Source organism: Coregonus clupeaformis, chromosome 5 (genome assembly GCF_020615455.1).
Source record: "Coregonus clupeaformis isolate EN_2021a chromosome 5, ASM2061545v1, whole genome shotgun sequence".
Lineage (NCBI taxonomy): Eukaryota > Metazoa > Chordata > Actinopteri > Salmoniformes > Salmonidae > Coregonus > Coregonus clupeaformis.
This window is the reverse complement of record NC_059196.1, coordinates 22,761,088-23,005,308: the sequence shown is the minus strand read 5'-3', so window position 1 is coordinate 23,005,308 and position 244,221 is coordinate 22,761,088. Positions and strand designations below refer to the sequence as shown.

General features: G+C 43.5%; 4 protein-coding genes, 1 long non-coding RNA gene and 1 pseudogene across 6 annotated transcripts; 2 read left to right on the top strand and 4 right to left on the bottom strand.

The window, feature by feature from the left end:
• Positions 1-16,006: 16,006 nt before the first annotated feature.
• LOC121565204 (pleckstrin homology-like domain family B member 1) lies at positions 16,007-142,948 on the top strand. Its single transcript, XM_045213544.1, has 26 exons — positions 16,007-16,398; positions 33,001-33,102; positions 41,824-41,947; positions 65,185-65,355; positions 88,343-88,468; positions 99,997-101,549; positions 114,349-114,645; positions 115,753-115,899; positions 116,269-116,406; positions 116,967-117,026; positions 119,564-119,692; positions 123,831-123,986; positions 124,878-124,988; positions 125,506-125,595; positions 126,613-126,738; positions 127,735-127,854; positions 129,914-130,072; positions 130,496-130,636; positions 131,714-131,830; positions 132,584-132,686; positions 133,916-134,210; positions 135,966-136,056; positions 136,342-136,488; positions 136,622-136,841; positions 137,785-137,870; positions 141,024-142,948. The coding sequence occupies exons 1-26, from the start codon at positions 16,312-16,314 to the stop codon at positions 141,162-141,164; spliced, it is 5,037 nt and encodes a 1,678-aa protein (XP_045069479.1). The 5' UTR covers positions 16,007-16,311; the 3' UTR covers positions 141,165-142,948.
• Positions 142,949-143,624: 676 nt separating this feature from the next.
• On the bottom strand, positions 143,625-162,606 carry LOC121565216 (alpha-2-macroglobulin-like). 2 transcript variants are annotated; one of them, XM_041876028.2, is made up of 29 exons: positions 162,498-162,606; positions 162,249-162,357; positions 162,057-162,166; positions 161,686-161,853; positions 161,299-161,535; positions 160,891-160,954; positions 160,575-160,720; positions 156,187-156,336; positions 155,383-155,613; positions 154,965-155,073; positions 154,368-154,497; positions 153,892-154,117; positions 151,596-151,722; positions 150,594-150,715; positions 150,165-150,216; positions 149,918-150,001; positions 149,425-149,601; positions 148,886-148,967; positions 148,396-148,552; positions 147,641-147,715; positions 147,193-147,358; positions 146,924-147,120; positions 146,398-146,613; positions 146,071-146,189; positions 145,827-145,917; positions 145,517-145,585; positions 145,194-145,299; positions 144,229-144,270; positions 143,625-144,043 (listed from the first exon to the last, which is right to left on the bottom strand). In XM_041876028.2, the coding sequence occupies exons 1-29, from the start codon at positions 162,588-162,590 to the stop codon at positions 144,030-144,032; spliced, it is 3,669 nt and encodes a 1,222-aa protein (XP_041731962.2). In that variant the 5' UTR covers positions 162,591-162,606; the 3' UTR covers positions 143,625-144,029. The 2 variants fall into 2 exon arrangements, with proteins under 2 accessions (XP_041731962.2, XP_041731964.2); XM_041876030.2 differs by having other exon boundaries at positions 154,992-155,073.
• LOC123483463 (alpha-2-macroglobulin-like) lies at positions 162,521-166,044 on the bottom strand. The gene is made up of 8 exons (XM_045213537.1): positions 165,938-166,044; positions 164,882-165,065; positions 164,177-164,333; positions 163,910-163,962; positions 163,379-163,399; positions 163,026-163,196; positions 162,837-162,921; positions 162,521-162,612 (listed from the first exon to the last, which is right to left on the bottom strand). Exons 1-7 carry the CDS (start codon positions 166,021-166,023, stop codon positions 162,901-162,903), a joined length of 693 nt encoding a protein of 230 aa, XP_045069472.1. The 5' UTR covers positions 166,024-166,044; the 3' UTR covers positions 162,521-162,612; positions 162,837-162,900.
• A 31,342-nt stretch (positions 166,045-197,386) lies between these two features.
• Positions 197,387-202,050, top strand: LOC123485031. Its single transcript, XR_006658825.1, has 3 exons — positions 197,387-197,418; positions 201,075-201,113; positions 201,687-202,050. It is a non-coding gene; the product is annotated as an uncharacterized LOC123485031 (long non-coding RNA).
• Positions 202,051-204,289: 2,239 nt separating this feature from the next.
• On the bottom strand, positions 204,290-229,631 carry LOC121565252 (annotated as a pseudogene).
• A 103-nt stretch (positions 229,632-229,734) lies between these two features.
• LOC123481139 (alpha-2-macroglobulin-like) lies at positions 229,735-231,888 on the bottom strand. Its single transcript, XM_045211456.1, has 4 exons — positions 231,620-231,888; positions 230,564-230,747; positions 229,859-230,015; positions 229,735-229,769 (listed from the first exon to the last, which is right to left on the bottom strand). The coding sequence occupies exons 1-4, from the start codon at positions 231,703-231,705 to the stop codon at positions 229,735-229,737; spliced, it is 462 nt and encodes a 153-aa protein (XP_045067391.1). The 5' UTR covers positions 231,706-231,888.
• Positions 231,889-244,221: the final 12,333 nt, after the last annotated feature.

Here is a 244,221-nt window from a genome sequence, read left to right as displayed (position 1 = left end):
GTCCCTGTTGGCAAATAATTAAATCTGAGATGTCATTAGGAATCTGAGCATGGTACTTTCAAAAGTTAGGCCCACCTTTCCACCCCATTCAGAGTAGGCCTACCGACGCAGAAAAATGTAAGCTTTAATTGCTGACTACTCTTCTTCCATGGATTAACCAAAAGCGAGGTCACAAGTGTTTCCCTAAAAGCAGGCCAGGGCTCAGGGTTGGAATATCCATTGCAGTGTGTAATGCAGCCTAGTTTTATTTACACCATCCCAGCAGCTATCTTAGAAATATAACTTTGTTCTGTGCTTCTCCGAGCATGCACTTCGTAGCCTATAGCTTACAGTGGATTGCGAAAGTATTCACCCCCCTTGGCATTTTTCCTATTTTGTTGCCTTACAACCTGGAATTAAAATTAATTTTTGGGGTGTTTGTATAATTTGATTTACACAACATGCCTACCACTTTGAAGATGCAAAATATTTTTGGGGGTGAAACAAACAAGAAATAAGACAAAAAAACTGAAAACTTGAATGTGCATTCACCGTCCCAAAGTCAATACTTTGTAGAGACACCTTTTGCAGCAATTACAGCTGCACGTATCTTGGGGTATGTCTCTATAATCTTGGCACATCTAGCCACTGGGATTTTTGCCCATTCTTCAAGGCAAAACTGCTCCAGCTCCTTCAAGTTGGATGGGTTGCGCTGGTGTACAGCAATCTTTAAGTCATACCACAGATTCTCAATTGGATTGAGGTCTGGGCTTTGACTAGGCCATTCCAAGACATTTAAATGTTTCCCCTTAAACTGCTTGAGTGTTGCTTTAGCAGTATGCATAGGGTCATTGTCCTGCTGGAAGGTGAACCTCCATCCCAGTCTCAAATCTCTGGAAGACTGAAACAGGTTTCCCTTAAGAATTTCCCTGTATTTAGCGCCATCCATCATTCCTTCAATTCTGACCAGTTTCCCAGTCCCTGCCGATGAAAAGCATCCCCACAGCATGATGCTGCCACCACCATGCTTCACTGTGGGGATGGTGTTCTTGGGGTGATGAGAACTATAGAAAATGTTCAGCTCTGCTCTACTTTATGAAAATTGCATGCGGCCACTGCTGTCGTTAACCAATCAGGTGAGGAGCAGATGTTTGCTTGAAAATCTTCGCTTCATGAAACATAGTTCTGCCTGTCATTAATTGTTGGTGTTGATGGTAGATGAAGAGAGATTTGCACAACAATGTTTGTTTGTGCTGCCTGCTAGCTATGAACATCAAACAACCTAAACCTCCAAACTGTGATCAAAGCCACCATTTGTGAATGTGTTGAGTAAATTCAATTGTGAAATTTGCCCACCAAATGATAGAAATCACCAGTAACACGCATTATAACATTGTAAATGGTACACTAAGCATGAATTTCCCATGTAATATGTTACCAATTGGATTATGATATCTTAACATTATGATTCTCATATAGTATAGCTTATGGCTCTTTCATTATACTGGTGTCATGGCATTGATGAATATAGCTCCCTTCCTGTAAAATACATAGGCCTGCATGGACATGAACGGAGTGGCTGCGGAACCGACTTTGGTGGATCCCTCTTCCCGACAGCTAAATGTCGGAAGCTTCTGCGCATGTGCGGGATTTTACTTTATGAAGTGTCTGCTCTACTAGTTCAACTGCTCAGAGAACAGAATACTCTGGCGAATGGTGCTCGTCTAATAAAGTTAGATCAAACTTGAATCGATGTCTGCAAGATCACATAATGATAGTATTCTACATTAAATAACTAAATATTATATTATAATGTTACTGTAAGACAAAAAACACCACATTTCTTATGAGATTTTAGGTTGATTGTGCGAATGGTCGCATTTTTCTCTCGTGGCCAAAACTCAACAGCCACGACACTAGGCAAAATATGTGCTTTGATTGAAACTAAACACAGGTATGCTATAAAGTTTGTTAACACCGTCTGCTGTAAAATTTGCTCACTGTACATAATTCAAAACATCACTATAGGCTACTTCGAAACAATACTTTATAACTCAAGAAGATCTAAATGCATATCACCATGAAACTGATTGAGATCAAATGGTTGGCATGCAGATGCTGCATGGAAGTTTAACCGGTAAAATAATTATCATTCACCATTGACAGTGAGAAATGTGATGGGAGGGTGAGCACATACATGTGTGCATAAATGATAATAATCCCCAGCTAAAGCTATAGCCCCCTGACTACTGTAAAGGGGCAATGTAGGATTCAAACAACAACAAAACGGTCACCACAACACTTTTTTGCAGAGGGATGGGGCTGGAGAATTGTAACCACTCTCAAATTCATAGACAGGGCTTTGAATGTATTGCAAGGACTGACCATCCATGAGATGAAAATTATAGTTTAACCATGTTTTTAAAGTCTAAAGTGTTTGTCAATATTTACATACAATGGCATAAACCGAGCTTACATTTTGGGTTCTGATCAGGTAACACAGTTGAACTAAGCTCATGAGACATTTACAAGTTATATTCTTCAAAAGACGTGTATGTTTATATTGTATATATATATATATATATATATATATATATATATATATATATATATAAACTAACACCTTGTACTTATCTTTTGCACTAACACTCGGTTGTGGCAGGGCTTGCAAACTATTACGGACTACAAAGGGAAACCCAGCCGCGAGCTTCCCAGTGACACAAGCCTACCAGACGGGGCTGTAGTGGAGCGGGTCGAGCGTTTCAAGTTCGTTGGTGTCCACATCACCAACAAACTATCATGGTCCAAACACACCAAGACAGTCGTGAAGAGGGCACGACAACACCTCTTCCCCCTCAGGAGACTAAAAAGATTTGGCATGGGTCCCCAGATCCTCAAAAAGTTCTACAGCTACACCATCGAGAGCATCCTGACCGGTTGCATCCCCGCCTGGTATGGCAACTGCTCGGCGATACAGAGGGTAGTGTGTACGGCCCAGTACATCACTGGGGCCAAGCTTCCGCCAGATCAGAGGCAGTAGGGATGACCAGGGATGTTCTCTTGATAAGTGTGTGAATTGGACCATTTTCATATCAAAATGTAACGAGTACTTTTGAGTGTCAGGGAAAATGTATGGAGTAAAAAGTACATTATTTTCTTTAGGAATGTAGTGAAGTAAAAGTTGGCAAAAATATAAATACTACTTAATACTACTTAAGTAGTACTTTAAAGTATTTTTACTTAAGTACTTTACACCACTGCATTTAGTAAATATTTTCTTAACTCTATTTCTTGAACTGCATTGTTGGTTAAGCGCTCGTAAGTAAGCATTTAACGGTAAGGTCTACACCTGTTGTATTCGACGCGTGTGACAAATACAATTTGATTTGATTTGTCTTTTCTTACTAGCACTGATTTTGCTGGTAGCTGCTTTATTTTTATATGTTTTTACTTGCAATGACTCTAATATGTGGTTGTTGTATTTACTTTCGTTGAATGTGCTGACTGTAAGTCGCTCTGGATAAGAGAGTCTGCTAAATTACCTAAATGTAAATGTAAGAATCAATGGCTATATATAATTAATTGAAAAGTAATAAAAGGATGTCCCAATCCCAGAATGCCCCTTTAAACACCATACTATAATTTGTCCTCTGAAACGCACTCCTCCCCAACTATGAATACAATGAAATTCAGATTATAAGTTACGACCAAACGATGAGGATTCAGACATACAATGTATGCCTGATAAACCACACTCTTTAAAAAAATGTTGCTTCTGCATTCACTGGACCATGCAACTGTAATGAAGGTGTGAACCACACTCAAGTGCTGAGTAACCTTACCTGAGACCTGAGCGCAACGGGCTAACACAGTCTTGTTGGGTGACAGAGATTTGAACCCAGTGAGTCACACAACCATCTCCAGGGGCCATCAGGGATGAGCTGTTGTGGGATTGTCTCTGGTCAAATCTGAATAACATTAATCTATTTATTTTCATAAAGCGATTTTTCAAGATCGGGAGGGGGACAGTAAAACATATTTAACCATTGATTTAGGGAGCAGGATAGTCTCATAAATAAGCAGGCATGAAGGAATAAGCATGCATTGGATTAGTTCAGTGCTGACCTGATTTGTGCATTGATTGCTAGGAGTGAGGTGCAGCTGAAAGGATGAGAGTCGACTGGGGAAGTGTGTAGGGGATTGGGACATGGAAAACATAGATGGAAACAGACTGGGGGATGACATTAGAAATCACAAAGAGGGAGATATTAAATAAAACAAATCTAGATGGAAATTGTTGGCACGAGTACAGTCAAATCCTTTATGGTCATTAAAACAGATGGGCAACTGTGGAAAAATTAAGGGGAAGGGGGGTGAGGTCAAATGGGCCAGGGGGGTTAACAACATCCTTATTTGGTGTTTTGGGGGAGGGTGGTGAGGAGGGGGTGCTAATAGCAGCTCTTCCAGTCATAAAAGGGGGTGTGTCTTATTATTATTTGTATTATATATTTTTTTACGAATGAATGAACAGGCAGATAAGCACTGAGCCGGGCTTTGTAAAGGGTCTCAAAGGAGAGAGAGGCACAGGGGAGAGCAGTCCACAGACAATAGACTCAACAGAACACCATTATCATTGGTATGTTGTTAGAGAGTCTGATTTCAGGATTCAGTCTGTCAGAAAACTAACATCAGGGTCAGAAAACCTGTGAACTACATAGGATTTTAGTTTTGTCTGTTTTGGATACTGGTGTTTGAGGTGTGATTACTGCATGGTTTGGTGAGCACAGTGCAAACTGAGCACAGTGGAAGTAGAACTGGAAGTGCTTCTGGACCTGCTGGGAATCTGTTGCATGTAAGAAGCAGCCTCTTCACTTGGACTGAAGGATGATGCTCAAGAAGGTCCGCTTCAAGGTAAGCTACTATTCTCTGATGTAGTTATTTTAGTCAGTGCATGTGTAGGGCCCTGTGTTTTGGTTAATCATGTCACATGACCTGGATTTGATCATTTCTTTAAAGCGTTTTTATTCAACTGTCCCCTTTTATTTTAATGTCAGATGGTCCAGCACCATCCTCAAACAATTGCTTTCATTTTTGGTCTAATTCTCATTTCTGGAAAAGTGTTAAAATAAAGGTTAAAATCCAGGTCATGTGACATAATTAACCAAAATACATGGCCCTAGTATGATGCATGGTTCTAGCTATGGTATTGCTTTATTACACATTTGCTAAATCTGTATTTTCTTTTTACATCAAGCTTAGGAACTTAAAACCAATGACCTGAATATTATTATTATTTTTATTGTTTGTATTTTGTTTAATAACCTCTTTATAAGCACTGTAAAAACTTCAAAAAATATTTGTAAAGTGTTAAATATCACACAGATTCAACCAGGGCTAGAAAGCGTTAATCTTATTTCTAAATACTGTATTTGAAAGTCAACATTCAACAGCTGTGTACTGTCCAGGTCACCCCTGTGTCACATGTTTGGCCAGCTTACACTGTGATTGCCCATGGTCTGACAGACCATTATATGGTTATCCACCCTCTTGATGATTCCTATCTAATATGATGGTATTCATCCCTTTCACATTCCACAGAGGGGAGTCACAGAGGAGATGGAATGTTGTATTTACTCAGTAGATTAGAGATGGTTATGGCCACTTATTCACAGGCGGTGGACATTGACCTTAGCGCTGCAGTTCAAAGGAGGCCTGTTGTTGTGGCCCATGTGGTGACACCCAGGTGATAATTATGACACCGGGCTTCTCTTCCTGGGAAAGATAACACAACCACTTGGTTGGAGGATGCCTGGGTTAGGCCTTGGGGTTGAGTGTCAACAACGGATGATCTAGTTAACTTTGAGTAGGGTTTTAATGGTGTAGTAGAATATCATTATAAGACTGTCAGTATCCTCTCTACTCTGAACAGGTGGACTTTTTTGACACCATGATATATCTAATCTGATACAAGACATAAAATATCTGGCATTTCATGGATGCCCAGAGAAGCACTACACTACAATGTGTCAATTAGGCCTACTAAAATAAATGTGCCACTCTGTCAGCACTTCTGTTCTGGAGTCTGTAGTGTCAGATTGGCAAACCACTCACTCTTCAGTGTTGTCCTCTTGATTTAGACAAATCAGGATAATGTGAACAATTACAAATGGTTTTGAGCTCTTCTTCCCTGAGAAGGAACTTCCTATTTTTGGTCATTCTCACCTGTCATCCAGGATGCCAGTTGCCCTTATCCGTCCCTTCAAGACTGACACTTTTCCCGCGCATGGGCCATGAGAGAGAGTGTGTGTGTGAGAGAGACAAAAAGAGAGTGAGTGTGTGTGTGTCTGTCTGTGTGTCTGTGTGTCTGTGTGTGTGTGTGTGTGTGTGTGTGTGTGTGTGTGTGTGTGTGTGTGTGTGTGTGTGTGTGTGTGTGTGTGTGTGTGTGTATGAGAGAGAGAGAAAGAAAGAGAGAGAGAGAGAGAGACAGAGACAGAGATAGAGAGAGACAGAGACAGAGAGAAAGAGAGACAGAAGGAAAAGGAAATTGGATGCATTCTGTGAGAGTATGTGGAATTTCCTTCTCAATACGCTACAAACAGTAGTGGTGCTGTTATGCGTGAGAGACCCACTCCCTCCCAAACAGACCATCAGCATGCTTTTGTTAGGGTCTGTCCTAATCCTAACACTCACATGTTATTTTACGGAGGCCTAGCAATCCTATTTGTTTCCATTTCCTAAAGCAACTCATGGTACACAAAGGCATATAGTGAGACTGCTGTTTGAATCTTAAAACAAAACCACTGTTTTCTTTAAAGTATTTGTTAATCATCTGTCAAAAACATGTTTCAAGATTCAATAATTTCCCAAAGACAAGTGGAATGAATTATGTATTGTACCACCATTAGCAGAACGTATTTAGGTTTCTTAACCTAGTTAATCATATTATAGCCCATGTTTTATACCTGTTTGCGGTTTCCACCTCTAATTTTAAACTATCACTGTTTTAAACTAACTCCCACTGGGTGGCACTCTTGTTACATCATGTTCAGAGCCCTGCTGTATATCTCTATTTGGCTCTGGGGCCATATGCATCAAGAATCTCAGAGTAGGAGTGCTGATTTAGTTTAGCTTTTTAGATCATAATGAATAAGATTACATGGACAGGGGGAACCTGATCCTAGATCAGTACTCCTACTCTAAGACGCTTCATACATACAGCCCTCAAGTTGAAAGGATAGAATATCCAACTGATACTTGGTCATTTCTAGCTGTTGAGCAGTCTGTTGTCTGAAAATACATGAAGGAATAGTGAGTTTTGCTAGTTGTTTTAATTCCTCTTGGCAATACTACTCAAAGTGGTCTGATGCCGTATTGCCAGCATAACACTATTAGAATGGAGAGTAATCTCCTACTCACAGTGATTTACCTATTTACCAGAGAGCAGCTATGATCATTCATATTGTCATCTTGAGTTCTTACTTTATGCTGATGTTAATGTAGAAAATACTAAGCAACAAACATAAAAGTATATGTAGCTACAGAATAGTAACATTTTACACATTTAGCCTGCAGCTAGTAGAAATATTAAATAATCCACTTGTGCTTCTGGAGAAACGGTGACCCATTTCCTTGGAATCTCTGAATTCCCACTCTATTGTAGTCTGAAATCACTCCATGAATTTCCAGCCCAGACTGCAGTACTGTTCCAGACCTGGAATAGGTTGTTTTGTTCACCGATTGAGATGCTGAAATCAGCTCAAAGGATCAAGTCAGTGCCTATCAATCCCTTTGATGTCTGTAATTAACGTTTCCTTCAAATTAGGCCCTGGGCCCTTCATACATGTTCCCACAAAGCCAATAGGAATTGAGTGGGAGAGGGGTAAGCGAAATATGCTATTCATTAAAGATGAAAGGAAAGCAAAGGCAAGCTTTTTACAGCCTGTCGTGTGTTCATTTAGTTTAACAGTGTACTGTATGCTGCATCCCAAATGGCACTGTATTCACTACATAGTGCACTTGAATAGGGTGCAATTTATCATGCAGCCTATGCATTTACAGTATGCAGATCAGTAGTGGGCTGTAGAAAAAGGGCATATTTAATAGTGGCTCCTGAGAACATTGTGTGTATTTATAGGGTATTTATAGTCCACTGGACATGGTCTGGAGTGAGTGAAGCTCTGAAGAACCTTGATGAAATCAATATAATAGTCATGGATGTGGATGTAGAGAGGCACTATGTTGCAACCACCTGGATGAGTAGAGAAACAGACAGTAATGGTCAATACAACAACCATTAATTGGGGTTAAAGAGATAATGAGGTACACCTTATTTTCTCATCTCAAGTCTAATATCTGTGTAATGTACATGGGCAGAGTAGCATTTATTATGAATATTTTTGATACAGGTAATGTATGCCATACCTACACTAACGGTCAAAAGTTTTAGAACACCTACTCATTCAAGGGTTTTTCTTTATTTTTTACTATTTTCTACATTGTAGAATAATAGTGAAGACATCAAAACTATGAAATAACACATATGGAATAATGTAGTAACAAAAAAAGTGTTAAACAAATCAAAATATATTTGAGATTCTTCAAATAGCCACCCTTTGCCTTGATGACAGCTTTGCACACTCATGGCAGTCTCATTTTTTAAAACCTTTATTTAACTAGGCAAGTCAGTTAAGAACAAATTCTTATTTACAATGACGGCCCACCCCGGCCAATTGTACACCGCCCTATGGGACTCCCAATCACAGCCAGTTGTGATACAGCCTGGAATCGAACCAGGGTCTGTAGTGACGCCTCTAGCACTGAGATGCAGTGCCTTAGACCGCTGCGCCACTTGGGAGCCCTCAATCAGCTTCATGAGGTAGTCACCTGGAATTCATTTCAATTAACAGGTGTGCCTTGTTAAAAGTTCATTTGTGGAATTTCTTTCCTTCTTAATGTGTTTGAGCCAATCAGTTATATTGTGACAAGGTAGGGGGGGTATACAGAAGATAGCCCTATTTGGTAAAAGACCAAGTCCATATTATGGCAAGAACAGCTCAAATAAGCAAAGAGAAACGATAGTCCATCATTACTTTAAGACATGAAGGTCAGTCAAGACGGAAAATGTCAAGAACTGTGAAAGTTTCTTCAAGTGCAGTCGCAAAAACCATCAAGCGCTATGATGAAACTGGCTCTCATGAGGACCGCCACAGGAAAGGAAGACCCAGAGTTACCTCTGCTTCAGAGGACACTGTGTGAATCAGGCCTTCATGGTCGAATTGCTGCAAAGAAACCAATACTAAAGGACACCAACAATAAGAAGAGACTTGCTTGGGCCAAGAAACACGAGCAATAGACATTAGACTGAGGAAATGTATCCTTTGGTCTGGAGTCCAAATTTGAGATTTTTGGTTTCAACTGCTGTGTCTTTGTGAGACGCGGTGTGGTTGAACGGATGATCTCCGCATGTGTATTTCCCACTGTAAAGCATGGAGGAGGAGGTGTTATGGTGTGGGGGTGCTTTGCTGGTGACACTGTCTGTGATTTATTTATAATTCAATGCACACTTAACCAGCATGGCTACCACAGCATTCTGCAGCGATACACCATCCCATCTGGTTTGGGCTTAGTGGGACTATCATTTGTTTTTCAACAGAACAATGACCCAACACACCTCCAGGCTGTGTAAGGGCTATTAGAACAAGAAGGAGAGTGATATAATAATATAATATATAATATGCCATTTAGCAGACGCTTTTATCCAAAGCGACTTACAGTCGTGCGTGCATCATTTTTTTTTTTTGTGTATGGGTGGTCCCGGGGATCGAACCCACTACCTTGGCGTTACAAGCGCCGTGCTCTACCAGCTGAGCTACAGAGGACCACAAATGTGGGAACTCCTTCAAGACTGTTGGAAAAGCATTCCAGGTGAATCTGGTTGAGAGAATGCCAAGAGTGTGCAAAGCTTTCATCAAGGCAAAGGGTGGCTATTTGAAGAATCTCAAGTCTCAAATATATTTTGACACTTTTTTGGTTACTACATGATTCCATATGTGTTATTTCATAGTTTTGATGTCTTCACTATTATTCTACAATGTAGAAAATTACAAAAAATTAAGATAAACCCTTGAATGAGTAGGTGTTCTAAAACCTTTGACCGGTAGTGTACAATACATTCGTATATGTTCATTCTCCCTGGTTCAAGCTTAAAATAATTCCTCATCATTTGCATACACACACATGCACACACGCTTGTGTTCGCGCACGCACACAAACACACACACACACGCACACAGACACACATTTTTTAAAATCAGCAATCTACACACAATACCCCATAATGACAAAGCGAAAACAGGTTTTAGAAATGTTTGCACATTTATTAAAAATTTAAAACAGAAATACCTTATTTACATAAGTATTCAGACCCTTTGCTATGAGACTCGAAATTGAGCTCAGGTGCATCCTGTTTCCATTGATCATCCTTGAGATGTTTCTACAACTTGATTGATTGTGGTAAATTCAATTGATTGGACATGATTTGGAAAGGCACACACCTGTTTATATAAGGTCCCACAGTTGACAATGCATGTAAGAGCAAAAACCAAGCCATGACGTCTAAGGAATTGTCCATAGAGCTCCGAGACAGGATTGTGTCGAGACACAGATCTGGGGAAGGGTACCATTGAAGGTCCCCACGAACATAGTGGCCTCAATCATTCTTAAATGGAAGAAGTTTGGAACCACCAAGTCTCTTCCTAGAGATGGCCGCCCGGCCAAACTTAGCAATCAGTGGAGAAGGGTGAGGGAGGTGACCAAGAACCCGATGGTCACTCTGACAGAGCTCCAGAGTTCCTCTGTGGAGATGGGATAACCTTCCAGAAGGACAACCATCTCTGCAGCACTCCACCAATCAGGCCTTTATGGTAGAGTGGCCAGACGGAAGCCACTCCTCAGTAAAAGGCACATGACAGCCCGCTTGGAGTTTGCCAAAAGGCACCTAAAGACTATCAGACCATGAGAAACAAGATTCTCTGGTCTGATGAAACCAAAATTACACTCTTTGGCCTGAATGCCAAGCGTCACATCTGGAAGAAACCTGGCACCATCCCTACAGTGAAGCATGGTGGTGGCAGCATCATGCTGTGGGATGTTTTTCAGCGGCAGGGACTAGGAGACTAGTCAGGATCTAGGGGAAGAGGAATGGAGCAAAGTACAGAGAGATCCTTGATGAAAACCTGCTCCAGAGTGCTCAGGACTTGAACCCGATCGAGAGACCTGAAAATAGCTGTGCAGCGACGCTCCCTATCCAACCTGACAGAGCTTGAGAGGATCTGCAGAGAAGAATGGGAGAAACTCCCCAAATACAGGTGTGCCAAGCTTGTAGCGTCATACCCAAGAACACTCGAATGTAATCACTGTCAAAGGTGCTTCAACAAAGTACTGAGTAAAGGGTCTGAATACTTTTATAAATGTAATACTTATGTACATTTCTAAAAACCTGTTTTTGCTTTGTCATTATGGGGTATAGTGTGTAGATTGATGAGGGTAAAAAACTATTTAATCCATTTTAGAATAAGGCTGTAATGTAACAAAATGTGGAAAAAGTCAAGTAGTCTGAATACTTTCCGAATGCACGGTATATACAGTATTTTTAAATCAGGAGAATAATGTGCTTTTTCAGAGGCTATAGGAGCTATATTTGTGGCAATGTTTTTGGGGTGTTTGTATTATGTCTGTGTTAGAGCCATGACAGCTTGAACTAATTATGACAGCTGAGTCTGAGGCTCTGAGCATCTACAAATAGCAGACGTCTGCAGTTTACTTTAATTTTGAAAATAATAGACATTGCCATTATGTGATTAATTACTGCCCCAGCTAGTTGTTGTATTATATGCTGTTTTCACCACTTACTCTATTTCAGTGACACCTGGTCGCTTGTTCATGTTTGACTCAGTCAATCAAAATGAGCTGCAGAAAATATAGAGTTTGCAATATAAGAGTTTAAGGAAGAAATAGACTACTTTATTTTATGTTGAAGAAGTGAAGTATCTGGTATTAAAATGCAGGAACGCAGTAGGTCAAAATAACTCATTGGATGCATCTTTGGGGCTGTTTCAGTGAAGAGACCATGCATCTATCTGATGGTTGTCATTTTCTTGGAAGACTATCGAGACAGAGAGAGTCTGAGCCATTCAGGACATATCTAAGAACACAAAGGATACAATTATATCTAGCTTTCATGTTATGCATGACTCTTTGGGAAAAGGTGGAAGTCCACTCCACGCTATGCTGGAGTTATATGTTATATGAGCTGCTGCCCCTCTACACTCTTAGAAAAAAAGGTGCTATCTAGAACCTAAAATGGTTCTTAGGCTGTCCCCGTACGAGAACCCTTTGAATAACCCTTTTTGGTTCCAGGTAGAACCCTTTTGGTTCCAGGTTCTATCTGGAACCAAAAAGGGTTATCCTATGTGGACAGCCGAAGAACCCTTTTGAAATCATTTCTAAGAGTATAGGGAGTGCATTTCTCTCGTCCAGTGAAAAGTCCCAGCTCCCAGCACCTTACAGTCATTTTTATCTCCTCCAAAATATGCTAGTGACTCACGGTGAAGTTGTTTCTGTAGGCTTTGTGAGAACAAGTCAGGATTTCTTTAGCCAGAAGAATGACTGCCTTGTGTCCTGCTAGGAGAAGTTGACAGCACAGGAAAACTGAGGGAGAGAGAAAGAGAGAGAGAGAGAGGGGGGGGGCATACTGTGTCAGCAGAGCAGAGTACAGGACACATTGCTATGTCCCTCTTTTTCTCATGACAGTGTGATGTGAGAGAGCATGTTCAGGACCGGGGAGAGCCTATCAAACATCAAAGTGACTGACCGCAAAAAAAAACTCCTGCTGCACCTCTCCCCCTTTTGGATTCCATCCAGGCTTTTTTGTTTGGGTTTTGCTGTACATGAAGAAGACTGACAGTGGTGCCCTCTATGTGACAAGCTGTGTGTTTGCTCAGTCCTGACACTTTTCTCTTGTTGTTACTGGAAACTTGACCTGAGGTAAAGTAAACTTCCATCATGCTTTGTTAGAAGGATTTACCTTTTCAGACTGCCAATCAGCTGAGAGAGTAGTGGTGTATGAAAGACTCCAGGTGACACACAATACTCTCTTTGTGTTGGCTGCGTGTGTAGATTTGGCACTGGTCTAAAGGTTCATTGATGAGAATTGGTCTATTGGCATGTTATTCAATATAGTTTATTTCTGTATTTTCGGTTGCTGGTTTAAAGGAGGGAGAATCATGAATGAATGAACGAATGAGTGGATCATATGCTTGTTTATCTTGTGATACTTTATTATTGAATATAAGGGATTTAAACAAACTTAACGAAATATATAACAAAATGTTATAATTGGTTGAGATTGTGGGGGAATTGAATAGTCACTCTTGGTTTGATATCATTGTTTGGATACCATCTGGTTGTTTGTGTCAATGCCAACCTCCAGGAGTGGGTCCTGTGACTGGCCTTGGCTTATCAGATCCCCAGACAGACACAATACAGGCCTAGGTTGTCCTCCCCTGAGTCTGCATACTGGAAGCTGAGATCTAAAGGGCAGATTCACTTGGTAATGCTTGGCTAGTTGGCTACGATGGAGAACAACAGACAATGATCATGTCTGTGCACCTCTGTTTCTTCTAACTCTCCTCTCCTATTCTCTTTGCAGCTTCTCTTTTCAGAGTGGGGAGAGGGACAGAAGGATAGAGGGAGAGGGAGAGGGAGAGGGAGAGAGAAAGACAGAGAGAGGAAGACAGGGGGGAGAGAGCGGAAGAGAGAGAGAGTGAGAGGGCAGGCACAGACCCGTTACAGAGGCAACAGTCATTGCCACGTTTAGTCCCTTCTTCTTCCCACCCCTAAAACAGTGGATGCTATTGAGAGAAATAGATGGAGTGAGAGAGTGGTTTTGCAGTGTGTCAGACACGTTTTGGGGGCCTTGCAGACAGAGAAATGCTCCCTAGACACTGACTTAAACTGCAATAATAACTCCTTTGTTATGGAAGCTTGTTTTGTTATGTTCTCACAGCAATCAGGGCCATGTTGTCAAATGTTACTGTGTTGTTCCACCAGTCCCACTTCTACTGTGTGTACTGTGCACTGGCCTGTTCCTTATTGCTGCTGGCTACCCTGAATGGGATCAAACACTCACAGTTTCCTGGAAAGAGCCTTTTTGATACATAATAATGGTCTTAAAAAGATGCATGATCCCTTTACCCCATTAGAGAAATGTACAGTAGTGACAGAACAGAAATAAGTGGTCTACTCTGGTGTCCTCAAGCGGTTACTGATGCTTCCTTCAGGGCACATGTACGCTGGTGTTGGTCTGAGGTCAAATCTGGCTCATGACCTTCTAACACTGTAACACACTTTCTCCTTACTTCCCTGTCTTTCTTCACTGTCAGATCAAATAGGTTATTTTTTAGGGATATATTTTATATATTGTATAGAATAGAGATTACATGTCATATAGTATATTTGCCTTTCTTTTATCTAATGAGTAGTTTCCCAAGCTATGAGGATGCCTGTCTGTGAGAGAGTGTTATTGTTATAAACAGATGTGTGATTCTGGGACTTCAGGCCTTTCCAACAGCTGCAACATCTGGGCTGCACACACTACCAGGCGGTGTATGTCTTTGTAGATACTGCAGACTGGATGACCTCTCCTAAAGGTCTTTCCTCATGTGATTTCCTTTCTTCAGTCTTCGTCTTTTATGTCTCGCCTCGAGGCAAGCGCTTCATCCAAAACAAAGAGATAATCAATTTCAGACTGAATCATATTTACATTTCATAGACGGTTATTGCCTGTTTGCAAGGACTTGAGTGAGCTCACCATTGGTGGTTCCAATGGCTCAGTGGGGTAGAGCATGGTGCTAGCAACACCAGGGTTGTGGGTTCCATTACTGCTTGGTCCTGATATACACACACTGTCAAAATTGACAGTTATGTAAGTTGCTTTAGATAAAAGCGTCTGCTAACTGACCATATTAGCATTCACAGATTTGTTTGGCGGTAGTTAGTTTACAATGAATGAAACCCAACATAAACTGATCATCATCATTACTGGTGCCATGTCTGAGAACACGATAGTTGGGGTGTTTTCCAGATGTGTTGTCACAGTAACACATGGTTGGCAGTCCAAACGAGATGATGTCATCATGTGAGGCACTGGTAACATTTACAGCAGTTGAATAGTGCACCTGTTGTCACTTTGTCCAAGGAAACCGCTCTCTCTTTCTGGCTACTTGTCTGGAAAATGTCTCATTATAGGCCACATCATTTGAATACACATGAACACAGGATGCTTGTCTAAAACAACAGATACAGTACTATGATATATAGCAGGCTTTCTATTCATATTCACCAGGTTGGAATCTGAGATTCCACTCTGAATGTTTTCTGAACATAAACAATTAGAAATAGAGTTGTTTTGGGAAGGAGATTCCTGAATGTAGTGGAGGGGGAGAAGAGGATGGCTGTCCGTCCTTCCAGAGGATCAGTTTCCATTACTCAAAGGGATATATCCCAAGCTGTTGTTTCCTCTCCCCAACCCTGCTTCCACCTCTTCCTTGTTACTCCGTCTTCCCATAGTGCTGTCCTTAGCAACAACAGCAAACAACACTTTTTCCTTTTTCCTTTATACACCAGACCGGGTTTGAGTTGGACTTTCAATACATTTCTGAACTAATTTGTGAAGAACTCTCTCTTGTAACTGACTGACATTTGCCACTTGAGGAAGAGGAGGACAAAGCTAGAGTCAAAAGGAGAAAAGGGAGGGTGAGTCTGTGACACTCTTGACAAGTAGCATACTGTGTGAAAGGGTTGCCTTTTAACTCCTAAAAGGAGGGAGGGTGGCTGCTGTTTTGTAGCATTGACACACAGGGCCTTGTGTACTTGTTACTCAGCTTATTCTGGCAACACCACATTCAAATTCCTGGCTCGCCGCTCCTCTTTGTCTGTTTTTTTCTTTCTAAAAAGGGGGACTGCAAGATTAATGAATAGACCAAGGAGTCAATCAAAGGACTGTTGGAGAGGCACATCCTGGCACCAAAGAGTGTGGCACCAGTTGGCACTCCAGACAAACGTCACCTGGCTGGTATAGAGTTACTGACTTTTTGAGTCACTTGGAGAGAGAGAAGTGTTGCATTTGCCTGCTATTTGGAGAATTTTCAGTTGGAGAAGAAGGAACTCTGTGTACACCATAGGAGCAAGTCCTGGGATAGTCTCTTTTGAGGATCCAGTAAGCCATGGCACCAGTCTTTCTGCCCACCAACCAGCTGAGGACTGATCTGAGCGATGGAGCATTATCTCTGTCCAGCTAACATTGGGGTCAGAATACTTCTGGCGTCAAATCCCCGAACTAAAATCCAGGTTGTACCGAAGGTAAGAGGGAGTATATAGCTGTAATTGTGGCAATGTGCAGGTGGATAAATAAATAAGGAAAGAATTTGATACTTTAGTGAGATTCATAGTTGGCATGTTGTGAAACATGTTTAAAAGGGCATGTATTGGCTGAGCTTAGATTAACGTAGTGTGACTGATTGTCATTTAATTTCTCATTTTATAACAAAAACAGTTGGACTGTGGAAATAGAAAGTAGAAATGTTGCATTTGGAGACCAGATGTGTATACTAATCAACGTGGTTTCCCCTCACTGTTTCTCTCTCGCTCATTCTGTCTTTACATCATGTGGCTACGATATCAGTTGTTACTTCCCAAAGGCTATCAGTCAGCTCAGTTCTCACACACATTGTCCAATAATCCCCTGGGGGTTTCCCTGGCCATGTGCTGTCTGTATCAGCATGTGTGGTGGGTCAACAGTATGGGGCGGCTGGGCCCTGTAACCTAGTGGAGTGGAAGAGGGTCCAGTCACCTAGTACATTCCCTCTCTCCTCTGGGGGATTATGGACATTGAAAAGAGCTCTTTGTGCCGACCAGCACTGGAATTTCTGGAGAGTTCTGTGTCTTTGGGAAACAAAAAGCCAAAGTCAATGGAACTTTTGAGTAATGACCCGCTTTTGGAATTCCATTGAATACCACTCTAACTCTCAAACTCCCACTGCCCTATCCCCTAATGGTAGTAGAGAAATATCGGATCATGAGAAAGAATGACTCACTCCCTAACGGTTGCACTTGCATCTAAGCCAGGGGTTTAGTTTGAGTCAAGCTTGCCATTTGCTGGTCATGCATTTATTAGATAGCGGTGGTTTGCGGACAAGAAGTGTTTTGCATGTGAAGGACATATTTTTGTATGGAAACGTTAATCCGATAATTATATCTACTGCGCAGCATCACTGTTGTTTCAGTTTTTGCTGGTATGAGTTGTTCATTGATGTCAGTGCTTGGGTGAGAAATCTGTTACAGAGAATAACATACAGTCACTCATATTGGCATTGTAATATGTATTATGAAGAGGCTATAATGCATTGTAAGACTTGTAATTATAGAGTATTATCATCTCATAATGATCAAAATTTACTGAATAACGGCCATAAATAAGTTATAAAGCATTATGACACATGTATGCTTTAATTAATTAAAGTGTCATACCTTCAACGGCTTTCACAAAGGGTATGATGATCTGTGAGTCTGTGTTCTGTAGCTCTGCTGTTCCCCACAGTGGAGCAGGTGGTGTGTTTAGCCTGCAGCAGAGAGTGGCTGTGGTCCAAAACGAATAGCTCTGGGCCAGGGCATTGAGCCTGTGTGTTTAGAGCACCATCAGCTGAGGAAGGAATGCCAAAAACTCTTCCAGGCAATGCAGAGTATATCAATATTGATATAATTGCTTTATTTTCATTTTGACTTTTTTTTTTTTTGCTGCTTATGGAACATGTAGTCGATTGGTTTGACACCTATTATTCCTACAGAATGATTCATTGTAAATCAGATATGGCTGCACTGTAATACATAACTTGGCATCAGAAGCGTAAGTGATCATTTAGCTGAGAGATCATTGTGCATATCAAATCTCCAATTTAATGTTTAAAACATCTGCATCTGTTGTTAGTAAATGTTAAAGGTCCCATTTTTGTCTGTTGCTTCCTGATCTCTTGGACGGGTTTCCTGAACTGCACACAGAGATCATTGTAGTGTCCCTTATATCCTCTGACAGAGGCCACTATCCGACCCTGGCCTTGGCCTCAGCCCTAAAGGAAATGCTGGCTCTATCGGCCACACAGGATGTCCACATATAGTGACACTCAGAACCGTTGTGGTCAACATCTTCTGGCTGTCCTTCTTTGTTTGTCATATTTTTCCTCTTGCTGTCACTCTGTCTTTCTGGGATCCTTCCGTGAAGCGATGCAATCTCTTATATGGTTCACAGTTCACACAACACGTCCATCTATTGACTTTCTCAAGCCCTATTTTCTTAAACCTTATTTTAAAATCAGGCAATAACTTTTCATAGGTGCTTTTGCATATGTTATATGGAGAATGTTATGAGAAAGTACCATCATACTGGCCAGTTTTAGCTATACATGGCGACCATAAATTGAGTTTAATACTGTGCATTGGCTCACATAAAATATGACCATAAACAACACTTTTAGCCATGTGCAAAAGCGGAAACCTTTTATTCTGTCTGGGAGGCCATATCCATTGAATGCATGCCATTTACCAATGCTATTCATTAATCAATTCTTAGATTTCTGTTATATATTGAAAGGTTTGGATGGTTTTACAATTAATCGTAAAAACACGCAATAAATCCAAACTTGTGCGGCCAGTTATCGACTTAAGAAGATAATCTGAGTTTAGACAAATACATGTTTACATTTACATTACATTTGAGACATTTAGCAGACGCTCTTATCCAGAACGACTTACAGTTAGTGAGTGCATACATTTTTCATACTGGCCCCCCGTGGGAAACAAACCCACAACCCTGGCGTTGCAAGCGCCATGCTCTACCAACTGAGCTAAAGGGGACTGTTTCTCATTCTCTTTGTTACTAGGTTAGATTGACCATCCCCAACCACTGACCCTGACTGTCATTTTACGCTGCCTATTCCAGATTCCCTTTGTTCTCTGTGGCCTATAATAAACAGTCATATATCTCACTGGTGCTAAAGAGAAGGAGAGTGGGGAGGGAAGCCTTTGATGCTGTTCACTGTTTAGCCCCCTGTACTGTGTACATATTAGGACATACATTCTGCCTGTCCCAGGTGACCACTGGGTAGGTGAGTCATCTCCAGCCTCTGTCCTAATGATCTTAATGATGGGATCAGCCCATGTTACACAGCATGCGCTACAGTGCATTAGGAACGTATTCAGACTCCTTGACTTTTTCCACATTTTGTTACATTACAGCCTTATTCTAAAATTGATTAAAAACAAAAAATGTATCATCAATCTACAGCCAATAGCCCATAATTCCCAACAGCTGCACCATCGAGAGCATCCTGACTGGTTGCATCACTGCCTGGTATGGCAACTGCTCGGCCTCCGACCGCAAGGCACTACAGAGGGCCAAGCTCCTGCCATCCAGGACCTCTAAACCAGGCGGTGTCAGAGGAAAGCCCTAAAAATGGTCAAAGACTCCAGCCACCCTAGTCATAGACTGTTCTCTCTGCTACCGCACGGCAAGCGGTACCGGAGCGCCAAGTCTAGGTCCAAAAGGCTTCTTAACAGCTTGTACCCCCAAGCCATAAGACTCCTGAACAGATAATCATGGCTACCCGGACTATCTGCATTGTCCCCCCACCCCACCCCCTCTTTTACACTGCTGCTACTCCGGTACCCCCTGTATATAGCCTCCCTACTGTTATTTTACTGCTGCTCTTTAATTATTATTTTTTACTTAACTCTTATTTTTCTTAAAACTGCATTTCTGGTTAAGGGCTTGTAAGTAAGCATTTCACTGTAAGGTCTATACCTGATGTATTCGGCGCATGTGGCAAATAACATTTGATTTGATTTGATTTGAATACATTTTTACACATATATAAAAAGTAAAAAACGGAAATATCACATTTACATAAGTATTCACTCCCTTTACTCAGTACTTTGTTGAAGCACCTTTGGTAGCGATTACAGCCTCGAGTCTTCTTGGGTATGACGCTACAAGCTTGGCACACCTGTATTTGGGGAGTTTCTCCCATTATTTTCTGCAGATCCTCTCAAGCTCTGTCAGGTTGGATGGGGAGCGTCGCTGCACAGCTATTTTCATGTCTCTCCAGAGATGTTCGATCGGGTTCAAGTACGGGCTCTGGCTCGGCCACTCAAGGACATTCAGAGACTTGTCCCAAAGCCACTCCTGCATTGTCTTGGCTATGTGCTTAGGGTCATGGTCCTGTTGGAAGGTGAACCTTCACCCCAGTCTGAGGTCCTGAGCGCTCTGGAGCAGGTTTTCATCAAGGATCTCTCTGTACTTTGCTCCGTTCATCTTTCCCTCAATCCTGACTAGTCTCCCAGTCCCTGCCACTGAAAAACATCCCCACAGCATGATGCTGCCACCACCATGCTTCACCGTAAGGATGGTGCCAGCTTTCCTCTAGACGTGACGCTTGGCATTCAGGCCAAAGAGTTCATTCTTGGTTTCATCAGAGCAGAGAATTTTGTTTCTCTTGGTCTGAGAGTCTTTAGGTGCCTTTTGGCAAACTCCAAGCAGACTTTCATGTGCCTTTTACTGAGGATTGGCTTCCGTCTGGCCACTCTACCATAAAGGCCTGATTGATGGAGTGCTGCAGAGATGGTTGTCCTTCTGGAAGGTTCTCCCATCTCCACAAAGGAACTCTGGAGCTCTGTCAGAGTGACCATCGGGTTCTTGGTCACCTCCCTAACCAAGGCCCTTCTCCCCCGATTGTTCAGTTTGGCCAGGCGGCCATCTCTAGGAAGAGTCTTGGTGGTTCCAAACTTCTTCCATGCAAGAATGATGGAAGCCACTGTGTTCTTGGGGACCTTCAATGCTGCAGACTTTTTTTGGTATCCTTCCCCAGATCTGTGCCTCGATACAATCCTGTCTCGGAGCTCTACGGACAATTCCTTCGAACTCATGGCTTGGTTTTTGCTCTGACATGCATTGTCAACCACAGGAGGTTGGTGGCACTTTAATTGGGGAGGACTGCTCGTGGTAATGGCTGGAGCGGAATCAGTGGAATGTTATCAAATACACCAAACACATTGTTTCCATGTGTTTGATGCCATTCCATTTACTCCATTCCAGCCATTATTATGAGCCGTCCTCCCCTCAGCAGCCTCCACTGCTGTCAACTGTGGACCTTATATAGACAGGTGTGTGCCTTTCTAAATCATGTCCAATCAATTTAATTTACCACAGATGGACTCCAATCAAGTTGTAGAAACTCTCAAGAATGATCAATGGAAACAGGATGCACCTGAGCTCAATTTCGAGTATCATAGCAAAGGGTCTGAATACTTATGTAAATATGATATTTATGTTTTTTATTTGTAATACACTTGCAAAAATGTCTAAAAACCTTTTTTCGCTTTGTCATTATTGAGTATTGTATGTAGGTTGATGAGGAAATGCTTTTATGTAATCAATTTTAGAATTAGTGTCACGTTCGTTCATGAACGGGTCAGACCAAGGCGCAGCGTGATATGCATAGATGTTTATTTGACTTATAAACACAACGACAAAACAAGAAACGAAACGTGAAGTCCAAGGTACACAAACAACATACCTAACACGGAACAAGATCCCACAACCCACTAGTGCCAATAGGCTGCCTAAGTATGGTCCCCAATCAGAGACAACGAGCGACAGCTGCTTCTGATTGGGAACCACACCGGCCAACATAGATCTAGACGTACTAGATCTAAACCTAGAAAATACAACATAGAACATCACAACATAGAAAGTCACACCCTGACTCAACAAATAAGAGTCCCCAGAGTCAGGGCGTGACAATTAGTCAATGGGTCTGAATACTTTCCGAATGCACTGTAAGCCAGAGGAGTGGTTAGGTAGAGGAGTGGTTTGGGGTCAGGCCCTTTTAACAGCTACTAAGGTCAGATGTCACTGGAGGTGAGAGGAAGGGAGGGATGAGGGAATCACTCCCATCAACACTTCCCTCGTCACAATGCCACTCCCTCACATCCTCATCAGGGCTGTGTTCAGTAGGGACAAATTTTTTGACATTTTGAAATGGGGAGGTACTTACATGAGCTTGTCCAATGAAAAACCCTTTTCCGATACCCTTTTCCGTTGCAGAACATTTTAAAATGGGTCGTACTACGGAACACGACCCAGATGGAAACAATGACAATCAGAGTTTGTGATTATCAATGGAAATATTTGCATTACAGTTTTTTTCGATTGCTAACAAGCATTGTTCAATATTGCGTATACATGTGCAAAACTCTAAATACAGTTATCAAAACAACATGCAACTTGGCAATGCACATCCTACATGTCTCAAAGCAAATCTTTCTACCAAATGAAAGCTAACAGTCTCTCATGACATGCACACTTTGTCATTCATAGTATCATGACCTACAAAACTCTAAAAACAGCTACCACAATGTGTCAATTTGTCTTTAATATAATGGTTTTTTAGATGAACCAACAGTCATTTTTACAAAAGAAGAGTGGCAAAACTGTACTGTATAGAATGTCCTGCAAGATATGTAAAGAAATGAAGCAGAAAGGCTGCAATATGCTTCAATACAATTTACTGTATTTTTGCAAACAAAAAGTGTATACACACTATGAATATGCATAGCATATTGTCCAAATGAAACAGATATATAACAATGCTAGTCAACCCTGTCTGCTGCATTGGGCCACAAGTTCTCATCCACATCACACCGTTTGGCCTCTCGCGCAATACACCTGGGAAAGAATCTCTTTGCATGCCTGATCCATCCCTGGCAATCTTCTGTAGAGATATCCAGGCATCCTGCATTCATTGCATCCAAGAGTGACATTTGATCATGTGGATGGTGATCATAAACTTTCCACCTCCAAGGGAGAGTAAGGGGGAAGGAAAAGTGACACCATCCCGGGATGGGCTGCAAACCACTCTGTGACTGCATGGGAGTGGTGAATTTCCACATTGTCCCATACAATCACCCAGGTTTCCATATTTCTTCTGACTTGCCCTCTTTCTTCACTTGGCAAAAGCCTTCCCTAGAGGTCATCCATGAATGAAATGAGGCGCTCTGTGTTGTATGGCCCAATTAGTGGTTTATGTAACAACAATCCTTCAGAGGATATTGCGGCACACATTGTGATGTTGGCACCCCTCTGGCCCGGGACATTCACTGTTGCTCTTTTCCCAATCACATTCCTTCCACGTCGGCGTGTTTTTAAAACCAACCTCATCCACAAAGACGAACATGTGGGGTGTTGGCCTGGCTTCAAGCTCCATGACACTCTAAAATATTGTAAATCCACAGGGCAACATAACAGTTATCCTATAACAGTAGTTTACATTACAGTATACTGTAACTGAAATCACTGCTGAGTGTGCAGTGCTCTGGTGGGTTTTGTTTAGAGTAAAAACAGTACTGTATTACAGGATATAGACATCTTACCTGGACATATTGTTACCGGAGTTCCTTGACACGATCAGAGTTCCTCTCAAAGGGAACCTGCTTCATGCTGATATGATGCTTTGTCAAGACTCTAGCAATGGTTGTCGTGCTTACACTTTCAACATTTTGAAATGTATTATTGTCTGCCAACACTCTCTTGAATTTCTCTGAGTTTTATGGCATTGTTGCTAATGACCATGTCAACAATTACAGCTTCCTGCTGAGCAGAGAAAATCCTACCTCCCCCCTCCATTTGGTAGCCGTTGGGTCCTAAAACAGAAATAAAATTACACACAAGTGGTTCGGAGAGCTTTTGCTCGATTTACTACTCTACAGTAATATTCAATGCAGTTAGATGCCCATGCAGTATGCATATCTTACCTGTTAGTTTGCTGGAAGGTTCTTATAATAGATGACACAGTTGAGCGTTGCAAATATGGCTGCTCTCTGAGACCAGCATATCTCATTGATAGACCATGATTGACAACATGATCAATGATTGTAGCCTTAATCTCATCTTCCCCTCAGTCATCTTCCACCACGGATACGCAATCCTCTGCCTCTCCCGGCAACTCTTCCACCTCTGTAAGCCACTACACGATCTCTGGCTGGGTCCATGTTTATGTAAAATACAGTTGAAGTCAGAAGTTTACATATACTTAGGTTGGAGTCATTAAAACTAGTTTTCAACCACTTCACACATTTCTTGTTAACAAACTATAGTTTTGGCAAGTCGGTTAGGACATCTACTTTGTGCATGACACAAGTAATTTTTCCAACAATTTGTTTACAGACAGATTATTTCACTTATAATTCACTGTATCACAATTCCAGTGGGTCAGAAGTTTACAAACACTAAGTTGACTGTGCCTTTAAACAGCTTGGAAAATTCCAGAAAATGATGTCATGGCTTTAGAAGCTTCTGATACGATAATTGACATAATTTGAGTCAATTGGGGGTGTATCTGTGGATGTATTTCAAGGCCTACCTTCAAACTCAATGCCTCTTTGCTTGACATCATGCGAAAATCAAAATAAATCAGCCAAGACCTCAGAAAAAAATTTGTAGACCTCCACAAGTCTGGTTCATCCTTGGGAGCAATTTACAAACGCCTGAAGGTAACATGTTCATCTGTACAAACAATAGTACGCAAGTATAAACACCATGGGACCACGCAGCCGTCATACCGCTCAGGAAGGAGATGCGTTCTGTCTCCTAGAGATGAACGTACTTTGGTGCGAAAAGTGCAAATCAATCCCAGATCAACAGCAAAGGACCTTGTGAAGATGCTGGAGGAAACAGGTACAAAATTATTTATATCCACAGTAAAACAAGTCCTATATCGACATAACCTGAAAGGCCGCTCAGCAAGGAAGAAGCCACTGCTCCAAAACCGCCATAAAAAAGGAGGAATAGGCAAAATTCACCCAACTTATTGTGGGACGCATGTGGAAGGCTACCTGATACATTTGACCCAAGTTAAACAATTTAAAGACAATGCTACCACTGGGAACGTGATGAAAGAAATAAAAGCTAAAATAAATAATTCTCTCTACTATTATTCTGACATTTCACATTCTTAAAATGAAGTGGTGATCCTAACTGACCTAAGACAGGGATTTTTCACTAGGATGAAATGTCAGGAATTGTCAAAAGCTGAGTTTAAATGTATTTGGCTAAGGTGTATGTAAACCTCCGACTTCAACTGTATATTCCAAAGATGTCCCCTTTTGTAGAGATGGTAATGACATAAAAATGGAAAACACCTGGGTAGGTCTTCAGTTACGTAATGTAGAATGAAAATCAGCCGTAAATAGTTAAGAGTTATTATTTTATTCTATTTTGCTTTTACTGTAGCAACGAACTTGAGTTTAACAGTTTTGATAACGGTATCTTAACATTTGCAAAATGGTCTGTAGATACATAGAGTTTTGTTGGAAAATGTGTTTTTGTGAGACAAGTATTTATGTAATTTGAAAGATGTTGTCATTGAATGCATTTTGTGTCAAAGCAATGACAAATGATCCACAGGTTGCCACATAGAGTGTTGTTGTGATAACTGTATTTAGAGTTTTGCACATGTATCCGCAGTATTGAACAATGCTTGTTAGCAATCGAAAAAAACTGTAAAAGAAAACAGCCGGTATGATGCATTTCACATTGTATGCATCAAAATGCATCAAAATACATCATACCTGCTGTATTTCTGTATTTCGAAAGTTATATATATATATATATTGAAAACTTCATTGCTGACATGCAAAACATTTTGGGACTATATCAACAATGGACTAATGAAACAAATACCAAAAGATAGTTTTTGGGTGTAATTTTCCTTTAAGAACATTGAGATGCATATGGTCCTTTTAATATAAGTAATTTACACACCTCAACACACCTCAGAAATAATTGATATATAAACTTTGGAATGATAGTTTGTCTGGTTTTGAGCTTAATTACAGTTCTAGTTCTCCTCTAGTTTTGTGAGTTGTAGAGCTATACTCATGGCACTCAATGTACAGGTAACTGCCAAAATAAAGGAAACACGTGAGTAAATGAAATACAGTTTCCCATTAATTTGGATTAACAAGAGATCTCAGTGACTTTGAAAGAGGTGTCTCAAAGGAGCATAGGGGTTTAAAGTGTGTGTGTGTGTGTTTGTGTGTGTGTGTGTGTTTTTGTGTGTGTGTGTGTGTGTGTGTGTGTGTGTGTGTGTGTGTGTGTGTGTGTGTGTGTGTGTGTGTGTGTGTGTGTGTGTGTGTGTGTGTGTGTGTGTGTGTGTGTGCATCAGTCACTAGATCTCAACTCAATTGAACACAGATGGGAGATTATTGCGGTGCTTGAGACAGCGTTTTCCACCACCATCAACAAAACACCAAATTATGGAATTTTTCATGGAAGAATGGTGTCGCATCCCTCCAATAGAGTTCCAGACACTTTTAGAATCTATGCCAAGGCGCATTGAAGCTGTTCTGGTGGCTCGTGATGGCCCAACGCCCTATTAAGACACTTTATATTGATGTTTCCTTTATTTTGTCAGTTACCTGTATAGCGATCTGTGTATGATGTATTCTCAGCCGGAGAAAATATCAACTTTGTTTGGGTGTTTGGGGCATAGACCATGGAAGGGTGTTGCCACAGAAGGGTACTTTCGAAATATCACATTTTAAATTGTATCTCCTTCCATCTCACAAATTAATTTCTTGTTTTGAGCTAAAACTACTTTTTGTACTGTTTTGCATTCCATGCAACAAAGGGTGACATTTTGCTCAAGCAAATGGCAGTACGCAAAATTTAACCATAAACTCTTTTAATTTATTGCTTTCTCTTCAGATAATGTTTTTAATTAAACCCCTCAATGTTGTTTCAATATGCTTTACAGTATGTTGTGTGTTATTAGGAGTTTACCAGTAGTTTACTAGTCCACCGTGTGTAAACCATACCAAGTTAAACAGCAACGTGCAGCAGGAGTTTTCATCACATTTATGTTGTAACCATGGAAATTATTTGTGTTGTATTCCTTTTCATTGGCGACAGGTTGGGTCCCATCTCCTAGACCTGTAGTACCACTTTGTTTCAGTAGGTTGTGTGCTTTCTTGTGATGCAATTGCTGTAGTAACCCTCAATATATCACTTGGTTCTATCACATAAAGAAGTATGTAACTTCTTGATTGTCCCCCACGATGAAATCGGGGATGGGCCTGTGGCTCTGTCTCCGTTCATTAGCACGTACATACGTTCATCACACAAGATATCTCAGACAGCACTGGCCTGATTTTGACTAAACTTGGGTGAATGATGCGTCTTTACATAGAGATCTGTAATTTACAAAATTATACTGATTGGCCAGATGGTGGCGGTATAACAAGTGATTGAAAATGCAAACTTTGAAAGGTCATGACCCCAACCCCGTTTGACCTAAAGTCATGAAATTTGGCACATAGATTTCTCTCCTCACAAGGAAATAAATGTCCTCAGGGACTCATAAGGTCCGCCATGATGGATTTTCTGCAATTTTGAATTTTGTGAAAACATTTAAAACGCTACTCCTCTGGCACCGAATGACCAATCTGCTCAAAACTTGATATGTGGCATCTATGGACAAAGGTCTCTCAACGCAATACTTTCCAGACTAGTACCTAAAACAACATGGCAGCTATTGACCAATAAACATTCACATGTGCGTGGGGTGGTACATAAATGCATAAAAATCAGTCAAGGATATTTGTATTGTAACAAAATTTGGTACACATGTTGCAAACATTGTCAAGGCTCAACATATGCAAGAACATATTGACCACACAGTGGAGCTATAACGGGCACATGTTTATATCGCTTGATCTGTTTGACTCGGAGTGATGAAATTTGGCACACATGCTCAGGGATTTGAGTCTAGCTAACACACACGATATCTCAGACGAAACTTGGGTGAATGATGCGTCTTGCCATAGAGATCCGTAATTTACAAAATTACACTGATTGGCCCAAGGGGGGCACTGCATCATTCGTGTAGGACGACATGTTTACTGTTACTTTGTTGAATTGTATTGTTGTAGGCATATCCCTGTATTGTGCATATTGCGCAAGTAGCATGAATCTTCTTTATATCATCTGATTTACGGTATCTGGTAAAGGCTGCCTAAAAGATACATGCTGGACCTCTTCCCACGGTAGTTTGCTACATTTCTGTGGCCTCGCTCTAAAAACAGAAGGTACTATTTGGCTCCAGCCACATCCAGTTGTGAATAGCTAAGGAACATTGCAGAGTAAAATTGTTGCCATAATCATATGTTCTTTGAAATACCAAGTATTTATGTGCAGCCACTTGGCTTCCTATAGTAGGCTGTACATGGTGCCTACTACTAGAACTACTGTCCTCCCCTCTCTAACCTGTTCCCTGACATGTTGGCATTCCAATGTCCATACTAACATACCACTTAGCTAGAATATCTGATCAATACATTGCTTCATTATAGGTGGTAAACTAGTTATGATATTGTAACAGAGCCATTTCGTTTCAATGTCCATACCAGCAAGCCCAAGAATTGATTGCTTCATTCTAGGTAGTGTGAATATTGGAACAGCGATGATTTCAGATATGTTTTCTCAGAGTGAAACATTTCCGGGTGAGAAACAAATCAGGCCTCAGGGAGAGAGTGCTTACATTTTATGGAGACAGTGAATATTTTATCACAAGAACAAAAACTAGAAGGAGTAGGATGCAATAGTAAATCATTCATGTGAGCAGATATGGCATTTGTAAGATAAATTATGGATTGTTCAGCTTTATGTTTATTCACCAGTAAATGTAACATTACCTCATGAGTAACAGTCAAATGACCTCATTGGCTTATTTAATGTTGTTAGAGCAACACCAGTGTGTGTGTGTGTGTGTGTGTGTGTGTGTGTGTGTGTGTGTGTGTGTGTGTGTGTGTGTGAAAAAGAAAGGGAGTGAGGGAGTTTATTTGGTGTCTCCAGAGAGACGATTAGGTTCATCACCAGGAGGAGGAGGCAGGGCTCAGAACTGGCAGAGAAAGATAACCAACCAATGAAAATACCATCCCCTCTCTCTCTCTCTCTCTCTCTCTCTCTCTCTCTCTCTCTCTCTCTCCCTCTCCCTCTCCCTCTCCCTCTCCCTCTCCCTCTCTCCCTCTCCCTCTCCCTCTCCCTCTCCCTCTCCCTCTCCCTCTCCCTCTCCCTCTCCCTCTCCCTCTCCCTCTCCCTCTCCCTCTCCCTCTCCCTCTCCCTCTCCCTCTCTCTCTCTCTCTCTCTCTCTCTCTCTCTCTCTCTCTCTCTCTCTCTCTCTCTCTCTCTCTCTCTCTCTCTCTCTCTCTCTCTCTATCTCTCTTTCTATCTCTCTCTCCCACCTCAGTTCTAATGCCAGTGTTGAGTAATCCTCTGGGTAGGAAGGAACAAGCAGCCAATCATTACCCTGGAACTACAGGACTCCATACGAGACTATTCATTTCTATTCTAATTGCTATTTATTTCCGACGCATCAGCATTTCGGAAGTGCACAAAGCGTTTCTTCATTGGAAATTCATGCCCATGGGTAGAGAATCTGTGGAGAATGTTGTCCCACGTGTATTCATATGCATGATAAAACCTGCAAATGCCATGTTTGGATAGTAGGGAAATGATATTCCAGAGCGTAGCTTGAGGGGATGCATTACTAGATATCCAACTGTTACACTTTCAACCCTGTGGTTAAAGGAAGGAATTATTTTATCTTTGCTCTTTCTGACATCCACCCCTGATCTCCCTGTAGACCACACCAGTAGCCTGCTGTCATGACCTGACCCAGGAATCTCCTCCTCCATGCAGTATAAAGGCCTAAAAGGGATTTTTGACATGAGCTACCGTAGGATGTCTACACAGGTCACATCTTGTTGTTATGTCGAGGAAGTTCAGTACTACACTACAGCTGTTGTTTAGGAGTTTCCGTGTCTTGAATAGGGGAAGATAATAGGGAAGAAATTCCCAAATTCCCCAATTTGCCACACTTCTCCCAGATTGTCATCAACGTGTTTGAGTGACTGATTTGTTTGTCTCCTGGGACCATCGTGGGACTTCGGGTTTGGACACGATATGCCCTGCTATTGCCCATTCTCGCATACCTTCAGCAAGCCACAAGCTCCCTCCCTCCCTCCAACATACCTGCTCTCCAACTCGATGGCTCCCCTCTCATATCCCCATCAATAAATATTCCTTCATGTGTGAGGGAAAGACCCATGCATTCTCAATGGAAAACAATGCCTGCCTTTATAGCAGTGACTCCAGGCTGACATTCTTTGCATTGTTGCTCCTTTAATCTGTGTGTAGTTAGCAGTGGGCTGGTTCTTTAGAGCACATCTAAAGAGAAAAGGCTGTCAACAGTATTTGGACAGAGAGAGAGAGAGTGAGAGAACGATGAGGCTTTGATGAATGTGATGGCATGTGGTGGGAACTGGCTTGGAATAGGGTCTGGAATCAGATCAAACCAGACTAGATCACAGAGATATATTGGATTAGACAGCGTTCGATGGTGGCCTATTGTATGTTCTATATCCAGCTCTCCAGCTGACCTACATTGCCTACATGGAGTTACTCTCTCTGAGTTGTTGCATGTTTGTATTTCTCTAATAGTGTTAATAATACTGTTTCTGCTTCAACTTGGTCAACTCACTCTAAAGGCTATTTCTACCCCTCAACTCTCTTCATCTCTCACATTTCTCTTCATTTTTTCTCTCTGTCCTTCTCTCCATCCCTCTCTCCTTCTGTTATCAGGGCTTGTGGCTACCAGGCAGGAATGTGGGCTTAGTTCAGTGTAGCAAGCACAGACAGGTTCGTGTTGTAAATGGGAGCAGGTAGCGAATCAGGGGTGATTGTTGAGGTAGACGATGCACCAGTAGGTAGAGCTGCTGGCAGGAAGCAGGTACTGTGGCAGCTTTGAAGGAAGCTCTAATTTGCTCACTCTGTAGTTGAGAGCTAGAATCATTTCGCAATGGAGGATGTATATTTGCTGGACAACTGGCGAAAGGTAATTATCGGATAAACCTACAACTGCACTATGAGATATGACAAGGGACGTGATGGCTATATCATGAGGTTACTGGGTCTCTCACATATAGTAGTTTCTTGGTATAAATAGTCATATGAAATATAACTTAGATTTAAGTGTTTTGTTCTGATCATAGTGTTTTTTTAAACTGTTTGTGGACTTATATGAATTGTTGTAATTTCTATAGGTAATATCAGACATTTTAGCTAATTTCTTGGCTTAGTTCTATCATGACAACAGGATACACTTAATGATAAGGAACATTTTAATCTATGTTGTGAATTGGGATACATCAGAAACATATTTTCCAACCCTGCACAACATTTTAGGGATGCTAATTACTCTGAGAAGACTTCCATCCAAGGCACTTAAATGTACAACGATGACTATAAATATGGGTTGGGTAACCTTGCTTGTGGTTTTCTCGTCTTAATTTGCCCACAAGCCTCTCATATCACAGATAATGGATGCATAAGTGTTTTCTTAGTCTCACATATGCTCACTCTCAAATCTGGTCATTTATTACACGTACAAATATAGACACGGAAAAGTATGTATAGCAATCTGTTCTGGGCCGACTCCATGGAAAACCCCAAAAGCATTGAATAAGAAAGAAGGAATTTGTGGGATAAGGGGACTGGGGGAGAGGGGTGGGTGCAGTAGAGACTTAGGGGAGGGGAGGGGAGACAGACAGACAGACGCAAGGCGGCTGCTATGCATTCCCGTGGATATGTCAGGTCTCAGAGGAGATCACCCTGTGTGTGTGTGTGTGTGTGTGTGTGTGTGTGTGTGTGTGTGTGTGTGTGTGTGTGTGTGTGCGAACGTGTGCATACGTGTGTGTTTGTGTGTTCGAATGTGTGTGTGTGTGTTGGCTCAGTGCTGTTATAGGGGACATCAGCATAATATGTACGTAAACGCTGCCTGACTCCCTGTGTGTGGGGTGTTCTCATCTAATGAATCACATTACTGACTCATCCTGGCTGAGAGGGGCTGAAGGGGGAATCACAATCAGCAGTGTCTGCCTTTCTCTGAGAGTACTCATTGATCACCTGTAAGGTCTGACTTTTCACAGTCCCATTGGCCATGCCTAGTTAAACATTCTGGACCATTGTCTTTCACTTGTAATGTAAAGACCCATGTGAATGACCGTGCACGTACAGTATAAACGCCACATAAGACGAGACTTGACTAAGGACAGAGACACAAAGAGTAGATTAAAAAGTATGATTCATGTTGCCTTTTGTAAACAGCAGCAGTCAGTAATGGCAGAAGGCCTTTGAATCCATCAGAATCCATTAATCTTTGTTAGTCTCCTTTGAATCCATCAGAATCCTTCATCTCTGTTAGGCTCCTTTGAATCCATGAGAATCCTTCATCTCTGTTAGGCTCCTTTGAATCCATCAGAATCTTTCATCTCTGTTAGGCTCCTTTGAGTCCTTCAGAATCCTTTAATCTCTGTTATTCTCCTTTGAATCCTTCAGAATCCTTTCATCTCTGTTAGTCTCCTTTGAGTCCTTCAGAATCCTTTAATCTCTGTTATTCTCCTTTGAATCCTTCAGAATCCTTTCATCTCTGTTAGTCTCCTTTGAATCCTTCAGAATCCTTTCATCTCTGTTAGTCTCCTTTGAATCCTTCAGAATCCTTTCATCTCTGTTAGTCTCATTTAAATCCTTCAGAATCCTTTAATCTCTGTTAGTCTCATTTAAATCCTTCAGAATCCTTTAATCTCTGTTAGTCTCCTTTGAATCCTTCAGAATCCTTTCATCTCTGTTAGTCTCCTTTGAATCCTTCAGAATCCTTTCATCTCTGTTAGTCTCATTTAAATCCTTCAGAATCCTTTCATCTCTGTTAGTCTCCTTTGAATCCTTCAGAATCATTTCATCTCTGTTGGTCTCCTTTGTTAGATGATCCTCTCACAGGTGTGTCATGTTTTGTTCCATAGGACCTTCATGTGTCAGAGGGCGTGATTGACAACGCAGTGGATATGGACAGTCTGAACAGGAACCTGCCTGATTGCGGACGGCAGACCCATCAGGTGTTACAGGTGAGGTGCGTGTGTGTGTTTTGTTTTGGTGTGTGTGTGTGTGTGTGTGTGTGTGTGTGCCAGTGGTGTGTGTATGTGTGTGTGTGTATATATACACTGAGTATACAAAACATTAAGAACACCTGCCCTTTCCATGACATAGACTGACCAGGTGAAAGCTATGATACCTTATTGATGTCACTTGTTAAATACACTTCAATCAGGGGAGGGGAGGAGACAGGTTAAAGAAGGATTAAGCGTTGAGACAATTAAGAAATGGATTGTGTATGTGTGCCATTCAGAGGGTGAATGGGCAAGACAAAAGGTTTAAGTGCCTTGTAACGGGGTATGGTAGTAGGTGCCAGGCAGACCGGTTTGTGTCAAGAACTGCAACGCTGCTGTTTTTCATGCTCAACAGTTTCTCATGTGTATCAAGAATGGTCCACCACCCAAAGGACATCCAGCCAACTTGACACAACTGTGGGAGGCATTGCAGTCAACATGGGCCAGCATCCCTGTGGAACGCTTTTGACACCTTGTAGAGTCCATGCCCCGACTAATTGAGGCTGTTCTGAGGGCAAAAAGGGGGGGGGGGTGCAACTCAATATTAGGAAGGTGCTCCTAATGTTTTGTATACTCAGTGTATGTGTGTGTGCGCGCTTGTGTGTGTATGCTGCAGTCTCATCTCTCTAACCACAACCTGCCCTTCACCACCACTCTGTGATGAGTGTTTTCTTAATGGGGAAGGGCACTTCGGACTGTGAGGCCATTGTGTGAGCGATGCTAAAAACTTGGCAAGCAACGTTGGAAACAAAACAAAATCCTGGCTCTTATTGTACTATGTAATTTTGTTTTATTTTTCCAATGTCAAACCATACCCACCGCATTTTCTCCTCTCCTCTTGATAACTGTGTCCACTGATGTGACATGTCAAGGCTCCCTGAAGACTAACTAGATAAGAGAACAATGGGTCTGTAACAACAAGCTGCTTCTGTAGCCACCTGCGGTTAGTATGGCTCTGTGTTACTGAGACCTGGGTTCAAATACTATTTAAGATATCCATCTGGCACTCCAGGCAGGCTAAAGAAAATGCTCAAGGTATTTGAAAGATGTCAGATAGTCAGTGCTTGACTATTGAAATAGGTGCCAGTACTCATTTTGGGTGCCGGTACCATGTATATTTAAATGCAGGAACTCAAGCAAAAGGACATTTGAGGTGCCAGTACTTAGTTCTGGTGAGCGCCTGCCCAAGATAAATACTGCAAATAGTATTTGAACCCAAGTCTGGTATGATGCTGTGTTGCTACAGATCACTGCTTTTTTAAACGTAGACATCAAAGTCTGAGTCACAGTCCACCTAATGTTTCATATAATTATACAGCAGAATGGGATGCTCCTGAAAACCCCATATAGATTGAAACAACCTACAAATCAAGGTAAAGGTTCAGGAACAGCTATAATGGGTATTGACAGCGAATGTCAGTGCATGCCAAACCGCCAGGCATCTGGGTTTGTAATTAAAGGAAGACTGAGATTGAATGTCTTGTTCCTGTATGTAGTGGGAGTCCTGCACCAGCTGTACATCAGGTCAAGTGGTCCGCAATGCACTTGTAGTTTGAGAGTGGGGAGGAAGGGAAGGAGAGAGGGAGGGAGGGGGGAGAAGAGGGGAGGGAGGGAGAGTGGTTGGGAGGGATGGTTAGAGAGAGAGAGAGAGAGAGAGAGAGAGAGAGAGAGAGAGAGAGAGAGAGAGAGAGAGAGAGAGAGAGAGAGAGAGAGAGAGAGAGAGAGAGAGAGAGAGAGAGAGAGAGAGAGAGAGAGAGAGAGAGAGAGAGAGAGAGAGAGAGAGAGAGAGAGAGAGAGAGAGAGAGAGAGAGAGAGAGAGAGAGAGAGAGAGAGAGAGAGAGAGAGAGAGAGAGAGAGAGAGAGAGAGAGAGAGAGAGAGAGAGAGAGAGAGAGAGAGAGAGAGACAGAGAGAGAGAGAGAGAGAGAGAGAGAGAGAGAGAGAGAGAGAGAGAGAGAGAGAGAGAGAGAGAGAGAGAGAGAGAGAGAGAGAGAGAGAGAGAGAGAGAGAGAGAGAGAGAGAGAGGAATATAGAAATGGAGCAGAAGGACAGGAGGATAGGTTCAGGGCTAAGAGCAGTAGACAGAGGTTCAGAACTCTGGAGTGCCACAGGGGAGCAGTAGCACACAGGAAACTGCAGCTGGGTGCCACTAACACATTAGCCTATACTGACAAGCAGGAGAGAGACAATGACTAAACCAGCATAAGAGATCAAAGTGAACAATATCAAAGAAAGGCTGACAGAAGAGATTGAACTTGTTACCATAGGCCTTCATCCTATCAAGCAGGAAACACTTGGATGCTCTTCAGAGAGGTCTTAGTAAGGTTTAATGAGGATATATTGGGGTTGTGTTCAGTAGGGCACACTGTAGCAAAAATTATTGGCAACGGAAAATTAAATTATTTATTTCTATTGGACAGGTTTAGGTAGCATCTCTGTTTCACGCCGTTTAAAACTTTTGTCCCTAGTGAACACCACCCTGATGACAGCCAGCAGACAGAGACAAAGAGACCCTGTGGGATTTCAACATTTCATCACCACCACCTGCTACAAAATGGTGGCATGGTGATTAGGCCTATTACTAGTCCAAAATGTAATTGTGTTATCCCTCAAAGCACTCATGGGCCCTCATCTACTATATCTAGTCATTACTGCGAGCTAGCCTATGGCTTAAAGCTATTATCATCTATCTCCCCAATCCTCTTCGCCCTGGCCCAGCTTTAACTGATCGACCTAATTGAAAGTAGATCATCCTATTTGGACAGCCATGGGTGGCCACCGAAAGGAGACGCTGACTTCATGATCGGTCGTGCAGATGGGTTGATTGTAAAGCGGGTTAACGAGAAAGATTATCAGCAAGGATTTACAACAGACTCAAAGTAGCACGCCATGGCCTCCCGAGTGGCGCAGCGGTCTAAGGCACTGCATCGCGCTCTAGTGACTCCTTGTGGCGGGCCGGGTGCCAGCAGGCATGACTTCGGTCGTCATTTGAACTGGTTTTTCTCCGACACATTGGTGTGGCTGGTTTCCGGGTTAAGCGTGCGGGTGTTAAGGAGCGCGGTTTGGCGGGTCATATTTTGGAGGATGCATGATTCGACCGTCGCCTCTCCCGAGCATGTTGGGGAGTTGCAGCGATGAGACAAGATCGTAAATGGATATGACAAATTGGGGGGTTAAATAAAAATAAATAAATAAAATATATATATATACAGTACCAGCCAAAAGTTTGTACATACCTACTCATTCCAGGGTTTTTCTTTATTTTTACTATTTTCTACATTGTAGAATAATAGTGAAGACATCAAAACTATGAAATAACACATATGGAATCATGTATTAACCAACAAAGTGTTAAACAAATCAACATTTATTTTATATTTGAGATTCTTCAAAGTAGCCACCCTTTGCCTTGATGACAGCTTTGCACACTCTTGACATTCTCTCAACCAGCTTCACCTGGAATGCTTTTCCAACAGTCTTGAAGGAGTTCCTACATATGCTGAGCACTTGTTGGCTGCTTTTTCTTCACTCAGCCGTCCGACTCATCCTAAACCTTCTCTATTGGGTTGAGGTCGGGTGATTGTGGAGGCCAGGTCATCTGATGCAGCACTCCATCACTCTCCTTCTTAGTCAAATAGCCCTTACACAGCGTGGAGGTGTGTTTTGGGTCATTGTCATGTTGAAAAACAAATGATAGTCCCACTAAGCGCAAACCAGATGGGATGGCATATTGCTGCAGAATGCTGTGGTAGCCATGCTGGTTAAGTGTGCCTTGAATTCTAAATAAATCACTGACAGTCTCACCAGCAAAGCACCCCCACACCATCACACCTCCTCCTCCATGCTTCATGGTGGGAACCACACATGCAGAGATCATCCATTCACCTACTCTGTGTCTCACGAAGACACGGCAGTTGGAACCAAAAGTCTCAAATTTGGCCCAAGCAAGTCTCTTCTTCTTATTGGTGTCCTTTAGTAGTGGTTTCTTTGCAGCAATTCGACCATGAAAGCCTGATTCACGCAGTCTCCTCTGAACAGTTGATGTTGAGATGTGTCTGTTACTTTAACTCTGTGAAGCATTTATTTGGGCTGCAATCTGAGGTGCAGTTAATTGCCGATTTCTGAGAATGGTAATTCTAACGAACTTATCCTCTTCAGCAGAGGTAACTCTGTGTCTTCCTTTACTGTGGCGGTCCTCATGAGACCAGTTTCATCATAGCGCTTGATGGTTTTTGAGACTGCACTTGAAGAAACTTTCAAAGTTCTTGACATTTTCCGGATTGACTGACATTCATGTGTTAAAGTAATGATGGACTGTTGTTTCTCTTTGCTTATTTGAGCTGTTCTTGCCATAATATGGACTTGGTCTTTTACCAAATAGGGCTATCTTCTGTATACCACCCCTACCTTGTCACAACACAACTGATTGGCTGAAACGCATTAAGAAGGAAATAAATTCCACAAATGAACTTTTAACAAGGCACACCTGTTAATTGAAATGTATTCCAGGTGACTACCTCATGAAGCTGGTTGAGAGAATGCCAAGAGTGTGCAAAGCTGTCATCAAGGCAAAGGGTGGCTATTTCAAGAATCTCAAATATAAAATATTTTTTGATTTATTTAACACTTTTTTGGTTACTACATGATTCCATGTGTGTTATTTCATAGTTTTGATGTCTTCACTATTATTCTACAATGTAGAAAATAATAAAAATAAAGAAAAACCCTGGAATGAGTAGGTGTGTCCAAACTTTTGACTGGTACGGTATATACCAGGGTTCTTCAATTCCGGTCCTGGAGGGCCGAAACACCTCTGTTTTTTATCCTCTCCTTCAAATCAGGGGCTAATTCAGACCTGGGACACTAGGTGAGTGCAATTAACGACCAGGTAGAAATAAAAAACAGAAGTGTTTCGGCCCTCCAGGACCGGAATTGAAGAACCCTGGTATATACAGTTGAAGTCGGAAGTTTACATACACTAAGGTCGGAGTCATTAAAACTTGTTTTCTAACCACTCCACAAATGTCTTGTTAACAAAGGACATCTACTTTGTGCATGACACAAGTCATTTTTCCAACAATTGTTTACAGACAGATTATTTCACTTATAATTCACTGTATCACAATTCCAGTGGGTCAGAAGTTTACATACACTAAGTTGACTGTGCCTTTCAACAGCTTGGAAAATTCCAGAAAATGATGTCATGGCTTTAGAAGCTTCTGATAGGCTAATTGACATCATTTGAGTCAATTGGAGGTGTACCTGTGGATGTATTTCAAGGCCTACCTTCAAACTCAGTACCTCTTTGCTTGACATCATGGGAAAATCTAAAGAAATCAGCCAAGACCTCAGAAAAACAATTGTAGACCTCCACAAGTCTGGTTCATCATTGGGAGCAATTTCCAAACGCCTGAAGGTACCACGTTCATCTGTGCAAACAATAATACGCAAGTATAAACACCATGGGAGCCACGCAAACGTCATACCGCTCAGGGAGGAGATGCGTTTTGTCTCCTAGAGATGAACGCACTTTGGTTGCGAAAAGTGCAAATCAATCCCAGAACAACAGGCAAAGGACCTTGTGAAGATGCTGCAGGAAACAGGTACAAAATTATCTATATCCACAGTAAAACGAGTCCTATATCGACATAATCTGAAAGGCCTCTCAGCAAGGAAGAAGCCACTGCTCCAAAGCCGCAATAAAAAAGCGAGACTACGGTTTGCAACTGCACATGGGGACAAAGATCGTACTTTTTGGAGAAATGTCCTCTGGTCGGATGAAACAAAAATAGAACTGTTTGGCCATAATGACCATCGTTATGTTTGGAGGAATAAGGGGGTGGCTTGCAAGCCGAAGAACACCATCCCAACCATGAAGGACGGGGGTGGCAGCATCATGCTGTAGGGGTGCTTTGCTGCAGGAGGGACATGGTGCACTTCACAAAATAGATGGCATCATGAGGAAGGAAAATGATGTGGATATATTGAAGCAACATCTCAAGACATCAGTCAGGAAGTTAAAGCTTGGTTGCAAATAGGTCTTCCAAATGGACAATGACCCCAAGCATACTTCCAAAGTTGTGGCAAAATGGCTTAAGGACAGCAAAGTCAAGGTATTGGAGTGGCCATCACAAAGCCCTGACCTCAATCCTATAGAAAATATGTGGGCAGAACAGAAAAAGCTCTGTCAGGAGGAATGGGCCAAAATTCACCCAACTTATTGTGGAAAGCTTGTGGAAGGCTACCCGAAACGTTTGACCCAAGTTAAGCAATTTAAAGGCAATGCTACCAAATACTAATTGAGTGTATGTAAACTTCTGACCCACTGGGAATGTGATGAAAGAAATAAAAGCTGAAATAAATCATTCTCTACTATTATTCTGACAATTCACATTCTTAAAATAAAGTGGTGATCCTAACTGACCTAAGACAGGGAATTCTTACTAGGATTGAATGTCAGGAATTGTGAAAACCTGAGTTTAAATGTATTTGGCTAAGGTGTATGTAAACTTCCGACTTCTCAGAATTCTCTGTGTATATCAATGATGTCGCTCTTGCTGCTGGTGACTCTCAGATCCACCTCTACGCAGACGACACCATTTTGTATACATCTGGCCCTTCATTGGACACTGTGTTAACAAACCTCCAAACGAGCTTCAATGCCATACAACACTCCTTCTGTTGCCTCCAACTGCTCTTAAACACTAGTAAAACTAAATGCATGCTCTTCAATCGATCGCTGCTTGCACCCGCCTGCCCGACTAGAATCACTACTCTCGCCGGCTCTGACTTAGAATATATGGACAACTACAAATACCTAGGTGTCTGGTTAGACTGTAAACTCTCCTTCCAGACTCACATTAAGCATCTCCAATCCAAAGTTAAATCTAGAATCGGCTTCCTATTTCGCAACAAAGCCTCCTTCACTCATGCTGCTAAACATGCCCTTGTAAAACTGACTATCCTACCGATCCTTGACTTCGGCGATGTCATTTACAAAATAGCTTCCAACACTCTACTCAGCAAATTGGATGTAGTCTATCACAGTGCCATCCGTTTTGTCACCAATACTACATTGTGACCTGTACTCTCTCGTTGGCTGGCCCTCACTACATATTCGTCGCCAAACCCACTGGCTCCAGGTCATCTATAAATCCCTTCTAGGCAAATCCCCACCTTATCTTAGCTCATTGGTCACCATAGCAACACCCACCTGTAGTATGCGTTCCAGCAGGTATATCTCACTGGTCATCCCCAAAGCCAACACCTCCTTTGGTCGCCATTCCTTCCAGTTCTCTGCTGCAAATGACTTGAACGAACTGCAAAAATCTCTGAAGCTGGAGACACTTATCTCCCTCACTATCTTTAAGCATCAGTTGTCAGAGCAGCTTACCGATCACTGCACCTGTACACAGCCCATCTCAAATTAGCCCACCCAACTACCTCATCCCCATATTGTTATTTATATTGTTATTTATTTTGCTCATTTGCACCCCAGTATCTCTATTTGCACATCATCTTCTGCACATCTATCACTCCAGTGTTAATACTAAATTATAATTGTAATTATTTTGCACTATGGCCTATTTATTGCCTTACCTCCATAACTTACTACATTTTCACACACTGTATATAGATTTTCTATTGTGTTATTGACTGGACGTTTTGTTTATTCCATATGTAACTCTGTGTTGTTGTTTTTTTTTCCGTACTGCTTTGCTTTATCTTGGCAAGGTCGCAGTTGTAAATGAGAACTTGTTCTCAACTGACTTACCTGGTTAAATAAAGCTGAAAAATAAAAATAAAAATATAAATAAATAGCACGCCATACATTGGGCTAATGATAACTGGGTTCAACCATTTTACTCCCTCTAGTCTTCTGCAGTACAATGTTAGAGAAGCCTAGTCATCAAATTAATTAATTTTGACTAAAATTAAATCCAAACCCTAGTTGTGCAATACATTCAATACAGCTATGATGATGCTGACAAAGAGGTTCTGCAGAGCTTAGCTCATATTAAATGTCTTCCAGGAGGTAATGTCCCTTAATTGCAGCTCTCAGTGCTTCAGCGGTTTCCAGTGAGTGCTGTTACCATGACAACTTCTCCTTCTCCCAAAGCCCCATGCTGGTGTTTTTGCTCTGCAGGCATAACTAGGCTCATTCACAGCTCACACTCTCTCTGTATAAAGCAATATGTAAACAGCACCAGCAGTCAGCTAGAGCAATGCCACCACACAGAGAACACATTCATACAAGCTAGGCTGGATGTCCCTGGGCTATGAAATCAACCGTAATGTAGGCCTATGATCCAGTGTAGCTGCTAAAATAATGCTAAAACATATTGCATTAATGGATAGAGAAAGAATGGAAGGGATCATTCTGAATAGCCAACATGGTCATATAATATCATGTTATGTCTTGTTTCGATAGTGAACATGTATTGTGTGACTGTCTTTTGCAGTGAAAGGGAGCATCCATCCATTGGGGGTGCGTTAATGGTTAGTCAAAAGGCCAACTGTAGCTTGAGGGTAGTTGTCTAAAGGTCTATTCTCTATCCCATTTAGCCTTTCCAAATATTTGATGATATTAAGTCTGCTTCCAGTCATTAACTTATATTGCCATATGAGGCCAAATGGAGTTAATACACTGATAATTGAGTCTGTGACCTTTCTGTTCATAGAGCACTCCACTGGATCTGTTTGAGAGCGGCAAGGCGCTGAAGGTCCAGGCAGAGCGCCCCCATCTGGTCAGTCTGGGCAGTGGCCGTCTCAGTACGGCCATCACACTGCTGCCCCTTTCCGAAGGTGAGCTAATATTTATTCTATCCAAATGTCAACAGTGAAATGTAAAGAAATGTAGATAGGTGAGGTGTAAGAATTTGGTTGGTTCTTATACTGCTTTTGATCTTTCATAAGTGTGCTTTTTAATAGTGAGGATTTGCATGCACACACACTCAATGGAGCACAGAATACAGGAACATGCATATGCTCACACATCAGCCCCAGGAGCATAAAACTGACAGTGGCATGTCCTTCACGCTGCAGTGTTCACTTCAGTATCACTATAACCTCTATTGGCTATACCCCAGCCAGCCAGAAACACACACACACACACACACACACACACACACACACACACACTCAGTCCCAGCAGGATTGAATAGGCTGTGCTCTGACCCGGCTGTGCTCTGACGTGTTCAGCTCTATTTCTGACGTGTTCAGCTCTATTTCGGACCATGTGACAGCAGGAGGGAGGGGGCGGCACTCTGAAAGCCCCCACGATAATCCCTCAACCCATAGGTGAAATTACCATGGGGTAGAACAGGTCGATTCGTCCCCCCCAATAATTTATTTCCAAAATAAATAAAATAAACACTTTTTATGGGGGGGTTGTGGGCCCCCTATAGATCGAGGGGGCCCCCAGATATCATATGAACACGTCATAGGCAATGGCAAAACGTGTAGAATTGCAGGAAATTTGCTTTAATGGTCGACTTTGGGCACGAAAAACCGGTCAAATTCCTCCTCTTTCTCAATTTTCAAACAGAAATGGGGTGTGCCTTTGGTGGTTCTTCGATGTGTCATTCTGTTCATGCATGCCGCTACCGACATAGCTAGGTCGTTAGCTAAGCTAGCCACTTGTAGCTAGCCAGTAACTCCTCCAGTATGTGTTGATGTGACATAGCTAGGTTGTTAGCTAAGCTAGCCACTTGTAGCTAGCCAGTAACTCCTCCAGTATGTGTTGACGTCATTTCACAGGATTTGTTTTTGGACGGAAGAAGTAGAGATCGGTAAGAAATGGCACTTATTTTTTGGTCACAGGTCCAGGAATGGCTGAAGGATTGCAATATTTTCCTGGAGCTAACCCTGCAGATAGCACTACTGGGTGATCTGAAAAGTCATAGATCAATAATATAATAAGACTTTTAGCAAAAAAAATTATTTTCAATTTACTATCTGTAGAAACAATGAGAATAGAAGGGTTCAGAACTTTTGTGAAACATCACAGTACAGTTGAAAAATATATGGCAAATAGAAATCCAATATGGATGGTGTGAAGAGATAGACGGGAGGGGTTGAATGGAGCTGAAGGTTAGGACTAATAACAACTAATAACAAGATAACTAATGTAAAACATACTGTGTCCATAATAAGTATATAGGTTATAGGTTGAGAACTTTTGTGAAAGAGCACAGTTTGAAAGATATGGCATATAGAAGCAAACTGGATGGACATCATGAAAATGATCGGAGAGGTTGAGGGTAGATGAAGTTCAGGAGTAAAAACAAACAAAATAGAACTATTGTAAAATTGACTGTGTCCATAAAATGTACAGTAGCAGTCAAAAGTTTGGACACACCTACTCATTCAAGGGTTTTTCTTTATTTTTACTATTTCCTACATTGTAGAATAATAGTGAAGACATCAAAACTATGAAATAACATGTATGGAATCATGTAGTAACCAAAAAAGTGTCAAAAACCGGCTCAAGTTCGTAACAAAAAGGGAGACACCGTGGAGACAAGGAATACCAAAATATATATTTATTAACTAAAGTAAACTAAATATACTTAACAATGGTGTGCGTAATCAGTAGTGTAAGTGAGTGTTATGCATGCATAAATGTAATAATGCAAGGTGTTGAAAGGTGCCAAAGCAAACAACCAAAAACCACAAAACTACCACAACAAAAATCAATCAAGGTGTCTGCATGCAGAGTCTCCCCAATGAATGTAGAAGAGGTCCATTTATCCTGGGACACACCTGGGCCCAGGTGTTTCCCATGTAGCTGACGACCCTCCCAACTCCGCCCACCGGCATGCTAATAAGGAAACAAGAGCAAAGAGAGAGAATACGGCAGACAGAGTGGGAGGGTCGTCACCCCCCCATAAAACCGGGGACCAACAAGGACCCCAGAACAACGTACCAGCCTCTGCGTCCCAAACTGACAAATTGTAACATGTTCACACCTCCACTTGCCCCAGCCATCATCCTCCTCCCCAGACCTCAGCAACCTTTACACACAGGAAGCAATGTTTAAGAGGAAAGAAGAACACAAAACTAGGAGGGAACAGACAGGAAAGATAGAACATGACAAAACCAAACAATGGTCAGTCACAAACATTCAGGAACAGGGCGCACGAGAGAGCGCATCAGCAATCACGTTATCAGTCCCCCGGATGTGCCGCACATCTAGATGGAAGGATTGTAAAAATAAACACCATCTCATTATCCTCGGATTAGGACACATCATGGACCTCAAAAAGGTGAGAGGGTTATGGTCGATGTAGACCACAATAGGTACTACTCCCGACCCGACATACACTACAAAGTGTTGCATCGCCCATATGAGTGCTAACGCTTCTTTTTCAATGACTGAATAGTTCAACTGATAATGGTTAAACTTTTTGGAAATGAAACTAACAGGCCTCTCAACCCCAGCCACATCTGCTTGCAGCAAAACTGCACCTGCCCCCACATGACTAGCATCCACCTGCAAGGTAAATGACAAATCCACACGAGGAGCAGCCAGTACCGGAGTTGAGGTAAGCAACCTCTTTGCATCTTCAAAAGCCTGTTGACAACGAGAAGACCATACGTACACAGCCTTAGCTTTCAGCAAATCAGTCAAGGGAGCGACCACAGTAGAGAAGTTCCTACAAAAACCACGATAATACCCAATCATTCCCAAGAAACGCATCAGTTCCTTTTTAGTAGTTGGTAGTGCAAAAGCATCAATAGCTACCACTTTAGCCCGAACAGGACACACTTCACCCTGCCCAACCACCTTTCCAAGGTATGTAACAGTCGCCTGAGCAAACTCACATTTAGTCAAATTTATTGTGAGGCGACCCGCAGCCAGACGTTCGAACAAAGCTTGAATACAGGACAGATGTTCCTCCCAAGTATCTGCATATATCACTACATCGTCCAGATAAACAGCGCACCCGGCCAGACCAGAGACAACCCTGTTCATAAGTCGCTGAAATGTGGCAGGTGCATTACGCAGGCCGAAACTCATAACCGAATACAAGTACAGACCAAAAGGTGTAATAAAGGCAGAGATTTCACGTGTCCTACTCGTCAGTGGCACCTGCCAATAGCTCTTTAAAAGGTCAAATTTGCACAAACTTAGCTGCGCCGAATTGATCAATGCAGTCCTCCATCCGAGGAAGAGGAAACGAAGCCGGCTTAGTGACATCGTTTACCGTACGGTAGTCCGTACAAAATCTGTTTGTTCCATCCGATTTACTGACCAAGATACAGGGAGAAACCCAACTGGAGAAAGAAGGCTCTGCTATTTTACTCTCCAGCATGTACCTGACCTCAGCATCCAGACAACGCAGTTTCTCTGAAGAAACTCTATATAGAACCATTGACGAATGGGGTCAGCATCTCCAATGTCAATATCATGTTCTTTTAAGTTTGTACATGTAGGTGTATCAGAAAACAAACCTGGAAATCTCAGAATCAAACCAACCATCTCTTTCCGCCCATCAACAGGTAGATGAGTAAGAAGGCTATCTAAAATCTCCAGTGTCTCTGAATTTTTCAATCTACCCTGCAGTATGCAATCGTCGGGACCAGAAACATCTTCCTCCTCCTGCACAGACCTAGCATGACCAGAACCCAGTATCAGCCAAAAGAACAGCCTTACCGTTCTCTGTAGACTCCCCCTGTTCAGTCTCAGAGGAACGTGCATAATAGGGTTTTAACAAATTTACATGGCACAGTTGGTGTGCTTTCCTCCATTCTGGAGTGGCAACTAGATAATTTTGCTCAGTGTACTGGCGCACCACTGTATATGGACCTTGAAACTTGGCTTGAAAAGGAGAACCAACAATTGGCAGCAGAGCCAGAACCTGATCAACTGGACTAAAGTGACGAGGCTCAGCTCGGCCATCATATATGCTCTTCATCCTGTCCTGTGAAGATGATAGCTTCTCTTTAGCCATTTCACCAGCGGCATACAAGCGTCGCCGAAAATCACACACATATGATAACAGGGACTTAGGAGGCTCGGGAGACTTCCAGTCATCCTGGAGAACAGATAAAAGCCCACGCACCCTATGTCCAAACACAAGGTCATTTGGGCTAAAACCTGTGCTCTCCTGTGAAACCTCCCAAGCGGCTAACAGTAACCAAGGCAACCCCTCCTCCCAATCCTTATCCATCTCAGTACAATAAGCTCTCAACAAAGACTTAAGTGTTTGATGGAAACGTTCCAGTGCTCCTTGACTTTCCGCATGATAGGCGCTAGACAAGTGATGTTTAATATGGAGATGTTGGAGAACCTGACCAAAGAGATTAGAGGTGAAATTAGATCCTTGATCACTTTGAATGACCTTAGGGATTCCAAACAGTGAGAGACCGGAGAGGATAGGCAGCAGGAAACCTAGTGGTCTGACACATCACAGTCAACAAATAATTACTACCCTTTTTAGAACGAGGCAGAGGCCCAACACAGTCAATAATCAGATACTCAAAAGGTTTACTGAGTACAGGAATAGGAAACAGTGGTACCGGCTTAATAGCTTGATTAGGTTTACCAGGTAATTGACAGGTGTGACAAGTTTTGATGAAATCAGAAACATCCCTCTTTAATCTTGGCCAAAAGAAATGTCTTAATATGCGATTGTAGGTTTTCCTCACACCCATATGTCCAGCAACGTCGTTGTGAGAAGTTGTCAACACCAACTCACAAAGCTTAACTGGTACCACAACCTGACTAATCGCCTCCCCCAGAAAACAACTACCATGAGACATCCACTTTCTCATCAGGACCTCCTCTTGGAGAAAATAACCCTGTGCGACATCTCCCAACTGTTCCACAGGCACAATTTGGTCCCGCAACTCTTCTAATGTAGGGTCAGTCCGTTGTGCCTCGATTAAATCGGAGCGGGATACAGATAACGGGATAACAGGGAAAACAGTAACAGACTTCTTTGTGGTATTCTCGTTAGCCAGTTCCGTTCCAGGTCATCATGGATCATAGAACGCGTCACTGCACACGCAGAGAACACCTCTGGGAAATTCTGCGCACTCTCATCAGGAATCCCTACAATTGACGGCTTAGTGGAAACCACTAAAGATGGAAACAGGATAGGCCACACACGCTCCCCAGCCAAGTTATTCCCAAGGATCATGTCAATACCCTCAATAGGCAATGAAGGACGCACCCTCACAACAACCTCACCTTTCCCCAGTCCACAATCCAACATCAGTTAATGCAATGGAACTGAGTGTTCAAACATATTCCCCTAATTAGAACACTATTCCCCAAATCAGTCTCCACAGAGAAGGGTAACACAGATTCCAACACAAATGATTCAGAGGCACCTGTGTCTCTTAGGATCTTTACTGGCACTAGGTTCTTACTTCCTAACATAGACACAAAACCCTCCGTAATGAAAGGTAAATAGTCTGGATCAATATGGCCTTTCACATGGCCCTTGGCATGACCAAGATGGCGTAGCAGTGCGGTCGCTTTTATTTCATCGTCCTTGTGTAAATATCCCGTTTCTTGTTTTTTTTGTCTATTTTGTATATATCGCTCAATTTTTACTTTTCATTCTTTAACTAAATATACTTTCCTGCAACCCGCCTCACCCAATGTGGAAAGGATTCTATTATTTCTTTATAACTTTCATCAAGAACCGTAAGCTGATACTAGTGTAGCCGCAACTGAATGGCTACCTGCTATTAGTCACCGTTAGCGTCTTCACCACTGTCCGTGGCCTACACTATCCACCAGCCAGCTCTAGCTCTAGCCTGGACAATTCGTCGGCCAGTCTGCACAGCGTGCTATCGACCCAGCGTGCTATCGACCCAGAGCTTATTGGACTTTCTGCCGGAATCACTGGACCCTAGTGCCGGATCATCACAACCAGCTAGCTAGCTGCAACCTGTTGTTGGCTGATTACCATTGCCCTATAGCAAGCACCAGTTAGCCTTGAGCTAGCCTCAGGCCCATCTCCCGGCTATCTACCTCTCTGTCAACCGGACGGGACCTCCTAGTGTTGACACTGAGCCCCGCCGATCCAACACGACTGGTTTGCCGACGAAATAGTCTGATGTGGTTTCATCAGGCTTCCAGTTGCGACGACCACGAAGATCCATCTGCCAGCCCCGGCCCGCTAGCACACGCAAACTACAACTGTGCTCCTGCTAGCTGTGCTGAAGCACCAATTTGAACTGCTCTCGGACTCACATATTGCTGTTCACTGGACCTTATGATCACTCAGCTGCACAGCTGATGCCTGCTGGACTGTTCCTTTACACGGTACCCTGTCCTGTTTATTCTGTTTAGTCTTAGCCCAAACGTTATCGCTATTTCCAGTTGTTGTCTTAGCTCTCTCTAATAACACCTGTGACTGCTTTATGCCTCTCTCCCATGTCAATTATGCCTTGCCTATTGCTGTTTGGGTTAGTTCTTATTATACAATTTCACTGTAGAACCCCTAGTCCCTCTCAAACTGCCTCATATAGTTCCTTTGATCCACCCCCATACACGCCGAGACCGGCTCAATCGGTGCCTCCAATGACGCTATCTCTTTCATTGTTACCCAACGCTTAGGGTTACCTGAACTGTACTCATATCCTTCCATATCCTTTTCTGTACATAATGCCCTGAATCTTTTCTACAACGCCCGGAGAACTGCCCCCTTTATTCTATGTACCCAACGCACTAGAAGACCAGTTCTTAAAGCCTTTAGTCGTATCCTTATTCTAGTCCTCCTCTGTTCCTCTGGTGATGTAGAGGCTAACCCAGGCCCTGCAGCCCCCAGTATCACTCCTACTCCCCAGGAGCTATCATTTGTTGACTTCTGTAACCGTAAAAGTCTTGGTTTTCTGCACATAAATATCAGAAGCCTCCTTCCTAAATTTGAGTTATTCACTGCGTTAGCACACTCCGCCAACCCTGATGTTCTAGCAGTGTCTGAATCCTGGCTTAGGAAGACCACCAAAAATTCAGAAATGTCCATCCCCAACTATAACATTTTCCGTCTAGATAGAACTGCCAAAGGGGGTGGAGTTGCAATCTACTGTAGAGATAGCCTGCAGAGCTCTATCATACTATCCAGGTCTGTGCCCAAACAGTTTGAGCTTCTACTTCTAAAAATCCACCTTTCCAGAAATAAATCTCTCACTGTTGCCACTTGCTACAGACCCCCCTCAGCCCCCAGCTGTGCCCTGGACACCATATGTGAATTGATTGCCCCCCATCTATCCTCAGAGTTCGTACTGCTTGGTGACCTAAATTGGGATATGCTTAACACCCCGGCCATCCTACAATCTAAACTAGATGCCCTCAATCTCACACAAATTATCAACGAACCTACCAGGTACAACCCTAAATCCGTAACAATGGGTACCCTCATAGATATCATCCTGACTAACTTACCCTCTAAATACACCTCCGCTGTCTTCAACCAGGATGTCATGAGCCCTCTCACTCCACCGGGTTACCACCTTAATTGGTTTCCACTATCTTCCACTCTGCTCACCTCCCTCTCTCTACTCAGCCTAACTAGCTCCACCTGTCCCTGCTCTGCTCGGCTCTAATTACTCTGCCAGCTGCGCTGCATTACCCACTAACCTCTCCCAGTATTTAAGGCCCTGTCTTTCAGCTCTCCGGTGTCAGATCGTCTGCAAAGCTCACACCCGGAACCTGTTTGCTCGCGCTTCTGGCTCACCCTGGTTTTGTGACCCCGGACCTGCCTGGTTTTTGGATACTCTTCTGCCTCAGGAGATCCAGACCTGCTTCTGCCATTACGACTCCTGACTACTCTTCAATCCCGGTAACTCTGACCAGCCTTCTGCCTTGCTACTACGTGTTTTGGATTTCCCTTGAACTGTACTGCTGCCTGGTTTCATTCCGCCCCCGTTGTGTCTGTGTTTCCTCCCCCCAGGACTTCTGGACCACCAACCACCGGCGTCATCGGACGCATCGCTGCCACTGGGGGAGGCACAGACCCAGCACATCGGATGGGATAACCCCTGGAGCCTTCACTCACTCCCTACATCCCTTTCCCCTTAAGTTTAAATAAACTTTCTGGTGTGACGCAATTGTGGTCCTCTTGTCGTCTGTCTGAACCGTGACAGTACGATCTGACCATCATGGACTCAGCGCACACTTCCCCCGACATGGAAACCGAAGAGCCTGAGCAACCCACCGCCATGCTACGCCTGGAACACACTGAGAGAGAGCTAGGCCGCATGAGCGGCGTCATCTCCTCTCTGCTTCAGGTCGGCCACCAACAGCATCAGCAGTTCCAGCAGCACCAGCAGCAGTCCCAGCAGCAGCAACAACAACTCGCCATGATCATTCAACTCCTCACCAACCTGACCCCAGCCAGTCTGCCCACCAGCCCTGCCCCCGAGTTACCTGCCCCGGTCATTGCAGCCGCTGCTCCGGAACCCAAGATTGGAAACCCCGAGCGGTTCAACGGCGATTCAACCCAGGTCCGGCCATTCCTGACTAGCTGCCGACTTCAGTTCTCCTTGCAGCCAAGGACCTTCGCCACGGAGGGGGCTAGAGTTGGGTATGCCATCACTCACCTGACGGGCCGAGCTCGACGCTGGGGAACAGCAGAGTTCGAACGTCAAACCCCCGCATGTGCAACCTTCGACCTGTTTGCTGAGGAGATGCTGAGGGTGTTTGACCTGGATTCACCAACCGCAGAGGCGTCTCGTGAACTGTTCAGTATTCGACAAGGCAGACGTACAGTCGCAGACCATTCCATCGACTTCCGAACCCTGGCTAGACGAAGTTCTTGGAACACACCATCGTTGGTGGACGCGTTCTTCCATAGTTTGGCTGACTATATCAAGGACGAGTTGGTCTCCCATGAACTGCCTTCCACTCTTGATGAAGCCATCGCACTGACTGTCAGGATCGACAGAGGGATACAGACCCGTCGTCGTGAGAGGGGGCGCCAAGGTCCACCTACTACCGGCATTCGGAGAGATCCGACTGGGCTCCTGTCATCTACTGCCACTCACCCAGGTCAGCTTGATCAGTCTGAGCCTATGGAGATTGGGCGAGCCTCTCTCACTCCTGCAGAGCGCCAGCGACGCTCACCTCAAACCTCTGCCTCTATTGTGGAGGTGATGGACATCGTGTGGTAACCTGCCCTTTAAAGGGCCGAAGCTCACCGGGCATAGGGGGAGTCCGGTTGAGTTCAATGACCATCCAGTCCTCCGACCGCAAACCCCTGCTGCAAGTTCACCTCCGCCTCCCTGACTCAACTCACACCCTGGCTGCTCTGGTGGATTCTGGCGCCGAAGCCAACATAATGGACATCAAGCTGGCACGCCAACTGGGACTGGAGAACCTCCGTTTGACACCTCCTATTCCTGCCCGGGCACTGGACGGACACTTACTCGGATCGGTCACTCATGTCACGGCCCCGGTCTCGATGGGTCTGTCCGGAAACCATCAAGAAACTATCCAGTTTCACCTGCTCCCCTCTCCAGGCCAACCCCTCATCCTGGGTTACCCATGGCTCCGCCCGGCACAACCCTCAGCTCGACTGGGTGACCGGGGTGATCAGGGAGTGGGGAGAGGACTGCCACCGAACCTGCCTGCTTGCCGCCGCACTACCCCTCGGCCAGTACCTACTAACTCCGCTCCTGACCCCTCCAAGGACCCTGTGTCGATTCTGCCAAGTCCCTGCATCGTTGCAGCTCTGACCTGGGCTGTTGAGGAACAGGTGCTGGAGGCTCTCCGTAACCAGCCAGGTCCCAGCACTTGCCCAGCTGACCGCCTTTTTGTCCCCGAAGACCTGAGGTCCCAGGTCGTTCAGTGGGGACATGACTCCCGCCTAGCTTGTCACCCTGGCTCCACCCGCACTTACAACCTGCTCGCCCAGAGGTTCTGGTGGCCCTCTCTGAGGAAGGATGTACGGGGAATTCGTCCAAGCCTGCCCCATCTGCAACCAACACAAGTCGTCCTGCCAGCCCCCAGCCGGATTGCTGCAGCCCCTGCCTGTGCCCAGGAGTCCGCTGGTCCCTGCTGCGCCTTGTCCTCCTCCTCCACGGCTCGTCGATGGTGGTCTGGTTTACACCGTCCGCCGCCTGCTTCGGTCCAGACGGAGGGGTAGGGGTCTCCAGTACCTCATTGACTGGGAGGGCTATGGACCTGAGGAAAGGACCTGGGTGCCAGCTAGTCGGATTGTGGATAGGACTCTCATCACCGCTTTCCACCAACGGCATCCTGATCAACCTGCAATCCGTAGGGGGCCGCCCCAGAGGGGTCCCTAACCGTCCGGCCCGCTCGGCTTCCTGTCCTGTGCCTGATCCTGTCACAGGGACCTGTCCCATCTCCCCGACCACGGCCCTCCGGCTTCCTCCGAGGATGAGGACGTTCACTCGGGACCGTTCGGAGGAGTTCTAGCCCTCCTCCGGCTCCCCTCCTCCCGCCCGGCGTGGTGTTGCTCTTGGGACTTCTGGGGCCGTCCCTTGGGGGGTTCTGTCATGAGCCCTCTCACTCCACCGGGTTACCACCTTAATTGGTTTCCACTATCTTCCACTCTGCTCACCTCCCTCTCTCTACTCAGCCTAACTAGCTCCACCTGTCCCTGCTCTGCTCGGCTCTAATTACTCTGCCAGCTGCGCTGCATTACCCACTAACCTCTCCCAGTATTTAAGGCCCTGTCTTTCAGCTCTCCGGTGTCAGATCGTCTGCAAAGCTCACACCCGGAACCTGTTTGCTCGCGCTTCTGGCTCACCCTGGTTTTGTGACCCCGGACCTGCCTGGTTTTTGGATACTCTTCTGCCTCAGGAGATCCAGACCTGCTTCTGCCATTACGACTCCTGACTACTCTTCAATCCCGGTAACTCTGACCAGCCTTCTGCCTTGCTACTACGTGTTTTGGATTTCCCTTGAACTGTACTGCTGCCTGGTTTCATTCCGCCCCGTTGTGTCTGTGTTTCCTCCCCCCCCCCAGGACTTCTGGACCACCAACCACCGGCGTCATCGGACGCATCGCTGCCACTGGGGGGAGGCACAGACCCAGCACATCGGATGGGATAACCCCTGGAGCCTTCACTCACTCCCTACATCCCTTTCCCCTTAAGTTTAAATAAACTTTCTGGTGTGACGCAATTGTGGTCCTCTTGTCGTCTGTCTGAACCGTGACACAGGATCTCAGCGATCACTGCCTTATTGCCTGCGTCCGTAACGGGTCCGCGGTCAAACGACCACCCCTCATCACTGTCAAACGCTCCCAAAAACACTTCAGCGAGCAGGCCTTCCTAATTGACCTGGCCCAGGTATCCTGAATGGATATAGATCTCATTCCGTCAGTAGAGGATGCCTGGTTGTTCTTTAAAAGTATTTTCCTCTCAATCTTAAATAGACATGCCCCATTCAAAAAATACAGAACTAAGAACAGATATAGCCCCTGGTTCTCCTCAGACTTGACTGCCTTTGACCAGCACAAAAACATCCTGTGGCGTACTGCATTAGCATCAAATAGCCCCCACGATATGCAACTTTTCAGGGAAGTTAGGAACCAATATACACAAGCAGTTAGGAAAGCAAAGGCTAACTTTTTCAAACAGAAATTTGCATCCTGTAGCACTAACTCCAAAAAGTTTTGGGACACTGTAAAGTCCATGGAAAATAAGAGCACTTCCTCCCAGCTGCCCACTGCACTGAGGCTAGGAAACACTATCACCACCGATAAATCTACAATAATCGAGAATTTCAACAAGCATTTTGCTACGGCTGGCCATGCTTTCCACCTGGCTACCACTACCCCGGCCACCAGCTCTGCACCCTCCGCTGCAACTTGCCCATGCCCCCCGCTTCTCCTTCACACAAATCCAGACAGCTGATGTTCTAAAAGAGCTGCAAAATCTGGACCCCTACAAATCATCTGGGCTAGACAATCTGGACCCTTTCTTTCTAAAACTAGCCAAAAATTGTCGCAACCCCTATTAATAGCCTGTTCAACCTCTCTTTCGTAACGTCTGAGATCCCCAGAGATTGGAAAGCTGCCGCGGTCATCCCCCCTCTTCAAAGGGGGTGACACTCTAGATCCAAACTGTTACAGACCCATATCCATCCTGCCCTGCCTTTCAAAAGTTTTTGAAAGCCAAGTCAACAAACAGATCACCGACCATTTCGAATCCCACCGTACCTTCTCCGCTATGCAATCCGGTTTCCGAGCTTGTCATGGGTGCACTTCAGCCACACTCAAGGTCCTAAACGATATTATAACCGCGATCGATAATAGACAGTACTGTGCAGCCGTTTTCATTGACCTGGCCAAGGCTTTCGACTCTGTCAACCACCGCATTCTTATTGGCAGACTAAATAGCCTTGGTTTCTCAAATGACTGCCTCGCCTGGTTCACCAACTACTTCTCAGATAGAGTTCAATGTGTCAAATCGGAGGGCCTGTTGTCTGGACCTATGGCAGTCTCTATGGGGGTGCCACAGGGTTCAATTCTTGGGCCGACTCTTTTCTCTGTGTATATCAATGACGTCGCTCTTGCTGCTGGTGACTCTCAGATCCACCTCTACGCAGATGACACCATTTTGTATACATCTGGCCCTTCATTGGACACTGTGTTAACAAACCTCCAAACGAGCTTCAATTCCATACAACACTCCTTCAGTAGCCTCCAACTGCTCTTAAACACTAGTAAAACTAAATGCATGCTCTTCAACCGAACGCTGCTTGCACCCGCCCACCCGACTAGAATCACTACTCTCGACGGGTCTGACCTAGAGTATGCGGACAACTACAAATATCTAGGTGTCTGGTTAGACTGTAAACTCTCCTTCCAGACTCACATTAAGAATCTCCAATCCAAAGTTAAATCTAGAATCGGCTTCCTATTTCGCAACAAAGCCTCCTTCACTCATGCTGCCAAACATGCCCTCGTAAAACTGACTATCCTACCGATCCTTGACTTCGGCGATGTCATTTACAAAATAGCCTCCAACACTCTACTCAGCAAATTGGATGTAGTCTATCACAGTGCCATCCGTTTTGTCTCCAAAGCCCCATATAATACCCACCACTGTGACCTGTACGCTCTTGTTGGCTGGTCCTCACTACATATTCGTCGCCAAACCCACTGGCTCCAGGCCATCTATAAATCACTGCTAGGTTAATCCCCGCCTTATCTTAGCTCATTGATCACCATAGCAACACCCACCCGTAGTCTGCGCTCCAGCAGGTATATCTCACTGGTCATCCCCAAAGCCAACACCTCCTTTGGCCGCAATTCCTTCCAGTTCTCTGCTGCCAATGACTGGAACAAATTGCAAAAATCTCTGAAGCTGGAGACACTTATCTCCCTCACTAACTTTAAGCATCAGTTGTCAGATCACCTTACCGATCACTGCACCTGTACACAGCCCATCTGAAATTAGCCCGCCCAACTACCTCATCCCTATATTGTTATTTATTTTGCTCATTTGTACCCCAGTATCTCTATTTGCACATCATCTCTTGCACATCTATCATTCCAGTGTTAATACTAATTGTAATTATTTTGCACCATAGCCTATTTTATTGCCTTACCTCCATAACTTGCTACATTTGCACACACTGTATATATATGTATTTCTGTTGTATTTTTGACTTTGTTTTGTTTTACCCCATATGTAACTCTGTGTTGTTGTTTTTAATCGCACTGCTTTGCTTTATCTTGGCCAGGTCGCAGTTGTAAATGAGAACTTGTTCTCAACTGGTTTACCTGGTTAAATAAAGGTGAAATATATATATTTTTTAAATGACACAATGTGTCAGGAGTGAACTGATGTGGAACAGGCGCAGCTAACGCCGTAGGCTTAGATTTAACATAAGCACCTGTACTGAATTTACCCCTAGACCTAAGAACCGGACATAAATTTTTCCAATGACCTAATTCTTGACAGTAGTGACACTCTTGACCAAAGTCAGTTTTACCACGGGAATCGGGCTCAACCCTAGTTGAATGAAACTCTGCCCGGGAACCGAAGTATCTCGGCGAGCGAGGCCCAAATCTCTGCAAACGCCCCCACTCACTCCGAATACGGGGTTCTGCAAAAACGTTTTTGTGAGTCAACACATATTCATCTGCCAAAACCGCAGCTTCAGCAACAGTCTTTATTTTTCATTAGTTAATGTACGTCGCTATACGATCAGGGATTGTGTCCTTAAATTACTCTAACATAATCAGATCACACAGCCCTTGGAAAGTCATAACTGCAGAGGCGGAACACCAGCGATTAAACTGTGAAGATAATATTCGCGCAAACTCAACATGAGTCTGCTGATCATCCCTTTTTAAAGTTCTAAATCATTGGCGGTAAGCCTCAGGGACCAATTCGTAACTCTGTAACACAGCCGTTTTAACCTTATCATAACTAACACTGTCGGCTACACTAAGAGCTGAATATGCTTATTGCGCTTTACCAGTCAGCAAACACTGCAACATCAAAGTGCGATCAGAATCAGGCCAACTCCTAGCATCAGCAACTCGCTCAAACAACGAAAATAATGTCTCAGGGTCCTTTTCATTAAACTGAGGCAACAACCGTAAGTTCCCAACAATATCAAATGTGTCTGGGTTACGACCAAAAGAGCAACGACCCCTAGGTAACTCTGGATCACCTTCCCAGAGCAATCTCTCCCCTGAGAGCTTTCCTTCCCTAACCAACTCTAGTCGCTCTTGTTGCAGCTTGATTTTAGCATGCTCCATATCCTGTTTAAATTCCAATTCCTTTTCATATTTTACACGATCATGCTCCATTTTAGCTTCTTCATGCTCCATTTTAGCTTGTTCATGCTCCATTTTAGCTTGTTCATGCTCCATTTTAGCTTGTTCATGCTCCATTTTAGCTTTTTGTCCATTTTGTTCATGCTCTAGCTGTAACAGAAGCAGTTCTTTCTGCTGTTCAAAAAGAAGATTACTATGACTAACCGATGGAGCGGCCACTGTAACATATCGGGGAGACGACGAGTCCTCAGCAGAGGCTGCTCCAGTGGTAACTTCAAGAATACCACTCTCCATCAAATTGGCCTTCAATATTAACCTAATATAATTTTTTTGACGTTTCTCACTAATTTCAACCTTGTAGTGTTCAGCAACCTTCAACAGCTGTTCTTTACTACATAATTCTAACAGTTCCACTGATGGAAAGCGAATAAAGTCGTCTACATTAGACGCCATAATCAGAATAAAAAAAAAATAATATACAGTGAGGAGAACAAGTATTTGATACACTGGCGATTTTGCAGGTTTTCCTACTTACAAAGCATGTAGAGGTCTGTAATTTTTATCATAGGTACACTTCAACTATGAGAGACGGAATCCAAAAATCCAGAAAATCACATTGTATGATTTTTAAGTAATTAATTTGCATTTTATTGCATGACATAAGTATTTGATACATCAGAAAAACAGAACTTAATATTTGGTACAGAAACCTTTGTTTGCAATTACAGAGATCATACGTTTCCTGTAGGTCTTGACCAGGTTTGCACACACTGCAGCAGGGATTTGGGCCCACTCCTCCATACAGACCTTCTCCAGATCCTTCAGGTTTCGGGGCTGTCGCTGGGCAATACGGACTTTCAGCTCCCTCCAAAGATTTTCTATTGGGTTCAGGTCTGGAGACTGGCTACGCCACTACAGGACCTTGAGATGCTTCTTACGGAGCCACTCCTTAGTTGCCCTGGCTGTGTGTTTCGGGTCGTTGTCATGCTGGAAGACCCAGCCACGACCCATCTTCAATGCTCTTACTGAGGGAAGGAGGTTGTTGGCCAAGATCTCGCAATACATGGCCCCATCCATCCTCCCCTCAATACGGTGCAGTCGTCCTGTCCCCTTTGCAGAAAAGCATCCCCAAAGAATTATGTTTTCACCTCCATGCTTCACGGTTGGGATGGTGTTCTTGGGGTTGTACTCATCCTTCTTCTTCCTCCAAACACGCCGAGTGGAGTTTAGACCAAAAAGCTCTATTTTTGTCTCATCAGACCACATGACCTTCTCCCATTCCTCCTCTGGATCATCCAGATGGTCATTGGCAAACTTCAGACTGGCCTGGACATGCGCTGGCTTGAGCAGGGGGACCTTGCGTGCGCTGCAGGATTTTAATCCATGATGGCGTAGTGTGTTACTAATGGTTTTCTTTGAGACTGTGGTCCCAGCTCTCTTCAGGTCATTGACCAGGTCCTGCCGTGTAGTTCTGGGCTGATCCCTCACCTTCCTCATGATCATTGATGCCCCACGAGGTGAGATCTTGCATGGAGCCCCAGACCGAGGGTGATTGACCGTCATCTTGAACTTCTTCCATTTTCTAATAATTGCGCCAACAGTTGTTGCCTTCTCACCAAGCTGCTTGCCTATTGTCCTGTAGCCCATCCCAGCCTTGTGCAGGTCTACAATTTTATCCCTGATGTCCTTACACAGCTCTCTGGTCTTGGCCATTGTGGAGAGGTTGGAGTCTGTTTGATTGAGTGTGTGGACAGGTGTCTTTTATACAGGTAACAAGTTCAAACAGGTGCAGTTAATACAGGTAATGAGTGGAGAACAGGAGGGCTTCTTAAAGAAAAACTAACAGGTCTGTGAGAGCCGGAATTCTTACTGGTTGGTAGGTGATCAAATACTTATGTCATGCAATAAAATGCAAATTAATTACTTAAAAATCATACAATGTAATTTTCTGGATTTTTGTTTTAGATTCCGTCTCTCACAGTTGAAGTGTATCTATGATAAAAATTACAGACCTCTACATGCTTTGTAAGTAGGAAAACCTGCAAAATCGGCAGTGTATCAAATACTTGTTCTCCCCACTGTATATATATATATATATATATAATAATCTTGCTCAACCCCTCTGCTGAGCACACCAGACACAACAAGAGAAATGACAATCACACCGAGCACCACAGAAGAGAGATGGGATATGGAGTTCCCCATAACCTACAATAACTCAACCCTAGTCTTCGTGCGGATTCGCGGTGGGTAATTACGCACTGTAGCCCGCTGGCAAGGAATTAAACCCCCCAGCACGCTGGTAGATTCCACTAAGCCACGGATGTGCCCCCGAGACAACTGCTCAGTCCACAGACACCACACAAAAATAACAAACATTTAACCATGCCCAACGTATTCCAAAACAAAACACGTCACTAAGCCTATCAGGGGAAAAGGCTATAGCTCCGGGTAGCAAATGTCACTACCCTATCCAAATCTCCCACTGAGGTACATAGCCGATTGTACTCACCTCCTCAGACCGATGTCCCAACAACGAGTAGAGCAAGAGTTTCCAGGCTGGGCAGGGCCTGGGAACTAACCAATGTCTCTCTCCAACACAGTACACAACCCAAAAAACCAAAGGCAACCAATACTGGGCCTATCAAACTCAAACAAACTAACAAAATTTACAAACAAAGCCCCTACAGAATTTGACATTAACTCCACGTTTTCTTCCTAATACAACACGTTCAAGATCCCGGACGAGCCCCCACTTGTCACGAATCGGCTCAAGTTCGTAACAAAAAGGGAGACACCGTGGAGACAAGGAATACCAAAATATATATTTATTAACTAAAGTAAACTAAATATACTTAACAATGGTGTGTGTAATCAGTAGTGTAAGTGAGTGTTATGCATGCATAAATGTAATAATGCAAGGTGTTGAAAGGTGCCAACGCAAACAACCAAAAACCACAAAACTACCACAACAAAAATCTATCAAGGAGTCTGCATAGAGAAAGTCTCCCCAATGAATGTAGAAGAGGTCCATTTATCCTGGGACACACCCGGGCCCAGGTGTTTCCCATGTAGCTGACGACCCTCCCAACTCCGCCCACCGGCATCCTAATAAGGAAACAAGAGCAAAGAGAGAGAATACGGCAGACAGTCGTCACAAAAGAGATTCTTCAAAGTAGCCACCCTTTGCTTTGATGACAGCTTTGCACACTCTTGGCATTCTCTCAACCAGCTTCATGAGGTAGTCACCTGGAATGCATTTCAATTAACAGGTGTGCCTTGTTAAAAGTGAATTTGTGGAATTTATTTCCTTCTTAATGCGTTTGAGCCAATCAGTTGTGTTGTGACAAGGTAGGGGTGGTATACAGAAGATAGCCCTATTTGGTAAAAGAACAAGTCCATATTATGGCAAGAACAGCTCAAATAAGCAAAGCGAAATGACAGTCCATCATTACTTTAAGACATGAAGGGCAGTCAGTCTGGAAAAAGTCAAGAACTTTGAAAGTTTTTTCAAGTGCAGTCTCAAAAACCATCAAGCGCTATGATGAAACTGGCTCTAATGACCCAGAGTTACCACTGCTGCAGAGGATAAGTTCATTAGAGTTACCAGCCTCAGAAATTGCAGCCCAAATAAATGCTTCACAGAGATCAAGTAACAGACACATCTCAACATCAACTGTTCAGAGGAGACTGTGTGAATCAGGCCTTCATGGTCTAATTGCTGCAAAGAAACCACTACTAAAGGACACCAATAATAAGAAGAGACTTGCTTGGGCCAAGAAACACGAGCAATGGAGTGGCGCAGTGGTCTAAGGCACTGCATCGCAGTGCTAACTGTGCCACTAGAGATCCTGGTTCGAATCCAGGCTCTGTCGCAGCCGGCCGCGACCGGGAGACTCATGGGCGGCGCACAATTGGCCCAGCGTTGTCCAGGGTAGGGGAGGGAATGGCAGGCAGGGATGTAGCTCAGTTGATAGAGCATGGCGTTTGCAACGCCAGGGTTGTGGGTTCGATTCCCACGGGGGGCCAGTATATATAAAAAAAAAAATGTATTCACTAACTGTAAGTCGCTCTGGATAAGAGCGTCTGCTAAATGACTAAAATGTAAATGTAAAAAAATTAGACCGGTGGAAATCTGTCCTACTTATTTTCCACCATAATTTGCAAATAACTTCATTAAAAATCTGTCTGTCATAGTTGACGTGTACTTATGATGAAAATTACAGGCCTCTCTCATCTTTTTAAGTGGGAGAACTTGCACAATTGGTGGCTGACTAAATAAAAAAATGTCCCACTGTATATATATATATACAGTGGGGAAAAAAAGTATTTAGTCAGCCACCAATTGTACAAGTTCTCCCACTTAAAAAGATGACAGAGGCCTGTAATTTTCATCATAGGTACACGTCAACTATGACAGACAAATTTAGAAAAAAAAATCCAGAAAATCACATTGTAGGATTTTTAATGAATTTATTTGCAAATTATGGTGGAAAATAAGTATTTGGTCACCTACAAACAAGCAAGATTTCTGGCTCTCACAGACCTGTAACTTCTTCTTTAAGAGGCTCTTCTGTCCTCCACTCATTACCTGTATTAATGGCACCTGTTTGAACTTGTTATCAGTATAAAAGACACCTGTCCACAACCTCAAACAGTCACACTCCAAACTCCACTATGGCCAAGACCAAAGAGCTGTCAAAGGACACCAGAAACAAAATTGTAGACCTGCACCAGGCTGGGAAGACTGAATCTGCAATAGGTAAGCAGCTTGGTTTGAAGAAATCAACTGTGGGAGCAATTATTAGGAAATGGAAGACATACAAGACCACTGATAATCTCCCCTCGATCTGGGGCTCCACGCAAGATCTCACCCCGTGGGGTCAAAATGATCACAAGAACGGTGAGCAAAAATCCCAGAACCACACGGGGGGACCTAGTGAATGACCTGCAGAGAGCTGGGACCAAAGTAACAAAGCCTACCATCAGTAACACACTACGCCGCCAGGGACTCAAATCCTGCAGTGCCAGACGTGTCCCCCTGCTTAAGCCAGTACATGTCCAGGCCCGTCTGAAGTTTGCTAGAGTGCATTTGGATGATCCAGAAGAGGATTGGGAGAATGTCATATGGTCAGATGAAACCAAAATATAACTTTTTGGTAAAAACTCAACTCGTCGTGTTTGGAGGACAAAGAATGCTGAGTTGCATCCAAAGAACACCATACCTACTGTGAAGCATGGGGGTGTAAACATCATGCTTTGGGGCTGTTTTTCTGCAAAGGGACCAGGACGACTGATCCGTGTAAAGGAAAGAATGAATGGGGCCATGTATCGTGAAATTTTGAGTGAAAACCTCCTTCCATCAGCAAGGGCATTGAAGATGAAACGGGGCTGGGTCTTTCAGCATGACAATGATCCCAAACACACCGCCCGGGCAACGAAGGAGTGGCTTCGTAAGAATCATTTCAAGGTCCTGGAGTGACCTAGCCAGTCTCCAGATCTCAACCCCATAGAAAATCTTTGGAGGGAGTTGAAAGTCCGTGTTGCCCAGCGACAGCCCCAAAACATCACTGCTATAGAGGAGATCTGCATGGAGGAATGGGCCAAAATACCATCAACAGTGTGTTGAAAACCTTGTAAAGACTTACAGAAAACGTTTGACCTGTGTCATTGCCAACAAAGGGTATATAACAAAGTATTGAGAAACTTTTGTTATTGACCAAATACTTTTTTTCCACCATAATTTGCAAATTAATTCATAAAAAATCCTACAATGTGATTTTCTGGATTTTTTTTTTTCTCATTTTGTCTGTCATAGTTGACGTGTACCTATGATGAAAATTACAGGCCTCTCTCATCTTTTTAAGTGGGAGAACTTGCACAATTGGTGGCTGACTAAATACTTTTTTTCCCCACTGTATATTCGAAAAAATATATATTGGGGATTGAAAGTGATGCAGACAATTACATTGATGGAAGTTACAATCTATCTGCAATATTAAAGCTGATCTACCCCCTAAAAAAACAAACAAACAAAAATAAAAAATAAAAAAATAAAACAACTAAATGGCACTTTTGTTGCCAAATATCTTATTCATCCATTATTTAAAAAAAAATAGCATTAAATTACCTGGTATGATGGTGCATTTATCATTTGTTCAGTTTAAAGCTGTTATTTTTGCGTTTTTGCCCAAAGTCGAACTTTAAAGTAACTGTCCAGTGTTTCCAGATTTCTATGAAATATGACCTCTAATTAAGTGAAATAGTTTTACTTCCGAAAAATTGTAATTAATTATGTTAAAAAGCAGCTTTTCTGTGTTGGAATGGTGTGGGCGTTCCCCAATAACAGAAAAAAAATGACAGCTGATTGGCCAGTTCATCCTCCTCTGGAGGATGGCATCTTCTATGATGAAATAGCAAGCATTTTTAAATGGTCTGTTTGAGATAAAAGTTTGAGGTGGGGTTTTTTAAGTGTTTTTTCTCCAATATATGCTTTGGCCACAAATACGAGTATAGGACGAGTCAACAACATTATTTGGATATGAGTTAACAGAATATTAACTTTTAAAAGTGAGATTTTCACTGGCCAGTTGTGGCTACCCAATGAGCAGGGGCTAACCAATATGCACGGGGTCCATTGTTGCAAGGTTCCGTCGGCCCCATAGTGACGAGTACGTGGCTACGTTTGCATCTTCTATGGGTAGCTACCGCAAGAGTTTGGACTTCTGTTAACGTTACGACGAGGGAAATAGCTAGCTAGCTAGCTAGGACACCGGTACACAGTTGTCCTTCGCCCCCATCCCGGAAGTAGCTAGTTATTTCCTGATTGTTGACAAACAGTTTTCAATAACAACTAGCGTAGCTACCCATCGTTGACACTAACATAGCCACCTAGAGATCGTTTCTATCAAAACAATGTCATTCGTCACTATGGGGCCGACGGAACCTTGCTAACAATGGACCCGGTGCATAATAAGTCGCCCGTGCTCATTCGGTAGTCACACAGTTACTTTAAAACTGCAAAATGTTCTCTCAGCCTCATGGAAAAATGTGTAGAATAGCATTATAAAACTTCACATTTTCCTCTCTGACCCGTCGCAAAATTGGTTGAAATGCAGGTTAGCTGTTTTCCTCAAACAAATCTGTTTCACCCAAAAAAAATTGGGGGGAGGCCTTTCAATTATCTTTCCACTTATACTGTGTATTCAAAATACCCATCCATATACCCCTCAAAATACCCCTCCATATACCTCTCAAAATACCCAAGAGAGGCATAACAAGTCATGTCAAACTGTGTAGAATTGCAGGAAATGTTTTAAAAATATATATATCTGTCTACTATTCGTCCCCCCCAATATCTACACCACAATTTGGCCCTGGCCTCAACCCCCACCACCACCCCTCCTAACACCCCTTTACTACACTCTCCCCACCTCCTGCACTGTCCACCACTGCTAACCATTCATCTGGGGAATTCCTTTCTCCAAGCCCCTCTCTGTCTGTCTGGAGTTCTGCGGGGAGTTGGGTATGGAATGCACTGAGAAGGCCGCATCCCAAATGATACCCTATGCGCTGTATAATGGCAGCTTATCCCCTATGGGCCTTGGTCAAAAGTAGTGCACTTTATAGGGAATAAGGTGCTATTTGGGAGGCAGCCTTGGTCCAGGGGGGAGAGAGGATGAGAATGTGTGTTGCACTGTGATGTGACATTCCAAGGGGTTTTCTCCTTTTATCTGGAGCCCCAGTAGAGATGAGGCTGGACAGGGCCAGTGTTGGGTGGAGGGAGGGGGTTGTGAAGGGTGGAATGTGATTTAGTAACAAAGCATTTCTGTTGTTTAGCGTGTCTGCCTAATTTAATGCATTACTGCTGGATATGACATTGACTCCCTCCATGAGTTACAAAGACTTGTCCAACGGATTATATCAGAATGAAACAACATTACGTTATCATTCACTTATTTTGAGGGTTTCACTTCTCTTCTAAGTTATTCTGTCACTTAATAAATAGGTAACTTTGTCATTATACAGTAACAACATGGACGTTGTACACAGTAAGTAAAACACTGTAGTCGAAAGTAAATTTATCACCACTAACAGCCACAGTCAACATACAGCCACATTCTTCTATTGGCAACATAGTTTGATAAGAGACTGCTTCTATGAACATTGAGGGATCATTCTAGCCTGGTAGTCAAATATTTTATTGCTTCTTTAGCCGTCTCTTTTATTGTACGGACAGATCAGGCTACCACCAGGCTAGAATCCCTCAGTTACAGTGTCCATCTTTTGCTCATACTCTTCTGGGTATTGCTCCTACAGGCAGGACCACGTTGGGCCATGGGGCGATGGACATCAGCATCCAGGGCCCAGGAGTTGCCGCCCAGCACTGCTACATAGAGAACAGGGCAGGGATCATCACTCTCCACCCCTGTGGGAACCAGTGTGCCATAGACGGGCTTCCTGTCACCAAACCGGTCCGCCTGTCACAAGGTATGGCTCCTTACAAACAAACTGACTTATGGAAATGAACCTCAATGGCAAGGAGTCTGTCTCTGCATACCTATAACTCTTATTGTGGTCTATTATAGTATCACATTCAACATAGAATAATGACGTACAGCAACAGATGCATATACTGTATAAAGCTGATTTGATTTTTTTTTAAACATGCAATTGAACAGTTTTTGTGTTATTGCTTTGGTCATTGAGAGGAACTCAACTACAATCCTGGACTAACCTATGCACATGTATACATTTAAAGCCAAAGATCGATGCCTATTTGCTAACTGTGTAACCAGCACTTACAAACCCCAAATCGATTAAGATGGGAGTATTAGTGTCAAGAAATCCATTCAGTAAATGCCAATGTGTGCTTTTTCTAAACACATCGATCGAGGAATAACCATGCGTTCCTGTGGGACTGTAGTAAATTATTTGTTACCACAGTAAACTTGACTGTGATCTCAGGCACACTGCAATATTACAACATGGCTGGATGGAAACCTATTGATTTTCAATACATCACATTCTTTCACCAGGATGTCTGCATTTATGCTACAAGACAAACAGAAAATAAAGCAACAGGCCCCTCTCCCTGGAAGAGTATCTGAGACATTAGTCATAGTACTTACAGTATCTCAACGGCTTCTTGGCTCCATAGAATCACAGAAATTTGCCAGTCATAAACTAACTCACAATTTTTTTTTATATATAATTATTTAATAAAATTAATATAATAATTTTTAATATAATAATTTTTGACAGTAACCAGAGAGCTAACAGTTGGAGACTAATGATGACACTGTCTGTCTCCTGGCATGCCCCAACCTGGATTTTCTTGTAAATCCGAGCAGGGACATTACCATTTTTATTCCACCCCTCTTACCCCAACAGATCCCCTTTTACCCCTGGGGGTGAAAGGTCAAATATTTTTTGGGGAGGGAATCATGGATATATATATATATATATGTATATATTTTTTTACAAATAAATCAAGACCAAGGTGGTGTCATTTATTGTGCTGACTCAAGATCTGTGTAATAATATGTAGAGATGAGTTAGTTGATAGTCAATACCTTTGACACTGTGGCGGTCATATTATGTAACAAGCATCAGTGAAAAGTCGGCATTGCTACTGTCATTCAAGATGCAGAAATTCCTTGGTTTTTCTGGGTGAGTGGTAAGCTATTGAAAAGAATAGACTGAATCCAGACTTGAAAATTGTGTTGATATTTAATTTTCATCTCAGAAGGTACAGTATACATTTTTCTCTGAGCAGTGGTCCTGTGAAGAGAGTAAGAGATATATCGAGGGCTTTGTTTAAAGCTGAGTGTATGATATTAAAATGTGAACTACAAATCAATTGAACCCTTCCCCAGAATTAAATATCATAAACAGAAAGCAGTGGCGGCTGGTGAAAAATATTCTCGGTGGGGCTGTGCCATACTTTTTTTTTCCTGTAACCATCGCGATATATTTTAACACAAACTGCAGGACAGCAGTGCTCAGTGAAACATTCAGTAATTATTTAATGCCAATATTAAAAAGTTGAGGCATTCTTACACAAAAACATATTACACAAACCCAAGCCTTTCATTTGCATTTAAAGTGAACTTTTCACCATTGGTAGTAAACAGGCAACGCAACAGGCATGCTGTCAGAACAGAGTGGAAAGTGGACAATAACATGAAATTATTATAAAGTTTATAGGAAATCTTACACTGTATAAAAGGATGTATAATATAGAAATGGATATCAAGTGGATGAACTCAAACCTTTGACTGGAAGAATAGCATACAGTATTTTATGATCATACTAAATGTGACTAATTGTTAATGTGCTCCAGAACTGCAACAATTAATTGATACAAAACAACATATATACAGTAATATTAGCAAAGACACTATTAAGACTTTCTAGAGTACCATATATAACTGGATTTTTTATGCTAAGGTCAACTATATACAAAGAAACATGCGGCCAGAGCTGCTCTGTGTGTGTGTGTCTGTCATCTTATTTGTACAGGAATTTTGCCCGTCTGTCCTTCTGAGTGGCAAACCTCTCAATGACCCTTTGATTAAAGTCAGGAATGTCCCTGACAAGTTTCTTCTCCATGGAGAGCATGGCCAGAGCGTTCAGGCGATCCTGTGTCATGCTGTTTCTCAGGAAGGTCTTGATCCTTTTCAGTGTAGAGAAGCACCTTTCTGACTCAGCAGTTGTCATGGGTGTGGTGATGAGGATCTTGAGGAGGCTGGCAGTCTCTGTGAAAGTGCTCTGAAGGTTGTTCTCCATGAAGAACTGGTACAGGGGCACTGCACCACTACAAGCCTTGAACTCACTGTTCTCATAGATGAGGGACAGTTCGGTTTTGAGCTTGGCCTTGTTCAACATGGGGTACGCCTCCACGGTTGTTTCAAGCGCTGTATCGGGGAACTTCACACTGTGTTGTGGGAACAACTCTCCGTGCAATAGTGTTGCGCTGATGAGGTGCTGGGTGAAGGAGAACCTCTCTTTGGCATGACTCAGGATGGTATCACATACCTGTAAAAGATACATCATCAGCTTTAATTTGCAATTAAGCTATTTTGATGCAAGTGATCCTGACTGACACATGCCTATGTCCAACTCAAGTATATGATTACCAAGGTGCTGATTGTTCAGGGTTTTGGCTACATACTACCAGGCCTGAAAAAAGTTCTAGGGGGAAACACTGACAATTACATCACAACTTACCTCTATAGCCAACCTCTGTTGTTCTCCTGGTCCCAGCATCCTCCGTCGCTTGATGGGCTGTTGCTGCTTCGTCAGATGCGCTTTCCCCACACAAAGAGGGAATTGAGGCCCTGGGTCCAAAAAATAAAGTTTAATTTGATAACTTGCAATCAGACTTCTTAACTCACTGTAATTCCCCCTCAACACACAACCAGTGACTTTTATATATATATATATATATATATATATATATATATATATATATATATATATATATATATATATATAGACAGACAGACAGACAGACAGATAGTGTGTATATACACACAAACTATGTCTAGTAACTGCTTTTAACCTGTGATGTACATAATTAACTGATGTTATTACGTTTTAAAGCCTTTTTCTATTACATTTGTGAGAGGGATGCAACATCATTTTGTTCTGCTGTGCACTTAGCAATAAAGTTAATCTTCAATAACAACTAGGCCTCTTCTAGAAATTGACCTGGTGGACACCTGAATAATTATTACAAACTGTGTAGTACTTTCCTGCATTATTATCAACGTCTGATTGTGTCTTCTCTTTCCTTTAAAAATACTAAAACAAATATAATTGTGACGGCTCTATGATAATCACTCACTTTGATGACCAGACACATTTAGGCTTTTAAACTGTTGTAAGTGAACTATTCATCTTTCTAACAACATCTTTATCAGCCAATAGTAAATATAGTTATTTACCTGATTGTTAGCATGCTGTCTGTGAACCTCTGGACAAGTGCTTTAATGAAGACAGGGTCGATGTTCCTCTTCTGCAGCTGGCTGAAAAGCATGTCCACATTTGGCATGATCTTGTGGAACAGTGCCAGGAAAAAACAGAAAGCCTCGTCTTCGAGCATCCTCACAAAGCCCCCCGCCTCTCTGACAGTCGGGGCATCAAAGTTCCCAGAGTCTCTGATGGTCTGGAAACACGTTAGGAGGTCATCCCTGTACTCGTACACAGTGTTTACAGCGCGACTGTGGAAGTTCCACCGTGTTGTAGAGGCTCTGGGAGTCTATGCGCAACCACTTCGTCAAGCACGGTGGTTCGCTTGGGAGACCTGGAGAAGAAAGCAGAAAATCCTGCAAGGTCGGAAAAGAAAGTGCCGATCCTGGGGATGCGTGAAGTAGCCTGCTGCATGATGAGGTTCAGCTGATGTGCATAGCAGTGGACGTAGTGCGCATTTTCGTACACATCCACTATTTTACGCTGCACTCCGCCGGTGGCTCCCCTCATCACACTTGCTCCGTCGTAAGCCTGGGCAATAAGTTTGGCCCTTTGTCCATGTGAGAGTATGGTGCTGAGCCTCTCCAGCAGCGCTGTAGCGATGGTGTCGGCGGTTGCGTTCTCGATCAAAATGAACTCGAAAAAACGCTCTTTGGACGTTACTTTTAGCATCGATGTAGCGTATCACAAGCACCAACTGGCAGTGGGTGGAAACGTCAGTCGTCTCGTCAGCTTGAATGGCGATAAAATCAGCACTCTTTACTTCCTCCAGGATGTAATCCTTAAGCACTGACAGCATACAGTCCAACAGCTCGTTCTGTATCGTCTTTGACGTGCCCTTAAAAACGGTAGCTGTCTTCAGGTGCTCCTCCAGCACACTGTCGAGGGAGGCAACAAAATCCACTAAGCCCCGGAAAATGCCGGGGTTGTCCGAGAGTCAGTCTCCTCGTGCCCACGCAAGGCCAACTCAAAAGCCCCACAGAACTTCACACAATCGATAATTTTGGATAGAATGTGCCTGTTTTTATCCACCTCCTCATTGTGTTTCCTCACCGCAATCCTGTGGCCGTCATCCAGCTGCGTAGCAATGTTCACCCTTCCTAATACAGCTAGCTTTACAGAGTTGTCCATGTGTGCCCTGGTGTTCTCATGTTTCTTTACCTTCTCTGACAGGTGCTTCATATCCCTCACTCCGGTACCTGTCCATGCTGAATCTGACCCCGTCGTTTTAAAAAGCAAGCACGGAAAGCAAAATAAAGCATTAGCATCAGTGCACCCAGCTAGCCAAGCCTTCCTGGTGTACCAGCTACGGGAGAAGCCGCGCATATACTGCTTCCCTTTCTCGCTAGCCTGCTGTCTGATTGAGAGGTCAGGTTGATCTGGGCCCAGCTCTTTCACCCGAACTTTCTCTGACAAAGTTCTCCTCTCAAACGGATCTTGGAGGAGAGATTTCACCGAGTTAGGGTTGGGTCTTGGAGGAGTAACGTTTGCGCTCGCCATTGTCGTCTAGTAAAAATGGCGCCACTGGAGCCCGGTCCTTATTTTATCAGGGGCGAGCTTGGGGCGATAAAATAATCGCCCTCCTTGGATTCGATTTAAGATCGCTGATTGGCTACATTTTATGTCATACATTCATATCTTAAATTAGCAATTGGCTTAACTGCTACGTAGACCCGCCTCCTCGGGGCACTTTCTGTATCGCCCAGAGCTGACGAGGGCGTTTGACAGGCAGAGGAAAGGTTGCGAATATGATTTTCTATCATATCTTACACATATTACTGTGTGCATTCCATATTTCAAACACACAAATATTGACATACTGATGTTTTTATTATTATTATTATTATTATTATTATTTTTATTTTTTTAAATAATTTTATTTAAGGGGGCGGCGCCCTAGCGCCCTCTATCGGCCAGCCGCCACTGGTTGATTCAGATAACACAGATTTGGGAATGCTCATAGAAGCTCTGACTCAGGGTTACTGCTCCTCTCACCCCACCCCACTGAGCCCACCCCCACACCACACCACACCAACCCTTTTTCTCTTTCTCTCTGGGGTGGATATTAGTTTGAGCCTGTGTCGGAGCCAGCTGTTCAACTTCGACCAAAACAATCATGCGCGTGTAGCCCACTGCGATACTGACTGACTGATAAATAGAACATTGCGCGAGGCTGCGTTGGAAGCCGCAATAGACAACAAGGAATTGTAACGCAAAATATTTCACTGAAATGGATTGTATGCCTACACGTTGGATGAACGAACTTTTCTACTGGCTGCACTAGAAGGCAGGTGGACGGCGCTTTTTGTGAAAACATAACGTAGCCTATGTGAGTAGCCTGTGGAATAATACTGACAAATATTACCATAACAAAGGAGTAGTCAGGACAAGCCCGCATTGCCGCTCTCTTGTGCTTCAACAATAATTTGCCATTCAGGAAAAACACGTGGCTCTTTTTAAAGGAGCAGCTGCGAGGTTAACAGCAGAGGGCAAGAGGACTTAGATTTGGATTTAAAGTAAGTGTTTTTTTCAAAATTAAAGGTAATGTCTATGCTATAGAGTATTTCAGCTGTGTGAATTTATTGTATCTGCCAACTTTTAGCAATTGCTTAATCACCAGTTGTGGCCCCAAACCGAAAGCGAGTCGCTAGATTCGCTACAGTAGATGGGTGACGTTATACAGTAAGTATAACATTGTAACATTCAAATTATACATTGTACCCTAATCTCGAACCATGCATGTATGAAACAAAGTATTGTCTATAAAGTAGACATTATCTCCTTTATTGATATTGTAAAAAAGATAACATACCTGCACCATTGCACCAGTAAAATAACATTGACCTATTATATTAATATTGAATAATGGCAATATGTGACGCTGGTCCCCCACAAAATATGTGATTGTTTTGTTTGTACAAATATATATGTTTTTATCATTTATCAACTTTTAAGATGACTTTTACCTCAACATCATATTTTTGCAATATAATTGTTTATCCCACTGAACTTCCTCATCCATGTGAGTTCAATTTACAGACAGCAAAACATATACAAGGATAAAATCTCTAGCCAAATCCTCCACTATGACAGGGCAGTGGTCCCTTTTCATTTTGGCATGGTCACCAGGTGCCTGTATACTGTTACATTTCTATTCCTGGTCGATGTGACCTAAGCATGCTGTTAACCCAGTGTAGAATCTAGATGCAATCTATTCTTATATTACCAAGCTCTCACAAAACTCCCCCGTCCAAAATTCTGTCATTTCTGACACATTGCATTGACCCCCATTGTATGCATAGGAAGTAGCGAGACACGAGGTGCACCCCCTCTGCAAACAAGCTTCAGGCTGCCCTAAAATTCCCTAATTTTTTACAGCTTGGTGAGCCTCCTGCTCATGCTTGGTTGTACCTGGACTCCTCTGTTTGTGAGGCCACATCCGTAGAGCATGGATAGAGAAATAGCCCATAGCCATCTGTTTCACTGACTTGACCAGCAGGAGTATTTATTGTCTTATGTTGTTCTGGCAAAAGGAGGTGAGGGAGAGAGTGCGGACAGTGCACATCTGTTACTAGACCCCCTGACACCTCATTATGCCGCTCATAGGAGATGGCAGATAGTTTCAGGATATTGTATCTGGGATACATATTATGGAATAGATTTCTCAATTATGAAAGTATATGAAGAGGGAACCGGAAATCAGTATCGATGGTGTCAAATGCCACATGATATAAAGAATGGCGGCGGAGGAGATGGCTGCTGTTTTACGGGCTCCTAACCAATTGTGCTATTGTGTGTGTTTTTTCGCGTTATTTGTAACTTATTTTGTACATAATGTTTCTGCCACCGTCTCTTATGACCGAAAAGAGCTTCTGGATATCAGGACAGTGATTACTGACCTCGTACTGTACGGAAATATTTTCTTTAATGAGTCGGACGTGAAGGATTTTCTTGAGACACCCGACAAGGCCCAAATCCCCGTCATTCGCATGAGAAAGAGATGGAGATATCGGGGACGTAGGTCGGGGTGCCTTGTAAGGATCCGACGGCAAGTGGGTAATCTGCCTCTACCATCAGTCTTATTAGCCAACGTACAATCATTGGATAACAAAATAGACGAACTACGATCACGGATATCCTACCAACGGGATATTAAAAACGGTAATATCTTATGTTTCACTGAGTTGTGGCTGAACCACGACATGGATAACATACAGCTGGCAGGATATACACTGCATATGCAAGATAGAACAGCTGCCTCCGGTAAGACAACGGGTGGCGGTCTGTATATATTTGTAAACAACAGTTGGTGCACGAAATCTAATATTAACGAAGTCTCTAGGTTTTGCTCACCTGCATTAGAGTATCTCATGAGAAGCTGTAGACCACACTATTTACCAAGAGAGTTTTCATCTATATTTTTCGTAGCTGTTTATTTACCACCACAAACCGATGCTGGCACTAAGACCACACTCAATGAGCTGTGTAAGGCCATAAGCAAACAGGAAAACGCTCATCCAGAGGTGGCACTCCTAGTGGCCGGGGACTTTAATGGAGGGAAACTTAAGTCTGTTTTACCTCATATCTACCACAGTGACCGTACATACATACCCCAACCAGAAGCCATGGATTACAGGCAACATCCGCACTGAGCTAAAGGGTAAAGCTGCCGCTTTCAATGAGCGGGACTCTAACCCGGACGCTTATAGGAAATCCCGCTATGCCCTCCGACGAACCATCAAACAGGCAAAGCGTCAATACAGGACTAAGATTAAATCATACTACACCGGCTCTGACGCTCGTCGGATGTGGCAGGGCTTTCAAACTATTACAGACTACAAAGGGAAGCACAGCCGCGAGCTGCCCAGTGACACGAGCCTACCAGACGAGCTAAATTACTTCTATGCTCGCTTTGAGGCAAGCAACACTGAACCATTAATGAGAGCATCAGCTATTTAGGACGACTGTGTGATCACGCTATCCGTAGCCGATGTGAGTAAGACCTTTAAACAGGTTAACATTCACAAGGCCGCAGGGCCAGATGGATTACCAGGACGTGTACTCTGAGCATGCGCTTACCAACTGGCAAGTGTCTTCACTGACATTTTCAACCTGTCCCTGACTGAGTCTGTAATACCAACATGTTTCAAGCAGACCACCATAGTCCCTGTGCCCAACAACACTAAGGTAACCTGCCTAAATGACTACCAACTACCGTAGCACTCAAGTCTGTAGCCATGAAGTGCTTTGAAAGGCTGGTCATAGCTCACATCAACACCATTATCCCAGAAACCCTAGACCCACTCCAATTTGCATACTGCCCCAACAGATCCACAGATGATGCAATCTCTATTGCACTCCACACTGCCCTTTCCCACCTGAACAATAGGAAGACCTACGTGAGAATGCTATTCATTGACTACAGCGCAGCGTTCAACACAATAGTGCCCTCAAAGCACATCACCAAGCTAAGGACCCTGGGACTAAACACCTCCCTCTGCAACTAGATCCTGGACTTCCTGACGGGCCGCCCCCAGATGTTAAAGGTAGGTAACAACACATCTGCCACGCTGATCCTCAACACTGGGGCCCCTCAGGGGTGCGTGCTCTGTACTCTCTGTTCACCCATGACTGCATGGCCAGGCACGACTCCAACACCATCATTAAGTTTGCCGACGACACAACAGTGGTAGGCCTGATCACTGACAACGATGAGACAGCCTATAGGGAGGAGGTCAGAGACCTGGCCGTGTGGTGCCAGGATAACAACCTCTTCCTCAACGTGATCAAGACAAAGGAGATCATTGTGGACTACAGGAAAAAGAGGACCGAGCACTCCCCCATTCTCATCGACGGGGCTGTAATGGAGCAGGATGAGAGCTTCAAGTTCCTTGGTGTCCACATCACCAACAAACGATCATGGTCCAAACACATCAAGACAGTCATGAAGAGGGCACGACAACACCTATTCCCCCTCGGGAGACTGAAAAGATTTGGCATGGGTCCTGTTATTTTACTGCTGCTCTTTAATGATTTTTATTTTTTAGTTATCTATTTTTTACTTAACACTTATTTTTCTTAAAACTGCATTGTTGGTTAAGGGCTTGTAAGTAAGCATTTCACTGTTGTATTCGGCGCATGTGACACATTTGATTTGATTTGATTTGTAGGTGGTTGACTGTGTCATACTTATTTTAGCACCAAATTAAGTGGATTGACAGCAGTGTATCTTACCAAAATACTAACTGTCACCATCATTGATTTTATTCGTCACATGCTTAAAATGTACTTTCTCATCGGGTATCGCTGTATAGGATACCTATACCCTCTTTAGAAAGTAGGCTGACATCATACTTATGACATGTATTGATATACCAACTCAGTTATGTTGGATATGCCAACTCAGTTAGAATGGTCATATGAGAACTTGGTCTTCTCAGATGGACTTCCACTGCTTTCTTCTGAATCTCCTCTCTATCTCTTGGTATGTGTGACTGCACTTTATGGCCTCTGCATTGGCTAAAGCTTTGAGTGATTAACTGGTGAGCTTGAAAGTGTCTGGCCTTTCCTTAAGCAGTAAAACACAACAATGCCATGGCAACTGTCTTGCTTACTTTTTGGCATCCCTTTGTCCAGTGTGTCCTCTGCTTTAGAGATGTCTGACACTCTAGGTTTAGTGTCTGGTCTTCTGTGATTTATGATGAAACAGTAAAACGTGAAATTGTCAAACCCTGTGAGCTTAAATGATAGTTAGCTAATAGTAAAGGAATGGGAAATACATTTGGTCTCACTTATAGAAGTTGATTTATTGTTTAATTTTAAAGTAATGAAAAGTTTCTCTGAACTGGAATTTTCCCTGAGATAATAGTTCAGGTTACTCACAGATGGAGGGTCAGAGGGACTCTTTCTTTGTTGAAGCCAACTGAAACTTTTCAGCTGATCGTTATTTTTCATACATGCCCTCACGTTATCAGAATTCCAAGTATTTGCTCTCAGCCCAGTTTCATAGATCTTATTTCAGTGGTCCCAATGGCTCACTTTCAGTGGTCCCAATGGCTTAATAATGAAGATCTTTTTGGCTAGCTATACAACATTTAAATTATGATATGAAAATGCTTTCATATTGTTGCTTGACAAGGTTTGAGCAAGGGTTTAACTCCAGGGAATATGGTCTCAATTTTACACTACTGTGATATAAACCAATGTAGTACCCCTCAGGTATGCCAACCCAACCTACTCCTATGGTTTCTTTTGTCTACCATTTTTTTAAATGAAAGAATATTTCTTGAGGTGATGCTGTTGTCCTTGCAGAACAGGGTCTATAATTTCCTGGAGATTTGAATCCCTGCCAATGCCAAAGTGTTTTCAGGGAATAATGGTCTGTGCTCTTTGGTGCCACTTCTAGTAGTGTCAAAGTGCACTTGAAATAGAGACATATCCACTCTCATCTCAGACAACCCTATCTGTGATTTTCTGTTTAGAATATTGAAAATATAGTAATGTCAATTCACCCGTTGACTTCTCTCAATCAAGTCTTCTACTTGAGTAGGCTACATGGTTCACTCTTTTGTTGTAATTTAATAACATGAATATGGTTACTTGCAGAGACAGCCCAATATGAGATATGAAAGATGCACGTTGGAGCCATTCCCAAAGTGCACTCACTGTGATGAGAACCCATGAGTTCTGCCATTATTGGAGTGTTAAAGGAGAACTCTGCCTCGCGACGTTGAGAGAATCAATCTCGCTGATTAACTGTGAGGATCTTGGCTGCACAGCCGCCACCCCCGTTCTCTTCCAACAGCCCCAATTAATTATATTCTGTGAAGGTTTTTTTCATTTACCATTGAAGCATGTCCTCTCCCAAATGACGTCATTCATTTATATTACAAAAATGGCGACGTGTCATATTTTACTGGCAGGTTGTTTTAGCAAAGAACTCGATTAAACGTTGCGCTCTCTCTCGTGGTGCTGTACGGATATCAGAGGTTTTTTAAGCTCAGCCTTCTACTGAACAGAGTTATGAAATATTGCTCTTAATCCCAGCTCTTACTGGAATCCCTGAGATGCTTGTCTCTGGTGAAAGGGTTCTTCACTTCAAATCTGGGGAGAGCTGAGAGCATATGGAGCGATGAGTGGAGCAGTGGCGGACTGGGACCAAAAATTGTCCCTGGCATTTCTAACACACCGGCCCATTATTTTCCTTGAGGCCTCCACACTGGCCCATTTTTTTCCTGGAAGCCCTAACACCGGCCCATTCTTAGCCAGATAATGATAATTTTGCACAAAAAAACTATGTTAGACAAGCCGACTGTGTAAGGGATCGGGGGTTGGCTGGGTCTAGACAGAGTCTGACACTTCCCCGATCTACAGAGAGGGGGAGTCATCAGACTCGATCTGGTTCACCTGAGTTCTGAGCACACCTGTCCGTAATTAGGGCAGGATATAAGGTGTGCTCAGAAGTTCAATCGGTGCGAGGTATTGTTCCTTTGTGACTTGCTAAGTGTTTTGTTCCGAGAGAGAGAGAGAGAGAGTTTGTTGTTTTTGATTACCCGTGTATCCGACCTGTGCCTTGTTGTTTGACTCCCCGTATTGCTTAATCCTCTGCTTGTCTACCCCAGTGATTACCGTCCTCTGATCCTGTGCCTGTGCCCTCGACTACGACTAAGCCCGCTCCATTGGTACCTCTGCCTGTCTATGCCTGGCCCGGTTTTGACCACAGCCCGCCCGACCACGATTAAGCTATTCCCTTGTCTGTACTCTAATAAAGCATTGCTATTCTGCGATTGGATCTTACCACTCTGTCCGAGTATTCATTACAGAATACCTCGCCAATACCATGGATCCAGCGGAATTACAGAGGCGATGGGAGATACAGGAGAAACGGATGGATGAACTCCTGCAACTACTCAACGCTGGTGCGGCTGAAGGCACCACCCCAAGCACGGTCAGTCCTCGTCATGCACCTCCGATTTCTCTACCGACAAGGTACGACGGGGAACCTGGCAAATGTCAGGGGTTTCTACTCCAGACGTCCCTGTATATGTCGTATAATCGTACTATGTTTCCCGATGACCGTAGCAGGGTGGATTTCATGATTTCTCTGCTAACGGGAGGAGCACTGGATTGGGCTACTGCGCTTTGGGCAGCTGAGGTCCCCGAGTTGAATGCGGAAGTTCAGTTCAAAAGACTGTTCTAAGAGGTGTTCGACCACCCAGTATCTGGGCGTAGTGTGGGAGACCAACTATGCGAACTTCAGCAGGGCCGTCGCACAGTAGCAGCAAAGACGTACAGACTGAGTTGGCTTGTCGAGGAGATATCACTGTGCTACATGAGTTTATCAAAATAGCCATCTCTATTGATAATCTGATAGTGCAACATAAGGTATCCACAGTCCGGGAGCCCTCGGGCACTGGTCCTACGCAATCGACAGAGCGGAGGAGAGAATCTGAGGAGGAACCTATGCAACTGGGACGGTCACCCCTACAAGATTCGGTGAGACAACAACGTCGGCAAGACGGACTATGCCTGTATTGTGGTCAGTCGGGTCATTTCGTTCGTCAATGTCCGGTACGCCCAAACCGTAACCCAGGATATCGCCTCGGAACTGCCAAACCGGTGAGTGAGACTCAAGTGTTCAACATTACCTCTAAACAAATGTATGTGCCAGTTACCTTATCGGTCGGAGAGAAAGTGCGCAGGTTGGAGGGTCTTATTGATTCCGGAGCGGCTGCCAGTTTTCTGGATATGGGTCTCGCTGAGGAATTGGGAGTTCAACTTATCCCAATTCAACCTCCCCTGCGAGTCAACGCGCTAGACGGTGAGCCCATGGGCACGGGGTTCATTACGCACCGTACTGAGGTAATCAAGTTACAAGTGGGCTCCATACACCATGAGGACATCATTTTGTTCGTCATCTCCGCTCCACGGGAGCCGCTAGTTCTCGGCCACCCCTGGCTCGTCACCCATGATCCGGTCATCTCCTGGAAATCTGGCGATATCACAGCTTGGAGTGAGGTATGTAGGGCCGAGTGCCTCAAGTTACCTTGCAAAACGTCTACTGTGGAGGATGCGCAGGGTGCGGTGTCTACTGTTGTGCCAACAGAATACCAGGATTACGCGCAGGTGTTCTCCAAGGAGAGGGCTACCGTATTACCACCTCATCGGGCCTGGGACTGTGCGATTGATCTGCTATCCGGGGCTACACCTCCTCGTGGAAGAATCTACCCGTTGTCACAGCCGGAACGAGAATCGATGAGCAAGTATGTTGATGAGGCGCTACAGCAAGGGGCCATTCGTCCATCTACGTCTCCCGCCGCATCCAGTTTTTTCTTCGTGAAGAAAAAGGATGGCGGACTGCGTCCTTGTATAGACTATCGAGGTTTGAACGATATTACCATAAAAAATCGTTACCCTCTTCCTTTGATCCCAGCAGCCCTTGAGCAGGTGGGGCAGGCCTCTATCTACAGTAAACTGGACCTCAGGAGTGCGTACAATCTGGTACGCATTAGAGAAGGGGATGAATGGAAGACCGCCTTCATCACACATCGAGGACACTATGAATATTGTGTCATGCCCTATGGACTTACCAACGCGCCCTCAGTATTCCAGGCGTTCATGAATGACATTTTCAGGGACATGATTGATCGCTTTGTGATAGTGTACATTGATGACATCCTAATCTATTCTAACTCTCTGAGTGAACATGTGTCCCATGTACGACAGGTTCTAGATCGGCTCCTACACCACTCTCTGTTCGTTAAGGCAGAAAAGAGTGAATTCCATGTCACCACGATGTCCTTCCTTGGGGCCATACTCACTCCCGACGGGGTTAAACTGGATGCATCCAAGGTACAAGCGGTACAAGATTGGCCTCAACCCCAGACGGTGAAAGAGCTCCAGAGATTCATGGGGTTTGCCAATTACTATAGACGGTTCGTGCGTAATTTCAGCACCACCGCAGCTCCCCTGTCGGCGATGACCAGCTACAAGGGTCGCGGTCTGAACTGGACGGAGGGGGCAGTGCGTGCGTTTGAAACGTTGAAGCAACGCTTTACCACCGCTCCCATTCTATGTCAGCCGGACCCTACCTTGCCGTTTATCGTGGAAGTGGACGCCTTGGAGGTTGGAGTGGGAGCCGTGTTATCCCAACGCCAAGGTGAGCCACCTAAATCACGACCCTGTGCTTTCTTTTCAAAGAAACTAAATTCGGCCGAGCAGAACTACGACGTGGGTAATCGTGAACTACTGGTGGTGAAGTTAGCACTGGAGGAGTGGAGACATTGGTTGGAGGGAGCAGAGCATCCGTTCCAAGTGCTCACGGACCACCGCAACCTGGAGTATCTTCACAGTGCTAAACGACTGAACTCCCGACAGGCAAGGTGGTCTTTATTCTTCAACCGTTTCCGATTCACTGTCTCTTATATCCCCGGGTCCAAGAATGGTAAGGCGGACGCGCTTTCCCGACAGTTCGAGCGCGCGGAAAGACCCGTGGAACCAGAACCTATCCTCCCCAGGAGTTGCCGTGCTGGTCCTGTGAGGTGGGCTATCGATGACACTATTCAGGAGAGCCTACAATCGGAACCAGCCCCTCCCGAAACCCCGGAGTCAAAGGTGTTTGTACCAGCTCCGCTTCGACCTCAACTGATGGAATGGTGCCACACGTCGCTGGGATCTGGTCATCCCGGAATCACTCGAACTGCACGACTCATCAGCCGAAAATACTGGTGGGATTCCCTCACAGATGACGTCAGAGACTATGTCTTATCCTGTCCAGTGTGTGCTCAGTCCAAGGTACCTCGTGCACTACCGGAGGGTAAGCTGATGCCATTGCCAACTCCTCAACGACCCTGGTCGCACATTGCCATGGACTTTGTTACCGACCTACCAGAATCAGAGGGCCATACTGTAATTCTCGTGGTCATCGATCGTTTCTCCAAGATGTGCCGGTTAGTACCCATGACCCGTTTGCCTAACGCCACTCAGATGGCTGAGACTATGTTTACCCAGGTGTTCCGGCAGTTTGGTGTCCCGGAGGATATTGTTTCCGACCGGGGACCCCAGTTTTATATCCTGGGTATGGAAGGCCTTCTGCGAACGCTTGGGCATCTCGGTTAGCCTAACCTCCGGATATCATCCCCAGGCCAATGGGCAGACAGAACGGCTCAACCAGGAAATTGGGAAATATCTACGGCAACAATGTTCGCGGCAGCCGCAAGAGTGGAGCCGATTCCTTCCTTGGGTAGAGTATGCTCAGAACTCACTCATTCACACCTCCCTACGCCTAACGCCCTTCCAGTGTGTTCTAGGGTATCAACCACCCCTGTTCCCGTGGGATACCGCATCAGGGATGGTACCGGCGGTGGACGAGTGGTTCCGTCGGAGTGCGCAGGTCTGGGAGACGGCCCATCAACATCTCAGTCAAGCCTCACAACAGCAAAAGACCTACGCCGACCGACGCCGGAGACCTACTCCCACTTATCAACCCGGGCAACGAGTGTGGCTGTCTACCCGAGACCTGCGGTTCCGACGGAGCTGCAAGAAGCTCCAACCCAGGTACATTGGTCCTTTCAAGGTACAGAGACGTATTAACCCTGTCACCTACTGTCTGTTACTCCCTCGACACTACGGGATAAATCCTATGTTCCACGTCTCCCTGTTGAAACCTGTCCATTATAGCCCGATGTACCCACCAATCGCTCAACAACCTACTACACCACCTTTGGAAGATGAACAGGACACCACCTATACAGTCCACGAGATACTGGAGTCAAGACGGAGACGAGGGGGCATCGAATATCTCGTGGACTGGGAGGGATATGGACCTGAGGAACGGTCCTGGGTCCCTGCTAAGGACATACTAGACCCCGCTCTCAAGGCCACTTTCCACGCTGAACACCCAGATCATCCCGGACCCCGACCCAGAGGAAGACCACCCGGTAGAGGTAGAAGGCCGTCAGGAGCCGGCCCTGGGGAGGGGGATACTGTAAGGGATCGGGGGTTGGCTGGGTCTAGACAGAGTCTGACACTTCCCCGATCTACAGAGAGGGGGAGTCATCAGACTCGATCTGGTTCACCTGAGTTCTGAGCACACCTGTCCGTAATTAGGGCAGGATATAAGGTGTGCTCAGAAGTTCAGTCGGTGCGAGGTATTGTTCCTTTGTGACTTGCTAAGCGTTTTGTTCCGAGAGAGAGAGAGAGTTTGTTGTTTTTGATTACCCGTGTATCCGACCTGTGCCTTGTTGTTTGACTCCCCGTATTGCTTAATCCTCTGCTTGTCTACCCCAGTGATTACCGTCCTCTGATCCTGTGCCTGTGCCCTCGACTACGACTAAGCCCGCTCCATTGGTACCTCTGCCTGTCTATACCTGGCCCGGTTTTGACCACAGCCCGCCCGACCACGATTAAGCTATTCCCTTGTCTGTACTCTAATAAAGCATTGCTATTCTGCGATTGGATCTTACCACTCTGTCCGAGTATTCATTACAGACTGGTCTAAAAATGGACCAGCCCATCTGGCATTTGCCAGAAATACCAGATGGCCTGTCCACCCTGGAGTGGAGAACCCTATAGGGGAACATGATCACCCAAGGATCTATTCTACAACCCTGTCATGGGTTTAGTGCCCTCGCTACCTATACTCTGTCCTCTCCTATGATTAACCAAAGGTGATTGACTAGGGAATGTCCAATGAGAATGTGACCCCTACAAGGTTAAGGAAGTGCCCTAGTGGAGGTCTCCACGGACCACCTAGTGAGTTGGGTTAGGTATCTCTGTAGTCTGATTTGGTATAATTGTGGTCTGGTTAAAAGACAGCGGACTATCATTTGCCCAACAGTTCTGTCTCAGTAGAGATAAGCTGAGGAGGAACCCCTAGACCAAGGCATTGTGGGACAGCATGAAGAGGGCATAGAGGTGAAGGAAGGTGCTGCAGTGAGGAGCTCACACCATGAGGGTTTTTTACAAAGGGGAGAATTATTAGTTCACCAAAGAATTTGAGGCCTCTCACACTTCAATGTTGTGATGCCAAAATATTAGCAACATCCACACAGTTGCTTATCAAATCAACAATTTATACTCCGGTCTTAGTAGGCTGCTCATAACTTAGTGCCCTGAGTTTTCCCTGGTCAGGTCACATGGTCTGGAAATACTCTGGGCCCTACTCTTAATACAGACAAATTGTGAATGAAGAGAGTAAGTCAAGTATGGAAGCCTCCAGTCTCCAGACAAATGTTCACATCCAGGTAAGTCTGATGACAAGATGCAAACTGCAAATGTGGACGCTTCTTAGTATGTTGGTCTGTTGTACTACCAAACCAACAACAAATTATTCATGCTATTCATTCTCAATGTGTTACCACCATCAATCCATTTCTATTTCTGTAAGCAAATTCTCCATTTATCTATTCCTCTGTACAGTAGCTATAGCTGCAACAAATGACTGCTATATTTATTAAATTCCAGCACAGTGATTGCCCGGGGACCTTGCTAATGGTATTGAATCACTCAATTACTATTTGTTATTGTGAAAGATAGTTCATTATGAAAACAAGGCACTAGAATCACAGCGTGCTATTCTACGTGTCCCGTATTCTGATTAGACCTGCATGCTGGATCTAATTTACGATTCCAGTCAGGGAATTTCCCTGGGCAAAGGCACGGGTGGGCCTAAATGGGCCCAGGCCCACCCAATCAGATTGAGCAAAAAGTCAACACACCTATATTTTTGCTTTAATAAGCTTTAAAAATGCTAAATCTTCTCTCAGCCTCATGGCAAAATGTGTAGAATAGTAGGAAATTAGCATTAAAACAGCAACATTTTCTTTCAGCCTCTTGGCCAAATGTGTAGAATAGCATGAGATTAGCTATAACGCTGCACATTTGTATCTTTGCCCCATGTGTAAAATTGCAGGAAGTTAGCTGTTTCCCCAAAATTAATTTATGGCCACTGTCACCAGGTACAGTTTACATGATGCATGGCCGAGCTATACTATCATTTCAGGACCTAAATAAACGCCTCACATCTCAGCACTCTGTAAACCTATAGTCACATACTGTTGTTTAGTGTTTCCCTATGCCAAGGGATCCATCAATATAAGTACGTCTCTAATGGCTGAATTGATGAGTCTTAATTGGCATTGATGTGGTTCACTTATGTGGTTCACAGAGAATGACCCTGTCTTGTCACTATGGGTGGCTACTGACTAGACATGTATGCAGCTGTTGTATCGAAGGAATTATTTTGTCATCAATTTTATATTGTCTGTACTGTATTGTCTCACACAACAAGTCATATGGTTATTTCACTATATTTTCCTTGCATTGATATTGATCAACCACCAGTCCATGGCTGGATGTTTGGTTTTGCTCTCCTGCCTCTGCCCCTGAGGAAAGAAAAACTATAAAAAATGCATTAATCTTATGAGCCATACTTCAAGGTTCGCACTAGGTAGCTATTCAAAAGTTAGTTGAGAGAGATTGGAAATTCTTAAACTTGTCGTGTCGTTGACTCAGACCCAGTTTGATGCCTGTGCTTGTCTAGTGTGTTGTCTCACTCTGTTGTCCACTCCTGGTTATGGGCTTATGAGCACACACACACACACACACACAAACACACACACACACACACAGAGTGCTATAGTTTGGAAATGGTGTGAGCGAGCAGCTCTTTGTGTGGTTTGCTGACTCATCCTGCCTGTCTGATCCCTGATGGTCTGTCATGTCACTGCTCAGCTGTGGAGGCAGCAGGATGAGGCTCCGCTGCCCCTCTGCCCTGGACCTGTGTGTGTGTGCACTTTCTGGTGCAGCAGGCACTTTTAGTTAACCCTCACCCGGAAGCCCCAGACAGAGAGAGAGAGGCACACGGGGTCCTACGGATCAGGAAACGATAAAGAGCAGAGCAGAGACATACAGTCAGTGAACGGCAAGGGCAGCTTGTGATGAAAACAACAGGAGAACCAGTCTTCTTCTGCTAACATCAGAAATCATGCATAATGCTTATTCGTCCACTGCCTGTATATGTTGTACAGCTGTAGTGGGTACAGTAAACAAGGCCATGTTAGCCTGACAGTATTATACTGCTGTGGGTGACCCATACAGTTCTGCATTCACAGTTCGTATCTGCATTCTGCTCAGACTACATGCTTTTAAATACTTTATTTTTTCCTAGGGAACTTCATTTGTGGTGTCAGATACAACCACATACAAGTAGTAATTACAATCACACATAATAGTGCATGTTTTACTGCTATTATATGACCATGATGGCATGGTGTGCAACATAGTTTTATGCAAGCTATTACTACTTTGGATCAAGCCTGTACAGTGCGTGTGTGCTCTCTGAATAGCCAGTGAGTTGTAAGGTTGAGTTGGCTTACGGTGTGTGATGGCTGTAGCCCCGAGGCTATGTCATTTGAAGGGTGGGTCTGACACTGGGCGTGATTGAGTTTTGTCACAAATGTGTTAATGCATGTCAAAGCCATGCCTCTGTTCTCCTTGGCTGTGACTCAGGCCTGCCAAACGCACAATCTCTATCTGCTGAAGAAGAACAGAGAGCGTGTACAGACAGATATTCTGCTGATGTGGCGCTCTCCACTAAAATCGTAAATAAAATTGTTATAAAATGTAGTACGTCTCAGTACTACCCATCACATCACCTTGTGTTATGACACTTGTTTTTATGTTAGCTTCCCCTCTTGACTCCCCAGAGATGTTCGTTTCATACAGTGGGGAAAAAAAGTATTTAGTCAGCCACCAATTGTGCAAGTTCTCCCACTTAAAAAGATGAGAGAGGCCTGTAATTTTCATCATAGGTACACGTCAACTATGACAGACAAAATGAGAGAAAAGAAATCCAGAAATCACATTGTAGGATTTTTAATGAATTTATTTGCAAATTATGGTGGGAAATAAGTATTTGGTCAATAACAAAAGTTTCTCAATACTTTGTTATATACCCTTTGTTGGCAATGACACAGGTCAAACGTTTTCTGTAAGTCTTCACAAGGTTTTCACACACTATTGCTGGTATTTTGGCCCATTCCTCCATGCAGATCTCCTCTAGAGCAGTGATGTTTTGGGGCTGTCGCTGGACAACACGGACTTTCAACTCACTCCAAAGATTTTCTATGGGGTTGAGATCTGGAGACTGGCTAGGCCACTCCAGGACCTTGAAATGCTTCTTACGAAGCCACTCCTTCGTTGCCCGGGCGGTGTGTTTGGGATCATTGTCATGCTGAAAGACCCAGCCACGTTTCATCTTCAATGCCCTTGCTGATGGAAGGAGGTTTTCACTAAAAATCTCACGATACATGGCCCCATTCATTCTTTCCTTTACACGGATCAGTCGTCCTGGTCCCTTTGCAGAAAAACAGCCCCAAAGGATGATGTTTCCACCCCCATGCTTCACAGTAGGTATGGTGTTCTTTGGATGCAACTCAGCATTCTTTGTCCTCCAAACACGACGAGTTGAGTTTTTACCAAAAAGTTATATTTTGGTTTCATCTGACCATATGACATTCTCCCAATCCTCTTCTGGATCATCCAAATGCACTCTAGCAAACTTCAGACGGGCCTGGACATGTACTGGCTTAAGCAGGGGGACATGTCTGGCACTGCAGGATTTGAGTCCCTGGCGGCGTAGTGTGTTACTGATGGTAGGCTTTGTTACTTTGGTACCAGCTCTCTGCAGGTCATTCACTAGGTCCCCCCGTGTGGTTCTGGGATTTTTGCTCACCGTTCTTGTGATAATTTTGACCCCACGGGGTGAGATCTTGCGTGGAGCCCCAGATCGAGGGAGATTATCAGTGGTCTTGTATGTCTTCCATTTCCTAATAATTGCTCCCACAGTTGATTTCTTCAAACCAAGCTGCTTACCTATTGCAGATTCAGTCTTCCCAGCCTGGTGCAGGTCTACAATTTTGTTTCTGGTGTCCTTTGACAGCTCTTTGGTCTTGGCCATAGTGGAGTTTGGAGTGTGACTGTTTGAGGTTGTGGACAGGTGTCTTTTATACTGATATCAAGTTCAAACAGGTGCCATTAATACAGGTAACGAGTGGAGGACAGAGGAGCCTCTTAAAGAAGAAGTTACAGGTCTGTGAGAGCCAGAAATCTTGCTTGTTTGTAGGTGACCAAATACTTATTTTCCACCATAATTTGCAAATAAAATTCATAAAAAATCCTACAATGTGATTTTCTGGATATTTTCTTCTCAATTTGTCTGTCATAGTTGACGTGTACCTATGATGAAAATTACAGGCCTCTCTCATCTTTTTAAGTGGCAGAACTTGCACAATTGGTGGCTGACTAAATACTTTTTTTCCCCACTGTATACTTTATTATCAAATGTGGAAATAAACATCATATAAAATAGAAATGGGTATGTAACTTTTCGTCGAATTTTCACTTTATGTCGAAAGATTAAAGCTAATGTTTACCAGGTTTTCACTGTCGACTCAGAAAAAAAACACGTTCTCTGCTGCCCCGCTGCATTGACGTCATCTCATCTCCCTACACTGATGTGATAGTTACCACGGTAATTCAGCTGTGCCTGTGTTTGTGTCCTAATCACTGGCTGTCCTGTCAGAACCTGTGAAGTAATCAACTGTTCTTCCCCACTTCCATGGAATAAAAAGGCATCTGCATTGTACACACTGCATGCGTCCCAAATGAAATCCTATTCCCTATATACTGCACTACTACCCTATGGGCCCTGGTCAAAAGTAGTGCGCTGTAAAGGGAATAGGGTGCATCTGGATCGCACCCACAGTGATGGTGCTCTGATTGAAATTTTTCCATGAAAGCCTTTTTACCCACAGGTTCTCTGGTTGCTGATGACAGATATCAGTTAACAGACCACCCCCTATTTACCTAAATCTAAAATATATTTTCAGCTATTCACTGTATAATGGGACTATATTTGGACAGTACAGTAGCAATCATCGCTTTCTCCTGATTGCTTTTATTTAGTAGCATACAGGACTGAATTAGATTGTTTTAGATTTTTCAAACAAGGCTGTAAGTCGATCAGAATAGGCACTACCAGCATAGGGAGTCTTTTCCATAGAGATAAAACTAAATCTATGGTCTGTTCACTCACAAGGCAATGTTCTCTGCTTACATAGAAGTGAGTTACAGGCTATGCCTGCCTTTTCATATCCTGTTGTTACTCAATGTCTATCAAACCCCTCACCACCTTATCAAGCTGCCAAACCCCAGTGACTTGTAATAACTGTTGATGAAAAGATATCAAGTATATTTCCAGTAACACTGTCCAGACTTATATTGGATGTGTTTCACTCATTTTACAGAGGCAACATCAGTTGAAGCTAAAGCTGATGAACTGCAGATACAGATGACAGATATCAATGTGACAAGCCTGGCCTTGGGGAGTTAATGCAAGTCTTTAGGTCTTAGGCAAGGTTACTCATCACACAAGCATGGTTCAATAAACCACCTCCCTTACAAATGCTGCTTTCTCAACCTCCCATGTTTTCTTTTACAGGCTGTATGCTGTGTTTTGGCCAGTCTGCCTTTTTCCGCTTCAACCACCCAGAGGAGGCGTACAGGATGAAGAGCATGATGCCAGAGGGACGCAAGGGCTCCGGTGGGAACTACAGAATCCACTCAGGTAATACAGCACTGTCATGACACACTCAAGGTATAGGCCCTACCGTTGTATGAAGTAATCATGCCAAAAAAATTGCTAAACAAATAAGCAGAAAATCAAATGTAGACGTCTGTCTGGATGTTACAAGACACATTTTGTGAGCACTTCACTTGAACCCTCTCAAATACAAAGCTTGCATAATACTCAGAATACATGGCTGATGTCAGCTAATGGCAACCAACGTTGGAGTACAATGAACACACTGAATATAAACTACTGGGGTAAATCTAAAGGTATGCAAAGGGTTAAAAGCAAGGTATTTGAAAGACATTTTGAATATCCGGTCAATTGAAAAGACACTGAATAAACAGGGCTACACTTCCTCCACCAAGGTCCTTGTTTCTGTGTCGCCACACAGATGAATGGTTCAGATGTCTACAGTGGAGTGGTTACTAAGGAGGCAGCTCCCTTATAGGTGCTGAGTTCCACACGCCACAGAAGGCCCCCTATTGCCTTTCCATTTCCGGCCTGGGTGGAGACAGGGTGCAACAGAACCCTGGCTGCCTAGGCCTGCTGGCCCTGGTTTCACACCATGCATGTTTTATGAGCATCTCATTCCTCTCTGGGTCTCTAGGCAGAAGTGTTCAGCTGCCTAGCTCTGCCCTGTCCTATCGCAGACATAGTGGAGTGTGTTTCCCCTTCTTGGCCGCCTTTGGGGGATCTGTCCCAGCATCTTGTTATTTCCTTATTTTTTTGCGCGTTGACGACGTGCCACTGGTGATAAGTATAGCGCATATACATAAAGTGAGGGAAAAAAGTATTTGATCCCCTGCTGATTTTGTACGTTTGCCCACTGACAAATAAATTATCAGTCTATAATTTTAATGGTAGGTTTATTTGAACAGTGAGAGACAGAATAACAACAAAAAAATCCAGAAAAACACGTCAAAAATGTTATAAATTGATTTGCATTTTAATGAGGGAAATAAGTATTTGACCCCCTCTCAATCAGAAAGATTTCTGGCACCCAGGTGTCTTTTATACAGGTAATGAGCTGAGATTAGGAGCACACTCTTAAAGGGAGTGCTCCTAATCTCAGCTTGTTACCTGTATAAAAGACACCTGTCCACAGAAGCAATCAATCAATCAGATTCCAAACTCTCCACCATGGCCAAGACCAAAGACCTCTCCAAGGATGTCAGGGACAAGATTGTAAATCTACACAAGGCTGGAATGGGCTACAAGACCATCGCCAAGCAGCTTGGTGAGAAGGTGACAACAGTTGGTGCGATTATTCGCAAATGGAAGAAACACAAAATACCTGTCAATCTCCCTCGGCCTGGGGCGCCATGCAAGATCTCACCTCGTGGAGTTGCAATGATCATGAGAACGGTGAGGAATCAGCCCAGAACTACACGGGAGGATCTTGTCAATGATCTCAAGGCAGCTGGGACCATAGTCACCAAGAAAACAATTGGTAACACACTACGCCGTGAAAGACTGAAATCCTGCAGCGACGCAAGGTACCCCTGCTCAAGAAAGCACATATACAGGCCCGTCTGAAGTTTGCCAATGAACATCTGAATGATTCAGAGGAGAACTGGGTGAAAGTGTTGTGGTCAGATGAGACTAAAATTGAGCTCTTTGGCATCAACTCAACTCGCCGTGTTTGGAGGAGGAGGAATGCTGCCTATGACCCCAAGAACACCATCCCCACCGTCAAACATGGAGGTGGAAACATTATGCTTTGGGGGTGTTTTTCTGCTAAGGGGACTGGACAACTTCACCGCATCAAAGGGACGATGGACGGGGCCATGTACCGTCTGTCACGATCGTCGTAGGAAGTAGACCAAGGCGCAGCGTGATGAACGAACATGTTTATTTATCATTAGCGATAAACACGGACAGTAAACAAAAACAACAAACGACTCGTAACGTCCTAGGTAACTTAGACCAACACGGAACAAGAACTCACAAACACAAAGGGAAAAACAGACTCCCAATCAGAGACAACCAGCCACAGCTGACACTCGTTGCCTCTGATTGGGAGTCACTCAGGCCAACCTAGAAATAAACAAACTAGAACTCCCAACATAGAATTACACCACATAGAACGAACACACCCTGGCTCAACATATAGAGTCCCAGCGCCAGTGTGTGACAGTACCCCCCCCTAAAGACGCGGACTGCGACCGCGCCTCAACCAGAGCAAAACAGGGGAGGGCTGGGTGGGCATTCCTCCTCGGCGGCGGTTCTGGCTCCGGGCTTGCCCACCACCCTCCAATAATCCCCCCATAACGCCCCTGGTCCGGTCTGGCCCCGCTGGCTGGAGCTGAACTGGACGTAGTATGAGCGGATAGCTTCAGCTCCGTTGTGGAGCAGTTGACCGGTACCTGATTAGGCACCGGTGACCCAGGCACGGGTTGTGCCGGACTGACGACGCGCACCACTGGCTTGGTGCGTGAGGCAGGAACGGACCGGACCGGGCTGACGATGCACACCCCTGGCTTGGTGTGTGGAGCAGCAACGGGCCGGACCGGGCTGACGATACGCACCCCTGGCTTGGTGCGTGGAGCAGGAACGGACCGGACAGGGCTGACGACTCGCACCCCTGGCTTGGTGCGAGTGGCAGGAACGGGCTGGACCAGGCTGACGACTCGCACCCCTGGCTTGGTGCGAGTGGCAGGAACGGGCTGGACCAGGCTGACGACTCGCACCCCTGGCTTGGTGCGAGTGGCAGGAACAGGCCGGGCCGGGCTGGCGACGCGCACCGTAGACTTGGTGCGAGTGGCAGGAACAGGCCGGGCCGGGCTGGCGACGCGCACCGTAGACTTGGTGCGAGTGGCAGGAACAGGCCGGGCCGGGCTGGCGACGCGCACCGTAGGCTTGGTGCGAGGGGCAGGAACAGGCTGGGCCGGGCTGGCGCCGCGCACCGTAGGCTTGGTGCGAGGGGCAGGAACAGGCCGGACCGGGCTGGCGACGCACACCGTAGGCTTGGTGCGAGGGGCAGGAACAGGCCGGACCGGGCTGGCGACGCACACCGTAGGCTTGGTGCGAGGGGCCGGAACAGGCCGGGCCGGGCTGTGGAGACGGATAGGAGACCTGGAGTGAAGTGCGGCCACAACCCGTCCTGGCTGAATGCCTATCTTCACACACTCTGTGTGAGGCATCCGCACAGGACGCACAGGGCTGTGTACCCGTACTGGCATAACAGCACGTGACACTGGCGCAGGATATCCGGGACCGAGGAGAGGCATTGGAGACCACGAGTGCTGAGCCGGCACACTCCGTCCTGGCTGCATACCCACCTTCGCACGACACGTGCGGGGTGCTCGCACAGGACGTACAGGACTATGCCGAACCACTCGTGGCACAGAACGCCGCTCCGCATACCGCGGAACCTGCCCAGTCCCATGCTGCCATGCCTGAGTACGGGAAGTTGGTTCCGCTCTCCATCCAGGCTCCGCCAACCTGCCTTCTGGCCCCCCAAACCCGGTGGCCTCCTCTCCAAATCGCCCTGTGGCAGCCTCCTGCTGCCCAGCCGACACTGCTGACGCCGCTGCTCCTCTCTCGCCAGGGCCTTAATCCTAGCCCATGGCCCTTTGCCCCCGAGCATGTCCTCCCAGGACCACGATTTGCCCACCTGGGCCATCGCCAACCTCTCCATCTCCTTTCCCGGCGCTTCCTCCCATGTCCAGTCTGCCTGCTCCTGGACACGCTGCTTGGTCCTTGTATGGTGGGTTCTTCTGTCACGTTCGTCGTAGGAAGTAGACCAAGGCGCAGCGTGATGAACGAACATGTTTATTTATCATTAGCGATAAACACGGACAGTAAACAAAAACAACAAACGACTCGTAACGTCCTAGGTAACTTAGACCAACACGGAACAGAGACAACCAGCCACAGCTGACACTCGTTGCCTCTGATTGGGAGTCACTCAGGCCAACCTAGAAATAAACAAACTAGAACTCCCAACATAGAATTACACCACATAGAACGAACACACCCTGGCTCAACATATAGAGTCCCAGCGCCAGGGTGTGACACCGTCAAATCTTGGGTGAGAACCTCCTTCCCTCAGCCAGGGCATTGAAAATGGGTTGTGGATGGGTATTCCAGCATGACAATGACCCAAAACACACGGCCAAGGCAACAAAGGAGTGGCTCAAGAAGAAGCACATTAAGGCCCTGGAGTGGCCTAGCCAGTCTCCAGACCTTAATCCCATAGAAAATCTGTGGAGGGAGCTGAAGGTTTGAGTTGCCAAACGTCAGCCTCGAAACCTTAATGACTTGGAGAAGATCTGCAAAGAGGAGTGGGACAAAATCCCTCCTGAGATGTGTGCAAACCTGGTGGCCAACTACAAGAAACGTCTGGGTTTTGCCACCAAGTACTAAGTCATGTTTTGCAGAGGGGTCAAATACTTATTTCCCTCATTAAAATGCAAATCAATTCATAAAATTTTGTTGTTGTTATTCTGTCTCTCACTGTTCAAATAAACCTACCATTAAAATGATAGACTGATCATGTCTTTGTCAGTGGGCAAACGTACAAAATCAGCAGGGGATCAAATACTTTTTTCCCTCACTGTATTGGGTGTTGGGAACTTCCTGGTTTGGTAATGAATGCTTTCCACTGTTGTTTAAAAGGCTTGATTTCTCCTTAGATGTGCATTCCTTGGTGTGGTCGCTAGAGAGGGTCTGTTCTTACCCTTGACGTACGTAAACTGTGTATTATTGTGTGTCACATTAAGGTTGATAGATTTGATTTATGAGTATGATTTCTAAGACATTTCTAGCGTTTGCTTGGTAACCCCCACTCTCATACAGTACATTGCAGTAAGCCTATACAGTAGTTCAGCCACCCTCAGTGAGCAGCTCTGACACATTTCCTACCAGGCTCATTCGTATGCCAGCCAGGCAAGCTTTGTTGGCTATTCACTGCTTATTTTAAGTTGAGGGGTATCTTTTACTGTTTCTATTTTTAAACCTCCACCATATTCTACTATCTTCCATCTTCCACTTCCTGTGTATTTCCTCTCACTTTCCTGCACCGCACCCTTTCCTTGTGTATTTTAGGTTAACAGAGGGGATTTAAATGCCCTCTCTATCTTAATGATCTCCTGGCTTCAATCTTAATATCCCATCATTTTAAATGGTTGGGCTCTGCCTAAAATGTCTGATATAGCTTACACAACTGTTATTTGATGTAGTCAAAATCCATTGGTTCATTGTCTATGCAGTACAAATTACAATAGGCAAGGAAATATATCACACTGTAGATAACCTAAAAGACTCAATACTATAAAGCCTAGGCATATTTTTTAATTAAGTATGAATGACAGTATGATTTCACAATAGTTTCAATTGTAATGTCACATGCACAAGTACAGTGAAATGCCTTTCTTGCTAGCTCTAACGCCAACAATGCAGTAATCAATAACAATGTAAAAAAATAAATAAAAATAATAATAATAATGTACGTAATACTAAAAATAACAAGGAAGAACAAAAACATAAAAGTTATAAAAAGAAAAAGAACAGAATAAAGTAAGTAAGCATACTATCTATATACAGGGTCAGTTCCAGTACCATATTTACAATGTGCAGGGATACTGGATCGATAGAGGTAGATATGTATAGGGGTAAGGTGACTAGGCATCAGGATATATGATAAACAGAGTAGCAGCAGCGTATATGATGATTTTATGTGTGTATATGTGTGTGTATGTGTGTGTGTGTGTGTGTGTGTGTGTGTGTGTGTGTGTGTGTGTGTGTGTGTGTGTGAGAGCAAATTATGGAGTGAGTGTTTGTATGTGTGTCGGAGTATCAGTGAATGGGCTGTCCGCACCACCCCCTGTAGCGCCATGTGATCAAGGGCGGTGCTATTGCCATACCAAGCGGTGATTTTAGTTTTTTTATTTGTTTTTTTAAACCTTTTTTTTGTCCTTTTATTTTTATTTGTTTTCACCAAGCGTTGATGCAGCCAGTCAAGATGCTCTCAATGTAGAACTTTGTAGAACTTTTTGAGGGCCCATGCCAACCTTTTTCGACCTCCTGAGGGGGAAGAGACGCTGTCGCGCATTCGTCACGATTGTGCGCGTGTGATTTGGACACCGAGGAACCTGAAGCTCTCGGGCCTGCTCCAGTGCAGCCCCGTCGATGGGGATGGGGACATACTCGCCCCTCCGTTTCCTGTCGTCCACGATCAGCTCCTTGGTCTTACTGCCGTTGAGGGAGAGGTTGTTGTTGGGGCCCCACACTGCCAGGTCTCTGATCTCCTACCTGTAGGCTGTCTCATCGTCGCCGGTGATCAGGCCTACCACCGTCATGTTGTCAGCAAACTTGATGATGGTGTTGGAGTCGTGCGATGATATGGTGTGTGGGCCTCCCACTACGACTCGGGAAACCATGCAGTTTATTAGGCTACAGATTAAATAAATTATGATGAACTTCACAGGGTTTTGTGAAAGTGCACGGTGATGAGCTTGATGCTGCTTTCCAATAAATATTGAGGTTCTTATTCTGGTGAAATGATCAATGCTTGACTGCCATTTGACAAATACAAATATTCTCGCTCTTATCCATAATAATCTCATCATGTAGACTAGCCTACCCGCACAGCCTACCCGCAATGTATCTGCGAGCTGTTGGCTAGAGCGCAGGTGCCCAGACCCGAGTAGGCACATTTGCTATTTAACGTAACAGTTTTTGTGACAAAATTATAGGTAGAGTTGAAATACGATCGAAACACATGATTTTTGTTCGGTACATGAAAATGTAAGCGAAAAAATACATTTTGTGTGCACTACCTCATCACGCACTGATTTTTATCCGCAACAAGTCAGTTTGGTGGAAACAGCACTGGTGGGAAAATGTGCATATTTTCTTTATGCAGATTCTAGAATATTTGCATGAAAATCTGGCCAATTGGATGGAAACCTAGCTACTGTGATTGTCTTTAATTAAAATAGCAAAAAGCAATTTCTCAAGCACGAATTTAGCTAGGACTGTCTGGGAGTGTATATATATATAAAGCTCAGGAAAATCACGTTTTTGATTGCACTGCCCCTTTAAGAACAAAAACCGATGACATAGTTCCCACCCCCTTAAATCTAGCAGGCCGTCACATCAGCACCGTGGACAGGGAAGGGAGGGGGAGCGAGCAAGCAGGGTAGCGGCGCCTGGCACACGAAACCCGGCTGGAATATCACGTCGGCAGAGGCTCTCTCAACCTTCCCGGGTGCCGAGACCCGGGTAGGCTACGACAGGCTTCGGTAAAGGCAGCTTTATTGAGGTAGGAATGCCGGGCTCCAGCTTTTGGGTTTTAGCTGGGTTATAAGTCATTATAAACAACTTAGTCGCAAGATTACCCATTTATGTAAGTACTGATAATTATTATTATTGACGCTTTGGTGTTGGACATTATAGGGTCCGTCCAGGGACAGACACGAATGTATTTTCACGGTCATTCTCTACGTTTTTGACATTGTGGGTCTATTCATATTCTGAGACGTTTGACAATCGAAATGCTGGCGACATCCTACGACCATGTGGCCTGCTCTGTGCTGAGAAAATAACGGCGAAAATGAATAAACAAATAACCGAAATTATCCATATAATTGAAATTTACACCAAAATGGATTGGGGTCATATGGTAGTCGTGCTGTCACTCAAAACGACACGATGCTTAGATCGTTTTCTGCTTAGCAGAAGAAGAGCTCTGGTTGAGTCATTGTAGAAAGACCAGGCAGATAGGCTACTCCCAGCTCTTTACTGAACAAATAGTGGTTATGCATTATTTGTAAAGCCTCTTCATCATCCAGGGCTATGAGATCATCTTTATGAATAGAAAGCAACATCACATGGGATATTTAATTAAGATGGTTATTTAGTGCAGTGATACACAGTACCTTGTTTATCCTGGACTGAAAGTAGCCAATTTGAAGGCAATTGAAGCAGAGCTGTATTTAGAATGGCTTTCACGTTTGGCATGTGCATGATATATAGACATGTCACAGAAATGTGTTCACCTACATATTCACATGCATACAGCACATATTTCCACATACAAGAGTAGCCAAAGATGCATGATCTCACTAATTTGTAATGTACAGTGACATTGTATCATTATGACATCTTACGGCAAGGTGTTTTTGATTTTGATTTTTAGACAATAGAAAATAGCCATAGACAAAAGTCAATAGACAACTGAACAGTCCACAGACATGGATCCACTAAACTAAACATGACATTGGTTGGGACTTAATGCTCAACCTTCAACATAAAGACAAAACACAAACTCGGTCCTACATAAATTTCAACAAACATTCACGACATCATACTTGCTCACACCTACATGTTCCCACCGTATCCATGTCATGCCTAAATGTAACCCCAACTGGATGATTTGATAAAAAAATATATATACAGTACCAGTCAAAAGTTTGGACACACCTATTCATTCATGGGTTTTTCTTTATTTTTACTATTTTTTACATTGTAGAATAATAGTGAAGATATCAAAACTATGAAATAACACATGGAATCATGTAGTAACCAAAAAAGTGTTAAACAAATCAAATTATATTTTATATTTGAGATTCTTCAAAGTAGCACCCTTTGCCTTGATGACAGCTTTGCACACTCTTGGCATTCTCTCAACCAGCTTCACCTGGAATGCTTTCCCAATGGTATTGAAGGAGTTTCCACATATGCTGAGCACTTGTTGGCTGCTTTTTCTTCACTCTGCCGTCTGACTCATCCCAAACCATCTCAATTGGGTTGAGGTCGGGGGATTGTGGAGGCCAGGTCATCTGATGCAGCACTCCATCCCTCTCCTTCTTGGTAAAATAGCCCTTACACAGCCTGGAGGTGTGTTGGGTCATTGTCCTGTTGAAAAACAAATGATAATCCCACTAAGACCAAACCCGATGGGATGGCGTATCGCTGCAGAATGCTGTGGTAGCCATGCTGGTTAAGTGTGCCTTGAATTCTAAATAAATCACAGACAGTGTCACCAGCAAAGCACTCCCACACCATAAAACCTCCTCCTCCATGCTTTACGGTGGTAACTACACATGCGGAGATCATCCATTCACCCACACCGTGTCTCACAAAGACACAGCAGGGCGGCAGGTAGCTTAGTGGTTAAGAGCGTTGTGCCAGTAACCGAAAGGTCACTGGTTCTATTCCCCGAGCTGACTAGGTGACAAATCTGTCGATGTGCCCTTGAGCAAGGCACTTAATCCTGATTGCTCCTGTAAGTCGCTCTGGATAAGAGTGTCTGCTAAATGACTAAAATGTAAATGGAACCAAAAATCTCAAATTTGGACTCATCAGACCAAAGGACAGATTTCCACCTGTCTAATGTCCATTGCTCGTGTTTCTTGGCCCAATCAGGTCTCTTCTTCTTATTGGTGTCCTTCAGTAGTGGTTTCTTTGCAGCAAAATCGACCATGAAGGCTTGATTCACACAGTCCCCTCTGAACAGTTGATGTTGAGATGTGTCTGTGACTTGAAGTCTGTGAAGAATTTATTTGGGAGGCAATTTCTGAGGCTGGTAACTCTAATGAACTTATTCTCTGCAGCAGAGGTAACTCTGGGTCTTCCATTCCTGTGGCGGTCCTCATGAGAGCCAGTTTCATCATAGCACTTGATGGTTCTTGCGACTGCACTTGAAGAAACGTTAAAAGTTCTTGAACATTTCCGTATTGACTGACTTTCATGTCTTAATGTAATGATGGACTGTCGTTTCTCTTTGCTTATTTGAGCTGTTCTTGCCATAATATGGACTTGACCTTTTACCAAATAGGGCTATCTTCTGTATACCCCCCCTACCTTGTCACAACACAACTGATTGGCTCAAACGCATTAAGAAGGAAATAAATTCCACAAATTAACTTTTAAGAAGGCACACCTGTTAATTGAAATGCATTCCAGGTGACTACCTCATGAAGCTGGTTGAGAGAATGCCAAGCGTGTGCAAAGCTGTCATCAAGGCAAAGGGTGGCTATTTGAAGAATCTTAAATATAAAATATATTTTGATTTGTTTAACACTTTTTTTTGGTTACTACATGATTCCATATGTGTTATTTCATAGTTTTGATGTCTTCACTATTATTCTACAGTGTAAAAAAAAATTTTTATAAAGAAAAAACCGTTGAATGAGTAGATGTGTCCAAACTTTTGACTTGTAGTGTATATACTGAGTATACCAAACATTAAGAACACCTTCTTAATATTGAGTTGCACCCTCCCACCCTTTTGCCCTCAGAACAGCCTCAATTTGTCAGGGCATGGACTCGACAAGGTGTCGAAAGCGTTCCACAGGGATGCTGGCCCATTTGACTCCAATGCTTCCCACAGTTGTGTCAAGTTGGCTGGTGGACCATTCTTGATACACACAGGAAACTGTTGAACATGAAAAACCCAGCAGCGTTATTTTCACATACATCGGATAGGTTCAGTGAAATGTGTTGTTTTACAGGGTTAGCCATAGTAGTACGGCGTCCCTGGAGCAAATTAGGGGTAAGTTCCTTTCGGCTCGGGTATTCGAACCAGCGACCTTTCTGTGACTGGCCAAATGCTCTAACCGCTAGGCTACCTGCCATCATACCAATGATGACATTGCTTATTCCTGCTTGGAGCCTATTAGCATATCCTATTAATGCCATAATTTACACATGGCTGTCCCCATGTACTCTCTAATCTACCACGTTGACATTATGGGGAGGCAGCGAGTTGCCTGAGATTTCGATTGAATTACCACTGTGCCCTGGCCTGCGCTGCTCTCCAGCCACACACTAATTGGGTTATACTGGCATATTTTCCCCTCAATCTTTCCAAAGCCTGTCTTTTGCTCTCTCTCTCTCTCTCTCTCTCTCTCTCTCTCTCTCTCTCTCTCTCTCTCTCTCTCTCTCTCTCTCTCTCTCTGTGTCTCTCTCTGTTTCCCTCTGTCTCTCTCTTTTTGTTTCTCTCACTCTTTCTCTGCCTCTTTTCGCCCTCCTTTTTCTCAGTAGCATTTCTTTAATGCAAATTGTGATTTGGGTAAATGAAGTTGGGCAGCAGGCGGGTTTAAATTTAGAATCACTCTAAGATAATTGATGGATTGAAGTGTAGCCAACCTATAAAACATAAGAGCCAATTGTAGGTACTTGTGCTAAGGGCTCAGGTTAAATCATAAAAGTAACAAGGCACGTTATATTAATGAGAGGTGGTGCAACCGTAAGATACAGGCCATTTATGAACTTTAAGGTCCATTCATAACATCATCTCATTATCTATTCACCTCTTAGAGCCTATGTCTGTTTCTATTTGTCATGTTTTCAGTTTTCAGGGATATACCATACTGTAAATATTGCACATTTTGGTATCTATACTGTATAATATATATACCGTATATATTGCAGTGATCATAGTCTTCACCCATAGTATAGCCTAGTGAGTGATCATAATATTTACTCAGACCACCCTTTACATGTGTGTATACTGTATAGTAGGCCTATGTACTGTATTCCTGAGACTGATATTAGTTTTATTTTCCCTACAGACTCAGAGAGCCTTGTCAATGGGAACCATCAGTCCCAGTCGCGCCATCCAGCCCCCGGTGAGAGAGACCCCCGCTCCGAGCATAGTGCCATCGTCAGCTCCATCGAAAAGGACCTCCAGGACATCATGGACTCCCTAGTCATGGATGATCCCCAGCCTTCCTCTTCAGACTCAAAAAAGCCAGACCACCCCATCCCCCACTCCCCGCTGTCCCCCATGGTCAACGGAGGAGGCCGATACCTCCTCTCCCCTCCCACCAGCCCGGGAGCCATGTCGGTGGGCTCCAGCTATGAGAACACATCCCCACCCTTCTCCCCCCTGTCCTCTCCCTCGGCAGCCAGCAGCGCAGGCAGCTACACCAGCCCCTCTCCCAGCGGCTGCCTGGACCCCCAGGACCCATCTCTGCCCCCCGTGCCGGTCCGCTCATCCAGCTACAACTACACAACTACACCACCCATCCCCCAGCCAAGGACCATACTGACCAACTACAGCCCGGCCGGCGTGGTGCAGAGGGTTCCTGAGAGCCCCAGGCTCCAGAGGAAAGGTCTCCTCGAGGCCCCCCAGAGCCCCAAGCCGGCCCGCAGAGGCCAGAGCCTGGATAGCCCAGGGGGGATGGGTTCAGAGAGCCCCAGACTGACCCACCTATCTGTTGCCTCAGCCGATGCCGGGTACATGGGCATGGGCAGGAGCGCAGTGCCAAGTAGCCCCAGACTCACTGCCAAGTTCCCCTACGCCTCCACGTCCTCCTCCCCATCCAGCCCCAGGACGAAAGCGGGCACCATCCTCCAGGAGCGCCCGGCCAGCCTCTTCAGAGAGCAGGTGGACCACTCCCTCACCTCCAGCCCTTCCAGACAGCTGCTATCCCACACCAGCAGGGCCTTCCAGCCTCCCCTGGACCCCATCGTCCACATCATCCATGGGGGCTCTCCACTCCAGCAGCACCACCCCTTCCCCCACCCCCGCACGCTGCAGCCCCCAGAGAGCCCTCGACTGACCCGCAGGAACCTCGAGCTCAGCAGCGGTGTTGGGGGCAGCAGCATGAAGGAGCTCCCCCCTCTCAGCCCCTCCATGGCTCGCAGAGGGGTGCCTGTTCACCCGGGGGCTCTCCCTGGAAGTATCCCCACGTTGAGAACGCCCGAGAGCCCATCATCATCATTGGGGAAGCTGGGAGTCCCGGAGAGCCCCAGGCTCCTACGCAAGGCTTGCTCCCCCCCAGAGGACCAGTTTGGCGGCAGTGTGGTCCGAGCCCGCAGCCCCTCCCCCACCTCAGGGCTGATGATGATGGAGAGCGGGGGAGGGGGGAGGAAGGCCAGCTTTGGGAACGCCCTCTCCCCTGCTTACAGCCTGGGCTCCCTACCTGGCTCCTCGCCTCTCGCCAGCCCCAGGGGCCATAGGAAGATGTCCGGGGGCCCCCGGGAACAGAGGGGCCCCCACCCAGGCATGCGGGAGCGCAAAAACAGCATCTCTGAGATCAGCGACAACGAGGACGAGCTGTTGGAGTACCACCGGCGCCAGAGAGAGGAGAGGCTCAGGGAGCAGGAGATGGAGAGACTGGTAAGTAGAGCGGCCTGCTCTTAGCTGGATCAACTGTTAGCTGTGAGCTAGGCTAGCTGTTCATACCAATCATCATTGACCACGTGATACAGAGATGCAGGGTAATAGTAACGTAGAAGTTATTAGATTGGTTGAACAATATTTATCCAAGTAATACTATCAATTAAATTACCATTAATTTTTATACTGGTCATCAAGATGGTCTAGGCCTAGGGCAGTGGTCACCAATCGCGATCGACTGGCCGCATTCCTAGTCCATCGCCAAACATTTCTGTCAAAAACCCAACGTTACTTTTTTTTTGTATTCCTCTTTTTAGCTGCCCTGCGTGCTGGGTAAGCGAAGTGTTCCTATTTTGAACCATTTCACCTGTCTGAAGGTAAAAACTGCCTTCCCTGCGTGCCTGGAGAGCAAATCAAGTGCACCATAGGCCTACCGCTGGCCAATCGGATGGCTCAGATTACCATGCCTGCAGTAACGGAGCACGCGTAAAAGAAAGCTACAGCAAAGTTGATACTGTGAGATTTGAAAACTTTTAAAACCATGACTAGAGCGAGAATGTCAACAAATACAGCAATGAGTGAGTTCATGTTTAAGTTCTTACCCAGCTCTGTCAACACTTTTTATTCAAAACTTTTATAAGCCATAAAATGCACGTTCTTCCTACTTCCACTCGTGCTACAACCAGCACTGCAGCAGTAATGAATGAGTAGGAAAATGTATCTATAGGCTTGCGTTGTTATTATTAGCGGCTTGGGTCTTTTTTAATATTGAGGAATATTTCACTTTCTCTGTTCATAAGAGTAACAACATGAATTTGTGCATGAAATAATGCGGTGCGACTCGAGTTTCGCCATCAGCTGGAAGACAGTGTCTCTTTTTGGTCAGTGTCAGCGGAGGAAAGGGAGAGCAGAGGTACGTTGAGGCGAGCCCTCAGTCTGCTGCTCTCTCCCTCCGCTGACACTGACCATCAGATGCAGGCACCATCAGCCGTGTAAAATTATTTAAATGTATGCTCACTCAGCTGTGCCTCACAAGTAATACAACAACTGATCTATTACCGGTGTGATCATATAGCCTACCTACATTTTTTAAATATAAATATTTTTAAATGGTCCGAAAAACAATGCATTGGCAGGGCAATTCAAGCAAAGCCAATATGCGGCAATAATGTATTGGGCCTATAACTTACTGCACAAACTTAATTGCTACAGTAATGTTTTTAATAGGTTAATGTTGCATAGGCTTATGTTTTTTAAGCAATGTTTAAAAAAATCTGAGCGGTAGATCTCTCTCCCTGCCTGTCTCTCTCTCTCTCTCTCTCTCTCTCTCCGCTATCTATCCAATAAAAACAACAACGAAACCTGAACCTTCTTAGATGGGCCTCCTCATGGTTTTCACATAAGAATTAAATCGTAATTATACCGTCATACACAACATGTTTATGATGAAGCTACTGGATTTGCTGAGCTGTAGTTTGACTTGTAGCCTTTTTTAACCACCATGTTTAGTCTTTCTCCAATCAAGTGTTCCGCCACATGACCAGATAACCGTTTGTTTAACCTAAGAGGATGGGAGTGGAGAGAACAGTGAAGTCCATATTTGTGAGGAAAAGGGAGGAGTAGGGATTGTAAAAAACTCTGAATCCCAACTGAAACCATCTAAACTGCCGGCGGGCGGTGACTAAACATCCAGGTTTTTCCATGGCAACCCCATTGTTTGTTGTCCCTTTTTGCACTAAAGAGGGGGAGGGAGCGGTCCCCAATGAAGCGCCTGAGACAATGTCCTTTAAAATACTTTTATATGCGTGTGCCTCTGTGTGATAACTCTTGTCTTCCTCCTTGTAGGTACACCATAGCAATATAATGACTAGAATGGGGAAACCCCCTCAGACCATGGCAATATGAAGTTACAGTAATGGGTACATTCTATTTCTATTAGTAGGGTGCCGCTGCCAAAATGAGGGCAGTTCTTTTGGGCAGAGGAGGAATGACTTGCCCTAGCTGCTCTGTGTACACTGGGTTACGCTCTGGTTCCCAACAGGAGCATTACTTCCATTACACAGCAGTAAAACCATGTCTGGCAATCCCAGAATGGACACAATCTGTCTTTGTCTACTCCATCACCTCCATGTGTTGGAATAGGCTGCTGCCCTAAATGAAAGAGAAATGTCTCTGTTCCAATTCAATGAGAAAAGCAATTGCCAGGATTGTTAAGGACAACAAGGTCCTCCAACCCTTAGGCCTATCAGTTAAATTGTATTTGTGATTCTGTCTGTATGGATGGGGTTTAAATTGAAAGGATGGTTATTACAGGGAACGTAATGACCTTTGGTCTTAACCTTGTGCCATTAGACTGGGAAATATTGACATAGGACAGAATGTAAATAGCAGAAGGAATCTCGAGGAATGTACATAAGCCATGCGGATAAGGCATGTAGCTTATAAAGAGAGGTACTAAGAAGGTGGACAGATTGTAGAGATTTAAGTTTTCTTTGTCACCTGCCGTTCTGACTTTCAAAATGTAAGATGGGTGGTTTGGTGAATTACGTAATGCCTGCGTGATTAGTAACCTTGTCTGAAGCCAGAAGGCTTGCATTAGCTACCTGAGCAAATGCATAGGCTTTAGCTTAGTGAGCTATCTATCACAATTATAACAAGATTAAGCCCCTGGCATATGAGCTTTGCCACTGGTATGATAGTATTTTCCTTGTAAGGCGGGATCGAGAGGGGAGTACAAGTATTATATGTGTTCATTGTGAACCCAGGTGTGCTCAGCTCATGCAGCACTAAATGAAGGCTTTGGATCCCGTAACCATTATTACCATGAGGTATTTCTGCATCCGTTTTAATCCACCCAAAGATTCTGTTCTGTCCGGGTCTTTAAGATCCAGCTAGACGCAGACTGAACTGTGCAGAGCTAAGCATGACATAATGTCCTTGTAAGTGGAAGGCTTTAGACTCTTGCCGTGGTGCGAGACGGCAAAAGGCAGCACAGCGAGCCAAGCGTGACACAGGTCTTCAGTGTCTCTCACTGGAGCTGCCAGGGGGAGTGGGAGGGGTATGGGGGAAGGGGAGGTGGAGGGCAGTGTACAGTCCAATCATCGAGGCTATATTTACCCCAAAAGAGCCACACTTTCTGTACCCAAGGACCGCCTGTCTGTCTGTCTGCTCACCGTCTGTCTATCTGTCCATCTGACTGTCAGAAGTCAGTCTGTCAGTCTCCCAGCAACATGTTGCAGGCCAGGCCAAGCCAGGCCAGGGGTAACTAACTGCACTTTGTCGCCAAGTTATTTCCGGATGCAGTCAGTCAGACCCTGGGGATCAGTGTCATGCCTGAAGCAAAGAGGTATGCTGGGTACAGCTATCTATCCCTACAGAGGGAGGCAACACAAGCTTTCTCTGGCATCCTAATAAACTAACAGCACTGTTTATACGTAGGGCTTGTTAACTGTACCAAGGATACTCAATTATTTGTGTGTTCTGGAAAGACATTTGTGTGTTCTGTGGACCGAGAAAACATAAGTGTTCACCAGGGACGACCTCATTCATACCGTCTGTTTACAATGTTTATACAGCACCTTTATTATCTTTCATCCAAGTATCACGTGCCACATAAACCTGTGAAATGCTATCTTAAGATTTTATTTTTGCCAGCCAATCAGAAGTGAGCTCTATATCATATAGGAGTCCAGGCAGTTAAGGATATTATTTCTAAGCTGCCTTTGAGTTGTAGTGCTACACATGGTTGCTTAGTGAAACACTGCCTTGGCAAACACACTTGGCATATGGCGTTAGTCACTGGCTGGCTGATCTGACTGTCAGACAGATAGTGTTATGAAAACGCCAGTCTACTGATGATTACCTCATTGTTGTAATAGGAAGTCCAAGGATGATGACATCACATATTCCATTACCTTATAATGCTGACACGTTTCGTCAGGCTCACAGCGAAATTTCTAAACTTAGCTAAACAAAAATGCCCACATTCTTCTCAGAATTAGAATGGATACAATTTAGGTTATTATAGTTAGTTCTCTCTAGCTCGAGGGACATATTTGTTGTCCAGAAGAATTTAAGACCTTCATTGAAGTTTCTATACTGCTTTACCTTGAGAGCATTATTTTCTCTCTCCCTCTGTCTCTTTCGCCCCCTCTCTTTCTCTTTCCCTTTCTCTTTGTGCATGCAATTCTGTCTATGAAGAATTTCTAGCAAAGCGAGAATTACTTTTCAATGTCAGAGAGAAAGGTTTGATCTTCACGGGAGAGAGAACGGTATTCTCTGCATGACTTGCATCTTTGTCAGTGTTCACATGGATTAGCACACCAAATATACCCAGGACACCAAATATATTCTCGCCTGTACCGTCCTGTCATCGAACAGCATGGCCTAAGTTTAGAATTACAACAATGCCCGGTCAGTCAGTGGTCAAGCTCTGTGGTCAAGCAGCTTTGGTTGATTTAATGACTTTTATAATTTGTAGTTCTTCTAGCAGTATACGACTTTATTATTATAACCACATTTCATCATTAGGCCTAGGATATGAACATCCATGAAGGCTTATATACGCGTTTGTTTGTTTGTCCGTTTATGTGTGTTTGTGCGTACCTGTGTTTGCGTGGGTGCATCCTTTTGTGTGTGTGTGTTTGTGTGTGTGTGGTTTAAAACACGGTGGGTGTCATGTTTACTAGCGGATTATAGTGATCCCCACAGCTTGATTGAGAAAAGAGAAAAGAGAGTGAATGAGAGAAAGGGTGGGGGAGATACTGTCAACTCACAGTTTCACATCAAATCTCTCATTCAGACTCCATTTGAAGGGAAGCTATTTTAATCTAGTCTGTGTGAATAACAATCAATATGCTCTGTGTCTATTTTAAGTTCTCTGTGTCAGTCCTCTGTAGCTCAATTGATAGAGCATGGCGCTTGTAACGCCAGGGTAGTGGGTTCGATCCCTGGGACCACCCATACGTAAAAATGTATGCACACATGACTGTAATTCGCTTTGGATAAAAGCGTCTGCTAAATGGCATATTATTATATTATTATTATTAGTTCTACCGCCCCATTGTCACGATTTGCCAAGTACGACACGCTACCATGCTGTTTCAAAGCAATCATTGGTTGGGTGCTTACGACGGCATGTGCGGTGAACAAAGATATGTTAGGCTATCTGCATTCAGAGAACATTCAGTGAGGGAGAGGTCATAGGGCTGTCACAATTATCGTATAATCGTGTAATCGACAATTATGGACAATAACCGTGAACTGAAATGTGTTTTCGTCATAACCGTCTTAATACATTCATTTTAGATGAAGGCGGCATAACCGTCTTAATACAGTCATTTTAGATGAAGGGGGATTCAACTTTATATTCAAGTTTACCCAATAGCAGTTTTTCATTTTTACATGAATTGGGTAAATCATTTTAGCAGATCGACAGGGTCAGGAGGAGAAGCTTCATTTCCAAAACTTGCAAGCGGTCAAAAACATTAGTTTTTAAGACAGGGGTGTCACCAAAGCTGTGTTGTATTCATTAGGTACTCGTAGCAAATTTTCAAAGATGCTCTATGATCCATTACAAGCTCAAAACATTTATTTGTAATAAAAATTACAATTATGACAATCACTGTAGCCATTTTCATGACAATTAATCGTTACCCCAAAGTCCATAATTGTCACAGCCCTAGGAGAGGACACCTCTGTATGAAAAGACGAAAAGGGATAGTTCAGAAAAGTTTTTTGGACAAAAATGTTTGTTCTAAAAAGTATTGTCTTTCCACAAGAGGGGGTATCCTCACCTTACTGTATTTGAGTAGAGCTCCTACTCTACGGTCTCCCAAGGGACTGCAGAAACAAGTCTCAAGACTAGAGCATTGTAAACAAATAGGCCCCCAATAGCCTACTTCATTAAAAACCACAACTTGTTTTTCTGATCTGTTGATTTGGCTGTAGGATTCTTTATATTTTATAAATTCTATTAGGATATAAATATTAATCAGTAACATAGGCGTGGTTATGTAAGCCACATCTCATTTGAGGAAGTCAGCCCCATGTAGTGAGCTCTGACCCCTCCCCCTAATGTCTAAGCCCCTCCCCCTGGGCCAGAGGAATGATCTTCATCCGAGCTCTTTTGAAACGTGAGGAGGTGAATCACAGCTGAACAAGCCAGCACTGGGAACAGAACCTAGAAAGAGAATCACAGTGCAGCCACAGCTTACTGTACATACTACACTGATCTATGACCAGTAATGGAGCGACGTAAAGTCCTCAGTGGAAGCGGATGGGAAGCTCATAGAGTGGGACAGAGCAGGGACCAAGCCATGCTGTACTTACTCTCTCTGGCTCAGGAGGACCCATCTTTCCTCACCAATGTGGCTGCACTCATGAAGGTAACAGGGGACAACTCTAATGTTAACACATGTGGAACAGTTGCTGATGTCTCTATATTTAAATGTGATTTGGTATGTGTCTGTGTGTTTGGATGGTGTTATTGAGGCTTGTGTAGGGCGGCAGGTAGCTTAGTGGTTAAGAGCGTTGTGCCAGTAACAGAAAGGTCACTGGTTCTAATCCCCGAGCCGACTAGGTGAGAAATCTGTCGATGTGCCCTTGAGCAAGGCACTTAACCCTAATTGCTCCTGTAAGTATTATTATTATTATTATTATTATTATTATTATTATTATTATTATTATTATTAAGTTGCTCTGGATAAGAGCGTCTGCTAAATGACTAAAATGTAAATGTAAATATATTCATTGTTTCGTTGGTTATAACTGCATTACCAAGAGAGAGCTAGACAGACAAGTTTAAACTGTTAATGCAATTATTGTTTCTTGTTCCAGAATGGATGTGGAATTGGGAGGAAACTATGGGGTGTGTGTTTACGTGTGTGTCTGCCTGTGTCTGCTTGAGTTGGTGTCTGTGTTTGTGTGCGTGGGTGTGTGTGTTTTGTTGAGGTCATAGGCTGTGCATTTGATGAGCCATTCACAATGGTGGCTTTCAGATTAACAGTGGCTTTTTACGGTTTAAAACTGTTTTTAGACTTTGGAGATTTGGCTGGTTAGAGCCAAATGAATCATTCAGATGTTCATTGGCAAACTTCAGACGGGCATGTATACGTGCTTTCTTGAGCAGAGGGACCTTGCGGGCGCTGCAGGATTTCAGTCCTTCACGGTGTAGTGTGTAAACCAATTGTTTTCTTGGTGACTATGGTCCCAGCTGCCTTGAGATCATTGACAAGATCCTCCCGTGTAGTTCTGGGCTGATTCCTCACCGTTCTCATGATCATTGCAACTCCACGTGGTGAGATCTTGCATGGAGCCACTCAGAGAAACATCCGGGGGGGGGGTCTCATTAATAGAGGCATCATTGGTTTTGAATGCAAGCCAGTTCGACCAGGGAAAACAAGTTTCCTCTCGAACATAGTCAGTGATACAGGCTGCATCCCAAATGGCACCCTATTCTACCGCATCCCAAATGGCACCCTATTCTACCCTATGGGACCTGGTCAAAAGTAGTGTACTATATAGGGAATAGGGTATCATTTGGGACAGAGACACCAGCATAGGATGCTGCTGGAGGGCTAGTCTTCCATGTGGCTGTTTGAAGCTTCCGTTCCAATTAGCGCGAGCTAGTGACTAGTGTCACAGAAACTGCCGTGTTTTTCATCTGCCTCCCTGGAACTGTGCATGATAAAAAAGCAAGAGGAAGAAACAAAAGAAGAAAGAGGTCAATCATCAATGTGGTTGTTTTCCAAGTGTTCACTGCACTAAGGAGAGTGTGAGGTTCTTTTATCCCTTGGGTTATGAGTTGTGAAGAATGCCATTGTATCAGTGAGACTCTCTGAATTTGTTCTTGGTAACTCGGCGGGTGTCCTTGTTGCATGTCTACAGTGCAACATTTAAGCAATACCAAAACATGTTCCAATCCAACGCCTGACGAGATGCCTACGATATGGGCATTCCCCACAGGGGTGTTTGGTATTTTCCGGACGTCTTCTAGTTGTTGAGCAGACGTTAGAAAAATACAGATTTAGGTTGTTTTCTGGTCAGTATATACACTGAGTGTACAAAACATTGACATAGACTGACCAGGTGAAAGCTATGATCCCTTATTGAGTCACTTGTTAAATCCACTTCAGGAGGCAGGTTAAATAATGTTTTTTAAGCCTTGAGACATGGATTGTGTAAGTGTGCCATTCAGAGGGTGAATGGGCAAGACAAAATATTTAAGTGCCTTTGAATGGGGTATGGTAGTAGGTGCCAGGCACACCTGACGTTATTGTAACCAGTTTTGCTCACTGGGAAAAGGATGCAGAAGTGCATAACAAGGAGGACAAGAGACTGAGAGAGAGGAACAGAAAAAAGGAAGAAGAGAGAGACTGGTACAATTACTGATTCACATTGGAAAGAAGGCTAGAATGAGGAAGAAATGCTTGGATACAAAGAATAGGCCTAGTCGTTAAATGTTAAGGAGAGTGGCATGTGGGAAAGATACTGACTTACTCAAAGAAAGAGGATGTTGGGAGAGTGAGGGATAGATAGTCAGAGTCCCGGTGCTCAAGGAATGCCTGGAAATAGATGGCTAGAAATGAATGTGCCGGAATGTCCCAACGAGGAGCATCAATCACTTTCTGTAAGACGCCATTAATCCTCACTCGACTCTTTATCAAATCTCTCACGTCAAGCAATTACCCTAACATTTTACTGGAATGTTATCTCCTTTGACTTTCTTAACTGTACACTTCATTTACTCATTTAATCACTGACACTCGGTTAGCTTAACAGGCTAAGTACATTCTGCTAATATGATAAGGAAAGCTAATGATGCTTAGAGAGCTCGCTATGAGTGTGTTGTGCTGTCAGATTTTGTCTGTTGATGAATTATTAATGGCGGTGGGAGGAAGAATGACTCAGTAAACAGTGCAGAACAACATTAAATAACAAGGAATGAGTCATGGCTAATTGGAACGTGGGTGGGTTAGTTGGTGGAAAGAACTGCCATCTCTGAATTGCAACCAGTTTGACTATAGAGAAGTACTGTCAACCCGGACCTTGGCTTTTCTGGGTCTGTTGGTTCAAATCCCAGGTTGGCCATAGCAGGGATGGACCTTGTTGTACAGTATTTTACTTCTCATTAAGTATTTTCCTGTGGAGCAGACAGACTGCAGTGTAGTTGTAAGGCTGGTTGTGGTTTAGACTTGTGACTGAGCTTATCCCTTGAGTCACGCTTTAGCAGATAAGGAAAGAGGCCCATTTGGAATAAGTCTCTAGCTTGGCTGGGAAATCCAGCCAAGCTAGAGAGCAACATCAAATTCAACTCTTCCATCTGAATAGGTCAGACATGAGAACATGCAGTATGTACACTAGGTAGGAATGTGAGTCAGAGGCTTGTTTATTGATGGCACTAAATATATTTAATTGTCAGCCCTACACCTCCCTGTTTACACAGGTCTGGAGACAGTGGAGGGGTTTGGGGGTGGGACTCTGTAGAAGGGCTGTGTTTGTTCATCTGTCTCAGGCAGGGAGACTTGGATTTGTTTGAGTGGGACTCCAACGAGCCACACTGTCCTCCTAGAGCTGTTCCTTTTCACACGTCCACTATGAGAGTAAGTAGCCCATTCTGATTTGCTGACTTTGATTTGCTGTACTGTAGATGATCAAATAGAATTTTCATTGGTTGATTGATTTAATAATTGATAGTTGTTTTTTGACTCTTGAACATGGTGAACTTTAAACAACAAAATAAACAACTTAGTTATGAGGGCGTCTAATTGAATAATCAAAAGCTATATCACAATCTTTGAAATCGGTTGACCAGTTGTCTCTATTCAGATTTCTGTAGCAGGTAACCAGTTTCTGATTATTCTCACTGCTTATACTATATAAAACTTTGCAGACGTTGTTTAGTATTAGGTATGTGGCCTACATATACTGAACAAAAATATAAACGCAACATGCAACAATTTCAAAGATTTTGCTGAGTTACAGTTCATATAAGGAAATCTGTCAAATGAATTAAATTCATTAGGCCCTAATCTATGGATTTCACATGACTGTTCAGGGGCGCAGCCAGGGGTGGGCCTGGGAGGGCATAGGCCACCCACTTGGGAGCCAGTTCCAGCCAATCAGAATGAGTTTTTTCCCACAAAAGGGCTTTATTACAGACCTAAATACTCCTCCGCACCCCCCCGAAAGTACAAAACCGAAAGTAAAAGAAGCATAAACAAAATGTAAGAACGGGAAGCATAGAAATAGCGCACATGGAACAGATCTACCGCTTCTTAGACTTGCTTTCAAGTAGAATAATAGATCTGTAACTTTTCTATGTGAATTTGGTCGGGTCGTCCAAAAAGTTACATATTGACACTTTGTCTGTGGTGGCCTGGGATCTGAACATAAAAACACCTTAGGCGCTGGGAGCTCTGCTTGCAAAACAAAAGAGTGTAGTTCGTGCTCAAACAAGAGGAGTAGAGGTGCTCCACTCTTGAAGGTCTTTTTAGACACTAGCTCTGCTTGCAAAAAGCGAAGGAAAAAAATGTACTAGCAATTTGCTGGAGTTAGCAAAGTCCTGGATACCAGTCACTGAACATAGGATCAGAAAATCACATAATGTGAAGGTTGCTTCTACACTAATTTGACACTGTGATGCTGATTTATGTACAGAGAAACACATGGGTATTACAGCAACATAAATCAGTCTAGGCTCTTTGAACCTAGCCACTATATTCAGACAGTCTGTTCGAATGACACAGAGATTATGTTGACTGTCGGACTGTTGGACTGTCGGTTAACTTTCTAACAGCATCAAAGTCTGCAAAAAGTAAACATGCCCACATAGAGGTGGTGTGAATAGAGAGAACATACAGTATGTTATCCAGACATTCTTTGCAGACCTGGGTTCAAATAGTATTTTCTTCCAAATATTTACGCAGCACTGTCTGGCACAATGGAACCAATGGTATAGTCCCAAAAGTGCAAACCTGCCCGTATGGCACTCCAGGCCGGGTCGATCAAATGCTCAAAGTACTTGAAAACAAAAACAAATACTTTTTGAACCCAGGTCTGATTCTCTATAGTCCAGGGCCATGCACTGCCAGCCAGGTCCTGTTACATGGTATAAGAGAAAAGCTGATGGATTTGTTGTGCCATTCAAACTTTAAAGGCCCAAGAACGCCTGCTGTCGGTATGCTCTGTTTCTTAATAGGCTACATTCTTAGCAAACAAAAATGCAGGGAACAAGAGACACCACATTTCCTATGTTTTCCTCAGATGTTGGTGTTGTCAGGCCTGCATTTTCTAGACCTAATTCACTAATCAGTGAATCCAGAGAGGAAAGGCATGGTGCCATTTTCAGATGAAAGCCAGTAAGATGTGGGTGTTGTGCATTACAAATGGAGGCTCCACTGTTGATGTGCTTCCTCCTCATATCTCTAGTGAACATATTGTAGCCCAGGGCTTGTTCTTCTAACCCTCTGTTAAGTGAAGCTGGCTAGCTCAGTTTACAGGTTAAGGTAATGTAGGGTTTGGTGTGTAGAACCCCCATCAGAGGACCCCTCTTACCTAAATCACAGGAAATCACTGTCTGAGTGCGCATCAAACAGGTCTAGAGCCTACCTCCCTCCTACCTCCTGACAACATTAGTCACGTGCTACATGTATCCCTAGTTAGTTAGGTGTTACCTAGTTTGTTTTAGACCTTGCTATCAAATCTTACTGAGTAATGTGGTGGTGGTGCTATTTCTATTTCCATGAGATCAACAAAGTTGATCAAAACGTCTCCTTCGTCTGAAAATACAAAACATACTTCATCCGAAAAAAGTGAAATGGATTTATTATTACGTTTTATAATATTCTTTGTCTGTGTTTATCTGTCTGACCACTGTATTCTACTGACTGCCTAATAACCTTTTCACACTACTTAGTCGAGCTGAGCTGTACTGCGCTGGCCCGGTTACCGGAACCGTGCTGGAAAGATCAATGTGAAAAGAAAATCCAAGTCAGCACAATACAGTTGGTTCGACACATTAGAGGGAAAAGGGTACTAGTATCTCTGTAAGACCAGAGTCACTGCGTCTGCAGCACGGGGTTTACAGCAGGGGCCAGTTGACCTTTAGGGGTTAGAGGTCACCTTAGAGGTCACCTGGTGATGCAGCAGTCCATTGCTGCTCAGAGGTGGGCCAGCACACATCTTAGAATGACACCTGTTTCTACAATCACTGTGTTTGTGAGACCCCCGAGTAGGAGCTCTAGACACTGGCAATGCACTGCAAGCTGTGCTACGTCTTGTTGTTTCAGGTGTGCACAGGCAGCCTATATGTCTGCTCATTGGGATCAAGACACGGTTGTCAGTATAGTACCTACTGTCAACCTACTAACTTCGAATAGGTTTTTTCCCTGACCACGTGACCTGGCTCTTGGCCCCAGTTATAGGCAATGACACAATAACTATGAACACACCAACATCCACAAACATGTCAGTTAAGGGAGTTTTATTTTGTTTGGTAGGAGTGTGATCTGTACTGCGTATTAGGCAGGCTTGGTCTGGCCTAGCCATGGCTGGAGCTAGATCTGTCCCTGATAAGACCTGGTTCCTCCACACAGGAAAGACGCCATCACTGGGGGGAAGATGGGTTCTGGGGAAGGGTCCTGTTTATCTCCACCCACCTCTGAATTGCTCATTTCCAGATTGGCATCAGTGGCAGCCACACACAGGAAATGAGATTTGGGGTGAGGGCGAGGAGGAGGACATATTTGCAGCTGAGGCTGGATGTAATCAGTTCTTCTATGTTTCTGTCTGTCCACAGGAGAGGCAGAGGTTGGAGACCATCCTGAACCTGTGCGCCGAATACAACAAGGGCGACGGGCCCTTGGGGGGCGAGGCGGAGGGGAGGATGGGCTTCCCTGGGGGCCTGGGACCGGTGGAGGGGGCAGCCAGTAGACCCTGTATGGACAGCTCGGTGCATCGTAGCATGGCCCAGAGACAACAGAGGGAGAGCGACGAGGAGAACCTCAAGGAGGAGTGCAGCAGTACGGAGAGCACCCATCAGGAGGTGAGGACGCCACTTCCTCCACAGGCCCTCCACAATGGAGACAGATACCAGGTCAGACGCAGGGCCGTCTATTTTCACTTTCATCATTTGTAGTACTTACTATGAGAACTACAGGCATGACATACTAGTACTTACTATGAGAACTACAGGCATGACATGCAAGTACTTACTATGAGAACTACAGGCATGACATACTAGTACTTACTATGAGAACTACAGGCATGACATACTAGTACTTATTATGAGAACTACAGGCATGACATACTAGTACTTACTATGAGAACTACAGGCATGACATGCAAGTACTTACTATGAGAACTACAGGCATGACATACTAGTACTTACTATGAGAACTACAGGCATGACATACTAGTACTTATTATGAGAACTACAGGCATGACATGCAAGTACTTACTATGAGAACTACAGGCATGACATACTAGTACTTACTATGAGAACTACAGGCATGACATACTAGTACTTACTATGAGAACTACAGGCATGACATACTAGTACTTACTATGAGAACTACAGGCATGACATGCAAGTACTTACTATGAGAACTACAGGCATGACATACTAGTACTTACTATGAGAACTACAGGCATGACATACTAGTACTTATTATGAGAACTACAGGCATGACATACTAGTACTTACTATGATAACTACAGGCATGACATGCTAGTACTTACTATGAGAACTACAGGCATGCCGTTGATATGAGAACAGCATGCAAGTGCTTACTACATGCATTTAAAGTGGAAAATTGCTAGACATAGCCTGACCTAGACATAGCCTGACCTAGACATAGCCTGACCTAGACATAGCCTGACCTAGACATAGCCCGATTTTGACATAGCCTGACCTAGATGTAGGCTGACCTAGACATAGCCTGACCTAGACATAGCCCGATCTTGAATTCTGAAATGATTGATGGTCAAAAGGACACAGCATGAAGTTCACAACATTTGTTTGCCAAGCAACAGTGTTTAACATGGAGGCATGTGATGTGAATAGTCCCTCCCTAATGTGTGTGTCTGTGTGTGTGTGTGCGTGCAACATGGTCAGAAACAGTTAACTACTGCACATGGGGCCATGCTCTTCGCACTTATATGTAACAATGTGCCTGCCTCTTCTGTCTCTCTCCCCCTTCAGCATGAAGAGCAGTCTGTTTCGTGCGGTGTGGGGCGGGCAGAGCTGGGTTACCTGGAGGACGAGAGGGTCAGAGTGCTGTCCCGAGTCGACGAGCTCAAATCACGAATCACAGAGCTGGAGCAACAGCTACAGGAGTCCAAGCAGGAGGTAGGAAAGTCCATCAGTTCAATTTCCAGATGGTAGGCTACTTCTAATACTAGAAAGATATGTGGGGAAGCTCAATGAAACTATACTGTGTGTGTGTGTGTGTGTGTGTGTGTGTGTGTGTGTGTGTGTGTGTGTGTGTGTGTGTGTGTGTGTGTGTGTGTGTGTGTGTGTGCATATGTGTGTGTGGTTCATTCACAGACATTTAGTCACACAAACAAGCAGAAAGTGATAGAATGAGCACTGGGTGGTGTCACGTCACACGCACCGCTAGGCTGTGATTGGTCTGCTGTCTGTCAGAGAGCTCTGTGATTGGAGCAGGGGGCTCAGGGGGGCTCATGTATGACGTGTGTGTGTGTGTCCCGTTCCCAGGCGGAGATGGAAAGGGCGCTGCTGCAGGGGGAGAGGCAGGCGGAACTGGACCAGATAGAGGCGGAGACGGAGATCATTGGACAGCTGCAACACAAGCTGAACGAGCTGGAGAACGCCATCCAGAGGGATAAAGACAAGGTAGGGCCTTGGGGGAAAAGACACACACACACACACACACACACACACACACACAGAGCATAATCTCCTGTACACAGTAAGCAGTCTTACCACCTGCGGATTAGTTCTAGCTTCATTTATAAACTTCTCATTACAACGTTACTGTGTTGTATTTTAATGGAGAAAGTAATTTTGTTAGTGAACTGTTTGTGTTGTCCTAGCACTCTGAGAGAATCCTTATTGGAAAGATGGTGGGTATGCAGACAGGGAGGTGAGATTTGTGAGATTTCAACATTGTGTTGTTTAAACACCACAGACACAACCCAATCCTCCTTTCCCTCCACTGGACTGTCTGTTATAGGGCCTGTTCAGGAGGATGTAACATTACAGAACGTTCACATAGAAATGTATCCTGTAGAACAGGAATACCATTTTCTGACGGATAGAAAAGGGATTCATGGCAGCTTTATTCGTGATATTTCTATCTGCAACGTTCCGAACGTTTCACATCACTGAATATACAACTTGTAAGCCTCAAAGGGACTGAACAGCCTTTTCTGGTCTCTTGACATTCCTTAAAGGCATTGCCAAATCCTGGATGGCTTCCCAAGACCGTATCTAGTTGGTTTTGCCATCCCAAGGTAAATTCACCCAGCCATAGCAGTCGCTCTTCAACCCCCCCCAGCGAGGAATGCGCCATCCTTCCATCTGTTATATGTATTGATTTTTTACCTTCGAAGAGCTTTGGACGATGGCACTTAGACTTAATATGTGTTTTTTCTTTATTTTTGTTATTTTATTTTCCTTGGTGGTTTCTCTCTCTCTCTCCTCAGGGCTTTTTCTTCTTCTTCTGCAGCTCGGCTCCACTAACCAGCCTCCATTAACCTCTAATCCTCTCACTGCTTCACTCAGCAACTTCCTCTCCTCCTTTCCCTCTCCTCCTTTCCTCCACTGTCCACTGTCCTGAAATCCATCTAGGTTATTAGCACTTGTCTTAAATGTGTCCCAAATGGCACCCTATTCCCTATATAGTGCACTACTTTTGACCAGGGCTCATAGGGCTATGAAGGGAATAGGGTGCCATTTGGGATGTAGGTGTGAATCGATCCTTTGGGTTTCTACTTCGCTGAAGCTTTCAGGACTGGATGCTAGTGGGTATGAGTGGCTGGTTACTAAAAGTATATCTGTGGGAGTCCTTTTAGGACAATTGTGTAGGCTACACCGCAGACCGCATTCATACTTCACAACATTACAGAGGGTCTCTATCTGAAGGCTTTACACAACTGTATGTTGTTTTCACCTAGTCATGTCACTCCACTGTTGTAGGCTTTATGTAGACACACTTAAACTGAGAACCTGAAAGGCGTAATTTTCTTGTCTTTCCTTCTTAAGGCTTTTTAAAAATCTTGTTATTTGTATATTACTGACAATTTTGGAGAGTCTCTCGCTTCCTGTGTTCAAGGTAGAACCTTCAGACCCTGTCGGTCTGGCTCAGCTAAAACTACAAATCAAAAAACAAAAGCTTAAACTTGAAAAATGACCTGTATTGTATTGTCCCCTTCTCTACTTTTATTGCCATTGGTCACAGACAGGGGTGTAGCCAGAGCAGGGTGACAGTTAGGCAGATTGGAGAAAAGGAGTGAAACTCAAACCCCAAAGCACCGCCCACAACCCTCTCCCACCCAGTGACTTTAGAGAATGCACTAATGCTAAAAAGGTTATTGGTCTGCAGAACATGTCCCTCTCTTTCGTGCATGGTCTACTCTACTGGTTATACAGTGGTGGCCCTCTAGAGGTAGTTTATCAGGGACTTTCACTACAATCAGACCGATGCTATAACTCCGTCTCTCCTTAATTCCATACATCCTCTCCTCTTCTTCTCAAAACATATTGGAGGAAAAGATCCAAGGTTCTTCCATTTTGACCTTCCATTGCATTTCGAAGGAGACGAGGAGAGCCCACGCGGGGAATCGAGGAGAGACTATTGCGAAAGAGCTCCATACTGTACCAGAGAGAGCTTCTATTTCCTCCAGGGGTTTTGATATCATATCACAGCCTGGGTGTCAGAGCACTAGAGTTACCCATGCTTACACTGCCTGCACTCACATGCTGCAATAACAACAAAGATCTGTTGTTATTGATCGTTCCGTAAGCTTTTAACCAGACGCCCAGAGGGGACCCAACCCTGCTACCCTTCAGTTAACAGCCGTTAACCTTTTGTAATTCATGCTTTAGCAGTGGACCTTACTATTATCAAGTGTTTTGTTTAATTTGGTATGAGTGAACCCACGAAGTGCCTGGAAAATAACGGATAGGTATTTTCTGCCGATGTATAATACAGCAGTTGACATTTTTTTTCAAGCACAATAGCAACCAACCATGATAACTAAAGCAACAAACTAATTAGTAACGATATGCTGCTCATGGTTCATTTTGGGAAGCCCGAAGAAGCATGAATGTGACTTCTGATCATTCAGGCATGCCTACACATCCAGTTATAAACCTATTCAAAACTAACTGGACTGACCTAAAGTATTAATACCAAAGCCACATGAAAATCTAGATAGGCCAATAATATATATATGTTTTTGTAAGCCACATGAAAATCTCTCTATCTTCAGAAACAACAAAAAGAGTAGAAGTACTCTGATGTGAAAAAACAACAACAGCTGAGCCAAAACAAATAAACTATTCCCATTTCATGTTTGATGAAATAGCAACATCTCCTGTTCTGTCGCAGACCAGTGTTACCATGAGCATCGAACCCTGCTGCTTGGAAATGTCTGGGAACAAGAAGTCTGTTTGGACCTGTTTGAGGCCTGGGTCGTGTTCATTAGGCACCGAAAGGGGGAAAAAACTGATTTAAACAAGGCGGAACTACCTAATTTTTGCTTTCAATTGCAGTTTTTAAAAAACATTTTCAGTGTTGTGCCCTAATGAACACAACCCTGCAGTCCAGCACTTTTAAAGTTAGTCACTGGGGATTGATTTCACAGTACTATAAACTCCACAGATGCCCCATGTCCCTCCTCTGGCTTATCCACTGTTGTGACCTCTAACATCGGAAGCATTTTGCATGGCGTGGATTTGAGCAAGTGTGTTTTTTTTGCTTTCTCTCTCTGTTGTCCCCCCCCTTCCTCTCCTCCCTCCCACCCCGGACGGTGTGTTCTCTTTCTAGGAGAGGGCAAATGTTGACGCAGAGCGCCGAGCCCTGGAGAGCCTCCAGGAGGGCTACAGTGAGCTGAAGAACCAGCTTCATAACTGCCCAGAGTCACTGAGGGAGCATTTACACGAACAGCTCAAAAGGGTCAGTCGTCAACCACCACCAAGACCACCACCCCCAACCACCCCTGAGACCCACCTCCAGAGACAGCCAGCATCCTCCCAGCCCTAGTACCCCTCCACACACCCACCCACTCCCTCCACCCTCGTCTCTGAGCTACGCTAATCCACCATTTTGAAGGGAAATTCCAGCAGCGCCACATCGCAATTAGCGTATACTTACCTCCAGATTATTGAAGTACCCAGTAAGACAATGACATGTTCAGGAAAAGCTGAAGTGGTGTCCTTACGGATTTACAAGTATAATGTCTACTGATCTCCTGGATAAAGTGCATAGAAGGCTGCACTTGACGGCCAAAGAAACTGAATTGGAATTCAAATTCTATGATGATAACTGATGTAAAACGTTCGTAATATCCAAGAAGATGGCATACAGATTTTATGGTAGGTTTCCTGGACACAGATTAATCCTAGATCTGGACTAAAAAGCGTGCTCAATGGAGATTCCACATTGAAAACGCTTTATAGCTCTGGACTAGGCTTAATCTGTGTACAGGAAACCTGCCTTTAATGTGTATGCCAGATGCCAGTCTGTGATTGCTGCACAGTAGGCTACACCATCTTGGTATCATAAGACCTGGTGCATACCTCTTCAGATACTGTTACTGGGACCTTTACCCCTTTAGCCGGGACCTGTTGCACTCTGCACGTATGAAAATCCTGTCTTGTGCCCCTCGCCTACGTGCTAATGCCACAAGCTGCTGGAATTTCTCCTCTCCTCTTTCCACCTCAACGATGTGCCTCTGAGCAAACAGAAGGAGTGTCAAAATGGCGTCTGGTGACTTCGGTGGCGAGGTGCTGCATTGTGGTGATTTCTGGGTCATATGTGTGTTGCATGCGTTTCACACAGGAGTGTGTGTTGTCTGTCTGGTTGGTACAGTCTCTGAGTCTGGAAGCATCCCTCTCTTCTTATAACCCCTTAATAACTGCTTACTAATTTATTAATGTAGACACTTACCACCACTCCCTGTCCTACTCTCTTTTCATATCTTTCCTCTGAATGGAAATGTGTTTGTTTTTTGTCTGAATAATGTTTTATATCGTCAGCTCTCTGAAAAGTCAGTCCATAAAAAATGAATCTTGCATTTTGTCAGGCAGTGCAACTATTTATCAGCCAATTACATTTTGCATGTTAGCTCTATTCACTTAGAGTAGCATGACATATTGGCTGACTGACTTGACATGAGAACAAATGCTATACAATTTCCCTTCGTTACAGTACAGAAAGCGGATATAATACATGTTGTATACTTCTACATTTGCAAATGCCGCCTTGTACATCTCATTGGGTCATGTTCATTAGGCACCGAATGGAGGAAAATGGACTGAAGTGGGGGGGTGTTTTCCGTTGCGTACACTGATGAACACGACCCTGATTTGCTGTGGACGTTCTTCAGAAGTGCGACACAGGCCCTTGAGGCCCTTGTCTTTCCCTCTCTAAAGCATAAGTGGCCCTCACTCACAAATCTGTGGGGGTTTCTTGGGTTTATGGTAAAGGATCAAGACATTCAGTTGGGTTCTCACATGGAAATCAGCTATAAAATCCAGTATATAAGATAGTACTGTATAAGTATTTACAGTTGAAGTCGGAAGTTTACATACACCTTAGCCAAATACATTTAAACTCAGGTTTTCACAATTCCTGACATTCAATCCTAGTAAGAATTCCCTGTCTTAGGTCAGTTAGGATCACCATTTTATTTTAAGAATGTGAAATGTCAGAATAATAGTAGAGAGAATTATTTATTTCAGCTTTTATTTCTTTCATCACATTCCCAGTGGGTCAGAAGTTTACATACACTCAATTAGTATTTGGTAGTATTGCCTTTAAATTGTTTAACTTGGGTCAAATGTTTCGGGTAGCCTTCCACAAGCTTCCCACAATAAGTTGGGTGAATTTTGGCCCATTCCTCCTGACAGAGCTGGTGTAACTGAGTCAGGTTTGTAGGCCTCCTTGCTCGCACACGCCTTTTCAGTTCTGCCCACACATTTTCTATAGGATTGAGGTCAGGGCTTTGTGATGGCCACTCCAATACCTTGACTTTGTTGTCCTTAAGCCATTTTGCCACAACTTTGGAAGTATGCTTGGGGTCATTGTCCATTTGGAAGACCCATTTGCGACCAAGCTTTAACTTCCTAACTGATGTCTTGAGATGTTGCTTCAATATATCCACATAATTTTCCTTCCTCATGATGCCATCTATTTTGTGAAGTGCACCATGTCCCTCCTGCAGCAAAGCACCCCCACAGCATGATGCTGCCACCCCCATGCTTCACGGTTGTGATGGTGTTCTTCGGCTTGCAAGTGACCCCCTTTTTCCTCCAAACATAACGATGGTCATTATGGCCAAACAGTTCTATTTTTGTAATCATCAGACCAGAGGACATTTCTCCAAAAAGTACGATCTTTGTCCCCATGTGCAGTTGCAAACTGTAGTCTGGCTTTTTTATGGCGGTTTTGGAGCAGTGGCTTCTTCCTTGCTGAGCGGTCTTTTAGGTTATGTCGATATAGGACTCGTTTTACTGTGGATATAGATACTTTTGTACCTGTTTCCTCTAGCATCTTCACAAGGTCCTTTGCTGTTGTTCTGGGATTGATTTGCACTCTTCGCTCCAAAGTACGTTAATCTCTAAGAGACAGAACGCGTCTCCTTCCTGAGCGGTATGACGGCTGCGTGGTCCCATGGTGTTTATACTTGCGTACTATTGTTTGTACAGATGAACGTGGTACCTTCAGGCATTTGGAAATTGCTCCCAAGGATGAACCAGACTTGTGGAGGTCTACAATTTTTTTTTGGAGGTCTTGGCATGTTGTCAAGCAAAGAGGCACTGAGTTTGAATGTAGGCCTTGAAATACATCCACAGGTACACCTCCAATTGACTCAAATGATGTCAATTAGCCTATCAAAAGCTTCTAAAGCCATGAAATCATTTTTTGGAATTTTCCAAGCTGTTTAAAGGCAAAGTCAACTTAGTGTATGTAAACTTCTGACCCACTAGAATTGTGATACAGTGAATTATAAGTGAAATGATCTGTCTGTAAACAATTGTTGGAAAAATTACTTGTGTCATGCACAAAGTTGATGTCCTAACCGACTTGCCAAAACGATAGTTTGTTAAGAAATTTGTGGAGTGGTTGAAAAACGAGTTTAATGACTCCAACCTAAGTGTATGTAAACTTCCGACTTCAACTGTAGGTATTACTACAGTAAAAGCACAGTATTACCTTTTGTAACATATAGATAGATAGCGGCCCTTTTGGTTTCTCATTTTTGGGATTATTATTGGTGCAGCAGAGAAGACTGCTTGTCACCAGTCAATCAAACTACTGGGCTATAAAATCTTCCAACAACTTAGATTTGCATGAGGGAGTTTCCTCCAGATATGCATGTAATATTGATAGCTGTGTTGCTGCTGCTTTATACCACAACATTTTCCCAATGTTATGGTGCTTCTCCATTGGTGGCATAGTTAAGAACCTAGGATACAATGAAGAGAGAGTCTAATGTCAAAGTTAACCCAAATAGCAATAATATTCAAGTCTATCAAAGAATGATCAAAGTAGTCATAGTGCTAAACAGAACTCCTCCAATCCTTAGATAGAACCTCCATCTGCAGCTTACTCTGTGTCTCTGTCTAAAATGACAACGCAGCACTCTTCTGAAGCACGTTCTTTCCATGGCTTACCGCCCTGGGTTGAGCTGGCTTGGCCTGGGCCTTGACTGCCACGGCTGAGGAGCATGGTCATTGGAGAGAGCCAAGGGGGTGGAGGGGGCTGGCCTGACCCTGTGTTGACCTTGTGGGGTGTGGTGGGGCTGTCTGGCTGTCTGTCTCTTGGGGTTAGTAGTTGTTGGTACTTTAGAACCCTTTTCACACTATCATGCCAACCCACAACAGACTGTGCTGGCTCAACTATTTTCTTCACACATTGTGCTTTCTAGCACGGTTCCAGCAACTATGCTGAATGGATGAATGCGTTACCAAGCAAGCCAAATACAGCTCGGCTTGGCTTGGCTCAGCAGTGTGAAAACGGTATATTATAGAAGGCTGAGGCCTGGTGTGGTTGTGACACATTGTAATGGGCTCTGTGTGGGGTTCGACAGGAGGGCGAGACCCTGGAGTCAGAGACAAAGCAGTTTGAGGACCTGGAGTTCCAGCAGCTGGAGAGGGAGAGCAGCCTGGAGGAGGAGAGGGAGACCATCAGCCAGCAGCTGCTGCAGGAGAGGGCCGAGTACCACACCAGCGTGGCCAAGAGGAAGGTAATGGACTGAACTGGAACACAGTGGCTGCTCCTATTTATTCTGGCAACCCTCCATCATATCTGGAGCTGTGAATATGAATGTCTGTCAGAGAAACTAGCTCATTTCTGATGATGGCCAAATGCCTTTACAGGTTGAGTGTAAATAATATGTTCATTCATGTCAAGAATGGTGTTGTGATACGTGATTACTGCTTTGTTATGGGTGTATATTTTCTCAATTTAAAGTAATCTTGTTTAGTACTGTGATGTCACGAGAGGCTGTGTCCTGGAGGGACGTTACATCCCCCTGAGATGGCTGCAAACCCAGACAGCTATGGCTCCATCTGCTGGTATGGTCGGGAACTCCAACCCTCTATGGCCAATCTTCCCACGCAGCTGAAACCAATCAGGAGCTGATGAGCTGAAGGTTTGTTGAAGTGAAGAGACACGGTCTCCAACCTGGGCTCTCTGGAGGACAAGAGTGCTGCACGTCCACTTCCATGAGGAATATAAGGATTTGGAGATACTTACCTTTGGGAAATACTCACCTTTGGATATATGCACCTGTGGAAATACGTGAGAGACATTTGGAAGGACTTTTTGCTGGGTTGGCCACTAGCTGCAACGTGGACTACAGTAAGGCTGGGGAAAAGTTATCTGAGCGAGTGAGAATTATGATTTTGGATGTGGAAGAGACATCCCTGAACTGTTAACCCTTAAAGAGCCACAAGAGAACAGAATTTTGTTATATTTTCGTTAATTTCCCAAGACCTATAATAAAATCCTTGTTTTGTTTGAACCTTGTCTCCTTGCACTACGTGAGCAATCCCGCTGAAAGCTGTGTAGCCTCTCGTGACGTCACAGTACCCCTTTAATTCAGCAATAACTCTCTAAACATGTTGTCTTCCAGGACAAGGTGGCAGCTCTAGAAGGCCAGGCCAGTCAGCTGGGACAGCAGGTGTCTCAGGAGTGTGACAGGCTGGCTAAGGACATGAACCTTACCCTGCAGATGCTCCATAAGGTAACATTATAATACAGTCCATATCTGGCCCAGCAACCACTCTACAATCTACACATTATTACTCTGTTTTTGGTAATTGGACTGGTGATTCCCATGAAACCCCTTTGAAAATGACTATAATTTGAATCTAATCATTATCACTCTCTGGTCTTGCTTGACAATGTGAGAATCACACACAAAGTCATTACCACATGAAGGGCAATGTGCCATGCCAGCTGCCTTAGATTAAGTCAATTAATTAAGAGTTTGTTGGCATTTCTTCCCATTTGTCGACATTTCACTTTCGATCTCGGCATATGTGCTGCCTTGTCCCCGGCTTTTCTGCAAGTGGCACATTTTCTAATTTGGTAAAGAAACTATAGAAATCCATAAGCAGGACAGAGTCAGATACTTAGATAGTTTCAGTAATGTAACATGCATGTCTTAATACAACCATACTGTAACCAGGGGATAGTGATGGGTGAGGTAAGCTGTCATCTGGTCTTGTCTCATGTGTTCTGGTGTCTCTGTGTTCTAGGAGAAAGAGAGACTATCGGCCTTAGAGAAGAGGTACCTCAGCCTTACTGGAGGAAGACGTTTCCCTAAGAGTTCCAGCACCATGAAAGAGGTGAGGGGGGTTTATCTTACTGTCTTTCAGGGGTCACACCTACAAGGACAGTTATCTACCATGATGCAGATATATGAATGGACCTCTGCTCTGATCACTTGTCTAAAGCCACACTCCTTCATTTGTGTATACCCTCAAAGACCAACAAAGACCACCAACAAAAATGTTAACAATGGAGAAAATGCACTCCATTACATTTTCATATGCAAATAGTAGGCTTAGGCTACTAGATTTCTATGATACATCTATTGTTCTCAATGAATTATGCAACTTTACTTCAAGTTACAAAATCACAGACTGTGGCTTTAAGGGGAATTTGATGGTTTTCATAGTTGAGATGGTAGAATGTTTAACTGGTGAATAGGACTTCATATATGACTTCAGGTTGATATCTCTCTCTCTGTTTTACCTCCGGTGTAGGTCTGGTGTGTGCTTGTTCTACCACTGGTGTGCCAGAGTAACCATTTATTTACTGTGTTTAACACGATGTGGTGCCGGCTTGTGAAGTATGGCCTTATTTACACTGCGTTCGGATGGTTGGATACAGCTGATCACATCAGTCAGACTGGTTTGATCTGATAATTCAGATCCGACTTGACATATTTTTTTGATTGGAAACATCTGCAATTTGATGATGGATTGCACATAATACCTCAACTCAGGTCAGCGTGATACTGAATCCGTGGGCTGTGTTTATTCTGAAAACATGAACCGATTAGTCTCGTACTAAACTCTCGTCCAATTCTGACATATCCTATCAACCTGCATTCCTATGCATTTAGACCAAGTTCATTACATGAGATGCCAATCAGTTTTGTTGTTGAATTGGATATAATGGACTTTTTTAGACCAATGTAAACTAGGCCTATTAAACTGAATTGTTTGACCCTTTTGTGATTGACAGTTATTATCCCAATACTGTATTGACACCTAGTGTAGGATAGAGGGACATAAACCATAACTGTACACTACAGCAACAGGAGCTGAAACCAGTGTCCTGACTTCCTGTTGAAATAGGAAGTGCTCCATATCAGCGAGATTGACCTGTTAGAGGACTCCCACTCCCAGCATCCTCTCTGCCGACCCGCTGCTTCCTATTTAAGCCCCTCCTCTCAGTTATTCCCAGGGGGCATCCCGACAGAGGTAACCAGACTAGACTGTCAGTGTAACTGTCACTGCATGACACCTGAGCTCACTCACTGTAACCCCGCTATGCACAGTCTGTGTTTGTCCAAAACTTAAAGTGTGATATTTATTATGTGATATTTACAGCATTATAGGAAACCAAGTTGCAAGGTTGCCATTTTATTGTTGTTTTTTAATTAAGGAGTGGGCCTTTAAGAGGTCTGCGTGAGTTATGGCTTGTTACCCCCAATGACTCCCAGCAAATTGCAACCCGCCCCCCATATGTAGCTTAAAAACACATTAGGCCCATAAAGTACAGTTCTGATTTGAATGTTGTCATTGTTTGTCTTTATGAAATACTTGGTCTGTTGGATGAACTGTGGCCATTTTAATTGTTGTTGTGTCTCTTCAACTTTTAGAATGGTCAAAAGCATAAACAACTCATGCTACAACTGGGGTGTGAGGATGCTATGTTTGTGTGAAGGTTTACCCAGAGGCTCACATGCACAGTGCTTTGTCTCTCATTGAAGTGTACTATTCTGTTTGGTTTGTGTAGTACACTTCTCTCTATTAGCGTTTTACTATCCTTTGAAGATGGCGAGAGCTTGTTGACATCACTGTTATAGTATTCTTTTGCCGCGTGTTTTCAGTTCTCCAGCTCGATGTGAGCCTTGGGTAATTGTGGGAAATTACAGGGTAGAGAAATGCTGTGCTCTATTTATTCCGTTCATATAGTTGTTCATGTTTTTCACACAAGCTTATGTGTTTATGTTTTAAAAACACAAGATAAAGCAGCAGCTTGTCTTGGGAGGTTGTAAAGTGCACGTGTATTATATGCCTACGTGTGTGTATGTGTGTGTGTGTGTGTGTGTGTGTGTGTGTGTGTGTGCGTACACCTTTTTGAGATGGGTGCATATCCGTGTGTGTATGAGTATGCATATTATGAAAAGGACGTGTCATGGAGTGAGCTCATGGCCTCTTGTCCTGTTTGATGTGCGTTGCGTTGGCTCTCAGGAGTACATGAAGCTCTCGGATGTCTATAAGATGTATGGGAGTGATTGCCATGACACCCAACTCACCACCTCTGCTCAGCACAGCCTCTCGCTCACCCTAGACACAGCTGTCCCCTGCGAGGTACCATTGCCCTCTCTTTCTCTCTATCACTCTCTCATCACGTTCTCTCTCTCTCCCTCTCTCTCTCTCTCTCTCTCTCTCTCTCTCTCTCTCTCTCTCTCTCTCTCTCTCTCTCTCTCTCTCTCTCTCTCTCTCTCTCTCTCTCTCTCTCTCTCTCACTATGTCTCAGTCACACTCTCTCTCTCTCTCCTTATCACTCACCCTTGGTCTCTTTCTCTCTCACTCCATCTTTTCATTCTTTCACCTGTTGCTCCTCTCTCTAGCTGTCTACTTCTAGATAGCTTACTGTACTTACAGTGGGGGAAAAAAGTATTTAGTCAGCCACCAATTGTGCAAGTTCTCCCACTTAAAAAGATGAGAGAGGCCTGTAATTTTCATCATAGGTACACGTCAACTATGACAGACAAAATGAGAAAAAGAAATCCAGAAAATCACATTGTAGGATTTTTAATGACTTTATTTGCAAATTATGGTGGAAAATAAGAATTTGGTCAATGACAAAAGTTTCTCAATACTTTGTTATATACCCTTTGTTGGCAATGACACAGGTCAAACGTTTTCTGTAAGTCTTCACAAGGTTTTCACACACTGTTGCTGGTATTTTGGCCCATTCCTCCATGCAGATCTCCTCTAGAGCAGTGATGTTTTGGGGCTGTCGCTGGGCAACACAGACTTTCAACTCCCTCCAAAGATTTTCTATGGGGTTGAGATCTGGAGACTGGCTAGGCCACTCCAGGACCTTGAAATGCTTCTTACGAAGCCACTCCTTCGTTGCCCGGGCGGTGTATTTGGGATCATTGTCATGCTGAAGGACCCAGCCACGTTTCATCTTCAATGCCCTTGCTGATGGAAGGAAGTTTTCACTCAAAATCTCACGATACATGGCCCCATTCATTCTTTCCTTTACACGGATCAGTCGTCCTGGTCCCTTTGCAGAAAAACAGCCCCAAAGCATGATGTTTCCACCCCCATGCTTCACAGTAGGTATGGTGTTCTTTGGATGCAACTCAGCATTCTTTGTCCTCCAAACATGACGAGTTGAGTTTTTACCAAAAAGTTATATTTTGGTTTCATCTGACCATATGACATTCTCCCAATCCTCTTCTGGATCATCCAAATGCACTCTAGCAAACTTCAGATGGGCCTGGACATGTACTGGCTTAAGCAGGGGGACACGTCTGGCATTGCAGGATTTGAGTCCCTGGCGGCGTAGTGTGTTACTGATGGAAGGCTTTGTTACTTTGGTCCCAGCTCTCTGCAGGTCATTCACTAGGTCCCCCCGTGTGGACAGGTGTCTTTTATACTGATAACAAGTTCAAACAGGTGCCATTAATACAGGTAACGAGTGGAGGACAGGGGAGCCTCTTAAAGAAGAAGTTACAGGTCTGTGAGAGCCAGAAATCTTGCTTGTTTGTAGGTGACCAAATACTTATTTTCCACCATAATTTGCAAATAAATTCATTAAAAATCCTACAATGTTGACGTGTACCTATGATGAAAATTACAGGCCTCTCTCATCTTTTTAAGTGGGAGAACTTGCACAATTGGTGGCTGACTAAATACTTTTCTCCCCCACTGTACATACTGCTGTATTGGCTTTCTGCTACATGGCCCTCCTTGATATAATCAGCTCAACTAACCTCTGCATTACTGATTGAAAATGAGAATTTGGAGGATAATGGTACCAGACCTGGATCAAATACATATGTCATATACATTAAAATACTTGCCAGTATTTTAGGTGAGCTTGATTTAGCTTGGAGCTTGCACTTTTGGAACTATTTAATTGTTTCCATTGTACCAGGCAAACTGAATCAAGCACAGCTCAAGTATTTTACATATGTATTTCACCAAGGTCTGGATGGTACGATGGGTTGATATTATTGAAAGACTATCCGTATGTGAGTCAGGTTTGCTGCCATGTATTTCACATGCTGTCCTTGTAGCTGCTGTTTTCCTCCCTGTTGACGTGTGTCCTTCTCTGCCTATGTTTCTCGCTTTCCCTCTTTGCCCTTTGACCTCCTGTCTGCCTGTTTGTGTGTGGATCCCTGAATGAAAGGAGTACGTGACAGTGGGCCAGTTAACTCAGATCTTTGGAATGCCGAAGGTCGAGTCCTCCCCTACCTCTCCTCTCCGGCCCCTCCAATCAGGAGCGGGAGATCCCGCCTTCTCCTGCCTCTCCGCTCCTCACAGCTCCTCCCTCTCTCTCTCTGTTGAGGTGTGTCTCTGGTCTCTCTCTCTATTTCTTGTCACCCACCTCTCGTTTCTGTGAAGATGCCCGAATGACCCCTCTACCCCAGTGGCCAAAGCTAGTTGAAATGACGTCAAACCACCAGTTTACAGCCATTTTTGTAATTGGTTGTAAACTGGTTGTATTGACGTCATTTCAACAAGTTTTACCCGTTGAGAGACCTATATGTCAGCATTTGCTGATGTTTCAAGATGATGAACATTAACACACCAAAAACATAACATTTCGGAAAATATTTATATTTCCGTCACTACCTGATCCTCTTATTTGCTAATTAATGCTTTAATTTCTTATTTCTCTTCCTCTTCTCCTCCACTCCATTGCTCTGTCCATCCTGTCCTTTGCCTCTCTGCTGCCTCTTACTGTGGACTCTTAACTGCGGCCCTCCAGTACCAGCCTGAGTGCAGTAGGCCTCAAAACCCCACTCTCGATTTAGAGCAGTGGTACCAGGAGGTGATGGCTGCTGGGGAGAGCAGCCAGCTCTGCCCCCCTCTCCCAGCTAAAGTTCTCTCCGCTCGCAGGCCTATGCAGGTAATTCTCAGAGGCCTTCTCCTATTTTCTATTCCTCCCCTTGTTTTACTCTTCCATTGTTTCTGTTCTGTCTTCATGTTCTCTCTTCCGATGAAAATGGCTTTTCAAGTGCAGTGTGATTTGTTGATTGAGTTAATTGTTCAATGATGGTCTGTCTGGGCTTGCTACCACTCATGCATTTAGTTTTCCCTTTTTCATTAGTTTGAATTCTTTAAGGATCTTCCACATGCTTTATGGTAATCTGTTAGCATCTTTTGTCAGTATTCAATCCAAAACTAGTACCACTCATGGATGTCATTACATTGCACCGGAATATGAAATGTTAAATCTTCTAAAATGATTCTGTATAATGTGCATTGTATTCGATTTACTGCTAGGTTATACTACAGTACATACAAGCTCAGCCAAAGGGTTGGGGTCAATTCCATGTACTTTAAATATTAATTGACCCCAACCTGGGTATAGCCTAGACTGCAATAAATCTCTGAAGATTTACTGGCATAAAATGTAAAAAAAATTATGAAAAGCCAAAAGACCTCATACTGAATGGCCAGCTGAGGCCGTGACACAAACCACCTGAAGGTTGTGGTTACAACAGGGTGTGTTTCTTCACACTGGCATCTACCAGTAAAGCACTTTGACACTGATTCTGTCGTTACATCTGTGGGAGGACTCAAAGGACCACCAATAAAAGGGATGCTGCTGGTGCTGCCATAATAATCAATGTCTCTGGCTGTGTCTGATATCTCAGTAGTAGCAGTAGCGATTAAAGTTCACTCACCAAAAGTAGGCTGCTTTAGCATTTCAAAGATATCAATCAATATCAATATGTTGGTTGAATTGAAATGTCAATAAATGTGCCTTTGAAATGCTAAAGAAGCCTATTTCTTTGTATTTGTACCCTACTCTCTACTTCTCACAGCATCTCCCACCAGACTAGTTTTGAGTAGGCACCACAGTTTATATTCCTCATTCCATTTAATGTAATCCATGTTTTACTATGTGTGGGGGAACCTCAAACAATTAGTCTACTGAGTTTGATAGCTGATCCTGGTCCGTCTTCACTCCTCCTCCCAGGTGTTCTGCTCCAAGCTGGACAGTGATGCTGGACAGACGGTACATCAACCCAAAGCAGGCTCCGGATCCCATCTGCAGTGCGGAGCTGCCACACTGGGACGCAACACAACCTCAAAGGTAAACCTCATCAGCTCCGCTCCATCACTACTTGTTGGCTAGTAGGGTCCTCAGCGGATCATGTAGTAAAGCTAAAAACTGAATTGCAGCCTACTCAGGTCTACATACCTACAACCAAATTAAAATACAAAATGGAAGGTACTGGTGTAGGAGGGAGGTCAAGTTTGTGGCTGGATCGTGTAGCTCGTGTAGATCTCTTCTGGGGCAGCCATTTGCTGTAATCCTGCAATTTAGCTAGCTTCATCATACGAGTTTGTGGTAGGTTTCTATGAGGAAGACTACAGTACATAGGGCCCTTATACACAATCAATCTGAATGTATTGTATGTATCCCTCTCAGGTCACCTGGTGTTTGATTTGACCTAGCATGTGGTTACATACCGGTAAACAACGGCAGGTTTATGTGTTGTGTGCTACATGATAGTATCAGATTACATTTGATAGTATTAGATGACATCGCTCACAAGACTGAGAGCTTGATGTTTATCTGTAGCTGTTGTCATGCATCAAAGGTTAATGCATAGCATTTGATGGTTTATATACTGTAAGTCCATTCACTGGATGTGTCAGTGGATGTCTTATTGGCTCTTGGCCTTGCCTGCCAGTCAATGATGACCACATTGGAAATAAACCTTGATGGTTTGTAATTTGTGTACTGCCATTGCATTGATATGTTGCTGTATGTGTTTTACATTGTTAATTGAATTTAATAAATTAATCAATCAATCACTCTCCTTCTTTTGTGTCCTTCTAGAGCCCACTGATGGTTCCCAACAGTACAGGCAGTTTGCCACGGAACTTGGCTGCCACCATGCAGGACATAGAGACCAAGAGAGCGCTAGCCTTACAGCAGAAAGGTAACATCCTTTTGGGAGTTTACACCAGGCTACTGTCCCATGTTCTGGTTTGAGGCAAGAGTTTCCTTATAGGGTTCCAGCAGTAAACATCAACCTGGAATTAGTATAGTTATAATGTGTTTAAGATGGTCCTCTCCAGGTTTCTATAAACAAGATTTGTTGTCTGTCATTTCATGATTTCCTGTAATGCTTCAGAGAAACCACACCCCGTCCTTGTCCCTGTCTCCATCACCCCACTTCCCCCTCACCCAGTCTCTTCCTCCACGGTTACGACCCCTCCCTTGCTTGCCTCCTCTAGCTCAGATTTAACCACCATGTTGTCCTCTTGTCTGTCTCGCTGTCTGTCACCCTGTCCTTCCATCCCTCCATCCAACCATCCCTCTTTCCATTACTGTCCTCCACTCTCCATGTCACAGAGTCCTCCTTGCCTTCCACGTCTGAGTCTCCCTGCTCCACCATGGACAATCCCACAGACAGACAGATAGACAGACAGACCTCTGAGCCTGGGAGTGGGTTTGGTCTCATGTTCATTTCCTAAAAGTCTTACGTTCGTCTCATATAAAATCTCCATCCATCTTTCTTCTCCATCTTCTTGTCTGTCTCCATCCTCCTGCTGAGAATCAACAATGCATGCGTTCGGTTGAAGCGGTGCTTTTCACCTGTCGGGCCACCTTTGTTCCACTTTAACTTTGCGGCTGTTTTTAAAGAGGTATCTGTCAGTTATATGATGGCTAGCGAGCATGAGTTTGGACTTGAAGATGACTTCCTTGGGTTACTGGATCATTTTTTATTAGTATTTTTGCTGCTACTGTACTTAGGAAGCTTTGATGATGAGGAAAAGTGTTGCTGGTTGAATTGAGCTTGGGCTTTTGATAATACTGAGCACATACATGTTGTATGTTTGATGTATGTGTGGGGCCTGGTTTCATCTGTCGCTGACCTGTGGTATCCTATATTACACGGACTCATAGGCAATCTTTAGGTTTACTCTGTCTTCATAGCTGGGTGACGCTGATCATCATGACCTTTTGCTTGGCAAGTGGATATGAATCATGTGTGTGTGTGTTTGAGTTGGTTAGTGGGTGAGTATGTGTGTCTGCATGCTGAGGGCGCTGCCATTCATCCTGGAACTGTCATCATGGGACATAATGGGGTATCCCTGGACGTGATCAAACCACCCCACAGATCAGCTATGACCTCCTACTTCCTCCCTCTCCCTCCACCCCCAGGCCACCAGGTGATCGAGGAGCAGCGGCGGCGTTTGGCTGAGCTGAAGCAGCGGGCTGCAGTGGAAGCCCAGTGCCAGTGGGATGCGATCCACAGCTCACAGACCCACCTCAACACCCAGTATACCCCTTCCCACGCCCACGGCCCTCCAATGGTGCACCACTCCATCCTGCACCACCAGCCGCCGTCGGCGGGCGAGCAGCCGTACGACACACTAAGCCTGGAGAGCTCTGACAGCATGGACACCAGCGTCTCCACCGGCAACAACTCGGCCTGCTCCCCCGACAACATGTCCAGGTTAGAGACGCACACACACAAACACACACATGCACACGCACGCATATCCTCGAACACACACACATACACGCTTCACCGACAACATATCCAGGTCAGAGCCAGAGCGAGGAACACTCAGCCTTACATGACACACACACACGTACACACAAACACTGGCTAATTTCTGCCAAGGGATCTCCGACAAGTAACCACATGGGTCATATGACTCCCCACGTGCTGTCTGACTGTGAATTGTGCACAATCTGTTAATTTGGTCAAGCTGTCTTGTATCAGCTCATTATTCATTACTGTCTGTCTACTAGTGACAAAAGAAGCCTGCTTGTCTGCTCAGCTGTTGTCCATCCACTGTTAGCAGTAATCAGGTGGATATTTATTGGACAATATAGGGCTTTTTACACTACTGAGCCGAACCAAACCAGGTTGTCTGTCCTGAGCTGGTCTGCTGGAACCATGCCGAAAAGGACGATGTGTAAAGTATCCGAGCCAGCACAGTTTGGTTTCAGTCGGCATGATAGTGTGACAATTTTATAATTCTCTAAATCCAGTTCAAACATTCTACAACTTAGAATTCAAATGTGAACAGGTCGTCTTTGTGACAGTCAAAGGCACTCCCAGTCCGTACAGAACTTGTCAAGTTTGTTGTCGTGCATGTATTATCGCAGGCCTACAAAAATGTCAACAGGGAAACGCTCTTGCATAACCACATGCCAGAGACTGTTTCTCTGTCTCGCTGAACACTGTCTTCCTCTCAAATAATTGATTCGCTATATTTGATGATCCTGGTCGTGCCCAAATGACTCCCTATTCCCTACATAGTGCACTACTTTTGACCAGAGCCTATGAGCTTTGGTCAAATGTAGTGCACTATGTAGGGAAGGGGGCTATTTGGGATGCGGCCCTGGATACATGTGTAGGCTACAGCAGAAGGGATGCTCCCTTTAATCTTTATGACTGGTTAAAAGTCAACATTTTGTATTTTGGCTAGTTAAACATTTGGGTGAGTGACTGCTGAAATATAGTCACATGACTAGTAAAATAGAGTCTTAAGACTAGTGAAGACACTCTGCACAGATAAAGAGGGGTTGCCCTGAGCCAGTTGATATGAAAGGTAGGATGTGTGTGTGGTTGCACACAGACAAGGCAGATGTGTCCATCCCCTTTGCACCTGGTGAAAGCACAGCAGTTTCTCCACTTTAAATGGGATATCAAAGATTGCACGTAATCAACTGGCCTAAGCACTCATTAGGGTTGTGTTCAGTAGGCAGGAAGTGGGGGGAAAAAACATCCAAAGCGGAGTGAAGAGGGGAGGTTACTATCTGGACATGTCCAATGAGAAACAGTCATTCGTCTTCTGTTGCAAAACGTTTTAGAATGTTGTCCTTCGCATGCCGTAATGAAAACAACCTTGCACTCACTGTCCGCTAGGCACCACCTGGCCGTACGGGACATTTCCAGTGTATTCAGCATTGGACCTCTAAACAGTTGATAATAGTTAATAACTCTTTATGGTAGTTAGTGTCCACATAGTAAGTTAATGTTTTTATGACCAGTGATGACAGATGTTTTAGGACTTACTTAATCCTCTTCGTTCCTATGTGAGAAGCTCGCCGATCTTTAACCATTTTGGGGGTGGTTTTCCATGACGGGCCACAGTTTTGGGACTTAAGAGTATTAATACACTGTTACCCATAAATATATTGAATGATGGATGTCATTGGTAGTTGAGATGTATCTCTGACTGTGTTTGGTTTGCAGTGCCAGTGGGATGGACGCGCTGAAGATCGAAGAGATGGAGAAGATGCTGAAAGAAGCCCACCTAGAGAAGGCCAGGCTCATAGAATCCAAAGTAAGACACCACCTCACACACCATGGCTAGCTTCCTATCAGATCCCATACTAACATCTTACTTCAGTGTTTACAGCCAGAACATGACTGGCCACCCGTCAGAGCCTGGTTCCTCTCTATTTTTCTGCCTTCTAAGGAGTTTTTCCTAGCCACTCTGCTTCTACCTCTGCATTGCTTTCTCTTTGGGGTTTTAGGCTGGGGATCTGTAAAGCACTTTGTGACAACTGCTGATGTAAAAAGGGCATTATGTTCATGATCTTTTCTCCACCTCCGTCCTTCTCTCCAGGAGCGAGAGAGCCATGCCCGTAGGCAGATGCTGGAGGAGGAGAGGAGGAGGCGCGAGGAGGCTGAGAAGAGGCTGCAGGACGAGACGGTGCACAGGCAGCAGCTGGTGGACAAGGAGGTGAAGATGAGGAGCAAGAACTTCTCCCAGGTGAGCCTCAGGCCCGATAACAACGAAAAATCCAAACAAAAAGAAAATGCATTTTGAGATCTGTCTCTCTGATCATCTGTTAGTCGTATAGGCTTTTGAAAGACTCGTTACGTTTGTTTCCTTCTTTCCTCAGGCTCGTCCTATGACTCGTTACCTGCCCATCCGCAAGGAGGAGTTTGACTTGCGCTCCCACATCGAGTCATCCGGCCACAACGTGGAGACCTCTTACCACGTGATCCTCACAGAGAAGATGTGCAAGGGTTACCTGGTCAAGATGGGCGGCAAAATCAAGTCGTGGAAGAAACGCTGGTTTGTCTTCGACCGCCTCAAAAGGACCTTCTCCTATTACATTGGTAAGGAAACTGCTCTGATCGAGCCAATGGGAGATACAGCGCATGGCATATTCATACCCCTTGACCTTAATGTAGACTGTATTTGTGAAAGGTGGTATAAATGAGTTCGGTAGAGATGAACATTAGGATACACAAGGGTAATGCACATTTGTGGGTAGCGGTTTGGTAGCAGGCGTTTAGATACAGTAATATGCAAATGTTTGGCGATTTGCATGATAAAACAGATAATTATTAAATAATTACTTCATATAAAATTGCAACTACTTTTCCAAAAAAAGTGCGCTTGTATTATTATTTTTATGTAGCAGGGATCTAGTGCAGTTTATGCCTGAAGGTAAAAATGGGCATAAAGTTACCCCCGGTTCCTCTTGTGTTTTTGCAGTGGTTGATGAAATAAGCTGCAATATTGTACCATAAGGGTGTAAGAATGTAGAAATCAGGGGCTCTATTCAATTCCGCGATATAAATTAAAAGTTATTTCCGATTGAGCCGACATGCAGCGTTTACTGTGAATGCAGTCTCCACTAAAGGGGGAACATTGCCTTTACATTTCAATCACGCTGTAAAGCTGAATTTCTGCAAGGAGGATTGAATAGAGGCCGAAGTCTAAAATACAGTAGTAGTCAGAGACACTGCAACCTATTTAAAATGAAAAGGAAGCCGTGTTCTCAACAAAAAATTACTTGAAACATACATATATTTCGAGGAGCTTTTTTGGCTGCAAAATTCTTCAAATGGACATGATGATACAGTATGTTACTTTTATGACACTGGCTTAGGAAATACTGTACAAGCTCAATAATAGAATTGTGATTAACAATGAAAAGGATTGTCCTTTACTATGACTCTCTCTCCGTCTGTCATCAAAGAAACTGTACTGTAGGAATCTAAAATAATAACGTGATATTTTTACCTAAGCATTTTGTCATGTTCATCTCTACAGACAAGCACGAGACCAAACTGAAAGGAGTCATCTACTTCCAGGCCATTGAAGAGGTCTACTATGATCACTTGCGTAGCGCCACGAAGGTACGTTCTGTGTTATCTACCCAACAATTGGAGAACAATCTTTATACAGAAAACAATAAAATCCTCTAATCACTTTTCTTTTTATGCTTTCACTGTACTGATTAAATATTTATCTTTCTTTAAGATCTTTTGTTTTATACACGTTTTGCTTCTTCCACGCTTTCATTTCTCTTCTCACTCTTTTGCTTTGACTGGCTGGTTTCACAGAAAGGATTTTTCAACCTCAATTTGGCCAATGTATGTATGACTTTTTGTCTCGACCCACCCATTGCTTGTTCTCTGCCCCTCTTACCCCAGTGCAACATGTGTGTGTGTTTGTTGATTTGGTTGTTTACACAGAATGTTCAGATAGAAATGTATAATGTAGAATTGATAGGATTGTCTGTCATGTAGAATAAGGATTTGTGTCAGCTCTACATATTCCATTGCTATCTGCAACTTTCTGTTGAATACCCACCAGGAGCGTAATCATGCATGATTATTACAAGACATAATGAAAACCCACAGTCATTACAGAACAGTGCATCTCTAGATCCTCACATTTTCCCCCTTGGTTTAATACAGTGGGGAAAAAAAGTATTTAGTCAGCCACCAATTGTGCAGGTTCTCCCACTTAAAAAGATGAGAGAGGCCTGTAATTTCCATCATAGGTACACGTCAACTATGACAGACAAAATGAGAAAAATCCAGAAAATTGTAGGATTTTTAATGAATTTATTTGCAAATTATGGTGGAAAATAAATATTTGGTCAATAACAAAAGTTTCTCAATACTTTGTTATATACCCTTTGTTGGCAATGACACAGGTCAAACGTTTTCTGTAAGTCTTCACAAGGTTTTCACACACTGTTGCTGGTATTTTGGCCCATTCCTCCATGCAGATCTCCTCTAGAGCAGTGATGTTTTGGGGCTGTCGCTGGGCAACACGGACTTTCAACTCCCTCCAAAGATTTTCTATGGGGTTGAGATCTGGAAACTGGCTAGGCCACTCCAGGACCTTGAAATGCTTCTTACGAAGCCACTCCTTCGTTGCCCGGGCGGTGTATTTGGGATCATTGTCATGCTGAAAGACCCAGCCACGTTTCATCTTCAATGCCCTTGCTGATGGAAGGAGGTTTTCACTCAAAATCTCACGATACATGGCCCCATTCATTCTTTCCTTTACACGGATCAGTCGTCCTGGTCCCTTTGCAGAAAAACAGCCCCAAAGCATGATGTTTCCACCCCCATGCTTCACAGTAGGTATGGTGTTCTTTGGATGCAACTCAGCATTCTTTGTCCTCCAAACACGACGAGTTGAGTTTTTACCAAAAAGTTCTATTTTGGTTTCATCTGACCATATGACATTCTCCCAATCCTCTTCTGGATCATCCAAATGCACTCTAGCAAACTTCAGACGGGCCTGGACATGTACTGGCTTAAGCAGGGGGACACGTCTGGCACTGCAGGATTTGAGTCCCTGGCGGCTTAGTGTGTTACTGATGGTAGGCTTTGTTACTTTGGTCCCAGTTCTCTGCAGGTCATTCACTAGGTCCCCCCGTGTGGTTCTGGGATTTTTGCTCACCATTCTTGTGATCATTTTGACCCCACGGGGTGAGATCTTGCATGGAGCCCCAGATCGAGGGAGATTATCAGTGGTCTTGTATGTCTTCCATTTCCTAATAATTGCTCCCACAGTTGATTTCTTCAAACCAAGCTGCTTACCTATTGCAGATTCAGTCTTCCAAGCCTGGTGCAGGTCTACAATTTTGTTTCTGGTGTCCTTTGACAGCTCTTTGGTCTTGGCCATAGTGGAGTTTGGAGTGTGACTGTTTGAGGTTGTGGACAGGTGTCTTTTATACTGATAACAAGTTCAAACAGGTGCCATTAATACAGGTAATGAGTGGAGGACAGAGGAGCCTCTTAAAGAAGAAGTTACAGGTCTGTGAGAGCCAGAAATCTTGCTTGCTTGTAGGTGACCAAATACTTATTCTCCACCATAATTTGCAAATAAATTCATTAAAAATCCTACAATGTGATTTTCTGGATTTTTTTTTCTCAATTTGTCTGTCATAGTTGACGTGTACCTATGATGAAAATTACAGGCCTCTCTCATCTTTTTAAGTGGGAGAACTTGCACAATTGGTGGCTGACTAAATACTTTTTTTCCCCCACTGTATTTGTCTGAAGTGCCTGCATTGGAGTTGGTTGCCAAAGCAAGCCTTCTTAGAGAGATTATTCACTTGTTTGTTCCTCTGTGGAATTGGTTGTGTTTGAATCTGTCCCTTCAATTAATACAATTGAAACAGACTAAATACGGGTGGATTATCCAGGTGTGTGTTTGCGTGTGTGCATATCAAAGTGTTGTATTTCACATACTGTATACAGCTTAAGTGCATGTGTGCAACTGTAAAATATGTGGGTTGGGCACATGCGTCTTATGTTGTGTGTGTAGATTGTCGTGTGTGTGTGTGTGTGTGTGTGTGTGTGTACTGTCCTGCTGGCAGTCGAGCTGCTGCAGTATTTCCTGTATCCTGTTTTGACTCTGATTGTCTCCTTCAGCACTTTTCTGAGCTCCTGCCTCCTCAGTTTCGAAGAGAGGTGTGTGTGCCTGCCACGCCATGATTAACTGTGTGTTGTGGATAAACACGTGGTAGAGCAGCGTAGGGCTCACTTATTTTTACAGGTTCAATAGACAGAAGTGTGATTGTCAGCATAGGAGAAGCCCCATTGTCCATCAACAAGACAATCAGTTGTTGAAAAGTCATTAATTGTTGAAAAACATATATATGGGCAAATGTGTAGCAACTCTCGTAACACTTGCCTGTGGTTTTTGGGTTGTCGTTTAAGATATTTGATTATTATAGTGCACCCATTGTACTAACCATCATGACCAATGAATTTAGAAAAAATATGTAGTTGTTTACACAGAGCATGATATTGGTTATTTTAGTTGAATCTGAGACAATATCGGAGGGTAGCACGTAGAAAAAACTCTCCGCCCACATATTCTGCATTCAATCTAACCTCCAATGTTCCCCAAAAGGATATGGGTAGCTGCCGCACCTTCACGCCCCTTAACATCGAGTGCTGTTTGGGCCAAATCGGAGTCATTAAATTACATGTCATCTCCATATTACTGACCTTTGCCCTTTCTCTCTTCTCCAATCCCAGAGCCCCAATCCCTCGTTGACCTTCTGTGTGAAGACTCACGACAGACTCTACTACATGGTGGCCCCTGCCCCGGAGGCCATGAGGATATGGATGGACGTTATAGTAACCGGAGCCGAGGGCTATACGCAGTTCCTGAACTAATAGGGGAGAGTTGCATACGGTGGCCTAGCGGTGACATAAGGTCATACATTGCTTACGGTGGCCTAGCGGTGACATAAGGTCATAAGGAGACTGTTTCGGCAAGAAAACACTTCAATAGATTCAGGCCTTTCCTTCTAGGGCCTTATCCTCTCCCAGTTTTGGGAAATTGCCTTTTTATTTTGTTACGTTCATTATATCTATTTTTAAATCTCACATCTCTCACTTTACAATATACATTTTTCTCCACTGGTTTTTCTACTTGCTTCTGCCCTCGGATTAAAAAAGGGAGCCCTGGAAGAGACACACACACACACACTGTATATAACCAAAACGACATAACTGTCAGACTTTCTGCTCAAAAGCCTTTCTATATTGCCAAATGGAGATCTTGATTTAGTTACAGGCTCTTGCTTGTGAGACCTATTTTGTGTATCAGTAAATGTCTTTGATAGTTGTACTTTTTTTTTTTTACACTATATGGAATATTGCCAAATGACATAACAATGGTTTCAGACAAATGGTCGTTTTTATGGAGTGTTTCAAATAGAACATGAAGGCATTTGCCTGAATCTACTTAAGTTTATCAGTGAGCGAAAGATGTAATAATGTAAGAAAGGTTTAAAAGAAATTCTATTGAAAATGTTGGCGAATAAACCTAATTGAAATCAGTGAGACCATGACACAATCTACCAATGTCAAGAAACACACCAACTCAGGAGTCCATACTCAATTTTAGTTCCCGTCAGAGATAGAGATGGATCAAGATCTAGTTTTATGACCTTAGTCTACTGCTGAACTAGATTCAATTGTGTCTGTCTTCTACTGTAATGTTGCCAACTCCTAAAGGTACACACAGAGTCTGTTTGCCAAGTCCTGATAACTTGATCTTATGATGACTTGACCCTTTGCGTAAACAGCCATTCCATCACTGCCAGCCTACAACACCAGTAGCTCTAGGGACTACATAATGAGACAACGGTACATGTCATTATAATAATGCTAATCATTCTGTGCCTTGAGATGTGTCATAATACTCCTAGTCTGTAACTGTTAATCGTGCTGGTCTACAATCTTTTGTTAACGGTATCAGAATTCAACAGACTTGCATGGGGAAGGGAGAGGGGAAGTCTGACTGCTGTTTGGATGCAGCAATACACAAGTGCATGTGAACAGTAACCTCCCCTGAATTCCAAATCAAGCTCCAGACCCCACTACTTCTTATGCACTTGTGTAGATCTGAGAGGATTGGATAGGTAAACAGGTGGTAGCTCCATATGGCTCTCTGATACTCCAGGTGGAATTGTCGCAATATAATATTGCTTACACTTATCCAACTCTTTCAGATCTACACAAATGCACAGGGATTTCGGATTCAGGGTGCATTTCAGCTTTAATAGAACGTCAAATTATCTGGTAGCTTGACATAATCATTGTAAAGGATTCAGACAGGCTACACGATCACAACATTTATAAATCACCATCTGAATATCTTTTTAGAGAAGACTATGCTGTGATTTTGAACATGTAAATCTGAGTGTTTAGGTTTGTTGTGAAGCCTTGTGAAATGTAATTATCTTTCTTATGGTTAACCTGCCTGAGATACAGTAGTACTGTAATCCATGTCACTGTCAAGTATAAGAAAAGAGACTAGTGCGAAAAACCTTAATATATTTTCCCGTTTTTTTCCCCCCGCACCGAAATGGATGCAACCAAATATTCAGCATTGGCCAGAGGTATATCATAGTGTTAGAAAAAAACGGTTTTATACTGTAAAAGATGCCTGTATGAAAATGTAATTTACTCAGCATTCAACCAGTATTGTACAAAAAGCCATTTTCTTTTCATTTTAAAAGACGTTTAATGGTCAGCATACGCTTTAGTTTTATGAGCGTGTTGTATCAGTCTACGCTCCCTCACTGTGTAGAACATATCTCCATCTTTCACTTTCTCCTATCACTCACACCATCTTCAGACCATATTATGTTGACGGTACACTATCTGTTTCATACGGCACTTTAATGTATGGATTATATGGATTTTGTCAGATCTATTAAAACAGACATGTTACTGTGAGTCTTATCTGGTTTGAATTCATAGCAACATGGCCATGGTTTTATTAAAACATTTATTTCATTTTCAGTAATTGCAGTCTCATCGCAGTATAAACACTAAAATGTTAATTTTGGCATAACGATCTCACAATCTGTCACGATCGTTGTAAGAGGCAGACCAAGGTGCAGCGTGATAGGCGTACATCTTTTAATGAGTACTTTACACCAACAACAAAACGATACGTTAAGTCTAAAGGTTCACCAACACAAACCTATACAGAACAAGATCCCACAAATAACTAGTGCCAACAGGCTGCCTAAGTATGGTCTCCAATCAGAGACAACGAGCTACAGCTGTCTCTGATTGGGAACCACCCTGGCCAACATAGATATGAACGATCTAGAACAGACCCAATGAAAACTAAACATAAGTCCACACCCTGGCTCAACATTTAAGAGTCCCCAGAGCCAGGGCGTGACACAATCACTTTAGTAATAGCAGGTTTAGGGTTACAACAGCAGGTTGTGACGTGTTAGCACAAATCAAAGTAACAAAACAAAACTGAATTAAAGGTAAAATCCTAAGACCCATATAAGCCCATCTATTAAAACAACCTAAAAAATTGTTTTAATCTTTTAATGTTCAAAACGGATCACAAGTTGGTCAATGTGGTACCATGAACTGTAAGCATCAAATCAAATAAATGTAGAGGTTCTATGAGCTCTGCCTAAAAAACATGACTTCCAAGATAGGAAAGCAATGGGCTGAGCCCTGGTCCAGTCAGCTTGTGATTGGCTCTCTGTCTTTCACACTTCATTGACTGGCGCCTGTGAAAATGACAAACATCAATAGAAAATTCCCTGCTTGTCCTAGGATTTGACTCCCTATAAAACAGTGAACATATAAATCTTCATATCTACATTTGTCAGTTTGTTAGGCTAATTTCACAAACTCAAAACAAACAGAAGTATGAGACATAGGTTTGGTTATAGAAAGGTTGTTGTGTACTTACTCTCTGCACATGGGGAGCTGTATTCACTCACAGCTTCATCACCTGAGAACAGAACAGATGGGAATGCAGAAGTTAGTTCCTTTCTAATGCTAACTTTACTTCCCTTTCAGTCAGTCAACATCATTAAACTCCCACTTCAGGGGTGAACCAATGGGCCCATACTGGTGATGTCTATTTTCCTTCTTCAGGGAACCAGAGTTATGTACGTAACCTAGACGGGTATGCCAGTGCCACCAAATATTTCAGAAAGAATGGGGTGGTTTGGAAACTGGTTAATAGAAACCGGTATTCTTGCATTAGAGAAAAAAGCATATATAAACGTGTTAGCTTTTAATAGAAGAGCACCATGAATTGAAAATTATATATATATATATATATATATATATATATATATATATATATATATATATATATAATGTATTTGTGCTCTTCTATTAAAAGCTAACACGTTTTGATACAGGGTGTCAAACTCATTAAATGGAGGGCCGAGTGTCTGCTGGTTTTTGGTTTGTCCTTTCAATTAAGACCTAGACAACCAGGTGAGGGGAGATCCTTACTAATTAGTGACCTTAATTCATCAATCAATTACAAGGGAGGAGCGAAAACCCACAGACACTCAGCCCTCCGTGGAATGACTTTGACATTTGTGGTCTAATATATCTAGTTTCGGGTGTTGCAATCTTTTTCCATTTGAGAAAGAGTACCAGTTTTTCATGATAACCCTTGGGGAGCACAATGTTTGCTGCGCATGAGATCACGTTTCTAGGGTTGCAAAATTCCGGGAACTTTAATGAAATTCCCTGGTTTTCCAGAACTCCTGGTTGGAGGATCCCAGATATTCTGCTTATTCCCTCCTGTTTCTGTGAATCCTCCAACCGGGATTTTGGGAAAACCAGGGAATTTAAAGTTCCCGGATTTTTGGCAACCATACACATTTCACTGTCTGTGTTAGATGGAATTCTTACTTGTCTGGTAATAGTCATACACTTTCACCACAGCTGGTTTCAGATTCCTCACAGGCACATCCTCCTCTATGGCCAGGCTGTACGTCTTAGTTTCCTTCTTCTTAAGCTGGAATTAAAGGAATAATACATTTGACACTGAAGTTCAATGTTCTAGATTCATATAGTGGTACTGTATAAAACATCCACTACTGTCTTACTTTGATGTTACTGTTCAAGTTAAATCCAGTGTGTGGATGCAAATGAGACCACATCCAACTAGGTTTTCTGTAACCGATAAAGACAGCACCCTGTTTAGACGCAACATTTATGATTCATGATCCTACCCTATCTAGGTAGATGATGACATGTCCTTCCTCCAGGTCAACTCGTTTGACATTGGGGTCATTTTTCAACTGGAAGAACAGAACACAGGTTAACATTGTCATGGACAGTAGAACTGATATGTTCAAAGGACAACCACTGGCATTGAGAATACTTACACTTAGAACAGATGCCATTATCATTAATATGCATCAAGTCATCCTGGAGGGTATTATACTTAGGGCCAGGAGTGTTCCCCAAACCGGTAAAAATCCTGGCCCTGATTAAACTATATGTGTGTTCCCTTCAACTGAGGTTCTCTTATTGACTCACAGGCTTGAGGGAGGACTTGTCCAGGACGAAGCCGGAGAGAAGCTTGACATTGATGATCACCATGTTGGTCTCTTCTCGCCGACCGTTGTACCTGTCAGTCACACCGGGTCAGATTAAGGTAAAATATAATCTTAAATATGTTCGCATCAAATACATCTTCACACTAGTGGTTCAGTCACTTTTTTTGGTGTCCTACCAGAATCAGTCAGTTGCTATTTCAAGGTTAAAAGGAATACCACTGTACCTGACATCCACAGACACTATCAGAGATTTTTTAGTGCCGTCGCATTTCCCCAGTGTCTGTGTTGAGATGTTGAAAGCAGAGAAGTCAGGAGGAGGGGGAATATTGTAGTGCATGGCAATCTGAAAAGACAACAGAGACAATACCATTGAGATGCATGAAATCAACTTCCACATGTCAATGTACAGTACATATGCATTTCCGTTAGTGCTGACACTCTAGGGTTGAAACGTTCGTTTTTGTGCAACAATGTGCCCGACTGAACACAAACCAGACACTCAATACTGCATGTACTGAGAGGCAGCAAAGGGCAAATGACTGGAGCCTGACCTGCACAAACACGCAGCTCTTGCCCTGAGCCTTGATGTTGTAGTCCCCAGGGACCTCCTTCAGCTGCTCCTCCTGATAGAGTAGCCTGTTTTTCTGATTCACAGTGAACTCCATCTTCAGGCCTCCAGCTGACCTCACACTGACTGTACTGGCGCCCTCTGGACTGGAAGGTGGCAGTAGCGATATGGCCAGGGCCTGCAGCGCTACCACTGTGTCCTGGTGGCAGGGAAGAAGAGAGAGATGCTGTTGCAAAAACCAATCTGGATGACTATAGCTTTGGTATGGATGGAGAAAATCAATATAACAAAGTAATACATATTAAGAATGTAAAATGAAGCACAAAGATTCAAGGAAATCCATGTGTTGTGTTATGAAATTGTAATGCTTTAATACAATGTCCAATATGCTACATTTCATATAAAAATAAGTATTTGCTGTGATCAATGTTTAACCATGTACTAACAGTAGGAGTGATAGGCAGATGAGGTGCTAGAGTGAATGAATGTCTACCAGACCAAGAAAGTACCTGTGTGGAGGCAAAGCCTCCGTATGGGTTCTGCTGCTGGGCCAGCCAGCGGACGATGCCGATGGAGTAGTCCAGCCCAAAGCCTGGCATGGAGGGGCCTGAGAGCAGCGCCAGCAGCACGTAGGATGTCATCTCCACCTCCAGAGAGTCCGTCTTCGTCCCCGAAGCCTCTGCTCTCTCCCAGTGACGATTGCCACCTGTGGTCATTTTCATTGTCAGTGGCTGTTTCACGACAGACAGACTTTTTCACAAAGAGACAAGACACATACCCGAGGTAGCAGCTATCTTGTCCAGGTGGGTGATGAGCTTGGTCCTCATGTCCTGGTTTTGTGCCAGGGTGAATGTGTAGGACAGCAGGGCTGTGGTGTAGGTGTTCTCCAGCTGGTCAGACACTGCTGCCTTCAGACACGCCAGACTCTTCTCAACAATGGAGTCCTGACACACCCACATACAAATACAACAGGGTTGTAGTCATTAGGCACCAAACAGAGGAACACTGATTGAAACTGGGAGGGAATACCTCAACCAATAAGAAATGCATATTTTGAGTTGCTAAATGGGTTTTCCAAGAACTGTGTGAATTAGTTGGACAGCTAAGCAGAAATATCCACTAGGGCTGTTCATCTTTTGATAAAAGCACCAAATGTGGCCTTCTTATTTATCGATATAAAAAGACTTGGATATGGAAAGAGAGAAAGGTCAAAGGTGATAACTCACAGTAGTGTTGCCATCCAGCTCCAGCAGTGCAGCGGTGATGTAGGCAGTGAGCGTCACTTGATCCCCGACCCCTCCCTATGACACCAAAGGATGACAGTAAACTTCATCCAACATCATACAGTACTCCCAGGTGCTACAGCGTTTCAAAATCAAACTGATATCAACCGATATCAGGCAAAAACCATTGCATTGTTTAAAACAACATTCACATGATATGTTGCACAAAGATACAGAACAGGGGGGGGGGACGGGACCTGTTAAGCCCTTCAGATTCAAGTGTAGTGTTCTGGAGATACACAAAAGCTGTCAGGACTAGTCAGACTGAGGTCACTTTGGGGAGGTGGTGTGTTCTCAGGACAGGCTAAAACATGCTTGGGATTCTTGTTGTGCTCAGCATGTGCACTTTTGTGCTTCTTTGGGGCACACGTGGGGTCCTAAGGTCCTGCTGAACAGTACATTATCCTCGGTGTCAGTGCAATATGAATTATGTAAAGTACTCATATTTGATGTTAGACTATGTATTGTTATCAAGTCTTTTGTTTGTTAGTTATCTAGAATTTTATGCCGACTCCACCATTGCACTGTAAATAGAAAGGGACACTTTTGCACCAGAACCTCCTGCTGAATCTCTCCTCTTAACGTTACCTTTTCACATTTGGTGGCTGTAGTAAGATACTACTACTCCTCCTCCTCCTCCTCCTCCTCCTCCTCCTCCTACTACTACTACTACCAACTGAGCTCTGATTCCCCTTTACCTTCATGTCGTTATGGAAGAGTTGCCCCACTGACGTGATGCAGCCATCCTTCTGCTGGTGACTGGCCAACCAGGCCTTGGCCTGGGCAATGTGGGCGGGGTCCACAAAGATGTAGGGCTTGGCCCCGCCAAAGGACTTCAGCACAAAGGAGGTGAGCCTGAGAGGACACGGGAAAGATGTCACTGGAGTTACTAAGACTAGATGTGGTGAGCCTTACCTAAACTATGGATCATAGAATCTAGATAACAGAAGTTAGTAGCCATACTGTATGTGCTGAAGCCAACTCTATACTTGCCACAATAATAATTGGCTTCAGCACATACTAATACTGATTGGAGACGATCACATTCCTGCCTTGATTACATACTGTAACACCCTTAATCCAATGTCATTTTCAAGAAGGACTTCAAAAAACGAACAAATATTTTGTGGAATTGTCGAATTATCTAAGAGAAGTTATTATGACTGAGTGGACTTCCAATAAACTGACCAGGTGTTTCCAGACTCATCACTCTGCCCAAAGGCACTGTAGGAGCCATCGTTATGCTTGTAGTTGAGCTCTCTCTGGTAGCCTGCAACACAAATGGCCAAATGAACAAACAGATTATCCTTCAAGGGACTTCTATTATATGTGCAAGGTGCAGTTAACTGGTTTAGTGCCAAATATAGACAACAGGTTGTTGCTAGTCAGAGGTGAGATGCACACGGAAATGATCAGATCATAAACTGTCAGACAGTGTTGATCTTTGCAGACTCCTGTTCAATCACAGCTCATTATTTAAAAAGTACAAGGCTTACTGCAAATTATCTTGTCATATCCCAGTGCATTCTATGTATTCCATTAAACATTCCATTAAGCATTGCAGTCCATTTCACCAGGGTTGTGTCCAGTAGGAAGATTTTGTAATTTTTATTGAGTAAAACAGGGAGTGCAGGATGTCTGATAATAAATGCTTGTTTTTCGTTGCAACATATTTTAAAACAGTTTTGCTATGTTGTGCCTTACTGAACAGGACCCAGCTCACTCACCACTCTCTAGGAAGCCTGTGGCCCTGGTCTGGATCTCCTTGGTGAGCTGCCTGGTGCTCTGCAGGTAGTTGAGGATGTAGATGTTGGGCGCAAACAGCACCATGTTCTGCTCTCCACAGCCATAGGGCATCTGTAACAGGCTGTCCAGGTTCTTCATGGCCCGACCCATCAGGTCGCCTGGTGAAAGAGACCAACCATTGAGACAATCAATCAAACATTGGTCTCTAGTTAATGGCAGTTGTTATTCAATGGGCAGATCCCTGTTTCTTACCCTAGCCCTTAACCAATACTTATCCCTATCATCACCCATAACCTTCAGGCAGTCATAGATCTGCAGGTTGAATACTTGAATAGTCACTTCCCTCGTCATGAAGAGGGATGAACAATCCTTGCCTACACTTCATCTGCACCAAAATGGAAAACATATCCTGAACATTTTATAAAACTTAGAATTAGGTGTGAAAACTCAGCCAAACAGATGGAGTATTCTCACCCAGTACTGAGAGGGAGGCCTTGGCAGAGCCCTTCACAAACACCTCAGGCAGCTTCAGAGAGATGTCCTTCTCCACTGGGCCCTCTGGTGATGCGAGACAGATAAACGAGACAGACCGTGAGTGACTTGAGAACCGTTATAACCAATTAAAAAGTATCTGTCATCTAAACCAATATAAATGCACGTCAACATAATCATCAGGGTAATTATGAGAAAGTAAAATGACTGATAGAGGTCAGGAGATAACCTGCAGGGCAGAGCAGAGCGTTGTGGCTGACTGTCTCCTGGGTTCCCTCGGCCTGTTAGAGGGAAATAGACATTGAGAAAGACTGGCTTTCTTCAGGTAAAAGAGCACCAAAATAAAACACAGTTTAATGATGACAACTAAAGTTAATTCTAGCATAGAATTTATATGGTAACCACTTAAAAAGGTACATTTCACTCCAAAATCAGAGTTAATAAAACGTTTTAGACCTGAAAAGTAGACTAATGTCGAGATAAGTCTACATCACAGGCTGTCTGTTGTGTAGGTCCAGCTATACGGCTCAATCCAAAATGAATGGAAAATACAAATTCTACTGTTTTTACCCTTGCCCTAGTGTTACTGAAAACTTGATCTCAATTAATCAATGTGGGAGAAAGAACAGTGGACTTTCTATATAAGACAGACACTCACCTCTACCAGCAGTGTTTGCACAATGGTGTCAATGCGTCCTTTTTCTGGCACCGTGGCCACTTCGCTGCCGCAGAACTTCTGAGTCTTCAATGCCTCGGCACTCACTTTCAAACTCACCTCCCCTATAGTTCAGGCCAGGGAAACATTAACATGCATGTCTAGATCAGTCACCCATCAACCTACCCCTCCCTCAGCTTGCTCCCTCTTACCCACTCCTCCTCCAGCCTCTGCTCCCAGTCACTCATGTACCCTGGCTCAACTGTTCCTTCCTTCCTTCCTTCCTTCCTTCCTTCCTTCCTTCCTTCCTTCCTTCCTTCCTTCCTTCCTTCCTTCCTTCCTTCCTTCCTTCCTTCCTTCCTTCCTTCCTTCCTTCCTTCCTTCCTTCCTTCCTTCCTTCCTTCCTTCCTTCCTTCCTCTTCCTTCCCTCCCTTGTTACATCCCTCATTCCTTCCCTCCCTCCCTGCCTCTCTCCCTCCCTCTCTCTCCCTCCCTTCCTCTCTTGTTCCCTCCCTCGTTCCCTCCCTCCATTTCTCCGATAGCCACTGATACACCGAGGGAGATCTTTCTGAGCATATCATCAGATATCCCTCTTGACTTGTTAGTACAAGTGATTGTCAACATTTCTTTACAGGGCTAGGATATATACAATTAATTTATTTGAGCCATGTGTATCAGAAAAATAATTTAATTTGCTTCAATTTCAGTCTGACGAGAGCTGTGTGAAGTCAACAACCCAGTCTTAAGGCACTACAGAAGCATCACTGCTTCGAATTCACTCCCTACCCCTCCTCGCCTTTGGCCCTAACCCTTTTCTATTTGCATAAATGAAAGGTGTGGATGGGTATAAGCAGTGTAGTGGTGGAGCTTCTAACATATTTCTAACACTTTACAGATCGGCAAACATTGAAGGGTTAGGGGGCAAGGGCCAAGGTGTAGGGAGTACATTTGGAGTCTATTGCAAGAACCTTGTGATAGATTGACAGAATATACTGTATGGCTCACCCAGAGAAGTTGGGGTGAGGATCCACTTGAAGGTCCTGCTCTCTTCACCACACAGACACAGGGTGTACTGGCAGCCTTCACAAGGCCTGGCTGTGAACTGGTCCGACTCAGCTAGAGTCACCTTCACCTAGGAGAAACACATGGTGTCAATCTCAAGTCTTTCCTAGATTCCTCTTCTCGCGTCCTTAAAACGTCAGAGCGTCTATAGATTGTCTACAGCAGGGGTTGGCAACAGGCGGCTCATGGGCCAAAACCGGCCCACAAGTGATTTATTTTTGCTTCCCCAAAGTTGTTAGTAAAAACAAATGTATATATATATATATATATATATATATATATATATATATACTCTACGAGTCAAAAGTTTGGACACACCTACTCATTCAATCGTTTTTTCTTTCTTTATTTTTTACTATTTTCTACATTGTAGAATAATAGTGATGACATCAAAACTATGAAATAACACATATGGAATCATGTAGTAACCAAAAAAGTGTTAAACAAATAGCCACCCTTTGCGTTGATGACAGCTTTTCACACTCTTAGCATTCTCTCAACCAGCTTCATGAGGTAGTCACCTGTAAGGCATTTCAATTAACAGGTGTGCCTTGTTAAAAGTTAATTTGTGGAATTTATTTCCTTCTTAATGCGTTTGAGACAATGAGTTGTGTTGTGACAAGGTAGGGTGGGTATACAGAAGATAGCCCTATTTGGTAAAAGACCAAGTCCATATTATGGCAAGAACAGCTCAAATAAGCAAAGAGAAACGGCAGTCCATCATTACTTTAAGACATGAAGGTCAGTCAATACGGGAAATTTGACATTTTCTTCAAGTGCAGTCTCAAAAACCATCCAGCGCTATGATAAAAATAGGTCTCATGTGGACCATCACAGTAATGGAAGACCCAGAGTTACCTCTGCTGCAGAGGATAAGTTCATTAGAGTTACCAGCCTCAGAAAATGCAGCCCAAATAAATGCTTCACAGAGTTCAAGTCACAGACACATCTCAACATCAACTGTTCAGAGGGGACTGTGTGAATCAGGCCTTCATGGTCGAATTGCTACAAAGGAACCACTACTAAAGACACCAATAAGAAGAAGAGACTTGCTTAGGCCAAGAAACATGTGCAATGGAAATTAGACCGGTGGAAATGTGTCCTTTGGTCTGGAGTCCAAATTGGAGATTTTTGGTTCCAACTGCCGTGTCTTTGTGAGAGGTGCTTTGCTGGTGACACGGTCTGTGATTTATTTAGAATTCAAGGCACACTTAACCAGCATGGCTACCACAGCATTCTGCAGTGATACGCCATCCCATCTGGTTTGGGCTTATTGGGACTATCATTTGTTTTTCAACAGGACAATGACCCAACACACCTCCAGGCTGTGTAAGGGCTATTTTACCAAGAAGGAGAGTGATGAAGTGCTGCATCAGATGACTTGGCCTCCACAATCCCACGACCTCAACCCAATTGAGATGGTTTGGGATGAGTCGGAAGGCAGAGTGAAGGAAAAGCAGCCAACAAGTGCTCAGCATATGTGGGAACTCCTTCAAGACTGTTGGAAAAGCATTCCAGGTGAAGCTGGTTGAGAGAATGCCAAGAGTGTGCAAAGCTGTCATCAAGGCAAAGGGTGGCTATTTGAAGAATTTAAAATATAAAATATATTTAGATTTGTTTAACACTTTACTACATGATTCCATATGTGTTATTTAATAGTTTTGATGTCTTCACTATTATTCTACAATGTAGAAAATAGTACAAATAAAGAAAAACCCTTGAATGAGTAGGTGTGTCTAGACTTTGACTGGTACTATATGTATATTTTAAATCACCAGGAATTCAGCTTAAATTTAGTTTAATTTAGGAAATCTATTCCCAATTATTCCCACAAGTAAAAAAAAAAAAGATACATGTGATCATGTCTCAATGTAATCAAGGTATGAAACTATAGATATTTTCAAATACAACCTCTTTTTGGGCTTAGTTAGCAGAGTACAAATTATTATTATTATTTTCCGTCCCCCCGACCACTCCAACAAAAATCATCCAGCAGCTGAATCTAGTTGCCTACCCCTGGTCTACAGGGACTATCCAAATGAAGTGGGACTGGAGAGGTAAAGAAATAGGCAATACTGGGAGGGCTTACCATGATACACTTGGAGAGGTAAACAAAGAGGCAATACTGGGAGGGCTTACCATGATACACTTGGAGAGGTAAAGAAATAGACAATACTGGGAGGGCTTACCATGATACACTTGGAGAGGTAAAGAAAGAGACAATACTGGGCGGGCTTACCATGATACACTTGGAGAGGTAGTTGAACACTGTGGCCTTGAGTGTGAACACCTCCCCCCGGATGACAGAGTAGGGCAGTGTCAGACTCACAAAGAAGGGTTGGAAGGCAGTGAGGCCAGTGTTGGGAGCCAGGCCAAAACCCACTGGGGAAGTACAGAACGCCCCTGCAGCCCACTTAGTGATGGTGTCTGGGACAGTCTTCTCAACATTAACCTTTCCTGTATCTCTGGTGGTGTGGAAATTTTGAATAAAAACAAAATTTATATTAACATTAGAAAACATGATTTATGGTAAATTCAATAGAGGACTAGGTTTTTTTTTTTTTTATGAACTCGTCTTCCCCCTTAAATCGACCCCTAGCACAAAAACATGCCTGTAGTTTCAGTTTTGCCATATTAGTAGGCATTGTCAGCCCAGCACCCCATGAAAAGGGATGTGTGTTGGACTACAAATACAGTGTATGTTACAATGCTTACCCCACAGGCACCAGGTCCCAGATCCAGGTCTCAGGGAAGTATGTGCGGACGGTCTCCATAGGCCCGTCAGAGGCTCCAGGGGCTGGTGCACTCGGCAGATTTGGCATCATGTTAATGGCCATGGGACGAACTGTAAATAGAAACCAATCCTTCATTAGGTTGAGACTAGAAATGTTTAGACATTAGCATATCAAATAAAAGTTTATTGGTCATGTACACAGATTTGCAGGTTTTATGGCAGGTGCAGCGAAATGCTTGTGTTACTTGCTCCAACAATACAAATACACAATAATCAAAAAATCTAAACAAGAAATCAAGAGCTAACAGTCCAAGTAGATATATTAAAGTGAGAATATAAATACTTGGTGTGTATAGACAGAATATAATTTGGAAAAGAAAATGGTATGTACAGTAGTAGCTATATTGGGATGAGCCATGTCGAGAATACAGTATTATCATACACAATGAGTAAACAACAGTATATACACAGAATATGAGGTGACTAGCGTTCAATCACTCTATACATGGGGCTCTATATAATACATTTACATTTACATTTTAGTCATTTAGCAGACGCTCTTATCCACAGCGACTTACAGTTAGTAATACCCTCTTCTATCATACCATTGTCTTTCATTGTAAAGAGTGTGTTACAGTCGTAAGGTTTTTTCACGTCGGAGTTGGTCAGGATCTTGATTCCAACTTCCTAAAATGAAAAGTACAGAAAAATGAACAGTGTTAGGGAGTAAAGGCCATACCTGTATTTCAGTTTTGCATCATGATGTGGGTATTACATTAACCAATGTAAAACCCGTCCATTTTGTAGATACTGTGTATATGTCTTTCTACTTATTTCTGAAAACTCACTTCATAGACTGCATTCTATTATAATTCATTCAGTGTCTACTTCACAAAGACGCCATTTTAGCCTGAGCCTCTTACATACTTACTATTTATTTATACATTGTCCATATTCCAAACAGACAATAACAGCAAACTTATTTGAGCTTCTTACTTTAAAGACGCTGTAGGCATCGTTTTCGTCGTTGTTGGGGCCAAACCAGAATGAGCGTTTTTTCCAATCAGGTAGAGGTGGTTCTACCAACTGCTCGGCCGGTTTAGGTACGGGTGGAAAGAGCATCTTCATCTCCTCTTCAATGATTGGAGGATAGCGAAGGCATGGGTAAGGGTCTTCTACTCTGTATGAATATCCAGACAACTTCTGAACAGGCAGCTGACTGAAGACCTGCAGAGAGAGAAGGAATATACCTCTAGTAATACTGACTTGATCATCTGCAGCATCTTGACACGGTCAGAGCGTGGTCGGTGCATGGTCAGAGTGTAATCAGAAAGTGGTCAGAGGTTACAGGGTCAGTACATAGTCAGGACAAGGTCAGTGCATAGGATAACACCTGGGTTAAATACATATAGCAAATACTTGATCTGCGATCGATTTAGCTTGAGAGAACCAATGGAATAGTCCCAAAAGTTAAAAGGTCTAAACTTGAAGTATCAGACAGTGGTTAGATGGTTACATGGTTAGAGGAAGCTGAAAGTGAGCCGAATCCTATCTTGAAGTCACATGGGTGCACAAAAACAATGCCAAAGGAGGATTTGTGTGATCATGGTTAGGCTTCAGCTTAGTGTGGTGAGTCAATGGTTAGTAAGTGAATGTGATGGGCTGTGTACTGTCCCAAATGGCACAGTCTTCCCTATATAGTGCACTACCTTTGACCAGGGCCTCAAAGGGGTTTGGTCAAAAGTAGTTCACTACATTCGGAATAGGGTGCCATTTGGGACGCATGCATGGAGAACGTACAGAGTCTAGGCTGAGCTCCTTTTCAGGCTGCAGCAGCAGCACACTCTGGTCGATGGCCCTGAGAGAACACAGAGACCCTGGGTGGGCCTGGAGGCTCAGAGAGGTCTTCTCCCCTGGCAACTCCTGGAGAGACGAGAACTTCAGGGACACCTGGAGAGGAGAAAAGGGGGACACATCACAGCTATGTTTAAATACAGTGGGTGAAAAAAGTATTTAGTCAGCCACCAATTGTGCAAGTTCTCCCACTTAAAAAGATGAGAGAGGCCTGTAATTTTCATCATAGGTACACGTCAACTATGACAGACAAATTGAGAAAAAATATCCAAAAAATCACATTCTAGGATTTTTAATGAATCTATTTGCAAATTATGGTGGAAAATAAGTATTTGGTCAACTACAAACAAGCAAGATTTCTGGCTCTCACAGACCTGTAACTTCTTCTTTAAGAGGCTCCTCTGTCCTCCACTCGTTACCTGTATTAATGGCACCTGTTTGAACTTGTTATCAGTATAAAATACACCTGTCCACAACCTCAAACAGTCACACTCCAAACTCCACTATGGCCAAGACCAAAGAGCTGTCAAAGGACACCAGAAACATAATTGTAGACCTGCACCAGGCTGGGAAGACTGAATCTGCAATAGGGTAAGCAGCTTGGTTTGAAGAAATCAACTGTGGGAGCAATTATTAGGAAATGGAAGACATACAAGACCACTGATAATCTCCCTCGATCTGGGGCTCCACGCAAGATCTCACCCGCGGGTCAAAATGATCACAAGAACGTTGAGCAAAATCCCAGAACCACTGGGGGGACCTAGTGAATGACCTGCAGAGAGCTGGGACCAAAGTAACAAAGCCTACCATCAGTAACACACTCGCCGCCAGGGACTCAAATCCTGCAGTGCCAGATGTGTCCCCCTGCTTAAGCCAGTACATGTCCAGGCCCGTCTGAAGTTTGCTAGAGTGCATTTGGATGATCCAGAAGAGGATTGGGAGAATGTCATATGGTCAGATGAAACCAAAATAGAACTTTTTGGTAAAAACTCAACTCGTCGTGTTTGGAGGACAAAGAATGCTGAGTTGCATCCAAAGAACACCATACCTACTGTGAAGCATGGGGGTGGAAACATCATGCTTTGGGGCTGTTTTTCTGCAAAGGGACCAGACGACTGATCCGTGTAAAGGAAAGAATGAATGGGGCCATGTATCGTGAGATTTTGAGTGAAAACCTCCTTCCATCAGCAAGGGCATTGAAGATTAAACGTGGCTGGGTCTTTCAGCATGACAATGATCCCAAACACACCACCGGGCAACGAAGGAGTGGCTTCGTAAGAAGCATTTCAAGGTCCTGGAGTGGCCTAGCCAGTCTCCAGATCTCAACCCCATAGAAAATCTTTGGAGGGAGTTGAAAGTCTGTGTTGCCCAGCGACAGCCCCAAAACATCACTGCTCTAGAGGAGATCTGCATGGAGGAATGGGCCAAAATACCAGCAACAGTGTGTGAAAACCTTGTGAAGACTTACAGAAAACGTTTGACCTGTGTCATTGCCAACAAAGGGTATATAACAAAGTATTGAGAAACTTTTGTTATTGACCAAATACTTATTTTCCACCATAATTTGCAAATAAATTCATTAAAAATCCTACAATGTGATTTTCTGGATTTTTTTCCTCATTTTGTCTGTCATAGTTGATGTGTACCTATGATGAAAATTACAGGCCTCTCTCATCTTTTTAAGTGGGAGAACTTGCACAATTGGTGGCTGACTAAATACTTTTTTTCCCCCACTGTATATCTATACTAGCACACTTAGAATACATGTCCAACAAATTGCTTCATTTCAAGTACAGTAGCATTAGAATTGTTTGGCGAGCTACTCATAGATGGGCTGCGAGCTACTGTTAGCTCACGATTTACCTGTTGGAGTCCCCTGCTCTACACAGTACTAGCATTATTATGTTTGCGCTCTGTTCCAATATTCAAACCAGTATGCTACTGTACTTGAAATGAAGCAATTTGTTGGACATGTATTCTAAGTGTGCTAGTATAGATATACAGTGGGGGAAAAAAGTATTTAGTCAGCCACCAATTGTGCAAGTTCTCCCACTTAAAAAGATGAGAGAAGCCTGTAATTAATTTTCATCATAGGTACACATCAATTATGACAGACAAAATGAGAAGAAAAAAAATCCAGAAAATCACATTGTAGGATTTTTTATGAATTTATTTGCAAATTATGGTGGAAAATAAGTATTTGGTCAATAACAAAAGTTTCTCAATACTTTGTTATATACCCTTTGTTGGCAATGACACAGGTCAAACGTTTTCTGTAAGTCTTCACAAGGTTTTCACACACTGTTGCTGGTATTTTGGCCCATTCCTCCATGCAGATCTCCTCTAGAGCAGTGATGTTTTGGGGCTGTTGCTGGGCAACATGGACTTTCAACTCCCTCCAAAGATTTTCTATGGGGTTGAGATCTGGAGACTGGCTAGGCCACTCCAGGACCTTGAAATGCTTCTACGAAGCCACTCTTTCGTTGCCCGGGCGGTGTTTGGGATCATTGTCATGCTGAAAGACCCAGCCACATTTCATCTTCAATGCCCTTGCTGATGGAAGGAGGTTTTCACTCAAAGTCTCATGATACATGGCCCCATTCATTCTTTCCTTTACACGGATCAGTCATCCTGGTCCCTTTGCAGAAAAACAGCCTCAATGCATGATGTTTCCACCCCCATGCTTCACAGTAGGTATGGTGTTCTTTGGATGCAACTCAGCATTCTTTGTCCTCCAAACACGACGAGTTGAGTTTTTACCAAAAAGTTCTATTTTGGTTTCATCTGACCATATGACATTCTCCCAATCCTCTTCTGGATCATCCAAATGCACTCTAGCAAACTTCAGACGGGCCTGGACATGTACTGGCTTAAGCAGGGGGACATGTCTTGCACTGCAGGATTTGAGTCCCTGGCGGCGTAATGTGTTACTGATGGTAGGCTTTGTTACTTTCGTCCCAGCTCTCTGCAGGTCATTCACTAAGTCCCCCCGTGTGGTTCTGGGATTTTTGCTCACCGTTCTTGTGATCATTTTGACCCCATGGGGTGAGATCTTGCGTGGAGCCCCAGATCGAGGGAGATTATCAGTGGTCTTGTATGTCTTCCATTTCCTAATAATTGCTCCCACAGTTGATTTCCTCAAACCAAGCTGCTTACCTATTGCAGATTCAGTCTTCCCAGCCTGGTGCAGGTCTACAATTTTGTTTCTGGTGTCCTTTGACAGCTCTTTGGTCTTGGCCATAGTGGAGTTTGGAGTGTGACTGTTTGAGGTTGTGGACAGGTGTCTTTTATACTGATAACAAGTTCAAACAGGTGCCATTAATACAGGTAACGAGTGGAGGACTGAGGAGCCTCTTAAAGAAGAAGTTACAGGTCTGTGAGAGCCAGAAATCTTACTTGTTTGTAGGTGACCAAATACTTATTTTTCACCATAATTTGCAAATAAATTCATAAAAAATCCTACAATGTGATTTTCTGGATTTTTTTTCTCAATTTGTCTGTCATAGTTGACGTGTACCTATGATGAAAATTACAGGCCTCTCTCATCTTTTTAAGTGGGAGAACTTGCACAATTGGTGGCTGACTAAATACTTTTTCCCCCCACTGTATCTTCTAAGAGTTTAATTCAGGAGATGGTAACTAGTTTTCAACTCCTTCCGTGGTGCCACAAATTCCTAATTATTAATTTAATCGAGTAACAATTAAACATAGTTAATTGATTTGATGAATAACAGTCATCATATTAATGGAAGTCACGTCGCGACAAGGACCAGATGCGCAATTAAAGAGGAAAAAAATCTAAATTTGTTAGTTTTCTTCCAGACCTTAAGAAAATTGTATTCAGATGTGATTTAAGCATTGACATGGACTCAGAACATACAATTTTGTTGTATCTGTATTAACAATTGTAATTTTGAGAGTGAAAAACAAACAAAAATTCAAAACAGGAACATTTAAACTGAGAAAACATAATTTGGGAAAATATACAACTGAATTTGATTAAACATTTTTTACAAAGTTGTTTATTAACCATTATATAACCAGATATATTGCCAGAAAACATATTGCACTATATTCTCGTGTACACTAAAGACCCGGGAAGAGTTGCAGGGGAGAGGAGAAGAGTAGAATGTGCCTATTTGAAAGCTAGAAAAATGTTTTGTAGCTCGCAACGTTTATTTAACGGATTGGTAATGATCCAAAAGGTGCAGTTGAAGGATTTCATATCATAGTCTGATGCAAAGTCATTTTGGAAATCGATCGTAGTGCATGTTGCCCCAATATATCACATTTTGACATCTCATGTAACTGGCGAAAGATGCCTAGTTGCTTACCTTGTTTTTCAGGCAGAGGTGAATGGGGAAGTCTTGGCTGTCTGCTACTGCCTCCCCATCAGGCAGCATGGTGTACACCACCACCTGGGCAAAAGGGGTCAGCTCAGGCATCCGCTGCAGCGAGAGCGTCAGCTCCCCTTGGTTTACTAACATGAGAGACGGACAATGGGATTGACATTAAGTCACCGTAAACCACCAATCATCCAATACAGACATCGTGTTTTGTGACTAGTCTATGAAATTGAAATATACTGTGCACTATGCAGTAAGAACATGTCAGAAAGGATTCAGGAGAATCCAAGACCAATTTATTTACCTTTTCCTTCTTTAACGATCACAGGAATACGGCCATGCTGCTGAATGCTGCCTCTAGATATAACCTGGGACATAAGAGACAGCCAAGTGGTATCATCAACATTAATAACCAGAGAAAGACCCAGGGAGACAGGAACATTGGCCAAAACCTGGAGATCTGCTACAAATATCTTCAAGTTAATGCATTACTAAAGTGATATATTACTGTGTATCACCCATGATGAAATATTCAACTGGAAGTCAAGTACTCTATGGTTTTCCCAAGCCATTCTTAAAACATTTCCAGACAAAACATAATATAACAATCAAATACCAAAGTAAGTCAAATATATATTCCAAAACTTTCTGGTGGAATCAACAAAAAATCATGTTAGGTTGTATTTTGAGTGGAACATCCCTTTAACCTTACCAGATAGAAAAAGTCGAGGGTCTTCTGTCCCTTTATCAGCGCCACCCCTTGGATGATGTAGCGAGCAAAAACAATACCGTTTTTCTCACAGGAGAACTTCCCTTCGCCCTGCATTATCTTCACAAAGCTCTTGCTCCTGGAATAGAATTTCCTTGCCAAATGGTAAGCGGATGTATATACTGGTCTACGCAGACCCTGCTCGTACGGATAATCCTCCTCAACCTTTTGATAGCGAGCCTGGTTCAAGAAATACAGAACATTGTAAAATCTTGGAGAATACAACAGGAAAAATTAATGATCTCAGTCAGAACAAACAATTTCATGTTTAAATAATATATCATTAAATATTTAATAGAGTAAAACGTGAGTGAGTGAGTGAAAACTGACCGACAGAGACACAGACTCAGAACTCCATAGAGAAGTGTCTAGAGAGAAAGAAGCAATGCCCTTGCTGTCTGTTGTGAGAGTCCATTTCTCAGATGTGATACTGTTTTGTAGGAAGAGATACACAGGCTCATTGGGAACGGGAGTAGAGTCTGGACCAGTCACTTTGATCTGAAAACACAGGACAGGATGACTGCAGACATCCAATATACTAAATGTACACTCCCATTGCATAAAACACATCAAAAGCATGGTTAGATGCTCCAAATGATAAGCTAAAATGTATCACAACTTCTTTCACAAAGATTTTTCTGAGCAATCCGTTTCCGTGCAGTGTTATTAAAAAGGCATTTGTTTATATATTTTGTCCTCACCTTCCCCTCGTATGCAATCCCTGGTTTATATGCTTGGGGCACGTCCTCAAAACTAACAGTTATGATGACATTGGTGAAGCTTGCCTTGCCACTACCTTTAAGGATGACCCCTGGAGAGAACACAGGCAAGGGTTAGAGGTCAACAGTTGAGCATGTAAACACCTCTACGTTAAAGATAAAGTTCTCTCCTACCCGTTCCATATTCCTCCATCTCAGTCTCCACTTCAAAGTCCCCAAAAGATTGATTTAGACCGAACCCGGTCAAGTCGATCATTTTGGTTGCACAACCAGTTTTGTCGGTCTAGGGTGAATGAGAACAGTTGTTGTAGGTCAGCTTAGCTCGGCTACAATAACATGCTTCCATAAACCTCAACATTTTCCCAACAGTGAGTGTTCTTCATAATCTAATAATTTAGCGTGACAAGAATAAAAAATACTTACTTTCATGAGATACAACTCACAGATATTGCTATTATCATATAACCAGTAATATTGAATGGCATTTCTGCAAACTTTCGCCGTGACAGACCCCATCACTGGTTTTCCATAAGTGTATCTAGAAACAAAGTCACCAGAAGAATGACAATTCAATAATGGCAAACACGTGTGTTGCAAAAATAGAAACAGCTATGAACATGAGCAAGTATCAAACATGGGACAGTATCTATAAAGTATAGTCTATGCAACACACAAATTAAGTCTTAATATTCTGTCCATAAAATGTCCCAGTTTAAATGATCATCTTATTGTCTATCATGCTCGATCATCTTATTCACTTACTTTCCACAAACTCTCAGTGTTGCTTGCTTGTCCAGAATAGTTATTGTTTGGGGAAGATGGACTTTCACCTCATACTTGGGCAACACTGTAAAAAATACATATCGATATTACTTCCTCATTGTCTGTTGGACTACACCAAAAACAAAATTACAGACCACAATGTAATCATCAGATAGAACATTTCCTCACCATATTCTTTGATGTCAAAGTTTTGGGAGGTTTTTTTCTCCCCTTCTCATTCCATGCAGTGATGATATAACTTCCCAGCATTGCCTCTGTAGACATGGAGTGTGACAGGTCCAGAATTCCACTCACTGTTGACTGGTTCAACCACTGAGCAATGCGGTTGGAGTTGGGGTCCTGTATACAGATTCATAGTAGATTGAAGGAAGGTATTTTTGTTATAGAGGTAGGCATTGTATCAATTCATGCCGCAGTACATATTGGCAGGCCATATTTTTGAAGGGAGATCATGTCATTATTATTGCTCATGTGATATGCAGCTTTGGTTTTTAGGTGCGATAGATTTGAATGAGTCTCACCTGAAGTTCCACTGTTTGATACTAAAAAAGAGAAAAAACATTCAGCATTTATATTGGGCCCCAAAAATGTATGATTTTTTTTTTACTTCCCAAAATAGTTTTTACAGTAGGCCTACAGGAAAGGGGTTCAAAACATGAATTTCACGACTTTCCAAAACAGTTTCTACCATACAGGCATCTTTTTCTACGGCGTTACAGTACAGAGAAGGCCTTGAGCTCATGTTGATTCAGATGCTCTGATCAAACAGCCAGGCCAAATGAACTGACCACATGTTTGCTGAGCCACCTACACACACTGTCTGTCTCACTGCCCCACTGAATCATCAAAATGGGACTGCAACAGGATGAAACCATTGCTCTATCACTTCCCTTCCTTACTCAACTACAGTAAACCTCTCCCAAAATGACACAGCACCTCCCTAGAATGTTACAATGCTGACTAACACTGGGCTGTCCTGTTCAACCAAACTTAAAAATGCTTTGAAAGAGTAACTTTATTTTTATTGAACTTACACTGAAAGAGTAACTTACCATCTGTTTGAATGACAAGAAACTGGCATCCAGCGATACGATTCGGAACTTGACTGGAAAAGCAGTAGAAACATTTGTCTATATACAGTGTACATTATATCCATCATCAATTTCAGTAATGACCTTTCCTCAAGCTTATGGCCTCACAAGTATACTGTCAACATTATTAACAGTAGGCCTAGACGAAAAGGGGCAGTTTAGTACATTTACAAGTAATAACTCAGGAAGGGTCAGTTTCAGTATTTATCAAATAATTTATATAACTACCTGTCTGTCCAGGTTTGTAGACTGGTTTGTCTGTCTGGAAAATGGTGAGGAAACTTTTGGCCTTGATAAGGATCTTGGTGTTTTTGCTCATCTCCTCCTTCCTCCCCTTGACGCTAACATGGACAGTGGCCACACTGTCAACCTTCACTGGGGGTACCTACAACATGAAGAACAGAACAATGGAAGCTTGTTAGAAGTTCTACAATTCTCTAGCTCCTAACCATAGCTTGGCTCTCCTGACTGAGTAGCTTGAGAAAAGAGGGCGTAGCGAACTATGATCAAAATAACACCTATTGCCTTTCATAGGTCGTATCATTTTGCATACAGCACCCAGCCTGGAATCCAAGTTCAATTCCACACAACATGACTGAGTTACAACCAAACTATTCAGAATAAAAGACTGAAATGAATGTGTTGAATGAATGTGCATAACTAGCTTGAGTCTAGTAAGAATAGTATTTTGTTTAGATGATGATCAGTACAGAAGAAGAGTCAAAGATTGCAGGAGTTTCTATAGTATTATAGTAGATCATGATCTATGGTAGATCACATCGTTGTGGAACTTTGCAGTTAGAAATGTCATAGATAGAGCTGGCATGACTACTTATTATGCCTCAGAGAGACATGTTGGTTCTACATAATATATTTCTATCAGAGCGTTCCACAACGTTGTAGCCTGCTGAACGCAGCACAGTTGCAGCTGACCTGGAAGGAGGTGCAGCGATAGAAGTCCTGTCTTATGGCTTCCTCCAGTAGAATGGTGCTGCTGCCACCCTCCATCTTCATCAACACCTTCAACAACAGAGGCTCTGTGGCTTGGTGGACCTGAGCACAAAGTTTCTCTGTGGTCCCTCCTACCACCTCCGAGCTGACCGTCACCAGGTAAATCCTAAAAGGGGAAAGAGGGAAGAAGAGCCAGCATGAATGCAGCTGTGGTAATAATACTTAAGTGGCAGTGTAGTCATCATTCTGCTCTTTTGTTCCTTTGTAGCCTATTGATGTTTTAAAGCTGGGGATAAAGTGACCTTAAATCGTCTCTGGCCCCACTCAGGCCAACCAATGAGACATGGAGGACACAATTCATTCTGTTTTGGACAGTGTTTGAGGGAATGAATACCAATGAGTTGTTTTGATGGTCTGTCAACCACGTCTTGGGATGATTGCACAGAGGAACGTACACTAATAGGAGGGCAGTGTCTGTCAACGTCTCTCTGATGCATATATCAAGTCTATCACAAGTTGGATTTGCAACCCAAAAATCTATAGGCCTATTTGCCAGCATGTCTCATAAGATATGAAAAGCCTCACATGCACTGAGAGAGAGAGAGAGAGAGAGAGAGAGAGAGAGAGAGAGAGAGAGAGAGAGAGAGAGAGAGAGAGAGAGAGAGAGAGAGAGAGAGAGAGAGCGCGAGCGAGCATGATAGTCTTCAAATGATTTTATCAGAGTGATGTCCTGTGGCCTTACCACTATCTTTTTTGTATTATACCCAAATGGAGACAATTGCAAGCATATATTCAGTTACATTAGTGCAGTGAGCATATAAAATAATGCATTATATGTAATATCATGTTTATAACTAAAATAATGATATTGCTCAGATGGGCTATCCTCCACCTGCACGTGCATAGTGTGCAGAAAACAGAGTAGAATTAATATCTCAATTTGAAGTCCGTTGCATGCAATCAGGTATGTAAATAAACATTGCTGGTTGTGAGTTTAATCTACTGCCTACTACATCAAATGTTTTGTAGCTTACTTACGATTCTTTGAAGGTGCTCGATGTCGCAGTTTGTAAAATCACTGATGTGATCAATACAAGGTAAAGTAAGTTGAGAGCCATGGCCATAGCTGTGGTACACAGCCTGTCTTCCTCTCCGCACTTCGAAATGCTCCCTTCTCTTGTACAGATGGTCAGGAAAGTTGCACAAACGGTGCTGTTTATACCCAAATACACCCTCATGGGTCACTCCCTTCCAAATTGTTTGGAACACCGCAGACACCTTCCTCTTCCCCCAATTCCGCAGAAGTTCTCAAATAGGTCACAGCCCGACCAATGGGATGGTCAGAATGACGACCAAAATACCCCAGGCAAAAGGAAATACACATTTTGGCGGGAACACCTCAGAGAAGAAATACCTGTGTAGCCTGGCTAACCTGTCGATTTAGCCCACCTGTCGATTTAGCCATTAGCCATGTAAAAATCCCCCAAAGCCTAGAGCTTTCTGCTTTGACTGAAACATTCAACATATTAGCTCACCAATAGCATATTTATTTCCTATTGTGTCAGCAATATGTCAATATCAATAGCCACATATTGTCCTCCAATCTAACTGTAAACCTAGTGGATCAACATACAACAAGTGTAATTTGAATACAATGGCATATTGTATGCTCCAATGAAGAGGGATTGTGGCTCGTTATTCTAAACATTTGGTTGTGGGTGCCGAGATGAGCCTCATGTCAATGTGAACAGTAATGTGGATGTCAGGCCCCATGTCCTCCAGGAACGAAGAGGAGTATGTAAATAATGTAGATATCATGGAGAAAGTTTTGCATAGGCCAACCAAGGCTGATAGAAATAATATGAAGATTGTGAAACTAGAAAAGGACATTTCCTAAAGAAAATGTGAATGCTTGCTAGTCTTGAAGTATAACGGTTTAGTTTAGTTTATTAGGATCCCCGTTAGCTGCTGCATTCGGGTCTTCATAAAACATAAAATACAGCCACATCTGAAATGTATTAGCACCCTTGATAAAGATCAGCAATAAAGACTGTATAAAATAAATAATAAATACGGAACTATAATGTATGCTAAAATTGTTTTGAAAATTATATTATTTTATACTAATGATTTCTGAGATTTTCTTTTTACTTTAACACGTTTCAAAAAGATACGTGTCAAAATTATGAGCTTAGTTCAACTGTTGTACCCCATCAGAACCCAAAATATAAGCTTGTTTTACTCCAATGTTTGTAAGCAATGTAAATGTAAACAAACACTGTATAGCATCAAAACATGGTTAAAAGTATACAGTACATTTGATGTCATGGATGGCCAGTCCTTGCATCCATATGTCTGTGTATGAGTGCAGAGAAGTTCTCAAATAGTCACAGCCTTCTGACCAATGGTATGGTCAGAATGACAACCAAAATAGCTCAGGCTATTTTTTAGACACATTTTGGCGGGAACACCTCAGAGAAGAAATACCTGTTTAGCCTGGCTAACCTGTTGATTTAGCCCACCTGTCAATTTAGACATTAGCCATGTAAAAAGCCACCATAGCCTACAGCTTTGACGGATAAAATAATAACGTGGATAACAGGCTCCATGTTCCTTCAGGAACTAAGAAGATTAAGTAAATAATGTGGATATCATAGAGAGAGTTTTGCGTAGGCCAATCATGGCTGATAGAAATGATATGAAGATATTGTGAAACTAGAAAAGCTACATGCTTGATAGTCTTGAAGTACCGGTATTATGGTTTAGTTTAGTTTTTTAGGATCTCCATTAGCTGCTGCCACTCTTCCTGGGGTCCAACATGAAACATAACATACAGTCACATCCAAAATGATTACCCTTGATAAAGCAAAAAATACTATAAAATAAATAATACAAATACTGAGCTATATTGTATGCTCAAAGTTTTTGAAAAATATATTATTTTATACCAATACAATTTCTCAGATAAAAATATTTAATTTGACAAGTAATTTATTTTAAATCTCAAAAAGATAGGTGTCAAATGATGAGTTTAGTTCAACTGTCATACCCCACCAGAACCCAAAATATATTATTGTTTTACTCAGATGTTTATAAACAATGTAAATATAAACAAACACTGTGTATAGCCTCAAAACATAGTTAAAAGAATGCATTTGATATCATGGATGGTCGGTCCTTGTCGCTATAGCTCTGTGTATGAATTTGAGAGTGGTTATCCAACTCCATCCCTTAGGTTTTTTGCAAAACAGGGGTGGGGAAAATGCTTTGTTATTGTTTCAATTAAGGATTCTAGCTTTAAAGTGAGTTATTTTGGGGTGGTTTGTTGTTTGGGGAGTTATTATAGTGGGCTATTATAGTAGGCTAGAGTGAGTCCATCATAAGCCATAGAATGGTTTAAGCTCTCAAAATGTTTTAGTTCGAACATTCTTTAAGTTCTGTGGCAGTTCTTCCACCATTGAAATGAATGGAGATACACCAAGTTTTATAGTGTATGAATGGTAGAAACAAGCTGTGTTGAAGCAATCTAAGTTGAGTCGGACTGCACATGTCAAATGTGGATTGGTGTTTGTAGCATAAACGGTTCAAGAGCAGTGTTGGATCCAACATGGAAGGTTGAGTGGGTGTATGGACATTTGAGGTGGTGGTTTGGGGTCTGTTGGCAGGAATACAAAGCTTTGTTGGTGTGTTTGCAGCTTTTGGAGGAAGAAAAATCTAATGCTATGATGCTAGGTGTTCAAGTGAAGACTGGTTGAGCCGCTCAGATAGAATGTATGGACAAAAACAAAATGTTGCTACATTATTTGCATGATTAGTTTCACAGCTCCAGGCAAGAACACATTCTTGACTGGGTTTTAACATTGCATTACTAGTTTCACAGCTTCAGGCAAGAACACATTCTTGACCAGGTATGGACATCGCATTGCCAGTTTTACCGCACCATTCAAGAGCACACTCTAGGCCAGGTATGGTCGCATTACCAGTTTCACACTGTTTACTTCAGATACATCTTACTGGATGTACTCAAGTCAAACTTTGGGATAATTCAGTAAGAAATCTACTGTAATCCAATTACTTCACAGCAAGCCTCCCGAGTGGCGCAGTGGTCTAAGGCACTGCATCGCAGTGCTAGCTGTGCCACTAGAGATCCTGGTTCGAATCCAGGCTCTGTCGTAGCCGGCCGCGACCGGGAGACCCATGGGGCGACGCACAATTGGCCTAGGGTAGGGGAGGGAATGGCCGGCAGGGGATGTAGCTCAGTTGGTAGAGCATGGCGTTTGCAATGCCAGGGTTGTGGGTTCGATTCCCACGGGGGGTATGTATAAAATAATAATGTATGCACTCACTAACTGTAAGTTGCTCTGGATAAGAGTGTCTGCTAAATGACTAAAATGTAAATCAATAACTAATAGTAGGAACCAATATAATTTGATGAGCAAGGTATATCGCAATATCCTTCCTCTTAGCAAACCCTATATTTATTAAAGTAAATGTGTGTGCTTGTTAGTCTTGAAGTATTCATGGTTGTGAAATAGTAGTACTAGTGGTAGTGGTAATGATGGGAGTAGGCCTAGTAATGGTAGTAGTTAAAGTTAGTTATTTTGGGGTTTGTAGGTGTGGAGTTATTATAGTGGGTTATAGTGGGCTAGTATAATAGTGAGTATTAGAGCAACATTAGCCATAGAATGGATTTTCTAGTTTTACATTTTTGTTTGTTTAAATATTCTGAAAGTTCTGTGGTGGTGATTTCCATTTAGAATGTTGAAGCCTGCATTCCACCATCGAAATGAATGGGGATACAAAAAGCTTTATCGTTTATAAAGTATGAATGATAGCAAAAAGCTGTGTTGACGCAATCTAAATTAGCAATCTAAATTAAGTCAGTCAGCATATGTCTATTGACTGCATACAGGGTAAGGAAACCAATGTGTCATTTTGTAATTTGCGTGAACTATCTTTTAACATATTCAAAACGTTATAAACTGTAACAATTCAAATTAGCATACATTAGCATATAACAAAACAACAATAATAGTAACTCTTAAACCATTCAAGCTAGAGACACCAAACCAACTTTCACATGTTCAGGCAATCCTATCAATCAATCAATTCTCCCATAACCAGTCACTACCATCACTATTTCAGTCACTATCACTAATATAACTTATTTCACAACCATAAATACTTTAAGACAAGCTAGCAAGCACACACATTTTCTTTAGAAAATGTACTTTTCTAGTTATTATTATTCACCTTCCACTGGAACCTCTATTGCAAAAGCCATAACGCTACAGAGACCAAATCAACTTTAAAACGTGCAGGCTGACTGTCTCCAGGTTGCTTGAAAACCCCTTTTTGATACTACTAAGATTTATCACACTACAACCACATTTGCATAAATCCCAATGAAGAGAGATTCTAGAATAGAATTGAATGGGAAAAATTCTGGTTGATTCTAGTCTTCCACAGTTTAAGTTAGAAACGCCATTCAAAGTTTAAAAAGGGCAGACCGGTCTCGAATAGGTTGCTTGAATAACGCTCTTTGAGACCATTTATACTTTTTAAACTATATAACCGTTTTAAATGTGCATAAAATCTCCATAGACTTCAATGGGAAATATTTGTATTTGCCACTGCTCTTGAACAATAAAAGCTACAAACACCAAAACAACATTGACACGTACAGACTGACTCAACTTAGATTACTTGTAAAAAGATTGTTGATGCTATTTGTAAGTTTTGAACTATAATGATTTTAAATTAGCACAAAAGCTCCATAGACTTCAAAGGCAAAATGTGGATTCGCCACTGCTGTTGATCTGTTTCAGCTACAAATACCAACTGTCACCGATTCTGCCGAGGCTGCCCCTCCTCCTTGCTCGGGCAGGCTGCGGCGTTCGTCGTCACCGGAATACTAGCTACTGCCGATCTATGTTATATGTGTCTATGTTGCACCTGTTGTCTAGGTCACACACCTGTTTCCCATTTGTGTAATCACGCCTACCCTATTTAACCCAGTGGCTCCCAATGTGTCTTGTGCGTGGTTGTTTTTTCCGTTTCGTGTGTCGTTTGGTGAGCGGGTTAGTTCCTACCTGCGTGAAGGTATTGCTGTGTTGTTTTCTTTACTCAAGTTCAGTAAAGTACGTTTCCTCGAGTTCTGTGTCCTGCGCCTGACACTCGTTACAGAACCACGCACCATCGATGGAGTCAGCAGGTACAGCTCGTCAGTCCGAATCTATGGAGGAACGTTTTCCAACGACAGGAGAGTGTCATCCAGGCGCTCGGCACCGCCATGGAGAGGGTGATGAACACGATGGACCGTTGGGAGAGAGGTGGCCTTCCTACACCTCCAACCACTCTACCACCCATACCACAGTCCACCTCTTCTCCACCTGGGCCCAGTGGGATTCGGCTCTCGCTCCCGAGGGCATATGACGGTACACCAGCCGGGTGTCAGGGTTTCCTGCCCCAGGTAGAGCTCAACCTGGCAACCATCCACCCGGCGCCCTCGGGATAAAAGAGCGTGTCCGCCCTCATCTCCTGTCTGTCGGGGAAGGCGCTCGAGTAGGCCAACGCCAAGTGGGGAGGAATTGACGCTGCATCGGTCCGCTACGAGGAGTTCACCCGCCGCTTCCGGGCAGTATTCGATCATCCACCAGAGGGGAGAGCAGCGGGCGAGCGTCTGTTCCATCTACGACAGGAGAGGAGGAGCGCCCAGGATTTTGCGCTGGAGTCCAGGACATTGGCAGCCAGCGCCGGATGGAATGAGAGGGCCCTGATCGACCACTATCGGTGCAGCCTAAGGGAGGACGTTCGGCGGGAACTGGCCTGCAGGGATACCAATCTCAATCTGGACCAACTGGTGGAGATGTCCATCAGGCTGGATAACCTGTTGGAGACCCGCGGACGTTCTGATCAGGACTCATTCATTCCATCCCCCAGCACCTCCGACTCTACCCCGATGGAGCTCGGAGGTGCTGCACTTAGGAGACCAGGAGAGGGGGCCGTTCCCTGCACCAACTGTGGCCAGTAGAGGACACACTGCGGTTCAGTGCTGGGGAGGGTTCCCAGGAGTCGAGGCAGTAAGCAGAGCACTGGTCGACCATCTCAGGTGAGTAGGCACCCGACTCACCCAGAGCTCCCTGTTGGTCAGTTGTTTATAGAGGTTGTGTTTCCAGAGTTTTCTCTTCATTCCCAGTATAAGGCGCTAGTAGATTCAGTCGCAGCTGGGAATTTTATTGATCGTCAATATTCTCTTAGGTTAGGGATTCCTACTGTTCGTGTTGATGTGCCTTTTCCTGTCCACGCATTAGATAGTCGCCCGCTAGGGTCAGGTCTAATCAGGGAGGTTACCGCACCACTCTCTATGAGGACGCAGGGGGGTCATGAGGAGAGGATTAGTCTCTATCTTATTGATTGTCCTGCGTATCCTGTGGTGTTGGGACTTCCCTGGTTAACCACTCATGATCCGACTATTTCCTGGCAACAGAGGGCTCTCAAGGGATGGTCCAGTCAGTGCTCGGGGAGGTGTGTAGGGGTTTCCTTGGGGGCTACCACGGTGGAGAGTCCAAACCAGGTCTCCACAGTGCACATTCCTTCTGAGTATGCCGATTTGGCTCTCGCCTTCAGTAAAAAGAGGGCGACTAAATTACCACCCCATCGTCCAGGGGATTGTGCCATAAATCTCCAGGTAGGCGCTGCACTTCCCCGGAGTCACGTGTATCCTCTGTCACAGGCGGAGAAGGCGGCTATGGAAACATATGTCTCCGAATCGCTGAGACAGGGATACATTCGGCCTTCCACTTCACCTGTTTCCTCTAGTTTCTTTTTCGTGAAGAAGAAGGATGGTGGGTTACGCCCGTGCATTGATTACCGTGGGCTTAATCAGGTCACTGTCAAGTACAGCTATCCCTTACCTCTGATAGCATGTATGACGGAATCACACACAGAAATGTTCTGTCCAAAAATGATGCAGAAAAATTAATCCATGCATTTGTTACTTCTAGGTTAGACTACTGCAATGCTCTATTTTCCGGCTACCCGGATAAAGCACTAAATAAACTTCAGTTAGTGCTAAATACGGCTGCTAGAATCCTGACTAGAACCAAGAAATTTGATCATATTACTCCAGTGCTAGCTTCCCTACACTGGCTTCCTGTTAAGGCAAGGGCTGATTTCAAGGTTTTACTGTTAACCTATAAAGCGTTACATGGGCTTGCTCCTACCTATCTTTCCGAGTTGGTCCTGCCGTACATACCAATACGTACGCTACGGTCACAAGACGCAGGCCTCCTAATTGTCCCTAGAATTTCTAAGCAAACAGCGGGAGGCAGGGCTTTCTCCTATAGATCTCCATTTTTATGGAACAGTCTGCCTACCCATGTGAGAGACGCAGACTCGGTCTCAACCTTTAAGTCTTTACTGAAGACTTATCTCTTCAGTAGGTCATATGATTGAGTGTAGTCTGGCCCAGGAGTGTGAAGGTGAACGGAAAGGCTGGAGCAACGAACAGCCCTTGCTGTCTCTGCCGGGCCGGTTCCCCTCTCCACTGGGGTTCTCTGCCTCTAACCCTGTTGCAGGGGCTGAGTCACTGGCTTGCTGGTGCTCTTTCATGCCGTCCCTGGGAGGGGTGCGTCACTTGAGTGGGTTGAGTTACTGACGTGATCTTCCTGTCTGGGTTGGCGACCCCCCTTGGTTTGTGCTGTGGTGGAGACCTCTGTGGGCTATACTCGGCCTTGTCTCAGGATTGTAAGTTGGTGGTTGGGGATATCCCTCTAGTGGTGCGGGGGCTGTGCTTTGGCGGAGTGGGTGGGGTTATATCCTTCCTGTTTGGCCCTGTCCGGGGTTTCTTCGGATGGGGCCACAGTGTCTCCGGACCGCTCCTGTCTCAGCCTCCAGTATTTATGCTGCAGTAGTTTATGTGTCGGGGGCTGGGGTTAGTTGGTTATACCTGGAGTACTTCTCCTGTCTTATCCAGTGTCCTGTGTGAATTTAAGTATGCTCTCTCTAATTCTCTTGTTCTCTCTTTCTCTCTGAGAACCTGAGCCCTAGGACCATACGTCAGGACTACCGGGCATGATGACACCTTGCTGTCCCCAGTCCGCCTGGCCTTGCTGCTATTCCAGTTTCAACTGTTCTGCCTGCGGCTACGAAACCCCTACCTGTCCCAGACCTGCTGTTTTCAACTCTTTAATGATCGGCTATGAAAAGCCAACTGAGAGACCTGAGCCCTAGGACCATACGTCGGGACTACCGGCCGTGGTGACTCCTTGCTGTCCCCAGTCCGCCTGGCCTTGCTGCTATTCCAGTTTCAACTGTTCTGCCTGCGGTTATGGAACCCCTACCTGTCCCAGACCTGCTGTTTTCAACTCTTAATGATCGGCTATGAAAAGCCAACTGAGATTTATTCCTGATTATTATTTGACCATGCTTGTCACTTATGAACATTTTTGAACATCTTGGCATGGTTCTGTTATAATCTCCACCCGGCACAGCCAGAAGAGGACTGGCCACCCCTCATAGCCTGGTTCCTCTCTAGGTTTCTTCCTAGGCTTTCGCCTTTCTAGGGAGTTTTTCCTAGCCACCGTGCTTCTACACCTGCATTACTAGCTGTTTGGGGTTTTAGGCTGGGTTTCTGTACAGCACTTCGAGATATTAGCTGATGTAAGAAGGGCTATATAAAATAAAATAAAATTGATTGACTGCACGGGGCGCGCTTCTTCACGAAATTGGATCTCAGGAGCGCGTACAATCTGGTGCGTATTCGGGAGGGAGATGAGTGGAAGACGGCTTTCAGCACTACCTCAGGACACTATGAGTACCTCGTCATGCAGTACAGGTTGATGAATGCTCCATCAGTCTTCCAAGCCTTCGTCGATGAGATTTTCAGGGATCTGCACGGGCAGGGTGTAGTGGTGTATATTGATGACATCCTCATATACTCCGCTACACGGGTCGAGCATGTGTCCCTGGTGCGTAAGGTACTTGGACGACTGTTGAAGCATGTCCTGTATGCCAAGGCGGAGAAATGCCTGTTCTTTCAGGAGTCCATCTCCTTCCTAGGGTACCACATGTTCGCGTCTGGGGTGAAAATGGAGAGTGACCGCATTTCGGCCGTGCGTAATTGGCCGACTCCAACCACGGTGAAGGAGGTGCAGCAATTTTTGGGATTTGCCAATTACTACCGGAGGTTTATCCGGGGCTTTGGTCAGGTAGCGGCTCCCATTACCTCATTGCTGAAGGGGGGACCGGTGCGTTTGCGGTGGTCAGCTGAAGCGGACAGGGCATTCAATTGTCTGAAGAGCCTGTTTACCTCGGCTCCAGTGCTGGCTCATCCGGATCCCTCCTTGGCCTTCACGGTTGAGGTGGACGCGTCAGAGGTTGGGATAGGTGCTGTACTTTCCCAGCGCTCGGGCACACCACCCAAGCTCCGCCCCGTGCGTTCTTTTCCAAGAAGCTCAGTCCGGCGGAGCGCAACTATGATGTGGGGGACCGAGAGCTGTTGGCCGTGATCCAAGCCCTGAAAACGTGGAGACATTGGCTTGAGGGGGCTAACCACCCTTTTCTCATTTTGACTGACCACCGCAATCTGGAGTACATCCGGGCGGCGAAGAGATTAAACCCTCGCCAGGCAAGGTGGTCAATGTTTCTCACCCGTTTTTGTTTCACCCTTTCATACAGGCCAGGTTCCCAGAATGCTAAGGCAGATGCTCTGTCTCGACTGTATGACACGGAGGAGAGTTCCGTGGAGCCCACTCCCATACTTCCGGCGTCGTGTCTGGTGGCACCGGTGGTGTGGGAGGTAGACGCGGACATCGAGCGGGCGTTGCGTAACGACCCCACTCCTCCCCAGTGTCCAGAGGGTCGTGTGTACGTTCCGCTGGAGGTCCGTGATCGGTTGATCTATTGGGCTCACACGTCACCCTCCTCTGGTCATCCTGGTATCGGTCGGACAGTGCATTGTCTTAGTGGGAAGTACTGGTGGCCCACCTTAGCTAAGGACGTGAGGGTTTATGTTTCTTCCTGCTCGGTGTGCACCCAGTGTAAGGCTCCTAGACTCCTGCCCAGAGGGAAATTGCAACCCCTACCCATTCCACAACGACCGTGGTCCCACCTATCGGTGGATTTCGTGACGGATCTTCCTCCCTCACAAGGGAATACCACAATCCTGGTCGTTGTGGATCGGTTTTCTAAGTCCTGCTGCCTCATTCCTCTGCCCGGTCTCCCTACGGCCCTACAGACTGCTGAGGCCCTATTTACACACGTCCTCCGGCACTATGGGATACCTGGGGATATAGTGTCTGATCGGGGTTCCCAGTTCACCTCGAGGGTTTGGAGGGCGTTCATGGAACGTCTGGGAGTCTCGGTCAGCCTTACCTCAGGGTTTCACCCCGAAAGTAACGGGCAGGTGGAGAGAGTCAACCAGGAGGTGGGTAGGTTTCTGAGGTCGTATTGCCAGGACCGGCGGGGGGAGTGGTCGGCGTTCCTCCCTGGGCAGAGATGGCCCAAAACTCACTCTGCCACTCCTCAACTAACCTTACTCCTTTCCAGTGTGTATTAGGTTATCAGCCGGTTCTGGCACCTTGGCATCAGAGCCAGATCGAGGCACCTGCGGTGGATGAATGGTTTCGGCGCTACCCATGTGCGCCTGCAGCGGGCCATCGGGCGGCAGAAGGCGAGTGCCGACCGCCACCGCAGTGAGGCTCCAGTGTATGCACCGGGGACCGGGTCTGGCTCTCGACCCGAAACCTGCCCCTTCGCCTGCCCTGCCGGAAGCTGGGTCGGCGGTTTGTGGGGCCTTTCAAAGTCCTGAGGAGATTGAACGAGGTATGTTATAGGTTACAGTTTCCTCCTGAGTATCGTATTAACCCCTCATTCCATGTTTCTCTCCTCAGGCCGGTGGTAGCTGGTCCACTCCAGGAGTCTGAGATACGGGAGGTCCCTCCGCCCCCACTGGACATCGAGGGGGCACCGGCATACTCGGTCCGTTCCTTCTTAGATTTGAGGCGTCGGGTGGGAGGCCTGCAGTATCTCGTGGAGTGGGAGGGGTACGGTCCGGAGGAGCGGTGCTGGGTCCCTAGGATCCCTAGGGACATCCTCGATCCCTACATGTTGAGGGATTTCCAACGTAGTCATCCGACTCGCCCCGCGTCACGTCTTCCTGGCCGTCCCCGAGGCCGGTGTCAACGCACGGCTGGAGCCGCACGTCGGGGGGGGTACTGTCACGGATTCTGCCGAGGCTGCCCCTCCTCCTTGCTCGGGCAGGCTGCGGCGTTCGTCGTCACCGGAATACTAGCTACTGCCGATCTATGTTATATGTGTCTATGTTGCACCTGTTGTCTAGGTCACACACCTGTCTCCCATTTGTGTAATCACGCCTACCCTATTTAACCCAGTGGCTCCCAATGTGTCTTGTGCGTGGTTGTTTTTTCGTTTCGTGTGTCGTTTGGTGAGCGGGTTAGTTCCTTCCTGCGTGAAGGTATTGCTGTGTTGTTTTCTTTACTCAAGTTCAGTAAAGTATGTTTCCTCGAGTTCTGTGTCCTGCACCTGACTTCGATCCACCACATTACACTGACACTCGTTACACCAACGCAACGTTGACGTGCGGACTGACTTAACTTATATTGCTTCAACACAACTTTTTGCTACCATTCAAATTTAAAAACAATAAGGGACAGATCGACATTTATTGGGGGAGGGTGGTTCAAAATAGGGGAGGGTTGAAAAATTATTTGGGTGGTTGTGTGATTTTTTGGGAGGGGGCACAGGGGAGGGTAATGCGTTTTTTCCCTGGATTACATTTGCTCATCTGCTCGTATTTTCCCTATAAACAATGGCTTGACTTACTTCTGATATTACCCTAATAAAATTAAGAAACATTTGGTATGGTGTGGCTATTATTAAGCTTTAGCTACTGCAGGCCTATGATATGAAGGCAGTGCGCCCGGCGCACTCAACTGACTCCAACAGTTGAACTTGAGGTGAGGAAGACTGTTTCAGGCCTACCAGAGTCACTCCTATAATCAAACAATATATATAGCAGACACAGTAGCCATCTGGCATAACGAAATACATGTTTGTGTCGTAGCATGCCACCGGCATATCTCTTGCTCTCTGGGGTTAGGCCTAAGCTTCTCTTCAGATAGATAGCTATCTTAAAATGTTAATATCATACTGTGGACACCTAAGCCTATAGGCCTATGCATGTAATGCCCTGATACATTTACTGCTCAAATCTCTGACCGTTGAACCTTGAGGTGGACAATTATTGTTTTAGGAAAATATCCTATAACCCCTAAAATTTTTGCATATGCTACTCATCGAAACACAAGGAATGACTGTTTTTAAGGACACGTAAATGTGGCTAATTTGGCCAACATCCCTTGTTTATTGATGACGCTGGCTGCGCCAGGTTGGATCTAAATGCATATAGATGTCCATAACATTTCTCAAATGTCCGGAAAAATTAAAATCTTCCCTGTCATGTTGTCCGGCGCCAAATTTTTCTAAAGGAAACTCTGAAATGGCATATTGTTTTTTCTGAAGATTTTAGAATATTCACATGAAAATCTGTCGCCAATTGGATGGACACCTAGCTATAGACACCCTAGAGACTCTGGCAAGTGTGCTGGTATGGTATTATTTTATGTATCATTGAGGCAAATGTAGGGAGAGGTCAAAGGTAAAATAATAATATTAGTAAATAAGCATGGATATGTTGTAAAATTAAAAACCTATATGCCTTAAAATGTTTATGGATTGAGAACCAGTTGAAAGGTTAATACAGAGCAGAGACATTTATGTGTTTTTCATGGACTCTCTGCAGCTGGTCTGGGTATGTCTATGACATGTGATGTACATACAACTCCTCGTGATGTCTGTGTGGAGATTGGAGTAACAATGGACCTAGTGTTATCATTTGTTTTGCTTATGACCCTATGACCTGACACATGGCCACATGCACATAATCTCAAGGGCCAGGGAGGATGGTAAATGATAAATGCCTTAATGTATGTACGTGTATTATTTTTGAGAAAGGGTCTGCCACCAATATAATGAGATAAGAGGAAGAGGTCATATGGAAAAGTTCACATAGCCTTTTTGGAGAAAAAACAACATGTGACATCTAGACGTTGAAAGATAAGGGTGGCGTGGCCATGAAAGAAGTTAATCAATTACCCTAAGGGTAGTAACTGTGTATGATATGTAAGGATGACTATGCACTTGTATTTGTATAAAAGGAGATATTTGAGCCAAGGAGAGCCAGTTGCTCCATGGAGAAAAACTCAGGCTTTGTTATGCAATAAAGTCTAATTCTTGAATTCACAAGCTCCTGTGTCTTGAGAGATATTTTTGAGTTGATTATCTCTTAGTCAAATGTTTCTACAACATAATTGGCGAGCTTGCCAGGAGTTGACAATAGGGGCCAGTGACGGTGTACATCTGCAGTTATGAAACGGCTTGGACGGACCATACTAACATAAGCGGCCGCTTTTAAAAGGTAAGCCAAGTTCTTACTTATATAGTATAACGTTTGTGTGGTCCGATCCGGGGCACGGTATCAGCAGCAGAAATACCAAAGTAGGTCTCTCCAAATTTAAGAACCAGAAAATTAGAGACTAGGGGCTTTTGAATTTAAGAATACATGTCGCTGTTGTTTGTCTGAACCGTTTGTTCAATTGATTTGATTCATTTGATTCATTTGATTCATTAGATTCATCTTGTTGATCGCTCTGTCTGGGTCATTTCGACACGGGTGGTTGTACAGCTGGTTGAGCGATCAGACAATAACATGTTAAGTCCTGCAGATACCGCTTTAGACGTGTTGGGGGAAGTGAATCGTCTTGAGGACTGCTTAGGTAGGCAGAAATCCTGTGTAATACCGCTCCTTTTCCTGTGTTGAGAAAGTGAATCAGAAAAAATAGGGCAGAGTTGACAGGTCGCTTAGGAAAGCGTAGTAGAAGTCCAGGTGTGTTGAGGAAGTGTAATACCTAGGGGGCTAAATAAATAGAAATCCTGTGGATACCGCTTTGGAGAGCTAAAATTAGCATTCCAGAGGACTGAACGGGCAGGTGGCTACCTACGGTTACCGCTCTGATGAGGAATTCTTTGTTGGAGGTCTGCTCAGGTAGGTAGGGCATCATCCTGTGTTGTGGTGATGCCAAAATTAGGTAGGGTCGATCAGGTAAAAAAGTTAGGTCATCCGGCGTAGGTGACACCGTAAATTGGAGTAACACTGGTCATCCTGAGTAGGTGAACGGGTTAAATAGCTACAAGGGCTTCAAAATATAGAGAAAGTGTTAAATAAGAGTAGGTTTGCTCATCTCGTATGGTGAATGGTTTGCTTGTGCGGCTGTGAGTCATTCAACTGTCTGATTCATTTGGGCACAAGTGGCTGCTCATCTGTGTGAGTGAGAATAATAAGAAATCCTGCAAGTAAATAGCCTTTCTGTAAGGAAAGGAAATATATTTGAGGTTGTTTGAAGCTTCTGTCTGATGGAGAAAGGGTGTGCCCAATCTCACATTAGGAAAGAGAAGAATAAATGATGCGTGGATATTCATTGACCAACTGAGTGTAGAAAATTCACGTTACCAGGAGGGGTAGAATAAATCCTGTTGGAGGAACAGGTCACGTGTACCGGTGTGGTCATATGACGTTTATGCATTGTATTTTGATAAATCTGTTAGGGTATGTTTCTGACATTATATTTAGAAACTTTAGAGGTGATGCAGTATTATGATAAATTGACCTCAGTAAAATAATAACTAGGATAGGGTTAACATTCCAAATTTGGGCCCTTTGATAGAGTAAAATATTCCTGTAGGTTATACAAAGTAACTAAGGGCGTTTAAGAACAACATTGTATAAATATGGAATAAGAGTGGTATAATGATGTAAATTAGTCGCACTCTGAAGTTTGAATGATGAGATATAGAGGTGTGTTTGATAATTATATATACATTGAAATAATAAGCTTTTCTTGTAAATTATATCTTGGAGTTTCGTACAACAATGCCTGTCATAGAATTTTGTAAGATCAGGGAATAGTGACCAGCCTATATGATTCTAGGAGGATTCTATGACTGAGGGAAAGGATTTGGGTAATTTGTTGTTTGTTCCGCTGAGACTAGATGGTGATTAACTGATTTGTGGCAATAAAGAAGAATTAGAAACATGAATGGTTTGGTAGATATGAATAAATTGGAATATAATGAATTTTATGTGAGTGTGATAAATACGAGGGATTGGATAAAATTATAGGTGTTGACTTGCTCAAACACGTAGACGGATGTGGAAATGGGAGAGAGTACATAGGACATGTGGTAGAATTAAGCATTGTAATAAACTATCTATTATTTCAGAAGCAGATATATAATTCATTTGGTTAGGTCGTTAGATCTGTTTCCAAATCAATGAATGTGGGGTTTGACTTGTTGACTGCTAAGTTGATTACGTTGAGCGTGTGAGATCTGTGTCCTTCAAAGCTATTTTCTGATAAAGTGTGGTATGTGCCAGATACTAAAACTACTGACCATTATCATTGGAATAAAGGAGGATTAATTTGTCATTTCAATAAAGCATAGATTCTGCATCGCTGAACAGAGTCTAGGTTTTCTAAGTATAGTTTAGCTATAGTTGTGGGTTGTTTAGATTGAAGGAACAGTCAGGATAAGATTGGAAGATCTAGTAGCCTGCGTCTTTTCAGACTGAAGGACTCACTTATTCAACGGGAAGGAGTGAGGAGTGACTATAGTCTGAATAGCGTACTGTCAATTGCGATAGAGTTATGGCCATAATTTGAGTTGTTTAGGTAGACGGGAATGAAAGTAAGGTATTTTAATAATATTAATATACATATATTATTAGTTATTGTTGGGATGTGAATAGACTTTACTAATGCCATGAACTGGTTTCCGGTTAAAAGAGAGTCATACTTGTTTGACTGTATCGAGCTGAAATAGTTATTTAAAGAAAGTTTGAATAGTTGGATGGAAAACATTTATTTGACAAAATTCTAATTGTTATTACTTTATTCTATGGTTTGCGTGACATCAGTAATGTATGTGAATAGTTGAATTATAGAATGATAATGTATTTTCGTTACGTGAATTAGGGGATGCAAGAAGCTTTGGCTATTATGCTATAGTGGGTTCTAGATTTGTTGAATAAACAAACTTATATTTTAAACTAAAGTAATTAGTAATTACTTTAGCCTACAGTAATTAGCAATAGCTTACAATTATAATATTATCAGAAAAAGGCACTATACGCTCATCTGTGGTCCTCTGTAGCTCAGTTGGTAGAGCACGATGCTTGAAAAGCCAGGGTTGGGTGTTCGATTCCCAAGGGGGGCCAGTATAAGTATAATAATGTATGAGCCCACTAATTGTGAGTCGCTTGGAATAAGAGCATCTGCTAAATGACTAAAATGTTAACGGAGAGGAGACTACGTGGAAATAATTTTTAGTCATTGAATGAGGTTTTGCTAGATTAAACGAGTGACAATGGTGAAATATGTCTATAGATAAATTGGATTGTGATAAATGGATGATTTCAATATATGATGGTTAATGTTGTTAAGTTGTTTTTAAACCCTATGATAGAGGTAAATGCAGAACGCTGTTTGAAAGTGTGTTTTATTAGGTCTGCTAGGAAAAAGGGAAGAATTTCAATTTTTGTCTGCGTGTGTTAACCATTGGGGCTTGCTCAAACGTGAGAGCGCAATAAAGGACATTGTGGGTTAAGGATCGCGTATTTTGTAGGAAGTCGTAGAAGGTTGAATATTATCGGCAGGAGATTGCTAGCTAGTTAGCGGTGAGAGCTAGTGTGGTTTTCGTTGGGTGATGTCACTTGCTCTATGAACTGGAAGTAGATGCTTTGTGTGGCACTGGTGGAGCGACGGGTAACGGTGCTTCGATGGTGAATGTTGTCAATGTGTGCAGAGGGTCCCTGGTTCGAATCCAGTAGGGGACAGAAAGCAAATATTTTACATTGATGTGAATTACTGGTTTCATTGATAACATTATAGGAAAGATGTTGTCCTACCAATCCATGTTGGATAGGATAACATAGTAATTGAAATTGCATATTGGTGAATTGGATGTTTTATTGGTTTTTACTATAAATATAAAATAATTTGTCATCTGTTGAGGTACCGTTATGAGGGAAATTAGTGGTAGAGTATGATAGATATTGTAGAGGGTTTAAAAAATAAGTTAATTGGGTGATGAGACAGGTTGACTTGATGTTGAATGGGATTGTTTAATAGAAGTAATTATTTCTACTTAGGAGAATGAGAATATGTTATTAGGTAGTATTGCTTTGTGGAGACGATTAACTAATGAAGAACATGTCTCGATAGTTGAATAAGGAACGATATTTGATAATTGATCATTTTATTATGACATTATATAGTTTGTTTAAACAGCAGTGAGTTATGATGATGTTTTATTACTTCAGATAACGATAATTTGTTTATAGTACGTTGAACCTGGGGAGGTAGTTGTTGCTGTTGACTTGATGGATTAAGTAGACATCTTTTTATGGGTTTTGGATTATGAAACAATAAGTTTATATTTTAGAAGAAAAAAAAAGAGAACATCAATGCAACAGTTTGCAACGTTTAAATTACTAAAATGGGGTTATAGGTTTATAGTGGAAGGTGTAGTTAACTTAATAAAATGTGTTATTATCTAGTGTCTTCTAAGTGGGAGTTTTCTTTAAAAGATTGATGGGAGTCTCCTATAATATTATGTTAGGGGTAAGGTAGGACAAGACGTATCAAACCATTTTAAATCGATGCTGGGGTTAATGATTGTTGATGAGATAGGACTGGGGATATATGTATGGTGTTTTGTGTGTAATTACTATCTTTGGATTGTTGATTATATGTTAACGACATGTATACTTTCTCTTCCAGGAACATGGGGATTTCTTTATTGGGAGGTTAAAAAAGTCTGTCGGCTAGGGTGGAACTAGTTAGTAAAATTAAGTAGTTTTATTTTTAGGTTGTCATAGGGAGCTACCAAAATAAATAAGGCCTGGCCATTTTTGTTTGTTTATTGTTTTACTATATGGTGTTCAAATAACCACAAACAAACTACTTAGTATGAAATGTTAGTTGTATAGGATTTTATTTCTATTTGTTTTTTTTTGATGGGATGGAAGTGAAATATCTTAAAGGGGCATACACATGTAATTTGGGTTTTATTTACTTAGGGATAAGTAAATATGTGTGATTTATTTTGAAAAGAGCTGTACTAAGGAATTACAACATTTATGAAAGGTTTTGATGGTTGTTAGAAGTAAAATACTATAGGATGAAACAATTCATTGAATGATTTCAATGACCTCTGAAATCTGTCCTGGCTTTATAGTGCGACCTGATCACCCGCACTATGAATTCTAGAGGCATGCTGTATTAGGGGGTTAGATATAATAAGGATAATTGTGAAAAAGTTTATAATTAGGAAAAAATCCTATATATAAATTAGTCCAAACAGGACAAGGATGAAGTGAGAGGGTTAGTCCTGAAGGAGAGGTATTCCTTGAATAGTGTTATGGAATACAGTTAAGTAAAGATATGCTCAAGGGTTGTCATTTTAAGGTTAGTTATTATTTTAGGTTTGATAGGCAATATTGTTGTTGTTTTGTTTTTTGTACACATGAATCACGATGTGATGCATGTGTCCAAGGGGGGAAGTTGGGATTACAGAGATTTTAATGGTTTATTATGGTTTTGTGGGCAAATATGCAAGGTGTATTAAGGATATGAGCAGTAGTAATAATGTGTTATGGGTTAGGTTAAATCATTTTTGTTTTTGTGATAGGAGGCATGGTGTAGAGGTGGTCTGTCTATGAAATAAGTGGACTACAACAAGCTGGAAGCAGGTGTGCTTCATAATCTCAAGGCTTCTCTTGACGGATGAGAGGACATGAGTAGCATACTGTGTCTCACCTAACCTAACAATGTTCTTAAGATTTTCTTTTCATGGGTGAAGATAACTATGCCCAACTGAGTAGGATAATCTGAGTATTTTCTGTGCCCTGGAGACTATGTGATGGCAAAAGACTACAGAAGAAAGAACTGGAAAGACCCTAGGTGGAGGGGCCTGTACCAGGTGTTGTTGGCTACCTTAATGATGGTAAAAGTGGTGGAGACAGATACTTAGATTCATGTTTCCCACTATAGGAGTGTTCCAACCTCAGCCATTGGGTAGCATTGTTGTTTTTTGTGTGTGTCTGTGCTTGTGTCTTTGCAGCAGTAACTCTGAGCTTCCCTATGGGAAGGCTGATAGAAGGACACTTTTCACAGACCGATGTCGATAGATTGAGAGGGACTCTGGCTGATCCGGAGACCCTAGTGACGGGGGAAGGTTAACAACTGAAGTAACCATACACATCGTTGTCCAGGTTATACCAACGATGGTACGGATAGAGGGGAGTATCGGGTATCATCTTAACCATTGTACCAGAGTGAGGGAACTGATGATTAAGAGACTTTAAGGACCTTCCAGACAGCCGAGAGATTCCAGACCACCGAGAGATTCCAGACCTCCAAGACGCACCAGATATCCTTATCATTGATTTCTCTACACTTGACTAGTTACCTGAGAATAAGGGGAATGGAGTACTGATAATAATAAAGAGCAGAAGGAAAAGACACAGAAGAGATCACTATTAAAATACAACTGTTAAAATATTATTGGTGTGTGAGAAACCAGCACAAAGAGTATGGGGAAGTCACATGGGGTAGTGTGACCTTAAGATAATGAAAGAAAGAGACAGGTGAATCATAGAAATAAGGGGAACAGTCCAATACCTAGATAAACAATTTGATGTAGTATTTGGTGTTAGATTTCCAGGGGGAAGTGTTATTGGAGTAGTTATTCCTTGGGAAAGTGCATTAAACCCTGTATATGTTAGGGCTATACCAAATACAGAAGAAAGGGAATTGAAGGAGCCGTTAAACAATGATTGATATAGATGAGTATAATATATTATATTACAATTAAATAAAGAAAATAGTCTAATATGCACCACATCTCCATTTAAAGAATTAACAGTAGTTCAAAATCTTCACAGTTACTAGGACTGTGTTATGATTCAACTACAACTTTTGTCATATAAGGAACTCGGAAAGATCATATTGGCCAGCAGAATGTTTGTAATATTTAGGAAATCCTAAATATAAACAATTTTATGATCAACCAGGATGAGGAGAGAAGTGTAAGCAATTGTTAGAATAGGAACAAGGAAAGGGAAACACCAGAGTAATGTCAAATAGATTATGAGCAAAAATATAGGAATGTTACAATAAAACAATTGGGTTATATAATTTGGGAGAATTCAAGGGAGAATGTGAAACATAATGATTTGTCATGTAGACAATGTTAATAGGGATGTTTTGGATTGGAAATTAACTCAACTGAACTGTTATGATCTGTCCTTTCCTGAGGTTGCTACGGATGGTGTCGTAATGCATTGCAGAGATCATTTGGCCCAGAACGGTGTAAACCTCAATAAAACCAAAAATCCTCTACTCGGCTGAAGAGGAACAACAAAGGCGTTGAAGACGTTCCTGTCTGACCCACCTCTGCCAGGAGACCTGAATCCAGCATCAAATCAAAGCAATCAAATGCCTTCTCTTTTGTGCTTTTTCTTTCAAGAATGTGAGGAAAGAGGTCTATGCAAATGCAACGTTCTTCCTAGTTTGGGTATACTGGTTTGCACATGGACAAAACAGGATGATGGTGGAGGTGTGGCGGTTCAGGTGTGACATTGGAATTGGGACATTGCTATGGGCAATCCAAGATGAACTATGAAGAACATAATGAAGAACATAATGAAGACGCCAGAAGATTGAGTGCCGGTAGAGGAAGGGAGTGTTAGTTGAGGTAGTATGTTGATTAAGGAGGTATTATACACTACTACATTTATAGTAATTTGGACAATGCATTGGGGTACTGATCTGTGGTAAATCTCGTTATGAGGAAGTTAATGCTAGAATTAGTATAATATAAATATACATTCGGCCAGTATCAATATGTGCCAAGGTGAGAGTTTTAACTTTGAATGATGGAACAAAGGTGACTAATTAAGAATTGTCATTCTAAAGTTGTTTTGGGTAATTAATTTGATTATGATTATAAATTATAAGTGGACTGACTGATCTGAATAACTTATTAATATTAATGCTTAGTGATGTTGACATGGCAATTACTTGATTAGATATGGATATTGATTATTTTGATTGTTATAATACTTGGGATATGGGTGATTAATCTTTGTATTGATGGGACATTGGTGGAATGTCCCATAGGGGGATTATATGGTATTATTTTATGTATCATTAAGGCAAATGTAGGGGAGAGGTCAAAGGTAAAATAATAATATTAGTAAATAAGCATGGATATGTTGTAAAATTAAAAACCTATATGCCTTAAAATGTTTATGGATTGAGAACCAGTAGAAAGGTTAATACAGAGCAGAGACATTTATGTGTTTTTCATGGACTCTCTGCAGCTGGTCTGGGTATGTCTATGACATGTGATGTACATACAACTCCTCGTGATGGCTGTGTGGAGATTGGAGTAACAATGGACCTAGTGTTATCATTTGTTTTGCTTATGACCCTATGACCTGACACATGGCCACATGCACATAATCTCAAGGGCCAGGGAGGATGGTAAATGATAAATGCCTTAATGTATGTACGTGTATTATTTTTGAGAAAGGGTCTGCCACCAATATAATGAGATAAGAGGAAGAGGTCATATGGAAAAGTTCACATAGCCTTTTTGGAGAAAAACAACATGTGACATCTAGACGTTGAAAGATAAGGGTGGCGTGGCCATGAAATAAGTTAATCAATTACCCTAAGGGTAGTAACTGTGTATGATATGTAAGGATGACTATGCACTTGTATTTGTATAAAAGGAGATATTTGAGCCAAGGAGAGCCAGTTGCTCCATGGAGAAAAACTCAGGCTTTGTTATGCAATAAAGTCTAATTCTTGAATTCACAAGCTCCTGTGTCTTGAGAGATATTTTTGAGTTGATTATCTCTTAGTCAAATGTTTCTACAACACTGGTCCAGTGTCACTTTGATTATGCCTGCACTAGATGGTTCACCAGCAGCCCCAAACATCTAAAGAATAAGCTACCAACCAAACAAGCTTGTAAGAATTGTTCTTAAACTCCCCCCCTCATACTCATCTGGTGGTTGAAAATGTTTTCATCTCTAACTCTGTAATGATTCCGTATCTATGTAATTGTATTTATAAAAAAAAAAAACAGGGACCACAAATAAGTCTCCTAGCTTATTGTGCAATCCCGGTCACTTAAAAATATATATTTGTGTGTATATATATATGTGTATTTTTTTAACTGACAAATAAAATCATTCAGTCAATCAATCCAAACTGTGAAGCGGCACAATTGATGAATGGAAAGAGACATCTGTTACGAAACACCAAAACGTTGGACGTGGAGGACGTGCTCTTGAGCTGAACGGGAAAAGACAAGGATGTCATCGACGTAGACGAACACGAAGCAGTTCAGCATGTCCCGGAGCACATCGTTGACCAAGGCCTGGAACACAGCGGGAGCGTTGGTCAGTCCGAATGGCATAACCACATACTCATAGTGCTTCTAGCCGTGTTAAAGGCTGTATTCCACTCATTTCTTTCCCATATCCAAACCAGATGGTAGTCGTTCCGAAGGTGCAACTTTGAGAAGATGGTCGCTCCCTGAAGAGATTCGAAAGCAGAGGAGATGAGTGGTAGAGGGTAATGGTTTTTAACCGTGATGTCATTAAGGCCCCGGTAGTAGATACACGGGCACAGGGTTTTATCCTTCTTCTCCACAAAGAAGAACCCTGCACCGGCGGGGGAGGCAGATGGACGAATACTCCCTGCAGCGAGAGAGTCCTCAATGTACTTCTCCATAGCCGTGGTCTCCGGACACGACAGGGAGTAAAGCCGCCCCCGAGGTGGTGTAGTGCCCGGAAGAAGGCCAATGGCGCAGTCGTAGGGTCGATGCGGAGGGAGAGACGTAGCGCGGGCCTTGTTGAAGACCTCCCGGAGGTCCCGGTACTCTGCGGGAATGGTGGAGAGATCCGAGGCTTCTCCCAAGCCTGCAGGAAGACGTCCCGTGGCAGGTTGTGCCGACTTAAGACAATGCACATGTCAAAACGGACTCCAACCCACGATAGAACCAGTAGCCCAGTCAATCAAGGGATTGTGCTTCTGGAGCCATGAATACCCCAAAACGCTCACTGTGATTTCGTAAAGAATGGTATGGCAGGCGGGCTCAGGGTCAGTGCAGGCAGAAATGGTCGGAACCAGGAGGACTAGAAAACAGGGACTAGAGAAACAGGACTATGGAAAACACACGCTGGTAGGCTTGACGAGACAAGGCGAACTGGCAACAGACAAACAGAAAACGCAGGTACACAGGGGATAATGATGAAAGATTGGAGACACCTGGCGGGGGGTGGAGACAAGCCCAAAGACAGGTGAAACAGATCAGGGTGTGACTCCAACACTGCTCTTGAACCGTTTATGCTACAAACACCATACCAAATGTGCAGCCTGACTCCATTTAGATTGCTTCAACAGAGCTTGTTGCTACCATTCATACATTATAAAGCTTGGTGTATCCCAATTCATTTCAATGGTGGATAACTCTCAGTATGTTCAAACGAAAACATTTTGAGAGCTTAAAAACACATTCTATGGCATATGATGTTATTGTACTCACTCTAACCTACTATACTAGCCCACTATAAACCCACTATAACAACTCCCCAAACAACAAACCACCCCAAATTAACTCACTTTAAAGCTAGAATCCTTAATTGAAACAATAACAAAGCTTCCTCCCCGACCCTGTTTTGCTCAGAAGCTAAGGGATGGGGTTGGATCAATGTAACCACTCTCAAATTCAATCACAGAGCTATGGATGCAAGGATTGACCACCCATGATATCAAAGGTATACTTTTAACCATGTTTTGAGGCTATACAGTGTTGTTTACATTTACGTTGTTTACAGACATTGGAGTAAAACAAGCTTATATTTTCGGTTCTGATGGGGTACGACAGTTAAAGTAAGCTCAAATAACTTCTTTGTATTTCTTGCTAAACAAAATATTTTTGTATTAGTATATTGTATTAGTATAACATAATAGAATTGTCATTTGTTTTGCATACAATATAGCTTTGTATTATTTATTTTATACAGTCTTTTTTGCTCATCTTTATCAAGGGTGACAATAATTTTGCATGTGACTGTATTTTATGTTTTATGTGGACCCCAGGAAGAGTAGCTGTTGCATGTTTAGCAACTAATGGGGATCCTAATAAACTATACTAAACCATAATACTTCAAGAATAGCAAGCATACACATTTTCTTTAGGAAATTTCCTTTTCTAGTTTCACAATATCTTCTTGTTATTTATATCAACCATGGTAGGCCTATGCAAAACTCTCTCAATGATATCCACATTACTTAATTAATAATCTTCGTTCCTGGAGGAACATGGGCCTGACATCCACATCATGGCATAACAACTGTTCACATTGACAAGAGGTTAATCTCGGCACCCACAACCAAATGTTATAATAACAAAGGCACAATCCACCTGCATTGTTGCAAATGTTACAACACTAGCCAGGGGGAAAAAAAACAAAGCATGGATTGATGTCATACCTTGTCCATAGACTGATTTCAGAGTAAGGAAAAAATGTGTCATTTTGTAATGTGGGTGAACTATCCCTTTAACATTTTAAAACTTTATAAACTATAACAATTCAAAATATAGCTGCAAGCAGCCATGCCGGGATTCAGCTTTGGCCCCATAGCACCACTAACAGGACAAATATATAAGCCACTTCTGTACTCCTTACCACGCTCGCCAATTATCATAACTCAACATCGAAAAGATCATGCAACATGCTTTGATTTATTTTTGATAATATTTTATAATTTAAACGTCTTCATCTCCAGAACCATGGACCAATTGGCTCCAAATTTGGTATATGTCATGTCTTCTAACTCAATGTTTCCCAACACTCTAGCTCAAAAAATATGGCCTTTATGAGCCAATGAGCTCGCATGAATGCTTTTCCCTGTCTAACAGCGCCACCATTAGACCAAACTGAACCATACTTTACAGGTAGTTTAGACTCATATCTCTGAGCATGTGTGCGAAATTACATCACTGAGTCAAACAGATCAAGTGATATAAACATGTGCCATTATAGCGCCACCGTGTGGTCGATATGAAGACGCTTGCAAATGTTGAGTCTTGCCTCCCTTTACGGCCTTGCCAGCCTTTACGGCCTTGCTGCCCTTGCTGCTGTTGAGGGTTCTTTGCACAGTGCTGATATTCTCTTATTCTTAAACAAACTTTAAACTTTAGAAAATGACACAGACAATGGCTTCTGAGTATATGTAAAATATATTTAGTTTTGCAATTGCAGGCAGAAGTTAATACAGAGTCAACAGGATTTGTATAGCTCTTCAAAAGTTCTGCAAAGTATCTAAAACAATCTCTGCTTTTTATACTAGCATTCCCTTCCCAAAGCGTGATGTTTACCCCTGACCCTGAATCGGTTTAGCGTTGTCTGAGGAGATGTTGTTTAAATATTTTGAAGAATTTACACAATTTTCAAAATGGCGGATGATCCATTATGGTGACGTCATCGGTCCTAGAGGCAAATTTGTTCCTTGGAACCTCTGTACCAAATCCCAAGACTTTAGGTCAAATTAGGAGATGGGGCTTAGCAAATTGTGCTTATAGCACCACCATTGGGCCAAGTTGCACCACGTGTAACCAGATGTATTCATGCAAAATATTACAACATCCCACCAGGTTTGGTCTCTGTAGTTCATACCATTTCAGAGCTATAGCTCTCCAAAAATGGGAACATAATCCTAACGCTAATAATGAACGCCAACAAATACAATAGGGTTTCACCCAGCTTTGCGGCTTGAACCCCTAATTAGCAGAGATTTGTTTATAATAAACACACCAACACTAGTAAAATCTCTTGAACCAGTCAAGCTAGAGACACCAAACCAACTTTCACATGTTCAGACAATCCTATCCTATCCTATCAATCAATCAATCAATCAATCAATTCTCCCATCTACCTACTTTTTTCCAACTATAACCAGTCACTACCATCAAATATTGCAGTCACTATCACTAATATAACGTATTTCACAACCATAAATACTTTAAGACAAGCACACACATATTCTTTAGGAAATGTACAGGTAACTGCCAAAATAAAGGATACACCAACATAAAGTGTCTCAATAGGGCGTTGGGCCACCCACATACCAGAACAGCTTTGAAGCACCTTGGCATTGATTCTACAATTGTCTGGAACTCTATTGGAGGGATGGGACACCATTCTTCCATGAGAAATTCCATTATTTTTTTTATTTTTTAAGTGGTGGTGGAAAACGCTGTCTCAGGCACCGGTCCAAAATCTCCCACAAGTGTTCAATTGGGTTGAGATCTGTTGACTGAGACGGACATGGCATATGGCTACATCATTTTCATGTTCACCAACATTCAGTGACCACTCGGGCCCTGTGGATGGGGATATTGTCTTCCTATGGGGGCACAGCCATGGTACACAAAATAATGATGAAAATAATGGCCTGCCAAGCATTTTTATACATGACCCTAAGCATGATGGGATTGCTTAATTAACTAAGGAACCACACCTGTGTGGAAGCACCTGCTTTCAATATACTTTGTATCCCTCATTTACTCAAGTGTTTCCATTATTGTGGCAGTTATCTGTACTTTTCTAGTCATTATTATTTGCCTTCCGCTGTATCCTCTAGCGCAAAAAAACGTACAACTTTAAAACGTACAGGCTGACGGTCTCCAGGTTGCTTGGAAAAACCCTTTTTGATAGTACTATTACTTTTCATACTACAACCACATTTGCATAAATCCCAATGAAGAGAGATTCTAATGGCAAAGTCAACCCAAACAACATAATATTCAAGTCATAGTGCTAAACAGAACTCCTCCAATCCTTAGATAGAACCTCCATATGCAGCTTACTCTGTGTCTCTGTCTAAAATGACAACGCAGCACTCTTCTGAAGCACGTTCTTTCCATGGCTTACCGCCCTGGGTTGAGCTGGCTTGGCCTGGGCCTTGACTGCCACGGCTGAGGAGCATGGTCATTGGAGAGAGCCTAGGGGGATGGCCTGACCCCATGGTGACCTTGTGGGGGTGTGGTGGGGATGTCTGGTTGTCAATCTCAAAATCAAATCAAATCAAATGTTATTGGTCACATGCGCCGAATACAACAGGTGCAGACATCACAGTGAAATGCTTACTTACAGCCCTTAACCAACAGTGCATTTATTTTTAACAAAAAAAGTAAAAATAAAACAACAACAAAAAAAGTGTTGAGAAAAAAAAGAGCAGAAGTAAAATAAAATAACAGTAGGGAGGCTATATATACAGGGGGGTACCGTTGCAGAGTCAATGTGTGGGGGCACCGGCTAGTTGAGGTAGTTGAGGTAATATGTACATGTGGGTAGAGTTAAAGTGACTATGCATAAATAATTAACAGAGTAGCAGCAGCGTAAAAAGGATGGGGTGGGGGGGGCAGTGCAAATAGTCCGGGTAGCCATGATTAGCTGTTCAGGAGTCTTATGGCTTGGGGGTAGAAGCTGTTGAGAAGTCTTTTGGACCTAGACTTGGCACTCCGGTACCGCTTGCCGTGTGGTAGCAGAGAGAACAGTCTATGACTAGGGTGGCTGGAGTCTTTGACAATTTTGAGGGCCTTCCTCTGACACCGCCTGGTATAGAGGTCCTGGATGGCAGGAAGCTTGGCCCCAGTGATGTACTGGGCCGTACGCACTACCCTCTGTAGTGCCTTGCGGTCGGAGGCCAAGCAGTTGCCATACCAGGCGGTGATGCAACCAGTCAGGATGCTCTCGATGGTGCAGCTGTAGAATTTTTTGAGGATCTGAGGACCCATGCCAAATCTTTTCAGTCTCCTGAGGGGGAATAGGCTTTGTCGTGCCCTCTTCACGACTGTCTTGGTGTGTTTGGACCATGATAGATCGTTGGTGATGTGGACACCAAGGAACTTGAAGCTCTCAACCTGTTCCACTACAGCCCCGTCTCTTGGGTTTGGTAGTAGTTGTTACTTTTTAGAACCCTTTTCACACTATTGTGCCAACTGTACTGGCTCTGGTATTTCTTGACACATTGTCCTTTCTAACACGATTCCAGCAAATATGCTGAATGCCAATAGGAGAACCCTTTGAATAACCCTTTTTGATTCCAGGTACAACCCTTTTGGGTTTAATGTAGATCCTTTTCCACAGATGGTTCTACATGGAACCCGAAAGGGTTCTACCTGAAACCAAAAAGGGTTCTCCTATGGCGACAGCCGAAGAACCCTTAAGAACCCTTTTTTCTAAGAGTGCAGGGTATAATGAGACCACAGACAACAGTACTGGATATGTAATAATAATGCTAATCATTCTGTGCCTTGATGTGTCAAAATACTCCTAGTCTGTAACTGTTAATTGAGCAGAATCGTGCTGCTCTACAGACTTGCATGGGGAAGGGAGAGGGGAAGTCTGACTGCTGTTTGGGTGAGTGACTGCTGAAATATAGTCAAATGACTAGTAAAATAGAGTCTTAAGACTAGTGAAGACACTCTGCACAGATAAAGAGGGGTTGCCCTGAGCCAGTTGATATGAAAGGTAGGATGTGTGTGTGGTTGCACACAGACAAGGCAGATGTGTCCATCCCCTTTGCACCTGGTGAAAGCACAGCAGTTTCTCCACTTTAAATGGGATATCAAAGATTGCACGTAATCAACTGGCCTAAGCACTCATTAGGGTTGTGTTCAGTAGGCAGGAAGTGGGGGGAAAAAACATCCAAAGCGGAGTGAAGAGGGGAGGTTACTATCTGGACATGTCCAATGAGAAACAGTCATTCGTCTTCTGTTGCAAAACTTTTTAGAATGTTGTCCTTCGCATGCCGTAATGAAAACAACCTTGCGGGACATTTCCAGTGTATACAGCATTGGACCTCTAAACAGTTGATAATAGTTAATAACTCTTTATGGTAGTTAGTGTCCACATAGTAAGTTAATGTTTTTATGACCAGTGATGACAGATGTTTTAGGACTTACTTAATCCTCTTCGTTCCTATGTGAGAAGCTCGCCGATCTTTAACCATTTTGGGGGTGGTTTTCCATGACGGGCCACAGTTTTGGGACTTAAGAGTATTAATACACTGTTACCCATAAATATATTGAATGATGGATGTCATTGGTAGTTGAGATGTATCTCTGACTGTGTTTGGTTTGCAGTGCCAGTGGGATGGACGCGCTGAAGATCGAAGAGATGGAGAAGATGCTGAAAGAAGCCCACCTAGAGAAGGCCAGGCTCATAGAATCCAAAGTAAGACACCACCTCACACACCATGGCTAGCTTCCTATTAGATCCCATACTAACATCTTACTTCAGTGTTTACAGCCAGAACATGACTGGCCACCCGTCAGAGCCTGGTTCCTCTCTATTTTTCTGCCTTCTAAGGAGTTTTTCCTAGCCACTCTGCTTCTACCTCTGCATTGCTTTCTGTTTTGGGTTTTAGGCTGGGGATCTGTAAAGCACTTTGCGACAACTGCTGATGTAAAAAGGGCATTATGTTCATGATCTTTTCTCCACCTCCGTCCTTCTCTCCAGGAGCGAGAGAGCCATGCCCGTAGGCAGATGCTGGAGGAGGAGAGGAGGAGGCGCGAGGAGGCTGAGAAGAGGCTGCAGGACGAGACGGTGCACAGGCAGCAGCTGGTGGACAAGGAGGTGAAGATGAGGAGCAATAACTTCTCCCAGGTGAGCCTCAGGCCCGATAACAACGAAAAATCCAAACAAAAAGAAAATGCATTTTGAGATCTGTCTCTCTGATCATCTGTTAGTCGTATAGGCTTTTGAAAGACTCGTTACACGTTTGTTTCCTTCTTTCCTCAGGCTCGTCCTATGACTCGTTACCTGCCCATCCGCAAGGAGGAGTTTGACTTGCGCTCCCACATCGAGTCATCAGGCCACAACGTGGAGACCTCTTACCACGTGGTCCTCACAGAGAAGATGTGCAAGGGTTACCTGGTCAAGATGGGCGGCAAAATCAAGTCGTGGAAGAAACGCTGGTTTGTCTTCGACCGCCTCAAAAGGACCTTCTCCTATTACATTGGTAACGAAACTGCTCTGATCGAGCCAATGGGAGATACAGTGCATGGCACATTCATACCCCTTGACCTTAATGTAGACTGTATTTGTGAAAGGTGGTATAAATGAGTTCGGTAGAGATGAACATTAGGATACACAAGGGTAATGCACATTTGTGGGTAGCGGTTTGGTAGCAGGCGTTTAGATACAGTAATATGCAAATGCTTGGCGATTTGCATGATAAAACAGATAATTATTAAATAATTACTTCATATAAAATTGCAACTACTTTTCCAAAAAAATTGCGCTTGTATTATTATTTTTATGTAGCAGGGATCTAGTGCAGTTTATGCCTGAAGGTAAAAAGGGGCATAAAGTTACCCCCGGTTCCTCTTGTGTTTTTGCAGTGGTTGATGAAATAAGCTGCAATATTGTACCATAAGGGTGTAAGAATGTAGAAATCAGGGGCTCTATTCAATTCCGCGATATAAATGAAAAGTTATTTCCGATTGAGCCGACATGCAGCGTTTACTGTGAATGCAGTCTCCACTAAAGGGGGAACATTGCCTTTAAATTTCAATCACGCTGTAAAGCTGAATTTCTGCAAGGAGGATTGAATAGAGGCCGAAGTCTAAAATACAGTAGTAGTCAGAGACACTGCAACCTATTTAAAATGAAAAGGAAGCCGTGTTCTCAACAAAAAATTACTTGAAACATACATATATTTCGAGGAGCTTTTTTGGCTGCAAAATTCTTCAAATGGACATGATGATACAGTATGTTACTTTTATGACACTGGCTTAGGAAATACTGTACAAGCTCAAGAATAGAATTGTGATTAACAATGAAAAGGATTGTCCTTTACTATGACTCTCTCTCCGTCTGTCATCAAAGAAACTGTACTGTAGGAATCTAAAATAATAACGTGATATTTTTACCTAAGCATTTTGTCATGTTCATCTCCTCTACAGACAAGCACGAGACCAAACTGAAAGGAGTCATCTACTTCCAGGCCATTGAAGAGGTCTACTATGATCACTTGCGTAGCGCCACAAAGGTACGTTCTGTGTTATCTACCCAACAATTGGAGAACAATCTTTATACAGAAAACAATAAAATCCTCTAATCACTTTTCTTTTTATGCTTTCACTGTACTGATTAAATATTTATCTTTCTTTAAGATCTTTTGTTTTATACACGTTTTGCTTCTTCCACGCTTTCATTTCTCTTCTCACTCTTTTGCTTTGACTGGCTGGTTCCACAGAAAGGATTTTTCAACCTCAATTTGGCCAATGTATGTATCACTTTTTGTCTCGACCCACCCATTGCTTGTTCTCTGCCCCTCTTACCCCAGTGCAACATGTGTGTGTGTTTGTTGATTTGGTTGTTTACACAGAATGTTCAGATAGAAATGTATAATGTAGAATTGATAGGATTGTCTGTCATGTAGAATAAGGATTTGTGTCAGCTCTACATATTCCATTGCTATCTGCAACTTTCTGTTGAATACCCACCAGGAGCGTAATCATGCATGATTATTACAAGACATAATGAAAACCCACAGTCATTACAGAACAGTGCATCTCTGGATCCTCACATTTTCCCCCTTGGTTTCATACAGTGGGGGAAAAAAGTTTTTAGTCAGCCACCAATTGTGCAAGTTCTCCCACTTAAAAAGATGAGAGAGGCCTGTAATTTTCATCATAGGTACACGTCAACTATGACAGACAAATTTAGGAAAAAAAATCCAGAAAATCACATTGTAGGATTTTTAATGAATTTATTTGCAATTTATGGTGGAAAATAAATATTTGGTCAATAACAAAAGTTTCTCAATACTTTGTTACCGTATTTTCCGCACTATAAGGCGCACCGGATTATAAGGCGCACCTTCAATGACTGGCTTATTTTAGAACTGTTTTCATATATAGGGCGCACCGGATTATAAGGCGCATAGAATAGAAGATAGTCAAACGATTGACTGGGGTTGCGTTATGCATCCACTAGATGGAGCTGTGCTAAAGGGAATGTCAACAAAACAGTCAGATAAAGTCAAACTTTATTAACATTTACATTTTAGTCATTTAGCAGACGCTCTTATCCAGAGCGACTTACAGTTAGTGCATACATTATTTTTTATACCCCCCGTGGGAATTGAACCCACAGCCCTGGTGTTGCAAACACCATGCTCTACCAACTGAGCTACATCCCTGCCGGCCATTCCCTCCCCTACCCTGGCCGACGCTGGGCCAATTGTGCGCTGCCCCATGGGTCTCCCGGTCGCGGCCAGCTACGACAGAGCCTGGATTAAGCGTTCTGACAACTCCTTCACTCCCATGGTAACGTTGTTCAAACGTTAATGTGCATATTAACAATATCTCCCAGCCTTGCTCACTCTTCTCCCAAACGTGGAGGGGAACTTTTCCCTGATTCAGTAAACACATAGTAAAAGAAACAGTCTGATACCACTAAATCAAACGTTAGTGCATAACTCAACATTGTTCAGTTACGTATAACACGTAAAGCTCACTTTTTCAGTTCATTCCCCGTCCACGAATCCCTCGAATTCTTCTTCTTCAGTGTCCGAATTGAACAGTTGGGCGACTACGGCATCCAACCTGCCCGGCTCCCTCTCGTCATTATCCGAGTCAGTGTCGTTGCTGTTGCCTGGCAGTTTAGAGATTATTCCTGCCTTCGTGAAAGCTTGGACCACAGTTGAGACTGATATATCAGCCCATTGATTCATTAATGTTGAATTCTCTCGCTGCTGCTCTATTCCCATATTCTACTGCGTGACCGACAGCCTTGAGCTTGAACTCTGCGTCGTAAGCGTGTCTCTTGAAAGCTGCCCTTTTGGGGTCTTTATACACAGACAAGTGGTGTGGGACTGTGAGTAAGCACAGTACCAGTGTTTACTGACAACGGTAGCCGTAATGCTGCAAGCGGTGCGGCTTTGTAGTGTACCAGTCGTACTGAAACATTTCATTATTATTAAATTGTTTTTATTGGTTTTTCATACTGAAACATTTTGACAGAGCGCCTTGAGCGGCGTGTACAACCAGCATGGATCAACCAATTAACCAATTGATCCATATATAAAGCGCTCCGGATTATAAGGCGCACTGTCGTTTTTGGAGAAAATTAAAGGCTTTTAAGTGCGCCTTATAGTGCGGAAAATACGGTATATACCCTTTGTTGGCAATGACACAGGTCAAACGTTTTCTGTAAGTCTTCACAAGGTTTTCACACACTGTTGCTGGTATTTTGGCCCATTCCTCCATGCAGATCTCCTCTAGAGCAGTGATGTTTTGGGGCTGTCGCTGGGCAACACGGACTTTCAACTCCCTCCAAAGATTTTCTATGGGGTTGAGATCTGGAAACTGGCTAGGCCACTCCAGGACCTTGAAATGCTTCTTACGAAGCCACTCCTTCGTTGCCTGGGCGGTGTGTTTGGGATCATTGTCATGCTGAAAGACCCAGCCACGTTTCATCTTCAATGCCCTTGCTGATGGAAGGAGGTTTTCACTCAAAATCTCACGATACATGGCCCCATTCATTCTTTCCTTTACACGGATCAGTCGTCCTGGTCCCTTTGCAGAAAAACAGCCCCAAAGCATGATGTTTCCACCCCCATGCTTCACAGTAGGTATGGTGTTCTTTGGATGCAACTCAGCATTCTTTGTCCTCCAAACACGACGAGTTGAGTTTTTACCAAAAAGTTATATTTTGGTTTCATCTGACCATATGACATTCTCCCAATCCTCTTCTGGATCATCCAAATGCACTCTAGCAAACTTCAGACGGGCCTGGACATGTACTGGCTTAAGCAGGGGGACACGTCTGGCACTGCAGGATTTGAGTCCCTGGCAGCTTAGTGTGTTACTGATGGTAGGCTTTGTTACTTTGGTCCCAGTTCTCTGCAGGTCATTCACTAGGTCCCCCCGTGTGGTTCTGGGATTTTTGCTCACCGTAATCATTTTGACCACACGGGGTGAGATCTTGCGTGGAGCCCCAGATCGAGGGAGATTATCAGTGGTTTTGTATGTCTTCCATTTCCTAATAATTGCTCCCACAGTTGATTTCTTCAAACCAAGCTGCTTACCTATTGCAGATTCAGTCTTCCAAGCCTGGTGCAGGTCTACAATTTTGTTTCTGGTGTCCTTTGACAGCTCTTTGGTCTTGGCCATAGTGGAGTTTGGAGTGTGACTGTTTGAGGTTGTGGACAGGTGTCTTTTATACTGATAACAAGTTCAAACAGGTGCCATTAATACAGGTAACGAGTGGAGGACAGAGGAGCCTCGTAAAGAAGAAGTTACAGGTCTGTGAGAGCCAGAAATCTTGCTTGTTTGTTGGTGACCAAATACTTATTTTCCACCATAATTTGCAAATAAATTCATAAAAAATCCTACAATGTGATTTTCTGGATTTTCTTTTCTCAATTTGTCTGTCATAGTTGACGTGTACCTATGATGAAAATTACAGGCCTCTCTCATCTTTTTAAGTGGGAAAACTTGCACAATTGGTGGCTGACTAAATACTTTTTTTCCCCACTGTATTTGTCTGAAGTGCCTGCATTGGAGTTGTTTGCCAAAGCAAGCCTTCTTAGAGAGATTATTCACTTGTTTGTTCCTCTGTGGAATTGGTTGTGTTTGAATCTGTCCCTTCAATTAATACAATTGAAACAGACTAAATACGGGTGGATTATCCAGGTGTGTGTTTGCGTGTGTGCATATCAAAGTGTTGTATTTCATATACTGTATACAGCTGAAGTGCATGTGTGCAACTGTAAAATATGTGGGTTGGGCACATGCGTCTTATGTTGTGTGTGTAGATTGTCGTGTGTGTGTGTGTGTGTGTGTGTGTGTGTGTGTGTGTGTGTACTGTCCTGCTGGCAGTCGAGCTGCTGCAGTATTTCCTGTATCCTGTTTTGACTCTGATTGTCTCCTTCAGCACTTTTCTGAGCTCCTGCCTCCTCAGTTTCGAAGAGAGGTGTGTGTGCCCGCCACGCCATGATTAACTGTGTGTTGTGGATAAACACGTGGTAGAGCAGCGTAGTGCTCACTTATTTTTACAGGTTCAATAGACAGAAGTGTGATTGTCAGCATAGGAGAAGCCCCATTGTCCATCAACAAGACAATCAGTTGTTGAAAAGTCATCAATTGTTGAAAAAAATATATATGGGCAAATGTGTAGCAACTCTCGTAACACTTGCCTGTGGTTTTTGGGATGTCGTTTAAGATATTTGATTATTATAGTGCACCCATTGTACTAACCATCATGACCAATGAATTTAGAAAAAATATGTAGTTGTTTACACAGAGCATGATATTGGTTATTTTAGTTGAATCTGAGACAATATCGGAGGGTAGCACGTAGAAAAAACTCTCCGCCCACATATTCTGCATTCAATCTAACCTCCAATGTTCCCCAAAAGGATATGGGTAGCTGCCGCACCTTCACGCCCCTTAACATCGAGTGCTGTTTGGGTCAAATCGGAGTCATTAAATTACATGTCATCTCCATATTACTGACCTTTGACCTTTCTCTCTTCTCCAATCCCAGAGCCCCAATCCCTCGTTGACCTTCTGTGTGAAGACTCACGACAGACTCTACTACATGGTGGCCCCTGCCCCGGAGGCCATGAGGATATGGATGGACGTTATAGTAACCGGAGCCGAGGGCTATACGCAGTTCATGAACTAATAGGGGAGAGTTGCATACGGTGGCCTAGCGGTGACATAAGGTCATACATTGCTTACGGTGGCCTAGCGGTGACATAAGGTCATAAGGAGACTGTTTCGGCAAGAAAACACTTCAATAGATTCAGGCCTTTCCTTCTAGGGCCTTATCCTCTCCCAGTTTTGGGAAATTGCCTTTTTATTTTGTTACGTTCATTATATCTATTTTTAAATCTCACATCTCTCACTTTACAATACACATTTTTCTCCACTGGTTTTTCTACTTGCTTCTGCCCTCGGATTAAAAAAGGGAGCCCTGGAAGAGACACACACACACACACTGTATATAACCAAAACGACATAACTGTCAGACTTTCTGCTCAAAAGCCTTTCTATATTGCCAAATGGAGATCTTGATTTAGTTACAGGCTCTTGCTTGTGAGACCTATTTTGTGTATCAGTAAATGTCTTTGATAGTTGTACTTTTTTTTTTACACTATATGGAATATTGCCAAATGACATAACAATGGTTTCAGACAAATGGTCGTTTTTATGGAGTGTTTCAAATAGAACATGAAGGCATTTGCCTGAATCTACTTAAGTTTATCAGTGAGCGAAAGATGTAATAATGTAAGAAAGGTTTAAAAGAAATTCTATTGAAAATGTTGGCGAATAAACCTAATTGAAATCAGTGAGACCATGACACAATCTACCAATGTCAAGAAACACACCAACTCAGGAGTCCATACTCAATTTTAGTTCCCGTCAGAGATAGAGATGGATCAAGATCTAGTTTTATGACCTTAGTCTACTGCTGAACTAGATTCAATTGTGTCTGTCTTCTACTGTAATGTTGCCAACTCCTAAAGGTACACACAGAGTCTGTTTGCCAAGTCCTGATAACTTGATCTTATGATGACTTGACCCTTTGCGTAAACAGCCATTCCATCACTGCCAGCCTACAACACCAGTAGCTCTAGGGACTACATAATGAGACAACGGTACATGTCATTATAATAATGCTAATCATTCTGTGCCTTGAGATGTGTCATAATACTCCTAGTCTGTAACTGTTAATCGTGCTGGTCTACAATCTTTTGTTAACGGTATCAGAATTCAACAGACTTGCATGGGGAAGGGAGAGGGGAAGTCTGACTGCTGTTTGGATGCAGCAATACACAAGTGCATGTGAACAGTAACCTCCCCTGAATTCCAAATCAAGCTCCAGACCCCACTACTTCTTATGCACTTGTGTAGATCTGAGAGGATTGGAAAGGTAAACAGGTGGTAGCTCCATATGGCTCTCTGATACTCCAGGTGGAATTGTCGCAATATAATATTGCTTACACTTATCCAACTCTTTCAGATCTACACAAATGCACAGGGATTTCGGATTCAGGGTGCATTTCAGCTTTAATAGAACGTCAAATGATCTGGTAGCTTGACATAATCATTGTAAAGGATTCAGACAGGCTACACGATCACAACATTTATAAATCACCATCTGAATATCTTTTTAGAGAAGACTATGCTGTGATTTTGAACATGTAAATCTGAGTGTTTAGGTTTGTTGTGAAGCCTTGTGAAATGTAATTATCTTTCTTATGGTTAACCTGCCTGAGATACAGTAGTACTGTAATCCATGTCACTGTCAAGTATAAGAAAAGAGACTAGTGCGAAAAACCTTAATATATTTTCCCGTTTTTTTCCCCCCGCACCGAAATGGATGCAACCAAATATTCAGCATTGGCCAGAGGTATATCATAGTGTTAGAAAAAAACGGTTTTATACTGTAAAAAGATGCCTGTATGAAAATGTAATTTACTCAGCATTCAACCAGTATTGTACAAAAAGCCATTTTCTTTTCATTTTAAAAGACGTTTAATGGTCAGCATACGCTTTAGTTTTATGAGCGTGTTGTATCAGTCTACGCTCCCTCACTGTGTAGAACATATCTCCATCTTTCACTTTCTCCTATCACTCACACCATCTTCAGACCATATTATGTTGACGGTACACTATCTGTTTCATACGGCACTTTAATGTATGGATTATATGGATTTTGTCAGATCTATTAAAACAGACATGTTACTGTGAGTCTTATCTAGTTTGAATTCATAGCAACATGGCCATGGTTTTATTAAAACATTTATTTCATTTTCAGTAGTTGCAGTCTCATCGCAGTATAAACACTAAAATGTTAATTTTGGCATAACGATCTCACAATCTGTCACGATCGTTGTAAGAGGCAGACCAAGGTGCAGCGTGATAGGCGTACATCTTTTAATGAGTACTTTACACCAACAACAAAACGATACGTGAAGTCTAAAGGTTCACCAACACAAACCTATACAGAACAAGATCCCACAAATAACTAGTGCCAACAGGCTGCCTAAGTATGGTTCCCAATCAGAGACAACGAGCTACAGCTGTCTCTGATTGGGAACCACCCTGGCCAACATAGATATGAACGATCTAGAACAGACCCAATGAAAACTAAACATAACAAGTCCACACCCTGGCTCAACATTTAAGAGTCCCCAGAGCCAGGGCGTGACACAATCACTTTAGTAATAGCAGGTTTAGGGTTACAACAGCAGGTTGTGACGTGTTAGCACAAATCAAAGTAACAAAACAAAATTGAATTAAAGGTAAAATCCTAAGACCCATATAAGCCCATCTATTAAAACAACCTAAAAAATTGTTTTAATCTTTTAATGTTCAAAACGGATCACAAGTTGGTCAATGTGGTACCATGAACTGTAAGCATCAAATCAAATAAATGTAGAGGTTCTATGAGCTCTGCCTAAAAAACATGACTTCCAAGATAGGAAAGCAATGGGTTGAGCCCTGGTCCAGTCAGCTTGTGATTGGCTCTCTGTCTTTCACACTTCATTGACTGGCGCCTGTGAAAATGACAAACATCAATAGAAAATTCCCTGCTTGTCCTAGGATTTGACTCCCTATAAAACAGTGAACATATAAATCTTCATATCTACATTTGTCAGTTTGTTAGGCTAATTTCACAAACTCAAAACAAACAGAAGTATGAGACATAGGTTTGGTTATAGAAAGGTTGTTGTGTACTTACTCTCTGCACATGGGGAGCTGTATTCACTCACAGCTTCATCACCTGAGAACAGAACAGATGGGAATGCAGAAGTCAGTTCCTTTCTAATGCTAACTTTACTTCCCTTTCAGTCAGTCAACATCATTAAACTCCCACTTCAGGGGTGAACCAATGGGCCCATACTGGTGATGTCTATTTTCCTTCTTCAGGGAACCAGAGTTATGTACGTAACCTAGACGGGTATGCCAGTGCCACCAAATATTTCAGAAAGAATGGGGTGGTTTGGAAACTGGTTAATAGAAACCGGTATTCTTGCATTAGAGAAAAAAAGCATATATAAACGTGTTAGCTTTTAATAGAAGAGCACCATGAATTGAAAATTATATATATATTGTGATGTCACGAGAGGCTGTGTCCTGGAGGGACGTTACATCCCCCTGAGGTGGCTGCAAACCCAGACAGCTATGGCTCCATCTGCTGGTATGGTCGGGAACTCCACCCCTCTATGGCCAATCTTCCCACGCAGCTGAAACAAATGAGGAGCTGATGAGCTGAAGGTTTGGGAAGGGAAGAGACACAGTCTCCAACCTGGGCTCTCTGGAGGACAAGAGTGCTGCACGTCCACTTCCATGAGGAATCTAAGGATTTGGAGATACTTACCTTTGGGAAATACTCACCTTTGGATATATGCACCTGTGGAAATACGTGAGAGACATTTGGAAGGACTTTTTGCTGGGTTGGCCACTAGCTGCAACGTGGACTACAGTAAGGCTGGGGAAAAGTTATCTGAGCGAGTGAGAGTTATGACTTTGGATGTGGAAGAGACATCCCTGAACTGTTAACCCTTAAAGAGCCACAAGAGAACAGAATTTTGTTATATTTTCGTTAATTTCCCAAGACCTATAATAAAATCCTTGTTTTGTTTGAACCTTGTCTCCTTGCACTACTTGAGCAATCCCGCTGAAAGCTGTGTAGCCTCTTGTGACGTCACAGATGGTGGAGAATACGGGCACGCTCAAGCGTTAATAGTGCATGTCAGAGGAGGATACCGAAGGTTTGATCACCCAGTTTTCCAAGTTGGCCGTAGGCTCCCCGCCGACTGAAATGGAGGACATATTGAAAGCCCCTTGTTGCTGGCCAGCAAGCCCAGATGCAAGCAAACGTGGCTCTCTTGGAGGAGCAAAAGAAAGCCAACCTTCTGAAGGCAGAGGAATTGCAGTTGCAGAGACAGAGGGTTGTCCAAAATACCCGCCCAATAAAGGCAAGTGACTTTATATCTAAGATGGGAGCTACCGATGACATTGAGGCATACCTGCATGCATTTGAGGCCACGGCCACTAGGGAAGCCTGGCCCAAGCAACAGTGGGTTGGTCTGTTAGCCCCCTTTCTAACCGGGGAATCGCTGAATGCTGTCCAGGACCTGGGCCCTGACCAGGTTACTGACTATGATGCCCTGAAGTCTGAGATCCTCAGCAGATATGGACTCACAAAGTTTGGTATGGCCCAGCGCTTTCACAGCTGGACCTTCCAACCAGACCAACCTCCTCGGGCGCAGATGCATGAACTTGTCCGAATCGCAAGGAAATGGCTGGATCCGCAGAGGAATACAGCAGCGGCGGTGGTGGAGGCCGTTGTGGTGGATCGTTACCCTACGCGCCCTGCCTTATGAGGCAAAACGGTTCATCAGTCAACAGGCCTTGACCACGGCTGATCTGACCGTGGAAGCTGTGGAAAAGTACCAGGCCACAGCGGAGATGCTGAATGCTTCCCGAAAAGACCCCAGGAGGGCGGCCCCACCCCAAATGGGAAGAACCCGTCCAAAGGACCCCAAGGTCTCGAACCCAGCCACGTCAGGACTTATCCCGGCTCCAGGGGGAGCCAGAAACCAGGCGGGTCCAAGAAGAGTACACCAGGAGGGGGAAACTCGACAGTGTTACCGGTGTGGGGAGATGGGACATATCTCCTGGCAGTGTGGGAAACCAGCCGATGAACCTATGCCCACTGCGGAGTCCTCCAGCTCAGCACCCACACACCGTTTTGCCTCGCTCTTGGGAGTCGTAGATGGCGGCCCAGATCGACCCCCCACCTGCCCGGTAACTGTGAATCACCATGATGTGGAGGCCTTACTGGATTCTGGTAGCCGGGCCACCCTGGTGCGTAAGGATTTGGTGGGCCCAACGTGTCTGACCCCGGGGAAAGTCCTCCCAGTTTCCTGTGTCCATGGGGACACCAGAGAATACCCCATTACTGAACTTACAATGACCAGCACACGGGGAACCATACACACGACGGCGGGGTGGTTGATTCCCTCCCCGTCCCTGTCCTAATTGGACGAGACTGCCCAGCCTTTTACCCACTCTGGAGAGAGTCTCAGGAGAGGATAACCCGAGTACCTCGGAAACGGAGAGGCAAGACTCATCCTGGGAAGGCTCCGGTGCAATCCTCCGAGTTACTCACTCCCGCCCGGGCTCTGATAGGGATGGCAGGTGCCCAGACCGACACAGAGACGGAGCTACAGAATCTGGACAAAGAACTGTCTGGTCTGAAGGGGACCGCTGAGAGGTATCGTTTGTTAAAGCAACAGTTAGACATGAAGACAGAAGAGTTAGATATCCTCCAGGCTAAACTCCAACAGAGCTCCTTCCCTAAGCAACAGGAGGAGCTGGAGAGGCTGCGCAGGACCATCGAGGAGTGTGAGGAGACCCTGCGCAGTAGTAAGGAGGTCCAGAAGAAGGCAGAGGAGAAGTACAAGGTGTTGGAGAACAAGATGAAGAATGCGGAGGCAGAGAGAGAGAAGGAACTGAAAGCTGCTCAACAGAAGCTAAACTCTGCTAAAACCAAGGCTGATGCGTTCAGTAAGAAACTCAAGGAGAGACAACAGGAGGCTGAGTCCCTGGTCCTAGAGTTGGAGGAGTTGAAGAGAGAGCAGTCTGGCAAGCACCACGGCAATGCGGACGCCCTCTCCCGGCGTGATGCCTTCTTCGCTGCCTTTACCCCGACGAGGACGTCGGTCCCGAGGAGGGGGGATGTGTGATGTCACGAGAGGCTGTGTCCTGGAGGGACGTTACATCCCCCTGAGGTGGCTGCAAACCCAGACAGCTATGGCTCCATCTGCTGGTATGGTCGGGAACTCCACCCCTCTATGGCCAATCTTCCCACGCAGCTGAAACAAATGAGGAGCTGATGAGCTGAAGGTTTGGGAAGGGAAGAGACACAGTCTCCAACCTGGGCTCTCTGGAGGACAAGAGTGCTGCACGTCCACTTCCATGAGGAATCTAAGGATTTGGAGATACTTACCTTTGGGAAATACTCACCTTTGGATATATGCACCTGTGGAAATACGTGAGAGACATTTGGAAGGACTTTTTGCTGGGTTGGCCACTAGCTGCAACGTGGACTACAGTAAGGCTGGGGAAAAGTTATCTGAGCGAGTGAGAGTTATGACTTTGGATGTGGAAGAGACATCCCTGAACTGTTAACCCTTAAAGAGCCACAAGAGAACAGAATTTTGTTATATTTTCGTTAATTTCCCAAGACCTATAATAAAATCCTTGTTTTGTTTGAACCTTGTCTCCTTGCACTACTTGAGCAATCCCGCTGAAAGCTGTGTAGCCTCTTGTGACGTCACAATATATATATATATATATATATATATATATAATGTATTTGTGCTCTTCTATTAAAAGCTAACACGTTTTGATACAGGGTATCAAACTCATTAAATGGAGGGCCGAGTGTCTGCTGGTTTTTGGTTTGTCCTTTCAATTAAGACCTAGACAACCAGGTGAGGGGAGATCCTTACTAATTAGTGACCTTAATTCATCAATCAATTACAAGGGAGGAGCGAAAACCCACAGACACTCAGCCCTCCGTGGAATGACTTTGACATTTGTGGTCTAATATATCTAGTTTCGGGTGTTGCAATCTTTTTCCATTTGAGAAAGAGTACCAGTTTTTCATGATAACCCTTGGGGAGCACAATGTTTGCTGCGCATGAGATCACGTTTCTAGGGTTGCAAAATTCCGGGAACTTTAATGAAATTCCCTGGTTTTCCAGAACTCCTGGTTGGAGGATCCCAGATATTCTGCTTATTCCCTCCTGTTTCTGTGAATCCTCCAACCGGGATTTTGGGAAAACCAGGGAATTTAAAGTTCCCGGATTTTTGGCAACCATACACATTTCACTGTCTGTGTTAGATGGAATTCTTACTTGTCTGGTAATAGTCATACACTTTCACCACAGCTGGTTTCAGATTCCTCACAGGCACATCCTCCTCTATGGCCAGGCTGTACGTCTTAGTTTCCTTCTTCTTAAGCTGGAATTAAAGGAATAATACATTTGACACTGAAGTTCAATGTTCTAGATTCATATAGTGGTACTGTATAAAACATCCACTACTGTCTTACTTTGATGTTACTGTTCAAGTTAAATCCAGTGTGTGGATGCAAATGAGACCACATCCAACTAGGTTTTCTGTAACCGATAAAGACAGCACCCTGTTTAGACGCAACATTTATGATTCATGATCCTACCCTATCTAGGTAGATGATGACATGTCCTTCCTCCAGGTCAACTCGTTTGACATTGGGGTCATTTTTCAACTGGAAGAACAGAACACAGGTTAACATTGTCATGGACAGTAGAACTGATATGTTCAAAGGACAACCACTGGCATTGAGAATACTTACACTTAGAACAGATGTCATTATCATTAATATGCATCAAGTCATCCTGGAGGGTATTATACTTAGGGCCAGGAGTGTTCCCCAAACCGGTAAAAATCCTGGCCCTGATTAAACTATATGTGTGTTCCCTTCAACTGAGGTTCTCTTATTGACTCACAGGCTTGAGGGAGGACTTGTCCAGGACGAAGCCGGAGAGAAGCTTGACATTGATGATCACCATGTTGGTCTCTTCTCGCCGACCGTTGTACCTGTCAGTCACACCGGGTCAGATTAAGGTAAAATATAATCTTAAATATGTTCGCATCAAATACATCTTCACACTAGTGGTTCAGTCACTTTTTTGGTGTCCTACCAGAATCAGTCAGTTGCTATTTCAAGGTTAAAAGGAATACCACTGTACCTGACATCCACAGACACTATCAGAGATTTTTTAGTGCCGTCGCATTTCCCCAGTGTCTGTGTTGAGATGTTGAAAGCAGAGAAGTCAGGAGGAGGGGGAATATTGTAGTGCATGGCAATCTGAAAAGACAACAGAGACAATACCATTGAGATGCATGAAATCAACTTCCACATGTCAATGTACAGTACATATGCATTTCCGTTAGTGCTGACACTCTAGGGTTGAAACGTTCGTTTTTGTGCAACAATGTGCCCGACAACACAAACCAGACACTCAATACTGCATGTACTGAGAGGCAGCAAAGGGCAAATGACTGGAGCCTGACCTGCACAAACACGCAGCTCTTGCCCTGAGCCTTGATGTTGTAGTCCCCAGGGACCTCCTTCAGCTGCTCCTCCTGATAGAGCAGCCTGTTTTTCTGATTCACAGTGAACTCCATCTTCAGGCCTCCAGCTGACCTCACACTGACTGTACTGGCGCCCTCTGGACTGAAGGTGGCAGTAGCGTACTTGGCCAGGGCCTGCAGCGCTACCACTGTGTCCTGGTGGCAGGGGAAGAAGAGAGAGATGCTGTTGCAAAAACCAATCTGGATGACTATAGCTTTGGTATGGATGGAGAAAATCAATATAACAAAGTAATACATATTAAGAATGTAAAATGAAGCACAAAGATTCAAGGAAATCCATGTGTTGTGTTATGAAATTGTAATGCTTTAATACAATGTCCAATATGCTACATTTCATATAAAAATAAGTATTTGCTGTGATCAATGTTTAACCATGTACTAACAGTAGGAGTGATAGGCAGATGAGGTGCTAGAGTGAATGAATGTCTACCAGACCAAGAAAGTACCTGTGTGGAGGCAAAGCCTCCGTAGGGGTTCTGCTGCTGGGCCAGCCAGCGGACGATGCCGATGGAGTAGTCCAGCCCAAAGCCTGGCATGGAGGGGCCTGAGAGCAGCGCCAGCAGCACATAGGATGTCATCTCCACCTCCAGAGAGTCCGTCTTCGTCACCGAAGCCTCTGCTCTCTCCCAGTGACGATTGCCACCTGTGGTCATTTTCATTGTCAGTGGCTGTTTCACGACAGACAGACTTTTTCACAAAGAGACAAGACACATACCCGAGGTAGCAGCTATCTTGTCCAGGTGGGTGATGAGCTTGGTCCTCATGTCCTGGTTTTGTGCCAGGGTGAATGTGTAGGACAGCAGGGCTGTGGTGTAGGTGTTCTCCAGCTGGTCAGACACTGCTGCCTTCAGACACGCCAGACTCTTCTCAACAATGGAGTCCTGACACACCCACAAACAAATACAACAGGGTTGTAGTCATTAGGCACCAAACAGAGGAACACTGATTGAAACTGGGAGGGAATACCTCAACCAATAAGAAATGCATATTTTGAGTTGCTAAATGGGTTTTCCAAGAACTGTGTGAATTAGTTGGACAGCTAAGCAGAAATATCCACTAGGGCTGTTCATCTTTTGATAAAAGCACCAAATGTGGCCTTCTTATTTATCGATATAAAAAGACTTGGATATGGAAAGAGAGAAAGGTCAAAGGTGATAACTCACAGTAGTGTTGCCATCCAGCTCCAGCAGTGCAGCGGTGATGTAGGCAGTGAGCGTCACTTGATCCCCGACCCCTCCCTATGACACCAAAGGATGACAGTAAACTTCATCCAACATCATACAGTACTCCCAGGTGCTACAGCGTTTCAAAATCAAACTGATATCAACCGATATCAGGCAAAAACCATTGCATTGTTTAAAACAACATTCACATGATATGTTGCACAAAGATACAGAACAGGGGGGGGACCTGTTAAGCCCTTCAGATTCAAGTGTAGTGTTCTGGAGATACACAAAAGCTGTCAGGACTAGTCAGACTGAGGTCACTTTGGGGAGGTGGTGTGTTCTCAGGACAGGCTAAAACATGCTTGGGATTCTTGTTGTGCTCAGCATGTGCACTTTTGTGCTTCTTTGGGGCACACGTGGGGTCCTAAGGTCCTGCTGAACAGTACATTATCCTCGGTGTCAGTGCAATATGAATTATGTAAAGTACTCATATTTGATGTTAGACTATGTATTGTTATCAAGTCTTTTGTTTGTTAGTTATCTAGAATTTTATGCCGACTCCACCATTGCACTGTAAATAGAAAGGGACACTTTTGCACCAGAACCTCCTGCTGAATCTCTCCTCTTAACGTTACCGTTTCACATTTGGTGGCTGTAGTAAGATACTACTACTCCTCCTCCTCCTCCTCCTCCTCCTCCTCCTCCTCCTACTACTACTACTACCAACTGAGCTCTGATTCCCCTTTACCTTCATGTCGTTATGGAAGAGTTGCCCCACTGACGTGATGCAGCCATCCTTCTGCTGGTGACTGGCCAACCAGGCCTTGGCCTGGGCAATGTGGGCGGGGTCCACAAAGATGTAGGGCTTGGCCCCGCCAAAGGACTTCAGCACAAAGGAGGTGAGCCTGAGAGGACACGGGAAAGATGTCACTGGAGTTACTAAGACTAGATGTGGTGAGCCTTACCTAAACTATGGATCATAGAATCTAGATAACAGAAGTTAGTAGCCATACTGTATGTGCTGAAGCCAACTCTATACTTGCCACAATAATAATTGGCTTCAGCACATACTAATACTGATTGGAGACGATCACATTCCTGCCTTGATTACATACTGTAACACCCCTTAATCCAATGTCATTTTCAAGAAGGACTTCAAAAAACGAACAAATATTTTGTGGAATTGTCGAATTATCTAAGAGAAGTTATTATGACTGAGTGGACTTCCAATAAACTGACCAGGTGTTTCCAGACTCATCACTCTGCCCAAAGGCACTGTAGGAGCCATCGTTATGCTTGTAGTTGAGCTCTCTCTGGTAGCCTGCAACACAAATGGCCAAATGAACAAACAGATTATCCTTCAAGGGACTTCTATTATATGTGCAAGGTGCAGTTAACTGGTTTAGTGCCAAATATAGACAACAGGTTGTTGCTAGTCAGAGGTGAGATGCACACGGAAATGATCAGATCACAAACTGTCAGACAGTGTTGATCTTTGCAGACTCCTGTTCAATCACAGCTCATTATTCAAAAAGTACAAGGCTTACTGCAAATTATCTTGTCATATCCCAGTGCATTCTATCTATTCCATTAAACATTCCATTAAGCATTGCAGTCCATTTCACCAGGGTTGTGTCCAGTAGGAAGATTTTGTAATTTTTATTGAGTAAAACAGGGAGTGCAGGATGTCTGATAATAAATGCTTGTTTTTCGTTGCAACATATTTTAAAACAGTTTTGCTATGTTGTGCCTTACTGAACCGGACCCAGCTCACTCACCAATCTCTAGGAAGCCTGTGGCCCTGGTCTGGATCTCCTTGGTGAGCTGCCTGGTGCTCTGCAGGTAGTTGAGGATGTAGATGTTGGGCGCAAACAGCACCATGTTCTGCTCTCCACAGCCATAGGGCATCTGTAACAGGCTGTCCAGGTTCTTCATGGCCCGACCCATCAGGTCGCCTGGTGAAAGAGACCAACCATTGAGACAATCAATCAAACATTGGTCTCTAGTTAATGGCAGTTGTTATTCAATGGGCAGATCCCTGTTTCTTACCCTAGCCCTAAAATTAACCAACACTTATCCCTATCGTCACCCATAACCTTCAGGCAGTCATAGATCTGCAGGTTGAATACTTGAATAGTCACTTCCCTCGTCATGAAGAGGGATGAACAATCCTTGCCTACACTTCATCTGCACCAAAATGGAAAACATATCCTGAAAATTTTATAAAACTTAGAATTAGGTGTGAAAACTCAGCCAAACAGATGGAGTATTCTCACCCAGTACTGAGAGGGAGGCCTTGGCAGAGCCCTTCACAAACACCTCAGGCAGCTTCAGAGAGATGTCCTTCTCCACTGGGCCCTCTGGTGATGCGAGACAGATAAACGAGACAGACCGTGAGTGACTTGAGAACCGTTATAACCAATTAAAAAGTATCTGTCATCTAAACCAATACAAATGCACGTCAACATAATCATCAGGGTAATTATGAGAAAGTAAAATGACTGATAGAGGTCAGGAGATAACCTGCAGGGCAGAGCAGAGCGTTGTGGCTGACGGTCTCCTGGGTTCCCTCGGCCTGTTAGAGGGAAATAGACATTGAGAAAAGACTGGCTTTCTTCAGGTAAAAGAGCACCAAAATAAAACACAGTTTAATGATGACAACTAAAGTTAATTCTAGCATAGAATTTATATGGTAACCACTTAAAAAGGTACATTTCACTCCAAAATCAGAGTTAATAAAACGTTTTAGACCTGAAAAGTAGACTAATGTCGAGATAAGTCTACATCACAGGCTGTCTGTTGTGTAGGTCCAGCTATACGGCTCAATCCAAAATGAATGGAAAATACAAATTCTACTGTTTTTACCCTTGCCCTAGTGTTACTGAAAACTTGATCTCAATTAATCAATGTGGGAGAAAGAACAGTGGACTTTCTATATAAGACAGACACTCACCTCTACCAGCAGTGTTTGCACAATGGTGTCAATGCGTCCTTTTTCTGGCACCGTGGCCACTTCGCTGCCGCAGAACTTCTCAGTCTTCAATGCCTCGGCACTCACTTTCAAACTCACCTCCCCTATAGTTCAGGCCAGGGAAACATTAACATGCATGTCTAGATCAGTCACCCATCAACCTACCCCTCCCTCAGCTTGCTCCCTCTTACCCACTCCTCCTCCAGCCTCTGCTCTCAGTCACTCATGTACCCTGGCTCAACTGTTCCTTCCTTCCTTCCTTCCTTCCTTCCTTCCTTCCTTCCTTCCTTCCTTCCTTCCTTCCTTCCTTCCTTCCTTCCTTCCTTCCTTCCTTCCTTCCTTCCTTCCTTCCTTCCTTCCTTCCTTCCTTCCTTCCTTCCTTCCTTCCTTCCTTCCTTCCTTCCTTCCTTCCCTCCCTTGTTACATCCCTCATTCCTTCCCTCCCTCCCTGCCTCTCTCCCTCCCTCTCTCTCCCTCCCTTCCTCTCTTGTTCCCTCCCTCGTTCCCTCCCTCCCTCCATTTCTCCGATAGCCACTGATACACCGAGGGAGATCTTTCTGAGCATATCATCAGATATCCCTCTTGACTTGTTAGTACAAGTGATTGTCAACATTTCTTTACAGGGCTAGGATATATACAATTAATTTATTTGAGCCATGTGTATCAGATAAATAATTTAATTTGCTTCAATTTCAGTCTGACGAGAGCTGTGTGAAGTCAACAACCCAGTCTTAAGGCACTACAGAAGCATCACTGCTTTGAATTCACTCCCTACCCCTCCTCGCCTTTGGCCCTAACCCTTTTCTATTTGCATATATGAAAGGTGTGGATGGGTATAAGCAGTGTAGTGGTGGAGCTTCTAACATATTTCTAACACCTTACAGATCGGCAAACATCGAAGGGTTAGGGGGCAAGGGCCAAGGTGTAGGGAGTACATTTGGAGTCTATTGCAAGAGCCTTGTGATAGATTGACAGAATATACTGTATGGCTCACCCAGAGAAGTTGGGGTGAGGATCCACTTGAAGGTCCTGCTCTCTTCACCACACAGACACAGGGTGTACTGGCAGCCTTCACAAGGCCTGGCTGTGAACTGGTCCGACTCAGCTAGAGTCACCTTCACCTAGGAGAAACACATGGTGTCAATCTCAAGTCTTTCCTAGATTCCTCTTCTCGCGTCCTTAAAACGTCAGAGCGTCTATAGATTGTCTACAGCAGGGGTTGGCAACAGGCGGCTCATGGGCCAAAACCGGCCCACAAGTGATTTATTTTTGCTTCCCCAAAGTTGTTAGTAAAAACAAATGTATATATATATATATATATATATATATATATATATATACTCTACGAGTCAAAAGTTTGGACACACCTACTCATTCAATCGTTTTTCTTTCTTTATTTTTTACTATTTTCTACATTGTAGAATAATAGTGATGACATCAAAACTATGAAATAACACATATGGAATCATGTAGTAACCAAAAAAGTGTTAAACAAATAGCCACCCTTTGCGTTGATGACAGCTTTTCACACTCTTAGCATTCTCTCAAACAGCTTCATGAGGTAGTCACCTGTAAGGCATTTCAATTAACAGGTGTGCCTTGTTAAAAGTTAATTTGTGGAATTTCTTTCCTTCTTAATGCGTTTGAGACAATGAGTTGTGTTGTGACAAGGTAGGGTGGGTATACAGAAGATAGCCCTATTTGGTAAAAGACCAAGTCCATATTATGGCAAGAACAGCTCAAATAAGCAAAGAGAAATGGCAGTCCATCATTACTTTAAGACATGAAGGTCAGTCAATACGGGAAATTTGACATTTTCTTCAAGTGCAGTCTCAAAAACCATCCAGCACTATGATAAAAATAGGTCTCATGTGGACCATCACAGTAATGGAAGACCCAGAGTTACCTCTGCTGCAGAGGATAAGTTCATTAGAGTTACCAGCCTCAGAAAATGCAGCCCAAATAAATGCTTCACAGAGTTCAAGTCACAGACACATCTCAACATCAACTGTTCAGAGGGGACTGTGTGAATCAGGCCTTCGTGGTCGAATTGCTACAAAGAAACCACTACTAAAGACACCAATAAGAAGAAGAGACTTGCTTAGGCCAAGAAACACGTGCAATGGAAATTAGACCGGTGGAAATGTGTCCTTTGGTCTGGAGTCCAAATTGGAGATTTTTGGTTCCAACTGCCGTGTCTTTGTGAGACGCGGTTTGGGTGAACGGATGATCTCTGCATGTGTAGTTCCCACCATAAAGCATGGAGGAGGAGGTGTTATGGAGTGGAGGTGCTTTGCTGATGACACGGTCTGTGATTTATTTAGAATTCAAGGCACACTTAACCAGCATGGCTACCACAGCATTCTGCAGTGATACGCCATCCCATCTGGTTTGGGCCTATTGGGACTATCATTTGTTTTTCAACAGGACAATGACCCAACACACCTCCAGGCTGTGTAAGGGCTATTTTACCAAGAAGGAGAGTGATGAAGTGCTGCATCAGATGACCTGGCCTCCACAATCCCACGACCTCAACCCAATTGAGATGGTTTGGGATGAGTCGGAAGGCAGAGTGAAGGAAAAGCAGCCAACAAGTGCTCAGCATATGTGGGAACTCCTTCAAGACTGTTGGAAAAGCATTCCAGGTGAAGCTGGTTGAGAGAATGCCAAGAGTGTGCAAAGCTGTCATCAAGGCAAAGGGTGGCTATTTGAAGAATTTAAAATATAAAATATATTTAGATTTGTTTAACACTTTACTACATGATTCCATATGTGTTATTTAATAGTTTTGATGTCTTCACTATTATTCTACAATGTAGAAAATAGTACAAATAAAGAAAAACCCTTGAATGAGTAGGTGTGTCTAGACTTTGACTGGTACTATATGTATATTTTAAATCACCAGGAATTCAGCTTAAATTTAGTTTAATTTAGGAAATCTATTCCCAATTATTCCCACAAGTTAAAAAAAGAAGATACATGTGATCATGTCTCAATGTAATCAAGGTATGAAACTATAGTTATTTTCAAATACAACCTCTTTTTGGGCTTAGTTAGCGGAGTACAAATGATTATTATTATTTTCCGTCCCCCCGACCACTCCAACAAAAATCATCCAGCAGCTGAATCTAGTTGCCTACCCCTGGTCTACAGGGACTATCCAAATGAAGTGGGACTGGAGAGGTAAAGAAAGAGGCAATACTGGGCGGGCTTACCATGATACACTTGGAGAGGTAAAGAAATAGACAATACTGGGAGGGCTTACCATGATACACTTGGAGAGGTAAAGAAAGAGACAATACTGGGAGGGCTTACCATGATACACTTGGAGAGGTAGTTGAACACTGTGGCCTTGAGTGTGAACACCTCCCCCCGGATGACAGAGTAGGGCAGTGTCAGACTCACAAAGAAGGGTTGGAAGGCAGTGAGGCCAGTGTTGGGAGCCAGGCCAAAACCCACTGGGGAAGTACAGAACGCCCCTGCAGCCCACTTAGTGATGGTGTCTGGGACAGTCTTCTCAACATTAACCTTTCCTGTATCTCTGGTGGTGTGGAAATTTTGAATAAAAACAAAATTTATATTAACATTAGAAAACATGATTTATGGTAAATTCAATAGAGGACTAGGTAATTTTTTTAATGAACTCGTCTTCCCCCTTAAATCGACCCCTAGCACTAAAACATGCCTGTAGTTTCAGTTATGCCATATTAGTAGGCATTGTCAGCCCAGCACCCCATGAAAAGGGATGTGTGTTGGACTACAAATACAGTGTATGTTACAATGCTTACCCCACAGGCACCAGGTCCCAGATCCAGGTCTCAGGGAAGTATGTGCGGACGGTCTCCATAGGCCCGTCAGAGGCTCCAGGGGCTGGTGCACTCGGCAGATTTGGCATCATGTTAATGGCCATGGGAAGAACTGTAAATAGAAACCAATCCTTCATTAGGTTGAGACTAGAAATGTTTAGACATTAGCATATCAAATAAAAGTTTATTGGTCATGTACACAGATTTGCAGGTTTTATGGCAGGTGCAGCGAAATGCTTGTGTTACTTGCTCCAACAATACAAATACACAATAATCAAAAAAATCTAAACAAGAAATCAAGAGCTAACAGTCCAAGTAGATATATTAAAGTGAGAATATAAATACTTGGTGTGTATAGACAGAATATAATTTGGAAAAGAAAATGGTATGTACAGTAGTAGCTATATTGGGATGAGCCATGTCGAGAATACAGTATTATCATACACAATGAGTAAACAACAGTATATACACAGAATATGAGGTGACTAGCGTTCAATCACTCTATACATGGGGCTCTATATAATACATTTACATTTACATTTTAGTCATTTAGCAGACACTCTTATCCACAGCGACTTACAGTTAGTAATACCCTCTTCTATCATAACATTTTCTTTCTTTCTAAAGTGTGTGTTACAGTCGTAAGGTTTTTTCACGTCGGAGTTGGTCAGGATCTTGATTCCAACTTCCTAAAATGAAAAGTACAGAAAAATGAACAGTGTTAGGGAGTAAAGGCCATACCTGTATTTCAGTTTAGCATCATGATGTGGGTATTACATTAACCAATGTAAAACCCGTCCATTTTGTAGATACTGTGTATATGTCTTTCTACTTATTTCTGAAAACTGACTTCATAGACTGCATTCTATTATAATTCATTCAGTGTCTACTTCACAAAGACGCCATTTTAGCCTGAGCCTCTTACATACTTACTATTTATTTATACATTGTCCATATTCCAAACAGACAATAACAGCAAACTTATTTGACCTTCTTACTTTAAAGACGCTGTAGGCATCGTTTTCGTCGTTGTTGGGGCCAAACCAGAATGAGCGTTTTTTCCAATCAGGTACAGGTGGTTCTACCAACTGCTCGGCCAGTTTAGGTACGGGTGGAAAGAGCATCTTCATCTCTTCTTCAAAGATTGGAGGATAGCGAAGGCATGGGTAAGGGTCTTCTACTCTGTATGAATATCCAGACAACTTCTGAACAGGCAGCTGACTGAAGACCTGCAGAGAGAGAAGGAATATACCTCTAGTAATACTGACTTGATCATCCGCAGCATCGTGACATGGTCAGAGCGTGGTCGGTGCATGGTCAGAGTGTAATCAGAAAGTGGTCAGAGGTTACAGGGTCAGTACATAGTCAGGACAAGGTCAGTGCATAGGATAACACCTGGGTTAAATACATATAGCAAATACTTGATCTGCGATCGATTTAGCTTGAGAGAACCAATGGAATAGTCCCAAAAGTTAAAAGGTCTAAACTTGAAGTATCAGACAGTGGTTAGATGGTTACATGGTTAGAGGAAGCTGAAAGTGAGCCGAATCCTATCTTGAAGTCACATGGGTGCACAAAAACAATGCCAAAGGAGGATTTGTGTGATCATGGTTAGTAAGTGAATGTGATGGGCTGTGTACTGTCCCAAATGGCACAGTCTTCCCTATATAGTGCACTACCTTTGACCAGGGCCTCAAAGGGGTTTGGTCAAAAGTAGTTCACTACATTCGGAATAGGGTGCCATTTGGGACGCATGCATGGAGAACGTACAGAGTCTAGGCTGAGCTCCTTTTCAGGCTGCAGCAGCAGCACACTCTGGTCGATGGCCCTGAGAGAACACAGAGACCCTGGGTGGGCCTGGAGGCTCAGAGAGGTCTTCTCCCCTGGCAACTCCTGGAGGGACGAGAACTTCAGGGACACCTGGAGAGGAGAAAAGGGGGACACATCACAGCTATGTTTAAATACAGTGGGGGAAAAAAGTATTTAGTCAGCCACCAATTGTGCAAGTTCTCCCACTTAAAAAGATGAGAGAGGCCTGTAATTTTCATCATAGGTACACGTCAACTATGACAGACAAAATGAGGAAAACAATCCAGAAAATCACATTGTAGGATTTTTTATGAATCTATTTGCAAATTATGGTGGAAAATAAGTATTTGGTCAACTACAAGCAAGCAAGATTTCTGGCTCTCACAGACCTGTAACTTCTTCTTTAAGAGGCTCCTCTGTCCTCCACTCGTTACCTGTATTAATGGCACCTGTTTGAACTTGTTATCAGTATAAAATACACCTGTCCACAACCTCAAACAGTCACACTCCAAACTCCACTATGGCCAAGACCAAAGAGCTGTCAAAGGACACCAGAAACATAATTGTAGACCTGCACCAGGCTGGGAAGACTGAATCTGCAATAGGTAAGCAGCTTGGTTTGAGGAAATCAACTGTGGGAGCAATTATTAGGAAATGGAAGACATACAAGACCACTGATAATCTCCCTCGATCTGGGGCTCCACGCAAGATCTCACCCCGTGGGGTCAAAATGATCACAAGAACGTTGAGCAAAAATCCCAGAACCACATGGGGGGACCTAGTGAATGACCTGCAGAGAGCTGGGGCCAAAGTAACAAAGCCTACCATCAGTAACACACTACGCCGCCAGGGACTCAAATCCTGCAGTGCAAGACATGTCCCCCTGCTTAAGCCAGTACATGTCCAGGCCCGTCTGAAGTTTGCTAGAGTGCATTTGGATGATCCAGAAGAGGATTGGGAGAATGTCATATGGTCAGATGAAACCAAAATAGAACTTTTTGGTAAAAACTCAACTCGTCGTGTTTGGAGGACAAAGAATGCTGAGTTGCATCCAAAGAACACCATACCTACTGTGAAGCATGGGGGGTGGAAACATCATGCTTTGGGGCTGTTTTTCTGCAAAGGGACCAGGACGACTGATCCGTGTAAAGGAAAGAATGAATGGGGCCATGTATCGTGAGATTTTGAGTGAAAACCTCCTTCCATCAGCAAGGGCATTGAAGATTAAACGTGGCTGGGTCTTTCAGCATGACAATGATCCCAAACACACCGCCCGGGCAACGAAGGAGTGGCTTCGTAAGAAGCATTTCAAGGTCCTGGAGTGGCCTAGCCAGTCTCCAGATCTCAACCCCATAGAAAATCTTTGGAGGGAGTTGAAAGTCCGTGGTGCCCAGCGACAGCCCCAAAACATCACTGCTCTAGAGGAGATCTGCATGGAGGAATGGGCCAAAATACCAGCAACAGTGTGTGAAGACTTACAGAAAACGTTTGACCTGTGTCATTGCCAACAAAGGGTATATAACAAAGTATTGAAAAACTTTTGTTATTGACCAAATACTTATTTTCCACCATCATTTGCAAATAAATTCATAAAAAATCCTACAATGTGATTTTCTGGATTTTTTTTCTCATTTTGTCTGTCATAGTTGACGTGTACCTATGATGAAAATTACAGGCCTCTCTCATCTTTTTAAGTGGGAGAACTTGCACAATTGGTGGCTGACTAAATACTTTTTTCCCCCACTGTATATCTATACTAGCACACTTAGAATACATGTCCAACACATTGCTTCATTTCAAGTACAGTAGCATACTGGTTTGAATATTGGAACAGAGCGCAAAACATAATAATGCTAGTACTGTGTAGAGCAGGGGACTCCAACAGGTAAATCGTGAGCTAACAGTAGCTCGCAGCCCATCTATGAGTAGCTCGCCAAACAATTCTGAAAGTACATGCAATTTTCACGTGTTCCACCGCAAACTGTCAAACAAATCTCACAAGTATCAGACACCGCAAGCTCCCAGCTACTATCTAATCAACGCAACTTATACATTATCCCACCCCTGGCTAGCCACTATTGGCTTAAAAAGCCAACCCTATCACAATGTCTGCCAATTAATTTCCATCAATATTGTCCCCGTCTGTCTGTGTGGTGCGCGCGTGTGTCCATCACCCCGTGTGTAGCCAGTTGATGTGATAACTGTCTTGTGGGTTGGCAGAAATACTTTCCCCAAAACCTTCTCAATTAAATGTTAACTGCAAAGTAGGCTTACCTGGCAGAAATATATCATGAGTAAGTATATAATTTGTATCAATTAGTATGATATGTTAAGGCACATTCCCCACCTAAAAACTCTTAACATCAAAAGATTGGACATTGGAACGTTGTTGAGATCCAAATGTTTGGAATGGTTGGTGGGGATCTAAAGAATAATCATGTCATACTGTTTATTGTTTTGTGATGTCATTAAGGATGGTATTACTAAATAACTGTATCTCTGAAAGTGTACACGTTCCAGTTATCAGGTTTGCATCTAAATGTTGTATAAAATAAGTATGAGAATATGTTTGTGAAGATAGCAACGTGATTTTAGCCTTCTAAATGATATAATTGTTTTTCATAGAAACTTTTGCCAGTCAGTAACCACACCCAAGTGAGCAGACATTTGGTCGGCGTGATGGAATGCCCCTTTTTACCCAAGGATAAAAGCCTTGGGAACTAAATGTACATTCAGACCAGGAAGTGCGGAGCAGTGGCTACACGGCTTAAAATGGTTAGACCAGAAAGAGCAGAAAACGTGAGACGGTAGTCCATACGTTTGAAATGGAGAAACTCTGAAACTCTCAATCTCTACATGAGAAGAAGACCACGCACTAGACCTTATCATATCAGTCTGCAGCTGTACATGTAAAGTGTCTAGAACTTTCACTAAAGACACGAGTTGGGAAGGACAATCCCTCTCAGACAACCGTTGGTACAGCTGAAGTATCTATTCTAACGAACACTCCATTCGAAGACAAGCCGAGTCTCACCGAAGTGGGATAGGACACTCAAACCCTTTTTGAGAAAGTGGTTCAACAGAGAGACGACGATCAAGGACAGCTACGTGTAAATATATACATTGCATTTCTTATCCGAATGAGCGGTGGTTTCCAAATGTAACAACGATAAGTTGAATCTCTGTCTCTCCCTTTCACTCTCTTTCTATTGACCCCTCCTTCCCCTAACCAAGGAGTCATGCTATTGTTAGTCCAGTCCACTAGAGACCTGTTTTCATTGTATTACATTAGTAATCAATAACCTATACTGTGTGTGTGTGTTTCTGTATTCTGTGTTATTATTTAGTTAGTTAGTAAATAAATAATTAAGCCAATTTGTGTATTACTGATTCATCAATAAGGTTAGGGTTCTTGCAGGTTCAAGGATTATGCGAGGTTCAGAATGAGACTGATGAGGTAATGATTTAATAAGTGACTTACTGATATATAACATATATACAGTGGGGGAAAAAAGTATTTAGTCAGCCACCAATTGTGCAAGTTCTCCCACTTAAAAAGATGAGAGAAGCCTGTAATTTTCATCATAGGTACACATCAATTATGACAGACAAAATGAGAAGAAAAAAAATCCAGAAAATCACATTGTAGGATTTTTTATGAATTTATTTGCAAATTATGGTGGAAAATAAGTATTTGGTCAATAACAAAAGTTTCTCAATACTTTGTTATATACCCTTTGTTGGCAATGACACAGGTCAAACGTTTTCTGTAAGTCTTCACAAGGTTTTCACACACTGTTGCTGGTATTTTGGCCCATTCCTCCATGCAGATCTCCTCTAGAGCAGTGATGTTTTGGGGCTGTCGCTGGGCAACACGGACTTTCAACTCCCTCCAAAGATTTTCTATGTGGTTGAGATCTGGAGACTGGCTAGGCCACTCCAGGACCTTGGAAATGCTTCTTACGAAGCCACTCCTTCGTTGCCCGGCGGTGTGTTTGGGATCATTGTCATGCTGAAAGACCCAGCCACGTTTCATCTTCAATGCCCTTGCTGATGGAAGGAGGTTTTCACTCAAAGTCTCATGATACATGGCCCCATTCATTCTTTCCTTTACACGGATCAGTCATCCTGGTCCCTTTGCAGAAAAACAGCCTCAATGCATGATGTTTCCACCCCCATGCTTCACAGTAGGTATGGTGTTCTTTGGATGCAACTCAGCATTCTTTGTCCTCCAAACACGACGAGTTGAGTTTTTACCTAAAAGTTCTATTTTGGTTTCATCTGACCATATGACATTCTCCCAATCCTCTTCTGGATCATCCAAATGCACTCTAGCAAACTTCAGACGGGCCTGGACATGTACTGGCTTAAGCAGGGGGACATGTCTTGCACTGCAGGATTTGAGTCCCTGGCGGCGTAGTGTGTTACTGATGGTAGGCTTTGTTACTTTCGTCCCAGCTCTCTGCAGGTCATTCACTAAGTCCCCCTGTATGGTTCTGGGATTTTTGCTCACCGTTCTTGTGATCATTTTGACCCCACGGGGTGAGATCTTGCGTGGAGCCCCAGATCGAGGGAGATTATCAGTGGTCTTGTATGTCTTCCATTTCCTAATAATTGCTCCCACAGTTGATTTCCTCAAACCAAGCTGCTTACCTATTGCAGATTCAGTCTTCCCAGCCTGGTGCAGGTCTACAATTTTGTTTCTGGTGTCCTTTGACAGCTCTTTGGTCTTGGCCATAGTGGAGTTTGGAGTGTGACTGTTTGAGGTTGTGGACAGGTGTCTTTTATACTGATAACAAGTTCAAACAGGTGCCATTAATACAGGTAACGAGTGGAGGACAGAGGAGCCTCTTAAAGAAGAAGTTACAGGTCTGTGAGAGCCAGAAATCTTACTTGTTTGTAGGTGACCAAATACTTATTTTCCACCATAATTTGCAAATAAATTCATAAAAAATCCTACAATGTGATTTTCTGGATTGTTTTCCTCATTTTGTCTGTCATAGTTGACGTGTACCTATGATGAAAATTACAGGCCTCTCTCATCTTTTTAAGTGGGAGAACTTGCACAATTGGTGGCTGACTAAATACTTTTTTCCCCCACTGTATCTTCTAAGAGTTTAATTCAGGAGATGGTAACTAGTTTTCAACTCCTTCCGTGGTGCCACAAATTCCTAATTTAATCGAGTAACAATTAAACATAGTTAATTGATTTGATGAATAACAGTCATCATATTAATGGAAGTCACGTCGCGACAAGGACCAGATGCGCAATTAAAGAGGAAAAAAATCTAAATTTGTTAGTTTTCTTCCAGACCTTAAGAAAATTGTATTCAGATGTGATTTAAGCATTGACATGGACTCAGAACATACAATGTCGTTGTATCTGTATTAACAATTGTAATTTTGAGAGTGAAAAACAAACAAAAATTCAAAACAGGAACATTTAAACTGAGAAAACATAATTTGGGAAAATAAACAACTGAATTTGATTAAACATTTTTTACAAAGTTGTTTATTAACCATTATATAACCAGATATATTGCCAGAAAACATATTGCACTATATTCTCGTGTACACTAAAGACCCGGGAAGAGTTGCAGGGGAGAGGAGAAGAGTAGAATGTGCCTATTTGAAAGCTAGAAAAATGTTTTGTAGCTCGCAACGTTTACATTTTAGTCATTTAGCAGACGCTCTTATCCAGAGCGACTTACAGTTAGTGAATACATATATTTTTTTTTATACTTGCCCCCCCGTGGGAATCGAAACCCACAACCCTGGCGTTGCAAACGCCATGCTCTATCAACTGAGCTACATCCCTGCCGGCCATTCCCTCCCCTGGACAACGCTGGGCCAATTGTGCGCCGCCCCAATGGGTCTCCCGGTCGCGGCCGGCTGCGACAGAGCCTGGATTCGAACCAGGATCTCTAGTGGCACAGTTTGCACTGCGATGCGGCGCCTTAACCACTGCGCCACTCGGGAGCCATTTAACTCGGGAGTTTATTTAACGTATTGGTAATGATCCAAAAGGTGCAGTTGAAGGATTTCATATCAAAGTCATTTTGGAAATCGATCGTAGTGCATGTTGCCCCAATATATCACATTTTGACATCTCATGTAGCTGGCGAAAGATGCCTAGTTGCTTACCTTGTTTTTCAGGCAGAGGTGAATGGGGAAGTCTTGGCTGTCTGCTACTGCCTCCCCATCAGGCAGCATGGTGTACACCACCACCTGGGCAAAAGGGGTCAGCTCAGGCATCCGCTGCAGCGAGAGCGTCAGCTCCCCTTGGTTTACTAACATGAGAGACGGACAATGGGATTGACATTAAGTCACCGTAAACCACCAATCATCCAATACAGACATTGTGTTTTGTGACTAGTCTATGAAATTGAAATATACTGTGCACTATGCAGTAAGAACATGTCAGAAAGGATTCAGGAGAATCCAAGACCAATTTATTTACCTTTTCCTTCTTTAACGATCACAGGAATACGGCCATGCTGCTGAATGCTGCCTCTAGATATAACCTGGGACATAAGAGACAGCCAAGTGGTATCATCAACATTAATAACCAGAGAAAGACCCAGGGAGACAGGAACATTGGCCAACACCTGGAGATCTGCTACAAATATCTTCAAGTTAATGCATTACTAAAGTGATATATTACTGTGTATCACCCATGATGAAATATTCAACTGGAAGTCAAGTACTCTATGGTTTTCCCAAGCCATTCTTAAAACATTTCCAGACAAAACATAATATAACAATCAAATACCAAAGTAAGTCAACTATATATTCCAAAACTTTCTGGTGGAATCAACAAAAAATCATGTTAGGTTGTATTTTGAGTGGAACATCCCTTTAACCTTACCAGATAGAAAAAGTCGAGGGTCTTCTGTCCCTTTATCAGCGCCATCCCTTGGATGATGTAGCGAGCAAAAACAATACCGTTTTTCTCACAGGAGAACTTCCCTTCGCCCTGCATTATCTTCACAAAGCTCTTGCTCCTGGAATAGAATTTCCTTGCCAAATGGTAAGCGGATGTATATACTGGTCTACGCAGACCCTCATCGTACGGATAATCCTCCTCAACATTTTGATAGCGAGCCTGGTTCAAGAAATACAGAACATTGTAAAATCTTGGAGAATACAACAGGAAAAATTAATGATCTCAGTCAGAACAAACAATTTCATGTTTAAATAATATATCATTAAATATTTAATAGAGTAAAACATGAGTGAGTGAGTGAAAACTGACCGACAGAGACACAGACTCAGAACTCCATAGAGAAGTGTCTAGAGAGAAAGAAGCAATGCCCTTGCTGTCTGTTGTGAGAGTCCATTTCTCAGATGTGATACTGGTTTGTAGGAAGAGATACACAGGCTCATTGGGAACGGGAGTAGAGTCTGGTCCAGTCACTTTGATCTGAAAACACAGGACAGGATGACTGCAGACATCCAATATACTAAATGTACACTCCCATTGCATAAAACACATCAAAAGCATGGTTAGATGCTCCAAATGATAAGCTAAAATGTATCACAACTTCTTTCACAAAGATTTTTCTGAGCAATCCGTTTCCGTGCAGTGTTATTAAAAAGGCATTTGTTTATATATTTTGTCCTCACCTTCCCCTCGTATGCAATCCCTGGTTTATATGCTTGGGGCACGTCCTCAAAACTAACAGTTATGATGACATTGGTGAAGCTTGCCTTGCCACTACCTTTAAGGATGACCCCTGGAGAGAACACAGGCAAGGGTTAGAGGTCAACAGTTGAGCATGTAAACACCTCTACGTTAAAGATAAAATTCTCTCCTACCCATTCCGTATTCCTCCATCTCAGCCTCCACTTCAAAGTCCCCAAAATATTGATTTAGACCGAACCCGGTCAAGTCGATCATTTTGGTTGCACAACCAGTTTTGTCGGTCTAGGGTGAATGAGAACAGTTGTTGTAGGTCAGCTTAGCTCGGCTACAATAACATGCTTCCATAAACCTCAACATTTTCCCAACAGTGAGTGTTCTTCATAATCTAATAATTTAGCGTGACAAGAATAAAAAATACTTACTTTCATGAGATACAACTCACAGATATTGCTATTATCATATAACCAGTAATATTGAATGGCATTTCTGCAAACTTTTCGCCGTGACAGACCCCATCACTGGTTTTCCATAAGTGTATCTAGAAACAAAGTCACCAGAAGAATGACAATTCAATAATGGCAAACACGTGTGTTGCAAAAATAGAAACAGCTATGAACATGAGCAAGTATCAAACATGGGACAGTATCTATAAAGTATAGTCTATGCAACACACAAATTAAGTCTTAATATTCTGTCCATAAAATGTCCCAGTTTAAATGATCATCTTATTGTCTATCATGCTCGATCATCTTATTCACTTACTTTCCACAAACTCTCAGTGTTGCTTGCTTGTCCAGAATAGTTATTGTTTGGGGAAGATGGACTTTCACCTCATACTTGGGCAACACTGTAAAAAATACATATCGATATTACTTCCTCATTGTCTGTTGGACTACACCAAAAACAAAATTACAGACCACAATGTAATCATCAGATAGAACATTTCCTCACCATATTCTTTGATGTCAAAGTTTTGGGAGGTTTTTTCTCCCTTCTCATTCCATGCAGTGATGATATAACTTCCCAGCATTGCCTCTGTAGACATGGAGTGTGACAGGTCCAGAATTCCACTCACTGTTGACTGGTTCAACCACTGAGCAATGCGGTTGGAGTTGGGGTCCTGTATACAGATTCATAGTAGATTGAAGGAAGGTATTTTTGTTATAGAGGTAGGCATTGTATCAATTCATGCCGCAGTACATATTGGCAGGCCATATTTTTGAAGGGAGATCATGTCATTATTATTGCTCATGTGATATGCAGCTTTGGTTTTTAGGTGCGATAGATTTGAATGAGTCTCACCTGAAGTTCCACTGTTTGATACTAAAAAGAGAAAAACATTCAGCATTTATATTGGGCCCCAAAAATGTATGATTTTTTTTTTACTTCCCAAAATAGTTTTTACAGTAGGCCTACAGGAAAGGGGTTCAAAACATGAATTTCACGACTTTCCAAAACAGTTTCTACCATACAGGCATCTTTTTCTACGGCGTTACAGTACAGAGAAGGCCTTGAGCTCATGTTGATTCAGATGCTCTGATCAAACAGCCAGGCCAAATGAACTGACCACATGTTTGCTGAGCCACCTACACACACTGTCTGTCTCACTGCCCCACTGAATCATCAAAATGGGACTGCAACAGGATGAAACCATTGCTCTATCACTTCCCTTCCTTACTCAACTACAGTAAACCTCTCCCAAAATGACACAGCACCTCCCTAGAATGTTACAATGCTGACTAACACTGGGCTGTCCTGTTCAACCAAACTTAAAAATGCTTTGAAAGAGTAACTTTATTTTTATTGAACTTACACTGAAAGAGTAACTTACCATCTGTTTGAATGACAAGAAACTGGCATCCAGCGATACGATTCGAACTTGACTGGAAAAGCAGTAGAAACATTTGTCTATATACAGTGTACATTATATCCATCATCAATTTCAGTAATAACCTTTCCTCAAGCTTATGGCCTCACAAGTATACTGTCAACATTATTAACAGTAGGCCTAGACGAAAAGGGGCAGTTTAGTACATTTACAAGTAATAACTCAGGAAGGGTCAGTTTCAGTATTTATCAAATAATTTATATAACTACCTGTCTGTCCAGGTTTGTAGACTGGTTTGTCTGTCTGGAAAATGGTGAGGAAACTTTTGGCCTTGATAAGGATCTTGGTGTTTTTGCTCATCTCCTCCTTCCTCCCCTTGACGCTAACATGGACAGTGGCCACACTGTCAACCTTCACTGGGGGTACCTACAACATGAAGAACAGAACAATGGAAGCTTGTTAGAAGTTCTACAATTCTCTAGCTCCTAACCATAGCTTGGCTCTCCTGACTGAGTAGCTTGAGAAAAGAGGGCGTAGCGAACTATGATCAAAATAACACCTATTGCCTTTCATAGGTCGTATCATTTTGCATACAGCACCCAGCCTGGAATCCAAGTTCAATTCCACACAACATGACTGAGTTACAACCAAACTATTCAGAATAAAAGACTGAAATGAATGTGTTGAATGAATGTGCATAACTAGCTTGAGTCTAGTAAGAATAGTATTTTGTTTAGATGATGATCAGTACAGAAGAAGAGTCAAAGATTGCAGGAGTTTCTATAGTATTATAGTAGATCATGATCTATGGTAGATCACATCGTTGTGGAACTTTGCAGTTAGAAATGTCATAGATAGAGCTGGCATGACTACTTATTATGCCTCAGAGAGACATGTTGGTTCTACATAATATATTTCTATCAGAGCGTTCCACAACGTTGTAACCTGCTGAACGCAGCACAGTTGCAGCTGACCTGGAAGGAGGTGCAGCGATAGAAATCCTTTCTTATGGCTTCCTCCAGTAGAATGGTGCTGCTGCCACCCTCCATCTTCATCAACACCTTCAACAACAGAGGCTCTGTGGCTTGGTGGACCTGAGCACAAAGTTTCTCTGTGGTCCCTCCTACCACCTCCGAGCTGACCGTCACCAGGTAAATCCTAAAAGGGGAAAGAGGGAAGAAGAGCCAGCATGAATGCAGCTGTGGTAATAATACTTAAGTGGCAGTGTAGTCATCATTCTGCTCTTTTGTTCCTTTGTAGCCTACTGATGTTTTAAAGCTGGGGACAAAGTGACCTTAAATCGTCTCTGGCCCCACTCAGGCCAACCAATGAGACATGGAGGACACAATTCATTCTGTTTTGGACAGTGTTTGAGGGAATGAATACCAATGAGTTGTTTTGATGGTCTGTCAACCACGTCTTGGGATGATTGCACAGAGGAACGTACACTAATAGGAGGGCAGTGTCTGTCAACGTCTCTCTGATGCATATATCAAGTCTATCACAAGTTGGATTTGCAACCCAAAAATCTATAGGCCTATTTGCCAGCATGTCTCATAAGATATGAAAAGCCTCACATGCACTGAGAGAGAGAGAGAGAGAGAGAGAGAGAGAGAGAGAGAGAGAGAGAGAGAGAGAGAGAGAGAGAGAGAGAGAGAGAGAGAGAGAGAGAGAGAGCGAGCGAGCATGATAGTCTTCAAATGATTTTATCAGAGTGATGTCCTGTGGCCTTACCACTATCTTTTTTGTATTATACCCAAATGGAGACAATTGCAAGCATATATTCAGTTACATAAGTGCAGTGAGCATATAAAATAATCCATTATATGTAATATCATGTTTATAACTAAAATAATGATATTGCTCAGATGGGCTATCCTCCACCTGCACGTGCATAGTGTGCAGAAAACAGAGTAGAATTAATATCTCAATTTGAAGTCCGTTGCATGCAATCAGGTATGTAAATAAACATTGCTGGTTGTGAGTTTAATCTACTGCCTACTACATCAAATGTTTTGTAGCTTACTTACGATTCTTTGAAGGTGCTCGATGTCGCAGTTTGTAAAATCACTGATGTGATCAATACAAGGTAAAGTAAGTTGAGAGCCATGGCCATAGCTGTGGTACACAGCCTGTCTTCCTCCGCACTTCGAAATGCTCCCTTCTCTTGTACAGATGGTCAGGAAAGTTGCACAAACGGTGCTGTTTATACCCAAATACACCCTCATGGGTCACTCCCTTCCAAATTGTTTGGAACACCGCAGCCACCTTCCTCTTCCCCCAATTCCGCAGAAGTTCTCAAATAGGTCACAGCCCGACCAATGGGATGGTCAGAATGACGACCAAAATACCCCAGGCAAAAGGAAATACACATTTTGGCGGGAACACCTCAGAGAAGAAATACCTGTGTAGCCTGGCTAACCTGTCGATTTAACCCACCTGTCGATTTAGCCATTAGCCATGTAAAAATCCCCCAAAGCCTAGAGCTTTCTGCTTTGACTGAAACATTCAACATATTAGCTCACCAATAGCATATTTATTTCCTATTGTGTCAGCAATATGTCAATATCAATAGCCACATATTGTCCTCCAATCTAACTGTAAACCTAGTGGATCAACATACAACAAGTGTAATTTGAATACAATGGCATATTGTATGCTCCAATGAAGAGGGATTGTGGCTCGTTATTCTAAACATTTGGTTGTGGGTGCCGAGATGAGCCTCATGTCAATGTGAACAGTAATGTGGATGTCAGGCCCCATGTCCTCCAGGAACGAAGAGGAGTATGTAAATAATGTAGATATCATGGAGAAAGTTTTGCATAGGCCAACCAAGGCTGATAGAAATAATATGAAGATAGTGAAACTAGAAAAGGACATTTCCTAAAGAAAATGTGAATGCTTGCTAGTCTTGAAGTATAACGGTTTAGTTTAGTTTATTAGGATCCCCGTTAGCTGCTGCATTCGGGTCTTCATAAAACATAAAATACAGCCACATCTGAAATGTATTAGCACCCTTGATAAAGATCAGCAATAAAGACTGTATAAAATAAATAATAAATACGGAACTATAATGTATGCTAAAATTGTTTTGAAAATTATATTATTTTATACTAATGATTTCTGAGATTTTCTTTTTTACTTTAACACGTTTCAAAAAGATACGTGTCAAAATTATGAGCTTAGTTCAACTGTTGTACCCCATCAGAACCCAAAATATAAGCTTGTTTTACTCCAATGTTTGTAAGCAATGTAAATGTAAACAAACACTGTATAGCATCAAAACATGGTTAAAAGTATACAGTACATTTGATGTCATGGATGGCCAGTCCTTGCATCCATATGTCTGTGTATGAGTGCAGAGAAGTTCTCAAATAGTCACAGCCTTCTGACCAATGGTATGGTCAGAATGACAACCAAAATAGCTCAGGCTATTTTTTAGACACATTTTGGCGGGAACACCTCAGAGAAGAAATACCTGTTTAGCCTGGCTAACCTGTTGATTTAGCCCACCTGTCAATTTAGACATTAGCCATGTAAAAAGCCACCATAGCCTACAGCTTTGACGGATAAAATAATAACGTGGATAACAGGCTCCATGTTCCTTCACGAACTAAGAAGATTAAGTAAATAATGTGGATATCATAGAGAGAGTTTTGCGTAGGCCAATCATGGCTGATAGAAATGATATGAAGATATTGTGAAACTAGAAAAGCTACATGCTTGCTAGTCTTGAAGTACCGGTATTATGGTTTAGTTTAGTTTTTTAGGATCTCCATTAGCTGCTGCCACTCTTCCTGGGGTCCAACATGAAACATAACATACAGTCACATCCAAAATGATTACCCTTGATAAAGCAAAAAATACTATAAAATAAATAATACAAATACTGAGCTATATTGTATGCTCAAAGTTTTTGAAAAATATATTATTTTATACCAATCAATTTCTCAGATAAAAATATTTAATTTGACAAGTAATTTATTTTAAATCTCAAAAAGATAGGTGTCAAATGATGAGTTTAGTTCAACTGTCATACCCCACCAGAACCCAAAATATATTATTGTTTTACTCAGATGTTTATAAACAATGTAAATATAAACAAACACTGTGTATAGCCTCAAAACATAGTTAAAAGAATGCATTTGATATCATGGATGGTCGGTCCTTGTCGCTATAGCTCTGTGTATGAATTTGAGAGTGGTTATCCAACTCCATCCCTTAGGTTTTTGCAAAACAGGGGTGGGGAAAATGCTTTGTTATTGTTTCAATTAAGGATTCTAGCTTTAAAGTGAGTTATTTTGGGGTGGTTTGTTGTTTGGGGAGTTATTATAGTGGGCTATTATAGTAGGCTAGAGTGAGTCCATCATAAGCCATAGAATGGTTTAAGCTCTCAAAATGTTTTAGTTCGAACATTCTTTAAGTTCTGTGGCAGTTCTTCCACCATTGAAATGAATGGAGATACACCAAGTTTTATAGTGTATGAATGGTAGAAACAAGCTGTGTTGAAGCAATCTAAGTTGAGTCGGACTGCACATGTCAAATGTGGATTGGTGTTTGTAGCATAAACGGTTCAAGAGCAGTGTTGGATCCAACATGGAAGGTTGAGTGGGTGTATGGACATTTGAGGTGGTGGTTTGGGGTCTGTTGGCAGGAATACAAAGCTTTGTTGGTGTGTTTGCAGCTTTTGGAGGAAGAAAAATCTAATGCTATGATGCTAGGTGTTCAAGTGAAGACTGGTTGAGCCGCTCAGATAGAATGTATGGACAAAAACAAAATGTTGCTACATTATTTGCATGATTAGTTTCACAGCTCCAGGCAAGAACACATTCTTGACTGGGTTTTAACATCGCATTACTAGTTTCACAGCTTCAGGCAAGAACACATTCTTGACCAGGTATGGACATCGCATTGCCAGTTTTACCGCACCATTCAAGAGCACACTCTAGGCCAGGTATGGTCGCATTACCAGTTTCACACTGTTTACTTCAGATACATCTTACTGGATGTACTCAAGTCAAACTTTGGGATAATTCAGTAAGAACTCTACTGTAATCCTATTACTTCACAGCAAGCCTCCCGAGTGGCGCAGTGGTCTAAGGCACTGCATCGCAGTGCTAGCTGTGCCACTAGAGATCCTGGTTCGAATCCAGGCTCTGTCGTAGCCGGCCGCGACCGGGAGACCCATGGGGCGACGCACAATTGGCCTAGGGTAGGGGAGGGAATGGCCGGCAGGGGATGTAGCTCAGTTGGTAGAGCATGGCGTTTGCAATGCCAGGGTTGTGGGTTCGATTCCCACGGGGGGTATGTATAAAATAATAATGTATGCACTCACTAACTGTAAGTTGCTCTGGATAAGAGTGTCTGCTAAATGACTAAAATGTAAATCAATAACTAATAGTAGGAACCAATATAATTTGATGAGCAAGGTATATCGCAATATCCTTCCTATTAGCAAACCCTATATTTATTAAAGTAAATGTGTGTGCTTGTTAGTCTTGAAGTATTCATGGTTGTGAAATAGTAGTACTAGTGGTAGTGGTAATGATGGGAGTAGGCCTAGTAATGGTAGTAGTTAAAGTTAGTTATTTTGGGGTTTGTAGGTGTGGAGTTATTATAGTGGGTTATAGTGGGCTAGTATAATAGTGAGTATTAGAGCAACATTAGCCATAGAATGGATTTTCTAGTTTTACATTTTTGTTTGTTTAAATATTCTGAAAGTTCTGTGGTGGTGATTTCCATTTAGAATGTTGAAGCCTGCATTCCACCATCGAAATGAATGGGGATACAAAAAGCTTTATCGTTTATAAAGTATGAATGATAGAAAAAAGCTGTGTTGAAGCAATCTAAATTAGCAATCTAAATTAAGTCAGTCAGCATATGTCTATAGACTGCATACAGGGTAAGGAAACCAATGTGTCATTTTGTAATTTGCGTGAACTATCTTTTAACATATTCAAAACGTTATAAATTGTAACAATTCAAATTAGCATACATTAGCATATAACAAAACAACAATAATAGTAACTCTTGAACCATTCAAGCTAGAGACACCAAACCAACTTTCACATGTTCAGGCAATCCTATCAATCAATCAATTCTCCCATAACCAGTCACTACCATCACTATTTCAGTCACTATCACTAATATAACTTATTTCACAACCATAAATACTTTAAGACAAGCTAGCAAGCACACACATTTTCTTTAGAAAATGTACTTTTCTAGTTATTATTATTCACCTTCCACTGGAACCTCTATTGCAAAAGCCATAACGCTACAGAGACCAAATCAACTTTAAAACGTGCAGGCTGACTGTCTCTAGGTTGCTTGAAAACCCCTTTTTGATACTACTAAGATTTATCACACTACAACCACATTTGCATAAATCCCAATGAAGAGAGATTCTAGAATAGAATTGAATGGGAAAAATTCTGGTTGATTCTAGTCTTCCACAGTTTAAGTTAGAAACGCCATTCAAAGTTTAAAAAGGGCAGACTGGTCTGGAATAGGTTGCTTGAATAACGCTCTTTGAGACCATTTATACTTTTTAAACTATATAACCGTTTTAAATGTGCATAAAATCTCCATAGACTTCAATGGGAAATATTTGTATTTGCCACTGCTCTTGAACAATAAAAGCTACAAACACCAAAACAACATTGACACGTACAGACTGACTCAACTTAGATTACTTGTAAAAAGATTGTTGATGCTATTTGTAAGTTTTGAACTATAATGATTTTAAATTAGCACAAAAGCTCCATAGACTTCAAAGGCAAAATGTGGATTCGCCACTGCTGTTGATCTGTTTCAGCTACAAATACCAACTGTCACCGATTCTGCCGAGGCTGCCCCTCCTCCTTGCTCGGGCAGGCTGCGGCGTTCGTCGTCACCGGAATACTAGCTACTGCCGATCTATGTTATATGTGTCTATGTTGCACCTGTTGTCTAGGTCACACACCTGTTTCCCATTTGTGTAATCACGCCTACCCTATTTAACCCAGTGGCTCCCAATGTGTCTTGTGCGTGGTTGTTTTTTCGTTTCGTGTGTCGTTTGGTGAGCGGGTTAGTTCCTACCTGCGTGAAGGTATTGCTGTGTTGTTTTCTTTACTCAAGTTCAGTAAAGTACGTTTCCTCGAGTTCTGTGTCCTGCGCCTGACACTCGTTACAGAACCACGCACCATCGATGGAGTCAGCAGGTACAGCTCGTCAGTCCGAATCTATGGAGGAACGTTTTCAACGACAGGAGAGTGTCATCCAGGCGCTCGGCACCGCCATGGAGAGGGTGATGAACACGATGGACCGTTGGGAGAGAGGTGGCCTTCCTACACCTCCAACCACTCTACCACCCATACCACAGTCCACCTCTTCTCCACCTGGGCCCAGTGGGATTCGGCTCTCGCTCCCGAGGGCATATGACGGTACACCAGCCGGGTGTCAGGGTTTCCTGCCCCAGGTAGAGCTCAACCTGGCAACCATCCACCCGGCGCCCTCGGGATAAAAAGAGCGTGTCCGCCCTCATCTCCTGTCTGTCGGGGAAGGCGCTCGAGTAGGCCAACGCCAAGTGGGAGGAATTGACGCTGCATCGGTCCGCTACGAGGAGTTCACCCGCCGCTTCCGGGCAGTATTCGATCATCCACCAGAGGGGAGAGCAGCGGGCGAGCGTCTGTTCCATCTATGACAGGAGAGGAGGAGCGCCCAGGATTTTGCGCTGGAGTTCAGGACATTGGCAGCCAGCGCCGGATGGAATGAGAGGGCCCTGATCGACCACTATCGGTGCAGCCTAAGGGAGGACGTTCGGCGGGAACTGGCCTGCAGGGATACCAATCTCAATCTGGACCAACTGGTGGAGATGTCCATCAGGCTGGATAACCTGTTGGAGACCCGCGGACGTTCTGATCAGGACTCATTCATTCCATCCCCCAGCACCTCCGACTCTACCCCGATGGAGCTCGGAGGTGCTGCACTTAGGGAGACCAGGAGAGGGGCCGTTCCCTGCACCAACTGTGGCCGTAGAGGACACACTGCGGTTCAGTGCTGGGGAGGGTTCCCAGGGAGTCGAGGCAGTAAGCAGAGCACTGGTCGACCATCTCAGGTGAGTAGGCACCCGACTCACCCAGAGCTCCCTGTTGGTCAGTTGTTTATAGAGGTTGTGTTTCCAGAGTTTTCTCTTCATTCCCAGTATAAGGCGCTAGTAGATTCAGTCGCAGCTGGGAATTTTATTGATCGTCAATATTCTCTTAGGTTAGGGATTCCTACTGTTCGTGTTGATGTGCCTTTTCCTGTCCACGCATTAGATAGTCGCCCGCTAGGGTCAGGTCTAATCAGGGAGGTTACTGCACCACTCTCTATGAGGACGCAGGGGGGTCATGAGGAGAGGATTAGTCTCTATCTTATTGATTGTCCTGCGTATCCTGTGGTGTTGGGACTTCCCTGGTTAACCACTCATGATCCCACTATTTCCTGGCAACAGAGGGCTCTCAAGGGATGGTCCAGTCAGTGCTCGGGGAGGTGTGTAGGGGTTTCCTTGGGGGCTACCACGGTGGAGAGTCCAAACCAGGTCTCCACAGTGCACATTCCTTCTGAGTATGCCGATTTGGCTCTCGCCTTCAGTAAAAAGAGGGCGACTAAATTACCACCCCATCGTCCAGGGGATTGTGCCATAAATCTCCAGGTAGGCGCTGCACTTCCCCGGAGTCACGTGTATCCTCTGTCACAGGCGGAGAAGGCGGCAATGGAAACATATGTCTCCGAATCGCTGAGACAGGGATACATTCGGCCTTCCACTACACCTGTTTCCTCTAGTTTCTTTTTCGTGAAGAAGAAGGATGGTGGGTTACGCCCATGCATTGATTACCGTGGGCTTAATCAGGTCACTGTCAAGTACAGCTATCCCTTACCTCTGATAGCATGTATGACGGAATCACTGCACGGGGCGCGCTTCTTCACGAAATTGGATCTCAGGAGCGCGTACAATCTGGTGCGTATTCGGGAGGGAGATGAGTGGAAGACGGCTTTCAGCACTACCTCAGGACACTATGAGTACCTCGTCATGCCATACAGGTTGATGAATGCTCCATCAGTCTTCCAAGCCTTCGTCGATGAGATTTTCAGGGATCTGCACGGGCAGGGTGTAGTGGTGTATATTGATGACATCCTCATATACTCCGCTACACAGGTCGAGCATGTGTCCCTGGTGCGTAAGGTACTTGGACGACTGTTGAAGCATGACCTGTATGCCAAGGCGGAGAAATGCCTGTTCTTTCAGGAGTCCATCTCCTTCCTAGGGTACCACATGTTCGCGTCTGGGGTGAAAATGGAGAGTGACCGCATTTCGGCCGTGCGTAATTGGCCGACTCCAACCACGGTGAAGGAGGTGCAGCAATTTTTGGGATTTGCCAATTACTACCGGAGGTTTATCCGGGGCTTTGGTCAGGTAGCGGCTCCCATTACCTCATTGCTGAAGGGGGGACCGGTGCGTTTGCGGTGGTCAGCTGAAGCGGACAGGGCATTCAATTGTCTGAAGAGCCTGTTTACCTCGGCTCCAGTGCTGGCTCATCCGGATCCCTCCTTGGCCTTCACGGTTGAGGTGGACGCGTCAGAGGCTGGGATAGGTGCTGTACTTTCCCAGCGCTCGGGCACACCACCCAAGCTCCGCCCCGTGCGTTCTTTTCCAAGAAGCTCAGTCCGGCGGAGCGCAACTATGATGTGGGGGACCGAGAGCTGTTGGCCGTGATCCAAGCCCTGAAAACGTGGAGACATTGGCTTGAGGGGCTAACCACCCTTTTCTCATTTTGACTGACCACCGCAATCTGGAGTACATCCGGGCGGCGAAGAGATTAAACCCTCGCCAGGCAAGGTGGTCAATGTTTCTCACCCGTTTTTGTTTCACCCTTTCATACAGGCCAGGTTCCCAGAATGCTAAGGCAGATGCTCTGTCTCGACTGTATGACACGGAGGAGAGTTCCGTGGAGCCCACTCCCATACTTCCGGCGTCGTGTCTGGTGGCACCGGTGGTGTGGGAGGTAGACGCGACATCGAGCGGGCGTTGCGTAACGACCCCCACTCCTCCCCAGTGTCCAGAGGGTCGGTGTATGCGTTCCGCTGGAGGTCCGTGATCGGTTGATCTATTGGGCTCACACGTCACCCTCCTCTGGTCATCCTGGTATCGGTCGGACAGTGCATTGTCTTAGTGGGAAGTACTGGTGGCCCACCTTAGCTAAGGACGTGAGGGTTTATGTTTCTTCCTGCTCGGTGTGCACCCAGTGTAAGGCTCCTAGACTCCTGCCCAGAGGGAAATTGCAACCCCTACCCATTCCACAACGACCGTGGTCCCACCTATCGGTGGATTTCGTGACGGATCTTCCTCCCTCACAAGGGAATACCACAATCCTGGTCGTTGTGGATCGGTTTTCTAAGTCCTGCTGCCTCATTCCTCTGCCCGGTCTCCCTACGGCCCTACAGACTGCTGAGGCCCTATTTACACACGTCCTCCGGCACTATGGGATACCTGGGGATATAGTGTCTGATCGGGGTTCCCAGTTCACCTCGAGGGTTTGGAGGGCGTTCATGGAACGTCTGGGAGTCTCGGTCAGCCTTACCTCAGGGTTTCACCCCGAAAGTAACGGGCAGGTGGAGAGAGTCAACCAGGAGGTGGGTAGGTTTCTGAGGTCGTATTGCCAGGACCGGCGGGGGGAGTGGTCGGCGTTCATCCCCTGGGCAGAGATGGCCCAAAACTCACTCTGCCACTCCTCAACTAACCTTACTCCTTTCCAGTGTGTATTAGGTTATCAGCCGGTTCTGGCACCTTGGCATCAGAGCCAGATCGAGGCACCTGCGGTGGATGAATGGTTTCGGCGCTACCCATGTGCGCCTGCAGCGGGCCATCGGGCGGCAGAAGGCGAGTGCCGACCGCCACCGCAGTGAGGCTCCAGTGTATGCACCGGGGGACCGGGTCTGGCTCTCGACCCGAAACCTGCCCCTTCGCCTGCCCTGCCGGAAGCTGGGTCGGCGGTTTGTGGGGCCTTTCAAAGTCCTGAGGAGATTGAACGAGGTATGTTATAGGTTACAGTTTCCTCCTGAGTATCGTATTAACCCCTCATTCCATGTTTCTCTCCTCAGGCCGGTGGTAGCTGGTCCACTCCAGGAGTCTGAGATACGGGAGGTCCCTCCGCCCCCACTGGACATCGAGGGGGCACCGGCATACTCGGTCCGTTCCTTCTTAGATTTGAGGCGTCGGGTGGGAGGCCTGCAGTATCTCGTGGAGTGGGAGGGGCACGGTCCGGAGGAGCGGTGCTGGGTCCCTAGGATCCCTAGGGACATCCTCGATCCCTACATGTTGAGGGATTTCCACCGTAGTCATCCGACTCGCCCCGCGTCACGTCTTCCTGGCCGTCCCCGAGGCCGGTGTCAACGCACGGCTGGAGCCGCACGTCGGGGGGGGGGTGGGGGGGGTACTGTCACGGATTCTACCGAGGCTGCCCCTCCTCCTTGCTCGGGCAGGCTGCGGCGTTCGTCGTCACCGGAATACTAGCTACTGCCGATCTATGTTATATGTGTCTATGTTGCACCTGTTGTCTAGGTCACACACCTGTTTCCCATTTGTGTAATCACGCCTACCCTATTTAACCCAGTGGCTCCCAATGTGTCTTGTGCGTGGTTGTTTTTTCGTTTCGTGTGTCGTTTGGTGAGCGGGTTAGTTCCTTCCTGCGTGAAGGTATTGCTGTGTTGTTTTCTTTACTCAAGTTCAGTAAAGTATGTTTCCTCGAGTTCTGTGTCCTGCACCTGACTTCGATCCACCACATTACACTGACACTCGTTACACCAACGCAACGTTGACATGTGCGGACTGACTTAACTTATATTGCTTCAACACAACTTTTTGCTACCATTCAAATTTAAAAACAATAAGGGACAGATCGACATTTATTGGGGGAGGGTGGTTCAAAATAGGGGAGGGTTGAAAAATTATTTGGGTGGTTGTGTGATTTTTTGGGAGGGGGCACAGGGGAGGGTAATGCGTTTTTTCCCTGGATTACATTTGCTCATCTGCTCGTATTTTCCCTATAAACAATGGCTTGACTTACTTCTGATATTACCCTAATAAAATTAAGAAACATTTGGTATGGTGTGGCTATTATTAAGCTTTAGCTACTGCAGGCCTATGATATGAAGGCAGTGCGCCCCGGCGCACCAACTGACTCCAACAGTTGAACTTGAGGTGAGGAAGACTGTTTCAGGCCTACCAGAGTCACTCCTATAATCAAACAATATATATAGCAGACACAGTAGCCATCTGGCATAACGAAATACATGTTTGTGTCGTAGCATGCCACCGGCATATCTCTTGCTCTCTGGGGTTAGGCCTAAGCTTCTCTTCAGATAGATAGATAGCTATCTTAAAATGTTAATATCATACTGTGGACACCTAAGCCTATAGGCCTATGCATGTAATGCCCTGATACATTTACTGCTCAAATCTCTGACCGTTGAACCTTGAGGTGGACAATTATTGTTTTAGGAAAATATCCTATAACCCCTAAAATTTTTGCATATGCTACTCATCGAAACACAAGGAATGACTGTTTTTAAGGACACGTAAATGTGGCTAATTTGGCCAACATCCCTTGTTTATTGATGACGCTGGCTGCGCCAGGTTGGATCTAAATGCATATAGATGTCCATAACATTTCTCAAATGTCCGGAAAAATTAAAATCTTCCCTGTCATGTTGTCCGGCGCCAAATTTTTCTAAAGGAAACTCTGAAATGGCATATTGTTTTTTCTGAAGATTTTAGAATATTCACATGAAAATCTGTCGCCAATTGGATGGAAACCTAGCTATAGACACCCTAGAGACTCTGGCAAGTGTGCTGGTATGGTATTATTTTATGTATCATTAAGGCAAATGTAGGGAGAGGTCAAAGGTAAAATAATAATATTAGTAAATAAGCATGGATATGTTGTAAAATTAAAAACCTATATGCCTTAAAATGTTTATGGATTGAGAACCAGTAGAAAGGTTAATACAGAGCAGAGACATTTATGTGTTTTTCATGGACTCTCTGCAGCTGGTCTGGGTATGTCTATGACATGTGATGTACATACAACTCCTCGTGATGGCTGTGTGGAGATTGGAGTAACAATGGACCTAGTGTTATCATTTGTTTTGCTTATGACCCTATGACCTGACACATGGCCACATGCACATAATCTCAAGGGCCAGGGAGGATGGTAAATGATAAATGCCTTAATGTATGTACGTGTATTATTTTTGAGAAAGGGTCTGCCACCAATATAATGAGATAAGAGGAAGAGGTCATATGGAAAAGTTCACATAGCCTTTTTGGAGAAAAACAACATGTGACATCTAGACGTTGAAAGATAAGGGTGGCGTGGCCATGAAAGAAGTTAATCAATTACCCTAAGGGTAGTAACTGTGTATGATATGTAAGGATGACTATGCACTTGTATTTGTATAAAAGGAGATATTTGAGCCAAGGAGAGCCAGTTGCTCCATGGAGAAAAACTCAGGCTTTGTTATGCAATAAAGTCTAATTCTTGAATTCACAAGCTCCTGTGTCTTGAGAGATATTTTTGAGTTGATTATCTCTTAGTCAAATGTTTCTACAACATAATTGGCGAGCTTGCCAGGAGTTGACAATAGGGGCCAGTGACGGTGTACATCTGCAGTTATGAAACGGCTTGGACGGACCATACAAACATAAGCGGCCGCTTTTAAAAGGTAAGCCAAGTTCTTACTTATATAGTATAACGTTTGTGTGGTCCGATCCGGGGCACGGTATCAGCAGCAGAAATACCAAAGTAGGTCTCTCCAAATTTAAGAACCAGAAAATTAGAGACTAGGGGCTTTTGAATTTAAGAATACATGTCGCTGTTGTTTGTCTGAACCGTTTGTTCAATTGATTTGATTCATTTGATTCATTAGATTAATCTTGTTGATCGCTCTGTCTGGGTCATTTCGACACGGGTGGTTGTACAGCTGGTTGAGCGATCAGACAATAACATGTTAAGTCCTGCAGATACCGCTTTAGACGTGTTGGGGGAAGTGAATCGTCTTGAGGACTGCTTAGGTAGGCAGAAATCCTGTGTAATACCGCTCCTTTTCCTGTGTTGAGAATGTGAAACAGAAAAAATAGGGCAGAATTGACAGGTCGCTTAGGAAAGCGTAGTAGAAGTCCAGGTGTGTTGAGGAAGTGTAATACCTAGGGGGCTAAATAAATAGAAATCCTGTGGATACCGCTTTGGAGAGCTAAAATTAGCATTCCAGAGGACTGAACGGGCAGGTGGCTACCTACGGTTACCGCTCTGATGAGGAATTCTTTGTTGGAGGTCTGCTCAGGTAGGTAGGGCATCATCCTGTGTTGTGGTGATGCCAAAATTAGGTAGGGTCGATCAGGTAAAAAAGTTAGGTCATCCGGCGTAGGTGACACCGTAAATTGGAGTAACACTGGTCATCCTGAATAGGTGAACGGGTTAAATAGCTACAAGGGCTTCAAAATATAGAGAAAGTGTTAAATAAGAGTAGGTCTGCTCATCTCGTATGGTGAATGGTTTGCTTGTGCGGCTGTGAGTCATTCAACTGTCTGATTCATTTGGGCACAAGTGGC

What these genes read in the sequence shown, in the direction of transcription:
- LOC121565204 (XM_045213544.1), top strand. Translation starts at nt 16,312, where the DNA reads ATGGAGCATTATCTCTGTCCAGCTAACATTGGGGTCAGAATACTTCTG. An exon ending in GTTGGTTTTGCCATCCCAAG is followed by an intron (nt 117,027 to 119,563) that starts GTAAATTCACCC and finishes TTCTCTTTCTAG; the next exon opens with GAGAGGGCAAATGTTGACGC. An exon ending in TACACGAACAGCTCAAAAGG is followed by an intron (nt 119,693 to 123,830) that starts GTCAGTCGTCAA and finishes GGGGTTCGACAG; the next exon opens with GAGGGCGAGACCCTGGAGTC.
- LOC123481139 (XM_045211456.1), bottom strand. Translation starts at nt 231,705, where the DNA reads ATGGCCATGGCTCTCAACTTACTTTACCTTGTATTGATCACATCAGTG. An exon ending in ATCGCTGCACCTCCTTCCAG is followed by an intron (nt 230,016 to 230,563) that starts GTCAGCTGCAAC and finishes TTCATGTTGTAG; the next exon opens with GTACCCCCAGTGAAGGTTGA. An exon ending in CTACAAACCTGGACAGACAG is followed by an intron (nt 229,770 to 229,858) that starts GTAGTTATATAA and finishes CTTTTCGTCTAG; the next exon opens with GCCTACTGTTAATAATGTTG.
- LOC123483463 (XM_045213537.1), bottom strand. Translation starts at nt 166,023, where the DNA reads ATGGCCATGGCTCTCAACTTACTTTACCTTGTATTGATCACATCAGTG. An exon ending in ATCGCTGCACCTCCTTCCAG is followed by an intron (nt 164,334 to 164,881) that starts GTCAGCTGCAAC and finishes TTCATGTTGTAG; the next exon opens with GTACCCCCAGTGAAGGTTGA. An exon ending in TCTTGTCATTCAAACAGATG is followed by an intron (nt 163,400 to 163,909) that starts GTAAGTTACTCT and finishes TCTCTTTTTTAG; the next exon opens with TATCAAACAGTGGAACTTCA.
- LOC121565216 (XM_041876028.2), bottom strand. Translation starts at nt 162,590, where the DNA reads ATGGGGTCTGTCACGGCGAAAGTTTGCAGAAATGCCATTCAATATTAC. An exon ending in GTGAGTTGTATCTCATGAAA is followed by an intron (nt 162,358 to 162,497) that starts GTAAGTATTTTT and finishes CATTCACCCTAG; the next exon opens with ACCGACAAAACTGGTTGTGC. An exon ending in TGGGACCTGGTGCCTGTGGG is followed by an intron (nt 154,118 to 154,367) that starts GTAAGCATTGTA and finishes CCACACCACCAG; the next exon opens with AGATACAGGAAAGGTTAATG.